At 40.9% G+C, this 264430-nt stretch overlaps 14 protein-coding genes and 1 long non-coding RNA gene across 17 annotated transcripts; 9 read left to right on the plus strand and 6 right to left on the minus strand.

Annotated features, from left to right (window-relative positions):
- Window positions 1-5254: 5254 nt before the first annotated feature.
- LOC309711559 (olfactomedin) lies at window positions 5255-10479 on the plus strand. Its single transcript, XM_082541956.1, has 5 exons — window positions 5255-5412; window positions 5524-5682; window positions 8100-8312; window positions 8545-8677; window positions 9449-10479. Exons 1-5 carry the CDS (start codon window positions 5377-5379, stop codon window positions 10294-10296), a joined length of 1389 nt encoding a protein of 462 aa, XP_082398082.1. The 5' UTR covers window positions 5255-5376; the 3' UTR covers window positions 10297-10479.
- A 3842-nt stretch (window positions 10480-14321) lies between these two features.
- On the minus strand, window positions 14322-18080 carry LOC309711561 (olfactomedin-4-like). The gene is made up of 7 exons (XM_082541958.1): window positions 17951-18080; window positions 17709-17831; window positions 17422-17640; window positions 17025-17178; window positions 16192-16419; window positions 14896-15064; window positions 14322-14816 (listed from the first exon to the last, which is right to left on the minus strand). The coding sequence occupies exons 1-7, from the start codon at window positions 18002-18004 to the stop codon at window positions 14381-14383; spliced, it is 1383 nt and encodes a 460-aa protein (XP_082398084.1). The 5' UTR covers window positions 18005-18080; the 3' UTR covers window positions 14322-14380.
- A 3003-nt stretch (window positions 18081-21083) lies between these two features.
- LOC309711552 (olfactomedin-4-like) lies at window positions 21084-39036 on the minus strand. Of its 3 annotated transcripts, XM_082541947.1 has the most exons (9): window positions 24810-24942; window positions 24230-24318; window positions 23812-23937; window positions 23610-23726; window positions 23327-23545; window positions 22930-23083; window positions 22609-22836; window positions 21838-22006; window positions 21084-21705 (listed from the first exon to the last, which is right to left on the minus strand). In XM_082541947.1, exons 3-9 carry the CDS (start codon window positions 23935-23937, stop codon window positions 21270-21272), a joined length of 1449 nt encoding a protein of 482 aa, XP_082398073.1. In that variant the 5' UTR covers window positions 24230-24318; window positions 24810-24942; the 3' UTR covers window positions 21084-21269. The 3 variants fall into 3 exon arrangements, with proteins under 3 accessions (XP_082398073.1, XP_082398074.1, XP_082398075.1); XM_082541948.1 differs by lacking the exons at window positions 24230-24318; window positions 24810-24942 and adding an exon at window positions 39019-39036; XM_082541949.1 differs by lacking the exon at window positions 24230-24318 and having other exon boundaries at window positions 24810-24815.
- Window positions 32493-37474, plus strand: LOC309711558 (olfactomedin-like). Its single transcript, XM_082541955.1, has 5 exons — window positions 32493-32732; window positions 32843-33001; window positions 33645-33857; window positions 33994-34126; window positions 34736-37474. The coding sequence occupies exons 1-5, from the start codon at window positions 32694-32696 to the stop codon at window positions 35581-35583; spliced, it is 1392 nt and encodes a 463-aa protein (XP_082398081.1). The 5' UTR covers window positions 32493-32693; the 3' UTR covers window positions 35584-37474.
- Window positions 39037-42986: 3950 nt separating the features above from the next.
- LOC309711560 (olfactomedin-4-like) lies at window positions 42987-45684 on the minus strand. Its single transcript, XM_082541957.1, has 7 exons — window positions 45544-45684; window positions 45298-45420; window positions 45011-45229; window positions 44761-44914; window positions 44416-44643; window positions 43700-43868; window positions 42987-43620 (listed from the first exon to the last, which is right to left on the minus strand). Exons 1-7 carry the CDS (start codon window positions 45595-45597, stop codon window positions 43185-43187), a joined length of 1383 nt encoding a protein of 460 aa, XP_082398083.1. The 5' UTR covers window positions 45598-45684; the 3' UTR covers window positions 42987-43184.
- A 7408-nt stretch (window positions 45685-53092) lies between these two features.
- LOC309711554 (olfactomedin-like) lies at window positions 53093-58067 on the plus strand. Its single transcript, XM_082541951.1, has 5 exons — window positions 53093-53306; window positions 53421-53579; window positions 54173-54385; window positions 54522-54654; window positions 56029-58067. Exons 1-5 carry the CDS (start codon window positions 53268-53270, stop codon window positions 56889-56891), a joined length of 1407 nt encoding a protein of 468 aa, XP_082398077.1. The 5' UTR covers window positions 53093-53267; the 3' UTR covers window positions 56892-58067.
- Window positions 58068-59872: 1805 nt separating this feature from the next.
- On the minus strand, window positions 59873-72259 carry LOC309710765 (olfactomedin-4-like). Its single transcript, XM_082540518.1, has 7 exons — window positions 72132-72259; window positions 71886-72008; window positions 71599-71817; window positions 67450-67603; window positions 61106-61333; window positions 60517-60685; window positions 59873-60437 (listed from the first exon to the last, which is right to left on the minus strand). Exons 1-7 carry the CDS (start codon window positions 72183-72185, stop codon window positions 60002-60004), a joined length of 1383 nt encoding a protein of 460 aa, XP_082396644.1. The 5' UTR covers window positions 72186-72259; the 3' UTR covers window positions 59873-60001.
- A 6960-nt stretch (window positions 72260-79219) lies between these two features.
- On the plus strand, window positions 79220-83512 carry LOC309711556 (olfactomedin-like). The gene is made up of 6 exons (XM_082541953.1): window positions 79220-79279; window positions 80114-80215; window positions 80312-80470; window positions 80976-81188; window positions 81325-81457; window positions 82632-83512. Exons 2-6 carry the CDS (start codon window positions 80177-80179, stop codon window positions 83492-83494), a joined length of 1407 nt encoding a protein of 468 aa, XP_082398079.1. The 5' UTR covers window positions 79220-79279; window positions 80114-80176; the 3' UTR covers window positions 83495-83512.
- Window positions 83513-91998: 8486 nt separating this feature from the next.
- smpd3 (sphingomyelin phosphodiesterase 3) lies at window positions 91999-207510 on the plus strand. The gene is made up of 12 exons (XM_082541940.1): window positions 91999-92365; window positions 94834-94878; window positions 114533-114812; window positions 153839-154538; window positions 158406-158648; window positions 158735-159692; window positions 184449-184524; window positions 187321-187482; window positions 189128-189217; window positions 196250-196313; window positions 196931-197099; window positions 201519-207510. Exons 4-12 carry the CDS (start codon window positions 154237-154239, stop codon window positions 201618-201620), a joined length of 2166 nt encoding a protein of 721 aa, XP_082398066.1. The 5' UTR covers window positions 91999-92365; window positions 94834-94878; window positions 114533-114812; window positions 153839-154236; the 3' UTR covers window positions 201621-207510.
- Window positions 105130-108360, plus strand: LOC309711742. Its single transcript, XR_014278088.1, has 3 exons — window positions 105130-105242; window positions 106890-106995; window positions 107086-108360. It is a non-coding gene; the product is annotated as an uncharacterized lncRNA (long non-coding RNA).
- A 13850-nt stretch (window positions 207511-221360) lies between the features above and the next one.
- LOC309712048 (monocyte chemotactic protein 1B-like) lies at window positions 221361-222935 on the plus strand. The gene is made up of 3 exons (XM_082542633.1): window positions 221361-221579; window positions 222032-222149; window positions 222239-222935. The coding sequence occupies exons 1-3, from the start codon at window positions 221513-221515 to the stop codon at window positions 222351-222353; spliced, it is 300 nt and encodes a 99-aa protein (XP_082398759.1). The 5' UTR covers window positions 221361-221512; the 3' UTR covers window positions 222354-222935.
- A 10184-nt stretch (window positions 222936-233119) lies between these two features.
- Window positions 233120-234869, minus strand: LOC309710853 (monocyte chemotactic protein 1B-like). Its single transcript, XM_082540673.1, has 3 exons — window positions 234666-234869; window positions 233892-234009; window positions 233120-233802 (listed from the first exon to the last, which is right to left on the minus strand). The coding sequence occupies exons 1-3, from the start codon at window positions 234730-234732 to the stop codon at window positions 233688-233690; spliced, it is 300 nt and encodes a 99-aa protein (XP_082396799.1). The 5' UTR covers window positions 234733-234869; the 3' UTR covers window positions 233120-233687.
- Window positions 234870-244121: 9252 nt separating this feature from the next.
- LOC309711520 (monocyte chemotactic protein 1B-like) lies at window positions 244122-245813 on the minus strand. The gene is made up of 3 exons (XM_082541910.1): window positions 245677-245813; window positions 244894-245011; window positions 244122-244804 (listed from the first exon to the last, which is right to left on the minus strand). Exons 1-3 carry the CDS (start codon window positions 245741-245743, stop codon window positions 244690-244692), a joined length of 300 nt encoding a protein of 99 aa, XP_082398036.1. The 5' UTR covers window positions 245744-245813; the 3' UTR covers window positions 244122-244689.
- Window positions 245814-251179: 5366 nt separating this feature from the next.
- Window positions 251180-252822, plus strand: LOC309709741 (monocyte chemotactic protein 1B-like). The gene is made up of 3 exons (XM_082538561.1): window positions 251180-251402; window positions 251933-252050; window positions 252140-252822. The coding sequence occupies exons 1-3, from the start codon at window positions 251336-251338 to the stop codon at window positions 252252-252254; spliced, it is 300 nt and encodes a 99-aa protein (XP_082394687.1). The 5' UTR covers window positions 251180-251335; the 3' UTR covers window positions 252255-252822.
- Window positions 252823-259039: 6217 nt separating this feature from the next.
- Window positions 259040-260835, plus strand: LOC309709711 (monocyte chemotactic protein 1B-like). Its single transcript, XM_082538495.1, has 3 exons — window positions 259040-259243; window positions 259909-260026; window positions 260116-260835. Exons 1-3 carry the CDS (start codon window positions 259177-259179, stop codon window positions 260228-260230), a joined length of 300 nt encoding a protein of 99 aa, XP_082394621.1. The 5' UTR covers window positions 259040-259176; the 3' UTR covers window positions 260231-260835.
- The last annotated feature ends 3595 nt before the right edge of the window (window positions 260836-264430 follow it).

The raw sequence follows: 264430 nt of genomic DNA on the forward strand, positions 1-264430 counted from the left end.
GAAATGCTTCAACTCTTGGCCATTGACCAACAGACTCCTTGCATTCCATTGAAGAATAAGTACCATGCGTACAGAAAGGAACATCATGTTTCCTGACTTGACTGAAAATTGAGGTTGTCCCTCACTTCTTCCCATGTCAGTCCTACTAACCCCCAATGGTTAATCGCCGCCTTAACAATGAGCTGAATTTTCTCCTGCTTAGATCTCACATCAGCTGTGGTGTTTATCACTCCTGCAATGAATGTAACCAACGCCATCTTACCAATAACCACACCATTCGTGTTGATCCGAGTAACTTCTTGATCCCGAGATGCACCCCGTCCTGGGTTGACGTTGACCTTTTCACTCACTCTCATCACCCTCACTGCTTCAGCATAGGAGATCTTCTTCTCCACCCTCACTTTTTGAATACGAGTTTCTTGTTTCATTCTCTCACATCCAGCATACGCAACACTGTGACTCCCACCAAAACTACAACACTTGGGTTGAACTCCATCTCCACATTTCCCATATTCGTGATCTCCACCACACCGAGCACATCTCCTCTTTTCCTTACAGTTTTTCGCTAGGTGTCCAAACCTTTGACAGTTAAAGCACCTCAGAGTTCTGGGAACATAGGCTCGAACTGGATAACTAATGAAACCCAAAAACACTTTCCTTGGCAGGTTTCCTTCTTCAAAGTGTACCAGGATACTTTCACTATCCTGTTATGTGACGGCTGTGTGCAGGCAGGAGAAGAACCCAAAGTGCAGACTCCGGACACAGAAAGTAACTCAAAACGGCTTTAATGCTGAACTCAAAAAGGTAACAAAAACTAAGACTACAAAATACACCTACGCAGACAAAACACACAGCAAGATAAAGGTGGATCGCGACAATGACAAACTGAAACACAGGGCTTAAATACACAGAGGGAGCAATCAGGGAATGGACAACAGGAGGGAAACACAGCTGGGGCAAATCAGAACTGACGAGACAAGGAAGCGTAAACTGCACACACTGAGATAAGACAGAGACCTTCAAAGTAAAACAGAAAACACATAGCACAGACTGAACAAAGACACAGACTCACATGCAGGCACTACAACAGAGGGAACAGAGACGTGGGACCAGGGCAGACACAGACACTGACTGGACACGGGGATATACCGGACAGGGGAGACAGCAACTAAGGATTACACAGAGACAAACCATAAGACCTGACTCTAACAAAAACCCAAAGACTAGAAATTATAAATAATATAATAAACTCAAAAACCCTGGGTCAACGACCCAGGCATACTAACATATCCACCTTAAGTCCATCTTTTGTTGCTTTCAATCTGACCACAGAAATCACATTCCCTCCTTTGATTTTGCTTTTCAGATCATCCATTTTCACACTAATGGGCACCCCAGAAATTACCCCCTTGCACCCACCTCCCGTCTGTGCACCCACTTGCCCGGCATTTTCTACTTTAAACTTCCCCAATTGTTTTAAGGTCAAAGCCTTGTTGAGCTGCTCTTCATTCACACATTGCACAAGAAGATTTCCATCTGAGAGTACCTTAACAGAAACTATATCTCCCACTTTACTGTTAAGTTCAGCTGTCAACACGAACGGACTCAGTTTTTTAACATGTACTTGTGTTCTTTCATTGAATCTCAGAACAACAAACATTCTTGTTCTCTCTCTAGCTTCTAAAGAATCATCCCTACCACTACCGCTCCCACCTCTTTTACGCTTTTCCCTCCTCTGCTCACCTGGCGCTCACGGAACAGTCGTGCTCAACCGCCGCCACGGGTGGACTGCCAACCAGGTTTGAATTTTCGGCATCGCGCCAACCAGTTTTGCCAGCAGACGCCGCTGCCATCCATCCCGCTCTCCTCCCTGATTCTCAACGAGAGGTCTCGTGAGCTTCCCTGAAGAAGCTCTCAACACTGGATTCACAGAAAACGGGAACCAGGTGGATGTTATTACTTACAAACGAGCTTCTAAACACCTGTGCACTAATAGCTGTATCATCCATTTAGGGGGCGGAGAAGGCTTAGCAAACACACCCTAATTAGGACACCACCACACCTCTCTGCCAACTCACTCAGAAACTACCGAACAATTAACCAATTAATGGAGAACTACATAACTTACTTTAACTGACCAATTTACCTCTTTCTGCACACACGTTAACAAATACAACTTACCCAGTTCCTAAGCACACCAAACTATACCTACCTATCTTCTGGAGCGTGCTGGGCTCGAGGCAACTTGAAAGGCAAAGCTTCAGCGACCGGAGCCCTGAATTGCCTACCCCCAACAGGGAACTTATCCCCACCCAGGATTACTCTGAAAATAAGAAAGGCAAAACAACAAAAGAGTGCCAGAAGGAAGAACTTAATAAGCTCAGCTGGACACTCACCTAACTTAACTTGGTAGTTGGGGAAGTTGAATCTCTAAAGGTGAAAAAAAGCAAGATGATCAAAAACCAATTCAAACTCGAAACTCCCTTTTCAACAATCCCGGATGAGCCCCCACTTGTTACGTTCCCCTAAAGGGGTCCAGGCGATGGGGGGGGGGGGGGGGGGGAGTAACAAAAGGTGTCCGGGTCAGGAAAAGGAGACAGAGGCAAAATGGTTAAATCAAAGAGTTTTATTGAAGTTTCTATTAATACTAACTAAAAGAGACGGACAAGCCGCTATCACCGTTTAAAGAAACAAACAAAACTCAAGTGTTAGTCAATAAAGTACAAAGTAAGTCAAAAAGAGTGTAGCTCTCTAGCTGCAAACACAGACACGCAGCTCACTAGTTGTAAACCACAAAAACACAGCTTACTAGCTGCAAACACCGCAAACACTCAGCTCACTAGCTGTAAGCACACTAATGGCACTCTGGCCCAGAGCTCACCTTTCCCTAGGCTTAAATCTTAATTACTGACGAGAGTCACGAGTCCTGTCACGATTTGTTCCCTCGGTTTAAATCACGGACAAACAGTATCCCACAGTCGTTTATATTTTGAACCCATTTTGCCCAGAGAGGTATTTTTGAAAAATGTATTGATAGCAATGCTGAATATTATTACACAGGAAAAAAACAACTAAATGTAAAATAATCACACCGTGACGATTTGTCTTGTAAAACAAAAGGGGGGCCTAGCAAAAACAGTTTGGGAACCGCTGCTCTAGCTCATCCCAAACCATCTCAGCTGTGTTTAGGTCACTGATTGTAATGGTTGATGATCTGTTGCAGTACTCCACTGCTCTGCTGTTTGGGCAAACACAACATTGCAGAGTCATGGATTTTTCACCATGAAGACCACATTCACAGTCTTCTTCAGACAGCTATGACTGCTGATTGCACAGTCAGAGAAACAGTCATATGGGCTCCAGTGACATGATATGGGTGCTTTAAATTATAATTTCTCAGACAGGTAACTCTTGCAAAGGAAACTTGTCACGGCCACGGTGTTAGACGTGTGGAGAGATGCGAGAAGGCCCAAAGTGCAGGCACTGACTTTACTGAGAGTGAGCTTTATTTACAGTGGCCAAGCGAAATACAAACGGCAGCTGGCAGCGACTAGACTAACACAAAAACCTAAACTGAAAGCACCTACAAAAAGCCTCGAACTAGAAACCTAGAAATGAAACATAAAAACCTTAAAATGGGGAAACGTGCAGACCAACGATGAGAGACACGGGACCGGGGAACATGAAGAACTCAGCAGGTGATACACGGGAGAAATGCATGAGAACACGTAGACGAACCAGCAACAAGCAGAAAAAGACACAGGGCTATCTACAGAGGGATGACGAGGGAATGGGAAACATGAAGGAAAAACAACTGGGGCTATTCAGACATTACAAGACAGGGAAGAGACAAAGCTGAATATACAGCTATAAGACAGGGACTATCAAAGTAAAACAGGAAGCACGAGACAATCACAAAGACGTAGACTAGACATTGAGACAGAGACAGTAACCAAAAGACTAAGACCTCTAAATAACACTGAAACCAAAGACTAGCAATTCTAAATATAACAAAAGCAAAGACTATTAATAATAAACAACACAAAACACTGGGTCACAGACCCAAAACTAGACTTGCCTTTTTATTGTGCTGGCAACATTTGACATTTGATGGCATGATGCCTTGGAAATCTTTGCTCTCACATCTGCATTCATGGATGTATGGACTTTTCCTACTACTTTGTTCATTACCACAACTTCCCCACTCCAATCAGTGTCTGTTCCCCATTTTTTAAAATCTACTGCTCCTCTGTTATTCTGGCTTTCAGGTGGTCATTGTTGCTACCTGGTTTCCATCTTCACGTCATCCTGGATGTTAGAGAATGTACCATTTGCTCCAGGACCGTCACCATCTGCTCTGCTCTGGTCTTTGCTTTGAACTGACCTTAACTGCTTTGTCCAGCCATCCAGTTTCACTCAAAAGTGTTCATTGTTAAATACAAATAGATGCTTAACTTCTCTAACTGTGGTACCCCTACACTTAGTGTTACAGTTAGTTTCCCATGCTTACAGTATTTGGAGTATTTTGCACATCTTTAACTGGAAATTTAATGATGGATAGAGTCAACAGTTGGGTCCCAGATGAGATGAGCCTAATTTATGATGTTCATGTCTTAAAGTAATGCTGGATTTTCTTTTAGTTTGGTCGAAGAGCTCTTGCTGTAATATAGATCACAGTTTGCTACATATCAACACTAATTTAACACGATACACTAAGAAAACAAGAAATTCTACCTCCTAGCTTTGACAAGCTCACCTGCCACGCTGTCACCCCTGACGTCATCATTACTGATGACCAAAATCTATGTAGTCAGAAGACATGAATTTTGTTCTTTATCAAAATTGTTCTCCCAAATCTTGACAATTTTTTTTTTATTTTTTCCTACATGCAACAAAAAATATTTGCATTTTCACTCTGTCGCTGCTGGAAAACATATGCTTAGGGTTAGGGGTCACCACCAATCATCAAGTAGACCTCAGAAGGTTCAAATAACAACCTAATCTAAAGTATAAAACATGTTTGGGTTTGTTTGCCCAGGTGTTGAGTTTTTTCTGGCGTTATTGAGAACTGCGTGAGAAGTTTCATAAATGAGTTTGTAAACAGAGGTATAAGCAGAGGATATTGCAAAATAAAAAAAAAAGATATTGCATAAAAGAAGTGAGGAAGTGTAAAACTCCTGAGTTGACGATAGCTGTTGTGAAATTCTAGAGTTTGGCCTCTTTAGAGTTTCACATCTGTGCAGATGTTTTGAAGGCTCTGAAGTAGTGACGAAAACCAAACTTGGTAGGTGTGTCCATTCAGATCTGGTGTTTTAGCGAAAAGAGAAGCAGAAAGTTGCTGGTATCAGTTCTGGCTTCATTCCTCCAACTGTAAACATGGTGCTGCTGATTCTGCTGCTGTTCACGGTTACAGTGAGTTGTACCTGACATCCTACACTTGAAAACAGAACATAAAGTTGGAATGTATACTATTTTATGAATATCTATTGTATATTACATCAGTGTTACTGTGTGTGACTGCAGAGTGATGGCCAGGCTCAGCGGGTGCTCGGCCTGAAGAAGGACGACTCATGTGTGTGTGAGGTAAACTCCACCGTGTGGTCTTTCCCTGTTGTGAAGTATGAGACTGTGTTACAGCAGGTTCATACCTGTGAAGGATCTATGAACAGCCTGGCGGAACAGGTAGGAATTCGTTTATTTTAGTGTCATCATTTCTACTTCCATTTCAGATTATTGTTGTCGGTACATTTCTTGAATGTCAGACTGAAAATGTCAATCTATTCCACCCTGACTAACAAAAATATAAATAAAATGACCCCATTCTGTTCAATGTCAAGAGTTTCCATATACATCAGTGATGCATTCTTTATAATATATATTTTGTCTTTATTCTTTCCTCTATTATTTATTAAAATAATAAAGTGTAATAAAAAACATATGACACTGGAAGGCAGGACAGAGGAGGAGGTAAATGCATCAAAGTGTGGAAAGAGAGTGTGAAGGAGCAGGGGAGTATTTCTGGATAGCATAGAATGTCTAAGTATATATATACATGTATGTGTGTGTAGAGGTGTCATTTTGCGGTATCTGTGGTGCATGGAGGATTGATTGACAAGGAATTGCGGGGAGTTAAGGGAATAATGTACATAAAAGTTGGAAGTGAGTAGCGTGATGCCTTCGACAGGCTTTGGAAGAAGCCTGAGTGTTAGCGTTTTGGCCACAGGTATGTTAACTTTTTGGAACCACAAGTGACTCTGTTTGGATGACAGTTGTGAATGTTAATAGCTTATGCTAGTAAGCTGTATTAGCAAGAAAATGTATGAGTGTACTGCTGAGACTCATGTCTCAAAAAAAAAAGTACAACCTCTGTCATAATAAAAAAGAAATCTGGTCCTCAACCAATTATTTTAAGACAAAAATCAAATGAACTGCAACATGTCACATTACATCATTTTATTATTTATTTAACAAAAACAAAGTCAAAACGCAAAAACTAAGCACATGCCTTGACTTTATCAGCTTCATTGCGGAGGAATTTTGTCCCACTCTGTCTACAACGTTACTTCAGTTCAGACATTTATTTCTGCACAGATCTCTTGAGGTCCCACCACAACATTTCAATCAGGCTGAAGACAGGACTTTGGTGGATTACAAGACATTGATTCTTTTCTCTTTCAGCAACTCGAAGCAGCAAACCAGGCATAGTTTCCTGCTGTGCTTAGGATCATTGTATGCCCCAGTTTGGGCCAAGCTTTAGCTGCTGGACAAATGTCCTCACATCTGACTTTAGACTACTCTGCTATACAGAGAAGTTCATGGTTGACACCGCAATGCTGTGTTTGTTTTTCTCTAACTGTGGTGCTGTGGACTGTGGTCTGTCAAATGGAAAATGTTCCAGAAATCTTGTAGATTATTTGGATTTAACTTTGTAAATCTAAGCCACACTGCCATGTTATTTTTAGAGAGAAGAGGCTTTCTCCTGGCATCCCTTTCAAACAAGTTGTGCTAGTTCAATCTTTTTCTAATGGTCAGCCTCAAGTGGTCACTAAAGAAACTGCTGGACATTATGAACAATGCTGGGCATCCTCTGCACACGGCCATTAACAACCAGAAGAGTCTGTTCAGTGACAGGTTGCTTCTCCCCAAGACAAGAACTAACAGACTTAAAAACTCCTTTGTCCCACACGCCATCAAACTGTTTAACTCCTCTCTGGAGGGGAGAGGGAGGGGAAACAGGAGGACAAAGGAGGGGGGAACAACTAAGCTGTAGTGCCTCTTCACCTCACTGTACAATACCTTGTGCAATACTTTTTGTAAATAGTCAACAGTGCAATAGACTCAATACTTGAAATGTGCAATTCACTTGTATTTTTATTTTTTATTCCTATTTATTCTATTTATCCCCTTCGTATATTTTATTTATATTTGTCTCTGTATTTATATATGTGTGTGTGTGTGTGTGTGTGTGTGTGTATATATATATATATAACAATTCTGTAACTGTAACTTCGGTCGTTGCTGTGCTTTTTGGAAGTCGAATTTCCCAGAGGAACCCACCCGAGGGATTAATAAAGTTCTATCTTATCTTATCTTATCTTATCTTATCTTATCTTATCTTATCTTATCTTATCTTATCTTATCTTATTAGAGGAACTGTAGTTAGGCACTTAAGCACTGGCCTCAGTTTTAACCCTGAAATTTGCTGCATGAAGTAACTATTAATGTGAAAATGGTTTTATCATTGTTGTGCTTCACAGTTTTGTTTTTTTTTTAGTTGTACAATATGCTATTTTTTTTTTTACCCTAGCTAATTTAGCTAATTAAATATAATTTATTCAGGAAGATATTTTTCACATGTTCAGAACAGATAAAACACAAACAGCACTTCTTAAACACTTTTCAAGGTACACATCTGTAATCTCAATAAACAAGTCAACCAAAGCTTCCAGGCAGGTTGTGAAAACAAATTGTATTTTTATTTCACTAGTTATGAGATCGCACAAAATTGCTTGAGTTAAGCCTCTCACACGGTCTTTCTGGTCATTCAGTTATCAAGATGTGACACAGAAGTTTTTTTTATGCTTCTTTGTTCCTTGCAGCTGAAGATATCCAGCCAGCGTCTCCCTCAGATCCAGGCTCAGGTTACCTCCTTGACAGCCAGGCTGGGGCCTTACAAGTACCTGCACAACCAGGGCCTGTACTCTGCTCTGTCTCTGCGCCTTCTGGGCCAGCAGCTCAGCCAGCTAGAGACAGATGTTGGTGTTGTCCACAGCCAGCTGAACAATGCACAGACAAAGAAGCTCTCCAAAGAGGTATTGTGAAACTGCAAGTGGCAACACAATGCATTAAAAAAACAAAAACAAATCTGTAATACAAGAAATATGCTACAATATATCAGTCACAAGCTAGAACAAGAAAAAATATGAAGAATGAGAAAAAATGTATTACATTCGATTAGTCATGATAAAATGAAAATAAGTAAGTCTGTTTAAAAATGAAATGTAATGGGTGTTCCCATGAATTAACCTTCTGACCGTGTGGCAGGTGGTTAAACTGCGGACACATGTGGACAGGTTAGAAACAGCTGACTTAGTTAACATGAAGGCTGTAAAGGAGAAACTGCGCTACCTAAAGAATAATGTGGAGTCCTGCAAATCAATCCCCAAAGACTTCAGAGGTATGTGTGTGCGTACACCAACTGTAAGCATACTGTGGTTAGCTATCGTCTCTAATAAAGGACAGAAAAAAATCACTTGTTGAATGTGTGTGAATGGCTGAATGAGGTTTGTAATAAGAAAGCACTGTGACTGCTCAAATACAGCAGTATATATAAATATCAGAAAAACCTGGATTCTATCTGAAGGCCACCAGATCGTGAGGCTGTGGCTCCAAAAGGTGTTCTACTTTATTTAACTTATTTAACCTCTGTTAACACTTTACTGTTTATGGGCTCAGTCACCAATTTTGAATCATATTGAATACAAACTTAACTGTTTTGTATATTGTGTTTAAATGTTGAATGAAACCACACACTCATCACCAGCTTGTCAACCACAGAGTTCCTACAAGTCATTTTGCAACCAGAAGACACCCCCTGCTGGTCATTAAAGAGAATGCAGGTTTAAAACTGATGATATTAAAAATATGTTTTTCAGTCTGACAGTTTTTCCAGTGTTTTTTCCAAATATATTGCAATGCTTGTGTAGAGGGAGAAGAAAAAAGTTTCCAAAGCATGTACCCAGCCTTTTGATAACAATCTGACACTGTGTGGAAATAAAAAATCCTAATAGAGTGATTCACCTCTTTATCTGTTTTACACATACTAAAAATGTATTGACATCCAAGCATTTGGTTTTCCAGTAAATAATTCAGTCTATATAGAGGATGTTTCTTTTTTTAAATTTCTGATGTCATCACTTGGCATTCCTTCTGATTTCTCTGTTTCCAGGCCAGGACAGAAACTGCCTTAAGGGCTTGATCACCAGCATCAGTGACCCTGTAACAACCAAGCTCAGTCCTTTTGGTAAGAGCTACATCTCTGGTTCATGGGGCAAACAAGCCCAGATGGAGAACGAGGACCAGAAATACAGCTACTGGGTTCAGCCTCTGGCAACTAACCACATCTGGGGCACCACTCTACGTGTTTACCAAAATTATGAAGATTTCATGGCCTCAACAAACCACAAAGACTTTACATTTGCCTCATCGTACAGCCATCCCAACGCCATTGAGGGTCCCAGTGCTGTGCTGTACGGTAAGGCTCTGTACTATAACTGCTACCGCTCTGCAGACGTTTGCCGGTACGACCTGGAGACCAACGAGGTCAAACGGGTGACTCTTCCAGGCACCGGTGTGGGTTTCAACAACAAGTTCCCCTATTGTTACTACGATTGCCGGCTCAATAGTGATATTGATGTAGAGGCAGATGAAACAGGACTGTGGGCTCTCTATGCCACTCTGGGTAACCATGGAAACCTTGTGATCAGCCGGTTAGTTTGGGATGGTGAGACCAAGACTCTCAACGTGACACAGACGTGGGAAACAAGGCTGTTCAAGAAGGCAGTGAGCAACGCCTTCATGGTGTGCGGTGTTATGTACGCGACTCGTTATGTTAATGAGTACCAGGAGGAGGTGTTCTACGCCTTCGACACAGCCACAGGCAAAGAAGACAACTCACTAGCAAAACGACTGGAGAAGGTAGCTAAAGGAGTGGCTAGTCTGAGCTACAATCCCACCAACAAGCAGATCTACATGTACAACGATGGATACTTGCTGGCCTACCAGGCCCACTTCTGATCTTCTGATCAAACAGTTAATGAAATATGATACAGCAACAAAAAAGCAATGATTTATGATGCAAATGCTAAAGTTATATCATATAGACTATTAAGATTGTTCTTCTAACATAATGTACTTTAGTAACACTGAATGGAAACATCAGCTGAGATCATAATAAAGTCTTTGGTAACAATAAACTTAGATTGATCTTTTGCTGGCCTTATTTCACACAAAAAAATGTTTTTGTTGTTATTTGTGACACAATCACATATATATTGATTTTACTTGACAGCTTGCATCGTTTGAATAGTGAGTTTTGCTTTCTTCTTTGATCATTAACAACAAACTTCAAAAAAAGCTTGGTTCCAGCAACAACTTAAAGGGTGATAAACAGATCAAAGTCTTGTTCGTCTGCATAATGCTTTGTTCACTCTCTGTTATTATTCTCTGTGTCTGTGTTCCTCAAGCTTCGGTCCTCGAACAGATTCCTGGGATTTTGAGGGTTCTGCACATTATCTTAGTTGTTCCTAGGAGTGCACTCTGGACAGAGACCTACAGTGCTGTAGAGCCATTCTTCTAGTTTAAGAGTTACAGCTCATAATGTTCCTACTACCAATGGGACCATTTTGGACTTTACCTTTCACATCTGTTCCTGTTGTTCCTTCAGCCTCTCGTAATTCTCATTTTTCCCATGCTCCTTTTTTTCTCTCATGTTGTTGTCCTGTGGGATTGCTATATACACCTCAACTGTTGTTTTCTGCTTCTTTTCAACTACCACTATGTATGATTGGAGATGGCAAACGGGCAGATGTCTCATGTATGTGCTCTTCAAAACCTTAAGTTGTGTAGACAGTCAGTAGAAAATTGGCATAAATGATCTGAATCAAGGTGCAGTATAAAACAAACAAAAAAAAGCAACCTTATTTAGACCTGAGACTCGTGAAAAGATAGACTTGATAATGATAATGATAATATGGAGCTTTAGGTAAAGATGATAGGGCTCCTTCATTTATAAGATCATAATATTTGAATAAGAAATTTGGTCATTCCTCTGAAATAAGCACAATTTTTAGAACATTTAGAACAGGCTGACATCCTCTGGTAGGCCCTGTGATCACTGCCCTGCACCATGGTCCACCATAGGGGCCCTGCATGTTCACCCTGAGCACATATAACAAATGTGAAAAGGTCTGGAGAAGCCGTGGAGAATGTTATGCTGCCTGTAACATTGTTCAGCATGACCGGTTTGGTGGTGGGTCAACTATGGTCCGGTAGGCATATTTATAGAGAGTTTTCAAGACCACTATAGGCTAGGCACTATTTTCATGCCATACCATTAGGACCAACTCTCAGACCCTTCGCTGGTGCACTGGATGCTGTTTTCCTTTCCCCTTATAGCGTCTTCCTTTCATTTTTAAGAAATGCACATAAGGCCTCTGTGCTCTTACTGCTATACTATTTCTGCTGTGGAAACACGATTGTCAGGTGACATTTGCAGAAGTGTCATTGTTCCTAAGAAGCCACCTGTAGATGGTGACATTATGCTGGGATTCCATGAACACACTCACATAACAAACTCACACCCTCCCATGTGACTCCTTGACCCCCTGGCACCCTTAGCATCATCCTTTTGTTTCTTAACATCGTCTTATTGACCTCGTCATCCCAGTTTTATAATACTTAATCGTTTTTTTGTTTTGTTTTGTGAGGGTGGGTGAGTGCTAGTGTCACTAGTGATGACACAGACCTTAGAGGATAAGAAAATGTACTTACCAAAAAAACTTCATGTGTCCATTTCATAAGTTCAAGCCACACTTCAACAGAACATTCATATAGTAGTCATCTAGTATTCACAGGTCATAGTTGCTACTTTTGTGCCTCACTTATTGTTTCTCCTTTTTATATTAGACATAGGAAAGGGTTATGGTGCTGCAGCAACTCCGAATGTAGTCATGGGAAAGAGAGAGTAAATTGTAACGGTCTTTTGCATATGATGGTTTGTTGAGCTTTATGTCCAGATTTTGCTCTTTTGTACCATCTGGTGGTGAACTATGGAGGGTACAGTTCTTTGCAGTTTGGGTCTCCACCCAGTGACCTTTTTGCTAGTGCACATAGTAGCTGTGTCCCAAAACGTTGGCTGCATCCTTCGGAGGCCGCATTTGAAGGCCGATTACGTCACAGCCAGGCGTCGAAGGCTGTCCCAATTCGTCGACTCCTTCAAATGCGGCCGACAAATGCGTCCTTCATTTCCCCAAATTTGAAGGATGGGTTGGGTGTGTCCTTCGTGGCCCACCATATCCCAGAATTCATAGCGCGGCCCAGCCAAATTTCTGTTGCCAACAATGGCGGCCGCTACTGAGTTTTAAAAGTAGTCTTATTAATCTTTCTGGGTCACAAAATAAACTTTTAGCATATGTTCAGGTGAGAAAGTAGCTGTGTAAATTACAAATATCTGCTTAGTTTATCAAGACATCGCATATTTGCAAAAGTGTGCCGACGTTTTCGGAGACGTCTGTTTCATTTCACAGTCTCGCACTTCCGGCCTTCTCGGTCTTCGAAGGACCTGGCCCACGTAGACTGCGAAGGCCGGGTCCTCTGAAGGATGCAGCCGACCTTTTGGGACACAGCTAGTGTCTGGACGCTGCAGCTCTCGGTTAGCTCCACATATGAATAAAGTAATGTTCAGAGTTAGATAAAGACAAGAAATAAGTGAGAAAAAAGATAGAAATGAATATATTAAGGCCATAAAAGGCTAGTTACCCCCTCCTGGATGCCAACTCACGAGGTTTGTGTATTTGAAATGTTTGTTTCTGTGATTAATGACTTTTGATTGATTGAAACAAAGCACAAGAATGCATTCTGATGTGATGTTTTTTTTAATTGTTTCGAACGTGAGCAGTTCTCACGGGTTGTCAAGACCAGAATAAACCCTGTTTAATAACTCTACATGGTGCTTACGTCAATCCTTGCGGTAGCTACATAAACCCTATTGCAATTCCAGGGTTTTGTATGTCAGAAAATAATAATAACAAAACCATCTGCTCCTTACCGGGAAATAATTTAAATACAACATCAGATGAACAACAACACATGACATATAATTTATTTAAGAAAAACTAAGCCAGATGTAGAAGCAGTGTGTAAAAAGATATAAAGCCCATAATTTTATAATCTGTAGAACCATCTTGCAATAACTTGCAGTAATCTTTCTGTATGACTTTACTGGTCTCTGAAATCATTATGGAGGAATTTTGTCTCCTTTACAACATTGCTTTGGTTCATTAAGCTATGGAGGTTTTTATGATGCACAGCTCTCACGGGATCTCAGCTGGGTTGAGAGCTGGACTGACTGTGCCATTGCAACACCCTGATTTTTTCTTTGCTTTTTTAATAATTCAGTTGTAGATTTGCTGCTGTGTGGCATCATTTTCCCATTGAATGACCCCATTTGGGCACCAGCTGTCAGACAATTGGATTCACTATTAACTCCAGAATACTTTGGTGTACAGAGGAGTTTACGGTTGATGCAAAGACTGCAACTTCTTTGCAAGAGCTCTTCCACTTTCAGTGGTCTGCACTTAAATTGTGAGCTTTAAAATGTGGAAGATTTTCTATGATGCTTGAAGGAGAATTTAAAATGTTGCACAAATTAAATTTAACTGTAAATGCATCGGAGAAAGCTTCGCAGATATCTCCTGTAGAATCAGCCACCTAAATGTGATCATGGCTCAAGAGTTGGCAGTTTGTCTTGTAATTGGAAGGTTGCTGGTTCGAGCCCCAGCTCTGACAGTCTCGGTCATTGTGTCCTAGGGCAAGACATTTCACCTGTTGCCTACTGGTGGTGGTCAGAGGGCCCGGTGGCGTCAGTTTCCTGCAGCCTCGCCTCTGTCAGTGCGTCCCAGGGCAGCTGTGGCTACAAAGTAGCTTGCCATCACCTGTGTGTGAATGTGTGTGTGAATGGGTGGATGACTGTGTGTAGTGTAAAGCGCTATACAAATACAGGCCATTTACCTAAATGGCAAATATCACAAGGAGGAAGTAGGGAGGTTTTAATGTTTATTTCATTTATGTGAAAATTGGCTTTAAGCATCAACATAACAATTTACCCAAACAACACCTTGTAGGAAACCATGTTGGAGTCACAGTAAGCATGCAGCATCTGGTCCACAGGGCTGTAATTTAGGCTTTGAATGTTGGTAGACATCTTGTTCATGAAGATGCCAATGTTGAACTTCTCCTGTCCCGTCACGGTGTTGAATGAGTAAAAGATCTCCTCGACCTCCTTGTTAATGTAACGTGTTGCATAGAGAACGCCACACGCCATGAAGGTGTTGGTCACTGCCCGCTTGTAGATTGAAGTGCGCCAGGTCTTTCCAAGCACCGGTGTTTCACCCTCCTCTAGCTTGGAGAGAACCAAATTGCCAAAGTCCTGAGTGGTGGTGTAGACCACCCAGACACCAGACTCATCTGTTGCCAGGTCCAGGTCAGTGTATGGGTAGCATTCCTCAAGATGGCAAAAGTTACCTTTTGAGTTGTACCTGGTTAACAGAGGATAGCAGTGAAAGTTTCTGTCATAGTTATTCAGCATTTCATCCAGTAATGAGGTCCAAGACAAACCTGGTGCCTTTTGGTAGTTGTAAGGTTGTGACACTTTTAGTGGTGAGATTGAATCGACAAACATAATCTTGGTTGTAACAGTTGTAGTACAAAGCCCCTCCATACAGAACATTATTTGGACCCTGGATGGTGTTGGTAGTTGGGTTTGAGGAGTGGATCTGGACGTTACCTGAAAAAGAAGAAGACAAACGATATGGAAGAATAAATGTGAGAAAATAGTTTAACAATTTCTAGTATGTAAAAAAATGTGTCATTAATAAAAAAGAACTGCAAAAAATTGTTCATAAGGACTTTCTAAATGTAGGTCTCAGAAGGAACCAAGGCAGAGCTGACTATGCACGTGTGCAGGACCAGCACTCATTGGTGAAAAAGAAAGATACTATCCTGCGCCAACAAGTACAGTAGTTGCTAGTCCACCAAATGCTTATCAGTTTCTCTCAGTCTTCATTTTCAAATTAAAGTGCACATTAATCTTTGTAAAGATCTGCACAACTGTTGAGCTGAATGCCTCAAATAGTTAGGTATTGTGGATATGCTGAATAAAATTACTTTATATTTGTCAAGGCTCGGCTGTGTGGCAGGCAGGAGGAGGACCCAAACGCAAAACTCACAGACACGGGGGTGAACTCAAAATCACAGCTTTAATGCTGGAATGGCCGAACATAGGAAATACAAAACTAAACTGGGAAAAGTAAACTAACATACGCGAAGAGACACAGGGAGATCCACACAACATGAGGGACGACGTCACACTGAACAGAGGGAGACGCAGACAGAAATACACAGAGGGTTAACGAGGGAAGTGGGAACACACGGGGAACACAGGTGACACTGATAATCATAACGAGACAGGGCGGGGTGAACTGAACACTGACGGGAGAGGTGAAACAGGAAGTACAGGAGGAGAGAGAGCACGAGTAGAACACCAACGTAACAGGCAGGGGAGACATGGAATAAACACGAAAGGGGACGAGGGCTCATAAATACATAGAGGGCACACAGGGGGAAGAGAGAGCACGGGGAGAACTTAAACATAATGGGCAGGGGAAGCATGGAATAAAATACAAACATACAAGGAAACTAAGAACACTGGGCCAACATGGCCCAGGACCATGACAATATTCTCTATGCTTTCCTTCAAGTTTTACCACAAAATCTGGTAAACCTGCAGGGTGAATGATTTTTTTTACATAAAATCAACAAACCACTTCAAAGTGATTGCAATAAAACCCAAAATGCTTTGTTACATAAATTGTACCTCTGACAATTAACCACAAGAAGAGAGCAGTTCCTTACCTGGGACGCTCACTCCAATGATGAGAGAACTCAGACTGCTGTAAAGACGAACATAGTGGGCATATATATTACTGGAAGTCAACATGACCAGCCAGTACCAGCTTTCTTTGCCTTCCTCTGGTCTGGGATCACGACCCCAGGCTCCGTAAGCGTACGAGCCAGGATATTCTCCTGCTGTGTAGACCCTTGGTCCAGTGACATTAAGAAGCCGGCTGCGTGGACAGGTACCTGAGGGGAGAAGTGTGTAACAGTTGTTCTTTCTGCTGCTACTTTTATGGATGCAGTGCATAGTACAACCAGCTGTCAGACAAATGGCCTCCTACTTGTCTCTAGAATACTTTGTATACCGAGGCAACCTGATATCACAACAAAGCGTGGAGTAGACACGCCGGTTCATTTCATGCTTTGCCTCTCCAAAATGTGAAATGTACACGCACGCAGAAGTTGCAGTAAGCTGCAGTAACAGTAGAGGGAGATATTTATTTTCAAGCCAACATCAAGATAATCACTGGAAAAGGTTTTAACAGACATTATTAACACATTTACATTTATAATAGATTCTGACAAGTAAGGATCCTGGAAAGTACTTAATACGTTTTTGGTAAATAAGGCAAATGTTGACCAAATGCCAATAATACTTCACATTATACAATAATGGCCTTCAAATAGTTTGGTAATGCCTTCATAACTCGTCTTTGTTTGATGGTTTTTAGTTTCATTGTATTGAGCTCAGTTTAGTTCATGTTTGGTCTTCTGTAAAATGGTTTATTAACCCCTTCAGGGCCTCAGTAGCAGCCATCCAACCCCCAACCCCACCTGGTTGTTAGACTCACCCTGTGGGGGCTCGGTTGGTGTGACGGTAGTGTTCATTTTTTTGTTGCACTTGAATAGATCTGCCTTCAGAGCAGAGTTGACTTGCTGTCCCTTTATCACCTGCATGGTGTCAAACCTCTCCAGCTCTTGCATCTCTGCTTTCAGGTTATCCAGCTTGGAGACAGCAGATGTTAAAAGATCAAGCGAAATAGAAAAATGAATACAACACACTTATCAATATCAAATACTTTTCAAAATGCTCTTTTGACCTAATTTCAAGACTTTTTGTTTCCATAACATAACATAACATAACCTAACATAACTGTGATGATGATTTTACAAGACAGTGTAAAAACAATAGTAAATATACTCTTTAGAGTGATGTCAGTGTTTTGCAGCATGTGGTTGTGAATCTACCTGTTCAGTGGCGTTAGCAGTGAGGATCTGGTGTTGCTGGGTGGTGCTGTTGAGCTTGTCAATCAGCTGCTTGATCTCAGTCATTTCATTCTCTATAACATACAAGCTGAGAACTCCATACAGCTCTCCGTCATCCTCCTTCTCCAGGATCTGCACGTCTTTGTTCAGCTGGGAAAGACGACGCTCCAACCCCAGCAGCAGACTCTCCAGCTCCACAGTCTGCAGAGGCAGCAGTGATTAAGCAGGAATGGAGACACACAGCATGAGAGCTTTAAAAGACTAGTTACCTTCCGTGGGGTGATGTTGCTGTTGCAGTCTGATACGTTGGTTTCAACTATCCTGAGTTTTTCATGAGGGAATGCCTTCTCTGAGTTATTCAGCTCGCATGCACACTTTTCTCGTGGAGGAGCCTGAAATTTAAATGTATTTTTAAGTGAAATAAGCAGCAGCATTTAGTGGTATTTGGTATTTGTCACTTCATTCAAAATGGATATTTTATCATTTAAAGGAAGTCTTCAGTATTTCTTACCTGATGTGTGAATGTGAGCAGAGCCCACAGTGAAATGATCACGTACAGCTTCATGGTGAATCACAGAGAGCAGAGCTGAACAAAACCATCTGTAAACTGCTGCAGCAGCTTGTGAACATTCCCGCTAACCTCCGTATGTGAGGAAGTGGATGTGGGTGTGTTTGTATTTCATGCATCATGCATCTCAGTGACATTTGTCACTGTTTTTCATGACATTTTTTGTTAATTACAAAAACTTTTTGAAGTTGTTTTCCCCTTTTCACTGCTGTTCAGCACAGGACATTTAATCATCTACGAATTTAATCAATATGGATTCTCAGAGCCAATGGCAGTAATGACTTACGAAACACAACACTGCATTCTTCAAGATATGATTTTTCTGTGTTTACTGACATGCACATATTTTAGCAAACCCACTGCATCAGCAAGTTTCTTTGCAGATTTAAAACTGTCAGTGCAATCTGAGTCTTTGCAACAGTTTGCTCAAATGCACTCTTAAACACTATTAGAACACACAACAAAAAACATAATACAAAATAAACTTTATACAATATATTTACTTACTATAATTTTACTGTATTTGCTACATACAGTAAAGTTTATGCTGGGAACATTTTTTGTTTTATAATGTATATGAGTCACAGCTAAACCTGCGGTGACTTGAAAATGAGACAAGTCGTAAAATAGCCAGAGACTAAAAATCACAATGTGTCCAATTCCACCATTTAAATTTTACATTTCGTTCTGATCTTTATTATTCGTGCAGTGTGTTAGCCACTACCTCGTTTTGGTGCACGCTAAGCTCTTTTAACCGTATCACGTGAGCAGTCTGTGCTAAAATAATGCATAATTTATTTATGCCTCAGACTATACCAGACTGGGATCAGCAATACATATTTGTCCAAGAAATTCAAGAAATGTAAATTATTTTATTATTTTTATCTATTTAATTTTCCCAACACATAACATTTGTCACTCCCCTAAGCGTCTCATAGTAACGTAAAAGGTACCCCTCTGTCCTTATGAAACGCTCTGAACAGAAAGCCACTTAAGACACAGTGGTAAGACACACTTGAAGCACAGGCCCCAGCCATCCATTCCAGCCCTAACCCTAACCTTAACCATACACATAGTGCTTTCCAAAGTGATTCAGGATCTGAAAGTGAACAGATTTGAGCTTCATGTCACACATAAAACACATTTATAGATTCAACCTGCTCTCATGCTGACGACTATGACAAATTGTGGTATGTTACGTGTTGAGATGAGAACGTGTTGAATAATATTACGAACTGCAGGCAGGTCAGTTTAACACCAGGACTTTTTCACAATATGCTGTAGACAATTTATGATGTAACATATGTGATTTGGACCTTCCCTAAAAAATGTATCAAAGGAAGCTGTCATGAATTTACTAAAGAAATTAAAAATGTGTTCATACCACAGTTTTGTTCTGTGGAGTATGATAAAGACAGCTCTCAGGTGCTAGACACAGCTCCCGACTTCTCTGACAAAAACTAGAGACCACAAAGACAACAGGTGGAAAACCACAATGAAATGAATCAAACAAGAGTGGACAAAGAACATGAATCCAGATTCCAAGATGGGTATTTCACGGCCATTTGAAATTGTCACTTATACAAGACTGAGGTCTCCAACTGGAAGCAGTCCATCTATTTTTTGCCACCATATTAAAGACATCAGATAAACACAAGGTTAAGCAAACATAGCAACAGTAATGTTAGGCAGTGGATGTCAAGAACCAAGTACAGTCTATCTGACAACACAAAGATAATTGTCTGTTTTGATACAGACATCTCTTAAACCTTTATTTATTGAATAATCACCAGAGATAAAGTTTTGTGTACAGGCAGCAGTCTAAACCTGTTGTAATAACACTCTGTTAACACTATTACAGTCTGCTAGTCAATAAGCATTCATAACTCAGTGCTGTGGCTGGATGATGCAATAAGACCCTGCATAAACGCAGACGGTGACTAATATGTACCCTTCTGCATGTAAATTCTGCATTTACATGCAGAATTTTTGTTGTAGATCCTGTAACAGTGAAGTTTTAGGAACAGAAAGTGCCCACTTTGCACTCAGACTGCAATAATAATTTTTTATTTTTATATTGTGGTTTGTGTTATGCATGCAATGTCTTAGCAATGGTTGAATTTATTGTGTTCTAAGCTCTTTAACTGCTTTACATACACCAAGTTTCCGGTAATACCTTTAGCACAGAGTTTGATTATGTTTTAAAGTATTGCAAACACATTTTTAGAAATTAAAAGGTTTCTTTTAGATTTTCAAATGAAGTCTGAGTTGGTCACTGATATACTTTAGTGGAATATAAGCACTAAAAGAAAAGAATGGGCTTAAACTTAGTCATGCTTAGACTTGATAATCAATATGCTTTGTTCATATTTTCATTTTGAATTGGAAATGTTAAACTTGATTAATTTGCTGTAGAGATGTGCATTAGAAGATTTAATTTGTGTTCTGGTTCAAAAGTAGTTCACTTAGGTCTTGGCAATTAGAGGACAACACAAATGGTCATTTAAACTAACATCTACTGCACAGCTCATAACATGTTTTCCAAAGAAGTGCTCTTTTCTTAGGCCTTGGGGCCATTGTTGTGGTCAGCGCCAAACATGATTTAGACTTTAGAGGGTAAAGGATCAGTTATTCATTTTGTAACAGCTGTAACAAAATAAGTAGTTTAAAGCAGGGGTCTCGGACTTCACAACTCAGATTTTAGATGTGTCCTTGATCCAACAAAGCTGATTTAAATGGCTAAATTACCTCCTCAGCATGTCTTGAAGTTCTCCAGAGGCCTGGTAATGAACTATTTCAGGTGTGTTGACCCACGGTGAGATCTACAACCTGCAGGACACCGGCCCTCAAAGCCTGGGGTTATGAGACCCCTGGTTTAAATCAAATACAGCTTAGATAAATTTGGCAATATTGCATTTCAGCAAATGGTTTAATGTAATTCATTAGAATGTTAGGGGGCAAAAACACAAAAGTATTTGTCACCTCAAACACAAAAATATTGACTCTATTAGAATTTTTTTTTTTACTTTTATATAAAGTCAGTTAAAGATGTCATTAAAAAATCTCTTAAGCCAGTAAAAGACAAAAACAAAAAAATTAGCAAACTAACTAATAAAATTAGCAAATTATTAAACACTGACCATTACTATGAAAATTAACCTTAAAAGTTACCCCATATATGAAGGTTTTTCAGCCCTTTTTTCTGACCTTCATAAATATTTATTTTACTGGAGCAGTTATTTGAATCGAATCTTTTATGAATTTACTCAAAAATCACTTTATAGTAAACCATGTTGGAGTCAGAGTAGACATGTAGTGTCTGGTCCACAGGGCTGTAGTTCAGGGCTTGAATGTTGGGAGAAATCTTGCTGATGAAGATGCCTAGGTTGAACCGCTCCTTCCCCGTCACGGTATTGAATGAGTAAAAGATCTCCTCGAGCTCTTGGTTGACGTAACGTGTGGCGTAGAGAACACCGCAGGCCATGAAGGTGTTGGTCACCGCCTGCTTGTACACTGACGTTTGCCAGGTCTTTCCAAGTGCAGGTGGTTCACCCTCCTCCACCTTGGACAGGATCATGTTGCCAAAGTCCAGGGAGGTGGTGAAGACCACCCAGACACCAGATTCATCTGTTGCAAGATCCAGATCAGTGTATGGGTAACACTCCTCAAGGTGGCAGAAGTTAGCCTTTGAGTTATATCTGGTTAACAGAGGACAACAGTGAATGTTTTACACTTAAAAAGCAACTCTTATTCATAAATGAATGTTTCCATCATAGTTATGTTTCATATTCTTGCAGTAATGAGCTCAAAAAAAAGTTGTGGAAAAAAACCTAGTGCCTTGGTGTAGTTCTAAGGTAGTAACGTGTTTGGTGGTGAGGTTGAAACGACAAACAGCATCTCGGTTGTAACAGTTGTAATACAAAGCCCCTCCATACAGAACATTATTTGGACCCTGGATGGTGTTGGTAGTTGGGTTAGAGGTGTGGATATAGACATTTCCTGGCAGAAAAAGAAGTGAAAGGAGAAGAAGCAGTGTGATGGGGAAACTCAAATTTAAGTATCATTGGTTGTGTTTTTAGAGAACGAATAAGCAGTTTAGATCTACACAGTATGACACATTAAAATATGCACAGTTAGTAAAGCATCAATACATAACATTCTTTAATAGAACTTTATCAGGTAATGACTTATATTATTCTCTTATGAGAACTATTTACTAGAATATCTCCTAGGAAGTCTTCCAGTGCAGGTGAAGTTATTTCTTTCTTGCAAACATTTTACAATTTATTTCAAAGAATATTCACAGTTTATTTAAACGTAATATTTGCTAGAATCTGCACCCGATGCTACTTTAGTCAGTTTTTTTTTGTTGTTGTTGTTGTAAAATTTCAGTGCATGTTAACTTTCTAATGATCTGTATCACCGGACTTCAACATTTGTGAAGCTCTGCAGTCACTGTCATTCTCATTTATTTTCAGTAACACAAGTTAAAGGAAAATAGGTCTTCATTGTCTTTAAAAATTTTCAAAGGAATTCGATCCTGTCATCGGCCACTTCAAAGGGACGACTGGCACGTTTGACACTACACAGTAGTTCCTTACCTGGGGCACTCACCCCCCTAATGAGAGAGTTCAGGCTGGAGTAAAAACGAATGTAGTTGGAGTATCTGTTGTTGGAAGTCATCATCACCAACCAATACCAGTTCTCTTTCCCTTTCTCTGGTTTGGGATCACAGCCCCAGGCTCCATAAGAATACAAGCCAGGATACTCTCCTTCTGTGTAGAACACTGGCCCGGTAACACTAACAAGCCGGCTGCGAGGACAAGTACCTGAAGGAAAATTAAAGTGTGTATTAACTGTGAGCCATACTAGTCCTATAGAGGTTTCAACCTCTTAACAATCGCAAGTGAGGCATAACTCACCCTGTGGAAGCTGTGGAAGCTGGGTGAGTGCCTTCACTTCCTTTTTGCAACTGTCCAGGTCTGTCCTCAGAACCTCGATGGTTTGTCGTCCCTTTATCACCTGCATGGTGTCGAACTTCTCCAGCGCTTTCATTTCTGTTTTCATGATCTCCAGCTGAGAGAAAGAAGACATTCAAATGTGGAGCCAAACAGAGAAAAATGTATTTCTTAACATGGCTTGATACTCCACAAATCAACAAAAGGGCACTCAAAACAATGAATATACAGAATATGTTTAACAGAATTAAATGTCACTGTTCTGTTAACACCATCTATAATATCGAATAGTGAAAACACAATAGTAGATGTACACTTCAGGGTGATGTCAGCGTTTTGCAGCATGTGGTTGTGAATGTACCTGGCGAGTGGCGCTAGCAGTGAGGATCTGGTGTTCCTGGGTGGTGCTGTTGAGCTTGTCAATCAGCTGCTTGATCTCATTCATTTCATTCTCTATAAGATACAGGCTGAGAACTCCATACAGCCCTCTGTCATCCTCCTTTTCCAGGATCAGCACATCTTTGCTCAGCTGGGTAAGACGTTGCTCCAACCCCTGCAGTAGACTCTTCAGCTCCACAGACTGCAGAGACAGCAGTGGTTAAACAAACAAACAGTATGACACTATGAGTCGCAGGGTAACTTACCTTCTGTGGGATGATGTTGCTTTTGCAGTCTGATGTACTGCTTTCAACTTTTCTGAGTTTTTCATGGGGGAATATTCTCTCTGAGTTATTCAGCTCGCATGTACACTCTGTATGCTCCTGAAAATGTAAGGGTGGTGTATTATGAATTGTACTAAAGTTTTAAAAAGATTTCTATATAACCTGAGGCTTCAGTGTTTCTTACCTGCTTGGTGACGGTGAGCAGAGCACACAGTGGAATGATCACATCCAGCCTCATGTTGGACCAGAGAGAAAATTTTGTGTCTGACTGAAGCAGCAACATCAAACTTGTGAGGAATCGTGCGAACATCTAGAGAAGAAATAAAAAATGTTGACAATCACAGACACAGAACGAAAGCGAGAGAAAGCACGACACAAAGAGAGAAAGAGAACAACTTAAACAAGAAACAATAGCCACAAAGAGGAAAAAAGAAAAACACACTGTTACTACAGATACTGCAACACAGTGGAATAAAAGCAACAATAAAAAAATGCAGAAAACTATTACACCTTAACTGAATAAGCACATTCCTGTGCATCTGATAATAAAACTTGGAATACGTGGAATATACAAAGATAATCCAAACAACTGATTCATGCACCTTTTTTTGAGGATTTTAAGGACATTTCATATGCAGCTTCTCTCAATGGAAGATGTAGTAACAGGTTTCAGGAACAGGAAGTGAAAATTCTACATGAGTGCAAAAAATACCACAGAAAGAAAAATCATGTCATGTCCAATTATACCATTCACAATTAATTTTTAACTCTAGAGGTTGCTATCCATGCTATGTTTTTGTGCCTGTTAAGTGTTCAAATTGTGCAGTTGTTATCGTTACTCGTGCTACACAACTGGAATTGGTGATATCCTGTACGCTTGCTCAGTTCAGTTTAATTTAACTGATTTGAATTGTAATGTATTTTTATGGGTTGATTAACTCACCACCCAATAACATTTAGGATGTGAGGAAAACAATTTGTATAGTTTTGAAAAAATGTATCATGTTTTTCCTTTTTTATATATGAAATATCGATAAACATATCTGGTAAACGTTTGAGGTCTCCATTCTCATATGTTGTCTTTTATAATTATTGACAAAAACCAGCAAACAGAAATGAGTCAACTGGAGAAAAACTGAAAGATTTTAAAGCAACACATTCTCTTCCCAAAACGTAACATACCGACGCTATCGCCGTGTCTCAATTCCTAGGCTGCATCCTGCTGCATTTGTAGACCAATTAAGGCACAGCCAGGGGACAAAGGCTGTCCCAATTCGAAGGATACTACAAATGCGGCCGACAGATGTGTCCTTCATTTCGGGTGTATCCTTCGTGGCCCAACCTATCCCAGAACTCATAGTGCGGCCCCGCCAATTCCAGTTTCCAACAATCGTGGCAGCTCCTTAGTTTTAATATTACTCTTATTACTACTTTCTGCGTGACAAAATAAACCTTTAAGATCTTTTCAGACAAGAATGTAGCAGTGTACTGAAAATATAGTAAAACACAATTTACTTGTTTTTTAAATATATTTTTTGTACATATGCATATTTCAATTGTAAAAATACATTCAGAAATGTATCATAATTTCCCAAATATTTGTCTGTTATGTGAGAGAATGATCTGTTAAATTCAAATGTAATACTATGGAAAAATATATAAAATGATTGAAAATTAATGAGAATAATCAATAATTAAAAGAGTAATTTCAATAATTCAGAGGTAACAAGTGAAAATATAATTAATAGGAATAAAAACTAAAAAAAACATATAAAACATTGCACGGCCACGCTGTGCTAATTATATATTTTAAAAAATAAATGTAGAGTAGTGATGGTAAATTTGATTCTTTTTACTGAATCTGTCAGGATGCCTGGGTCGTTGACCCAGGGTTTTTGAGTTTATTATATTATTTATACTTTCTAGTCTTTGGTTTCTTTGAGTTCTGTCTTATGGTTTATGTCTCTGTCTTCTTTAGTTGCTCTGTCTCCCCTATCACCTGTATCCCCTTGTCTAGTTTGCGTCTCTGTGTATCCTTAGTTCCTATATCCCCCCCCGTGTTCAGTCAGTGTTTGTGTCTGCCCTGGTCCCACGTCTCTGTTCCCTCTGTAGTGCCTGCATGTGAGTCTGTGTTATGTGTTTCCTGTTTTACTTTGAAGGTCTCTGTCTTATCTCAGTGTGTTCAGTTTACGCTTCCTTTTGTCTCGTCAGTTCTGATTTGCCCCAGCTGTGTTTCCCTCCTGTTATTCATTCCCTGATTGCTCCCTCTTTGTATTTAAGCCCTGTGTTTCTCTGTGTCCGTGTCGCGATCTACCGTTTATTTTGCTGTGTGTTTTGCCCATCCACCGGTGTTAGTTTATTTTGAGTTTTTTTCTAGTTATGTGATGTTTGTGTTCAGCATTAAAGCTGTTTTGGTTTAAGTTCTGTCTCCGGAGTCTGCACCTTGGGTCCTATCCCTGTCCGCACACAGCCGTAACCTAACAGAAGATCGTGACCAGAACATGGACCCAGCAGACTCCGTGTGGTATCGGCGACCCGCAGTTTCTGCCTTCCTCAAGGAGAGCGTGAGGCAGGAGGCTAGGCATGCCCAGGAGCTCCAGTCACCCTTCTATGGGTCACGTTTGGGTTTGGGAGGGCCCCGCAGCCTCCAAACTGCCATGGCTACGGCCGAGCCAGCGCCTATGCCTCGGGCGATCAGGTTGAGCACGTGCTCCTTCTCTCCAGTCGCTATACCTCTGCCTTCACCCCTGGATTACCAGTCCGACAAGAGGGTTAAGCGGCGGAGGAAGAAAGATTATGTGACGCCGGACGTTAGACTCACTCCACTGCAGTCCTTTGCTCTGTTTTTGGGACTGCAGCGTTCTGAGCTTCATAAACTCTCTGATTCCTCATCGCAGCCCGGTCCTTTGGAGGATTTACAGCCCAGTTTGCCACTCCCCACTTCCCGGAGGAGGCGACGCTCACACCGTCACCACTCTTTTTCTGCAGAGCAACTCCCGGTGGTGAGTTATGATTGCTTTCGTTCCTCTGAGCTGGAAAAAAACAATCATATGAACACTGCTAAGACTGAGACTATTAAGACTGTTAGACGTGGTGGTGGTAGGAAGCTAAAAAACATTTTAGAGGAGTCTGTGTTTGCTGAGCCTGCTCCTTCGCACCATTGTGTTCCTGCTCCCAGGGCAGCTCGGGCCCAGCATCCCCCTGCACCTGTTTCAGTGTTTCAGGTGAGGGAGGCTGAGGTCCAGCTGGTCCCTGCTCTGGTGTCTAGGCTGGCTGAGCCTCTGCCTGTCGCTGCACCCGTACCAGCTCCTCGGGTGGGGACAGCAGCTGCCCAGCCGTTGACGGTGCCTGTCCCGGCTCCCAGGGTGAGGATGACCGGGAACCAGTTAGCTCCGGCACCCGTACCTTCTCCTCGGGTGGGAGTGGCTGGTGTTCAGCAGGTACCCGCACCTGTTTCTGACCTCGCTGGAGGCTCAGGTGAGCCCGTCCAGCAGTTTTCTTCAGGTTCTGGAGGCTCAGGGGAACTAGCTCAGCTTACTGCTAATCCACCGCCTTACCCACCATTACTACCATCTTTACAACAGTCGATACATATTAAACTTCTCTCCATAGCTCAGACATTAGCTCACCTATCGGCTCAGTCACCTGCTCAGTTACCGCCTCAGTTGTTTGCTCAGCCACCTGTCTCTGCTGGAGGGTCCGAGGAACCGCTTCAGCCGTCTCTTCCTGCTGGAGGATCCGAGGGGCCCGTTCAGCCTCCTGACTCCGCTGGAGGGTCCGAGGGGCCCGTTCAGCTTCCTGTCTCCGCTGGAGGGTCCGAGGGGCCCGTTCAGCCACCTGTCTCCGCTGGAGGGTCCGAGGAACTGCTTCAGCCGTCTCTTCCTGCTGGAAGATCCAAGGGGCCAGTTCAGCCTCCTGTCTCTGCTGGAGGATCCGAGGGGCCCGTTCAGCCACCCGTCTCCGCTGGAGGGTCCGAGGAACCGCTTCAACTGTCTCTTCCTGCTGGAGGGTCCGAGGAACCGCTTCAGCTGTTTCTTCCTGCTGGAGGGTCCGAGGGGCCCGTTCAGCCACCCGTCTCCGCTGGAGGGTCCAAGAGGCCCGTTCAGCCACCCGTCTCCGCTGGAGGGTCCGAGGGGCCCGTTCAGCCACCCGTCTCCGCTGGAGGGTCCGAGAGGCCCGTTCAGCCACTTGCCTCGTCAGCTGGGGGTTTGGGAGGACCCAGTCAGCACGTCCCAGTGTCTGCTGATGGTTCTGGCGAGGCCGTTCAGCCACCACCGGCCTCCGAGTCTGCAGCTCCGTCTGGTCCGGCCCCAGCCTCTGCAGCTCCGCCTGGTCCGGCCTCCGAGTGTTCAGCTTCGTCTGCGCCTGGGGTCCCCATGCCGTCTGGTCCTGCTCGTCCTGCACGTCCTGTCCGGCCTGCTCGTCCTGCACGTCGTTGCCATCATGGCCGGCTCCTTGACCTACGCCGCCGTCATGGACGGCCCCCTGAACTACGCCGCCGTCATGGACGGCCCCCTGAACTACGTCGCCACCAGTGCCACCCGCCCGGCCGGCCTCCTGATCTGCTCCGTCGCCGCCGGTGCCTCCCGCCCGGCCGGCCTCCTGATCTGCTCCGTCGCCGCCGGTGCCTCCCGTCTGGCCGGCCTCCTGACCTGTTTTCTGGGCTCTTGGACCATCAGCCTCCGGGCCGCCCCCCTGACCTGCCCGGGTTTGGACTGTTGTGCCGTCAGCCTCCAGGCCGGCCCCCTGAACTTTTTCGAGACTGTTGCCTGGGCCTTGTTGTTTTGGACATTGTTCCTGTGTTTTGTTCTGTTGCTTTCCGAGCTCCATTGTTTGTTCTTTTTTTGTTTCTGGCTCCTTGTTTGGTTTTGTTTCGAGCCCTCCATCCTGTTTCCACTGCCGCCCACCCTGGTTGGGTTGTTTATGTTTTTTTTGTTTTGGTGTTTTGGTTTGGGCTGTCTGGAAGCCAGCCCTTAAGGGTGGGGTACTGTCAGGATGCCTGGGTCGTTGACCCAGGGTTTTTGAGTTTATTATATTATTTATACTTTCTAGTCTTTGGTTTCTTTGAGTTCTGTCTTATGGCTTATGTCTCTGTCTTCTTTAGTTGCTCTGTCTCCCCTATCACCTGTATCCCCTTGTCTAGTTTGCGTCTCTGTGTATCCTTAGTTCCTATATCCCCGTGTTCAGTCAGTGTTTGTGTCTGCCCTGGTCCCACGTCTCTGTTCCCTCTGTAGTGCCTGCATGTGAGTCTGTGTTATGTGTTTCCTGTTTTACTTTGACGGTCTCTGTCTTATCTCAGTGTGTTCACTTTACGCTTCCTTTGGTCTCGTCAGTTCTGATTTGCCCCAGCTGTGTTTCCCTCCTGTTATTCATTCCCTGATTGCTCCCTCTTTGTATTTAAGCCCTGTGTTTCTCTGTGTCCGTGTCGCGATCTACCGTTTATTTTGCTGTGTGTTTTGCCCATCCACCGGTGTTAGTTTATTTTGAGTTTTTTTTCTAGTTATGTGATGTTTGTGTTCAGCATTAAAGCTGTTTTGGTTTAAGTTCTGTCTCCGGAGTCTGCACCTTGGGTCCTATCCCTGTCCGCACACAGCCGTAACCTAACAGAAGATCGTGACCAGAACATGGACCCAGCAGACTCCGTGTGGTATCGGCGACCCGCAGTTTCTGCCTTCCTCAAGGAGAGCGTGAGGCAGGAGGCTAGGCATGCCCAGGAGCTCCAGTCACCCTTCTATGGGTCACGTTTGGGTTTGGGAGGGCCCCGCAGCCTCCAAACTGCCATGGCTACGGCCGAGCCAGCGCCTATGCCTCGGGCGATCAGGTTGAGCACGTGCTCAATCTCTCCAGTCGCTATACCTCCGCCTTCACCCCTGGATTACCAGTCCGACAAGAGGGTTAAGCGGCGGAGGAAGAAAGATTATGTGACGCCGGACGTTAGACTCACTCCACTGCAGTCCTTTGCTCTGTTTTTGGGACTGCAGCGTTCTTTATGTGATGTTTGCGTTCAGCATTAAAGCTGTTTTGGTTTAAGTTCTGTCTCCGGAGTCTGCACCTTGGGTCCTATCCCTGTCCGCACACAGCCGTCACCTAACAGAATCGAGTTTTAATGAGTCACTCACCAAAGTGAATCGGATTTTTTGGAGTCATTTGATTCACTGAGTCAGTCGACCAGAGAGTGCAAAAAATGTGAAGATGAATGATTCTAAAAGAAAACAACTATTTTATAGAGCAAAAAAGAGCAAAAACATTTCTAAAATTAAGCAATTTCCTATCAAAATTGCTTAATAAACATTTATTTATTTTTATTTTATTTTAATATATTTTTATTTTTTATTTTATTAGTATTTTCCTTAAATGTGTTAAATATATATTTTCTCATCTAAATGTTCACTGAGCTGTGAGCCAGGGGGAGGTAATGTGCCTTAACATTGGTTGCCAACCAAGAGGAAGAAGAAGCTGTGAGCCAGGAGGGAGGAGGTGAGTGAGTCCTGAGTGATTCGCTTACGATTCAGCACAGGAGGGAGGGGGTTAATGAGTGAATGAATCGTTCGCTCTATGATTCAGCACAGGAGGGAGGGGGTGAGCGAGTCCTGAGTGATTCGCTTACGCTTACAATTCAGCACAAGCTCTTGATGTGAGCTTCTACTCAGGGTTTTTTCTTCCAGTTCAGAGCAGAAATTTTTTTGTTATGATACTGGATGTTGTGTTTTTCTCCACAACTTTAATTATAACCTAGATACATTGCTGCTAACAGCAACAGGGATGAGTCAGTGAGTCAGTTGGGCTTGTGAATCATGATTCATTAGTCAGTAAAGTGATTGTCGAGTATTGAACGATTCGTTCATGATTCGCGCATCACTAATGTAGAGGTAGGAATTGCAATTAATATGAATCTCAAAGTATTCACAACATTCCTGAACAGAAATAGGCCACTGCACCTGGGGTGAGGGTGTGGCCATGAAAACAATGTGACATGCCATTGGATGTTGGGACACATAATAACATGACACTAAGCATCGGCCAATGAATGTGAACTAGCAACCACAAGGTCGCGGGTATCGGTGTACTGTAGGAATATCCTAATATAAAAGTATTTTACTGTGCATTTTACAGTTTTGTTCTGTTCTTGTAGAATATCATTAAAGTTACGTAAATAGACTGTGATTTCGCATTTCAAATGTAAATTAACGTTAAATCACTGTAATGTAATAAAACATGATTTTCATGATTATTAAATGTATCTGTCTGTACATATGTATATTTAGATTGTTAAAATACATTCACAAATGTATCATGATTTCACAAATATCTGTCCGTTATTTGAAAGATTGAATCGTTGAATTCAAATGTAATGCTATGGAAAAGTATATAACATGATTCCTATAAGCTTGTGTTACGTCACATAAGTATTATTATCATTGCTATTTAGGGCAATTGTGGCTCAAGAGTTGGCAGTTTGCCTTGTGGTCAGAAGGTTGCCGGTTTGAGCCCCAGCTCGGACACTCTCGGTATTGTGTCAAGACTCTTCACCTACCGCCTACTGGTGATGGCCAGAGGGGCCGATGGTGCAATATGGCAGCCTCGCCCCTGTCAGTCTGTCCCAGGGCATCATATCCATTATTATTTAAACCAACTGTTAACTGTATATTTCTGTACATTTACGTATTATGATTCATATTGCCACATTCATTGACCTTGTTTATAGGTAATTTCTTCAGAAAGTTATTTTCTGTTATTTTCTGGTAGTATTTTGGTGCACCAGCTGTCGGAATATTGCTGTTTTTTTAAGATTTGTTTTTTTTTTTCTAGTTATAGATAATTTCATTGTTTAATCACGTCAAAATGTTCCTAATTTAATGTCTAAAAGCACTTGGAAAGGCAAGATCCCTATGTAAAATTAGCGCAACAAACTGTATTGTCATTACTGGAAATAAGCATATTTTTATGAGGAAGTTATTTTCTGTTATTTTACGGTAGTATTTTGTCGCCCCAGCTGCCGGAATATTACCGATTTTTTTAAGATGTTTTTTTTAACAGTGCACATAAAGGCAGACAGTGACTAATACGTGCATCTATTTTGAAGATTTAGAGAGTCATACATGCTGAATCTTAGTTGTAGATCCTGTAATGGTAAAGTTTCAGGAACTGAAAGTGTCCACTTTGAGTCAGACCGCAATAATAATTAGATTTTTTTTAAAATTCTGTGGTTTGTGTTATGCATGCAACATCTTACAGTAAATCATTTATTGTGCTCTTTTAACAGTCTCCAAGTTTCCAATGATGATTTATGATAACGTATAAGGTTTCGTTGCTAAGCAAGTACATGTTTAGAAGTTGCTACTTTTCATTACATATTAATATGTCAATGTAAATACCTACCTTTTAGGGTACGTAACAGAGATTAGAAGGGCTTAATTTTTTACTTTTTTATTCAGAACTGATAAAAATAGTTTAACATAAAAAAGGTGATAGAATTTAAAAAGTGTCTCTTGTTATTTAGTTTCTAAGAGTGTATCACTTTTATCTAAGTTCACCCTTGCAAAAATCAGATTAATTTGTTACAATATGCTAAAAGCGTCGTTTCCATTGGCTACAGGTTTTAACATTTTAACGTTAAAGTAAATGTATAACATCTGCCAGCAGTATTTAGTACTTATATTACATAGATACGCAGTTCTGTAGTTGTATTACGATATTAAGATTTTGTTGATTAATTGTTTTGGTCATGTTTTAGTAAAAAAAAAAATACAAAAATCTATAATAATTAAAAAAATTAATAAAGTAGGAAATAATCCTGTTAGGAAGGAATGAAAACATTTGGAAATGAGAGCTGATAAATTAACAATACATGAAGGAAGTGGGAGGGGTCCTACAGAAGTCCAGCTAGATGCTTTTAGTTGTGTCATCCAATTGCTTTTAAGTCTGTGACGCAACCCATCAGTGACAGGAAACAGGCCAGCAGGCTGTGTGTTTGTTGTCAGTGAGTTTATTAGAGAAAACAGAAGAGCACTGTGTGTGTGTGTGTGTGCATCTTTGTTGGTCCAGTCTCAGTTTTTCCAGCTAAACATGCTGCAGATACTTCTATTGCTACTGCTGTCATCCACGGTAAGTTACACTTCAAAGCTAATGATTTAATATAGTATTTTAGGAGAAAAAGTTATTTGAGTAGCCCGTGAACAGTTCCTCAGGATTTAACCTGCTGTACCCACAATCAGGCTGACAGCCGGAGTCAGCGAGTGTCGGGCTACAAGAAGGCAAATGCATGTGTGTGCCAGCTAAACTCCACCATGTGGCTGTTCCCTGCTCAGAAGTTTAAGTACGTGTTGGAGGAAGTTCACACCTGTGAAGGATCTCTGAATAACCTACAAGAAGAGGTAAGAACTCATGTAGCATTATTTTACTCACCTCTGCTACTTAAGCATAAGTACCAATTGCAATATTATTGCTTCATTATTTATAATTTTTTTATTATCACATATACTATATATTGGTATGTAATTTTTAAATGTATGTGTTACTGAAGTTTATATTTTCATATCATTCCTCTGCCACCTTCAACAGATTTATTTTTGAACAACAAAAAGATTTGTAGGATTCATATTGAAAACTAGAAAACCTATGGCTTGTTTGTCTTGTTAAACTTACATTATCAGTTGGGATTTAAATACACAGCCGGGGTCCACGGTGTTTTATTTTTCAGTTATATTCCACATTGGCCTTTTGGAATCTCTTTTCTATAAGTACCTCCTCGTTTATTATACTCTTATACTGAAATTTGATATGATATGAGAAAGTATGCACAGTAAAATAATATAATGTAAAATAATCACTTTTCATAACCATTTCAATATTTGATATTAAATACTTTAAAAAAGTTTAAAAAGCAAAAACACTGAAATACCCACAGAATTGATTTCCTGTTACCATTAATTTTATGTTATTGTCTGCCAGATAATATTTCAACTTCAGTCTGGGATCAGAATATCACAGGATTTTTTTTGTCTGCATTTCTTGCAGCTGACGTTCTCCAGCCAACGTCTTCCACTGATCCAGGATCAGTTTTCCAACTTTACTGCTCGGCTGGAGCCCTACAACTACCTGCATTTCAGGGGCCTGTATACAGAACTGTCCCTGCGCCAGCTGGGCCAGGAGCTCAGCCAGTTACAGGTGGACATCGATGTGGTCCACAGCCAGCTTAACAACTCCGAGACACAGAAACTCTCCAAAGAGGTAGAGCTAAAATAGCAAATGGCAGCAAAAAACAACAGAAAGAAAAGATTTAATGTTATACTATGTCAGGTCACATGTGACCTGTTGTGATGTAACAGAATTATCAATAGAATAATATTATATCCATTTCTGATAGGCTGATAGACTACATAAACATGTAAACAAGATGCAAACAATAGACACGCTTAACATGAAGACTGTGAAGGAGAAACTGCGCTACCTAAAGAATAATGTGGAGACCTGCAAGTCAATCCCCAAAGACTTCAGAGGTATGTGTGTGTGTGTGTGTGTGTGTGTATGTGTGTGTGTGTGTGTGTGGTGTACATGTTTAGATATCTTTGTGAGGACAGAAAATTAACATGCTGCTATACTTATGCGGACGAAATGCCCGTTCACACGAGTTTGAGGCTCAAAATGTGATTTTAGTGTCAGGGTTACAACAGGGTTAGGGTTAGGCATTATTTTTGATGGTTAGGTTTAGACTAGGTGGCTGGGGAAAGCATTATGTCAATTAGATGTCCTCACTATGATATGAAAAAATTGTGGGTGTGTGGGATTGTCAGTGAGAGACAATTATCAATTAATTTGTAATAATCAATTATTCCTGAACACAGTATTTCTCAGTGATTGGGGTATTGGACTTTCTTTGTATTTTGATTCTACCTATGCACAAGGAATGGTGAAGAAGACCCAGTACAAAGTCGTGTCACTCAAGAACTACAAGAACTAGCTTATTTTCCCTGATCCTGTCTGAAAATAATATTTGAGCCAAACAGACACTCTCACGGGATCATAAATAAATGATCCCGATAGGTGACAATGATTGACTGTATCTTATTATCTCCTTCAGAAACCTCCTGATCTTTCTGCCTTTCCAGGTCATGACAGGCACTGCCTCAGAGGTCTGATCACCAACATCAGTGACCCTATCACAGCTAAAGTCAGTCCTCATGGTAAGAGCTATATCTCTGGTTCGTGGGGAAAACAAGCCCAGAAAGAGAGCGAGGGGCAGAAGAACAGTTACTGGGTTCAACCTCTGCTCAGCAGCCACATCTGGGGCAACACTGTGCGCCTTTACCAAACCTATGAAGACCTCATGGCCTCAACAAACCACAGAGAATTTACCTTTGCTTCATCTTACAGTCATCCCAGCACAAATGAAGGTCCGAACGCCGTCCTGTATGGCGAGGCTCTGTATTATCACTGCTACCGCTCTGCAGACATTTGCCGGTATGACCTGGAGACCAACGAGGTCAAACGGGTGACTCTTCCAGGCACCGGTGTGGGTTTCAACAACAAGTTCCCCTATTGTTACTACGATTGCCGGCTCAATAGTGATGTTGATGTAGAGGCAGATGAAACAGGACTGTGGGCTCTCTATGCCACTATAGGTAACCATGGTAACCTCGTGATCAGCCGCTTAGTTTGGGACAGCGAGGTGAAGAGTCTCAACGTGACACAGACGTGGGAAACGAGGTTGTTCAAGAAGGCAGTAAGTAACGCCTTCATGGTGTGCGGTGTGATGTATGCGACTCGTTACGTTAATGAGTACCGGGAGGAGGTGTTCTACGCCTTCGACACAGCCACAGGCAAAGAAGACAACTCACTAGCAATACCACTGGAGAAGGTAGCTAAAGCAGTGGCTAGTCTAAGCTACAATCCCACCAACAAGCAGATCTACATGTACAACGATGGATACTTGCTGGCCTACCAGGTTTACTTCTGATCTAAAGCTTGTTAAACAGTTAGAAAAAAGCAATGATTTAAAGTTCAGTTTGAGGACTATTTTATGCAAGCAATACAAATATCACAAATATGTCATGTATGCTGTAAAAAATTAAAAAAATCTATCTATCTATCTATCTATCTATCTATCTATCTATCTATCTATCTATCTATCCATCTATCCATCTATCTATCTATCTAGGCCTAGCTTGAGGGTACACGTTAATATTTTAGCTGTTATGGGGCTACAACTCTTGATGCTTCCTCTACCATGGGGGCTGCTTTGGACTTTATCTTCCATATCTGCTTCCATTGCTGCACATGGACGTCCCTCTCCTGTCCTGGTTCTGCTGGAGGTTCCTTCCTGTTAAAAAGGAGTTTTTCCTTACCACTGTCGTCAAATCACTTGCTCATTGGAGTGATATGATTGTTGGGTTTTCTCTGTTTTTTTATATTATTATAGGGTTTTTACAATATAAAATGCCTTGAGGGAAGTGTTGTTGTGACTTAGTGCTATATAAATAAAACTGAACTGAATTCAAATTTAGGGTTTTGGTGTTGCAGAAACTATGTAATGTAAATGAGAAAGTAAACACTATTTCAAATTTAGGGTTTTGCATATTAGCAAATATTAACAAAAATCATTGGAACCTTAAAAGAAAATTATTTAAATACAAACTCAGATGAAAACATGACATATTTCATCATGTCACTTATTTAACAAAATATATAATCAATGTGAAAAATTAAGTGCAGTGTACTCTATGATTCAGTAAATTGTAGAGACACGTGTATAATCTTTTTGAGAAACTTTATCAGTCAGTCAGATTATTATTGACACATTTTGACTCTCTTTTCTTTACAAAAATTGTTCATTCGATTAAGGTTCTCAGGCATTGATTTGTGCACTTGTATTATGAACCATAAATGTGTAACATTTTATCTGATACTTGAAGGAGAAACGAAAATGTTATCCATTGTAAATTTCAGTCATTGTAAATGCACTGCAAAAAATTAAATTAAATTAAAAAAACTTTTTCTACTCACATTTTATGTTTTTTGTTAATACAGTATATCAAAATGAAAACATAACTATAAATTCAGACACGTGAGGTCGTGCTGAAAACAATGATACCAAACAAAAATAGTTTTTAAAGGTGAAATGTAGAGGAAACATCAAAAGTAGTTAAAAATGTCCAATTATACCCTGGACCCCAGAGGGTTAAAAAAATGTTTAACCCTCTGGGGTCCAGGCCCAGTAAGGCAATAGTTACTTTTCAAGTAATTAATTACTTTTAGAATCTTGTAACTCAGTTACTAACTCAGTTACTTTTTGAAGAAGTAACTATAATTAATTACTTAAAGTAACTTGCCCAACACTGCATATTAAAAAAAAGCTAGTAAATGTTGTGATATTTTGATACCATGGTAGCATTAACAGGATATTGTTTTATAGTGATATTATACAGGAAAACTGTTACTCAATAAGGCCCATTTACTAGTTGTTTTTCTCTTTCTCTGTAACCTAAGAATTAATGTGTAAGAATCACAGGATGGTACCTCAAGGTTGAAAACACCACAGAGATCACTTCCTTACTCCCATCCTCCCTTCCTTATCTCTTAGAAAGGAGCTTGTTAAAGGCCAGGTGGTTCGTTTCAGAATTCACTAATGAAAGAACTCTGTATTCTATGTCTAGGAGTGTATTTTGCTGGGATAATCATAAATTGTAGCTGAACTGATAAACTACACAAAGGATACTTCTTTGCTCACAAGGCAGGAAGACGTTCCCTTATTTGGTCTGTACCGGTTTGAACTGAGAATCTGTTGACACACGAACCTTTTTCCTCTATATATACTGTTGTAAGATGAATAAACCTTTGTACGAATAAACCGTACAGTTTCTGTGTCGTTTTGTTCTCCCAGTTGCTCCCGACGTCGTAACTAACACGCTGAATGGCATATTTGACTGTTACTTGAGAATATTTCTTTGAGTTCTATAGGTTATGGACAATCTCTGCTGATAGGTGCTCACGCCTCGGAGGAAACCCGATCCACGGAGAAACCCGGGACGGAGATTTCTTTCAATTTGGTGTCAGAAGTGGGATTTGCTGACGAAGGTAAATACGTGTCTTTTTTTTTTATTTATAAGACTGTATTATACCTTTCTCAGTGATTCATAGAGAAACGGGATATACTGACGAAGTTTTCCTTAGTGGCCCAGATAAATGGGGTACACTGACGACTTCCTTAGCCCCGATTAAAGTAAATTAAAAGCAGAGAGATACAGGAGGTTGCCTGTTGTTTTGAAAACGAAAATTGCTAGCAATAAAATCGAAAGTAACCTCAACTTTGCCTCAGCAAAAATACTAACATAAATCCTTCAAGCGTGTAAACCCCTCTGGAAATCACTGAACATGGGTCAGAATAATTCAAAGACCTCAGACAGGTCCGAAAAAAAAATCGAAATTAACTGCAAAACAAAATAAAATAAAATATAAAGTCACAAATAACGGCTCAGTACGACTCCCACTTCCGGTCACGTGTAATCCACGTCCGTGAATCGGTGAAGACTTTCATGATTACGTATCCAGAACATGTGGAAGTGCTTACGTGACTGACTTTGTCTACAACTTAAGAACTGTAAGTTCAATGCATTCTAATTTATTTCCGGAGCCCTATCCCGAACGATTATCGCCAGAAAACAGGTCAGTAGAAATGTTGAATATCATTTGCGATAAGAAAAGTAGTCTGCTTAAAAAATCCTGTAGAAAATATATGATAGAATGTCGTGACGTGATACATCGAATATTACCACTATGGAAAAAGGGACCGGAACCAGGTATAGATGCTTTAACATCAAATAAAACTAGTGCAGGCTCTAGCATAGAAAATAAATCTACCACAGGAAAAGCTAGTCTTGCATGTCCAGCCGTTCTGCCTACGGCCCCACCCCCTTACGAAGATGAGACCAAATTAATAGTCGCTGTAGCAGCTGCACGCACACAACGTCAACATTCTGATCTAACCAGCTTAAAAGAAAGTGACAAAAAACCTGAATCAGATGCAACGAATCTTAGCCATCTCCTTGAACAGGACCAGGAAAATCAATATATACGCCGCGAGGAAGAATTAGCAGAACATAGGAAAAGAGAAAAACTTTTGAAAGAAGAATGTGAGGAACTTATGAAAAGCAATTTAGACGACTGTGAAGAAAAACTTTTGCATCAGGCAGTGTCCATAATTGACACCCACATGAAACGCCACGATATCGTGGCTAGAGGTTTAGAGGTAGCTAAAGAAATACCTATTACCAGAACTTTAATAAAGACTTATCTAAAAGGAAAAAAGGAAAAACAAAGCCAGAATGACAAAGGTCCTTACACCAACACTCGCAAACAATCAGAATTAAAATCTAGTGACGTCAATGACACTTACCCCTTTATGATAATAGGAGATCAGTGTTGTATTCAGCCCCCTAAAATCTCAGAATTAGTGGTAACTATTAAAGAGCTTCCTGATCCTCTTAAAAATCCTACAGCCTTTGTCTTTGCATTACAGAGAAGTACCAGGTATCACCACTTGGGTGGTCCGGATTACAGGTACATATTGTGTCAATGCATTCCTGGAGTAACCGAGTCACAACTCATAGGAGAGATAGGTGAATTAGATCCAAAGCATGATAAAGCATCCACAACTGCAGAGTTCTTGTGGGTAGATGATGACAAAATCACCGGTTTCTTCAGGAATCTAAAGAGATTCCTGTTAACAATGTCCAGAGACAAAATTGACTTAAATGCAGTAACAATGTGTAAACAGAAGCCTGATGAATCTATCCTAGTATTCATAAAACGCTTTATGCACTGTTGGGCTAATGAGGCATGCATGCCAGAGGATGGAAATGATCAGATTTTCATTACTACCTTTTTGAACAATATCCACCCTGAATGCTCTCAGTTGCTAAAAGTGACAGCTACTGATAATCTCTACGAACTGAGTAAAGATGCTTTCTTAAAGCTTGTAAAACTGAAGGCCAGTGAATTTTAATCCACAAGGTAGACAAGCTAGAGGTGCAAATTTGGCTCCGTTTTCCAGCAGCCGCAGACACCCAGAGCAAAAATGAATTTGTGTATTTCATTTAACACAAAGGGTGAAATGTTTGCTGACACTGATAACAGCTTATGTTTTTTCAGCCCTATGCACCGACATCATGGAGAAGGAACAGCCTCTGTGTCAGCTGGACGCCTCAGCAGAGAATGAAATCAACATCTTTTTGTCCGGTACTCCACGTCACACACTGTGTCAAACACGTGTACAGATGCCACTACCAGGATGGCTCAGACAGGCTTGACGTTCATGACTGCATGACACGCATACAGGAATCCACAGCACCACGTCCAGATCTAGAGCAAACACCTATCCCAGACTCAGCCACGGTTTATGTGGACGGGTCCTGTTCAAGGCCGAATGACAACTCATTTCTTTGTGGCTATTCAGTGGTGACATTGCCTGACATCATACTAGAGGCTCACTCATTACCATTTCACTCAGCACAAAAAGTAGAGCTCATGGCTTTAATACGCGCCTGTGAGCTACATGTGGATAAGCGTGTGACAATTTACACAGACAGCCGCTATGCGTTTGGCATCGTACACGACTTTGGCACATTGTGGAGACAAAGAGGATTTAGATCGGCTGACGGAAAACCGATCGCTAATTCTGATCTTGTGCAAAGACTTTTGCAGGCTATACAACTACCATCGGCCGTTGCAGTTGTGAAAACGAGAGGACACAGTACAGCTGACACAGATGAAGCAACAGATAATGCCCTAGCAGACGTGACAGCCAAGGCTGCAGCTGCATTACAGCTCCCACCTCCGCAGGAAGTATTATCTGTGCCCCTACAGCTGCCACTTGTTACACTCCCAGACTATTTAGACACAAATGTTGATTTAAAATTCATACAAGAGCAGGCCTCTGCATCTGATTACACCTATTGGGAGAATAATGACTGTACCTTAGATGACAGAGATGGCTTATACAAAAATCTTGAGGGTTTGATTGCCCTCCCATCTTCCCTGCTGCCAGTCCTTATCCGACATTTTCACGGTGTGAGTCATGTCGGACAAAGTGGGGTAATAGATGCAATAAAATCAAGATTTGTAATTGAAAAAAACATTGCATGCAGTAAAAAGCATATTAGCAACCTGCCTAACATGTGCACGAACTAATGTAGGGAGACCAAAAGCAAAACATCAGCATTTACCACAACCAGATTTTCCATTTCATACATTACAAATTGATTTTACACACATGCCAGCACAAGGAAGCATCAAGTACTTACTGGTAATAGTGGATCAATTTAGTAAATGGGTAGAAGCTTATCCAACATCAAAAGAAACTGCAGAAGTAGTCTGTCAAAAGTTGAGCAATGAAATAATACCCAGATTCGGGATACCTCACCAAATTAACAGTGATAGAGGACCTTCATTCACATCAGAAGTAATTCAAAAGTGTGCTAAAACTCTAGGAATAGACTGGAAATATCATGTGCCATACCACCCTCAGAGTTCAGGAGTTGTAGAAAGAATGAATAGGACCATAAAAAATCGCCTGACTAAAGCAATGATAGAAACAGGAATGACCTGGGTCAAATTACTTCCTCAAGTCCTCTGTAAAATTAGAATGACTCCATCCGCAGCAACCAAATTATCTCCATTTGAAATAATCATGGGAAGACCGTTTCCAACACCATGGTCAGCTTCCAGAGGGGCACCGCTATTGGAAGGGGACATAGACACTGCATTGTCCGACTATGTTCACAATCTGGTAGAAACACTGAATAATAACTATCAGAAAGTTTGTCTCTCTCAGCCTCTCCCCTCCACAGCTCCAACTCATCAGTGGAGGCCAGGAGACGCGGTGTTGGTGAAGTTGCTAAAACCAAGGACACTCGGGGAGGCCGCGTTTTCCAGCCCCCAGACTGTACTGGCAGTGACGAGAACCAGCATCCTCACAGACGGACAACCTCAGTGGATTCATGCCAGCAGGGTTAAGACCAGCCCAACCAGACCATCTCAGGCGTCGGATCAAGCAGACGACGTCTCCGGCGAGCCAGCGCCCGGATCTAATACACCTACACACACGCAATCACTGATTAACACACAGCGCCTGAAAGAGCCACAACAAGGTACTCGAACATCCAGCAGGAACAGAAAGCCGAGAGTACCACATGATGTCTAATCTGATAAAGCTAGACTCATTCCATCCTGATAATGGAGAAAATGAAATGCCCATTGTCATCATACAGCGCTTATTCTATGTCTCTCGAACCTGGGACCAGGCCAGGAGACGACTGAAGAACTGTGTTTTTTCTTATATATTTAGGTTATTTCACATTTATGATTTGTCTTTAGATTATGTTATTACATTCTGTCTTTATACTATGTTATCATTTCATGATAAAAGGAGGGAACTGTTGTGATATTTTGATACCATGGTAGCATTTACAGGATATTGTTTTATAGTGATATTATACAGGAAAACTGTTACTCAATAAGGCCCATTTACTAGTTGTTTTTCTCTTTCTCTGTAACCTAAGAATTAATGTGTAAGAATCACAGGATGGTACCTCAAGGTTGAAAACACCACAGAGATCACTTCCTTACTCCCATCCTCCCTTCCTTATCTCTTAGAAAGGAGCTTGTTAAAGGCCAGGTGGTTCGTTTCAGAATTCACTAATGAAAGAACTCTGTATTCTATGTCTAGGAGTGTATTTTGCTGGGATAATCATAAATTGTAGCTGAACTGATAAACTACACAAAGGATACTTCTTTGCTCACAAGGCAGGAAGACGTTCCCTTATTTGGTCTGTACCGGTTTGAACTGAGAATCTGTTGACACACGAACCTTTTTCCTCTATATATACTGTTGTAAGATGAATAAACCTTTGAGTTGATTTTGGGAAAGCAACCCGTACAGTTTCTGTGTCGTTTTGTTCTCCCAGTTGCTCCCGACGTCGTAACTAACACGCTGAATGGCATATTTGACTGTTACTTGAGAATATTTCTTTGAGTTCTATAGGTTATGGACAATCTCTGCTGATAGGTGCTCACGCCTCGGAGGAAACCCGATCCACAGACGGAGATTTCTTTCAGTAAATACGTTGTACTAACAAGTTGACAATCTGTTTGAATTTAATTTACTTATTTAGATAACTGCTACTCTAATGTCACTGCAAGGATTTCTCCACAAATCTCAAAACAACAATCTTGTGACTTTTATGAGAATATGACATTTGTATGTTTACATAAAAAAAGATATAATAACATAGTTAGACTGACTCTGAACATTAAAACCACTACACTGGAAATTATTGATTTTATTAAATAAAGAGAGTACAAGGCAAAGATGAACCTTTTATTTGCACTGGTTGAATTAGCTTAATGGAGAAATACATTGTTTATGAAATGTGATGCATTAAACATGAAACATCTTGAGGAAAAACGGTGTTGGCTATACCATGTTTTACTCGAGCACCTATTTGAATTTCAGACTTTTATAGAAATCAATCAATTTTGCAGAAATGAAACAACAACATCAATTTACCCAAACAACACCTTGTAGGAAACCATGTTGGAGTCACAGTAAGCATGCAGCATCTGGTCCACAGGGCTGTAATTTAGGCTTTGAATGTTGGGAGACATTTTGTTCATGAAGATGCCAATGTTGAACTTCTCCTGTCCCGTCACGGTGTTGAATGAGTAAAAGATCTCCTCGACCTCCCTGTTAATGTAACGTGTCGCATAGAGAACGCCACACGCTATGAAGGTGTTGGTCACTGACTGTTTGTAGACTGAAGTGCGCCAGGTCTTTCCAAGCACTGGTGTTTCACCCTCCTCTAGCTTGGAGAGAACCAAGTTGCCAAAGTCCTGAGTGGTGGTGTAGACCACCCAGACACCAGACTCATCTGTTGCCAGGTCCAGGTCAGTGTATGGGTAGCATTCCTCAAGATGGCAGAAGTTACCTTTTGAGTTGTACCTGGTTAACAGAGGATAGCAGTGAAAGTTTCTGTCATAGTTATTCAGCATTTCATCCAGTAATGAGGTCCAAGACAAACCTGGTGCCTTTTGGTAGTTGTAAGGTTGTGACACTTTTAGTGGTGAGATTAAATCGACAAACATAATCTTGGTTGTAACAGTTGTAGTACAAAGCCCCTCCATACAGAACATTATTTGGACCCTGGATAGTGTTGGTAGTTGGGTTTGAGGAGTGGATCTGGACGTTACCTGAAGATGAAAAAGAAGGAATAAACATATGTTAATAGTTTAAAACTATAATTTGCTTCACAAAAATGTATCAGTAATTAAGACAAACTGCAAAACATTGTTCTTAAGAACTATGGCAGGTGAGTATTATTTAGTAAAAACACTCCAGGATAACATGGGCTGGGAACCAATGCAGAACTGTCTATGCACCTGTACAGGACCAGCACTGGAACAAGGGCTGCTTGTTGAAAACACGTAATACTGATACTTGGTATCAGTATAACTTGCTACCAAATGTTAAAGCCACTTTTATAAAGGGTTGCATAACTCGATTTTAGGTACAGTTAGGTAGTTACCTAACAAACTCACTGTACATGGTCCTTTCCAAACACCTTCAGTAACCCAAAGTACAGCAAACCTCTAGGGTTAATTATTTCATCTTTGAAAATTCAAACAATGTAATAAGCTACTTTATTACCAACTTCAGAGTGATCCCAGTAAAAACAGTAAGGGTTTTTTTGCATTATGTGGGAGGGAAAAAAACAACAAGAAGAGAGGAGTTCCTTACCTGGGACGCTCACTCCAATGATGAGAGAACTCAGACTGCTGTAAAAACGAACATAGTTGGAGTATCTGTTACTCGAAGTCATCATCACCAGCCAGTACCAGCTCTCTTTGCCTTCCTCTGGTCTGGGATCACGACCCCAGGCTCCGTAAGCGTACGAGCCAGGATATTCTCCTGCTGTGTAGACCCTTGGTCCAGTGACATTCAGAAGCCGGCTGCGTTGACAGGTACCTGATGGGATAAAAATAAAAAGGATTATTAACTGCTCCAATCCCCTAAGAACAGACTCCCACTGCCACCAGAAGAGAAATAAACAAACAAACACAAAAAAAAAAAGAACAAACTCACCCTGTGGGGGCTCGGTGGGTGTGACGGTAGTGTTCATTTTTTTGTTGCACTTGAATAGATCTGCCTTCAGAGCAGAGTTGACTTGTTGTCCCTTTATCACCTGCATGGTGTCGAACTTCTCCAGCTCTTGCATCTCTGCTTTAAAGTTCCCCAGCTGAGACAAATTTTGATTGTTTACAAGATCGTAAACAGAGTGAGGGACAAAGATACAGTGATGTCAGTGTTTTGCAGCATGTGGTTGTGAATCTACCTGTTCAGTGGCGTTAGCAGTGAGGATCTGGTGTTGCTGGGTGGTGCTGTTGAGCTTGTCAATCAGCTGCTTGATCTCAGTCATTTCATTCTCTATAACATACAAGCTGAGAACTCCATACAGCTCTCCGTCATCCTCCTTCTCAAGGATCAGCACGTCTTTGTTCAGCTGGGAAAGACGACGCTCCAACCCCAGCAGCAGACTCTCCAGCTCCACAGTCTGCAGAGGCAGCAGTGATTAAGCAGGAATGGAGACACACAGCATGAGAGCTTTAAAAGACTAGTTACCTTCTGCGGGGTGATGTTGCTGTTGCAGTCTGATACGTTGGTTTCAACTATCCTGAGTTTTTCATGAGGGAATGCCTTCTCTGAGTTATTCAGCTCGCATGCACACTTTTCTCGTGGAGGAGCCTGAAATTTAAATGTATTTTCAAGTGAAATAAGCAGAACATCACATTTAGTGGTATTTGGTATTTGTCGCTTTATTCAAAATGGATATTTACCCATTGAAATGAAGTCTTCAGTATTTCTTACCTGCTGGGTGAATGTGAGCAGAGCACACAGTGGAATAATCACGTACAGCTTCATGGTGAATCAGAGAGCAGAGCTGAAGAAAACTCTCTCTAAAGTGTTTGATTGTGGCACTGGGACTGCAGCAGCACCCTCTAATTTGCGAACACTCCCATTATCCTGTGGATGTGAGGAATTGGATGTGGGTGTGTTTGTAGATTATGTATCACTTTGTTTTCTCTATTTTCTGATTTGGATTACAGCAACACAGAGAATTTGCACCCAATCATGGGAAATGACAGTAAAAGCATCTTCGGCTGTACAAAATAAATATCTCACATTTAATAAAGTACCAAATAAGAATTAAAGTACTGAAACCTAAAACTCTGTTAAAAAAAAATCTGGAACACAGACTTCTGTCACTGTTTTTACAATTTTTTAAACTACAAACTCTTTTTAAAAGAAATGTTTTCTCTCTTTTTTTTTTTATTATTTCAACTCATCAGCACTAGCAGTTGGAGGGCATGCACATTTTATCATATATCAATTTAATCAATAATGTGGATTATCAAAGGCTGTGAAAGTAAAAATTTGGAAACTACCACACAACAATACACTGTGTATGTGATATTATATCCTACATGTGGTAAAGTTTATGCTAAATAATACAATGTCATAATGTTGCCTCTGAATCACTGTTAAACCCATGGTCTATGTTGTGAAGCTGAGAACAGTGACTAATACATCTATTTTAATTTTTTTTTCATGAAATTGATTCAGGAACAGAAAGTGACCCTTTTGCATGAAATGCAAAAAATAGCCACAAAGCAGCCACGATGTGTCCAATTGCACTATTTGAAATTTAATATTTAATTTTGGGCTCTGTTATTCATGCAGTGTGTTAGCCACTACCGCATTTTGGTGCACAGTAAGCTCTTTTAACCGTATCACATGTAAATGTACAGTCTAGTGCAGACTTTCTTCTCGTCCCAGACAGGCCCACATACTGGGACAATCCCAGTCCTATTTAGGACACATAAGATCTCTCTTTTAGTGCTTGTGTTTGAACATAAAGCCATTAACACGAAGAAGAGATGGAAACCAGTCCAAAGACATTTCAAACCACCTGCCACAGCAATTCTTAGAGTTTTATTAGAAACAGGTCCAGGTAGAAATTGGGCTACAAGACTACAATACTGATATGTCTACCATGTTACATGATGAAGATCAGGCTCTGGCAGCTTTGCTGGGGTCAGCCAACACAAACAGCTTTGTATTAGCATTTTGTCTGTGCAGATGCTTGACAAGAGCCATGCAATAAAGTTGTTTCTTTTCACACAGTTTGCACTTTACTATCATGCTCTTGTTCACTTGTGCAATAGAAAGAAAAAGTAATGTCCGCATCTTTACTCCTTTGTGGACATCACATTTTGGGTTGTCTAGACCAAAATACTAAATTTTGCTCTACAATGGCCTGATATCCACCTATGAGGACTTGTACTGCCACTGTTCTATCAAAATTTAAAACGAATGTCCGCATGTGGATCAAATTTTTCGTAGAAAGAAAAATCAGGTAAAAATAAATAATTGGTAATTCTTTGCTTTTTCATTGATCAGGTCCAAATCAGCCCAAATAGCAAAGAGAAATTAAAAATGCATGCCATGAAAGATTTCGGGAGGTTAAAGCTGCAGATTTCGCCGCTATGTTATTCCTCTCTGCATACAAACTGAAATCAGCTGATAGCAGGGCAGGTGTGCAAGAAGAAAAAAGCATGTTTTTTAAATTGTTTTTTATCACTATAGGAGTAATGGAAGATGCAGGTTTTGGGAACAGAAAGTAAAAATTCTGCACTGTGCGCGTAAAATAAGCCACAGGGGAAAAAAACATATTATGTCTAATTGAACCACTTGGAACAGATTTTTAATTCTGAGGTTTTGTACTTGTGCAATGTGTTAGCTGCTACCACATTTTTGTGCACAGTAAGCTTTTTTTAACTTCACTATGTTAAAATAATACAGTCTTCAGAGCTACTTGTCCTATAGTTGGAAAAAATAACTGATATGTTTTCCCAAAAAGTTCAAGCTATTTAATTAGAATAGAATAGCATAGAATAGAATAGAATAGAATAGAATAGGGGATCAGGACCGTCCGACCTTCGGTTAGCCATTCCGGGTGTCTCTCGTTAACTAGCAGCTGGTTCATTTGTGCTGCCAGACGCTCGTGGAGTGCAGTCGGCTTCTTTAGCCAGTAGGCGTGGACCATGTCGGGCCCTGGTGCTGTCCAACTCTTCATACTGGAGACCCTTTCTTGGATATCTGCCACTGTGATGGTTACTGGACCCTGTTCAGGGAGGTCGCTGTGGTCTGCCCTCAGATCCACTAGCCACTGAGCATTGCCGTTATGGGTTGCGTCCTTCTCCCATATGCTCTTCCAGTATTGCTCCATCTCCAGCCTTGGTGGTGCTGTTCTCTTATTATTATTGTTCCCTTGCCACTGAGAGTACACCTTTGCTGGTTCTGTGGAGAACAGCTGGTTTATTTTCCTGCGTTCTATCTCTCTGTGTACCTCCTCAAGCGGCTGGCCAAGGCTATGAGTCTTTGCTTGGCAGTTTCCAAGGCCTCAGGTATGGACAGCTTGCTGTATTTCTTATGCACCTTCTTTGTCGCACCTTTCTGCAACTCCGTTAGTTGGCTAACCTCACTCCGTGCTACTTTGATCTTGCCCCCTAGCCTCCTTCTCCATGGAGGGTACTGGAGAGTTTTCTCCAAGCATGACATCCCAGTGTATTTCAGACCCAGCAACACACTCAGACAGAAACTGGTTCACCCGAAAGACAAAACGCCAAAACACATACTTAACAATGTGGTGTATGCTGTACAGTGCAGCGAGGAATGCTCAGACCTCTACATTGGAGAGACCAAACAGCCACTTCACAAGCGCATGGCACAACACAGAAGAGCCACCTCCACAGGACAAGACTCAGCAGTCCATCTGCATCTTAAGGATAAAGGACACTCTTTCGAGGATGCCAATGTTCACATTTTGGACAGAGAGGACAGATGGTTTGAAAGAGGAGTGAAAGAAGCCATCTATGTCCACTGTGAGTGACCATCTTTGAACAGAGGCGGTGGTTTACGACACCAACTCTCTGCCATCTATAATCCAGTTTTGAGATCCCTTCCCAGACGCCTTAATGCCCACTCACATCCTGGGCCATCTGACCTCAGGAATTCGCATGATAAGGTGGGGCCAGGTTTCACAATGAACACACCCGAAACTCTGGCTGATTGGGACCCACGCCCAGTTTCACACCTTGGCTCAGGCGATTAGAGGATCATCAGGGGGTCCTTTTGTCCCTCTGTGGGGGGTCACTCCCACTAGGTTTATATCTGGGACTCTCCACCATTTGACCTTAGAACTGAAGAAGCTTCTCGGATGAGAGGTGAAGTCCAGACGCTTTTCTTTGCAAGCTCCTTTGAGTCCAGGTTAAATACACCTTTCTAGCCGGGAGGAATGATTACCAACGGCTGGTCAGGTAATCAGTTGCAGGTGGGCCAGCAACAGCGAAGAGGGACTCTTGTCCTCTCCTCTCTTCCTTTCCTCCCTTTATTTCTCGTTGGTACATGGGGTTCTGCCTGGCCCGAAAGCCGTCGCCAGTCCCCTTCAAGGCCTTCCCCAAACTGCAGCACTATTCATACTTCCTCATCCCTCATCACCCATCGTTACCAAGGAAGTGGTCCCTGATAGTGAATAATAATTGTAAAAAATAAAGTTGGCTACTTTGTGGATTTCACCTATCGCGGGTTATTTTTAGAACGTAACTCCCACAGTAAACAAGGAATCACTGTAATTATTTCTTTGTCACCTGATTGCTAAACGACAATTGAAAAAAACAAGAATAAGCAAAAACACAAACTAAAAATTTGCAATTTTTTTTTTACTTAAACAAGACTTTTTGTTCTTGGTTCCAGACCGAGTTTCCTAAACAAAACCACTCCAATAATGTGTGATTTTAACCAAGGCTACATTCAGTTCAATTCAGTTTATACAGCATCAAATCACAATAACTGCCTCAAGACACTAAATATTGTAAGAATAAGAAGAATGGAAAGAAAAGCGTCTGTACTTCTTTAAGTTGCTTGAAGACGTTTCACCTCTCGTCCAAGAAGCTTCTTCAATTCTAAGGGTCAAATGGTGGAGAGTCCCAGATTTAAACCTAGTGGGAGTAACCCACCGAGAGGGACAAAGGACCCCCTAATGATCCTCTACGTAATCACATGACCCAAGGTGTGAAAATGGGTGTAGGTCACAATCAGCCAAGGTTTCAGGTGAGCTCATTGTGAAACCTGGCCCCACCCTATCATGTGATTTCCTGAGGTCAGATGGCCCAGGATGTGAGTGGGTGTTAAGGCATCTGGGAGGGGATCTCAAAACTGGATTATAGATGGCAGAGAGTTGGTGTCGTAAACCACCGCCTCTGCTCAAAGATGGTCGCTCACAGTGGACATAAATGGCTTCTTTTACTCCTCTTTAAAACCATCTGTCCTCTCTGTCCAAAATGTGAACATTGGCATACTCGAAAGAGTGACCTTTGTCCTTTAGATGCAGATTGACTGCCGAGTCATGTACCATGGAGGTGGCTCTTCTATGTTGTGCAATACGTTTATGAAGTGGCTGTTTGGTCTCTCCAATGTAGAGGTCTGGGCATTCCTCACTACACTGTACAGAATACACATTGTTAATTTTGTGTTTAGGAGTCTTTTCTTTGGGATGGACCAGTTTTTGTCTGTGTGTGTTGCTGTGTCTGAAGTACACTGGGATGTCATGCTTGGAGAAGACTCTCCTGAGTTTTTTTGATACATCGGCTACCATCCTAGCACCTCTTATGGGGAACACCCCACATCCCATCAATCAGCCAAAATGTGTGCGCGATCCAACGTGAGGCACACATGAAGCGGTTCAAAGATAAAATAGCAGAATTGTTACGAGAATTTGAGCTATGATTTCAGATTTTTGGTGAACTGGAGTAAGACTTCAAAGTGTTTTGCTCGCCGTCCACCTTGAATCCCTCTGATCTGCCTGTCAGCATCCACCTTGAAATAATAGACTTGCAGTGTGACCCGGATTTGAAGGGCAGAGGCGACATTAAGTTGCCGTTAGTAGGATAAGGAGTTGGTAAGCCAGAGCAAGGAGAACATATTGTGCAAAGAAGTGGGCTGCAAGGTCACGAGATTGGGAGGCAGGAGATAGAGAGGGGGTTAGCAGGCATCTAGTTTTGAGAGACAAAGGTTGTTGATGTCTATGTTGTAAAATCATTAAGCTGTTTTATGTCACATTATACCTCTGATTAAAGATTGCGGAATCATTATAGTGTTTTATGATGCATTATACTGCTGATTTATAAGAAATGCTGTCTGTGTAGAATCGTGGCCTTATTTCTGTCATTAGGGAGAACAAAACTATACTGCACAGGAAACCAAGGTCGTAACTGAAGCTCACTGAGAGGGAGAGAAAGAATATGAATGTTTAGGTTTTATGACTTTGGGGGTGGATGGGAAGCTATAAGAATGTGTGAAATGGTCAGACACTTCGAGATCTGTCGGACCCCCTCCCGTGTATATCTCCTGGACATTTGTATTGCTCAAAGTGTTTGTATGGAACAAAGAGAATTGTATTGATTACAGTGATTATTGACTGAGCATTAAACACCGTTGTTCTTCCTTCAGCCTGAAGATCAAAGAATTGTTTTTTTTTTTTACAGGCCCCTGAACTAAAATGAGTTTGATACCCCTGGTCTATACCAAAATTATTATTATTTTTAATTATGTTGATAAATACATGTCTTACATGTGTCTTTATTAATTTTTGTCCAGCACTAACAGTCTTAACCTATTGTGATAACAAGCTATAGTCTGCTACAATCTGCTGGTCATGTTTCAGAGATGGATATTCCAATAGTAACCCATATAAATGACTAATACGTGCACTATTTTGAAGCTTTACAAGGATGTTGTGGTTGCAGAGCCTGGAATGGGGAAATTTCAGGAACAGAAAGTGTCCACTTTGAGTCAGACTGATATTTTATTTTTTTAATTCTTTTTTTATTCTGTGGTTTTGTTATGCACACCATGTCTCACCACCGATGATTCATTTTGCATTCTAAGCTCTTTTAACTTCCCTAAATCTGCCAAGTTTCCAAATATACATTTTTGGCAAATATATAGTTTTACCAACATGAAGCACATTTTTAGAAAGTAGAAGTTCCTATTTTTTATGTGATGTGTCATATACGCAGCGACCATGACATAAGTGTTCCCATTTGGGCATTCGAAATCAGCAAAATTCCAAAACTATACCTGTAAAAATAAGTGGGCCAATGGCAGTGGATGTTAAAAAGTTAACTGTAGTGTGAGAACTGAAAAAGCTTACCTTAGAAATATCAGGTGCTCTTAATTGATTGCATGTCTTAACACTGCAGTCTTTCATCAAATTAATTAAATGATAGTATATTTTGTAATATTCTGAAAAGATTGTTATTAACCCTATGAGGTCTTCCATCATTGTTGATGAGCCCAAAAACCAATATGATTACTAAGTCATATACTATATTTTCAGAGAATAGTGACCTTTTTTTTCTTTTTGAAGAAACTGAAAGTGTTATAATATTGCATTGTATACCCTCTCCCTGGTTGTGAATATATAATGAGATTAAAGAATAAAACATATTAATAATAATAATAATAATAATAATAATAATAATAATAAATAAATAAAAATATACTGATCGGATTGTCACTGACCTTGATAGGTTAAACTGCAGTAGTAAGCAAGGTGAAAGCAGATGTAGCAGAAATCATAGTTTGTCAGGGGTTTTTTTTTAATGTAAAATAAATAAAAAGTAAGCAAAAATAATTGAGAATTAAGATTAGCAGCTCATGGTTATTTGCAATTTTGGCAATTCCAGGCTTCAGTTCCAGTTTAATTTATTAATGGGATTCTTTAATCCCATTAGTATCCTCTTCAGCACAGAGATGTTGACTCAATACAGGTTGTAGCCTCATTACACAGAGAAGCCTGTGCTTCCCTGAGCTTTACTCTATACTGTAGACTACATCAGCTGTTAATGCAATGGAATTAACAGCTGGATTTCTGAACAAGCATGGCATTATATCATAGTAATACATCACTGTAAATGCCCACTTTTTAAAGTTTAACTTTTTTCATTAGTCATAAAAATGTTCACTATAAAAAAAAAGCTAACGACTACAACCTGCAAAGGTATATATTATTTTTGAGTGTCTTTTTTAAGCAGCGTTTCAAAATTAGATTTTCATACTAACATATGATGAAAACTTAATTTCTACTGGATTTGTTGTTTTAAACATGAATTTAGCTTTAAAATCAGTGGGCAGTTCATTCCACTTTTATTATATAGTTAAAAATAAATAAATGAATGAGAAATCAACAGTTGAATGAAAAAAACGAAATAATCGTCTAAGGAAGACTGAAAAGGGGAAATGAGAGCCAGTAAACTAACAATGCATATAGAAAGCGGGAGGGGTCGTACAAAACGCCAGTTTGATGTTCTTAGTTGTGTCATTTGTCCAAGTGGTTTTAAGGCTGTGGAGCAACTTATCAGTGACAGGAAGCAAACTGGCAAATTCTGAGTTTGTTGTGAGTGAGTTTTTCTAAAGAAAACAGAAGAAGACCGTGTGTCAGTGTTGGTCCAGTCTCAGTTTCTCTAAAAATGCTGCAGCTGCTTCTATTGCTGCTGCTGTCAGCCACAGTAAGTCACACTTCTAGTCGATAAATTAAAAAAAGTATTATACGTAGTATTTTTTGTTGTTTGTTTACCATGTAAATAGACTTTAAGAATTTGTGCTCCTATTTGCAAAATCAGGCTGACAGCCAGAGTCAGCGAGTGTCGGGCTACAAGAAGGCAAATGCATGTGTGTGCCAGCTAAACTCCACCATGTGGGTGTTTCCTGCTCAGAAGTTTAAGTACGTGTTGGAGGAAGTTCACACCTGTGAAGAATCTCTGAATAACCTACAAGAAGAGGTAAGAACTCATCTATATGCTTTATTGTACTGAAGTAAGCTCTCAGGAACTAACGTTGTACTATTAAACAACTAAAATACAAGTAAAAATGAATCAATAATCAAGAAAACATTATTTAATAATTCATTAATTATTATTATCATAATGAATACTAAGTATGGGTATAATCAATCAATTGATATTTCATTATTTAAAGATAAACACTGTATCAAAGTTTTTTCATAACATTCATATATTATTTTAGATGCTGCTTGCAAAAGACTTGTCTTTGAAAATAAAATAAAAAGCTTGGCTTCACTGGCCTTTCTTACATATATCTTATCAGTTGGGGATTCAAATGTTTAAAATTATTGTTGTTATTCTTAATAATATGAGACTACACAGCTGAGGTCCATGATCTCTTATCTTTCAACAGATGGATATCTATCTATAATAGAAAATATGTACAGCATTTTATAATATAGGGTAACCACTTTTTCTTTCCCCTCAAAATATTAACTTTTTAAAATTTGGATGTATTTTTTACATAGCTCGTATAGGAAAAAAAGCCATGTCTTTGAACAAAGGATTTTTTTTGTCTGCATTTCTTGCAGCTGACGTTCTCTAGCCAACGTCTCCCTCTGATCCAGGATCAGTTTACCAACTTTACGGCTCGGCTGGAGCCCTACAACTACCTGCACTCCCAGGGCCTGTATACAGAACTGTCCCTGCGCCAGCTGGGCCAGGAGCTCAGCCAGTTACAGGTGGACATCGATGTGGTCCACAGCCAGCTTAACAACTCCGAGACACAGAAACTCTCCAAAGAGGTAGAGCTAAAATAGCAAATGGCAGCAAAAAACAACAGAAAGAAAAGATTTAATGTTATACTATGTCAGGTCACATGTGACCTGTTGTGATGTAACAGAATTATCAATAGAATAATATTATATCCATTTCTGATAGGCTGATAGACTACATAAACATGTAAACAAGATGCAAACAATAGACACGCTTAACATGAAGACTGTGAAGGAGAAACTGCGCTACCTAAAGAATAATGTGGAGACCTGCAAGTCAATCCCCAAAGACTTCAGAGGTATGTGAGGTGTGTGTGTGTGTGTGTGTGTGTGTGTGTGTGTGTGTGTGTGTGTGTGTGTGTGTGCGTGCACATGTTTAGATATCTTTGTGATGACAGGAAATTGGCATGCTACTATATTTGTGAGGACCAACAGTCACTTATGGGAACAGAATGCCTGTTTGGCATTTTTGAGGTGCAAAATGTGATTTTAGTATCAGGGTTACAGTTCACACTCTGGGTCCACACACCTGAATCAAATGATTAGTTAATTACCAGGCCTCTGGTTGAGGAGGTAATTTAGCCATTTGACTCAGCTGTGTTGGATCAAGGACACATCTAAAACCTGCAGGACACCGGCACTTGAGGCCTGGAGTTCCATACCCCCAGTTTAGGCTATGGCTTAGGGTGAACGTGAGTGAGGGCCCTTTGGTGGCTTGGTTGATTTCCATGGACGGGCTGGCTTGGCAGGCACCTGATGCGCTGGTTGGGGCTTGGAAGGTGGTTGTGGACTGGCAGGCCGCGCAGGGCATTGACAGGCGAGACCAGGCTACTTTGAGATGAGACTAGATGAGACGTCAACCTCTGGCTGAATCGTGGCTGGACCATATATGCTCGGCTGAGCATACAGCTGGCACAAGAGGCTGCTGGCTAGGGTCTCCTGAACCCCCAGCTGGAGCATAAAGTTGGAGGCTGGGCTCTCATGTACCCCCAGCTCAAACATGAAGTTGCTGACTAGCCCTGTCTGACCCTCCAGCTGGCACAGCGGACCTGGGCAACCTCTGCTGAGCCCCCAAGTGGGAGTAGAAACAAGTACTTCTGGGGACCCAGAGCACACTGAGTCCTTCGACTCTGCCTCTGGATCCGACCCGGCCCATATTTTAGACCCACAGGAGTCTAGTTTGGTCTCACAGCAACCTGTCTCACAACAAACAGTTCTAGCTGGCATTAGAGCTGAAAATCCAGTCTCTACATTGTCTATAATAACAGAATTCCCAGAAAGTGAGAGAGGACAAAGACACAAGGGGAACCTACACAGACAAGGAGATTACACATTTTAAACAGAAAAAGGCTTATAAGCAAGGAGACATGGACGATAACGAGTCTAATATACTAGACTCAACTTCAACTAATACCAACTAATAATAACCCGAGAACTTTATATTATTTCATAAATAAGAAAAAATACAAAATAACTCAAAATGCTGGGTCACCGACCCAGCCCTCTGTCAGACCCAGTGCAGAGCCATCCCAGTCTAGAAATAAAAAGCTTCCCCTTTTCAAAGCAAGGATACACCTTAAGGGGATGATAAGTAATGATGATAAATGACAACAATTGACTGTATCTATATCATCATCTGCTTCAAAAACCTTCTGATCTTTCTATCTTTCCAGTTCAGGACAAGCACTGCGTCAGAGGTCTGATCACCAACATCAGTGACCCTATCACGACCAAAGTCAGTCCTCATGGTAAGAGCTATATCTCTGGTTCGTGGGGAAAACAAGCCCAGAACGAGAGCGAGGGGCAGAAGAACAGTTACTGGGTTCAACCTCTGCTCAGCAGCCACATCTGGGGTAACACTGTGCGCCTTTACCAAACCTACGAAGACTTCATGGCCTCAACAAACCACAGAGAATTTACCTTTGCTTCATCTTACAGTCATCCCAGCACAAATGAAGGTCCGAACGCCGTCCTGTATGGCGAGGCTCTGTATTATCACTGCTACCGCTCTGCAGACATTTGCCGGTACGACCTTGAGGCCAACGAGGTCAAACGGGTGACTCTTCCAGGCACCGGTGTGGGTTTCAACAACAAGTTCCCCTATTGTTATTACGATTGCCGGCTCAATAGTGATGTTGATGTAGAGGCAGATGAAACAGGACTGTGGGCTCTCTATGCCACTATAGGTAACCATGGTAACCTTGTGATCAGCCGGTTAGTTTGGGACAGCGAGGTGAAGAGTCTCAACGTGACACAGACGTGGGAAACGAGGCTGTTCAAGAAGGCAACGAGCAACGCCTTCATGGTGTGCGGTGTGATGTACGCAACTCGTTACGTTAATGAGTACCGGGAGGAGGTGTTCTACGCCTTCGACACAGCCACAGGCAAAGAAGACAACTCACTAGCAATACCACTGGAGAAGGTAGCTAAAGCAGTGGCTAGTCTGAGCTACAATCCCACCAACAAGCAGATCTACATGTACAACGATGGATACTTGCTGGCCTACCAGGCCCACTTCAGATCTGAAGCTTTGTAGCTAGTTATTGTCACATGACCAAGCCCCCCCCCCTCCAAAAAAAAACGCAATGGCTTTTTCTGTGCAACAGCAATCTTAGCAGATGTTGCAAATGCTGAAGATATATCATGTATGCTACATGCATGCTGCAAGAAAAAAAGCAATGATTTAAAAAGTGCAGTTTAAGGACTATTTTATGCAACAGTGATGTTAGCTACAAATACCACAGATATGTCATGTATGCTGTAAAAACTGTTCTTATACTAATAATGTCATTTGGTTAAACTGAATGCAAACACCGGTTAGAACCATAATAAAGTCTTCAGTACCAAAAACATCAAGATTTTAACTTTTTTGGGTTTACAGCTTCTAACATTACTGCTAACACTGTAGGGGTAGGTTTAAAAAATTGATTTTATCATAGAAATTGATTTTAGTTTGAATAATGTGATATTGATACCCAAAATCGATTTTTAAATGTAAATGTATTTTGCTAGAAACGGCAGAGTCTGAGGTTAAAGCTCACAAAACTGTTTCAATCATCAAACAGATAATGATGTAAACGGATTTTGCAAAAAGATGTAAATGCAAAGCATGCCCCCCCCCCCCCCCCCCCCCCCCCATTCACCCAACGGGGACATGCCACTGGGTGCTGAAAGGCAACATCTCACAGATTCTGAAGCTGCAGGTTTCATCACTCTCCGACCAAAATTCACTGAACCAGCAGCAAAAGAAGATCAAGACTACGCTTCACGTTTGAAAAGGATTGTCACGAATTCTATCTTCCTCTTGCTGTTTTGCTTCCACCATGAGAAAATCACACTTCATGCACAGCTTTCTCTCTCTGAATGTACTAAAATTTCTGTTTTTTGCATTATTCACTTGCTTATTACGCACCAGTCTACCGTTGTGTAAAGTGCTGCTGCCCGCTACTTTTTTCTCCAAAACAGACTTCCGAAAAGAAGGGCCAATTTCTGCTGTTCAATACCAAAAAAAATTAAACTTTAATAATTATGCCAAATTATAAAACGCTTAGCTGTAGTCGCTAATAAAACCTCCTTAACTTTGCTCTGCTTCACTTCAGCATTAGGTAATGTTTATATGCTGATTCATGGTTTTCTTCAGTTTTTGATGTACTGCAAAATATTTTTAAGGTGTTTATCTGCTATAAAAAGCCAGCCAGAAAAATCTCCTTCATATTTGTTTGTGTTTTATTCTTAGGTACAATAATGGATTGCATTTATTTAGCACTTTTCTAGACACTCAGGCCCCTCTGGCCAACACCAGTAGGCGGTAGGTGAAGCGTCTTGCCCAAGGACACAACGACCAGGACAGATAGAGCTGGGGATCGGACCGGCAACCTTCCAGTTACAAGATGTGACCTCTAAGGTCTCACAAGTGTTAGATTTATTTTTATATATATATAGATATACATAGATATAAAATAATGGATTTGTACTGATAAGATAAGATAAGATAAGATAAGATAAGATAAGATAAGATAAGATAAGATAAGATAAGATAAACCTTTATTAGTCCCACAAATGGGAAATATTTGGGTCACGGCAGAAAGTACAAATTTAAGAGCAGGTAATACTGCACATCAGGGAGACAGTTACAGTTGTGTATGGGATGTGTGTGTGTCTGTCTGCACGTGTGTGGCCATCTTCAGAGACCATGTTGTAGAGTCTGACATTAAGTTGGGAGGAAAGTCCTGCAAAATCTCTCCATCCCAGCCTGGGTGCCGCAGCCTGCCACTGAAGGAGCTGCTCAATGCTGTCAGAGTCTCTTGAATGGGGTGGGAAATGTTGTCTGACAGGGACGACAGCTTAACCACCATTCTCCTGTCACTCACCACCGCCACTGGGTCCAGAGGGCATCCTAGAACAGAGCTGGCTCTCCGGATCACCCTGTTCAGTCTCTTCTCTTCCAGCAGAGATGCTGCCGCCTCGGCAGACCTCACAGTAAAAGATGGCTGAGGCCACCACAGAGTCATAGGTCTTCAGGAGTGGGCCCTTCACTCCAAAAGACCTGAGTCTCCCCAGTAGGTACAGCCTGCTCTGCCCTTTCCTGTAGATAAATGATCAGAATTATAATATTTCCGTGAATATTGACTGTGTCAAAATTGAATCGAATCACTGGTGGAAATCAAAATACATTGCCCTATACCATTGGGACCACTTTGGATTTTACCTTCCATATCTGCTTCCATTGCTGCACATGGACATCCTTCTCCTGTCCTGGTTCTGCTGGAAGTTCCTTCCTGTTAAAAAGGAGTTTTTCCTTTCCACTGTCGCCAAATCACCTGCTCATGGGAGCGATATGATTGTTGGGGTTTCTCTGGGTTTTTTTTATATTATTATAGGGTTTTTACTTTACAATATAAACACAACAGCGTATCAGTTGAGTGTAGGCCATTGCACCTTGGTGGTCTGCGCTTGAATTATGAACTATAAAATGTGTAATATCAGATACTTGAAGAATAATTTTTAAATGTTACACAATGTTAAGGTTAGTCAGTGTAAATGCTGGAGAATATTTCACAAATATCTCCATAAACAATGTAAATGGTAGATACCATTAGAAAGTAGGAATGTTTTTATTCATGTGGCCATTTAAAAAAAAATTGTCTGTAAAATTAATCATAGATTAGTTTTCTGCATTCAGAAAAAAGAGGATTTTTATGTCACGCATGGAAAGAGCCAGTACTTAGAGTAATACACTGGTACAACAACTAACGAGTTGATAATCAGTTTGAATTTAATTTAGTTATTTAGATAACTGCTACGCTAATGTCACTGCAAGGATTTCTCCACAAATGTCAGAACAACAATCGTGTAACTTTTATGAGAATATGACATTTGTATGTTTACATAAAAAAAAATATAATAACATAGTTAGACTGACTCTGAACATTAAAACCACTACACTGGAAATATTGATTTTATTGAATAAAGAGAGTACAAGGCAACAATGAACTATTTATTTACACTGGTAGAATTAGATTAATGGAGAAATACATTGTTTATGAAATGTGATGCATTAAACATGAAACATCTTGAGAAAAAACTGTTTTGAATTCAGACTTTTATAGAGATCAATCAATTTTGCAGAAATGAAACAACATCAATTTACCCAAACAACACCTTGTAGGAAACCATGTTGGAGTCACAGTAAGCATGCAGCATCTGGTCCACAGGGCTGTAATTTAGGCTTTGAATGTTGGTAGACATCTTGTTCATGAAGATGCCAATGTTGAACTTCTCCTGTCCCGTCACGGTGTTGAATGAGTAAAAGATCTCCTCGACCTCCTTGTTAATGTAACGTGTCGCATAGAGAACGCCACACGCCATGAAGGTGTTGGTCACTGCCCGCTTGTAGACTGAAGTGCGCCAGGTACGCCTAAGTGTTGGTGTTTCACCCTCCTCTAGCTTGGAGAGAACCAAGTTGCCAAAGTCCTGAGTGGTGGTGTAGACCACCCAGACACCAGACTCATCTGTTGCCAGGTCCAGGTCAGTGTATGGGTAGCATTCCTCAAGATGGCAGAAGTTACCTTTTGAGTTGTACCTGGTTAACAGAGGATAGCAGTGAAAGTTTCTGTCATAGTTATTCTTTAAACTAACATTTTCAAAGTTGAGTAACAAACCTGGTGCCTTTTGGTAGTTGTAAGGTTGTGACACTTTTAGTGGTGAGATTAAATCGACAAACATAATCTTGGTTGTAACAGTTGTAGTACAAAGCCCCTCCATACAGAACATTATTTGGACCCTGGATAGTGTTGGTAGTTGGGTTTGAGGAGTGGATCTGGACGTTACCTGAAGAAGAAAAAGGAGGAATAAACGTATGTTAATAGTTTAAAACTATAATTTGCTTCACAGAAATGTGCCAGTAATTAAAACAATCGTGCACTTTACTTTATTCCACTTTAAGTAAGGAAAATGTCAGTGTTCTCTTATAATATTAAAGAGTAAAGTCACTTTTATTGTGGTCTGCATAATTCAATTTTAGGTACAGTTGGGTATTGTAGTTACCTAGCAAACTTTAAACGGTCCTTTCCATACACATTCAGTAACCCAACGTACAACAAACCTCCAGGTTAATTTCTTTCTTTCTTGGAAATTCAAATGATTCAATAAACTACTAATTTACCAACTTCAGTGTGATCCCAGTATAAACAGTAAGGGTTTTTTACATTTCGTAGGGGAATAAACAAAGAGAAGCGAGCAGTTCCTTACCTGGGACGCTCACTCCAATGATGAGAGAACTCAGACTGCTGTAAAGACGAACATAGTGGGCATATATATTACTGGAAGTCAACATGACCAGCCAATACCAGCTCTCTTTGCCTTTCTCTGGTCTGGGATCACGACCCCAGGCTCCGTAAGCATACGAGCCAGGATATTCTCCTTTTGTGTAGACCTTTGGCTCAGTAACATTAACAAGCCGGCTGCGTGCACAGGTACCTGAGGGGAAATGTATAGTGTGTGTTAGCTGTTCTCCGTGAGGCTACTTTTATGGAGGAAATGCATATTATAACAGGCCTTTTAAATTTATTTATATGACAAACTAGAAATTCTTTTATCAATGCATGCTGGGGTTTATTCATCATATAACGATTGAGCTTTCTTTTACTGCAACTACTTTAAAGTAATAATTGTTATTATTATATTATTTATTAAATGAATTCGGTTCAATTCATGATAGCTTGTGTAACTACCTTTTGAACAAATAACTTGAATTAATGATTTTCTGTATGACATTATGTGTTTCTTTCATCTTGTCGACTTCTTCTTTGCAATGTTGCAAAGCTCTCTGAAGGACCCAGCCAAGCATCTAAGTTCGGTTGAGGTTGGGACCTAGCCTTTTACTTCACATATTTTTATTTGAGGTTGTATTTACCTAATTTTAAAGCTTATTGATAGCCATGTTTATCAGTGCAAGTGATTCCTTGTTGCTATTTGAATCCAATTTCAATGCACTGATTGGATTCTTTCATCAGCTGACACAGGCGATCGAGATGATTGATTACTCTAGTGAAAGGCAATGGATAATTAATGGATCCTCACCACATGCAGCTGAGCACTTTTTCTCACATTTGTTTCAGCTTTTCTGACTCAATGACAGATCAAGATTTGGTCTTATTAAGAACTTCACCTATTTTGTATTTTCTATTCAACTGAGTCCTTAATTTTTGTCATCTTTAGAAGTTTAAGGAGCTTGGAAAGAAAAGCGTCTGGACTTCTTTGAGTTGCTTGAAGACGTTTCACCTCTCATCCGAGAAGCTTCTTCAGTTCTAAGGGTTAAATGGTGGAGAGTCCCAGATTTAAACCCAGTGGGAGTTTCCCCCCACAGAGGGGCAAAGGACCCCCTGATGATCCTCTACCTAATCACATGAGCCAAGGTGTGAAAGCAGGTGTGGGTCACAATCAGCCAGGGTTTTGGGTGAGCTCATTGTGAAACCTGGCCCCACCTTATCATGTGATTTCCTGAGGTCAGATGGCCCAGGATGTGAGTGGGCGTTAAGGCGTCTGGGAAGGGATCTCAAAACTGGATTATAGATGGCAGAGAGTTGGTGTCGTAAACCACTGCCTCTGTTCAAAGATGGTCACTCACAGTGGACGTAAATGGCTTCTTTCACTCCTCTTTCAGACCATCTGTCCTCTCTGTCCAAAATGTGAACGTTTGCATCCTCGAAAGAGTGACCTTTGTACTTAAGATGCAGATGAACTGCTGCGTCTTGTCCCGTGGAGGTGGCTCTTCTATGTTGTGCCATGAGCTTGTGAAGTGGCTGTTTGGTCTCTCCGATGTAGAGCTCTGGGTATTCCTCGCTGCACTGTACAGCAAACACCACATTGTTAAGTTTTTGTTTAGGAGTTTTGTCTTTCGGGTGAACCAGTTTCTCTCTGTGTGTGTTGCTGGGTCTGAAGTACACCGGGATGTCATGCTTGGAGAAAACTCTCCTGAGTTTCTCTGATACACCGGCTACATAGGGGATGACAATGTTGTTGCGTCTGTCTTTCTTATCCTCCCTCCCTGGTGTCTGATCTTCTTTCCTGTGCCTCTTTGCTGACTTTATAAACGCCCAATTAGGATAACCGCATGTTTTAAGTGCTTCCTTTACATGTGTGTGTTCCTTCTTTTTCCCTTCAGGCTTAGAGGGAACATGTTCTGCCCGATGGTGTAGGGTCCTGATTACCCCAAGTTTGTGTTGCAGAGGGTGATGGGAGTCAAAGAGGAGGTACTGGTCCGTGTGTGTGAGCTTCCGGTAAACTTCAATGTTGAGGTTGCCATTCTCTTCAATGTGCACAGCGCAGTCCAGGAAAGGCAAACAGTTATCCTTTGTGTCTTCCCTGGTGAACTTGATGTTTTTATCCACGGCGTTAATGTGCGCAGTGAAGGATTCCACTTCTTGTCTTTTGATTTTGACGCAGGTGTTGTCTACATATCTGTACCAGAGGCTGGGTACTCTCCAGAGGTGGGTAGTAACGAGTTACATTTACTCCGTTACATTTACTTGAGTACGTTTTTGAAAAAAATGTACTTTTAAAGTACCTTTTTTGCACGATACTTTTTACTTTTACTTGAGTACATTTGTGAAGAAGAAACGGTACTTTTACTCCGCTACATTTGCACAATTCGACTCGTTACTTTAAAACAAAAATAAAAATTAGTTTAACACATTAGATAACATGCTGCCAGTGGAGTTTCCGGTAACGTTTTTACCAATGAGATGTGGCCATGTAGTCACATGACCAGTTTGAAACTGTGGCGGGCAGAGCGGCCCAAGCATTTCAAAGTAGCGGACACACGGAAAGAAGAAACATGAAAACTGTCTTCAGTGAGAGCCAAAACAAACCAACTTTTCAGCGTGAAACAACTCAACTCGTGTAACCTGAGGAAACGGTAAGTTTTCTCTAAATATCTTTTTAGCTCTGGTTAGCTGGATGTCAGTCTTATGTTACAGCAGCTGTCATATTTTCGGCGCTACGTTGTAGTGAGATAAGTTTGTGGGTGTTTTGTGCAGCTTCGGCTGTCCTGTTAACTGCTCGCTGGTTAGCTAACATGAACTATAAGCTAACAGCTAGCCTGGTTAATGATGCTAGAGTTCAACGCGCATGCAAACAGCTCGTCTCTACTGCTTTAACTGTTAAAACAGAAGGCAATACTGCGGCTGACAGGGTTTAATATGTGAAACAGCAGCTTGTTTAGTTTAAACGGTCTACATTAAGCTGGGCAAACACTGTGCGATTTTTTTCAGTCACATTATTCAGCTCCTGCTCAAACTGTACAATTGAATCTCAGGGGTTAGAAGTTCATAGGTCACGATGCAGGGCCTGACACTCTGATGCGACCTGAGTGCTCAAACTGTGCGTCCATAACATGAAGCTTATCATACAAAACCTGTCACTCGCTCTCCCTCTCTCTGTCTTTTACTCACACAGACACACACACCATCAACTTTGCTAAATTACTAATGAAAAACATTGACAAGGCAGCTGTGATTGAGCAGCAATGTTCATCCAACTCTTTTCATGGTTGTTGTAGTCGTGATAATTTTGTGAGGCCACATTGAAAAGCCTCGGATACGTAAGCGTAGAGCTGCCACCCAGGCAAAAGAAAAATAGAGCTATATCACGTTATAACGTGAAAAGTATATTGTTCTAACAATATACTTTTAATGTTTGTACAATATACTATCACGTTATTACAATATACATAATTATCATGTTCGTACGAATGTGATATTATATTGTTCAATAGAGCTATATCATGCTATAACGTGAAAAGTTTATTGTTCTAACAATATACTTTTCACGTTATAACGTGATATAGCTATAGTTTTCTTTTGCCTGGGTGGCAGCTCTACGCTTACGTACTCGGATGAGCTTGCCTCATCCTATAAGTTGTGCCTCCATCTCTTGTGTCCAGATCACACACATGCTGCTCCACCTTTTCTCTTTCATTTCTGTGTTTGTGCGTGCGCAGTGTGGGAGGCTGCGTTGAGGGGCGACAGGATTTCAAACAGGTTTGATTATCATGCGACCATACGATTGATGATTGGGAGCTGGTTGTGAGGTGTTAAGTGCTTTTTGTTACTCCATGTATACTACACGATGCACGCACGATTAAGGCAAAACACGGCCGATCCCCAAAACGGTTGCGCGACTGAAAAATCGGTTCAAAATGGGCCAAAAATTGCACAGTGTATGGCCAGCTTTTGGAGGCTAGCTCCAAACAAACATCTGCAGCTTGGCAGCACAATAAGCCCCGACCTAATTCTTTTGCAAACGTTACATCTTTCCACAGGTCTCCACTTCATCAGACATCACCTAGACTCAGAGCTGGATGAGGCCAGCACAAACAGCGGCCTATTCGACGAAGATGATGGATCCATGGGGTCAGGAAAACCAGAAGCAGGGGAGCTGGAGAGGTACCTTTCATGTCCATTCACTGGAGGTGTGGATCTATTGCATGGCTTTCCTCACATCAAGAAGCTGTCGATCAAAGTCAATACAGCTCTTCCTGCATCTGGAGCTTGTGAAGGATTCTTAGTCATGCAGGACTCCTGTTCACTGCTAAACAGTTACAGCTTCACAGAAAGAACCTTGAGAGCAAACTGCTGCTGAAGCTTAACCATCACCTCACTGAGTGAAGAAATGGCACATGTTTGCTAAATATGCAGAAATAAATGCACACCCATACAATTTATGGTAAACTGAGCTGCCTTGTATGAACATATGTTGAAGATGCCTCGTACTAATGTTTTCTCTGAGGCTGCTGTGCCATTTGGAGCAAAAATGAATATAAAGTTTACAGCATATCTTGTCACTGGAAATTGTTTCCGCTGTTTATATATTTATATTATTTACTGTAGGTATTGGTGAAAAAAGCTTTATGTTGTGAAAAACTGAAATCTGGAAATTAGAATTGTTGTGCCTTATTTTGTCGATCTTTTTACATATATTTCTTTTGAAAATACTAAAATTTGTATATTTATTTATTTTTGTTTGTCTGATAACATTTATTTAAAAAATAAATCGGACATTTCAAACAGTTACTCGCTACTTGAGTAGTCTTTTCGCCAAGTACTTTTTTACTCTTACTTCAGTAACTTTTTTGACGATTACTTTTCACTTTTACTTGAATAATAATATTTTAAAGTAATGCTACTCTTACTTGAGTACAATTTTTGGATACTCGACCCACCTCAAGGCTCTTGGCTCTTTTAAAGGGAGACTACTACTCTCCCTTTAAAAGAGCCAAGAGCCTTCCTTTCCACTTCCTCCATGTAAAGGTTGGCTACAATAGGTGACACGGGGGAGCCCATGGTGCAGCCATGTTTTTGTCTGTAGAAACCCTTGTTGTATTTGAAATATGTAGTGGTGAGGCAGAGGTCTAACAGTGTGAAAATCTGATCGGGTGTGAAGTTGATCCTGTCTTCCAAGGAGCTGTCTTCTTGTAGTCATTTTCTGACAGTCTCCACAGCCTCCGTGGTGGGTATGCAAGTGAAGAGAGAGACTACATCAAAGGACACCATGGTTTCATCTGGATCCAGGGTAAATTTCTGGACCTTGTCGGTGTAATCGGTGGAGTTCTTGATGTGATGTGGGGCGTTCCCCACAAGAGGAGCAAGGATGGTAGGCAAGGTGTTTTGCAATGTTATAAGTGGCTGAGTTTATGCTACTGACTATGGGTCTGAGTGGGACACCTTCCTTGTGGATCTTAGGAAGTCCGTAAATGCAGGGTATGCCATCCCCTGGGTAAAGGCGGTGATATGTAACGCGGTCAATGATTTTGTCCCTTTAAAGGTCTTGAAGGCAAGCTATAACTTTCTTTTTGTAGCTGCTTGTGGGGTCTCGCTTTAAGGCTTCGTAGGTATTGTTGTCACTGATATAGTGATGTTGTGGTCTTTGCTCAGGAAAGCAACGGCCTTCTTTTCTTGTAACGTGAGTTTAGACGGAGGGACTTTGGCACTGGAGAGGGTGGCGGAGACTTTCATCCTGATTTGCTCTGCTTCTGTCTGTGATGATTTGTTAATCTGTATGGCAGTTTCTGTGGCTGTGATGAGGTCCACTATGGGCAACTGTTGCGGAACAATGGCAAAATTGAGTCCTTTGGCTAATACTTTGTTTTCAGGTTCAGTGAGATTCCGGTCTGAAAAGTTCTTCTCCCATTTTTCCTGACTGTCCTCAGGTGTGTGTTCTTCTCTGAGTTGTGTAGATTCAGACTGAGGAGTGGGTGTTCAAGCAACTCAAAGAAGTCCAGACGCTTTTCTTTCCAAGCTCCTTAGACTACGATGACCTGGATGACTGAGAACCTTCACAGACATCTTTAGAAGTTATTTTCTTCAGTGATCTTCTCCATATTTATCTTATCTTACATTAGCTTAGTTAAGCTTACCTTGGCTTAATGTAAAGATCAGTCAAGTTGGTATGGACACAAATGATTTCATGCTACTAGGCAATATGAATTAAGATTATTAATTGCTCCAACCCCCAATAATTGGTTCCCACCCCCACCAGGAAAAGAGAAACAAATAAACAATCTTTTTTAAAAAAAAACTGCTTGATTGACTCACCCTGTGGAGGCTCAGTGGGTGCGACAGTAGTGTTCAGTTTTTCGCTGCACTTGCGTAGATCAACCTTCAGAGCAGCAATGGCTTGTTGTCCCTTTATCACCTGCATGGTGTCGAACTTCTCCAGCTCTTGCATCTCTGTTTTCAAATTCTCCAGCTGAGACAATTTTGGATTGTTTACAAAATCATGAAAAGAGCAACAGGCATCAGTTAAAAATCTATTTCTATATCTATTTTACAATTTTTTTGTACAATTTATTTAAACAATTACTAAATGCAACAACAAATGAATGTCTGTTTAGCTTGCATTTAATCCCAAAATTTTTAAATGTATCAGATATAGATTTGTGGGGTGTAGAATTAATGTTTTATCTTTAAGGCTCATGTACACCCATTATCTTATATTACACAATTACCTCATAATTTGTATCATGCATTTATGTTGTATCCTTCATCGCAAACCGATATGCATTGCAGAGTAATTTGGGATTTAGACTGCTACACTCAGATACTAAGACATAAACAGAGTGAAGCCTTCTTTTCTGAGGAATGTGTGAGGGCGATGGTCTACCTGGACTGGTGGCCCTAATTGAAAGGTAGTCACAATTGCGGTTACTGAGGCTACAGTCTCCACTGCCTCCGTGGTGGGTATGCATGTGAAGCGAGAGACTACATCAAAGAACACCATGGTTTCATCTGGATCCAGGGTAAATTTCTGGACCTTGTCGGTGTAATCGGTGGAGTTCTTGATGTGATACAGGGTGTTCTCCCCACACAACACAATGCACTACCAGATGAGCTGAATGAGTTCTACGCTTGTTTCAATACCCTAAACACCAACCAACACAGAGGGATTCTACCAGTAGAGGCAGCTCTTCACTCACTGTGACTTTGACTGAAGTATGCAAGGTTCTGAGGAGGACTAACCCCCGAAAAGCAGCCGGTCGTGACAACATCCTAAGCCATGCTTTGAGGGTCTGCTCTTCGGTGAGGTGTTTACAGACATTTTTAATTTATCCCTCATCCAGTCAGCTGTGCCCACATGCTTCAAGTCAACCACCTCCCCAAGAAAAACAACATAACCTGTCTGAACCTGTAATGAAGTGTTTTGAGAGGATAGTCCCATATCAAAGATACCATCCCGGACACACTAGATCCTCTGCAATCCTCTGCATATGGTAAGAACCTTTCTACCGAAGACGCCGTTAATGCAACCATCCAAACAGCCCTTTCAGACCTCCAAAATAAGGACACCTACATTCAAATGCTGTTTACAGACTAGAGTTTTGCATTCAACACCATCATTCCAAACAGACCGTTGGGAAAGCTCTCCACTCTTGGACTGACACCCTCCCTCTGTTGCTGGGTCCTGGACTTCCTCACTAAGATACTCAATGGTGTAAAGATAGTGAGCACAGGGATCCCCCAAGGCTATGTGGTCAATCCACTCCTGGACACCCTTTTCACCCAGAACTGTGTCTCTTCCCAGTACAACACCTCCATCATTAATTTTGTTGATGGGAGATGATCATCATGATGACTAAGGAGATGATTGTTGACCCGAGGATGAGGAGAGACCAGCACGCCTCACTATACATCAACGGGACTCAGGTGGAGACTGTTGTGTGATACCCTGTGTACGCTCAATGATAACCCGTATAGCTAGTAGTACAGCTACTTCAATGTATTTGCAATTGGCACAAATTGACCCAGATTATGTGCCAGATGTCATCAATGATGATCCTGATGTATGTATTGAGCATTAGGTTGTGAATTACTCGATTGTCCAAGAAGAGAATGAAGTTTTCTTCTTTCTCTTTTCTTCTTTTAAAAAAAATTTTGATATTAAGCTTACTCGAAGGACTAGTTACATTTATGATTTGTTTCACATTTATGATTTGTCTTTATATTATGTTATTACATTCTGTCTTTATACTATGTTATCATTTCATGATAAAAGGAGGGAACTGTTGTGATATTTTGATACCATGGTAGCATTTACAGGATATTGTTTTATAGTGATATTATACAGGAAAACTGTTACTCAATAAGGCCCATTTACTAGTTGTTTTTCTCTTTCTCTGTGACCCAAGAATTAATGTGTAAGACTCACAGGCTGGTACCCCAAGGTCGAAAATACCACAGAGACGAGACCACTTCCTTACTCCCATCCTCCCTTCCTTATCCTTTAGAAAAGAGCTTGTTAAAGGCCAGGTGGTTTGTTTCAGAATTCACTAATGAAAGAACTCTGTATTCTATGTCTAGGAGTGTATTTTGCTGGAATGATCATAAATTGTAGCTGAACTGATAAACTACACAAAGGATACTTCTTTGCTCAGAAGGCAGGAAGACATTTCCTTATTTGGTCTGTACCGGTTTGAACTGAGAACCTGCTGACACACGAACCTTTTTTTCCTCTATATAAACTGTTGTATACTGAATAAACCTTTGAGTTGATTGTGGGAGAGCAACCTGAACAGTCTCTGTATCATTTTGTTCTCCTAACTGCTCCCGACGTCGTAACTAACCTGCTGAACGGCATACCTGAGTGTTACTTTGAATAATTAGGAATCTTATAAGGAAAGGACAAAACTCTGCTTATCGGTGCTCACGCCTTGGAGGAAACCCGATCCACGGAGAAACCCGGGACGGAGATTTCTTTCAGAGACGGTGAAGACATTCAAATCTCTTTGTACCCACATCAGTGAGGATCTCACCTGGACCCATAACACACAGCAGATCATCAAGAAGGTTCAACAACAACTCTTTTATCTAAGAAAGCTGAAAAAATTTGGATTACCCTCCAAACTGCTCAGCAACTTTTACAGACGCACAGTGGAGAGTATTCTGACAAACTCCGGGAATGGAAATAACACCATTCAGGAAAGGAAGGCTCTCCAGCGTGTCTCTAAAATGGCGCAATTCATCTGCGGAGTACCCTTGCCATGCTTAGAGTCAGTTGGGGTTTATTCTAACTTATTTCAGTTATTTTTTTATTTAGTTGTTTGTAGGGAACTTGCAAAATAACAATTTCATTGCTCAGCGTAAGCATTTGTGTTTTGCAGTGTATATGACAATAAACTTCTTAAATCTTGAATAATTCTTTGATAGCCCATGTGTTTAAAGCTGTTTGAGATATTGTACTACCCATAAAAACAATAACCTGGGTTAAATGTATGTCTTTGTTCATTGTTGTTCTTGCACTTTCTTTCTGATTTTCCTCCTTAAGTCTTTGTCTGAGAATTGCACACCTCCGGTAAACTGGAAGTGAACAGCGCAGAGGAAAAGTGAAGACAAAGTAGTAAGAAATGGTCTATTCATTAGAGTGCGACACCGTTTGTGCAAAGAGGATATTACAGGTAAAAAAAATTAGTGCCAACTAGTGGCAGGACTGAGCTCAAGTGCTATCTGGCTCCATCTGGTGGAAGGAGGGGGGGTCTGCAGAATCTTGGAATCTTCTGGTGACAATAACAACAATGTGTCAAACGATGATTAAAGGGAAGCTAAGCTCCTTAGACTACGATGACCTGGATGACTGAGAACCTTCACAGACATTGTGTTGTGTAAAATCTTAAATAAAATTGCAACCACCAGCTGAGCTCGTCTTTTGAAGTGAGATTTATCAAAAGAAAAAGAAAAACACTGCAGAAAATGTTTTTTAGGAAGGACACCGCCCTGAACTATTTTATACCTCCCCAAACACTCTCAAACAAAGAACATTCCTCATTCTCAAGGTAACTGAGGCCAGAAAAGCAGCTCTAGATGGCTCCACTCTGGTCCACCTTTGCCGACAAGCTCACCTCCACCATATCAAGGCACAATTCTTGAGCAACCACCCATGCAAGCCTCACTCATGGTGGACAGATGTGGAGTTTTAGAAGAGAAGGCAGCTGCACTACCACATTGTTTTTACTGCATTTTTTTTTACCAGATTCAATAAAAGTGTTTACTGCTTTTCTCTTTGAGCCACAGGTCCATGGTGCCATGTAAGCCAAATTTGAAATTGCAACCGTCTAATAATAAATTGTGAAAACGTATAATATGAGTGTTTTTCACTTTTCTCATGAAAACACTCAGCTGGGACAAAGATACAGTGATGTAGTAATCTTTAGAATGATGTCAGCATTTTGCAGCATGTGGTTGTGAATCTACCTGTTCAGTGGCGTTAGCAGTGAGGATCTGGTGTTGCTGGGTGGTGCTGTTGAGCTTGTCAATCAGCTGCTTGATCTCAGTCATTTCATTCTCTATAACATACAAGCTGAGAACTCCATACAGCTCTCTGTCATCCTCCTTCTCCAGGATCAGCACATCTTTGTTCAGCTGGGAGAGGCGATGCTCCAACCCCAGCAGCAGACTCTCCAGCTCCACAGTCTGCAGAGGCAGCAGTGATTAACCAGGAATGGAGACAAACAGTATGAGAGCTTTAAAAGACTAGTTACCTTCTCTGGGGTGATGTTGCTGTTGCAGTCTGATACATTGGTTTCAACTATCCTGAGTTTTTCATGAGGGAATGCCTTCTCTGAGTTATTCAGCTCACATGCACATGTTTCTAGTGGAGACACCTGAAAGATAGATTAACTGGCAAGTGAAATAAGCAGAACATCACATTTAGTGGTATTTTACATTTTTTACTTAATAGAAAATAGATATTTTTTCATTGAAATGAAGTCTTCAGTATTTCTTACCTGTTGGGTGAATGTGAGCAGAGCACACAGTGGAATGATCATGTACAGCTTCATGGTGAATCAGAGAGCAGAGCTGAACAAAACCCTCTCTAAAGTGTTTGATTGTGGCACTGGGACTGCAGCAGCACCTTCTAACTTGCAAACACTCCCACTATCCTGTGGATATGAGGAAGTGGATGTGGGTGTGTTTGCATTTTTATCCATCGCTTTGTTTTCTCTATTTTCTGATTTGGATTACAGCAACACAGAGAATTTGCACTTAAGCATGGGAAATGACAGTAAAAGCATCTTCAGCTATACAAAATAAATATCTCACATTTAATAAAGTACCAAATAACAGCTAAAGGATTCAAACTCTGAGTCACTGTTAAACCTATGGTCTATGTGTGATGAGAGGAAGATGCAAACCAATCCAAAAGCTGTGAACAGTGACTAATGGATGTATTTTATTCATTTTTTTTTTTTTTTTTGTTATTTTTTCATGAAATTCTATCAGGAAAAGAAAGTCATGGTCATACACTAAATGAACTATTTGAATTTTATAGTTAATTCTGGGTTTTGTTATTCATACAGTATGTTAGCCACTACCACATTTTGGTGCACACTAAGCTCTTTTAACTGTATCACATATAAATGTACAGTCTTGTGCAGACTTTCTTCTCGTCTCAGACAGTCCCAGACACTGACACGGTCACTGTCCTAATGAGGACACGGATAAGATATATCTTTTAGTGCATGTGTTTGAACATAAAGCCAATAACACAAGAGCTCTAAGAAGAGCTGGAAACAAGCCCAAAGACATTTTTAACCACCTGCCAGCGCCATTCTCCTGTCAAAACTGGTCCATTTAGAAATTAGGCTGGAAGATCAGACTACAAGACTACAATGCTGAATGTCTATGGTTACATGTTGAAGGTAAGGCTCTGGCAGCTTTGCTGGGGTCAGCTAACACAAATAGCTTTGTGCAGATCTGAAAAAGAAACAAAGTTGTGTTAGCGATATAGTAGAGTTTTGTTTCTTTCCTGGACACAGTTTGTACTTTCCTATCATGCTCTTGTTTTCTTGTGCAATAAAGCGGTGCTATTTTATTCCTCTCAGCATACAAACTGAAATCAGCTGATGGTAGGGCAGGTGTGCAAGAAGAAAAAAACATTTTTGTTTGTTTGATTGTTTTGCATCACTCTAGGAGTAATGGAAGGTGCAGATTTTAGGAACAGAAAGTGAACAACTTTATGCAAAGTTTAACTGAATGAAACTTGGCTTAAAGATGACATTGCACAGTTTTTGTCATTACTTCAATATAATGTACATCTATGTAGAGAAAACAAAATGTGGAAGGTGTTTCTATTTCTATTCATAACAACGTTGATTTTGTTGATAATAAGGATGTTACTATTCACCTTACTCTAAAATGTCTTCCTTTAGTATTTCATATTATAAAAAATATAAAAATCAGTTTACTAAAAAATTAAAACTAGCCAAGAAAATTTTTGTTCTGAAAAGTCAGGGGAAATGTTCAAAACACATGGAATGTCATTAATGAAATGCTAAATAAAGAACACTCTGGAAGTATTCCATCTGAACTATCCAATGGCATTAAGAATTTCAGTATTTTGCTTGATACTTTTTTGGTAATGTTGACCCTTCATTAGCTAAAAACATTGTAATATCACGCAATGCCATTTACAAAAAAGTTTAGCACAATTATTGTAAAGGTTTGGAGATGAGAGGTGTGGACCCAAGCGCAGACAATGATGCAGGAGAGAGTGTCTCAAACGGAAAACAAGCCTTTACTTTGCCTGATGAAACACTACAGAAACAAAAGCAGAGGAAAACTGAAGGAAGCAAACTAAACCTAAACTGGGTAAAGCTAAGTATAACAACATGGGGAACATAGAAAACAGAACCTTACAACCGGGAATGTGGCACATGAAACACTGGGGATGACAGACAGGCATGATACACAGACACTCCGACGAAGAACAGAGGAAACAACGCACTAAATAGACACACAAGGTAAGAAGGAAATGGCACACAGGAGGGAGACACAGCTGAACGTGGGACTCTCCAAAGTAAAACAGGAAATACAAGACAGAAAACCACAATTCCCAGAATGAAACTTAAACTAGAAACACAAAACACTGGGTTGCAGACACATGACAATGACACCTATTCTTGTTTAGGTGTGTTTGACCGTCCAACTCCTAAAAAGATTTTGCAAATAATACTAAAATGAAAGACGTTGCTCCAGGCCACATCGAGATAAGAGCTAGTCTTATTAAGAAAGTAGATCCTCTTATTGTTGAACCCTTTACACACGTTCTTTCTTTGTTCTTAAAAATAGGTATTGTACCAAGGGATTTAAAAGTAGTTAAAGTAATTCCTTTATTCAAACTTGGAATATACTAGTTTCTTTAGTAACTATCGGCCTATTTCCGTGTTACCTGTTCTCTTCAAAGTACTTGAAAAATTAGTTCACACAAGAATTTCAAAACATCTGTCTGATAGTAATATATTGTATAATCACCAGTATGGATTCAGAGAAAAAAATGCCTATGGCTCTTCTACAGGTCTACAGTAGTTAAAATTACAACAGATTTAGATGACGAAAAATATTTTCTGGGTATATTCCTAGATGTGCCAAAGGCGTTTGACACAGTTAATTTTTAAATTCTCTTAATAAAATTTAATAACATTGGAATATTGTTCTTGAATGGTTTCATAGTTACCTTTTTAAAAGAGAACAATATGTCTCTATTAATAACCAGAATTCCAATAGACTTAAACTTGTATGTGGGGTTCCCCAAGGTTCCATTTTGGACCCTCTCTTATTTTTAATTTAAATTAATGACTTTAAAAAATGTCTGTAAAAATGTACTCCCTATTATGTTTGCAGAAGACAATTCTCTTCTGTTGTTGGTTGGAGCAGATCATCGCGTGGCTTCCCACAGACCCAAGTGTGGGTCCAGTGCACCTTCCAGCCAGCTTGCCAAGGCTCGGGGGCTGGCCCGTTCCAGCTACGAGAGGGAGACTCCAGGGCATGAGCAGACATTAACCCATTTCCATTTGCATTTCTCCACAGGTCTCGGCGACTGCAGACATTGTGCCTTACTAGCCGAGACCCGCACGAGCGCCAGTGCAGGCATGTTGGAGGTGCGAGTGACTGGGACATGTCCGCTGGGAGACCCAGGGTGACCCAGGAAAAAACACTGGAAGCCCCAAAGATACACCCACCACTCACTTGGATCATGACAGAAACCACTTCTCTGGTGAGCACCATTTTGATATGCGGCCTGGCGTGATGGCGCATTGACGGCCCTAGGGGTTACCTGAGCATAAGAGGCAAATTGTTCAAAATAATTGACTATAAAATAATTGTCACACTTTCGTTTGGCTTGTTCTGAGCCCCTGATACTTTCCAGCGCCTCATGGACCAGGTGCTGTGTCCACACGCTGCATATGGTGCCGCCTATTTGGATGACAACAAAAGAATACACTTTATATAAGATATTACATCCTACATGTTGTAAAGTTTATGCTATGTGATATAATGTCATAATGTTGCTTTTTAGGCTGTGAAACCCACGGTCTGTGTGTGGTGACCGGAAGATGCAAAACCAATCCAAAAGCTGGGAACAGTGACTAATACATCTACTTTTTTCATTTAAAAAAAATCATGAAATTCCTTCAGGAACAAAAAGTGACTCTTGTACACTGAATGCAACGAATTGCCACAAAACAGCCACAGTGTGACCAATTGCACCATTTGAATTTTATATTTAAATCTGGCTTTTGTTATCACATTTTGGTACACACCATGCTCTTTGACCATATCACATGTAGATGTATAGTCCAGTGCAGACTTTATCTTTGTCTCAGACAGTCCCACACACTCACACAGTTCTTGTTCTAATGAGAACATAGATAAGACCTATCTTTTAGTGTTTGTGTTTGTATATGAAGACAATAAGACAAAAAAAGAGCTGTAAACCAGCCGAAAGACATTTTAAACCACTTGCTACGGGAATTCTTTTGTTGAAGAAAAATTCCTGGTCCAGGTAGAAATCCCACTACAAGATCGAACTACAAGACTACAATACTGAATGTCTTTGGTTACATGTCGAAGATCAGGCTCCGACAGCTTGGATCGGGTCAGCCAACACAAACAACTTTGTGCAGATGCTTGAAAAGGAACAAGGAACTTAGTTAATAGAGTTTTGTTTCTTTCCTGGACACCGTTTGCACTTTCCCATCATGCTCTTGTTTTCTTGTGCAATAAAAAGAAAAAGTAATACCCACATCTTCACCAGAAGAAAAAAAACATGTTTATTTGATTGTTTTTCATCACTCTAAGAGTAATCGATGCAGGTTTTGGGAACAGAAAGTGAACATTCTGCACTGAGAGTGTAAAATAGCCACGTGGTACAACTGAACCATTTGAAATAGATTTTAATTTCTGGGGTTTTCTACCTGTGCAGTGTGTTAGCTACTACCACATTTTTGTGCATGGTAAGCTTTGTGACTTTCATAATGTGTAAAGATTTGTTAAAATAATGCAGTCTTCACATCTACTTGTCCACACAAACTGATATGTTCCCCAAAAGGTTCAAGCTATTTAATTTATTTGTACTTTTTTATTGATTGATTAACTGTACTAAATTGGATATCCTTTATCATATTCTCTTTCTTAATTATTGGCAAAAATTAAGAAATACAGAGAAGCCGAGAAAAACAACTAGAAATCAACAACTACGAAACCCAACAGGAGGGAAAACAGAAGAGGAACTGTGTTCCTTCTTTCCGATATTGCTATCGCTCTGTACAGTTACATCTAAAATTTCTTCAACTAGACTGACAGGCATTTTTTTCTGGTTTAAATACACATATATTACATGATTGTATATATGAAATCTGCCACCCAGCTGGGGTCTTTCTCTGTTGGGTTTACATGCTGCAGATGCTGAGTGGGTTTTGTCTGGACACCCAGCATCCTCCCACAGTCCAAAAATATGCATGTGGGTCTATTTCTCTAGTAGTACCTCATCTCTTAGCTTAACTCCAGCCTCCTACTGAACATGAATTAGTAAGCAGTTAACCTTGTGAGGCCTGAGTCGTCATCAACCCAAACCCTGGCTCTGATAAGCAAAAAAAGACCTTATAGGAAAAAATGTAAAAAGTTTTTAGATGTTTCCAAATAATTATTTGTTTGTCACCTGAGTGACAAACAAATAATTAGACAGTTGAAAAATAAATTAAATGAAAAAAATCACAAACTAACCATAGGCCAAATTTCAGTTACTAAAACAAAACTGTTGATTCTTTGTTCTCCAACAAAAGCAGTCCAATCATTTTCTGCTACCACTTCAAAAACAGCTTCATGACTTTAAAAAATGTTAAGTTTACAGTACATACTAATGGTAATATTGGATAATGTGTGATATTAACCAAGACTACATTCACTTCAATTCAATTTTATTTATACAGCACATTCATTTATAAATCACTTTTGCACTAAATATTGTAAGGTAAAGATCCTACAACATTGAAAAGATAATAGAGAAAACCCTACAATCATAGGACCCCCACGAGCAAAGTGCTTTTGTTAGGGTACCTGGGTCTGGTGATCCAGTGGTTTTGATTTTGTTCATCTATATTCTGTTATATTCTGTTTATTTCTTGCTCCCCAAGTTCTTTAGTGTCTCCTTATTTCCAGTCTTAGGTTTTGTTTATATGCCTTCCCTGTGTTCAGTGTTATGCTTTTGTCATGTCTGTCTCAGTGTCATGTCCACGTTACTGCGTTATATTTCCTGTTTTACGTTGACAGTCTGTGTCCCATGTTAATGTTTTCAGGTTTGCTCCCCCTCGGTCTCGTTAAGATAAGATAAGATAAGATAAGATAAGATAAGATAAGATAAGATAAGATAAGATAACCTTTATTAGTCCCACACGTGGGAAATTTGTTTTGTCACAGCAGGAAGTGGACAGTGCAAAAGTTATGATGCAAAAATTAGAATACAATAAGAATAAATACAGTACACAGCTGTACAGAATAGAATAAAATAATATACTATATACAGTAGAATAAAATAGAATAAAAATATACAATAAGATAAAAATAGAATACGAATGCTATATACAACTGAGTAAAAATACAACGATGACAGAAAGGATTATTGCACTTAGTATTATTGCATATGTATGGATGTGTGTGCTTGATCAGTTAAAGTCTTTATTATGGAGTCTGACAGCAGTGGGGAGGAAAGACCTGCGAAATCTCTCCGTCCCACACCGTGGGTGCCGCAGTCTCCCACTGAAGGAGCTGCTCAGTGCTGTCACAGTCTGCTGCATGGGGTGGGAGACGTTGTCCAACAGGGATGACAGCTTAGCCGCCGTTCTCCTGTCACTCACCACCTCCACTGGGTCCAGAGGGCATCCTAGAACAGAGCTGGCCCTTCGGATCACCCTGTTCAGTCTCTTCCTGTCCCCAGCAGAGATGCTGCCGCCCCAGCAGACCACACCATAAAAGATAGCAGAAGCCACCACAGAGTCATAGAAGGTCTTCAGGAGTGGGCCCTCCACCCCAAACGACCTGAGTCTCCGCAGCAGGTACAGCCTGCTCTGCCCTTTCCTGTAGAGGGCGTCTGAGTTATGAGTCCAGTCCAGTCTGTTGTTCAGATGAACACCAAGGTACCTGTAGCTGTCCACAGCTGTCCATGTTATGTCTGATGACTCCCAGCTGTGCTCTCCTCTTGTGTGTCATTCCTTCGTTATCCCTCTGTGTATTGAAGCCTTATGTTTTCCTTGGTCTGTGTCATGATCTCCCTTTCTTTTCAGTTTAGTTACGTTCGTGTTGAGCAATAAAACTGTTTTGAGTGCACTTTTTACCTCCTGGTGTCTGCACATTGGGTCCTCCATTCCTGCCTAGTGCACACAGTCCAGCTTTGGCAACGATGGGAACAAAAACTCCCTTTTAACAGGAAGAAACCTCCAGCAGAACCATTCTCATGGTGGGGAGGGGAGGCCTCTGCCGTGACCGGCTTGGGTTAGGGGAGGAAGACAGGACGAAGAAACGCTGTGGAGAGCCAGATATCAATAATAACTAATAATTAAATACAGAGAGGTGTATAAATACATAGTTAGTGAAAAAGGTGACTCAAAATAATTGGTACCGTCTATTTCAAAAGTTTTTTTTAAAATTATGTTGATAAATACATGTCTTAGATGTTTCTTTATTATATTTTGTTTATCGATAGCAGTCTAAACCTGTTGTAATTACAAGCTACAGCCATCTACAATCTGCTGGTGATGTTTCAGAGCTGGATAATGCAATAATACTACATCCTTACTGTGCATTCTAAGCTCTGTATTGTGAGATGTGTGTGTGTATGTGTATGTATACATATATATATACATATATATATATCACTTTATTTACAAACATAAGCTTTAACATCTACCAATACAAAGTAATACCTCTCTGCAGATGCCCATTTTTTAAAGCTTAACTTTATTTATTAATCATAAAAAATGTTGACCATAAAACAGCTAATGACTACAAACGTCAACACTACAAGGTAAATTGTTTGAATCATTTTCTTCTGCAAGCAGCTTTTTCAGGAATCTGATTTTCATACTAACATATGATAAAAACTCAATTGCTATTGGATATAGTTTTTTTTTTCATGTGAATTTAGCTTTAAAATCAGTGAGCAGTTCATTAGACTTGCTTTACATAGTTAAAAATAGATAAATAAATGAGAAATAAACAACAACATTTTTAAAAAATGCAATACTCCTCTAGAACAAAAAAGTGAAAATGAGAGCCAATAAACTAACAATGCATAAAGAAAGTGGGCGGGGTCTTACAAACCACCAGTTTGATGTTCTTAGTTGTGTCATTTGTCCAAGTGGTTTTAAGGCTGTGGAGCAACTTATCAGTGACAGGAAGCAAACCGGCAAATTCTGTGTTTGTTGTGAGTGAGTTTTTCTAAAGAAAACAGAAGAAGACCGTGTGTCAGTGTTGGTCCATCTCAGTTTCTCTAAAAATGCTGCAGCTGCTTCTATTGCTCCTGCTGTCATCCACAGTAAGTCACACAGTATTATATGTAGTATTGTTCTGTTATTGTTTGTTTACCATGTATATAAGTCTTAAGAATTTATGCTCCTATTTGCAAAATCAGGCTGACAGCCAGAGTCAGCAAGTGTCGGGCTACAAGAAGGCAAATGCATGTGTGTGCCAGCTAAACTCCACCATGTGGCTGTTCCCTGCTCAGAAGTTTAAGTACGTGTTGGAGGAAGTTCACACCTGTGAAGAATCTCTGAATAACCTACAAGAAGAGGTAAGAACTCATCTATATGCTTTATTGTACTGAAGTAAGCTCTCAGGAACTAACATTGTATTATAAAAAAAACTGTAATACAATTAAAAAGCAATCAATCAATAATCAATAAAACATTATTTAATAATTCATTAATTATTATTACCATAATGAATACTGAGTATGGGTATAATCAATTAATCAATTTGTTTTTTTTATTTTTATTTTATTGCTATGTCTAGTTTTATTACTATGTGCATATTAGTATTGTACAGCACTTTGGTCTACCAGGTGTGTTTTTAAATAAATAAATGATGATGATGATGAATCAATCAATCAATGTTTCAATATTTAAAGATGAACAGTTTATCAAAGTTACTTTATTTTTTATATCATTTCTCCAACCACTTTTTCTTTCCCCTCGAAACAATAACTTTTTAAAATTTGGGTTTATTTTTACATTGTTCCTATGGAAAAAAAAGCCATGTCTTTGAACAAAGATTTTTTTTGTCTGCATTTCTTGCAGCTGACGTTCTCCAGCCAACGTCTTCCTCTGATCCAGGATCAGTTTACCAAATTTACAGTCCGGCTGGAGCCCTACAACTACCTGCACTCCCAGGGCCTGTATACAGAACTGTCCCTGCACCAGCTGGGCCAGGTGCTCAGCCAGTTACAGGTGGACATCGATGTGGTCCACAGCCAGCTTAACAACTCCGAGACACAGAAACTCTCCAAAGAGGTAGAGCTAAAATAGCAAATGGCAGCGAAATACAACAGAAAGAAATAAGTTGATGTTATACTATGTCAGGTCACAAGTGAACTGTTGTGATGTAACAGAATTATAAATAGAATAATATTATATCTGTCTTTGAAAGGCTGAGAAACTACATAAACATGTAAACAAGATGCAAACAATAGACACGGTTAACATGAAGACTGTGAAGGAGAAACTGCGCTACCTAAAGAATAAGTTGGAGACCTGCAAGTCAATCCCCAAAGACTTCAGAGGTATGTGTGTGTGTGTGTGTGTGTGTGTGTGTGTGTGTGTGTGTGTGTGTGACATAGAGAGACAAGGGAATAAATCAGTTATCAGTTAATATGTTGCAATCAATGATCCCTTGTGACAGTGATTCTTAAATGAGATGGCAGGAGTGTATTTGTATTTTGGCTCTAACAAACTGAAACTAATGAGAAACACAATTTTTGTTTTTAAGATTTATGTGTGCATTCATCAGTTAGAAAAACGGAGTTTAGAAAATTCTGTGGCAGAAAAGAAAACAATTAAGAGCTGATGGTCAGGTTATATCCACATTCCAAAAGAAGCATAATGTTTTTCAGTCAAATTGAGTTGCATTCCCATGACGGCAGTACCAGCCAACTTAAGTTGATAAGTCAACTGATGTCCTTTTATGCTCCCAGTTGTTAAATAAATGGGGTACTTTTCAAAGTACCTTAACATGAATAGCATCTACAAGACCCTTTGCCACATACGTCCATGGCAACTCCACCTTATCTGATTTAACCTCCTAAGACCCGAACTCTTTATTTGGTGTCTGAACACAGCAGTATTTTTCCTCAGTACAAAAACAAAATGAGAAACAACAATTGTGCCCCTTTTAGCAAAATTTCTGTAACAAAGCAAAAAAAGTAAAAGATTTCTGAGCACTGAATGAAAAACAAAACATTTCTCTCCCAAACTGCTACTTCAAACATGTTTACACCTACTGTATGTGTGTAAAATTTTGTATTGTGGTCTAGACAAGCCAAAATGTGATGTCCACATATGTGGACACCAGGTCCTGGGAGTTTAATCATTGTCATATCTGTCATGAGTTATTCCTGTTCTGTTCTGTGCTGAGCCTTGATGTTGTTCTGCTGAACCTGCCTTGGGTTTTCAACATGTGGAATAAATAATATGTTTTCACCGATCCTCACAGAATTCAGATTTGGATTTTTGGCTCTAACTACGCATGGAGGGGTGGAGAGAACCCAATACAGAGCCATGCCACTCTAGAAATAAAAGCTTATTTTCACTGATCGTGACTGAAATCAGATTTGAGCTCCTTCCCCTTTTCAAAGCAAACACACACCCTCAGGGGATGATTAACAGCTGATGTTGATAAATGACTGACTGTATCTTATAATATGCTTCAGAAATCTTCTGATCTTTCTGTCTTTCCAGGTCAGGACAGGCACTGTCTCAAAGGTCTGATCACCAACATCAGTGACCCTATCACAGCTAAAGTCAGCCCTTTTGGTAAGAGCTGTGTCTCTGGTTCGTGGGGAAAACAAGCCCAGAAAGAGAGCGATGGGCAGAAGAACAGTTACTGGGTTCAACCTCTGCTCAGCAGCTACATCTGGGGCAACACTGCGCGCCTTTACCAAACCTATGAAGACCTCATGGCCTCAACAAACCACAGGGACTTTACATTTGCCTCATCGTACAGCCATCCCAATGCCATTGAGGGTCCCAGTGCTGTGCTGTACGGTAAGGCTCTGTACTATAACTGCTACCGCTCTGCAGACGTTTGCCGGTACGACCTGGAGACCAACGAGGTCAAACGGGTGACTCTTCCAGGCACCGGTGTGGGTTTCAACAACAAGTTCCCCTATTGTTACTACGATTGCCAGCTCAATAGTGATATTGATGTAGAGGCAGATGAAACAGGACTGTGGGCTCTCTATGCCACTCTAGGTAACCATGGTAACCTCGTGATCAGCCGCTTAGTTTGGGACAGCGAGGTGAAGAGTCTCAACGTGACACAGACGTGGGAAACGAGGCTGTTCAAGAAGGCAGTAAGTAACGCCTTCATGGTGTGCGGTGTGATGTACGCAACTCGTTACGTTAATGAGTACCGGGAGGAGGTGTTCTACGCCTTCGACACAGCCACAGGCAAAGAAGACAACTCACTAGCAATACCACTGGAGAAGGTAGCTAAAGCAGTGGCTAGTCTGAGCTACAATCCCACCAACAAGCAGATCTACATGTACAACGATGGATACTTGCTGGCCTACCAGGTTTACTTCAGATCTGAAGCTTTGTAGCTAGTTATTGTCACATGACCAAGCAAAACAAAACAAAAAAGGCAATGGCTGTTTTGTGCAGCAGCAATTTTATTCGGTCTTGCAAATGCTGAAGATAAATCATGTATGATGTACAAAAGAACAACCATAATAAAGAGTTAAGTAACAATGAGATGAAAACTCTTTATGCCCTTTTTTGCTCTCTTTACTAGTATTTTTTTAAAACACACAAAAAAACACACACACATAGACACACACACAGAGACAGACACGCACGTTTTTCTTGTTGACTGTGACCAGCTAGTTAATGTATTAATGTTTAGCAGGTGACAAAAAGACATGTTAACATTTCCAAATCTTAAAAATTCCCTTAGAGTGCTGTTACTATGTAAAATGTAAATAAACCCAGGTTTGATTGCCAATACAACATAGAAAACAAATCAACAGCTTAAACTAAGAAAATGTATCATTTTAAAAAAATTGGCTCATAGTAAGGGAACAAATTGCAGTTGTACCAGGTGTCTACAGTAGGTGGCAGTGTGATCCCACTCTGGAGTGGATGAGGACAGATGTTTCCACTGCTGAGCCACGGTTTCCAGTTTCTGGCTGGCTGCCTCTTAGACACACCCAAAGCTCTGCTCCCATAATGACAGAAGCCAAACAGCAGCCTGCTGGCTCAAGACGAAACTCTGCGGTCTGCTTTTTACCATGTATGCGGTGGGACCGAGCTCATGTTTCTGTGCAGTTAAAATAGGCTGGGCAGAATCTACATGTTCTGTAATGACATGCTGGATCCTGAACATTTTGGTAACCTTTACAGATTAAGTTTGTGTTTCTTTCTGAAATCCACCCTTTCATTGTTGGTCTACTAACACTGTCACACACATATGGGAAATAATAAATGACTAAAAACGATCTAATTGCACACATAATGCTAATATCTATATATCACAGTGGAGGCCTCCAACCCTTTCAACAATTTTCCCTTTTTTGTATATCTGTGGAAAATCGCTGCATCAGATAAAAATTACAATTTTGCGTAGGAGTGCACAGCAATTTCACACTACCTTGTTCTAGTAGTGTGCTTAATAATAATTAATATCAAAATGAAATTGAGGTGGTGAAGCATAATTTTTCAAAATTACAAATGAATGCAGGAGCCAAGCGTCCAGGCACAACTGTTTAATTTGCTATTTGATGCCCTCTGAGTTTCTGTGGGCATTAAAGCTGGTATATTTTTATGCTTTTTAACGCCTGTGTTTTTTGCCGTTGCGGTTGTTTTTGTTGTTGTTTTAAATATAAATGAAATTATTTTGTTTTCCATTTGTTGCCAGAATCAGGTGACCACGTTTTCATTAAAACTAACTTTATTGTTAAGGCAAAGTGTAAGTGTTACTTATGAATCAGTAAAAAACAATCCTCTCTTGTTATATTACTTTAATGATCTTGTTATAAAATGATAACTGAAGTAGAGAGATTCGAAAGCTATAACACAGCATCTTTCAGATATTGTATTAATAAGAATTTACAGGCATATTTTAAGACACCTTTAGCCAAACCAACCTTAAAATAAAGCTAAAAGTTTTACTCTCAGTCTCTTATTTGAAAGACAGCAAACTGTCATGAATCATTGCTCCTTTTTCACAGCTTTTTGATTCAGTTTTGCGAATTACCATGCTAAACATGAGCGTGTTACCATTTACATTGGCGCTTATAATCCTCTGAACACAGAGCAACAGGCATGGCTTTAGAGCTGCAGAATCCAATTGGAGAAACAGTCGCATGAGCATTGCAGATTGCATGAATACACCAATGTCACTACCTTCAGCTTGGCTATTCATACCACAGCTTTTCCTGTAGAAAGGCAAACACTGACTCAATCGATTCCAGCAAATAAGGTGAAGATCTTGTGGAAGCAGGAAGTGAAGCTGAAGTTCTTGAATCCTGGTTTCATTACATTGTCACTAATTGTTTTGGGCTGAGGCTTAATTGATCACTTACAGAGCGTGCTCATCTATATGCCAGGAAGTTCTCATTGTGTCCACAAGGCACGATGATTGCCTGTCAGTTTCACCTTAAGTCATCATCGCATTATTACTCATAAATATGTAATGTTGCATTAAAGAGTCCATCTGATGTGCACAGCCATTATAACTTGCTACCGGTATCAAGTACAGATGATTACCAGCAAACACTGACATTGGCACTGACAACACTCAGTTACTTCTTAAAACAGAATAATTGCTACGATGCCTTCCAGTCAGGTTTTAGACAGAACCACAGCACTGAAACTGCTCTGACCAAAGTGTTTAATGACATATGTCTGAATACAGACAGTGGAAAAATGTCAGTCTTAGTTTTACTGGATCTCAGTGCAGCATTTGATACAGTTGACCACAACATATTACTCAAACGACTGGAGAACTGGACAGGTCTTTCAGGAACTGTACTAAACTGGTTCAAAACATACTTAGAAAACAGGAAATACTTTGTATCAATAGGTAACTTCACATCTGAGCAGACAAGTATCACATGTGGAGTTCCCCAAGGTTCCATCTTGGGACCCCTTCTGTTTAACATCTACATGCTCCCACTGGCACAGATTATAAACAACAACAAAATAAACTATCACAGCTATGCAGATGACACACAAATATATATCACAATGTCACCAGGAGACCGAGGCCCTGTACAGGCTCTTGGTAAATGCATTGAGGAAATCAATGACTGGTTGTGCCACAATTTTCTCCAGCTAAACAAAAACAAAACTGAGGTAATAGTCTTTGGCGCCAAAGAAAAACGATTACAGGTCACCAGAGAACTTCAATCTATACATCTAAAAACCACAAACCAGGCGAGAAATTTGGGTGTAGTGATGGATGCAGACCTAAACTTAGAAAAACACATTAAGACAATAACAAAGTCAGCTTACTATCACCTCAAGAATATATCAAGGATAAAAGATCTGATGTCTCAACAGGACCTGGAAAAACTAGTCCATGCATTCATCTTTAGTAGGCTTGATTACTGTAACAGCATCTTTACAGGTCTACCTAAAAAATCAGTCAGACAACTACAGCTCATTCAGAACTCTGCTGCTCGAGTCCTCACTAAGACCAAAAAAGTGGACCACATCAGTCCAGCTCTGAGGTCCTTACACTGGCTGCCTGTCCGTCAGAGGATAGACTTTAAAGTTCTGATGCTGGCCTATAAAGCTCTGAATGGTTTAGGACCAAAATACATCAATGACCTCCTGACCCAGTATGAACCTTCCAGATCCCTCAGGTCATCTGGATCCGGTCTTTTATCAGTTCCCAGAGTCAGAACCAGACACGGAGAAGCTGCATTCAGCTTTTATGCTCCTTATATCTGGAACAAACTCCCAGAAAGCCTCAGATCAGCTGAAACACTCAGTTTATTTAAATCCAGGTTGAAGACTCACCTGTTCTCAGCTGCATTTGAATAAAGCACCAAATCCACACTTTAAGCTTAAATTTCAAAACTTACATTTAACTACTGATTTTATCTACTGTTCTGATTTTATCTGTTTTGATTTTATATACTGTTTTGTTTGTTTGTTTGTTAATTAGTTAGTTAGTTTATTTGCTTGTTTTAATCAATTTTAAATCATGCTTTTTATTTGTTCTTGTTTCTAATGTCTCTGTAAAGCACTTTGAATCACCTTGTTGTTGAATTGTGCTATACAAATAAACTTGCCTTGCCTTGCCTTGCCTTGGCTGATCCTGAGCTACCGGATGATCTTCCTTACAGCACCACCAGGCAATGTTTTCAGCTTAAATCACAGGCTGGTACAAAATACAGCCCACGCATGGCTGCTTTTTCACCTTTTGGTTTCCTTTGGACTTCCTTTGCAGACAGACTGGGTTAGTGAACATGAGCTGTGTCCTGTTTGCTGGCAGAGTCTGGGAGAACTTTGAGGTACTGGGTTTGAAATATGTTAACCTTTTGTTACTTGAGTCTGCCACAACAAAGCTTTTCAAAAGTGTGTAGACACGACTCAACAGTTTCTGTTTCAAACAAACACTGGCCACAAAGGCACTGTGGTGCCAGTATCACGTTTCACAAGTGATTGTTTTTACTTGCAAATTGCTGATAAATTTGCAAACCCTAGAGAGCCCTTTTGTGATCATGCATAGGTCACATAAGCACATAATGGAGATTAATTAGAAACATCTGTGTTACAAACTGCATTAAAAAGTTGTATTAAAAACTGAGAACGTGTTTACTACTTACATAGGAAATATGAAGGTAAGAGCCACTAAGGTACTGTTAATCCAATGCATCTGATTTAGTGATCGTCAGCAGACATATAAAAGCAGACATTGTGCAGTTTGCTTGTTCCTGAAAATTCATCCCAGGGTCAGACGTGTTGCCAATCCTCGGACTCTCAGACCTCAGTTAACATGTTAAATGCTAAAGTTCATAATTAGAAAATGACTGAACAAGTGTGGCTTGTCTGGAAGGATTGCCAGAATATAAAACAACAATCAAAAAAACTTCTCTCTAAAAGGAACATGGCTTAGTTTTGCAAAGTTGCATCTGGACAAACCACAACACTTCTGGAACAATGCTTTTTTTGACAGACGAGACCAAAGTGGAGATGTTTGACTATAATCAATGGCCCCGCATTTAGAGAAACCCAAACACAGCATATCAGCAAAAAACACAAAAACAGCCTACTAACTTACTAACTGACAGCATGGCAGTGGAGGGCTGATGAATTGAGTTTCTTTTGCAGCCACACGACCCAGCTGTCTTTCAGTTACCGAGTTGACCATGAAATCTTTTGTATACCAGTAAATTCTAGAGTCAAATGTGAAGCCATCTGTCTGACAACCAAAGCCCAAATTGGTCTTTCAACAGGCCAATGAAATAAGTGCCAAAGAGTTATTGCCCTTTCGGTGTGTTTGCTGTGAATTTATGGCTCCTGTTTTCACCCTTGAACTGTTTGACTTTTAATTTTTTTGGGCCAGTTATGTTATTTTTTTGTCTTGTCATTAGTTAATTAATTTATATGACACCAAAACACAAAACCAGTTTCCCAAGGTGCTTTATATTGTAAAGCAAAGACTTGAGCGTAATACGTATTTGAATTTTAACAAACTTATGGCCTCTTATCTACTGCTGCTACTACTACTGATATTACAAAGAATGACAAATATATAAATATTTTCTACATTGTGCGAAGCACTTTATGATTTATGAAACAACATGCATTGTTCACATAAATTAAAAAGTAGTAATATTTTTCACTAATTATTACATTTTTTTTTATCTTACAAGGTTTAGAAATGCAAACACTTGGCATAAAATCTGACCGTTCCTGTCCCTGGAAGTTTCCATGTCTTAGCTTAAGTGTAAGGAAATGCCATCACTTATGGAGTAGCTTTTGAAAGAATGCTGAGCAGAGTTTTCCACAGGCAGGTCTGTATTACAGCACATACATGATGTCTCAGGAGTATTAATCCCCTCCAGCACCCCCCCACCCCCCCCCCCCCATCAGCATTAGTACCAAGGTTCTGCTTCCATCCTGTGATAACGAGAACGCTGTCTCCATTATTGTTGTTAATAGGGACTGTAGTAGGACTAGATGATACTCTAGTCCTAATACTAAACTTTAAAAAGTTGAATAAGTAACAACGGTGAAATGTTATTAATGAAGAGTATGGAGCTTCAGAATAGACAGGTGGAGTACAGTAAGACTATGAGAAGTTAATCAGATTATGGTAGCACTGCACTGGATTATTGTGTGAATGAAGACTGCTGTAGTGTGTATGCCCACAACTGTGAGTGCATTCCAGTTCAATTCACAACAACAACGACAACAACAGGGCCTTTTGTATGATAAAGACTCTGCAATATTAGAGACAGACCCCCAAAGAGCAGAGGATCCTTTATCATACCTTTAACACTTGGCAATGGTAGGAAGGAAGAACTGTTTTTTTTAACAGGGAGAGACGCGCAGGAGAAGGAAGCTCAGGGAGGGGAGGCCATCTGCTACAAGTGGTTGATGGTAAAGGAAAAGGGAAGTTCCAAATGTTCAACTTCAAGTATTTTTTTGAGCCTGGTACAAAAGACGGTTTTCAGAATCACAATATTTTGTGATCTGAGAGGATGTGCACTATATAGCTACTTCCCCCCCTTATAAGCAAATTTGCTCTTAATGGGCAAACAAGCATGAATAGCAAACTTCAGTATCAAGCAGTCCAATCTAGTTGTGAAGGCATCATTTGTTTGATCATTTTAATGGCTACTCACAGCAAAGCAGTTTGTTGCTTCTCCAATACCAGTAAAAAACAGAACAAACCCCAACTTAAATCTGAGCTCTGCTCTGACTTGTTCAGGTTGTACTGATAGCAAACTTTATAGTGCAAAATCTTATCTAGTAGTTCTTCAAATACACATATTTCATCAGTGACAGTTTCTTCCCATCCAGTGGTTTTGTCAGCCAAATGTAAGATGGGGCCCTTCTGCTGTGTGAAACTTTAATTAACCAAAAAGATATTTCTTCTGCCTCAAAAGAGACTCTGCCTTCAAGTATTATTTGTGAAGCAAAAATATCCAGTCTGCCAGAAGCTGGGGAGTGAAAACAGAGCTGCACACACTGTACCAAAAGAGGATCACGAAAATGAGTTTTCCTCTTCACTACCTCAACATCCTGCCTTTGCCATTGTTGCTGTGTTTGCACAGTAAAATATTCTGAAAGAAATGTGTAATCTTAACAAATTTCCCCGCAAGAAACAAACTGACCAAGACTAGATGTTAGCTTTGCAAGCTTTTATATGCTTACATATACTATATAACGTGGAGGCAGTCATCTGTAGTAATAACTGTGGATGTGATTGAAATGTGAGAAACACTAGACACTCCAACGTGAGGAGTGCGTGATGTGTGAAGAAGCAGTGGACAATACATGAGGGAGGAAAGAGAAATGTATTGCTTCCATGTGTTGGACAAATCACAATGAATCACTTCAGATTTGTGCTGTTCTGCACTATTTGTCAAGCTTATTTGCAGACAGAGTAACACTGGTTTGTTCCAACACCAATGATGGAAGCATCTAGAGCTGCATTGCTCCATATTATATATTATATTAATAAGATAATGATGTGATGTGTAAAAGGGGCTGTTGGTGGTGCATGTGACCACTAACAGCCCCTTTTACTTTTTTTTGCTTTAGACTTGGTCCTTTGGACTTGAATCCCAGAAAGAAAAACTTAGTAGTCCATAACTTAGAATGGTAGTGAATAACACGAATAGCTAAAAGATTAAAGGTGACAGAGCAGGTAGATTTATCTAAAGCTGTTAAGAACCAAAGCGGAGCTCAAAACAGTGAACTGGTCTTGATTTAAATTGTTAGCCAAAAAACACAAGAAAATGCTGTTCCACATTTGTTTTTGCTTGTGCATAAGGTCATCCATCCATTTTCTTCTGCTTATCCAATTCAGGGGGCTGGAGGCTATCACAGCTGCCATTGGCAGTGTTGGGAAGGTTACTTTTAAAATGTATTCCATTACAGAATACAGAATACATGCCCCAAAATGTATTCTGTAATGTATTCCGTTACGTTACTCAATGACAGTAACGTATACTGAATACTTTGGATTACTTAATATATTATCATGCTTTTTACAACAACGTGAATGTACTATTGCTGTGTGATTTATTACTATTACTGAAGGTCCGCGACTCCGAGCTGTAGTAAAGGGACCTCTGACTAATACGGCGGGGTCCCTGTCGGCTCATAGCCGAAAACTAGCTTTACTTTGTTGTGTGGGTCAACTTTTCTTGCGGGAGACAGAGAGAGGCGTTGAAAGGCTGCTCCAACGGAACTTATTGTTTTCGGAGGAAAACACGAACACGGTGTACAGTTGAGTCCTAATAGCTTACTTACAACTGGGCTCGTCAGGCACTCTTCTTGGCTGAAGTGGTTATTATTATATTTACATGCTTCCAGCTCCCGTTTTTCCTCGATGACAACTCGTACCTTTCCACTCCCCTTTTTCTCCCTCCTCGCTCACAGACACATAACGTGTATGGCAGTCCATTCTCCCTGCAGCACGGACTACACTACCCATGATGCTACATTCTTTAGAGCTATGCTTGTAGCATTCTGCCTGTTAGCTTAGCACAACAACAACAACAACAACGAAAAGGCGCTCTCTCACCCAGGACCCGCGACAAAATGAAACAGGAAAGTACCGCAGTGTAATCCATTTATTTCAACAAAGTAACTGTATTCTGAATACCACCTTTTTAAACGGTAACTGTAACGGAATACAGTTACTCATATTTTGTATTTTAAATATGTAACGGCGGTACATGTATTCCGTTACTCCCCAACACTGGCCATTGGGCACCCATAGCTGCCAGGTTAGGTGATAAATACATCAAAATAATGTTTATATCTTACTGCATTACCCCAAATTTTGTCGCTCCATTTATAAAATAATAATTACAATCTGCTGCACTAGAACAACCCAGTTCTTGAGGTTTCGCCAAATTCCATTATAACCCCTGAGTTTAGCCCAGTGTTTTGTCATGTAGGAGTTTGTGAACCTGTAAAGAAATTTAAATTTTAAATCTCTGCCCGAAAGTTTACTAATAAAATACATTCATAAAAATCAATTCCACTTTATTCCCTCATCCTGTTGGTATCAGAGACTTTATTTTCTTTGAGATACAGTTGTGAATCACTTGAGTACATAACCCGTTTGTGCATAATGACTGGCAGTTTATGGATTCATTCCCATAGTAATATGATATGCTGAGAGCAAACTCCTTCTGATTCTCCAGATGGGTGGAACTGAGGAATAAAAATGAAAGAAGCGGAGAAGCAGCGCCAGTGCAGACATCAGGCACCAGTAGAAGGTCAGTAGAAATGTCCTCCCCTCTAATTTCAGAGGGTAGGAGAGTAATTACACACCAATTTTACCTCTACCTCCTCCCTCAATGCATTCAACTCCTCCCAGCCTCCCTCTTCTGCCTTCTTCCCTTCACCCCAACCCATCCCTATCCTTCTCATATTGCCTCCTTACCCACACTGTACCTTCCTGTATATCAAAGATAGATACAGTCATGTGAAAATAAAGTTTTCACAGGACCCTGTACAGTCCTGTGAAAACCTAAGTGCATGCTAGCACCTTTAGCAGCAATAACCTGAAGTAAATGTTTTCTGTTTGACTTTTTCAGTTCTTCACATCATAGTGGGGGAATTGTGTCCCACTATTCCTTACAACATTGCTTCAGTTCATTGAGATTTGTGGGCATTGTTTATGAATAGCTTTCAACCACAGCACTTCAGTATGGTGGAAATCTGGACTACGGCTCTGAAATTTCAACACCTTGATTCTTTAGCTGTTGTACAAATGGCCTCACATTTGATTCTTGAATACTTCCGGATATAGAGGAATTCATGGTCGCGTCACTGACTGCAAGCTGCCCAGGTCCTGTGGCTGCAAAACAGGACCAAACCAGTAGGTCTATATTAGCCTGCTGACAGTTAGCATGAAGCGTATGAACTGATATGTTATGTTTAGCTTTCACTACATGTGGTGCTATGCATCGGTCTTGTTGGTCCAATTTGGCATTGTTCCAGAAGTCTTGTGATATGTTCAGATCACCCGGGTGGTCAAACAAAAACAAGACCAGGAACATGAATGAGTGGAGAAAATTTTGTGACTATTTCACTGTGGCTGTAGCTCAGGTGGCAGAGCAGGTCAGCCACTAATCAGAAGGTTGGTGGTTCATGTCCTTGGGCAAGATACTAACCCCATGTTTGCCTACTGGTGGTGGCCAGTGTCCGGCAGCCTCGCCTCTGTCAGTGTGCCCCAGGGCAGCCGTGGCTACAATGTAGCTTGCCATCACCAGTGTGTGAATGTGTGTGTGAATGGGTGAATGACTGAATGTAGTGTAAAGCACTTTGGGGTCCTTAGGGACTGAGTAAAGCGTTATACAAATGCAGACCATTTACCATTCAAATGTTCCTGAGACTGCTTCTTGTAATACTGAGTTCTTTCTAATGATTACCTCAAAGTGGGTAGCCAGCTAGTAACATTCCTAGCACTAGTGAATCAAAATAGCCCACAAAGAGACCAACCATGCTGGGCGATTATTTGTTATTTTGGTACCTAGAAAAGCCTAGATATCTAGGCTTTGAGATAGCAAAATTAAATATAAAGAAATATTAAATATAAAGACTCAAACTCCAAGTTTAGGGTGTTTTTTGTTGTTGTTGTTGTTTTAAATCACGTTATTATATCGCTTATGTCAATTTTGACATTACTTCGAAGCTTAAATTTAGACTATTGTGAAAAAACAACAAACAACCCTAATCTTAAACCGGTTAACCAGTTACATGGTGCATGTTCAGAAGCTAAGACTCCCTGAGGGGAATCAAAAAGGAGAAAGCAGGAACTCAGTGGAAAAGTTGGCCACCTATTATCTTACAGTGGCACAGCCAGATGTTTGCTCCTGCTAAAAATGTTCTGAGACTTTTGTGCTCGTCCTGTTAAACTAAAACCACAAAGGTGCCGGCCTTGATGAGAAATGGAGATATAAAAAAGTGGTGTGGGAGTAGAGCTGCAATGGGTGGAACCATCCTCGCAGCTATATAAAGCGGTCTAATGACAAGGCATCCGAGAGTTTGAAGATATAAATACGTTTCTTAAAGAGCTGTTCAGTCCACCACCCTGTCCTGAAATGACAGGGTGGATGGAAAGGGAGTGTGAGTGGGAGTGTGTGTTTGTGTGTTTCAGAGCCAGTTAATTCACACACTCGGTGGACAGTTTTACTGTTGAACTTGTTCTTTGCTCCACATTGTACTACTGTGTCACAGATGTTTCTCATGTTGAACACCCATTAAACACACACACGATCCCATACTGTATAATTGCACTTGATTTATGTTCAGAATGTGTTGTCTTACATGTCTTGTAAGGAGCTACAGTAGTCTCAAACACTGAGTTTAGCCCATAAGTCAAAGCCAGCATTTCTGCTGACCAAATGTTGGCCCCTGATGTTGGTCTTATGTTGACACAAGACTGGGCAGGGCTCGCAGTAAATTAGTAAAATAACATACACCACATTTAGACAGAGGAGCCGTTTTACTGAGTCACAAGACTTCCCATTTATTTATTTATTTACCTTGGTGTGACAGAACGTCCTTCAGCAAACATCTTTTTTTGTGTTTATATTCTTGAATTTTGCAGATTCATAAATGTGCAGTCTTTTTCACTCTTTACCAGAAACTATTTGCCTGTTGGCACAAATATTTCTGTTCATTTTGTATGGTCACATTCACCCCTGCTTTCGGTCTGCTTCTCTTGATTTTCCTCTAGACTTCAGACTTACGTTATCTTGAAACTGTCTCAGTGATGCTGAAGGTAAGCATCGTACTGCAATGATGACATTTAGCAGATTCACATTAGCATTTCTATTTGTAGTTTTAACATTTGTAGTTTTGACATTTGTTATCCACAATGACACAATTTCTACCAATTACAGTGAGGGGATGATTGGGGCTCAAGAGTTGACAGTTCATCTTGTAATCGGAAGGTTGCCGGTTCGAGCCCCGGTTCCAACAGTCTTGGTCGTTGTGTCCTTGGGAAAGACACTTCACCCGTTGCCTACTGGTGGTGGTCAGAGGGCCCGGTGGCGCCAGTGTCCGGCAGCCTCGCCTCTGTCAGTGCGCCAGGGCAGCTGTGGCTACAATATAGCTTGCCATAACCAGTGTGTGAATGTGTGGATGACTGAATGTAGTGTAAAACGCTTTGGGGTCCATAGGGACTGAGTAAAGCGCTATACAAGTACAGGTCATTTACCATTTGCATCATTGCTAGTGGCCTTCTCCTACTCCAGAGGATTTCTGCAGCACGAATAGCTATTTCAGCTGTTTGAGGTTTAAAAAGTAACAGAAATCTACACGCGTTATTCAGGAATTCAGGATGATCATCATTTATAAAGATGTCTTATACAAAAGGCAACTAAAATACAAATTATTAAACTCTTAAGTAAGGTTTAAATGAATCAAAGCTAGAATACTGTTCACAGACTGTTGATTAAACCAACAGTGGCATCGCTTTGACATCTGTTTGTTTTAACCAGATGTGACCATATTTGGTGAGTTTAAGGTACTTCTGATTTTGCTTCACCGAAGGTTCTCTACACTCTGTAAATGTGGTGCTATGGATCGTTCTTGTCTGTCCAGTTTTACATTCTTCCAGATGTCTTGTGATTTGTTTGGATCACCCAGGTCGTTCAAAAAATAAATAAATAAAAAGGACCAGGAACATGAATGAGCAGAGAAAAGTTGGGAACTATTTCACAGATGTCCCTGAGACTGTTCCTTGTGATGATTAACTCAAAGTGGTTAGCTAGCTAGTAACATTCCTAGCACTAGCGAATCCAAATAGCCCGCGAGGAGACCAGCCATGCTGGGTGATTATTTGGGCAGTTATTTTGATACCTAGAAAAGCCTACACCAGCCTTTTGATATCTAATTTTGAGATATCAAAATTAAGTATTATTATTAACGTTATTAGAGTTCCTGGCACAGACTGCTTGAGGGTAATACATGTAGCACCTGTGCTAGTAATTAAAATCCTCTTAATCGTTGTATTCAGGTATTTTCAGTCCCACTGTGACAGTTATATATAAACTTAAGCTCCTCTCCATTCAGTCTGCTTTTACAAAAAATTGTGAAAGAATAGATCATTATAGAGAGCTCACTGAAGTCGAGTTTGGTAATAGGATGTCACTGGTACAATGTTAGTTTGTGAAATATTCCATGATCATATGTAAGTAGTGATATTTCAAAATGAAAATGTTTAGAAACCACAGCCATTCAAACACTAAGTGGCAGGCCACGCAAAGTTACAGACCGAGGTGCTGAGGCACACAGTGCACAAGAGTTGTGAACGCTCTGCTGACTCATTAACTGCGGCGCTCCAGCAGGAGAAAGAAGGAGGAACTGTCATGGAGGACCAAGCCCCTGCATGGGCTGTATCATGTGTTACTCATCAGCAGGTCAGTGGACTGATCTCCTGTCCCTGTATGCTTGGGAAAGATACCAAACCAGCTGCCCCCAATGTATCCATTGGAGCGTGAGTGTTTATATGAATTAATGTAAGATATCAAATACTGAATCCGACCAGTGGCTAGAAAAGGCCAGCTGGAGGAGCTGATCATGGCAGCATAAGATCACAAGACCAGATCAGTAAATCTGTGTAAAGGTGAAAGAAGTCCAGCACATAGTAACAGGATATAAGAATAAAGTTGGGACCACATACTGTATACTGAAAAGCTCATCCAAGTGCCTGGCACAGTGTACAGGAACATCTCTGCCACACACAGACTAGAAGTCCCCAAGTCCTGATGGGAGACACCAACAAAGGCTACAGGCTAAGTTCCTGCAGCACTCCAAGGTTAAAACAGACAAGCACCTGCTGAAGAAACCACACAAGCTTTTTGGTGGTTGACAAAATGCAGAAGAGGGCAGTTTTATAGATGTAGCAATCCCAGAAAAAAGAAACATCAGAAGCACAAGACAATCGAGACATACCAGAGGCTGAAGGACAACTGGAGCAGAATGTAAAGTCCACAGTGGTAAACAACAGAGGAGCTAAAACCCTGAAGCTGGAAGAGTGGCTCCAGGAAACATATTAATCACCATATTATTGGTATTAGATAATATACAGTAATATACAGTATTATGTCATGGTATGTAATCATTTAGTATCTTATTATAACAAAACCATATTGCAGTAATTTGTGGTTGTCTGGTGGGCTGGAAGTGGGCATTTAAAGGTCACACCATTTCCAAAACTGGGAATGGCTGACAGACAGTTTGATAGCACTGTGTGATGCAAAAAGCAGTGTATAAAGCATAGATAATTAGGCAGATGAGAAACCATTAACAATGTAGTAAATATGCAGTATAATCAGCATTCAAAATACTGTCAGCATCCATTGCCAAAGGCTTTTCAAACCAGCGAGGGTCAGTTATGCATGATAAGCTAAAGCAGGCAGAAGAGTGAAAGCACTTAGGGAGTGGATCAGCTCAAAGCCTCTTTAATCTTATAATCTTTAATAGAGTAGCTCTTGTTAGCTGGTTTTAGCCCTAGAGGAAAACGCCACGCTGCCCCTGCTCCTTTCTGCCTATTACAATCACTCCAACATGCATCGACAGTTAGTTGACAGCAGTGATCACACATGTGCACTTTACACAAAATGATGCGCTAGGCTGACAGAAAAAGCCAAATATCAGCCAACAACCTCCAGCTGGATTCCTCATCAAAAATGAATTGTGTTGGACTTAATTAAACCATTTAGGCGACTAACGCAGAGAACATGTTTCTCTTGTTTCTGTCGTGTCTCATGACCGTCAATCCCCGGCTCTGCTTTCTAATAAGAAAACAGTTAAACACAATCCAATCCTATCCAATCAAATTACAGTCACCATTTGGTCCTATTAGAAGTCTGCAGCACCCCCGAGGTCAGCGGCATATCATTGCTCTCATTGATGAGGACATCTATCAGCCAATAGCTAGTCTGTGGTAATCGGTGAAGATGATTACCACAGACCCATTGTTCATTCACAGATTTAGTCTGAGTGAGACAGACTGTATGTTCATTATTATTATTATTATTATTATTATTATTATTATTATTATTATTATTATTATTATTATTATTCATGGTAATAGCAACAGTATTATTATGGATGAAGAGCACATGCCACTTTCTTTTGTTTTCCTATGTGTAGCACTAAATCTTTAAATCAATTCAATTTTAGTTTTTTATTCCATTCATTCTCAAATTACATAATCTTAGACAAGCTTTTGCAGTCTTTAACTGCACTTTTCTAACTGTTTGAACCCCCAGTTTATACATATGATAAGACAATATGTGAAGTGAAGACCTGATTGAATTAAAGTAAGCAGGAAGCGCAATGGTGTAGGGCTGGGCAATGTGTAAAGATTAGAGCTACTGAGAGAAGTAACTTCAGGTCAGCCTGTGGGTTTTCACAATTACAAAGGTGGTTCGATTCTTAACTAAATACATCACCATGGTAACCTGTACTACAGAAGTAACCTGTTCCAGAGCAGGTGATGTTCTAGATAAGGTATTAACAAAACCACCACTTACTTAGTTTCTGGTTAAAGCATTCCTGTAGTTTTTAGAGAAACCCAACAATTGTACTTCTTCCTTTTTTTTTCTCCATTATGGGTTTGAGCAACTTAAAAACTTTTAAAGTTAAACCAAAGCCTTGTGTTTGTTGACTTTTTATGACATTTGCCAGTATGCCTATTTACTGGTCTGAAACACTATATATCTTATTTTATATATTATTGTCTCTCTTAATCTCAGACCGAAAGAGAACCAACAGGACTGGACCTAAAACAAAGTGGCTGAAACTGTCTTACACACCATGAACACATGTAAGTTAATTGGACTGAGTACTCACGAACTGTCCTCATAGAACTGACAACTCTATTATCTTGCACAGCTTAGTGTAGCACTTTGCACTGTTTAGATTGCAGTGGTGCATGAATGTGCAGTTAAAATATCACAAGTCATTGAAGTCCTTTGACTGATCATTAAGACTAGAAAAGCACTATGTAAATAAATACAATGCATGTCCAGTCAAAGTGCATAAAGTTCACTTTTATGCATCATTTAAAAAACATTACAGTAGCTTCATTCACCCGTCTCCTCCCTGGTGCAAGGAATGAAAAACCTGTATTACTGAACCTTGTTACGTGTAAATCTTTTCATATTTTTCTAATAATATAGTTTAATCTGATATAAATTATACCACTTTTCTGCTAGCAGACGTGCTTGTGGATTGTTTTTATGCCGCAGACTCTGCCGCTTTCATGTGAACTGGCCATTGGGAAAGTCTTTGTTGACTTACTGAGTTGATAACCACCTTTGTGCGATCGCTCAGTCTGATTGCTGATGTTAGGTTCAGAGAAGCCAGATCTGGAAACGATTACCTGAGTATGTTGAACTTGCTTTGTAGTGCAGGCCACAGCCTAAATATAAAATTTCCTAATGAAAGTGTGTGTTTGAGCACCTCAAATTTTAAACGTCTCTGTATGTATGTATGTAAACCTTTGTAGTGTCCTCTGAAGTGAAGGAAAAACAGCTGCTTGTATGTGTAGTCAAGTTTGTGTATAAGAGGATCAACGGGCCTCATTAAGGAGAGCAGCCAGCAGCCGGGCACTGACAGCAGCTTTGTGGACCAAATGACTGCCTGGAGAGATAAGAGCACATCAGGTAGACAGACTTCACAGAGACAAACTCCTGCGTAACTGCAGCTCAGTCTTTTCTGCCGACAAACACACTTCTGTTCTTAACAGCTGAGAGCTGATGTAAGTCTGAACTGCTGAAATGGTGCTGAGGGGATAACTGCCTTTCATTCCTGCTGAGTTGGAGCTTAGTATGCTGAGAGGTGCAAAGGAGCATCACATTTTTATTGACCTGTTGCTCAAAAATTCTGAAATCATCCATCAAATCCTCTTACTCTCGACACAGAGTCAGAATTTCATGCCAGCCCAATTGACTTTTAGCTTAAGCTGAAGCATTGTAACGGTGGGAAAACGTGACATCGGAGTTTATTATCGGTCTTGCCATCAAACTGTATTTCGACTGCAGGTTTCTAAACACTCTAAAACATTTGAATACTTGTAATGAAAGAGATCTTGAGATGATGAAATATTACATTGGCTTACAGAAGGCATTTGAACAGGAGCTAGTGAGGACTCATGGTTTCTGCTTTAGGTCTTAACTGGAGGAGAATATGAAAGCTCCCAAAGGGTTAGGACAAACTTTCTCAATAGAAGAAGGGGAAATGGAAAGAAGTGCAGAACAAATGATGGAGTGAAGCAAAGTAAAGCTGAGTGTTTAGGGGAAGAAGAGAAATAGATACAGACAAAGGAAACCAGAGGCACTGCTATTGCCAGTAATGAGAAGTGACGTGAGATAGACAATACAGTAAGTGTAGTTTTGGCTCCAGTCAGCTCACATAGATCATGAGACAAGACAAGGTGATACTGTTTGTGCAAGCTTGTGTGTATCTGTTCTTCACAAGCATGTCTTCATGTTTGCATCTCTCAGGAAAGTCATAGCAGTAATGAACAATGAAGGACTAATGACAGTCTAAGACCAAGTGAAAGAGCTCATTAGTCATAACCTGATGGTTATTACCATGACAGATGGTTTGTCATAAGAACCATGTGTAAATCGCCCTGGAAACTGTTTGGAAAAAGGCAAGAAATTTCAAAAGAAGTACACCTGGCTGGTGATTGGATGAACCATCCACCGATCACCATGTATCGCAGACTCATGTCATGTTCTTAGGAGAACATCAAAGTTATGAAGAACCACTAACGTCATTCATTGTTTCTCTTTTAGTAAATAAATACTTTATTGAGATTTCTCATGTGATGTCATGCACACTTTTCCGAAATCCCAAACATTCAACTTTTTCAGATTTTCTCACCTGGATGATTGAGCATGCATCAAGACACAAAATGCTGGAGTTGATACAATGAGTATTCCTCAACCAACTGGGGAAAACACGTTAGGCAGATTAATACCTGCACATTTGGAAGGCAAAATTAGGTCATACCCAATACAAGCACTCCTGGAACACTGTTATATAATCAAATTATCTGGCTGGTATAGCTGTTGTATAAGGAGCCTTTTAATTGTAGCTATCCATTTCTTAGCCAAACATTTCACCTGCTATTTTAGTTCATTATATTGAACCTCCTGCTAAGCAGCTGAACCGAACCTTTATGTTTGGTAACCTTTGAAACATTTTTACAGAATTATGTAACAGCTCATATATGTCTTGATGAATATGAACATGGCAGTACAAAACATTTTAATGAGTAAAATTCCTCTTATTTACCTTTATATAACAGATATTTGTATCTTTGCACTGCATCTCAATATGGCTGCAGCTTGACTACCAAGCTGCTAACAGTAGTAAATAACTTAGCACTTTGCTCTCTCATCTGAATATGTTCATATCTGGTTACCATATACACTGCATATTAAATTTATTAAATCTCCTGTCTTTTAAAAAAAAGATAGTAACACAGTTTTGATCCTTTTCTTGTTTTAAAAATCTGTTAAAAACAAAAAAACTTGTTTGAAATAATTCACATTTTCATAAGTAATTCATATGTATTTGATCGGCACACTGCCGTTCCTTGACTAATCACAAATTAATAAAGCATACCATTCAAATGAGAAAATAAGCAGAAAAAGTAAATAATTATAATTTGTCATCTTAAAACATTATAATGTGCTTTATTATATTTATGTACCTTATTTGAAAAACCATACATTTGGAAATTCGTGGATAACAACAATAATTATATTTTTGCATTAAACATATACAGGGAGTGCAGAATTATTAGGCAAATGAGTATTTTGTCCACATCATCCTCTTCATGCATGTTGTCTTACTCCAAGCTGTATAGGCTCAAAAGCCTACTACCAATTAAGCATATTAGGTGATGTGCATCTCTGTAATGAGAAGGGGTGTGGTCTAATGACATCAACACCCTATATCAGGTGTGCATAATTATTAGGCAACGTCCTTTCCTTTGGCAAAATGGGTCAAAAGAAGGACTTGACAGGCTCAGAAAAGTCAAAAATAGTGAGATATCTTGCAGAGGGATGCAGCAGACTCAAAATTGCAAAGCTTCTGAAGCGTGATCATCGAACAATCAAGCGTTTCATTCAAAATAGTCAACAGGGTCGCAAGAAGCGTGTGGAAAAACCAAGGCGCAAAATAACTGCCCATGAACTGAGAAAAGTCAAGCGTGCAGCTGCCAAGATGCCACTTGCCACCAGTTTGGCCATATTTCAGAGCTGCAACATCACTGGAGTGCCCAAAAGCACAAGGTGTGCAATACTCAGAGACATGGCCAAGGTAAGAAAGGCTGAAAGACGACCACCACTGAACAAGACACACAAGCTGAAACGTCAAGACTGGGCCAAGAAATATCTCAAGACTGGTTTTTCTAAGGTTTTATGGACTGATGAAATGAGAGTGAGTCTTGATGGGCCAGATGGATGGGCCCGTGGCTGGATTGGTAAAGGGCAGAGAGCTCCAGTCCCACTCAGACGCCAGCAAGGTGGAGGTGGAGTACTGGTTTGGGCTGGTATCATCAAAGATGAGCTTGTGGGGCCTTTTCGGGTTGAGGATGGAGTCAAGCTCAACTCCCAGTCCTACTGCCAGTTTCTGCAAGACACCTTCTTCAAGCAGTGGTACAGGAAGAAGTCTGCATCCTTCAAGAAAAACATGATTTTCATGCAGGACAATGCTCCATCACACGCGTCCAAGTACTCCACAGCGTGGCTGGCAAGAAAGGGTATAAAAGAAGAAAAACTAATGACATGGCCTCCTTGTTCACCTGATCTGAACCCCATTGAGAACCTGTGGTCCATCATCAAATGTGAGATTTACAAGGAGGGAAAACAGTACACCTCTCTGAACAGTGTCTGGGAGGCTGTGGTTGCTGCTGCACGCAATGTTGATGGTGAACAGATCAAAACACTGACAGAATCCATGGATGGCAGGCTTTTGAGTGTCCTTGCAAAGAAAGGTGGCTATATTGGTCGCTGATTTGTTTTTGTTTTGTTTTTGAATGTCAGAAATGTATATTTGTGAATGTGGAGATGTTATATTGGTTTCACTGGTAAAAAGAAATAATTGAAATGGGTATATATTTGTTTTTTGTTAAGTTGCCTAATAATTATGCACAGTAATAGTCACCTGCACACACAGATATCCCCCTAAAATAGCTAAAACTAAAAACAAACTAAAAACTACTTCCAAAAACATTCAGCTTTGATATTAATGAGTTTTTTGGGTTCACTGAGAACATGGTTGTTGTTCAATAATAAAATTATTCCTCAAAAATACAACTTGCCTAATAATTCTGCACTCCCTGTAATTTCAGTTAATGACCTTGTACATGCTGGTGGATTAACCAGAAACATGAAACTGTTATTTTCATCATTACCAGTAATTTTATTACTTTTAATTTAGGGCAGCTTTGGAATAAAACTTGCCTTGGATCATGGTAAATAAATTTGTGAAGCACTGTAATTGTATATGTGCACTGCACCTGTACAGTTTAACGGCTGCAGTTTGACAACCGAGTTTGCTAACGTTAGAAAGTAACTTAACACTCTGCCCTTTCATCTGAATACATTAACATCTGATTCTATTGCAAAAAATGACAGTGACCAAAAACATCTGTTGCAGCAACGAGTGGTTTGTCTTTTCCAAATGATCCATTTGTTTGTTTCAAATCAGAAACCTTTCAAACCTTGTCAAGCATTGCTTGCTGCAAAAGTAAGCATTGGAGTACATTTACATGCTCTGATGATTTTGTTGGACAAAAAAGTTATTATCTATCAACAATAGATTAAAAAGAGTATCTAAAGTTCTTGTGGTTTGGAGGTGTAGTAAAAAATGTGCTGTACTTGAGGCATTGGCTCAACCCTGTGATTTAGAGTGATTCACAGTACTTCTCTGTACAGCATCTGCTGCAGCCAGTGTTGATGTCCAGTTTTATTTCTGCCTCTGCAGCACCTCACTTCTAATTCTACCATTTTGCCCTTGTTGATAGTCTGACAAGCTGCACTCCTCATTCTTTAAAAGTCAAGCTGGTTCTTACAATGCCAGCTATACAAGACTGTGCACGCGCACACGTACAAAACAAAGCAGAGTCTCCAAGCAGTTAAATTTAAATCCCTCATTTTGATTCTGCGCTGCTCTTCTTCTGATCATCAATCAGAGAGTAACAGGCCTCCTTCTGGTGTCCTGAATATGACCTACTCAGCAAATATGGGCTTGCCAACTTTATCCCCACTCAGACACACCAAGGAGCTGGTCTTGGCAGCAGTAGGAATTACTGTCATGGATAATGGGCTCACGGGACAAGAGGCTGCTTTTGGACTACTTTACGTAATTCATCTGAACGCCTGTAACTGGAGTTCATCATCATTCAGCTCGCACCTGCGCCTCTGTCCGGTCTCTTCAAAGAGTATTTGCATTTAAAAAACAATGATAAAGTCATCTAAAAGCACTCTGTGGTGCTCCCCCAGTTGGAACGCCACATGAACACAGCTGCAAAATACTGTTTTGAGCTAGACGTCATGCTGGGTGGAGGATTTGTAAATTAACTGGAAGTGTCAGTTTGATTCTGAGCCAGATGGATGCTTTAAACAGTAAAGAGCTTCCCATCAGACAATACCTACACTCTCACTGGCCAGAGCTGTGCAGGAGTGGGCAGGTGACTGATGTTGAACTGTAACCTCCCAACACATAAAAGAAAAGAGCTCCCAGTCATCATCATGTTGCACATAGTCTGACATTTACAAATCCTCCCGCCCCCACAAATAATTTTGAACTTTGCACTACGCATGCTGAATGAAGTACCCAGCATGCATCATTGTCAGGTCACTCAGGTGACTCCCCAGCTTTGTTTTGTCGTCACATCTAATAGTGTTTCTTGTTTTAGCAGTGGGTTTATTTTCAGACTTTAATCTCTGGCTGCTGCAAATGTTCCTGTACAGAAAGCTGCGCACAGCAGGTTGTGTCTCATGCCAAAGACAGCAGCAGGCTGACACAGAGCGATGAAGATGCTGTTACACTGTTAGCCTGAAAAAAAGATTCTGATTAGACTCATTGACACGATTGATTCTGCAAAAGTATGTAAGTATCTGATATCGGAGAAAGTAATCTGTTTGGTTGAAACTGTGACAGACTGAAAGAATCTATTTAGTTTTAATGCATTTGTGAAATGCAGCATGTTAGCGACTCGGGTCCAGGACTTTTTAAAACAATAGGCAGGATCAAGAAAAATATCTGGTTCTTCTTCTTTGTACTGTATTATCGTTTGGCTTCTTCTTTTTATTTACTGTTAAATGGAAACAGAGAGTGGTGGGAGACGTTTTAAAACAATACCTGTCAGAACAGCTGTTTGAACTTTGCAGACATGATTTCTCGCAGATGCTAATCTAAATGTTAGGGTGTCTGGGTCGTCGACCCATAGTTTTCAGTTTTACATTATTATTGAACGTTGATTTTGTCTCTGTGTTCCATGGTTGCTCTGTCTCCCCTGTCAGCTGTATCCCCTTGTCAAGTCCGCATGCCTGTGTTATGTTTCTTTTTTTACTTTGAAAGTCTCTGTCTCTTGTTAATGTATCTGGTTTTGCTTCCCTCGTCTTGTTAGCCCTGATTTGTTCCAGCTGTGTTTCCCTCCTGTCTCCCATTCCCTGATCACTCCCTCTGTGCATTTAAGCCCTGGGTTTTCTTCGGTCTGTGTTGTGATCTCCCTCATCTTACGCTGTGTGTTCTGCCTGCCTGCCTGCCTAAATTGATTTTGGATTTTCAGTTTTACTTTTGAGTTCACATTTTGCCTCAGAGTGTCTGCAACTTTGGGTCCTCCATACTGCCTGCCTGCACACAGCCACGTGACACTAAAAAGTGATAACTGCACCTGTTCCACTGCGTGTGTCATTAAACCAAATCTGTCTCCTCTCTATCATGAAGATAGAGACTAAGAAATTTCAGAATCACTCTTAAAAATGTCATATTTTATTATTCCTGTTCAGGAACCTATATATAACCAAAAACTGACTAATAATCCTGACTAATGATCAAGTTATATCCACTTAGAGGCCAAAACATTCTGGTGACCCCTCAACACTATTCTTAAAGAGTTTTGACCAGTACTCAAACAAGAAGTAATGGTAACCTCGTGTTTTGGAGGAAAATAAATGTAATTCTTCGTTGGAACAAATGTTCAATTCAATTCAATTCAATTTTATTTATATAGCGCCAAATCACAACAAAAGTCGCCTCAAGGCGCTTCATAGATACAGAGAAAAACCCAACAATCATATGACCCCCTATGAGCAAGCACTTTGGCGACAGTGGGAAGGAAAAACTCCCTTTTAACAGGAAGAAACCTCCGGCAGAACCAGGCTCAGGGAGGGGCGGCCATCTGCTGCGACCGGTTGGGGTGAGAGAAGGAAGACAGGATAAAGACATGCTGTGGAAGAGAGACAGAGGTTAATAACAGATATGATTCAATGCAGAGAGGTCTATTAATACATAGTGAGTGAGAAAGGTGACTGGAAAGGAAAAACTCAATGCATCATGGGAATCCCCCGGCAGCCTACATCTATTGCAGCATAACAAAGGGAGGTAAATGATTTTCATGTGCTTCCATCTGTCAAGAAATAAAATACTGTGGTGTCCTAAAAACTGAATGTTTGATCATGTGTAACATCTTTTCCTTGCTCAGTAATTTCTATCAAAATGATTTTCACTAGCAAAATGAATTCTGTTGCAAAGGATTATTGTGCCCTCCGCCATTGACTGAAGCCAGGTGCGGCTCGCATACCGCATGGCAAATCACTTTAGATGCTATCTGACTCACAGATCGCCCAACCACCCTGATGTAAGCTCCCACAATCCCCCATGTCCCAAATTCATTGTTACAGCTCTCTTCCTCAGCCTTCTCTAATCTCCCTTGCTTCTGTCTCTGCAGGCCTGCTGAGGACTTGAGAGGTCACGCTCTGAGCTCACAGCTCAAATATCACGTAGCAACAAAGTCTTAAGGCTTCTGTCTTCTCCTCTCTGTATGTAACCAATAAATCCTCACTTCATTCAGACGTCAGAGCCGGGCCCGTCTAACCTCTCAAGCGAACACGCTTCCTCCCAAGTTAAGACAGATCGTTTGGGTTTGAAATAAATGTGAGATGTACAGCAAAGCCAACCAGTCAGAACATTTTGATTAACATGTGTTCATTTTCATTGCCAGATCGCATGTGGAAGTAATTATGTCCCATTCATGCCACATTAGATTCACTGAAAAGAGTTTTAAATATATCATTGACTACACATTAACGGTGAACTCACATTAATGAGCCTTACTTGAAAAAGCTGAGCAATAACATCTGTGCTTCATCTGATAGAAATGCAGATTCAGCAAGTGAGCCATTATAAGAAGTAAGAAGTGGCACATTTAAAGTTGTTAAACCTTCACTGAGATTTCTGTTGTTTCTTTATTGAGGTGAACGCTTTATTAGAAGCCATCTATTCATTTATCAACAGTTAATTATGCTTCACTAAAGTTAATAAATCTATTAATACTTTCACTTTTAACTACTATTAGGATTCAACTGTAGGCAAGTTAACAGTTTGTTATACTTTTGCAGATGCAGATACACTAAAACAAGCGCAATTTCTTATTGAGTTTAAGAAATCCATGTTATCAAACACTTATTCATGATTAACTATCCTTTTTTCATCTATTGGATCTGAAGCATAAAGAAAACCACATCAGGATTATTGAATGTATTATTATAAACAATGACTAACTGTGCATTTTAAATATGCATGTTATCAAAGTTGATAAATTGTGAATCATACAAAAAGAGTATTTTATGTGAAGCACAAAAAAAGTAAGCTCTTTTTTTCTTTTTTCCTTTCTAGCATTAATAATAATAATATTGGATTGCATTTATGTGGCGCTTTTCAAGGAACCCAAAGGGCTTTTTACAATGCCACTATTCATTCACTCTCACATTCACACACTGGTGGAGGCAGCTACAGTTGTAGCCACAGCTGCCCTGGGGCAGACTGACAGAAGCGAGGCTGCCATATCGCGCCATCGGCCCCTCTGGCCAACACCAGTAGGCGGTAGGTGAAGCGTCTTGCCCAAGGACACAACAACCAGGACAACAGATAGAGCTGGGGATCGAACCGGCAACCTTCCAGTTACAAGATGTGACCTCTGACCTCCCAACCATGAACCGATGCACAGATTTGGTGCATTAAATAAAAAATTTAAGTCAAGAATTTCAGTTTAATTACTTTGTTACCACATAACTTGTAACCACAGGCAATTGTGATACATTAATAAGAGAATGTAGCCTTTAAAATAATTATAATAAAGCTTTTAACACTGACAGTGACAGAATGATTATATATAATGTATGAAAGATTATTATTATTAAACTTACTTCGATATTTTCAGTAACATTATTGGCAGAGAGGAGACTCCCCACAAACAGCCCTGCAAAGTCTGTGTTCAGTACAAAGGACCAAAAAGAAAGGATGGCATGGCGCCAGTAGTTATGTTGAGCATTACTAAAGTACTAATTGAAAAAAAGGTGTCATCCTCTCATCACAATGAGCACGTTGAGTAACCTAAATTAAGCACACCACTCATGACCCACAAGTGCATGCTAATCTAGTTAGCATGCTTGTGGTGGATCCTGGTTATATATGAATGTGCAAATAAGATGAGCCTGGTGGTGGACTGAGGACACTCAAAGAGCCGAGTACCACAACACACTCAGGCCCAATTCCAATATGGCCTATACGCCGCTTTACTCCCTGTGCAGGTACGCTTGCTGTTGTGGAGGGTCTCTTAAGCCCCTTTGATACTCAACAAAAAAAGGCCACCAGCACATGCTAACATCGCTAGGCTTTTGCCTCAGTAGTGGGAAAGGGTACAGTCATTGTTCATTCCCAGGTTAAATGACTCAGTGACTTCACCTGTCACTGGCTCCAGTGCCAATTTGCAATGATGTAAGCATGAAAACAAAGTAGATATGGTCATTTTTATCATGTTTCCAGTACAGTAAGTGGTAAGCTACAGTATATAAAATCAAAGTGAATGAAAGGAGTCAGTGGCCTTCTTTCAAAACTGATCTGTCCTGATCATGGTGTCAACAAATGTGTCAAAAGAATTTGGGTCAGCTCTTTGTTCAAATCTTTATTCATAATGCACTTTTCCACAAAGAGGGGTCAAACTGTTTTTTTAAGATTCATATAAAACATATCAGCACAATAAAATTCCATTTATCCATCCACCCCGGCTCCTCATCTGAGCAAAGGCTGTGAGGTATCAGTCCAACCGTTACTATACCTCCTTCTCCCCAGCTCTTCTGTGGGAATGCTGAAGGCAGCCAAGAGCCTCAATCTCTCCAAGGATGTCTGCTCTGAGGTGGACGTACCAGAAACACATTACCTCAGTAGCTTGCAGGACGCTTCCTTAATAAATGCCGAACCACCTCAGCTGGCTCTTTTCATTGGAGTAGCAGCGACTCTACACTCAGCCTTTCCCTGGCACACAATAAAACTGCTGAATTTTTTTTTGTTGTATTTTTATGTCTTAAACCTGGAAGCTAACATTTGTTATCTATAGCAGTTAGTCTGTCCTTGAGAAAAGGAAGTCCAGAAATCTAGAGGGTTTTAAACAACTAATGTCTTTGTTTTGTTTTGTTTTCCCCTGATGCTGTCTTTCTGTCCTTAAAAAATGTCATTCATGACATTTTAAACATGTGACAACTTTCAGTAAGGGGAAATGAAGGCACCTGTGGGAGTATCTAACGCTGTCTGATGGCCAGTGATTTTACTGGCGGCAACTGCATCTCATTTGGGGATAAACCATTCCTACAGCCACTGGAGTGGAAAACAACACAACACAAAGATCTGTTTTTGGGCTTTTCCCTCCTTCCCTGTTATCCTCACCTGCATCTCACAGCTTGTTTCGTAGGTTTCTTTTTTTGGCATAAAATGAACGAGATGAGAAAAACAGAATTCAGTTCAGTGAATCAAAGAAGAACAACAACAAAATGAAAGACAACACATAATTGATGTTGTAGTACAAAAACCCCACCATCAGGCACTTTCTATGAAAGTTTTGAGTGTTTTTTTTTTTTTGATTAGTCAGTTCTCATTGCTGCTGTTTTTCTAACAGATAAACGTGAACTATCTCCACAAAGATATTTTTACAGAAGTGCACGATTCTGTCTGAGAAATGCTTCTCCATTTTTGATATCTGTGTTTTTATTTAATGTATAAGCTCATGGTGAGGATTTTGTTTCTGTACATGTATCTGACTAAAATAGGAAAATACCATTTAATATAAAAAAAAAAAACCCAGAATATTTGATAAAGTTTTGCATTTTGATGTGAAATATCTCATGTAATATGCTTCTGTAAGTAGCTCTTGGATGATGATGATGAACAGTTCCTAAATAACTTGCTTGTTCTTGGTGAAATAGTGTATTTATAAACAGTGAATTTGTCATTAATGAAGTATAAATGTGGTAACACTACTCACATACAGGGAGTGCAGAATTATTAGGCAAATGAGTATTTTGTCCACATCATCCTCTTCATGCATGTTGTCTTACTCCAAACTGTATAGGCTCGAAAGCCTACTACCAATTAAGCATATTAGGTGATGTGCATCTCTGTAATGAGAAGGGGTGTGGTCTAATGACATCAACACCCTATATCAGGTGTGCATAATTATTAGGCAACGTCCTTTCCTTTGGCAAAATGGGTCAAAAGAAGGACTTGACAGGCTCAGAAAAGTCGAAAATAGTGAGATATCTTGCAGAGGGATGCAGCAGTCTCAAAATTGCAAAGCTTCTGAAGCGTGATCATCGAACAATCAAGCGTTTCATTCAAAATAGTCAACAGGGTCGCAAGAAGCGTGTGGAAAAACCAAGGCGCAAAATAACTGCCCATGAACTGAGAAAAGTCAAGCGTGCAGCTGCCAAGATGCCACTTGCCACCAGTTTGGCCATATTTCAGAGCTGCAACATCACTGGAGTGCCCAAAAGCACAAGGTGTGCAATACTCAGAGACATGGCCAAGGTAAGAAAGGCTGAAAGACGACCACCACTGAACAAGACACACAAGCTGAAACGTCAAGACTGGGCCAAGAAATATCTCAAGACTGGTTTTTCTAAGGTTTTATGGACTGATGAAATGAGAGTGAGTCTTGATGGGCCAGATGGATGGGCCCGTGGCTGGATTGGTAAAGGGCAGAGAGCTCCAGTCCCACTCAGACGCCAGCAAGGTGGAGGTGCAGTACTGGTTTGGGCTGGTATCATCAAAGATGAGCTTGTGGGGCCTTTTCGGGTTGAGGATGGAGTCAAGCTCAACTCCCAGTCCTACTGCCAGTTTCTGGAAGACACCTTCTTCAAGCAGTGGTACAGGAAGAAGTCTGCATCCTTCAAGAAAAACATGATTTTCATGCAGGACAATGCTCCATCACACGCGTCCAAGTACTCCACAGCGTGGCTGGCAAGAAAGGGTATAAAAGAAGAAAAACTAATGACATGGCCTCCTTGTTCACCTGATCTGAACCCCATTGAGAACCTGTGGTCCATCATCAAATGTGAGATTTACAAGGAGGGAAAACAGTACACCTCTCTGAACAGTGTCTGGGAGGCTGTGGTTGCTGCTGCACGCAATGTTGATGGTGAACAGATCAAAACACTGACAGAATCCATGGATGGCAGGCTTTTGAGTGTCCTTGCAAAGAAAGGTGGCTATATTGGTCGCTGATTTGTTTTTGTTTTGTTTTTGAATGTCAGAAATGTATATTTGTGAATGTGGAGATGTTATATTGGTTTCACTGGTAAAAAGAAATAATTGAAATGGGTATATATTTGTTTTTTGTTAAGTTGCCTAATAATTATGCACAGTAATAGTCACCTGCACACACAGATATCCCCCTAAAATAGCTAAAACTAAAAACAAACTAAAAACTACTTCCAAAAACATTCAGCTTTGATATTAATGAGTTTTTTGGGTTCACTGAGAACATGGTTGATGTTCAATAATAAAATTATTCCTCAAAAATACAACTTGCCTAATAATTCTGCACTCCCTGTATATATGACCCTGTTAATCAAGAATAAAAAATTTATGTCTGTGTTTAAAAGTAATTGCTTGGTTTTTAGTAAAACCAAAGAAAGGAAGAATACAGAGGTCAGTGAACAAAGACTGTCTTGAGACTGGGATGAAGGTTTCCTGTGACCAAATGCAAACAGTTGTGTTGCTCACTGGTGTTCACTCGGTCGGCTACATTTGAACCTCATCTGGAACATCTGGAGAAACTTTAATGTGCCAACTGTCAGTGCTGATAGACTTAGAGTGATAATAAATTACTGCAGGTGTATGAAGCCTGTGGTGTGCTGCGTTAGAAGACCAAAAATTTGGGAATGTTCAGCTCTGCATTTCTTGCACAAATGCCAGTGTTTTCCAAAAACTGTGGAAAAGTGTGTTTTCAGCTTGCTCGAGCATGTATTTGCATCAGATTTTGGATCAATTTTTGTCTTTTCCACAAACTTTCTTGATGTTTTAAAGTGCCAGTGAAGTTGAAACCCTGTGGCGATGCAAAGTGTCTATGCGGTGTACTTACAGAGGGCCAAATGCATAAATGTGAGAGATGTCAAGCAGTCTTTTTGACTTGTGTTATAAATATATAATTTTAAGGCTGCATGTCCAAATCATGTCTCTGAAGCACAGGTTTGTGCTTTGGATACAACCAATCCAGAGCTGTAGACGTGCATGTACTGCCTCCAGCCATGATTTCATGCTAAGAAAGGCATCTTTACTCAGAGTAACAGTCTTTTAATATTACACAAAGATACAATAATGCATTTCAAATTGATATTTCATTTATTAGGGGAAAAAAATTATCCACACCTACCTGTGCGCTCCCTGATCCTAATAACTGGTCGAGCTATACTCTACTTGCAAGAACGACAATCGGTTTAGACTCAGAGATGGACTTACTGGTGTGTCTCTGGTCATTTTCTTGATGCATAACCCAAGTGTGTTTAAGCACCAGGGCTTGAGCTGATGTCCATACATTCTCCTAAACAAAATTAATGGTTCCACCAATTGAGGCCAATCATCCCAGTCCTGAAGCAGCAACGCAGCCCCAGACCATCACACTACCACCATCATATTTGACTGCTGGTCTGATGTTCTTGTAATGAAATGTTGTGTTAGTTTTACGGTGGAAGGAATCAGACCTTCCAAAAAGTGCAACCTTTGTCTTGACATCCAAAAAAAATATCTTCTCAAAAGAGTTGTGGATTACGAAGATGTTTTGTGAAAACGTGAGACGAGACACGGAGTTATTTTTGTCAGCAATGGTTTTCTCCCTGAACTCTCCCATTAATGCTATTTTAGCCCCGTCTCTGACTAATTGTTGAATCATGAACTCAAAGTTTCCAGGGTTTATTTTTATCTTGGGGTTATTATTTTTAGTAATCCTGTATTTGAGTTTATTAGTTTTGCCACCTAGTTTCTGTTTAGTGATGCATTCTTTCTTTTAGTTGTCCTTCTCACTCACTCATTATTGTGTGTATAAGTGGCCTTAGTTTACCTTTGTGCTCCTTGTTGTGTCATACAGTTTTTAAGCCCGTCTGCTCTCCAGTGTTGTTCTGCATTTGGGTTCTCATTTTTGTTACATTCCTAAATATGACACTGGCTTCTTTTGAGACCTCCTGGATTAGTCGTCTGTGTGCTTTTTGAGGAATGTTGGTAGACGGCTCCTATAACGGCTCCTATTTAAGGCTTTTGAACTCCTAAAGCCTTAGAAATAGTGTTGTACCCCTTTCCAGATAGATGTCATTGACTTTTCAGGTATTTCCTTAGATCGTGGCATGAGCTGTTGCTTTTTGAGATTTTTTTTGCTTCACTTAGTCGACAGGTTGTATTTAAGTGATTTCTTGTACTCAGCATGTCTGGCAGTAATCAGGTTTGAGGCACAAAGTCCTTTTACCAGTGCAGACTACATATGCAAAAATACACATGCATAAATTCAACAAATGAAATCTTTCAAAAATTGCTGACTTTATGCCAAAATATGATATAAACATATCTGAATATTGCGGTTGTACCCCATCTTTGCTATTGCAGAATTCTCACATAGATTTTACTTCAGAAACTGTCCAACGTCACCTTGACTGTGATTTGCTCCTGTAATAAAACAAACAATAAAACAACTTTACCTTACTTTATAAGGTAAAGTCTCTATTTTAAAAATACATTTTTTGGAGTAACCCAAAACCCAACTTCACTGTACTTTAATAGATGTTAATTGATCAATAAATCAAACACCTATACCCACTCTCTCTCTCTCTCTCTCTCTCTCTCTCTCTGTCTTTCAGTCGCTAGGGAAGTGGGCGTGGCGTCGTAACCAGGCAGTGACGTCAGCGGGAGCTGTTCAAAGTGGTGTGGTGCTGAAAAGACAACTCTCCCGGCCGCTCAGTCAGGCAGCCAGACGCCCGCCCGCTCGCTCGTTCGCTCGCTCGGCTCTAGGTCGGTTGTTCCGCGGCCAGCAGCTGGTCCGGGGACGCTGGATTTCACCGCCTTGAAGAGCGTTCATTAGCGCTCAGTGCAGGAAGACAGAGAAGGAGGAGAAGCCCATGTGGGAGCGATTTCCAACAAGTAAGTCGGCTCTTTCCTCAGCAGCAGCAGCAGTAGTAGCAGGGACTAATACTTTTATACCGGGGTAGAGATGTTGGTAAATCGCGAGTGATCCTTTTGTAACAGCAGCACGTGTGTGTGTGTGTGTGTGTGTGTGTGTGTGTGTGTGTGTGTGTGTGTGTGTGTGTGTGTGTGTGTGTGTGTGTGTGTTCCAGCCGCGCCTAAATCTTAGTCTGTGTGCCTGCCCGGGGTAAAACATTTGACTCACATTTGCATGAACCAATGGTCAGACATGCTCTCGTTCTCTGTCTCACTCTCTCCGTGTGCGTTTGTGCGTGTGTGTGTGCATGTGTGGCTCTCTCACACATGCACATTGTTTTCCTTGCCTGGATGTCTGGGATGAGATGCGGTGCAAGTGAATGGAAAGTCTCCCCCTCGTACTCGCTGTTTCAGTGAGCTACACGACAGGAACAGTAACTCTGATGTTTTCAGCTGGACTTAAACGTGGTGTTCACTTCACTGGCTGACTGTGCTTTTTCATAAAGCTGCCGCCTGATGCAGTGGCTTTGTGGTTTGAGTGGTTTACACCAGCAGGCATCTTACTGGGAGGACTGGTATTTTAGTGGGCAGGCCTGCTGCTGTGTCTTCTGATAGCTGATACAGCATCACAGTGTGGCAGAAAGTGCACCAGACTCTCTGTTAGTGAGGTGTGTGTGTGTGTGTGTGTGTGTGTGTGTGTGTGTGTGTGTGTGTGTGTGTGTGTGTGTGTGTGTGTCTTTTCATTCCAGAGTATATGTTTAGGTGTGGCCTGACCGGTCTCCTCTCCTCTCCTCATTTCCTTTTATGGGTTCTTCTTTTTCACCTCCTTCCCTCAGTTTCCTGCCCCTGCTTCTTCCTTCTCCTTCTTTCTTTTTTTCCTCTTTATGCCCTCATCAGTCTGATAGCTTGTTTTATCTTCAGTCTTTTGTTTCGTCCTCCTTTCCTCTTCTTTTCTCCAACACTCTTCTCATCATGGATTTTTTCCCTCCCTCTTTTAATATTTCTTCGTCTTGTCTTTTCCATCTGTGATGTCTTAAGTTGTCAGACATTTAATTTCCTCTTCCTCATCAGGTCTCTCTTATCTTCTTTTTATTTCTTTTTTACCTCTCCTTTCCTCCTTCCTCATCCATCTTATCCTTTTCTTGTACGTCCTCTGTCCTCCCCTTTTTGCGCCTCCCCTTCTCCCTCTTTCTTGTAATCTGGTCTTTCTTTTTTCTTCCCACTCTTTTCCACTACATCCTTTCCTATTCATTTCTTCCTTTCATCTCTCACTGTTTTATCATCTCTTAGTGTCTTTTGTTTCCTCCTTCATTTACTTCTTTTGCCTTACTTGTCCTTGCCTACACCCTTTTTGTTCTCTCCTTTCCTTCCTTCACTTTCTCCTCTCCTTTTTTTGTCTCACATGTGTTTCTTTCATTTATCTCATGTTGTTTCCGTTCCTCTTCTCTTTCCCACCTTCCTTCTTTTTTCTTAATCTTTCACTTCCTCTGCAGTATTGCTTTATCGCCTACTTTTATCTTTTGTTTCCTTCTTTTTGTTAAATCAATATCATGCCCTCTTGTACCCCCATTTGGCTCTAATCTCCCCCTTTTGGTTCTCTCCTGTTATTTTACTTTCCTCCCTGCCCTTCTTTCCTTCTCCTCTTTTCTTAGCTTACCCCCACATTGTTTCTTTTTCTCTCCATTTCTTCTCTTCCTTTGCTGTCCTGCAACTTTTCTTGCCACCTCTTCTCTTTTTCTCCCGCTCGACATTTATTCTAGTCTTGCCTTATCTCATCATATTTCCTTTCATCCTCGTCTCTCGCATCTTTTTTCTATAGCTTGGTCTTTCCACTCTTCTCCTCTCCTCTCAGTTTTTTATTGGCATTGCTGATGTGGTGAAAGGGAGTGGAGCCTCCACACATATGCACATCCAAAGTAAAGCAACCGGCAGTCAGCTCTACTGTCTTTTTGATTTTGCTCTCCTTGCAGCATAAACACCATCCAATGTGACAGCAGCCCTGTAGAAGACATCAAAGTCTGAAACCTTTTTTTCCCCATTAGGACTCATTTTCCATCTAATTTGCCCGTTTTCTGTATCTCCTCATTAAAGCTTTAAGATCATTTTTAAAAAGGGCCCAATTTGAAAGTTCAGAAGCTGAGGGGTGCTTATTTTTACTTCCTAAATCAAGATAATGACCCTGATCACGCCACTGTGACATCATCTTTTTATCCAAATTTGGAAAGATCCCTTTAAGGACTTGCCACACTGCATCACTCCCTTTCAATAAACACATGTGGTGTCACAGGAATCACCAAGACCTCATGTTTACAGAAATATAGCCCATTAAAATGTATTTTAAACACTGCTTGCATCACAGATGTGAGGATGTGCTGTGTCCCAAATCTTTATGACTGCTGGGTATCAGGACTTGTGCTTTGCAGCTGCTGGAAAAATGAAATGTAAAGAAACAGATGCTGTGTGAGAAAATCATTTGGTTACAGTAGCTGTTTATTCATCCATCTGTTTTTCTGTCACTCTACTGTACTGCCTGTGCTATGAGGCAGGTTTAACCCTGGGTTTTCATGCTTACAAATGTTGTTCACTTCTTACCAGGGCACATCACCATGGTAACTTATGCTGCAGACCTAACCTGCTTCAGAAAAAAAGAAGCAATCAATTTCCTGGGAAAAAAAGCATCAATGATCTTCAACGATCCCTCTCAGACATCTACAGCCTTGTCTTTCCTTTAGGAATACCCACAAGAAGTATAGATTCTTGGGAACAATTTTATTTCTTGTTCTTTTCTAACATTTGTTGGCCTCAGGCAATTTTAAAGCCACTTCATTGTTCTTAAAGGCTTAAAATAGGAATATATAGTCGTAAAACAGGGCGCCTAAATGTTGTATTTGTTAACTTTATATCAATGCAACAAGTAAAGCTTCTTAACAGCTAGCTGTGCTGACAGGGAGCAGATCCCAGGTATGAATGTCCTGGCTGGCTGTGGCATGTTCAGGTAAACTGCTGATTTTAAGTGGAGACCTGTCGAGGTCTACGTTAAGGATGGATGTGGTTAGATCCTCCTGTATCGTGATGATGGCGTGGTGATACTTATAGGTCTGTTAACTGAAACAGATGCCTTTTCTCTTTGCGTCCAGACTTTAGGATTCGTTTTTTTAGTCTTATTCAAAGTACTTTGCCGGAAGTCACATTCAAACATTGACACAGCATGATGTTGTGCTATAGCTAGATGCACACACACATACACATTTCTACACTGACTCCAGCAGTGATGCTTTATATTGCGCACTCTGTGTTTAATCTGTACAGTTTCTTCTAACTGTACAGATTGTTGTTTTTGCTCTTCTTCCTGTAGACCTGCACATGTTTGAGGTTCTACATGCAGTGCTGTGAAAAAGCATTTTTTCCGCCTTCCTGCTTTTTTTTGCCCTTTTTTTGTCATTTTTTTAAGTATATGTTTTACATTTGGAGTGGCCAAGTCAAAGTCTGGACTCAAATCAGATTGAGATGCTTTGGCATGACCTTAAAGGCACCATCCATGGTAGAAAACTCTCCAATGTGGCTTTTCGTGCAAAGAAGACTAGGACAAAAATCCTCCACAGCACATGAAAGATTCATTTCCAATTATTGCAAACACTTGATTACAGTTCTTGCTGCCAAGCGGAGCACAAGCAGTTATTAGGGTTAGGGGGGAAATGACCTACATAGCCAGGTAAGTCTGGAAAATGTTCTTTGAATTTTCTGACAATATGAGAGTGCTGTATAATGTATGCTTCTGCATTCATGTGGATGTAAATATAGGTACACAGAAAGCAGTTTAAGCCCTCTCTTTGCATCTCTTTGCATTTAGATCTGTTCTCATAGCCCGCCTCTTTTTGTAGTTCCCCGGTTATCTCAGAATTAGAGTAATCCTGTGCCTTTAGTCAAAACACCATGTCTGCTTTCAGTTCTGTCACACATTTAATGGGGCCCGTGGTTGCCAGCGCAGCAGAAGTCTTCACAATATGCCTGCATCTTTAAACACAATCTCGAGACTAACATCTTCAGTCTGGCTTGCACAACATCTCCGCGTTTGCCAGTTTGATTGCTTAAATCATCACCTTCTGTTTGATATTTAGAAATGAAAACTGTGAGTCATAACCCTCTTTGGTGAGTGCCTGTTATTGTTATTCTTTTCTAATTGTGGTTTTAGATGTGTAATCTTTCAAACAAATGTCCTGATGTCTTTATTAAATTCAGTGGATGCTGAGAGCTTTGATGATTAACATCTCAGAACGAGGCCGGAGGCGTGATCTGCGCTCAGTTTGATGGCCCAATTTGCTGCGTGTTCAAAAATCCCCCGAAAAAGCTAACTAGGACTCCCCCCTCTTCCAGTGGCCTTTCTGTTACTGGCAGAAAATGTGAAGGGAAGTAGTTCAGCTAGTCATGGCCCTGGGTGTCCATCAGTCTGGGCTATCTGTTCCTGACAGGCAAAGCAGGTGATTGAGCGGACCCGGCTGGTCAATAGCAGAGGGAGGTGCGGGGGTCTGTCACGGGAGTTCAGAGATACCTGATAGTGCAGGATCCAGTTTCTCTCCCTGCAGGCAGGTACAGAGAGATCATAAATACTCGTTAATAGATGGTGGCATAATATTTGGTTCTCACAGTGAATGGAACAATCCACCTGCTCTAAATTGCCTCAAGGAGGTCAGAGGTCATCTCGGTGAAAAACATGACTAAGATGGATGTTTGTCATTACAGAAGCTAAGACTTGAGCTGATCATCTGCTGCAGCTGGTTGTCAGGCTCTGTTCACTCTTTACTCTGTGAAGTAACCCATGAAGCTCTTTTCTAAACTGGATGGCTTCAGGTCTGCTTATAGAGCAAAATCACTGGCTTTGCATCAGAAGTTAGAGAGGGGGTCTCTGCCGATCCAGAAACTGCTCTAGTGCTCGCCAAACCACGTTTTTATTAATATATAAACTCATCATTAAGGGTATCAAATGTCATCTTTATGGGGGAATCAAGAAGAGATGCCTTGTGAACCAGCAGCAGCTTGTTACACGTTCGAAAGCTTCACTTGAGCCCAAACGTGCAAAAAGTTTTGAAGCAGCAACCTTTCAGAATTTAAACACTACACAAGTACACATTGTACATACTGTAATAACCTGACTTGTTACCTCCTTATTCTACTTTATCTACCTTTAACTATTTTTAATGTAAAAATAATTACATTGTAATTTCAAATAGAACACATTGAAATTCTATTTATTTAAAACGTGCAACATTTTATAAAGTGCTGCCAAGTGTTTCTCTCTTGCTCAGAGTAAAAATGTACTAAAATTAAACCTTGCAGTGGCACAAGAGGTAAAAGTCGAACATCTCCATCCTCCTTCCATTGCTCATTAATCTGTTCCCATACTAGATTTATCCCGACTAGCTTTTGCTTTAGAGTTTTTCATTCAGGTCATTTTGGGCTGCCAGATTTGCTGCTTTATTTTTAGCGATGATGCAATTGCTTTTTTTCCACGCAAGTCCAATTTTTTCATCTTGCCAGGTCAAAAGATGCTGCACATTACGTCTCCATGAGCTGAATGCGCCCTGCACAATTATAATCAAAATTGAGATGTAAACGTGATTTTTAGACGTCCTTCCTTTTTGTTTTTAATGTGTTGGGCTGAGACTTCACAGTTCTCATACGTCTGTCGGTTCCCCTGCCTCTACCTGCTACTCTCATATGAGCCTGAATACAGCGTATCCCCACAGCCACTGGTGGCAGATCCAGCAAGCAGCCAAAGTAAACACACAAAGGAAGCCTCGACTGTAGCTTGTACACTTTCCTTCGCTTTCCAAATCTCATTTTAAAACTGGAATCTTTATCTGTCCGTGTGCAGCAGTGAGTGGTCTGCAGCAGAGATTAGAGGCTTGTTGTTGACAGTCAAGTGGAGGCCTGCTGTCTTTTGAATTAGCCACTGAGATCCTTGTAGGACGTGTGATACCTGTGGGCTTATGCTCTTAATTTCAAACCATGAGGATGGAATCGTGGTGTGAAACGTGGCTGCCATGGCTCACTCTTTATTACAGCAGACCTTACTGGCACTGGTAGCACAGTATATTGTATTTTAAAATACAATATATGTTGATGATTTGATCATAAGGTGCAAAAATAAGGTGAGAGGATCAACGTCTTTACATTAGCAGCTCCATTGGAGACTGCTGTTTTTGCAGTATAGCAGGTTTCTTCATTTAGCTTTTGTGTGTTTATTAAACACAGCAATGAATCATAATTTGTCTAAATAAGAGAGAGCGTTTTGGATGCAGTGGTTAGCGTTGCTGCACAGTAGGAAGTGGCTGGGTTCAGATCCACTGGGCCTTTATGTGTGGTGCTTGCATGCTCTCCCTGTGCCTGAGTGGGCTGCAGCACATAATTAAGAAAGACATCCTTAATTAGGATTCAGGGTATTTTTGTTTTTTGGAATAAGTTTAGAATCAACATATTTTTGCCACTTTCGTTGTAGCTTTTCCACTGCTCTGTTCAGCTAACCTATGGTATTCTAGGTTGCGCTAAAAGCATTATCTATTGTTGCGCCTTTAGCACAGCAATCGAACACACACACAGATGCACAAAGACACACATGACTCTGACAAAAGGACTGCGAGCGCTTTTATTTCTGAACGGGACAGAGGAGAATGGAGATATGTTTTACTGGCAGTCTTTTAGCTTGAACATCCAAGCTGAGAGCCTCTTATTTATATATAGGCGCAGAAGTTTCGAGTGTGTGAGTGTCTGAAGGCAGGTGTGACTGGGTACCACATATTTTTCAGCAGACTTGCACCTTATGGTGAGCACGATTAAAAAACCCCTGCCAGGTTTTCAGGTTGCAGACTCTCAGAGGACCATTTTTCACCGCCTGCCAATATACCGCACACATGGATTGGTGATGTGGTGCCTGTGCGCTGCAGCAGATCAGACGGGAAGCCCCTCATTGAAAGCCTGTGGGATTAGCTATTTCACAGGATTGTCACCCTGATCCTCTAATGTTTTGTTAGCTTGGCCTACTTAAAGACCACATCTGGTCAGTGTGATGCTATGCAGGAGTGCTAAAAAAGCTGTTTAACCTATATAACATGAGGTCTATGTGGTCAGGACAAGTTCCAAACAAAGCTACTCTACAGCCACTGTTTACTTCCGTTAGTCCTATGGCCTGTTTTTTTTCTCACAACAACAAAGCAGCTGAATTTTACTTGAATCTTTTTGAACCTGCACAACATCCAGCTAATGCAGTTAAAATAATTCATTATTCATAGCAGGACATAAATAGTAAGTCTGCTGGGTAAATGTGATTGCGAAACTGTGTCAAGCTTGAGGAACGTTTTCCCCTTTTTGTTTTCTGTCTGAAAGTTAGATGAAGAGATTGGCACCGACCTTTGTTACTGTGCAACTGAGTGAACAATTCAGAATACTGAGTTCAAGTCTTGGCATATTAAACTTCTCTGAAGGGTTTTCACAATGATATTCCCCCAACAATGATGTCTTATTTCAGGATTTTCAGGGTTTTTATCGTTAACTTGGTTTCCCTGGGTCTTTTCCTGTGTTGTAGTTTTGTGTCTTATTTTGAAAGAAATATTTCTCCGTTACCATAGCGACAAGAGGGCATTAAGGGGCAGGGAGGCGGATGTTACTCTCAATATTGTTGGCGCATTTCATTTGGACGCTGCTAATAAAGTTACACAATTACACAGTGAATTCATGTTTTTGTCTTTGTCGAATCATCTTATTTGTATTTATCTGCGGCACCTTCTTCTTCTTCATGTGTTAGAACGACACCCTCTGACATTTATTTATTAGTGACAATCTTCTCGCTCTTCTTGTGAAAGTTCAGTTGCTTATGTCCCTCTCCTATTTTCCCTACCAGCTGGCTTGCAGGCCGGGTTGCTGTTGTAGTGGTCCTCCATATCAATTAGCTGCTTCCTCAGCCTCGTCCACAGTTGGACACATCCATACCTGATGGTCCAGGACTGCAGCTAGCGATGGTACTCTGTCTCCTGCTCTGCAGATTCGCTGTTTTAGTGACTCCAAGCAGAATCTGCAGCAGCCAGTGATCTAAATCTAAATGGATGGGAAACACTGGAAAATGCATTAGTGATACTGGATTATGTCTTATCTTTGTATTGTAATGGATCAAAAAACATGTGCCCCTGACCCATGGTACTATAATTAAAATTGATGTGGGAATTTGTTGTGCTTCATATTTCTTGTATCCAATTTTGTAAAGCTATATTTGGTGATGTTAGTCAGTGTTATTTAAACTGTTCCAAAGCTTTATGAGGCAAATATTTACTCTTTAATCCTTATACAGAAGAAAAACACAACTTTTGCTGGAGTTTGTCAAAACTCACTCTGACCTGTTGAATGCAACGAGGAGGTTTGCGGTATTTCAAAGTTCTACCAAATATTTGTTACAGTTTGTGGGGTTTTTTTTTTCAGGTGAAAGCTTCAAAATTCAGCCTAAACCTTAAGGCTTTACTTAGATAGATTTGAGGGTCAGGGAGCCTGAACCAGAAGATGTAGGCTGTGTTTAACAGGCACTATTTTATAGTATAGGTAAACTGTATGATTACTGCAGTAATTAGACCCTGCAAAGCTGATTAGAGGCCAGACCATGTATGAACGTTCACTCACCAATCTTTCCTCCACCCTCTCAACTCTCTTCTCTTTCATTTCTGCCCAGACTGATCGGGCTCCATGTTTTCATCCTGCCTTCATGTGGCCTCTTGTATGTCTGCCATCCTCCCGTCTTCTCTGTATCCTCCATCTGTCTATCTCCTTCCCTACATCCATGCTGGCAGGTTTGTATGCCAGCATGCCAGCACGGGTGGGATGTCTGCTAAACTCTACTGCTTTTGGTTATGCACTGTCCAAAAAGGAAAAGGATAATGCTAAAAGGAACCCGGCTTGAAGCCCTGTTCTCGTGATAGTTTAAATTTGGTGTCTCAGAAAATTCATGGTCGCATGCAAGCTTTGAAGCAAAGCCTTCAGTCCATTGTAGCAGGAATCTGAAACAGGAAAGCATCTCTATTACAAAGACACGACATTCTCTTCGTAGAAAATCCCCACTCAGCAAGTTACTTTATTTCAGGATCTACTGTTTATGCAATAATATATGATAATAAGCTTTGGCTTTACAATATCCATCTGGATAGTGGGCGGTTAAGAAATTAAAATGTCACTGTTAGAGAGCTTGGAGATTCAAGAAAAACGAATTGAGTCTGTCAGGTGGCACTTGTTCAGCACACTCCTTTGCTACTTTCATCTTCTGTAATTGCTCAGTGTTGTTTTTTAAAAACACTGTGATCTATACAGATGTTGAGTGGCACAGAGCGTGGCGAACAGCAGTGTTGCCTGACTGCAGGAAGGTCCTGGGTGTCAGTGCATCAGCCGGCTGTGCCTTTTTGTGCAGAATTTGCAGGTTCTGTGTGCCTGCGTGGGTTCACTCCAGGCACTCTAGCATCCTCCAACAGTCCAAATACATGCATGTTAGGTTAACTGGTGATTCTAAATTGACCTTATGTGTGAATGTGAATATGAATGATTGCCTATCAAGACTGGCATCCTGACCAGGTTGCACCCTGCCTCTTACCTAGTGACATCTCTGTATTGGACAAGCAGAAGAAGATGGATGGATGGACGGATGGATGGATGGATGCATGGATGCATGGATGCATGGATGGATGGAATTCAGGATGGTGGCAGATCGTGGAGAATCAGGAGACTCCCCTCACTTCTTGCAATTGCAGGGATTTAGCCTCTTAAAGAAACACCACACCATTGGTGATCATGTAACGTGTGTGGTTAACATGTTTAGAAAACCCTTACTGACAAAATGATGGGACTGCATATAAAATGTAACATCGTTAGCTTTTTAAAGCTTGGCTATTTAGCATGAGGCCAAATCAAAATTGAACCCTAACCTTGCTCCTTCATGGTTTGCCTCAGGCCTGACTGAGTCATCACAGGCAACAACCCCAAACTTACCTTTTTTTCCCCAAAAGAGTTAAATTTTGATGACCTTTACTTAGACCTCAGAAGGTTAAGACATTAAAATGACTGGAAAGAGACTCCAAGCTTTAACACCAACCAGATTTTTTAGAAACATTCATTTTGTGGTGTTTTCTGGGATTTAGCCACTCTAAAGTACATCAGGCAGGCCAAGACAAATCAAATATTTTTAAGCATCCCAAAATCAAAGACATACTAGATTTTTTAAATATCCACTGAAAAGCTCTGATTACTCTAGAATGCATATCACCGGTGGGTGCTTCGCATGCTGCAGTATAAAAATCATACTTTCAGTGACTCAAGCTGCTGGCACAGAACCATCATACCCGAATCATCTCGCTCAGGTCCTCGCTGGTTTGTGGCTCTCTTATCTTTCCGTCTTGTTTGAGAAAATAAACATGACAGAGGTCAACAGACGTCCAGCTTGACGGTGGGCGGTAGCTGCAACACAGCTCATCACACTAAACAGGTCATGTGAATATTCGCATTACTTGCATTACACTACCAAGCATTTTAAAAGGCCATCATCACAGCAGATTTGGAGGTCAGGTGGAAATACTGTCAGTGAGAATTTGGGGTAACATGAAGGGTCGCAGAAGAGCGAAAGAGAAAGAACAGACCCAAGATGGGCTGCAGGGACGATGACTTAGCACACACTCGGAGCTCAGATACACATTAACCTCACTTGTGCTCTGTGACACACAAAGGAGATTATATAAATCATCTTGTGCGTCATAAATAGTAGCACACACACACACGGCTCTCGCTTCTCCTCAGCCTGTATTATAAATCATTCTGTTGTCCTAAGCTGAAATGTAATTGAGGAGCAGAGAGGAAAGGAGGGATGTTACTACAACTACTGGTTGTAGTAACATCCCTCCTTCCTTGTTACCTTGTTACCTTTTAATTTTCTTCCTGTTGCTCCTGTGTATCTTCAGCATTATTTTACACCACACTTCTCTGAATGTTTTGATTGAAACATGACGACTCTTTGATGGATTGCTGAGAATGGAAAGCTCTTTGGAAGATATCCAAAAGGTTTGATCATATTGTCACAGAAAATGTTTGAGCCGTAAATCAACCGTCATTCTCGTTCACTGGTTATGAAAGATTTCCAACATTTGCTGATAAAAAAACAGAGGCAGGATTAAAATACAAGACAGTGTGTCTCACAGGTTGTTGCACATTTTAGGGACTGTAAAAACATTATTACTCGTCGTGTTACCATTTATATTTCATATTTTATTCACGTATTACTTAAAGAAGGGGATTTGATTTGTCTTTATTGACAAATTAAAAGATGTAATGTATTAGTGTAGTGGTTCACACATTTGTTTAGCATGCAAATACATAAAACATCTGCACCTGGTTTGGGAACAGCACCAAGCAGGACAGACGAGATCTGCAAAGAGTGGTGCGCTCAGGAGAACGCATCATTCAATCAGAGCTCCCTGACCTGCTGTCCATCTACACCAAGCGGTGCAAGTCCAAAGCTAGGAAGATTATGATGGACCTCTCCCATCCCAACAATCGACTCTTCTCACTGTTGAGGTCTGGGAAGCGCTTCCGCTCCCTTAAGGCCAAAACAGAGAGAATGAGGAGGAGCTTCTTCCCCCAGGCTATTCGGGGCCTGAACCAGGTGTAGGACTGGACTCTCCCACACACATCACATCACCACACGCACTCTGGTTTTTCTTCATGCACACTTCCTATAATTTATAATCTCTTTCTGCTATTTGCACATTTTTTTACTGTAAATTTCTAAGTTAAATCTGTAAATTTTGTAATAACCTGTAAATTGTAAATACTGTAAAACCACTGACATTTAATGGTCGGGCATTGCACAGCTACAAGCATTTCACCTCGTGTCATACTGTGTATGGTTGTGTGTGTGACAAATAAAATTTGAATTTGAAATAGACATTGGTTCAATTTCACCCACAGACATAACTCTTCTTTGGTGTCACATCAGGATGGGAATCTGGAATCTGGGCATCTCCCATGGTTTTCAGCTCTGCACCTTCCTCACAACATGAGGAGGATGTGCATGGATTACTTTTTGTTGAACATCGGTCCCTATAAATTACTATAGTTTCCTATTTACATGAATGGAAACATTCATCTATTGTCTGCTACTTAGTCCAGATGTCCTCCGGGGACACATCAGTTTCAAACGAGATAGATTTGAAATTATCTTGTTGTTGTGAACAGGCTTACAAGACAATGCTATTTAAAAAAATTAAGCTGAATACAACATATATTACAAATAAAAAATGACCAATCAGGGACCAGTCCTGATATTTGTCCATACTTTAACCCTAGAGTGGTTGAGCTATTTTATTAAGCCCCAGGTCACAAGTTCATATAGGGTGTTGAGTGACCCCAGAGTAACCATCGTTCACCAAGGGGAAAAGGGTATTTCACCAATAGCTGATAAGTAAATGAGCTGGTTCTTATATTGCACTTTTCTATTCCAACTTAGCACACAAAGCTTTATGCAACATGCCTCGATCACCGATGCTATGCTTTTTCTACCTAAGTGCTTTCTATCTAACATTTACATGTTGATGGATGCATCAGAGAGCAAGTTGGGGCTCAGTAACTTGCCTGCAGACTTGAGCAGCCAGGGAGCAAACCCCCAGCTGTCCAATTAGTAGATGGCTTGCTCTACTTCCTGAGCTACAGGGACCCTTACCTGGTGGTTGCTGGCAGTTGATTCTGAACTATTATTCAGTGCTGCAGCATTGAGGGTTTGTGTCATGGTCCTGGGCCATGTTGGCCCAGCGTTCTTAGTTTCCTTGTATGTTTGTATTTTATTCCATGCTTCCCCTGCCCATTATGTCTAAGTTCTCCCCGTGCTCTCTCTTCCCCCTGTGTGCCCTCTATGTATTTGTGAGCCCTCGTCCCCTTTCGTGTTTATTCCATGTCTCCCCTGCCTGTTACGTTGGTGTTCTACTCGTGCTCTCTCTCCTCCTGTACTTCCTGTTTCACCTCTCCCGTCGGTGTTCAGTTCACCCCGCCCTGTCTCGTTATGATTATCAGTGTCACCTGTGTTCCCCGTGTGTTCCCACTTCCCTCGTTAACCCTCTGTGTATTTCTGTCTGCGTCTCCCTCTGTTCAGTGTGACGTCGTCCCTCATGTTGTGTGGATCTTCCTGTGCCTTCCTGTGAATGTTAGTTTACTTTTTCCCAGTTAGTTCTGTATTTCCTGTGTTCTGCCATTCCAGCATTAAAGCTGTGATTTTGAGTTCATCCCCGTGTCTGTGAGTTTTGCGTTTGGGTCCTCCTCCTGCCTGCCACACAGCCGAGCCTTGACAGTTTGTTGCAGTATCCTATTTGCACCTGAATTCTCTGAGCAGCAGCCAACAACTCTAGTAGCATACTTTTCCCTATAGTGACCAGAGGTTGCCACCGGGTTGCCAACTCATACTGTTTCCTTTATCTGTTTTAAAATGTTTAAATATGCATGCTGCCTGCCTCTGACAGCTACCACCTGTTCTTCCACACAGAGATCTGTACCAATGAGCCAGTATTTAGGGAACTGGGCTACAAATACAAATGCATAAACCTTTTACGCTGACACCAGAGACCATGTGAGGGTACTTTTGGGTCAGGAGGAGGTCGTGGTTTGCAGGTCCAGGTCCAGAAACATGTGATGTGGATGTTTTCTGTATGAATGCAGATCACAATCTGAAAGCGCTGAGCATCATAACAACAAAAACTCAAAGCTAATGCAGAAAAGCCTGCGTGTCTGTTGACTCAGCAGGGAAACAAAAAAACAGAACTATTATTTGAAAGTCACACAGATGGTTATAAAGAGCTTCTTGCATTATATTATTTTTTATGTTTAATTATAGTCAGCCTTTACCCAGGCTTTGGTAAGTGACATTTGGCACTCTGAACTGAACTTCCCAAAAGGTTATAAATAGCATCAGCGTGGTCAAGCGGAGTTTTTTAGGTGAAAGGTTGAGGAAAGGGAATGGGTCCTCTTTGTAATCCATCTGAATGAGATTGGCTGGACAGCATTTACTCTGGATTACACTCATTTGGTTGGAATATTTGCATCTCTCTAAAGCAACATTTAGAGTGGACAGCTGTGCAGTGACTAGTGAGTGTGTGTTTTGCGCTGAGGGGGGGGTTGGTTGCCTGCCTGCTGCTGTTGGCAGGTCACTGTGAACAGACTGGGTGAACAGATTATGTTTCCACCGCTGGTTACCTCTGCTGAGAGGTAGCACAGAGCCGGATTTGGGTTTGGTTCAGTTAATCTTTTAGTCTGAGGTTTATATTTGGAAACCACGTGAGTGTGTGCTGTCAGTCATCCAAGCGGTTAACTGATAAAATCACACCCACATCATTCAGACGTTTAGCTGTGTTGATAGTGCTTTATGTATTCTTAAACACAAGCAATCATGTTAGCTGCAGCTGTGGCTGTGCTGCCGCTCTGTCTGCCCAAGAGGTGCCCCACTGTGCCTAAAGGCCTTAATCTACTTCTTGTGTGAGGTTGGAAAGAGGTGCTTTGGGTGGAGTCAAAGCATGTGGCTTTAGCGATTCATGAAAAAGCGACCACATGCTGATAACAGAGGGAACCAGCTCAAACAAACAAGTGCATGTGAGGCAGCTACGCACAACAGCCTCTCATTACCTGCAGGGACTACAGGCCACATTCTGACCTCGATGAGTGTGTGTGTGAGTGTGATGTCAGAAGGGGTGGGGTGGGGAGAGGAAGAGAGGCAGCCATGTACGGTAATTAGCAAGGACCTGAGGTTAAAGATGACACTGAGGTTGGGTGGGCTGTGGCTCTGTGCTGCATGGTAACCTGATTTTCAACTTCCTCCTAATTCTCCTTCTATTTTCAGCCTTCCATGTGGTAAATTCTAAGAGTTAGTTTGGCTGAGTAGATTCTAAATGCAGCATTAAAGACCATCCAGTGCATCTGGCAGCACCAATTTAGTTGCTGCAAGCAGATTCTGTAGCGGAAGGAGCAGAGACGGACGGGAGCTAGACCTGCTGTCCTCAACCTGCAAGTGGCTGATGCTGGAGAGGTCGCTGTGAACTTAAACTTTACACTTTCCTCAGGCATTAAGAACTTAAAGGAACCAGGGTTCAATAGAAAGTTCATGCCAGATGGTTGTAAAACTTGGATGGGAGTTTTAGCATTTCATAATAATAATTATAAGAAAGTTATAAGAAAAATAAGCGCTGTAAGGGTAAATAAGTCTTTTAAAGCTACTTTTAAATATTTATTTATGTTAGATGGGGGTGAAGACGTTGACAAAGAAGCTGCAGGTTGTTGGGGCTGTCCCAGCACACCGTCCAGCTCCAGCCTTAAAAAAACGTTATTATACTAGTCCCATAAAAAGCCTTTCTGTTGGATTTTTAATCATCCAAAGTATATTAGTTGACTAACTGATACCTGTTTAAAAGACTTTTCAATAATATAACCAAGAGGAAATTAAACCATGACCGATTGTCTGAATGTTGCTGAAACTCAACATTGATGATGTCCTTTCAAATATCCTTGCATGGTTGTAGCGGGAGTGTGCAGCATTGTTTGTATATTTCTCAAAAGAAAGGTTAGTGTTGAATAGCATGACAAAGGACCAAAGGAGGACTGGGTGCAAATTAGCAGACGGTCACTTTTTTAAACGGTTTGTAAGAAAGGAGAGGTTTATGTTGTCTGCTGAAAGATAGAGGTTATTGTCATCAACAAACAGTGGAATCAAATTAAATTCCCAATTATTTTGTCTGGAGTTGGCAGATAATAAGGGCTGAATGTAACCAGAAGTTCTTTGTGTAAGTACAGGGTTATGAGTCATAAGCTCAAGCTTCAAACGGTTGGTTTGTTTACGACGGGCTTCCAATGGAGAAACAGCTTTCTTAAAGGGAGAGGGAAGGGAGCTTGTTTCAAACTGTTTATGAACTAAGGGGCTGCAACAAGCTTCAGCAAGAGAAATATATCATTTTGTTTAACTATATATCATGCAAAGCTACTCTAGCAGGGTATAAAATAAAAATAATGAACTAGAAATGAACTGAATGTGTCCCTTAAATAGCTTTTTCCACTGATTAATTGCTTCCAAATTAAACTATATTTGTCCAACACTGTGGTGCTATAAAACATCAGGCCAATACTGAACCTCACTAGGATTTAAAATAAAAATATAGCTGCTGGATTGGTTTTACTGGTTAAATAGTCAAGGGCAAATTTGGGGCAGAAGACCATGAAAACTCAAAATATTTATGTTACAAACCAGCAGAAGCTGCTAGAGCTACTGAGCTCCATCTCCCAGCCTTGCTCTAAGACAGTACCTAATATCACACATATGTAAACAATCATGCGGGACCAGGAAAAATACAGGGCACCTACCAGTAAATCACCAGCAGAACCAAGAGGATTATATGTTACATAAACTCTGACAATTTCAGCCTTCTATCCAAACCATTGAACTCAAGTCAGCAAAACCAAAACACATGTTAGGCCACAGTAACACATCCATCTTCTCTAAAGCACAAGCCTGAAAGAGCCACAGTTCAAAAACTAAATGCTGTTAAGTGCTAGGATCTCAAAAATGGTCATTTCATACACTCACACATAAACACACGATATTTAAATGATTTTATTTTCTCTAGTTGACATTTTACATTTTCTACCTTCGCCTCCGAACATAAAGAGGATCATATTGCAAAGCCTCCAGTGATTAATAGTGAGAGCTCCATCCTGACCTGAAGCCAAATAGTAATCTGTCACTCATAATTAAATCAAGCTTTCAATCATTAAACAATGACCCAGGCAGAACAAGTAATAGTACTACGTGTGTGCTTTAGGATACGATGAATATTAAATGTACTGATGATTTAATGAATCACAGCTTTCTGTTAAAAACTGACTCACAGATTATTCCCATGGTGCAGTGCTCTCATAGCCTACATCTGATATCACCTCTACAAATAAAAAAAAGCAATAAAGCTTTGAATTACTAAGAAACTCTCACCCAGAGTTCCAGCTGTGAAACACAGAATACTGACCGGTGCTCACAGTGCTGCCACACATACATGACAGAAAATATCCGCAATAGGTCCCCTTTAACATTTCCTTTGAAAGCAAGCACCACAAAGCACCACAAGATTCATAACTTAAGATCACTTTATGAGAGCAACAGGGAAATTTGTATTGGAAATAAAGTAAGCACAAAAAATTAAACAGCTTCAGTGCCTGAGCAGCACTGGTACAATGTGGAGTCACACACTCGAAATCAAAACTGCATTTTTTACTGTGTCTGTGTTAGAAGAGTAACTTATTTTAACATTTGTAAAATAACTGTGCTTTCTTTGTGTAGTATGTACTTATCCAGGTCACAGGTCCATCACAGCGTTAACACGTAGAGACAGGGAACCGTTTACACTCACATTCACACCTACAGCTAATTTAGAAGCACCTCTTAACCTCACATGCTTGCCTTTGGACTGTGGGAGGAAGCCAGAGCATCCATACAAGCACAGGGAACCCGATTATTGGATTGCTAAGTTTCTGTCTATCATATAGTCCCTTAAAGTGCATTAGAAAGTACATTGAGATTACAATTGTTATGAATGTGTGCTGTGTAAATAAAGCTGACAGAATACTGAACATGTGGATGGTAAAAACAATGCCAGTGGAACACAAAGTGCAATGAATGTCATCTTTCTATTATGCTTATCATGTATTCAAAGTACTTTATGTTTAGTGCTGTGAACAAATATTCATCACCTTCCAGATTTCCTAGTTTTTGTTTTTTTTTGTTTGGTTTTTTTTTGCATATTTGTCACGTTTGAGATCTTGAAACAAATTTTAATACTTGACAAAAAAACCCAAGTGAATAAAAAATCATGTTTTCATTCATTAAAGTAAAAACTTAATTTGGGTTGCCTTCTTCATAAGCGTGCCACCACAGGATCCACCCTTCATGTTATTAGCATAGTGCATCTACTCGGCTTTCAAAGAAAAAGTATTGGAGTCTCAGTTTTTGTTCATTAAGAAAAAAGCTTCTTCAAATGTTCAGCACAAGATGAAAATTCAAAAGGTCATCTCATTTGGAGTCACTTACTCTTTCTCCCTCACACAGACGCTCACCTGTGTTTGCCCGGGCCTGAACTTTGGGCTGTTTCCATAGCAACATTCATCGCACTTAATGATGGTGACAGCCAGCTGCGGTCATTTCCTTGTGTCATTTTTCAGCATTCGCCGCCTCTTCTTCCTTTCCAACGTCCTCCCCCTGAGCATCTATACAGTTAGACTGGATGAGAGCGTCTACCCACCTCAGGTTTATTTGTAACGGGTTAGTGGTTCTCACCAAGCTCACCCTGAAAGTTGAGGAGAAGAAGAAAAAATCACCAGGGAGATTATTCAGACCCAGAGTTGCAGCCGATGCCTTTGCACTGCTCTCCACGAGGATGCAAACACAAAAACAGAATATGATGTGACATGACTTAGGCAGAAGTTATGCACAAGCCCAGTACAGGCAGTATCAGCATGCAGGGAGGCTACAACATGGTTCCCGTCCTCAAGTTCTAGCTCAAAGGCAAAGGCAGGAATATTTCTTAATACATGCATGTTTTTTGGGATATGAATAAAACCCACAAAGACATGCAGAGAACCTCACACCGCACATCCCCCATACGCCTGGAGGGAATTCAAACCCATTTTCTGAGGCAGCTGTGCTAACTGTGCTTTTGTTGAAAAGTGAATCGAGTCAAGTAACTGCAGAAGATCACAGACTGTCAGGAAAAGGCCACACATGGAGATTCAGAAAAACCACAAAGGCGTGGGATGGCTTGAAAAGAGAAACATAATTAACACAAATGAGAAGTAACGAAGAGCAGCCTTTGTATCCAGATAGAAAAGTTGGCATATCAATAAAAGTAAAAAAAGCAACAAAGTAAAATGGAAAAAAGGTCATTATATGCTGCTGTTACTTAAATGTCTGCTGAGGCTTTTTAACAGAGTTTTTATTATTCTGATTCCTTTCTTATCTTCTCTCTAATGGTTTCATTTCAATCAGAATTCATGCTACTTGCTTTTTATCTCAGCAAACCAATAATTTTCATGTTACTTTTCTTCAGATTTGTCTAAATCTTGCTCTGCGCTCTTTTGTTTCTTAGTGGCGAAGAGGGTTTAATAGACTGTTTACTCGCTGGGCCCACGTCCTCATTTTATGTTTGACAGCATTTTAGTAGATAGGTGAATAGCTGGGACATGAATTGAGCTGCGGTTTGGGGAAGGCCTCGAAGGGGACTGGTGGCGGTTCCTGGCCTGGCGGATCCCCATGTACTAAATAGAAGTGAAGAAGTTAAAGAATTAGAAAGGGGAGGGAGGGGCACGTAAACGAGAACAGCTTGCAGAGCTGGGAGAACATATATAGATGAGAATCGGAAGACGACCAATGTCGTTGCCTTTACTGTGTATGCACATGTGGCCCTGCGGTTACAAAAAGACAGCTTAACTTTTGTTTTATTTCTCTTTTGCAAAAATAGATCATCTATTATTCTGTAAGCAGATGTTCACATGTATAAAAACCCCACACCAACCAGGGTTTTGGTGGTATATCACTGCAGGCACACCATTGCATGTTAGCCTCATGTATAGCCGGCACCTTCAAAAGAGGTTGTGGGTTTGTAGACCAAAGCATCGCTGTTATTTTTTTAGTCATTTTCAGTAGCAGCGCCACAATTTTACCACGAATGCCAACAGTGTGGCTGCTGTTTACCCAGCCATCCAATTACAGTGTAAGAGGATACCAAATGGAAGACCAACCAAGTGCTGAAAAACAACAGAGCTGAGTTTAATTCGGCTGCTATCCAAGCATTTGTGTCTTTACCAAATGAAATCGCCCAAACAACCAAAACCGATATGAAATTTATTGCTTGAAAAAGCATTTTGTTTACTGTTGATGTACCAGTTAAGTTAAGAATAACAACTAATGATAAAAATCACAATCATTCCCACTGATTTCACGTCACACTTTTCCACTGGTTGTCTGTGTCCCACCAGTAGAGCGCACCCCACAGTTTGAAAACCACTGAGCTTGCAATACATTTTTTCCATGAATATTCTGTATCATAGCAACCAAAGCATCACAGCTGAAGAAAAAAAAATGCTGTGCTTTCGAAGCGCTCTCAAACACTCCCAGCTGGGCATTTACAAAAGAGCGTCCAGTGTTTTCAGCTGGGGGAAAAAACGTGTCTGTGTACACACACCCTTTGTCTTCTGGCAGGTTTTGTCTCGCTAAAAATGTTGTGCGTTCAATGTGTGCGAGAGCACACAGTTTCATTTTCACTCGTTATAAGTGACTGGCTTGCTTGCATGTCCTTCACACATGTCCATTAGGAGGAGAGTCCGCCAAATTACAATGGATGTAGTGTGACTGACCGACTGACTAAAGCACAGACACTAAACTGTTTTCGGAGCCAGTAATCTGATCTGCTTGTGGAAACTGACTGTGAATTCCTGCTAATACACATCAGCTCCTTTGGGCTGCTAGCACATTTCCCCTTCTTCTCTTTTTGTTCCATTCGAAGCTGTCTGCCGTTCTAATTTGAGTTCAAAGACAGTCATTTTTCTAGCTGCTCGGCTTAAGCAAACATACATTTCCCCTCAAAGCGCAGCCAAGGCCAGGCTGAAACTTATTTTCAGCTTTGAGTGTCCGTGTGAATGTTTTCAGCAACCTGTCGTAGAAGTTAGGACCGTGCTTTTCTGTGTGAGTTTCCCACAGTGTTTCTAAAGCGTGGCAAAGCTGATCTTCTCTACTGGGTTTTTGAGAGGAATCAGAAAATATGACCTTGCTACTGGGAGCGAGGTGGGGAGATGACCACAGGCTGCTTTGGGCAGGAACCCAAACATAATTAAAGTCTTAGATCATCAGAAACACCACAACGTGTTCGGGAGAGAGTGCAGCAGTCCTAACATTAGATGTACTTTGGTGGTTTAAAGGGAGTGAAACTCTTTTTACATGATTGTGTGTTGATGGTGGATCAGCACACAGCTGAGTAAGCTGTGCTGCTTTATCTGCAGCAGGGCCAAAGGGGAAAGCACAGTGTGTGTTTGTATTGGATGCACATGTGAGTGTTTAATATGCTTCTCAGTGTCCCGGTTATGTATTGATGACTTAATGTACCGAACATGAAAGCTCTTGTGTGTCTGCCTCCATGTCTGCGATAGCATTATGTGAAAGAGTCTATGCTGTTTGCTGTGATGTGGGTGGAAGGAAACAGAGAAGGGAGGAGATGAGTGAATGCAGAGAAAGGGTGAGTAAGATTTAAAAAATATGAGTGTGGCTGGAGCTGTTCGTCTGCTGGTATCATTCATTTCTATACATATTTTTTCTTTTTCCTGAAAGATGGTGACATCACCCATTGGTTTCTGGGCTCAGTGGACTTCAGTGTGAGTATTTTGGTTAGTTTTTTTGAGGTAAAAATTACTTTGTTAGGATGAGATTGTGGGATGAGAGTAATTAGCTAATAATAGAAAGCCTGGCTAAGAATCTGCATCAAAAACAGACCTGCTTATAAAATATAAGCAAGTCACTGGTTCAGAAGTAAAGCATGAACCGCTCGGACAGCCTGTTTGTCACATAATTCCATTAAAATGCTCTAAAAAGCAACAATAAAGCAAACATAGTCGAGAGGTCCATTTCAGTGACTTCATTTAGCAGAGGTGATGGCTCTGGCTCTATCACTGTATGATAGTTCTGAATTTAAAAATTACCTGTAAAGATTTTTTTTTGCAGCAGGCATCAAACATGCTTTTTAATGCTACAAAACTTATTTTACCATGGAGTCTATGGGGAATGACACGCTTGTGGAACCAGCCTCAATTGGCCATTAGAGGAACTGCAGTTTTTGGCCCTGGTTCAGCTGTGATTATGGATGGTTTTTTATTTACTAGCATAGCATTGTTTTGTTTGTTTTTTTATTTGAAGGTAACACATATACATATTATTAACATAGTATTTTCGGATGTTTTTAGTAAGGGAGTTTTTGCAGTGTGGATTGCTGCCTTATCTCCTGTTATACTGAGTAGACTGCTACACTGACCTCCATCAGACTGAGGTATTGATCCACTACAAACCCTACCCTGAACCCACATGGATGAGTGCCCAGAGGGCTGCTGGGTAATTGCGAGTCATGACTGTAATCCACTGAATCTGAATGTAGCTAATAGACCCTCGCAGTGTATTGGTCTGAATGAACTGCCTTACAATGGCTGTCAGATAAAAGTGCAGCTGTGACTGAGGTGAGAGATGATTTGCAGAAAGGACGACATTAGTAAGTCATTAGAGCAGCTGAGTGACTTAACTGTGCATCTTACTGTACTTAGGCTACTTTTTAAACCTTCTTGTCCAACTGCATCACCAATTAGTGTTAAACAGTCAGTAAAGAACAGAACAGAGTGCAAAGAAAATCATTGTCTGAGCTTTTCTCCTCGTCCTCACAAGCACGTATATCTTTATGAAAAACTTTGTTTCTAAAAGATACAGTTGGGGGAAATAAAAACAAAAAAGCGCATGAAAATTATCTGTGTGAGAACTGGAGCCTCTTTTACATGGATCGTATCTAAGATCTCACATGAACTGAAGTCTGAAGTGCAAAATTCTGTTTTATAATGAGTGAGCAGCGTGTGTGTGAGGACCATAAAGCTTTTGATTTATTCATTCATGTGTTAAGGTTATATTTGGGGATGTACATAACTACTAAACACATTAACATTGCTGCCCTCTGTAGTCAGCACCAATGTTCCCTCTAAGCTGCTTGCGTGCTCAATCGCGCACTGCTGGCATGCTCTCTGCGCACAGAAAATCTGCGTTGCGCACAAAAATAAAATCTAACGTGAATTGAAATTAAAATAAATACGTTAACAATTGATTCTGTTTTACAGTGTGAGTCAGTAAGTGACCGGTGACTGGCTGCTCCAGCCAAGGATGCGATTCACTTTCGTATATACCGAGCTAATCAACGTCGTTGACAGGCTATGACAGTGTCCTTATGTGCCGACACCGGTGTTTTAGCTAGCAAAGCGGCGTGGCTCATGTGGAGTGAAGCCACGTTAATGACAACGCGTACAACCATTGGAGATGTGAGCAGGACAGATGGAACAATTGACGGAAAAAGTGTGGACTTTATACCAGTTTTTAAATTGCGTTGATAGACCACGTAAAACCAGAGTTATGATAAAAATATATGTTTGTTCGTTTTCTTCCTGAATACTATCGTTGTTTATATTTACTGCGGGAAGAAACGGTAAACATGGCATTTTATAAGGAAAGCACTCTCCGCCTGTGAGAAAAGACAAAACCAAAAAACCCTTTCCTATTGGTGGAAAAATGTACCATGTCGACCAATGATATGGCAACATGCCATTTTGTTGTTTAGAATAGGGGGGAGGTTTTAGTAGTGACGCCGGTGTTTTGAGATGCGACGTTTAGCGTGTTTGGAGTCTAAAGTTAGTGTGTTGTCTTGTGTAGTTTGTAATTATTTTTTTGGAGCGGCACAAATAATTTGTGTGGCATCAAATTTGATGCAGAACAGCTGATTGTTCTGTAAATAGTTTGAAATGTTTATTTTAAAAAACGCCTTGGCTGTATTTTTAGCTAAACAGCTGCAAAAAACTTTGTTGTTTGCATAACTCAGTTACTTTTTTGAAAAAGTAACTATATAATTAATTACCCAACATTGGTCACAGCTTTCTTTATATATACACACATATATATATATATATATATATATATATATATATATATATACACACACATATATATATATATGTGTGTATATATATATATGTGTGTATATGTGTGTGTATATATATATATATATATATATATACACACACATATATATATATATATGTGTGTATATATATAAAGAAAGCTGTGTTTTCAAAATTGGAGTTCAGTTACTTCCAATAGTGTTAACGTACTACACAGGTCATGAACAAGACTTTTTAAAATTTTCATTGTAAGTGGGCTAAAGCACTTAATTAAAAGTAGTCTAACACAAATGTAAATGCTGTAATTTGCTTATTTTAATTAACCATGTAACTTGGATGGATTCGATGCTGGCGTGACCACAGTGCACACGTCTGATGTTGCTCACAGTGGTCCAAGTGTCCGTTCAGGGAGTTTGTGTGTTCGCTCAGACACATGAAAAATTAGAGGGAACATTGGTCAGCACCAGAAATACCAGCTAGTTATGCAGACGGTGGCGCTCCACCGCACCTTCTCTCTCTGACGGAAGACATAAAAAGCTAGGTAGAAATAGATGATGCAGTGCTTCTTAAAACTGATTTAGAAAGTGAATGACTGTATATTGACTGTGTCTGGCATTTAAACAATACATTGTGCACAGGCAAGTGGATGTTAACCTGCAAGGAAAGAAGGCTGATAGTACTAGCTTATTTCTTCCTTTCGCCGAAGGAAACATTAGCTTACTTCACTTGCTGCAAACTGGTCAAACACCGTGTGTTTATATTTACATGCATGCATGATTATTACATTTCAGGAGCATCTAAAATATGCTTTAAAATGAACTGTTCAAAATAGCTCCCAAGAACATTGTCTACAGTATTTGACCTCGTATATATATATATATATATATATATAACATATATAACAAATATATATTAGTTTCTTTTTAACTTATATTATTAATATTTATTAAAGGTAACGTGTCAAGTATCAGTGTAAATAATTGTTTTAATCAATTTAAATTAATCCTTGTATTGTCCTCGGGTCATTTTTGACCCCTGAGGACAACAGGTGTATGGAAATCGGGAGGACATTATGAGGGTTAAGGATTTTAACTTAAATAAGGATGAACACATATATTTCCAGAAGATTTGCTGCTAAGCTTAGCTAGCGATCTTTTAGCACTATTTTTTATCTCTCATGCAAATTAATTCTCCTTTTATTTGTTTACAAAACGTCAACAAAGTTTTTTCTAGTTTTTCAGTCATGAAAACTTTAAAGATAATAAATCTGGAAATATGCAGAGAAACTAGCTTAAGCTAAGGCCTGAGATAGCGGCAGTTAGCCAGACACCAATGACTACTTGGTTATATTTTTTCAGCACATTACATCATTGGCAAATTGATTATGGTTCAGAAGAGTAAATTGTAGTCAGTATTTTATTTATTGTATGTATTTAATTGCGATTTTATAACTATATGATTCTCCTGTTCTTGGTAATGTCAGTTAAAACTGTTTCAGGTGCACTTTACCTGCTTTTTGGTGGATAGCAGCCCTGTTTTACATTTAGCTGGTGAAACAAAGACAAACCCCAGTCAGATTTGTGATCTACATAACAAAGCCCACATACAAAAGGTGTGAATGGAAATGCATGACATGTGAGCACACCTTTATATAATAAACCTGCTAGTTTATGATGCTGCAGTTCAGGAACCCTGCAGCCTGATCAGGTCAAGCGTATGACGTAGTAGAACTAATTTAAAAGAGGCTGAAATGAAAATAAACTTTTCGCCATGCACAGAGATGGACACTGGCAGCTGGGACATTAAAAAGTGGGCCAATAATTCTCTGAATGCCTCAATAAAGGGCAGACCAACAACTCTGTCAGTACACGAGCTGTGAGGAATGGAAATTCCTGCAAAACCACAGAAACTGATCAGTGAAGTTATAGCAAAACGTTTGTGTTAATCATTGTTGTGGCTGACTGGATTTGACCTTACCTACACTGTATGTGTTAGATGTCAGTCAGAATAATGATCGCTCTACAAACTTTCATCCTTCTGTACATTTTTGTTGTTTGCTGATTCGTTTTGGCAGCGCTTAAAACATTAAAAGAGTTTCGATGAGTGTGACAGTCATAAAATGTTAACATGGGATTAACATTAAACATTTTTGCCATTTCTATAATCCTCATAAAAATGCATTTTTAAACTTTAGCATTGAAAACAAATTTTACAATGTGGATGCAGTTTGTAGCAAGTAAAAATATCACTGCACTTCACTGCATAGTACTATGCTGTGCTTACAAATCACAGTTGCCATCATACACAGTTGATGACACACTGACGTGGGCCCTAAATCAAAAGCAGGTTAATGGCAGAGAGGCTCTAATAGCAGCCTTTGTGTTATGTAAAAGTCCAGAGGTGAGTGTGCGCTGCTCTGCACAGCGATTTATGAGATCATCTACTGCAAAGAGAGACGGTAAATGTGGGAGAGCCAGACATGAAGGAGAGGGCGACATGAAACAAAAGGTCACGGGTTAAAATAAAAGCTATAGTGTCACTCTGCTGAACGACCATCGTGGTGATGTTCCAACCCATTTACTCCAAATGATATATGTTTATGTTACTGCTGAGTGTTTCCAAAAGCAGACTTTTTTATGCAATTGTCATCCATCACAATGAATATTCTGTTTGCTTTCATTTTTGGTCCAAGCTGTTGTTGAAAGCGTGGACCGTTGGCAGCCTGCAGTGGTGCTTTCAGAAGCTTTTGTATGAATCTGAACAGTTTCTGTCCTCCTCATATCTCATGTTTGCAGCGTTTCCAATGCCAGAAGCTGAATGTTCAGAATTACAAATCAAAAAACAAACCTCCTGATCTGAGCCAGCCTTGCCCAGTTCATTTGCTATCATGAGAGCTGAAATGTTGCTCAAGAGCAGGTGGCAGCGGGCCCTGATCAAATTACCCTGCTGATTCTAGTGTACCTCACAGTGATGGTATTATATGTCTCCAACTAACCATGTTACAGCAGCACAATCGCACTGAAAAAAGAGACGCAACAACGGAATGAGAAGAGGAGGGAGTGATCTCTTGATAGCTTAAGATAATCATAGATTTCTGAAGTGCAGGATTTGTTTTCAATTTGACAAGACAGAAAGTGGGAAAATGAAACCTTTAACACTCATCACTAATATCTGTGTAACAGGCAGTCAAGGGACAAAGTGCAATACCGGACCAGACGTACATGTGATCCTTACGCAGCATCAGTGGGTGGACGCGAGCTTTAGTGTCACTGTGAATTTTCTGATGTGAAATGGATGGCATGGAACTGACACAGATGGACCAGAATGCCTCTGTTTTATTTATTCATTAAGTTATTGATAGTGATAGTGATAGTACCTGGCAGTTAGGCTACAAGATCATCATCATCATCATCATCATCATCGTTTATTTGTATAGCACTTTAAGAACACACCAGGCAGACCAAAGTGCTGAACAACACAGATCAAAACAACAACCAAATTAAAAATACCATAAAATCATTACAAACAATAAAATAAATAAGAAGGTGTCAGTTTCCTACAGAGTTAAAAGCCAGGGAATAAAAATAGGTTTTCAATCTGGACTTAAAGACCTGCACTGATGACGCTTGTCTAATTTGGAGGGGAAGGTTATTCCAGAGCATCGGAGCCGCAATTGAAAAGGCACGGTCTCCTCTGCATTTCAGCCGCGACTTAGGGACCGACAGCAGCAGCTGCTCAGCTGAACGGAGCGAGCGAGGAGGAACATGTGACTTCAGCAAGTCAGTTAAGTACACAGGAGCCAGACCATTTAAAGATTTAAAAACCAATAAAAGGACCTTAAAACGAACCCTAAAATCAATGGGAAGCCAATGCAAGGAAGCCAGAACCGGAGTGATGTGATCGAATTTCCTACTACCGGTTAAAAATCGCGCTGCCGCGTTTTGCACTAACTGCAGGCGTGACAAGGTGCCCGACCCGACCCCTATTAAAAGGGAATTACAATAGTCCAGACGTGAGGTGATAAAAGCATGAATAAGAGTTTCCAAAGATAAACTGAGGAATCTTGGCATTTTGTCTTCACAGATTTTTGGTTCCTTTTCTTGTTCTTTTTCTTTCTCTCTTTGATCTTTTCTTTTCACCTTTTCTGTGTCTCAAAGCATTGTTGAAAACATTTTTAGAAAAAGAGTGAAACTATGAAAAACAGTGATGGGACGCTGTTTAAAAATGAAACTGCTTAATCATGCAGTACCAACGAGACGTCTGACTTCATTCTGGGGTAGGGAAAAATCCAGTGGTCCAAACCACAGTCATCAAAAACTGTCATCAGCCACTAGCGAACAAGGGTGGTCTGGTTCCCACAGTGACCTGATCAGAAGATCATGAAATCAGGCTGAGATTTACATTAAACAACAAGGAAGTCAAAAGCCATGAAAATACTGTGGCAAGTCTGCAAGTTCAGGTTCAATACAGGTCTCAGATCAATCCACTGATCTAATATCAGTTTTAATTTTATCTAAAGTCTAAAAGTGCAAAATGTTCTCCAAAATCAAGTGCAGTAATTCTTAAACAAGTCAAACTTTCTGAAATGCCCACATTTTATGTCCAAAGCCAGTCTAATAGTGATGGGACAATCAATTAAATCCGTTCTGAAACCACCTCCAAATCCAGCCTAAAAGTGGTGCAAATCAAGTCCGAAACCCAATCAAAACAGTTGAAATCCAGTCTGAAATCAAGTCCCAAACCACATTAACACCCGTTCAAAATCAGCCTGAAAGCATTCTGAAATTTTGCCAATTGATTCTACACTCTGGAAACCACTTAAGTCCATTCTGAAAGCCTGTCTGAAAGCAAAATCCCAAACTGTGCAAATTTAAAAAACCAAACTTGGCAAAAACAGTGTAAATCACCCCAAACTACTTTAAAATGGTTCTAAATTTGCCAGAAAGAAGGTAAAAGTTAGCTTTAAAGTACTGTAAAATCCTTCCCCAACTATGTCCAAACATACGTCCAACACCAGTCCCACATTCATAGTATTGCAATCTTATATTCAGACGCTTATTTTGAAAACACTTAACTTCAAGAAGTAAAAGCTTTTCTCACTGTTCTGTACATATATGTGTCACACAAAGGCACACATGTGAAGTTCCTGAGATCAGCTATACTCTGAATTATTGAGGTTATCAGCTGCAGGCTCTCCTCCCACTGATTATAAATAATTTGACGGTTTATCGAGTCCAGAAGAAAAGTCAGGGCGCTCGTGGGAGTTGTTGTTCTGCCCAACTCTTCCCAAAGGCCCGATTTCAACCTAGATTGCTTTGCTGTTGATGGAAACATGAAGCCGCAGTTCTTAATTGATTGGAAAACAATCATCCAGGGCAAAACGTGTGACTTGGGTATTACTTGCATCTATTATAGCGCCTGATGGGCCATGAAACTTGAGCAAATAAACTGACACACCAACCCCCTTGCATTATATAAGAGGCTTCAGCATGTATGTGAGAGTGGAAGCTGTGTCATATCTGTGCTCCCTGTACAGTGACAGGCAGCCACAGTAGTACAGTTACTAAGTGCATGTGACTAGGTCACCATGACAACAGCACTCCCTGGAGCATGCTGTGAGCAGAGCGACGTCACTGGCCTTTGCATGCTCCTGTGTGTCTGCGTTCGTGTGGCACTCGCTGGATCGAGAGCTGGTCCTGCACAAGCTGCTGTGTGTGAGAACCAGAAGCAGGAAATGAGCACAGAAGACAAAGATGAGACAAACGAGTGACAGCGAGGAAAATTTAAAGATGCGTAGATGCACGAAGGGTGTAATCGCTCTGATGTGCACTCCAACACTATTTTAGTTTCTGCCAGATGGCTTTATTGCTCCTATCACTATTTCTTCACCACAGGCCCCTGAGCTGTGTGTGTGTGTGTGTGTGTGTGTGTGTGTGTGTGTGTGTGTGTGTGTGTGTGTGTGTGTGTGTGTGTGTGTTGTCCTTGTGTGTCACTCAGAGCTCTGTTCTTTCTCCTAAATATCAAAAGGGCATTTATCACTGATAGGCTCCATTCAGCTGCTGCACCACACCGTGCTGCCCAACAATCACGGGTGGATTAGAAAATAACCGTCTCAAATGAGCACAGACGTGTAAAACAACAGTCCTGATTGTAAGACCAGCACAGCACACAGACCAATGATGTCTGTTTGTACCTGTGTGTGTCATAAACGGTTTGTTTTTCAGAGGTTTTGCTTCAGTTCGTTCAGATTTTGGTTTGATTTAATATTTTAGGTCATTGCAGTGGGTTTGAGGACAAAACTTTGGACTGTTTTACATCTTTTCATCACATTTTTTTCTCATTTTATTCGTTTGTTATCATTTGTCTTCTTTCTTTTTGCTGCTCACGTTCCATATTGTTCAGATTGTGTGTTTTACATCTGTTTTTGATGCTTCATGTGTCAATTTAGGTCACTTTGGGTAAAATATAGGTCATATTGTACCCATTTGTCAATATTTTGTGTCTCCTTTTTGTGTCTTTGCAGTAATCATAGATAGAATAAAAGTTGCACGTAGTTTCTGGGTCTGAAAAGTCTGTTAAACCTAATTAATCCAATTTAATGGCCACCAAGGGCAACAGCTATGGTTCCAAAATGATTTCCTATAGAAGTTTGAGAAAGTGGCTCTCTGACTTTAAATATGTAAACACTTTGCTGCTGAGCTAGTGGTCTCAGTCACTCATTTTGGTTCATACCAAGTTTCATTTAAATCTTGGTCATACTATGTTTCACAAGGGAGAATTATAGCTACAGGGTAGACTGGTCTTACAACCTGGGATCAAAGTCTTTAGTCTAAACAGCAGCCCCATTCATCTATACTGTCCATAGCAGTAAGTGGCATCTTCTTCACCCTGGATGTCAAATGCTGACAAGGTTCTATCAAGGTTGGTCATGTCTCCGGCATGCACAGGATAAAGCGAGGTGCATTTTACTCTCAACTCATCACTGAGGGTCACCTGGAAATGCAAGCATCACTTTTCATCACCCAGGGTTAATGTTGTGAAGGCGGGTAATGTGGTTGCTTTGTGGGTCATCTTATTGCTGAAGATTTTCTCTCATCACCTTGTAATATAAAGATAAATGACAAGACTTTTGTAATGAATTGGTGCTACAGTATATAAAAGTGGATTGGGAAGTGAATCTTGAATTGTTCCTAAATTTCAAAGGATATAATCTCCAAACTAAGGTGGGACTATATTTGGTATTCCAGTCCGAACACTGCAGAAATGACTACAAATAATTGTTATTGTCACTTTCTTGTGATCATGTAGATTTTTAAGTCATTTAATTGGGGTTTTACATGTTTTCATCTGTTATTTACCTCCTTTACAAATATTTACTTGCTTTATTTATTTATTTATTCTGTGTTGGAACTGCTGGCTTATTTTGGCGATTTGAATCCCTGTTGCCAATGTTCCTGTTGATTTTCAACAGTTGTGTCTCTTATGGGTCTCATTTTGGTTGTTTGGTTGCTCATATTTCCTTGAATCCCCGAACCTGTGATTCAGTACTCCAGTTCGTAATCATCCGACACATCAGTATTCACTCAAACAATGCATGTGTTCTGTGCCTCACCGACACGTCACGCGCACATACTGCTGATGAGTTCGAACAATCACGAGTGAACACGACATTATTGACCTTCCATATTGTCCACGCAGACTGCTGGCGCTCGCACACAGTTTTTCTCCTGTTTATCCAGACAGACGATATTGATCGGGGCTGAGGGGGGAATTCTCTGAAATGAAGCTCTCTGAGTGAACTTTAGCAAACTGCAGGTCCCAAGCTGACATATTCATTTATCACTGACATCCTGGCTGTCAATCAGAGCGTCCTAATGAGCTCACAGTACAGCGAGGTGCGCATCCTATTAGGTGATTGTTTGAGCGTGTTACTGGAGAAATTGTTAGCTTGAGCTGTACTCCAAAGCTACATTATTATACAGTGTCGCTTTTCCTGCATCATATTGGCTTCGTGAAGCCAGGGAGATGAAAACAACAAAGAAAATATCAAAATTTAGTCCTGATATTGTTCCAAGTATCCCCCACATTGCGTCATAAATGGTATTTTGCCTTATTTTAATGGCACTGATGATTAAGTATGTAAACGAGTGAAGGTAATTTTGAAGTGTCATTGTTTTTGTCTCATTAAGGGATAAACTCCCACACTGCTCTCTGATTAAAGCACCACTCAGCGCGTTTGTGTTGAAATTGCACTCTTGCTGCAAGTTTTCATCTCTCTAATGTAAAACAGGGCATTGCCGATGATTCATTAATGGCAGGAGGCGCTAAATAGTTTAAAAAGCCACTTTACTAAAAAAAAATAATGGAGGTCACATAGTTTATCCTTTGGCACAGAAATTAATAAAGTCATTTTAAATGGTTATGGTTATGAAAATAACCATAACTGTTGTGTGTTTGCTACGACAGTTTTCAGCTGGATATTGCGGTCAGGGTCAAGATGTACCTTCCCTTTTTTTTTACAGGCAGATTTTAAAGGTGCATTAAGGCACATTTTTATATTAAAACGCAGGTTAATTTAACACAAAAGACGTCAACAGTAATGAACATCTGTTTGTTAGACTTTTTTAGTGCTTGTTTTGGTTCTCTGACCCACAAATTCAGCTGCCATCATAACAGCGTATGTGTACCTCATATAAACCCCACAGTGAATGACACAAAGCAAATCGCTGCCACAGTGACATGTTTAATAGCGGAGCAACTCCACAGCGCAAAACTGATGATTGATTGATTTTTACAAACAACATCATCAAACTAAAATATTTTGGTAACCTAGCCAAATGGGGAATTAGCTTTTTAAAGTGCAGCATGTTTATTGATGTTAACATGTCTATTATAACGTCTAAAAAAAAAAAAACAACTGTGCAGAAGCTGTTTGTTTGCTGGTTACACCTGGCTGTGGATCAAATTCCTGAGTTTGACTCACGCTGCAAACAGAATAAGCACAAAAAATAGCAGCACGAACAAAGTGGTGTTTATTAACATGCAGATTGCTCGACTTTCAACAGTATTTATTGGTTTTTGTACTTTTTATAAATAGATTTTATTTGATAACGAAGCAGCTCTTCTATAGAAAACTCCTGCACTCCCTGTCATGTTAGATTTTCCACATCTCCCAGTCTCCATCAGTTTATAATGCTAGACTTTCGCCTCACTGATTGAAACTGCCAAATACTTAAAGAGATACAAGAAATCTTAATTTAAACGCATTTTAGTGAATGCAGGCTGACGCTAATAATCTCCACTTAGTTAACGTTGCAAAAATAATAATCTGTGGAGATAATGGTACCAGACAGTTACTGAAACCAACCAAATAGTGGTTGAAAATGCAATTTTACCAGTTCACCTACTAATGTGGCTTTATTCAAATACATATAGAAAAAAACCTGACCATCGAGCGACTCAGAAGAAAAAAGCCACAAGCTCATAATTTCAGAGCCTGTATCATGAAACTCATGTACAGGTCTGTGAAAGGCAGCCGTATGGTGAAAATATAAACACAAGTTATGATTTGAGTGCTGTTTCTGTTCCTTCAAGCACAGTTTAAAATTCAGAGTCTGAAGAGGAACAGGAAATGATCTGCCATCACCGGCTTGTATCTCTTTCTGCTCTCCCTGGTTTGCACCTCACAGACAGCTTCTTACTTGAAGCACCTCTAAAACAAAGCTGAACTGAAGGCTTTATTACTGATCCCTGGTTTATTTCATATTGTTCTGGCCCACAGCACTAAACCATCCATGCAACACTGATCAGTTAAAATGATTCAGCTGCTTGGCCACCTGACCTGTGCCACCTGCCTCTGCAGCCTGTTATGGAGCAAAAAACGATTTTCTAGATTTTATTTAAGTGATAGTTGAGCAGTGTCATTAAACACAAGGGGGGTTGTGTAAATTCAAGCTTTCCTGTGCGAGAGATAAAAATACAGATATAATATTTGTCCTCATTAGTCGACATTGATCCTCTGGTGAAATCTCGGCGGCAGTAGGATTTTAGAAACAAACAGAAGTGCTAATTAGCAGACATCAGCTCCCCTAACAAAGGAATTATCTGCAGTACAAGCTGACTTGTATACCTTTTTTAAAAATATTGTGTGCCTGTACCTTAACGTGTGTGTGTTTCCAACATGTGTGTGTCTGCTGACGTTGTCACTGTTCTTTTTCCGTCGCTGTATTTCTGTCTCTTCCTGCAAGGCGACGTATTTGGCTATAAATTATGCACCGCTGAGCTTCCCCTGATAAGGCCAAATGTGACGGTTTGTGCTCGTTGATCTATCAGCTCTGACTGAGGTTTGTTTTTCTGGGTGTGGTCGTTGATGCAGCTTTCAAAAGGTGAACTCCCCACAGAAGCTGAGGAAAGTGGAAGCTTTTAAAGGCCGTGGGATCGAGGATTTTAACGCTTAAAGCGGCAAAAAAGATGAATACAATGGGTAAAGACTTCAGCAGAGTTAAAGGTTGATGATAGGATGATGTAATCGGGCCAGTGTGGATACTTTAGTTATGGACAAAAACTAATTCTTATGGTGTTCAGTTAAGTCTTTACTTATCAATCCCAAGCCCACCTTATGGGAGCTTTTGCCAGACTTCCAGCGCTTTTTCAAGTCATTATATAATTCATTGAATAAAGTTGTGTTGCCGGTTCAAATTTTGGGTGCTCATTAAGTGACGTAGGAAAAAAATTGCAACCAGAGAATTTAAAATTGCATTTACAGGGAATGAAATAAGTATAATATGAAGGGAAATCAAAATGACTGAGATTTATAATAAATGTTTTTGAGAAAAAAAAAGTAAATGTTGATAATCGCTGTATGTGTGACAGTGTTTGAGGAGAGAGGGTACATGCAGACGTATAGACACGCATACACTAAGAAGATGTGCCTATAATATATCATTTTCTACTCTGTGAGCTTTAATCACCATCAAGCAACCATCAAGGTCAATTTGCAGCAGGAAAAGAAAATGTGAAAATTAGAAACAAACAAATGAAAACATGTGGTACAAAAACGTCCTTCGTTGAAATGAATGAGCGTTTTTAGCTGGCATTTGCTAATTTTCTCTTCCTTTTTTTTTAAGATCCTGTGCTCTGTTGGATCCAATCGAAAGAGCATTAATCTCCCCACAGGTGATAATAACACCATTTTTACATAAAATCACATTGTCTTTATCTGTGTGAGGTATAATTATGATACAAACTTAAAGCCAGAAAATACCTGTTCTAATCATCATTACACAGCACTATCATCATAATTTACTGATGGAGTTTTTGAATGTTATGATTTCTGTGTTCGTTGTATTGGCACACCAGCATCTCTCCATATAAACTGCTGTAGACTGTAACTTTCTCTGTGTGATTGTCGTACTTGCACCTCTCGTCCTAGCTGTGCTGCTTGAGTTTTATTATGCAACTGTTAATATTGAATTGTTTGGAGTTGAGTTATGATACTTAAACCTGCTAATATTGACTTGCTTATGCCAGTGAGAGGCTGATGAATCTGAATTTGAACATGAGCAAGTCTAGCAGAAAGTAGTGAGAGGATTTTCTTGCATGAGTGAGTTTTGAATTATCCATGTATTTTTTTTCTTCCTGAAACCTAAAACGAGCAGCCAGAAATAGCACATTTTAATGAGCAGTGGCTGCAAATTGCGGCTTAAATGCCAGGCGGCATGGAGTCAGTGCAATGAGTGAATTTGTCTGGATTAGAGTTTTTGTGCAGGGGGTAAGCTCTCTGTTTGCTTCCTTTTTGTTTATTCACTCTCTGCTTGCTCTTCCTTTTGCTTATTCTAAATGCATATCAGAGTTTCATCGATATTTGAGAACAATGAAATAATTACCTTCTGTCGTATATCTTAAAAATACAATAAACAGTGTTGTAATGTGTGCCGTAACACTGCAAGGTTTAAAAAGTTTGGTTGACTAAAATCATACCTCTTCAATGAGTCGATGAGGTCATGGATGGATGGATGGATGGATGGATGGATGGATGGATGAATGGGTGTATGGATAAATGGACAGAGACATGGATGGATGATGAATGGATCAATGGCTAGAGAATGATAAATGAAGGATGGATGGATCAATGGATGGATGATGATGGATGGATGGAGATGGATACATGATGGATGGATCAATGGATGACTGATAGATGAATGATGATGGATGGATGGTGATGGATCAATGATGGATGGATGGATGGATGGATGGATGGATGGATGGATGGATGGATGGATGGATGAAAGGATGGATGGAGATGGATACATGATGGATGGATCAATGGATGAATGATGGATGAGATTAGGTGGCTGTAGCTCAGGTAGAGGAGCTCAGCTGCTGATCAGAAGGTTGGTGGTTCAATCCCTGGCTCTCCAGTCTGCATGCCAAATATCCTTGGGCAAGATACTAACCCCCACTTGCTCTCTGATGCATCCATCGGAGTATAAATGTGTATGAATGTTAGTTAGAAAGCACTGCAAAGTATAGACAACAGTGCTTGTGTGTATGGGTGAATGCGGCGTGTTGTATAGAGGGCTTTGAGTACTCCACGAGAGTAGAAAAGCTCTATATAAGAATCATTTCTCATTATAAGAAACATTTACCATTTACCAGTCCATGGATGGTTGGATCAATGGCTAGAAAATGGATAAATGAAGGATGGGTCAGTGGATGATAGATGGATAAATAATAAATGGGTAGATGGATGGATGAAAAGGGGTGAGGGTGCTATCTTCTGTCTGCTTGCTTTTTTGAGAAAGTGAACTAAAAATAGATATGGAAATATAGTATTTGGAGCATAATAAATGTTTTTTATTATGCTTGTTATTTCAAAATATAATCATATAAACTCCCTTTAAACCATACTTAACCAGACATACAAGATGCCACAGGGATGTCACCCACTGGTTTTTGAGTGCACAATACTAAAATACTAAAAATATGCTCTATAGCACTGAAGGTCACATTATTTATCACATAATTTCATCAAAAACAAAACCAAAGAAGATGGGTCCTGTTCAGTGACTTGGTGAGGCCTAGCAAATAATGGCTAAAGTCGCCTTTCTCAGTACACCTGTCTGCCTCACCGGTGCCATTCAGCCTATGGACAGGTTAGCTCACAGTTTTAAGGCCGACCAAAGTTTTTTTTTTTTAAAGTGCTGCAAAGTTTAATCCCAAAAAGTGCTACCTCTTTTCTCCATATGTCCAGTGAGAATTGAAGTGTGGACTTCCACATGTTAGACTTAAAGACAGTCAGTAAAACACTGCCGTCATATGCCCCTTATGCCCACTGGTGAGTCAGCAGGTCATCTCTTTATATCTTTTCAGGTCAACCATCGCAGCAGGAAGTCAGCAAGTAGTAGCACAGGCAGCTCCTCTGTCATAATACGAATCATTACAGTATACAAAGGTTTCGACCCTACACAAGAAGATTACAAGGATGGAAGAGGTGGTAATTCTGGGAGAGATGTCCTATTCAGAGAATGAGCCTGTCTGACAAAAGAGCTTCATTTGGGGAGAAAATAGTAGACAGTGGTGACAAACAGCTCCCACAGACATGTTTTGCTGGAAAGTCTTCTATCCTAAATAGATTTAAAAAAGCAGACCCTTGACAAAAAGAAAGATGAATACGTGACAGCCTGTGCTGTCTTTGGACCTGTGGAGGTGTGATTATACAGTCCAAATACAGAATGAAAAGTTTCATTCATTTGGTGAGCTTTGTCAGAATTGCTTTACCTACTTTCTGCTTTAATATGGATTGTGAGTATAATATGCACGCAGCATTTCTCCACGGTTACAGCAAGTTTATAGTTGTCTTGTTGCACAGCAAATGAGACAAGGTTCATTCAAAAGCATGGGTTGTTCCACTGCCCTTCTCTGCTGGGCATATGATGTTACACCAAGGTCAGCACTCTCTTTGTCTTCCTAAACTCGCCTGTTGACATGAATGAATTAATCTAGTCATTACTTATTCATGTCGGTGGGATCAATTCTCTTCCCTCTGTTGCCTATGCTGATATTAAAGTTGGTTAAAAAGCATTTAGGGTTGGAATTTCTGGTTAAGTCATCTGCGGGCTGGAAGAACGACGTGGTTAATGTCCTTTCCTTTGTGATACCCTTTTGTAACAACAATTACTGATTCCACGATGAGCTGTTTCCACAGCCCTTCTCCTATTTAAACATAGACTTTAAATTATTTAAACACTGCGGGCCAAAAATTTCTGTGGTAGTGGATTTGTGTGTGCTCGTGCACTAAGAAATCTCTTTGTTTCAGCTTCAGGAGCTTTGTAGTCGTTAATATCATCGTATCTTTCAACTCTTTAGTTTATATAATATTTATGTTCTGAGAAATATTCAAATGCAAGTCACCTTTTCTCCTTTTTTTGTATATACTTACTTTTCCATGAGGAATATAAATGTGTTATCTTTTCAGAATCAAACACAACACTTTTAAGTGGACCTGTTACTGCAGCACTGCTGACAATGAAAGTGGGCCAGACTTTATTAAACTTGCAGGCGAGTGACTGAAACAGCTACCAGTGAGAATGACAAATGCCATTGATTGGCTCATGGCGTGGTAGTAAATACATAAAGTTGTTTTCTAGGTTACTGGAATGTCTGTAAGCGACCTGCCGGTAGCTTCAAAGTGATGTCCGATAAACAAATCACTTCCAGTGTAGATGCAACATAAGTGTAAGCAGGCTACAAAGTCAAGTTTAGCTGCCATCCATGCAAATCAGCTGATTTTAGTGCCAACCCACATCAGCCGATTGCTCCTTCTGCACATCCAACTGACTATCTCGTGCAGCTGCCGCCATTTAACCTGTTTTAGCCTGCCCACTATTCATCTCCAACCCACCCACACCCCAGTAGTATGACCACAGTCTGATCAACTGCTTGTCTTCTGAAATAGCTTGAAAAAAATACATCCCATAATGTGTTGTTGTCAGGAGTATGTCGTACTCGCTGTCATACATTATTCTTTCTTCTTGTAAGACGAGACAAACTACAGTAAATAATTTTGCCTGTAGCTTACAAGCCTCTGTGGGGATGTGCTGTTATTATGCAATTACAGTCATTCTGACATGTATGAGTTTCACTCCCAGTGGAATAAAGTCAATTACTGATCCCCTGCTTCTTTTTCCTTCTCTCCCGCCTTTCCTCTGTCGATGTGCTTCTTTCTTCAGGTTTGGAGGAAATGCTGATGTTGAGTGGATACCCCCTGCAGAGGTGGTTTGAGTCCTCGCAATCATAGATCCGTCATCAAGGGAATAGCTTTCATCATGACAACTGCCTACCTCGAGACTGCGCTCCTTGACCCCTCCTGTGGAGGGTGTAATTACTGAGGGAGGGGCAGCAAGACTGAGATAAGCTTTCCTGTGAAGATAGAAATCATCCAAACCATGTAGTGTTCCTTTCTCCAAGGAATGGGGGAGGGTCTACATTTGAGTCTGATCTTTTTTCATTTATTTCTGCTTATGTAATTAGTGGAAGAGATTTTGTGATTGATTATAGTGTATGTGGGCGTGGACGTGCAAGGTGAGGAGAAAGTGACGGACAGAAAGAGAGAGAAAGAAGGAAAGAGATGGTCCTCCACATCACCCCGTATTCCAGTGCCTGTCTGCACTTCTTGGATGGCTTGTCGTGGAGCCTGGTGTTTCCCTGCTACTGGTTCCTGGACCGGCTCCTGGCGTCCTGTGTGGCCACCTCGCTGGAGAAGCGACAGCGCTCCCAGGACCCCTGCTCCTTCCTCACGTTATGTGTGCTGATCTCCGCACCCCTTTACCTGCTCCTCCTCCTCGCCTCCTTGCCCTTTGCTCTGCTGGGCTTCATCATCTGGGCTCCCCTGCAGGCAATCCGCCAGCCCTACCTGTACACCTACTGCAGGTTAGTGCCAACATGGCTATATTATTTATCACTGCTGCTGTTTCTGTGAATTTACAGGGCTCTGAAAAAGTATTTTTACCAAACTTGATTTAAACATTTAAAGGTTTCAGATCATTAATCACATCCTAATAGACAAAGTTACCCAAACAAGTACATAGTACAGTTTTTAGATGATTTCATTTATTAAAAAAACGCTATCCAACCTTACCTAGCCCTATGTAAAAAAAATAATTGGAATAGTGGTGACGGAGTGGCCGGCCTAGCAAAACTACTCCAAGAGTGAAGGTTTCATAGTGGCCTGGCCAAATTGAGATGCTTTGGCATGACCTTAAACAGGTCCACAGAGATATGAAAGACTTGTTTGAACTTATTACAAATGCTTAATACTAGTTCTCGCTGCCAAGGTCCAGGTAGGCTGGGTAGTTTCTTTCCATTAATAAATCATAGCATCATTTAAAAAACGCCTTTTTTATTTACTTCTGTTTTATATTTTATTTGTTTAATCTGAAACATGTAAGTGTGACAAAACTGCAAAAATGCTTTTTCACAGCACTGTACATAATATCTGATTTTGTAAGGATGTAGTGTCTTTTACTTTAGACAGTATTATGTAGAGTGACCTAACTGTTTTAAGGTAACACAATCTTTTCCTGCTTAAGGTTTCTACAGGTGAGGAGGGCAGACCTACAGCCAACCATGTAGGCCTTTCTTTGTCCTTGCAGTGGTTCAGTTTAAAGATGACCGGATGAACGCACTTTATACCGGTTTACACATTTTAGACTGGCTTTCAACTAAACTGTGAATGAAAATGAGGCCCTGGATCAATGTAACGTGAAAAATGGGCCGAGCAGTTGTAGAGTCATGCTTCATTTTTCATCTATGGAGCCAGTTGTTCACAGGGGTTGGCTATTTCAAGAAGGAGAAAATGAAGTCATTATCTTGTGTAAATAGTTTGCTCGTGGGTCTGCTTTCCAGCTGCAAGACTCCATCAGCTCTCAGTGGGTGTTTCGTTATCCAAACACCCACCCAAGTGGCAACCCGCCATAACCACAAAATGGGAAATACAGTATTTAGCTCTGTTTGCTGTGGGACAGCAGCACGATCTTCCTATAATTAGCAGTTTAGAGATGGCAAATGTAAAATGTGAGTTTCTAGTATTTTAAGTATTGTTTCAACAGTCACCTAGTAACAGTTTATTGTATATTCATGGATAACGTCTTTAAAAAGGTAAAAAGCACCGATGGCAGTAGAGTTCAGGGCCAGAAGCATAAAGAGGGGGTAGAGTAGAAATGGTAGAGTGAAAATAGAAAATGTAATACATAGTATGTGTACATCACATAATAATCATTTGAGAGTAAAACAGATAAAAACAAAAACAAAAAACAGACAGGCTGCTATGATGTGTGCATGTCTGTTTTTATTCCTAAACCCTCTATAATTAAAATCGCACTATTATTATGAGAAGGGCTAAAAGTTGTAAGGCCCGGTTGCACCTTGTGGGGTACACTGACATAACTGTTTGATCCAGTTTATTTTTCTCCACAGAGTCTCAAGGACAGCCTAGCTGCTTGGTGATAGTACAGAATTAACTGTGTTCTTATCTGAAAGATGGTAAAAAGAAAATTGGATAACACGACATCCTAAGAACTTACTGAATTTACGTATAGCTTTGTTATTCTTGATATGCTGCAAAAACATCTCACATAATAAATGTATTTGTATTTCATGCTACTGACAACTCCTGAAAGATTTCTGCATGAAAACAAGTTTGTCTCAACAGTATTTTCATAACACTCATCAAAGACAAGGCTCTACAATTCAACATTTCATTGCATCAAAGTATACAGCACCAAGTTTGGGTGGCCAGATGTGTCCAAACTTTGGACTGGTAGTGTAGTAGTATTATTATAACCCCATCTCACCAGCAAAGGGTTTCAAAATACAACAACAAAAAAGAATCTACTTAAATCCAACTTAGATGCACTATTTTTCTACCTTAACAGAGTTAGATATGATCAAGAATACTAAAAGTTTATTCTACCAATTAACAAATAAACAGTTTGGCACAATGTGAGGAAATATGTACAGTAACTAAACTTTTTGTCTTAATTTCCTATTATTTGATGAGTTTTCCCCCCAGGAAGGGCAGATGTTAATTTTAAGTTAACATCTTTCACACTCTGATGTTGGTGAGACCTTTGGAGAATTGGGGAAAAATAAATTCCAAATAGAAAAGATTTTTAAAAGCTGAAAAGCACATGAGTATAATTCTACTCATCACACCCCCACAAACACCTGCTGAAAAACTGACAACAAAGGACCGTTTAAGAAGAAGATGTGAATCCAATTTTTTTTTATCTGTTTCTGGTCTGTTTGGTTGTTTTAGGTTTTCTTAGTTTTACTCGTAGCCAACATTGTTGATTATGAGCCTTCAGTTCTTGTTATTTTGAGTTACTGATTGTGTTTATGGAGCTTACAGTATGTGCACTGTGGCACTTTTGTCTTACATGAACATTCAAGATTAGAGTTAAGGTTCATTTGTGTCCTTGTTTCAGTTTCATTGCTTTAATTTGGCAGTTAATTGTCTCTGTGTGGTACACTGTCTCGCTTTGTTCCATTGTCTAGACTTCCTTCAGCTGTGTCTCATTACCCTTTGGTTTCCACCCTCCCAGTTACCCTTACTGTTTCCACTCAGTCTTTCTCTTAGTGTCTCTGTTGCTTCTCTGTTCTTGTCTGCTCCTTTCCTGCTGTTTCTTTCCTTGTGGATCTTTACATGTCTGGACATCACATCAACCTAATAAAAGTTGTCTTTGCAGCTCAGTTAGTTTGCTTTTAGCATCTGTGTTCAGGTCTTCACAAACTAATGACTCCAGCTGTGCTTTAGGCACCAAAACTACCTGGTCTGGGTTGAATAGATCACTTTTAAAATGTTGATCATGTTAGAATAAAACTTAGTATCATGGAGTCAACTACTACAGCTCAGTTCAGATGGTGTATGATTTCAAAACTTCAGGCGGTGTTTAAGTGGCATACACCATAGGTTTTTAGACAGTAGACGATTTTTGTAGCTTTGCCTCTGCCTACAAGTGGAACAGAATCACTACTGTTTATTTTAGCAAAGTCTGAAGTGTAGACAGCTCTATACTTTGCGCAGGTTCAGCTATCTGCTGCAAAACTCATCAGATGTTGCCTCACAGCAAAACAAACCCAAGAGTTTCTCAAGGCAAATAAATTGGATATTCTTGAATGACAAGTCAGCCAACTGATCAGAACTCAACAGAGAAGCTTTACAGTAACTGAAGAAAAAACTAAAGTAAATGGTTCAGGTTCTGAAATTATTTATTTTATTATTTATTTATTAAATTCACTGTGCTTGTGCACAGATACAAAATTTAAAAAACTGTTTTAATACCCAAATACAAATGGTCCTAACTGCATATGTCTATGTAGACACATCTCTTTAAGTGACAGAAATGTAATCCATTTCTTTAGACTACATTACTGATATAATAAGGTTAATAAGCAGAAACCTCAAAACTGCTCAGCAGCTAATTGCTTTGAGAGATTCTGCTTTAAAAAGTATTTGCATTTGATTAGCTTCCTTATGGCTATAAGACCCTGTGTTTGAAGTATCTGGATTTCTTTAATATTGCTCAGAGTTAGATGACCAGTATGATATTTCTCTCAATGAGTGTAGGCTCAAGATGAAGGTAGAATAAAATGGTTCTCTAAGTATATCTTTTGAAAAAAGAAATCTGGGAAAAATTTCCTTGCTTCTTTTAAAAAAATGCTTTTGCTCCTATTGCCCTATTTTTCTTCTGGTATTATATTTGCATTTAAAGGTTGTTTTTTTTCTGTCTTGTCTAGGCCAGACAAACACCAGGCTGAACAAGGTCAAGCAGGTGCTGGAATTGGGGAATGGAGGCCACAGGGCAGAAGCTTCTGTTTCTGCAGTGCCAATGTTTGCCTTCTGCCTGACTCCCTAGCAAGGTTTAACAACCTGTCAGACACCCACCGGAGAGCACGGGAGGTAGGGAAGAGGATCCGCAATGGTGCCAGCCGACCTCAGATTAAAATCTACATTGACTCACCTACCAACACTTCTATCAGGTATGGAGAGATCAATCCAAACTTCCCTCTGCACTTATCTGCAGTAAATGCCTCTATGTTCATATTATTTCTGTTATGTTTATCAGTGCGGCGTCCTTCAGCAGCCTTGCCACAGGTTTCCGCCGTACCTCATCGTTGGACCAACGTCCAGACCAAACACACACAACCAATGGCCCAGCCGACACCGAAACTGAACCTGCCACCGAGTGCCCGATTCACCCCTCAGGTGCCACTGACTGCCCCGTTCACCCTTCTGTGAATGACCAGGGCTCTGCTGAATGCCCTGTGCACCCTGATGGGGCAGACACTACAGCAGAATGCCCTCTCCACCAAGGGGAGACTAAAAGCAGCTCAGACTGTCCCATTCACACCTCAGGGGAGGCTCCAGACTGCCCCGTGCATTCCACAGTAGCTCAGAGTGCTCCTGGTCATCATGACTGTCCCATGCATGGGGATGGGACCCAGCCAAAACCCGCAACAGACTGTCCGCTTCACACCTCAGGGGTTCAAATTAGCATCAGTGCTCCAGAGCCGGACCCCCAGGAAGAGGAGGCGGAGACAGGGAACCACCGGCCTGGAGAGCACGGAGGGGCAGACACGGGCAGCATGACTGCTTCTCGTGAGTCCCTTGCTCGTTACCATGGAAGTGATGGCGGGATAGGGATATCCTCCAACAACACTCTCTCTCATGTCCCACGCACATCAATATTCAAGCGCCCAGGTCGAAAACGCCGCCACGGAGATGAAACATTCGACCATGACATCTCTGCCTTTTTCCCTGCCAACTTGGATTTCCTGGCTCTACAGGAGGTATTTGACCATGGATCGACTACTAGACTACGGCGCCAGCTGCATCGCTATTTTCCCTACATCCTGAGCGATGTTGGGCGGTATGGCTGGAAAGGCTGCTGCTCCAGGTTCAAATTCCTGAACAGTGGGCTCATGCTGGCAAGCCGCTACCCAATCCTGGATGCACGATACGAGTGCTACCCCAATGGCAGAGGGGAAGATGCACTGGCGGCCAAGGGGGCGCTGTTTGCCAAGGTTTGACTTCATTATCTCTCTCTTTTTCTGCTTTGTTGTTACTGTTATGAGGCACAGGTTTCTCTTTAGTCGGTCTGCTGAGCTGTGTGAAGTAGCAGACTTTCAGCTTCAGAGTCGTGACCACTGGTTTGGTTTCTGAGAGGATGGTCTACTCTTCAAGAGATCCTCTAATATTTCATGTATTTGACCTTTCTTGAAATGCTTTTCACTTCCCTTTGAGGACATTTAGACTCCTTCCAGGAGGCAGAGCATTTGGTTTTAGGTGTTATTATCAGCAGCATTTTAGAGTTCTTTTAGTTGGCTAAATGCATCAGGATAAAAGCAGAACCTACCAGCTGACCATTTTGTTGTCACTATCTTACAAATTAGTCTTTGATTCTAATAAGGTATTATTGGGAGTTCATCAGAACTGGCTTATCCACCATCAGTATAGCAAACACAAGCTCAATATTTAAAAAAAAAGAGGATTGCTGAGGATAAAATCATGTAACATGTTTATTCTTGGAGCAATTCGGCAAGCAAAATAGGCCAAAGTGAATCAACTCCAAGTCTCCATCAGGGTCTATTTTGCTTGCTGAACTCCTCCAAGAATAAACTTCATACATATTTTTATCCTGAACGGTGCCGCAGCAATCCTCTTTTTCTCTGATTGGGAGTCTTAGAATCTCTCCACCTCTTTTCCTGGAATCATTTTCCCACCCACATAGCATTTCTTTTGCATCTGAACTGAAATTCACTTGCGGACCTAATATTTCTCGCAGCAAAGACGTGTCTCCGCTCTGACAACTGCTTGGCGCTACTTCAGCTGTAATCCTGTCATCACTGATGCTGCTCTGGGACTTTGGCATGGCAGTAATTGAATCTGCCCATTAAGTCCATTTAAACTAAATTAACTTATTATACATTTGTGAAAGAGAGTGTGAAAGAAGGCCAGAGAATCAGATCTAAAATGACCTGTCAGCTGCGTACATTAATTATAGATCTCAGTATTGTGGAATCGTAGCGATTGTATGGGGAACATTTTTTAAATGCTTCTGTTATTCTTCCAGGTGTAACAAACTTTGCATAACCCATGTGTGATGCAACTCACACACGTTTTCTACAAATTTGCAACAATGCTGCACTGAGGTAGAAAACACAAATTAAAGCACTTGCTAAATGCATTTGCTTACACCCACACTCATTCACACATCACACATCTGTCACGGTGATGAGTGAATGCACCGCAGTAATTAGTGATCACTCACAGCCTTTCCTCAACGATCACTGTAGTGTCGACAAAAAAATGCTTTCGAGATTTTGTTTTCTTTTTTATTAATGTTTGTTGAAGAATTATCATAATGTTTGTTTTTCAGTGAAGATATGATAACGATAAGCATAATGATATGGCTTTGGTAATTAACGAGAGAAAGCATTGTTTACAAATGTAACTCGATTTTTTTAAACACCGCCAAATCACACTTTTCACGTGTTGGTAATTTAATACAATTACCAATCACTGTGGGCTGCACTTGTATAATTGTATGAATTATTTTGCAATTACTGAGTCTTTCCAGATTCTGATTTTGCATAGTTTTACATAGTTTTGCATAGTTTTACATAGTTTTACATAGGTTTTTAAGGGGCGTTTAATATGAAATCAAAAACAGTTGACTCAGTAGGAAATCAAGAACATAAAGAGCAAAAATGTATTGATTGCAAACAATTATAAAATGTAATAAACAGATATGGATAATATAAAAAATTCTAAATAGAAAATTGGCCAAATGCTAAAACCCGCATCCTAGCAAGCAAAGAAAACATACAACCTTTGTTCTTCTATTTTTTTTTTTTTTTTTTTATTGGCTGATATCATTAGTTTTGACCTGATAATGGATTTGCTATCAGCAAAGCCTGTAAGTCTCATCTGCTGAGATTACTTATTGCCAAAATGTGAGAAAGAACAACAATACACTCTACAATTATATATTCCGTTCGGACTGCAATTATTATGCTCATTTTCAGTTAACATGCATAATGTGTTTCCAATTAACCTGCATTTGAATGTATAACATATAGAAAATGGCTGTTTTAATTTTCCACTGTGAAAAATCTATATGTCAAAACACAAGGACAAGTTTTTGAGGATGACTTGTGATAAAAAAAAAATAATAATAATAATCTCACATCAAAAAGAAATTTATTCCATTACTTTATTTTACCAGAAAGTTCCACTGAGATCAACTCCTGTGATGGCACACCTGTCAATCAAACTGCCACATCTCCAACTCAGTTTAAAAAAAAATCACCCCACTCAGAGTTTTTATGAGGGGCAAAACTATGCAAGAGAGGCCAAACTTGTATCTTTCCCAGGCTGCAAACAAGCTTCCTGATGCTGTAAATCTGGACATGTTTGGTACTCACTTGAAGGTCTTTTGGAGCCACCCTCAGATGGGATTTTTGCCACTTCTGCAAAGATTCATTTTTCAGCTCTGTAGCTTGCCCTGTGGTTTAAACTCAGCGGAGCATTTAGGATTCAAAGTTCTTTCCCTCCATTACTATAGAGGATGTATGTGTTAGAATGACTTCATCATCAGCATAAAGGCATAGTTTTGCTTTAATATCTTTACTCAAGTCATTTATAAAAAAGCTGGAAAAAAAACACACTGCTGCAAATGGAAGCCTGCAAAATGCCTTCATATCTGGCACAGCTGTTTATGATCAGAACGAGTGCAGTTGATTGGTTTGCTCAGCTGCCTGTTGGGGTGTCTGCTCGGTGGCTCGGGATACAGGTCAGCACTGCGCTGAATGGGCTGTATTGCAGTGGGACATTGCCTTTGCTAATATTTGTTTCTCTAGTGCACTTTATTGCATTGCACATTATTTATGGGGAGTTGTTTCACCTCCCAACAGAGCGCCCATGATTCTGTCGACTCCTTTCATCTACTCCATAAGTGCAAAGTTGGAGAGTCCATTAGGCAGCAGGTAATAAGACATTACATGACTATGTGTTCTCTTAATGTAGACATGCAAGAGCAGGAAGTTGTATGGGTTTATGACATGGTTACTAATGCACTAATGCGAGCACATGATGAGCGATCGGGTTGCTATAGTAGCTGCTGATGTCCTTCTTCCTTTGTTTTGGCGTTATGAATTTTTCTTGGACTGTAGTCTTTTTTTATTCTGTATCATAACCAAACACACAGAATGTTGGGAGAGATAATGCAGTACAACAGTCAGGTGCATATGTGCCATTTTTTGTGTGCATGTTTGTGATGATGTGTGTTGTGAGTATGTGAATTCATTAATCAGCCTCATACTGTAACTATCAGGAATCTGGATCTGATCCAGTTCCCGGGTCTGCTTTATGTGGCCCGATGCTACCTGGATGTATTTGTTTATGTCCACCTATGCACTTACATCCACAAGATCTAATAAAGACACATGCTGTCACAGCTTGCATACTGACAGTCGCATCCTGTTAGTCCTGCTGCCTGCTGACTGTCGCTGCAGCTTACAAGCTGCCTTCACATTCCTGTCTCACCACCTCAGTGCACAGGAGGTCACTCCAGGTCTCATGACAAGCTGGCTGTTAGCCAGCTGGCAGGCGTTGTACTGGCAGCAAGCTGCTAACGCTCCCAGCTGACAAAAAACAAACAGTAATAAACAACAATGTTCCCTTTAAGTAAATCCCATGGATTCACTTAAGGAACTGTGCCGTGTCTGAAGTACCAAAAAATAGACAATCTAAAAATATCTGCTGCACTAAAAGCAGCCCATCGATGGAGGGAAATTACCTTGGATTTTGTTTTTTTAATTATTATTGATTAGTTTTATGGATATTGTTGTGATACACCCCCTGCTTCACCCTCCAATAGCAAAATGCGACTTTTAAACAGCAATCACAGTTTGTAGTAACCTCTTTCTATATTGAATAAAAAAGAATAAAAGTAAAGACATTTGCTGAGTACCTGGTGAATTCATAATTGGCCCAAGACACCAGGAAACATCCCTTACCTGAGAACCCTTTTTATTGTTTTATTTACCCAGTGAATTCAGGCTTTAACTTTGGACAGTTGAATCTATGAGAAATATTCTTGCTCATTTTTTGCTCGGGGTTTGGGAACATCCAAGTTTGTAAATGTGAGAACTTGAGAACGAAGCAACGTAGGAGTTTCAAATTGGTGCATCTACTAAAAGTCTCAGATGAGTTTGAATCTTAGTTATCTTGATCTCAAGGTCAAAGGTCAAGTGTCTGAAAATGTTGTGAATGCTCTAACTTTCACGAGGTCACGTGGGACTTTTAAAATTCATGACCATAGATGCATGCAGTATTTTTGCATCTAGAAAGCATATGTCCCCAGATGTATGAGTAATGGATGGAAACCATTTTCACTGAATTATAAAATAAACCAAAACATAGGCTATTTAAACTACTGCAACCAAAGAATGAAATGAAAAGCATGAAAAAATTATTAAAATATAACAAAAAACGTATTCTTCCATACTTTTTTAATCAGTAAAAAACAGGACAAAAACAAACTGACCGTCACCATTTCAGAGCCTCTGTTGGGAAACTCGATCATATTTGTGCAGTGGATCAACATTTTTCTCTAACACTGGGTTGAATAACCTCAAATCAAAGTCCACCTATTTCTTTTTCTGGATTTCATGGTCATAATTAGTGGGTGTGTCACAGGTGAACGCCCGCCTTGATCTTTCTTTGGCCGTCCACTCACTTCCTTGTGGACTGCTGATGCTTTCCATTTTTAAAGGCTCGTTCATTTCTGTTTCACAGATGTTTTTTACACCTGGTAATTGTTGTTAGCGCCATCAGTCAGATGCTTCTTGTTTCCTCTCCAACTGTAAAATGTAGATATTAAGATAAAGAATATGTTGCCAGTTAAAACCTCTCCTATCATCAGCTATATCAGAATACATACTAATTAGGACTTGTTATTACGATCAGTTTGGGTAACCAAATCACATTTTGCTGTTTCCCATCCTCGCAGCCTGTCTGTCTCTCAGGCTGCTGCAGGCTTTGATATGCCTGCTGTTTAATCCTCGCGCTTCTCCTTCCTCCAGACATCTTGGCAGCTTTCCAAGGCAGAATCTTGTTGGCAACCTTCGCTTCCCCTCCACGAACCTTTGGCCATTCTCATTCATTACTACTCAACACTGCAGCTCATTTCGCCGCCAGCTGGGACGCATCTCATTAGGCGCACATCATTTGATCTACCTGATGTTCACACTGCGTTTCTCCAAACACATTATCGTGTTTCTTTCATATCCAACAAAAAGCAGGATGCTAAGTCTGAAGTCTTTCTTAAACAGGTGATTCTTAGCATCTCTGCTTTTTGCATTTTGTGAGGCTTGATACTAAACTCTTGTTATTCTTGGGCTTCTACACTTTATTTTCCTCACATTTTCTGTCAGTCAAAACATTGTGGGCAGTGCAGTAACACCATCTACCATAAATATCCAGTAGTGATGTGTCGGTTGCGAACGAAACGGCTCTTAGAGCCGGATCTTTGACGTGAACGACGCGAGCCGAATCCTTATTGGGAGCCATGGGTTTTTTTTTCCTTCTCTCACCCTCTCTCTCGCACTTTTTTCCGCTTCACTCCGCACGTGAGCCTTGTCCTTTGCGCTGGGAAGAGGGGGGAGGGGCGGTAGTTGCAGTCGCAGTAGCACAGGAACAAAGCGGGAGAGAGAGAGAAAGAGAGCCAGGGACAACAACGCCACATTAGAAAGGTATAGTAATCATCCACAACTATTTTCAGTTGCAGATGATAAAGGATTCAGAAAGTTTATTCATGCAGGTCCATATGACAGAGAATGTGCATCTTCTTTTTGTTTTCATATTTTAATTTATATTTAATTGTGTTGTGGTTTGCAGTGTTTTGTGTTGTTTCACTTTAAATTTGTAAAAGGAAAAAGCTGAAAATTTAAATAGTTAAAAGTTGAAATGTTAATAGTTGGTGTTTGTATTATATGATTTATTTATTACATTTTATGTGGAGTGAATAAATAAAAGTATAATTACGGTGACCCCTAGAGACAAAGCACGTAAAAACTCCAAAACACGTAAAAACTCCAAAACACGTACAAAACACAACAGAAGTGCTCCAGGATGCAGGCGCAGTGTTGAGCTTTTGTTACCTAGTGGCTACACAAGCCAGGAAGCACCAACGACCGGATTTGGTGTGTGGTAGTAACAGGTAAATGAACTTTTTTTTTAAATTATTTGAATATATATGAGTGATTGTGTATAAATACACAAACAATACACATATGCTGTCAATTGTGTAATTTAAGTGATCTAGGTAGCTCTGTTTTGGAAGTTCAGTTCATGCTAGATGTGTTTTGGAGTTTGGACGTGCTTTGTCTCTAGGGGCCACCGCATATATTTATATATAAACATATATAAATAAAACCACTTTTTTTACATTAGTAATTCCTTTTGTGCTTAATTTTATATTATTGTTAATAATAAATTAATTAAAGCAACAAAACAACCTGAAGAGCCGGTTCTCTAAAAGTAGCCGGAAATCCCATCACTAATATCCAGAGCTCGGGTTTCCCTATTTTTCATTTATAGGTGTTGCATTTCCTAGAGCTACTTTGCTTGCAGCCGGGCGGTCTTTATTTTTCATCATGTCACTGGCTGCCAGATAAGCACATCAGTTTTTCTGTCTTCTATATGGCTGAACATGTGAAACCTTCCAGTCAGCTCATCCTTGCCAAGTCAAATGGTTTTATTGTTATTCTACCATGTGCAGTCGTACAGTACACAGTGAAATGAGACAATCTTCCTCCAAGACCATGGTGCTACACATAACAGACTATCAACGAAAGTGTAATGTGCAAAAACTGCAACAAAACAAAACAAAGACAACGCAACACCAGACAGAACAGAACGATACAGACACAAGACAGTGCAATAGAAAGACTATATAAATAACCCTCAATATAAGACATTCAGCTGCTAAATACTGTGTTTACTTTAACCTCCTAGCACCTATGTGGACATCACATTTTGGGTTGCCTAGACCAAAATACTAAATTTTGCTCTACAAATGCTTGATATCCACTTAAGGGGATGTTATTCTGCCACTGTCCTACCAAATTTAAAACAAATGTCCTCATATGTGGATCTAATTTTTCTCAGAAACAAAAGTACAGTATCAAATCAAATCAATTAAAAATTAAAAAAAATCTTAATCTTAATCTTAATTGTAATTCTTTGTTTTTACATTCATCAGGTCCCAATCAGCTCAAATAGCAAAGAGAAATTAAAAATGCATGAAAGAGTTTGGGTCTTAGGAGGTTAAAGTCCTTTTGATTGTTTCAAACATTGACTTTTAAGCAACCTGATATCGTTTTTGTTCTGCATGCAAGTTGTTACAGGTTAAATAATATGTTTTAAATATTTTTAATGGTTTTATTTTTAGTAAAGCTGATAAATAAGAAAGTATTGCGAATAATTGGTTTGCAGGAGCTTTCTCATACTATGCTTGTGAAAATACTGTAAAAACACCAACTCTTTGCATAAAAATTTTAAAAGCAGTAGCTGATTAAACAGTTTATTCAAATTATTTTAGAATCAAAAGTGGAATTAATGTAATTTCTCAGCGTCAGTAAGCTTAATTCAATAATATATTTACAAAGCATGCCATCACACTTCAGACTAATTACTAAATCTAAATTCTCTTAACTTAGATTTCAAGGTTCAAGGTTCTTTATTATTTGTCACATGCATAGTTATACAAGTATAACACACAGTGAAATGTAGTCTGACACGCTCCTCGACATGTGCAAAAATTGGGGGGGGGGTGTAGAGGAAGAACCTTATATATATACATATATATATATATATATATATATATATATATATATATATATATATATATATATATATAGTATATACACTGGGTGAATGTGCAGTAGTAGCAGCAAGCAGGTGAATTCTGTACATTAATATGAATAGACATCTGACTATTTTACAGGATAGACAATATAAACATATTTAAAATTAAAGGAATTGAAATGTACATTGTGCCTTGGTTTAGTGTCTGGAAGAGAGTCCTGTCTCAGTCAATTATAGATGATGTGAGAGGGCGGGTGTGTGTGTTTAGGGCACGGATGGCTTGGGGATAGAAGCTCCTCTTGAGTCTCTCTGTCCTTGCCCGGAAGATGCGGAACCTTCTACCAGATTGCAGAAGTTGGAACAGTTTGTTGCCAGGATGGGACGGGTCCTTCAGTATCTGCGCTGCTCTAGTCCGGCATCTCCTGGTGTAGGTGTCCTGAAGCGGGGGGAGAGCAATCCTGCAGCAGCGTTCTGCTGTACGGATCACTCTCTGGAGAGCTTTTTGGTCCTTCACACAGCTGTTCCCAAACCACGATGTCATGTTCTGTGTGAGGATGCTCTCCACAGCGCCTGTATAGAAAATCCTGAGGATCTTCGGAGAGACCCTGAACTTCCTCAGTTGTCGTAGGTGATACAGGCGCTGCCTAGCCTTTTTGGTCTGGACCTGAATGTGGGCAGCCCATGTCAGGTCTGAGGAGATGTGGACACCAAGATACTTGAAGGACTGCACCCTCTCCACTGGAGCTCCATTGATGATAATGGGCTTGTAGTCTCTGTGCTGACCCCTTCTGAAGTCCACCACCAGCTCCTTGGTCTTGCTGATGTTCAGCTGGAGGTGGTTGTCCTGGCACCACGATGCCAGATTCTTCACTTCATCCATGTAGGCCCCCTCATCGTTGTTGGAGATGGCACCCAACACCACTGTGTCGTCAGCAAACTTCACAATGGTGTTGGAGCCATGGGTGACCACACAGTCTGAAGTGTAGAGGGAGTAGAGCAGTGGCGAGAGGACACATCCCTGAGGTGCTCCTGTGTTGATGGTGATGCTGTTGGAGAAGCACCTGCCCACCCTCACCACCTGAGTTCTGCCAGTGAGGAAGTCCAACACCCATGCACACAGACGGCTGTTAAGTCCCAGATCCCTCAGCTTTGTGAACAGTCTGCAGGGCACTATTGTGTTAAACGCTGAACTGTAATCAACAAGCAGCATTCGCACATAGTTACTCTGTTTCTTGTCCACGTGGCTGAGAGTGGTGTGTAGGACGTGGGCGATGGCATCCTCTGTGGATCTGTTGGATCTGTAGGCGAACTGCAGCGGATCTGTGGTGTCTGGGATGGAGGAGGAGATGATGTTCTTCAGCAGCCTCTCAAACACCTTCATTACTACCGAGGTCAGTGCAACTGGCCGGTAATCGTTCAGGGATGAGGGTTTGCTGTTCTTGGGCACAGGGATGATGGTGGATCTTTTGATGTGGGGACCACAGACTTCGCCAGGGACTCGTTGAAGATGTAAGTGAACACACCTGCTAGCTGGTCAGCACAGCAGCGCAGCAGACGGCCGGTGATGCCGTCTGGCCCCGCCGCTTTCCTTGTGTTCACTCTCCTCAGTGCCGCTCGGACGTCATGCTCCACGATGCTGGTCACCGGTCTCTCGCTGATGACGTCACTGTCCTCGGTAGTCAGGCGGTAGATAGCATTAGCTGCCTGGCTAACCTCGAAACGGGCGTAGAACCGATTCAGCTCGTTGGTGAATGCAGAGTCGGCGTTGATCGGCGCAGTGTCCCTGGCTTTGTAGTCCGTAATGGTGCGTAGTCCGTGCCACATACTCCGTGTGTCGCCCTGGTGGAAGCGGGACTCCACACGTTCCCGGTACCGGCGTTTGGCATCTCTCACCGCGCGCCGCACGCCGCATGAGGCCGCTTTGTAGGCGCTCATATCGCCAGTGGCGAGACTCGCGTTGTAGGTAACAGGTAACAGGCATACCTACATTTAAACGTGTAGAGATGTTAAAGGTAGGCGACATTACCACTAATGCCTACCATAGCCTAGCATTTTCATAACATTCATAGATGTGGAGGAGGTGGAAATTTTTAATTCGGAGTTAACATTATTCATGATTTTGCATAATTAGTTTTGGCATTTTGGTCTGGCAATCAGGTTGGTCTCATTTTTCTGCCAACATATTACAGTGACTGGGTCATATTATCATTTCAATTCCATTGACTTTGGGTGAAACTGTCAAGCCCGTGATTTATGAGGGGTTTTTTGCACCGTACAAAATGAGGCCATTATATCAGTAATCTATCCCCAGCCATCATCTGCTATTGTTTCCAGACGCGTTTATTTCAATTACATCGATTATTAATTATCAATTATTTCTTGTATAAATTTAGACTCAGACAAATGTACCTCGAAGAACACACTTATTCTCGTTATTTCCCAATGGATACTTACCTGGAAAACCGCGGCAGGTCAGCAACATAAATCTGAATTATCCCTTGTGGAGAAGTGACGCACTCGGAAGAGAAAGGCAGGGAGAGAGGAAGAGAGGAAGAGATAGAATATTAATTAAAAATGTTTCCCTAAAGAGAGAGCCAGGGCTGGCTCCATAATTAAAGCTTTTCAGTCTCAACATTTATCCCCTCTTACAATTATTTCAAGCTGCTAAGTGCATGGTTGAAAAGTCATGTGTCTGCGTGTGTGTTTGTGAGTGTGTGTGTGTTTGTGAGTGTGCAGATACGCAGTCTGAATGCATTACTACGGATTAGGCTTTAAAATAGGAACCTGCTCAAATCTGGATTGAATAGAATGAAGATCAATGGGAGAATTCCTCAAATCCATCCCTGATCTGTAATGACCAAAAGGAAACCTCGTCACTATGAAGGTCAACCAATTCACTGACATAAACTGATTTCCTATCCAGGTCAAAGGGATTTCATCCCATCTCTACATGCCAAACAGAAGGTGACAGAGGTCTCAGCTCATCTCATTTTTGCCAGACATTTGTATTATTCGTATTTCAATCAATGCCCCTGTGTTAATTGACCGAGATTCACAAAATATAGCTTGTATTTATTTTATTCACACATTTCTTTAACGGTGGGCTTGTAATTGATAGACTTGTCCAATAGTTAGCAGATTAGTTAGATTGCACAGCCTTAGACTTGAGCCAATTTGACAAACTTGCTGATGATTTTTGAGATTAACATAATTGATGGGAGATCATTTAAATGCAGTGCTCAGCTGCAAGTGTTCCACTTTTAAGACCCGTGATTTCAGTTTCCAAGAATCTGAATGTAGATTTCTCCATGAGAGCAAGAATGGATCTGTTTTGATGAACTCAGAGCCCAAAATGGACTCGCTCAGCGTTTTTAAACTTGACCTGAATGTTCTAGTTTGTAAGAACTGAAGTCGGTATATCTTGATTTATGCAGGTGCTAATGTCTTAGCACCTCGAAGCTTGGTTGTAATCTTAGCTCAGCTGGGGCCTTTCTACATGCAGTCTCCATGTTCTTCCTGTGACTGCGAGAGGTTGTTTGGGTACTCCAGCTTACTTCCACAATCTAAAATTTGATGTTTGATTAATCAGTGATAAATAAATATGAATAGGTATGAATATGAGACACACAAAGTGCATGTAATAAAGGGTTTTGTGTTTTGTATAAATGGCAGTCCAGTCTACAGGAACTATGACAATTAACTGGAAGCAGGACTGAAACCTGCCCAGATTCAATAAAACCTTGTACTTAGCAGCACAGTGAAGTCACCTGACTTCAGACAAGATGTTATGTGATAGAAATTTGTTTGTAACTTGACCTAAACTCTCTTAACGTCTGGGCCCTATTTCAGGAAGCCGGTTTAGAAAACTCAGAGTGAAAAACGATACTCAGGGTTGAGTAACCCCGAACTGTCCAACTCGGAATATTCGGTTTCAGAAAGGCTGATAACAAGTAGTTCAATCAACGCGGAGTTGCTTTAACCCCAAGTTAAGCGCGCGCACAAGGATACATAAAGCCCTGATTAGTGGAGCACAGATTAAGCGAATTACCATGGAGAAGGAGGGAAAGAAGGCGCGGTCAATGTATTTTACAGCGCTTGAGGCCGAAATTCTGATGGCAGCATATGCTGATAACATGCAAATTTTGCAGAAAAAAAGTAACACAGCCTCAGCTGCAAAAGAAAGGGAGCATGCATGGCAAAACATAGCCGACAGAGTCAATGCGTGAGTGTTAATTTAAACATTGATCTAGGGATTTCCACCCATTTAACACGTTATTTTATTATATTTTATTTTGTATTTTATACCTTTTATTTTGTGATGTGATTTGAGCGCAGGTGCAACCCAACAGGCCCCCAACGTTCCTGGCAGCAAGTAAAAATGAAATATAAAAATATAGTCCAAACAGGTAAGGTGTAATTGTATTATGAGCCATAGTGCTTGGTCTGTTTGTCCGATGTAAATCAATTGCAGTTAGAGGCTACATTAATTTCCCCTCTGTAAGCACTTATTGAAATTATCTGAGCACATTATAAGTACATATTTGCTTACTCTGTATGCTCAAATGTGACCCATTATGGCCACTAGAAAAAAAGCGGAGGCCCGAAAACAGGTGGGGGTCCTCCACCACCACCACTCACAGAGGCTGAGCAGTTGGCTTCCACATTTGTGATAATGTTGGCAGCATCACATATGATCTTCACAGTGCAGAGAACACAAATTAGCATCCATTACTATAATGAAATAATTTGTTAGTTTGAAATGCTACAGGGAACTATGTACCTGTACATTAATGCTGTGGAAAGACTTCCTGTTCACATAGTCTCCTTCATTTACTGAAGGAGCAATGATTGGAATGTGAGTGCCATCTATACAGCCAATCACGCCTGGGAACCGTGAAAATAAATGTAAAATTTAAGTAGTAGTTCAAGTATCACCACATCATGAATTAAGTTTTGTTCATCCTGCTACCTGCAATTTTGTGGCATCCCTCTTTGATAAATCTTGTGGGTCTATGACCGGGGAACACCACAAACCAGTACAGGAGACATTTCAGTGCAACTGTAACATTCCTGACTGCCCGACAGACGGTAGCCTTGGAAACGTGCTCAGCGTCACCAATATTATACAGAAAGCTCCCGTTTGCAAAAAACCGAAGTGCAATACAAATAATATGTACAGAACTGAGAGGATGTCCGCGATGTGTCACATGCGCAATATATGGCCTGAGGATGTTATCCAAATAACTTATTGATTGTGCTGAGAAACGGTAACGTTCGCACAGGAAATCATCAGGTAATGATAAAATGTCCATACGCGCTCTGATCACTCTCTCCTGGCGGAGAGCTCTGCGGAGTATTTGGGCTTCAAGATCTACTGGCTCTTCAAGGAAGGGACACGCCATGTCTGACACTTCCTACTGTCAGGTTTCCGACAAAGAGGCGGGGACAGTCAGGGTTAGTTGTAGTAAACCTGCTAGGGGGCAGGTTAGCTTCACGGAGTGTGCCGTCATAGTAACTCACTCAGGCTTCAGCTGAACTCGCTTTGTGAAACCGAAAACCCAGAGTTTTCGTTAACTCAGGGTATACTTACTCAGAGTTTGCACTAAACCGGCTTCCTGAAATAGGGCCCTGGTTTGACTCTTATTTGTCATAGCTGAATTGAAAGTTGGCTTGAACTTGACTTAAATGTTTGAGACTTGACTTTAACTGTCTCAAGACATCACTTTACCTGTGGGTGTTTTATTTATTAGCCATTTAAGAAATAACACACCCAAGTCTCTTGATTAGCAGTTTCAATCAAGAATTGGTTTGATCTTAACTCCAGATAGCTATCATTACCTGACTTCTCTCTGTCTGAACTCCTCAACATCACATCTCAATTCAAGACGTGATGTAGACTTGTAAAGACTAATCTGACTGCTGAATTAGCTTAAGCTGATATTGATAAACTCACAGCTTGACTCTCAATTGATTTGTGACTCTTCTCCTTTGAGATATGAGTAAGACATTCAGGATGACTTTAGTCTTCACCTGGTCTTATCTCAGCTGCCTAAAACCTTGTCTTTTTTGCTTGATTCAGAAATGGGTACATGTGAAAACACACAAGAGACAGTGGGGGAGTTTAACTGGAACTTCAAGCATTAAGCATGATGTTCTTAATCATATGCACATTTAACTACAAAGGAATATACTGACTATAAATTCACAGATACCAGCTAAAGGGAAAAAAAAGTATTGTGTTATAAAAGTTGTTATATGTTATTAGACTTTCTTTTTTATAATTCTTCTATAGCTATAAAATACCTCAGATCAAAGGGTCTGTTGTGTCTAACGGTCAACTTGTCACTTGATACTATCATGCATGAGTAAAGGCAACACTGCACTGTAGGCATTATTGCATTGTGGAAAGGTTGTACACCCAGGTAGTGCATGACATAGCAAAGTCCAAATGGATCACATATTTTTTTATATTGTTTGATTTCAAGGTTTATGTATGACTGATTGGTTTTAATATGTTGCACAAATCGAAACAGTAACAAAACACACAATATTTCCTAAAAAGAGCATCAAGCATCCAGACTTGTAATTAAAAGACCCTGATATGAAACAATGTGCATGTTTTGGTTCATCTGGTAAGGCAAATGGAAGAAGACCACAGCTTTCTGCTTTCTTTGTTGTTGTCTTTGAGTGAAGCGATCAAACTCATGCGAGTAATGCAAGATGAAATGTGGGCTCCTCATCTGATTTTAAAGTTAGGACAATTAGATACAGCAGCCTCAGAGCCTTCATAATGAGACGAGCCTGGTTCGGTTGGCTCCCAGTGTGAAATCGTCTCTCGCAGCTCGTTTCAATTTCCGCTCTGTTTCGTCTCAATGCTCTGTAATGAGGGGAAGTCCTGGGAAGTTTTAGCATCTCATATCCTGCATGTTCTGACTCATTTGTTTTTTAATTTTAAAAGAAACGCAGTTAATTTCATTACATGTTATTTTTATTCACACAGCGCACCGGGGGGGGAGGGGGGGCAAAAAAAATTGCTTCTACTCAAGGTTTTCCTGCATCTCTGCAGAGACTCCAGTTTGTGCTGGCATCATCTGAGGTCTGTGGAAACATGTTAAAAGTCCACTCTTTCTTATATGCACGAGTGTGCACACATACACTAGACTCCCCTAAGGTCTCCTGTCAGTTTCAGGGTGTGCACACACCTATTCAAGCATACATAAGCCCCTGAAATATTAATACACAGTGTGGCACTGAGATAGAGCAGAGTGGAAGACAGAAGGAGACACAAATAAAAGAAAGGAGGACAGAGTGAGGCAGGTGACACAAAAGAAAGAAAGAGCTGTCTGGATTAAAAGTTTATTGATCCCGGTGGTAAAATTCATTCGAGCAACAAAAATGTAATAGTAGCAAAAATAATTAGTCTTACTTTTACAAATGTTAATACGGTGGATTAAGCTGATTAGATTGCAGTTATTAACATTTATTTGTTTATTATAGCAGGTACCTTTGGGTCTGTGGTAAGACGTGGATGTATGCTACAGCAGAACAAGATCATTTCTTTTTTTTTATTTGCATGGAAAATCACAGGTCCTTTTTTCACTAAATTGCTTTTATTTTCATTTGTTAATGAAGGCAATAATGTCATAATAGGAAACTCAAGTGATTCAAAATGTGAAATAACTGCTAAAAATATATTGTTGTTCAGTTGCTAATGAAGTTCTCATTTGTGAACAACCCTGCTATGGCAAAAAAAAAAGTGCAAATATAGTAAGTTCTGCTTTTATGTGCTTCTTAAGAAGTTATGGGCTCCATTAAAAGAACTTGAAGTATGTGTGCAGATTAGAAACATGATTAATGAACCTTAGAAGTAGCTTGCCATCACCAGTGTGTGAATGTGTGTGTGAATGTGTGGATGACTGGATGTGTAAAGCGCTTTGGGGTCCTTTGGGACTAGTAAAGCGCTATACAAATACAGGCCATTTACCATTTAGAAGTGCTCATTTGCGGATTTTTGCCTTTCGTTTATAGAACCACTATATACATGCAGTTGCTGCACTGGTTGTTATAATATAATATTAAAATAAATATCACAATTCATTGACTGCTTTTTGGAGATATTCTGCATTAAAAACTGAGTTTAAAATGTCAAAGCTGGCAGGATTATAGCATATTAACATATTTAAGCTACTGTCTGAGTTGAACATTACAGATGTGCTGTGGTCATTACGTCTGCTCCAATTTCATCTTTTGGAGAATTTACATACAGAACAAGTTGATGCTCTGTAGCTCTGTTGTGTGATTTTTGGAGCTATAATTCAGGTTCATAGCAGACTTATATGGGGGTGTGCTTTGGGTTCAGTTTATTTACACCTCCTGTTTATAGACTGTTCTCCTGCTTAGAAGCATCTAAAAAAGCTTTCAGCAGAAGAATACTCTGAGGTCGCTGGTGGCTTGGTGATTGCTAAAACGTTTTTCTGAGTATCTAGAATCCTTTTCTCATTTTCTAAATTTAAAGGTAATTTATTTTGGAAGATTGAGAAATGTTCCATTAATGAAACTGCCCAGTTTTTACAAATTAACAAGATCCCAAATGAGCTTCTACTGACATGAAAGCTTGATTTCATGGGCAATAATAAGACCTCCCCTCACATACACACACTTACTTTTAAGGCAGTTTTGAGAGCAATAATGTGGTATTAAGATATCAGCAATCAGATATTAAATCTTTTTTCTATTTTAAAAAAAAGAAGGTTTTTTTGAATTTCTGACAGATGTGAGGATAGGTAAAACCTGCAAAGCAAGTAATTGTGTTAATTAATAAAAAGGAGGTTTTTTTTAATCATGTAATTGCATTAGTAACACATTAGTAACAACAGAACTGTTATTTTTATAGCAACCTGTTAGGGCACACTGAGTAAAATGTCAGTGGCAGATGTGTATTACAAGCCCGGATGTGGTATATCCCGTCCATCCCATTAATCAGTAGCTTGTAGAAGCACTTTTAACAATAATAACTTGAAGTAATGGCTTCCTGTATGACTCTATCAGTCTCTCACATTGTTGTGGAGGAATTTGGACCCATTCTCCTTTGCAGCATTTCTTCACTCCATTGAGGTTTGTGTGCAAGGGTTTATGCACAGCTCTCTTAAGGTCCTACCACAGTATTTAATACTCAGTCATCAGACTGCGATCTTGGCTTTGAGCGGGCCTTTGCAACACTTTGATTCTTTTCTTTTTCACACATTCTGTAGTAGATATGCTGATGTGACCCAGTTGGTTTCATCGGTCCGAAAAACTTTATTCCAGAAGTTCTGTGATTTGTTCAGACGCAACTTTGAAAACCTAAACCGCACTGCCATGTCCTTTGTAGAGAGAACAGGCTTTCTCCTGGCAACCTTTCCTTTCTAGCAGTGTCTTCATTAAGATTGTGGCTGTCTTTCCTTCTTGGCATTAACAAACACCTGAACGCACTCAATCAGCAAACTGCCAAAACATCTGCTCTCATACAGAGTGTGGGGAGTGAGTTGGAGGGTGGGGTGGGCTGTTTTTAACTATGTAAAGCACTTTGTGCTACATTGTTTTTTGTATGAAAAGTGCTTTATAAATAAAGATTGATTGATTGAGGTGCTCATACTTGCACACTTGCACGAGTAATTAGCAGCATCTGGCTGCTAATTACTGATTTAATTGTTATGAAAGTAGTAGGAGCTTGCTTAATTTGTCACATGACTGTACGTTAAGTTTACATTAACCTCAGCTGGACTAAAGCGAGTTATGTTAGCAGACTAATATGAGGGATATCAATCATCCAAATTAAATGTCAAGAAAAACCTAAAGCTGTTGAACTATCGCCTTTAACTGAAGATCACTAAATTAGCAAAAAGAGGAAAAATTTGCAAATTGGATTTCAGGTGCATTCCTGGATCAGCTGGTAGTCCTTAGAAAACCAATACAACCTCCCAAATGTTCACTGATGCACAGCTTATGCAACATTATTAGAAAAGTTAATGTACCATCAGATAGTGCATTTTGTAAACTTGGACCAGTCTTTTCTGTTTCTCTAACTCTCCCTCAAAACACTCATTCCATTAAGAGTAATTCAATTAGTCCCTCGAATATTCACAGGGAAATCTATGGCCCTTGCTGTGAAGTGTATTTACTGTATTTCAGCCTACAACGTGAGCTTTGAGTTTGGTATTAAAGTCGGGCTAATCAGCCTAATGCTTTATTGTGGCTTTTAGAATGTCTTATCATTGGCTCTGCACAGATACCGAGCCAAAACAGCCATCACTTTATTGGCTGTTCATATCCATTCTAGTCTGTCGCTCCTTGGTTGGGTGCTCTAACGCTGTTTATTTGGCACAGGGGAAAATCTTTTTTTCTTTCCGGATTACAGGATGATTTCATATAAACAACACACATCTTAGTTGAAGGAAAGGTCATGTAGCAGTTTTGTTTTTGAGTCCAGGAGTAAAAATATCAGAAGCATCTAACGGGGTGTTTAAGTCATACTAGAGAGAGACATTTATCTTACTTTGTTCCTTTATAGTTCCTGTTTTTATCTGTACAACCTTTTATGATGAGTTCTGATGTATAAACACTGTATTTATGTTTTAATGATTATACTGTGGACAGGCATTCATTGTATAAAAACTGAAAGTTGCTAAAATTGTTGCAGTCACACAGTGAAACTTTACTAACAGCAGAAATGACATTTTCTGATAGCCTATTGATAACTGTGGCCCAGCCGATTACAGTTAGTGCTGGGGTCGTCACCGACGACGACATCGAACTCAAAAGGTGAAGGGTCAACATTAGAATAGCTCAAAATACACGAACACAACATGTGATCAAAAAGGCAGAAAAGGTTCATTAGCAACAAGCTGGAAGCTTGACAGTCATCACTTCTTTGTAGTTTTGATAACCTGCATTTACCAGATCATACAACCTTATTTAAGGTCACATGGACTGGGTCACCTGAAGGAACCCAGCACACTCCCAAACCCTGCTGGACTGCTTGGAAGCAAAACAGACGTCCAATGCAGGCGCAGTGACAGGATACCAAGTTCAAAAGGAAATAAGTACATAAATAACTGAGTGGTGAAAGTATCATTTCTCTGGATTATTCCAATGAAAACTGAGCCAGACAGTGAGCTTTTAGAAGGGCCAAAGTAGAAGCTGTTATTAACAGCATGCTGATTCACTGTTATGTGACAACTGTCATGTTAGTTTATATCTATAAATAGTAATAAAAATAACTACATTGTGTATGGCTGTTTAATCTAAGTTGTATACTAACAAGCAGTGCTATAAATATAATTCTGAGGCTGGAGAACGATTTATGTTCCACTCCAGCCTTGGACTACCTCTTATCTGGTCTCTAGCAGGGGTGTTTGCCTTGTTATAGATCTACTCCACCCATATTCATTCCCACTTCAAACTAACCACCTCACAATCACCATCCTCCTTCTCTGCAACCCTTTATTCATCCTCCTCCTCATCAGTCTGCATCCACCCACCAACTCTTCAGAGCTGCCAGCGTCCACCTCGCTCCGTGCCTCGTTTCTGTGCTGCTGGAGGACTCCTTCAACACTGATGTTAAAGGTGTCTTATTAAATCTCAAGTGGGCTTTTGTTATTGCTGCTCTGCTCCCTGTCTCATGCTTCAGGAATGGAGAAATTGATGTAAGAAGTAGTAAAATATGTATGAAGCACATGCTGAAAAAATAATATCCTCAGCACTGTTTTAGGCTTCACATTGATCGAATAAGCCTACCTCTTGAACAGAACATCGCTCACTCGTAGTTGTGCTTGATTATTTTGATGAAAATGCTCTAACGTAACCCCAACCCAAGTGGAAAATGTTAGACTCTGTGCCTGTAACACCGTACGGAAACTTGTAATAGTGACAAAAAATATTATTTTCTGTAAAAGTGAAGACGTCTGGTGTCTCCATCTTCTCATTTGTTTACAGTGATCAATAGCTGATGTGTTTTTCCTTCTGATAATAAATCTTTTACCCTCCTGGGACATGACAGACCATTCATAATACTGCACAATGTCAGGACTGCTGTTGCTGCGGTGGGGGAGGGCAAAAACCTTTTCAAATATAGAATAGCACCAAGTTTGTTGCTTATTTCCTAATTTCCTAATATTTAGATAATGCATCAAGATAAAGTTTGTGATACAGTGTTGCCGAGGTTACTATCGCCTGACAGCAAGAAGGTCCTGGGTTAGGGGTTAGCCTAGCCTGAGGACATTCCAGGTGGAGTTTGCAGATTCTCCTGTTGGGGCCCTGGGTTTTGAATTTTGCATTTATTTTTAGTTCAATTGTATTCATGGTGTTTTGAGTTGTTGTTGAATTATTGTGGGTCGGTTACTTTCCGGTTGTCTCAGTTCTTAAGTTTCATTTGACCCTGCAGTGTTCCCTATATCCTTCCAGCTATCAGTGCCTTCCATTTAGTTTTGCTTCCTTTATCTTGTTATCTTTTAAATGCTTGCATCTGTTTGTTTACCCACCTGTTCCACATTCCCTCAATTAGCCGTTGTGTATTTATAGCCTCGGTTCTCTCCTTCCTCTTTTGATCAACAGGTGTTCCTCAAAGGTAGACGTTGCATTTTCTAATTGCCTAAGGTTACCATTAGGATCATAATTAGAGTTGGGGTCTGAACTGCTGTAGTTGTTGAGTTTTATAGAGCATTCAGAATTTAAAATGCCTCTCAGAATTGTTTTAAGACTTACTGGATAAAATGGTGGAGCCAATAACGTATGTTTGCTAATTTGAGCCACTTTTTGTCATGATTCGGCTGTGTGCAGGCTGGATGAGGACCCAATCGCAAACTCACAGAGGCAGGAATGAACTCAAAATTCACAGCTTTATTGCTGGAGAGCAGAACCATGCAAATTAAACCAGGAAACTATAACGTAACACACAGAGAAACGCACGGCCATGGATGAGGGAGAACGCGACACCGAACTGAGGGAGACGCAGACATAAATACACAGAGGGTTAACGAGGGAAGTGGGAACACACGGGGAACACAGGTGACACTGATAATCATAACAAGACACGGCAGGAGTAAATGCAACACTGACGGGAGACTGTCAAAGTAAAACAGGAAGTACACAGAGGTTCAGACAGGAGGAGAGAGAGCACGGGGAGAACACAGACATAACGGGCTGGGGAAAACATGGAATAAAACACAAGGAGAGACGAGGGCTCACAGATACACAGAGGGGCACACAGGGGGTAAGAGTCACAAGGGGAAAACACATAAGGAACAACGTAACAGAGAAACCCAGGAAGCATGGCCTAAATAAGGAACAATACACAAATACATGAAAACTAAGAATACTGGGCCACCATGGCCCAGGACCATGACACTTTTTCCTGTCAGTAAAACATTTTAAAATGAATAATCTGCCAGCTTTGTGGTACAGAGTGGCAAATAAGTATATACTTCAGTGATTAGCAGTGTGTGCACCCATGCACTTTATGGATCCAGCTTTTCTTTCAATGTAGCTGCCATCACCAGTGTGTGAATGTGTGTGTGAATGGGTGGGTGACTGGATGTGTAAAGCGCTTTGGGGTCCTTAGGGACTAGTAAAGCGCTATACAAATACAGGCCATTTCTAACATTAGCTGACTCCATTTGTTCTGACATGTTCACTTCTGCCTCCAAAAATAAGGATGCCAATGGTTATCATGCTAAATCTGTAACATGTATGCCATGCCATATCTTATACCACACCACACTTCAAGACATATTCATATTAGTCTTAGAAGCTTACATGAAAAGCTTACAGTGGAACATTGCCAACCCTCCAAATGATGAGCTTGTATTTCATCCGCACGCACAAGAAGAATTGGGTATTAGTGGTTGATCATAACAGTGCGTCTAGACAGGAGTGTTTAAGCAAAACCTCTTAAAATATCTGTGGAAGATAGAAAAACCACAGGAGTGTGCACTTACTGCAGAAAATGGAAGTGCAATTATAAACCAAAGGTCACCAATAAGTGAAAAGACATTAAGATGTAATAGAAAACAGGCCTTTTTCAGGGAATATGCAAGAGTTGAACTTACAGTCTTCCTGCAGCAATGGAAGTTAAAGACAGTAACTACACTAACTGCAACTATGGTCCACTACTAGGAAACACTGTACTGTGGGATGTAGCAGTCTATAGGGATATCAAAACGTTAACAAAAAGGGAGCAAATGACTGGAGAAGGTTATGGTAGATAGCCACACAGTCTTCAGGCTTAAATTGTATTCCAAGATGAACTGAACAGAAGGGTGAAAACAAAGCATCCAACAAGTGCAACACATTTGTGGCAGCATCTGCAATAGTGTTGTAAGGAACTTTCCAAACAATGATTCATTTCCATTGTAGACCGAATGCCACATGTTGTTTGGCTGCTAAATGAATCAAAACTTTAGATTCAATTTAGGACGTAAGGCTCCACGGTTCCTTAAAAGCATATTTCTTTTCGTAGGTTTTTCTGACGTATACTGAGACAAAACGCTGCGTCAGTTGAACCTACAGTATATTTATTATCCAACCCACTCATGTTTGCACCACTCTAAGTCTGAAACTGAACACAAGAGATAAATAGTGGATCCGGATGTAGTCGAGCCAACAAGACTCACAGTAGACAGCGGGTTTCAAGCAATGCTCATCGAGTCTCAGCTTTTTTTTAGCTACATCAGTCAACTGCAGAGAAATACATGGTAAAGCTCCAACTGCAGAAGCCTGCAATTAGATCAGCTATCAGAGCATAACCTCTGCACGGAAAGAGGAGCGCTTTAAAACAGGCTCACTTTGCAGTCCAGTTAGTTTTTAGTCACGTACACAATTATAATATGAGTTTTTATATGCTACATATACGTATAATTTTCTTCGCACTCATAAGCAACAAGTCCTGGCTCTAAACTGTTATATCCTCCATCCTCTGCTCATCCATCATGAAGTCCACAGGTGTGGGACCACTTTTAAATTTAATTTTCATTCACTCTTTGTGTAAGTTTAGGCAATAAAATTACTCGCTAAGCTTTATGAAAGGAATGATGATTTTTTTTCAAATGAAATCCTTTTACAAACATCGGGATGGTTGTCAAGTAAAGCAAAGTTAGCTTATTAGTTAAACTGCTGGTTACATATTACTACAGATGTTCGTTATTGAATAAGGAGAGGTAATTTGGAAAATGATTTATTGGGATGCAGAATTCAGCTGATAAGCTGTTAGGAGGTAAAACTTTAAAGAACCATCATAGCACAATGGAGTCTAATTCCTATCCCAGCAGTGAGAGGAATAAGGACAGGACCCCCCGAGTCTAGGTGCTGATGTTGGTGATGATGATGAAGGTGGAGGCTTGAATGGGACTCCAGTGACCAGGATGAGGCAGAGATGGGGAGAGAATTAGAGTCTGAAAGGCAGAATGAGAAGAGAGCGCTCACATTAAAGCATACTGAGCAGAGGCTGATTGGCTCACAGAACACAGGCAAGAAAATGATTGGACTTGAGTAATGATGTCAGTATTGAGTTTGACAGCGTGGAAAAGAGGAAGTGATGTAAAGAACAGACTAGAAGACTAAACACACAGCAAAGCAGGCAGATGAGTGATTGCAGAGCTTCTTATTGAACATACAAATTTGTTTCTTTTATGTAACAATTTGTACAGCTTCATTAATGACTCAGTGTGGCGTGCCAACCTCAATGCGGCTTCTGGCTCATCTGAAAAACAACTATGAAAAAGCCATTTTGGGTTATGTAATGTAATGGATCGCCTACATAACTGGAAATAAAATGAATAACATCTACTTGCTTCAAACACCACACAGGGGAAACTGTGTCAGATATCAGAGCAACAGCATCTTTGGCTCTTTGAGTCCAGATGGAACAGCAACAATCTTTTCCATTACAGAACTGGTCCATAGACCTCTGCTGAGGTTTATGTGAGCGTCATGTCTTTCTCTTATAAACTGTCTGATATGACCATGAATAACCAGAAGGGTGTGCTCAAGCACTAATCATTAGCACCATTGATTATCAGCTAACCTTTTAACATCCACTAGGGAACCAGACATGTGTTTAGGGTTAGTAAGGTTAGGGCTGGGTTTGCTAAATATGCATTTTCAGAAACTACAAACTGTGTTTCAAAAGTATCAAAAGTAGATCCATATATATAGGAGTATATATATATATATATATATACTCTTGAGGTTATTATGTATCACCCAACTCTAACCCTAACTCTGTGGGTCACTGGCTACCAGATGTTTATTTTTATTCTTGTTTTTAATCATCCAAGTGGAGAAGCTGTATTAAAAACATTATAATGCCAACATTTTTTGAGAAATGTCACATCATATAGTTTCTGAAAAATTGCCTTGACGTTAGATTAGGTGACTGCCTCGCTGGCAAGAGGCAGTCGTTCTTCTTCTTTTCTGAATGATTGAAACGGCAGTGGTGCACTACATGCCAAATAAGAGAGATATGATCATAACTGCGGTTCTTTCATCATTATTCCATTATGCAACTGTTACATACTGTTTTATTAGGCTTGCAGATCTTATAATCATGAATTATTATCTCACATTTCTGTTATATCCATGAAATGCACCAATATTTCATGATGACATTACACAATGATGCCTTCTTTAGGTTTTCATGGGCTCTCTGCCCCACTGCCGTCATGTTGCACACCCTAAGTGCAGTGATTGAATTACAGCGTAATGACTCCGTTTTCCCACAGGGATCAATAAAGTTGCACCTTGCCTTGTATGATCAAATTGCTGCGGTTGTTACCTGGCTTGTTTCTCATATACAAACACACTCGTTAAATGGGCTTTGATGCTGCCTGTTTGAACACGGTGGAGTGACATGTTTGTCTCCCCCTCCCCAACAGGTTCACGTGGGCACCTCACACCAAGAGCAGAGGGTGGTGGGATACGTCACATGTACGCATCTCCACGCCATAGAAGGTAGGGTTATATGTTCTACAACTCTCTCCTTCTGTCTTTTGTCATTTCTGTCTCTGCACATGCACACATGAGTGTATTAGTAAGGATCCCAAGATGCCTTTTTTGAAGGGTTGTTTCTTAAGCAGGATGGAAAACATGTCAGGTCCCAATGTGATTGTCTTTCTCTAGAAGACCTGCAAAGACAGTTTTGTGTGTGTGCGTGTGTGCGTGTGTGTGTGTGTGCGTGTGTGCGTGTGCGTGTGTGCATGTGTGTGTGTGTGTGCACGCTTCTCTGTCCAGATACTTAGATAAATGAGCACATCACAACCCGAGCATGCCTCCTCCTGCTGTTCCCATGGTGACTGCCTCAAGCTGTTTAAGGCGTCACAGCCCTATTTAAAGCCCCTGGTCGATGTCACCCTCATTTTTTACCAAAGACATACCCTCCCCACCTCTTTTCGCCTGCTATTCTGGGCTTCTCCTACGCTTCTCTCAGACCTAAATATAGCAGTGGCAGGGCTGTTTCTAAAGATACATCAAACACAAAGCCTTTGGAGGTTAAGGGGGCTGGGCTGGTGGGGTAAGTCAGGGAGAACAGAGAGGAAGAAACAGGGGAGGAGTGCAGAGACCTGATTCTCTGAGAACTATATGAGAAATCTTTCCAGGCTGAGTGCTCAATTCATGATGCAGCGGGACTATCAGCATATAGATATACAGTATATACTGAACTCAGTAATGCAGTGGCTACCTCATCTCTTGGCTTTCTTCCATTTCGGTGCAGTTCAGTTCAATGTGCTCTTATTTTTGTTCCTCTTTGACTTGTTGCCAGCGTGGTGAGGATGGAGGTCCTAGGCCAAAAGCCAATGGACACGTTACCAATCTGTTACAGAGCGAACAAACACGGTTACCTCAACATGCATGTGCTTGGACTATGAGATGAAACCAGAATACCCAAAGTACTAAGTAACCCAAACCTTCTTGCTGTGAGGGACATATATATAATCACTTTATGAACTTTATGAACTAAAGTGACTACCACAAAAGGCACCAGTTTTCTATTGCTGTTGCTACTTCACTCACACCCAGAAAAAATAAGATTTAATGTTGTATAGAGCCTCATTTAGGCTGTTGTTGAAAGAAGAATTGCAGCCAGCAGCCAAACTGTTGAGACCTCAATTCACTGATTTGTTGTCTGCTCTAATATTGCTGCATCACAGCCGGTGTCACAAGCGGTCGAGATGCATATACATGTACTCAATTTTTACTTGGACATCTCTGTCCTGTTTTAGTCCTGTGTTTCCATTTCAAGGATAAAGGTAATTTGATCTCAGCATTAATATTTTTGGTAAAACACTGATTGTACTGGACAAAGAATATATCTTTGCACAGTGCACAGCACCATAGAGCATATGGATTGTGTAAAACTGATAATAATGATATCTTTTTCATTTACCCCTAACATTTATATTTTTTACCTTTAAACAAAAATATCTATTTCAACCATATTTCTGTAAAGAATCAATAAAAATGTATGAAATGAGTAGCTGGAACTGAGGTGGCTACAGAGACCTGGACCACCTGCCTAAGATAAAACCCCTTTGAGAGGCTCAAATATAGTTGTGTTGTTAGTTTCCTAACTCAGAACAAAACTAATCTCTTTGCAAATTAACAGAGATTCAATTACTCTGAACTATCCTGAGGTACAGCTCAGTTGAAGTTCCAAATTCCCCGCTGGTATTTAACATCATTACTTCCTGCTTGTAAACTTCACAAAGACCACAGTTTAAAGCTCTGACGGTGCCTGGAAACTAAGGAGGGTGGTGCATCCCGCATAAATGGCTGCATTACTCACCTGGGTGAAACATCTCTATATGCACCAGGTCTGCACTGACCCATCTTGTTATGAGAGGGATAAGTTTGGTTTGGTTTTATATTATTATATATATTTTATATTATATTATTTTGATCTGAAGAAACATTTCGTTTTCATGCACATACACAGGCAAACGCTCCCCCACGTCCCCCCTCCCAGATCCATCCATCTCTAAGAGATGCAGTCACACAAAAAGAAAAGAAATAGCATTTCACATGTACTTGAGCTGAGAGTAATCAAAGCCAAAGCCACCTACTCACCCACCAATATCTTGACACCTCTTTGTTTCTCGCACTCTCCACTATTCAGCTGATATTTCTATCGCATGCTTTCACCCACCGCCTCCTTCTATTCACCTCCTCCCTCCGATCCATAACTAACGCCAATTTATCAGATGTACTGGCAGCAGCGGACAGACACAAATGCTGCCAAAGCAAAACAGCACCAGAAGTTACTTAAAGGGTTAGGCTGCCTTTTTTTTAAGCAGGATTGTAATAATCGCTCCGTAGTTACAGTATTAGACAGTGGGTGACAGATGGCAAAAGCAAGACCTTCTCACAGAGCACAGATCAAGTCAGAAACAACATGAAATGAAAGAGCTGGGGTGGCGGTGGGTTACAGAGCGGCTTGCAGAGGCAGAAGAAACTGCAGGCAGGCTGAAGCAATGTAAATAGTGGAAGGCAATCACCAGAGGGGCCAGCCCCCAAATTAACTTATAGGTTTAAGATAACCTTTTACAACTTCATTAGCTTACCAATTTGTAGCTCATTCTTTGGTGTCATATTACGTTGTAATCTACACGATGCAAATGTTCACATTCAGGTTCTAACCCACAGTACTAATGCTGAATTAATCTGTGAGATTATGCTGTGATTACACCCATTTCTGTATATTTTAGTGATTTTCAGTAATACTCTGCTACTCATTTCACTGCATTATCTCAGGTGATGCATCAGTACGGTGTGAGCAGCTGGACCGGTTGCTTCAGTGGGGGGCTGAGTTTCGCCAGTCATCATCCATACCACTGGAAGGAGAGAAGGTGCTGGAAGACCTGGTGGCCTTCGACGTCATCCTGGGAGACCTCAACTTTGACAACTGCTCTTCAGGTATGTCTAAATTGATAGTGCCAGGATCAACACAGGGGTAGTTGGGATGTTCTCCACCCACCTCAAAATTTGATTGCATGCTGAACTGGAGAAAAGCTGTACAGTGGGGTTGAATTTTGGATATGCACTGATGTAGATCTGGAAATAGGTCATTTCTCAAAAATGTCAACGTGTTCTCTAACTTGCTGTTAACATCGAGTCTCCCATTTAGCACTTGGAAAATTCTGAAAATCATTCACTTTGTGTTTTAAAATGCATTTGACCTTATGATTCAGTTATAAACAATCTGAGGTTCGACTAATTACCCAAAACTGCAGCTTTGGTTCTTTGCTTTGTAATAATAGTGTGTAAAGAACAAAGCTGCAATTTTTAATTCCAAAAGAAAACCATTGTTTAACTGACTAATGTACTAACACGATAGGCTCCTGCTGTCAAATAGACAATGAACATTTTAATAAGTTGATTGTTCTTATTAGTCATATTGTTAAATTCTTCTTTGAAAGCTTTCCATAATGAGGCATTGAATGTGACCACGATGCTTGTTATAATTAATCAAAACAGCCTTGAAACAGTGAACCTCTATGACAGTGTGTCAGTAAAGCTCATGGCTCAGCTCACAGATCTTTGTACTTCACACTGCAATTGTACATGCAAAACTAAAATGTGAATTAAGCTCTGAATGCTTCTAAGTAAGACTGAATAGCAGCTCAGTACTGTACCTGAAGGCCTCCTGTATACCCACAGCTTTAACCAGAGCTCTGCACTGGTGTTATTTATATAACCACCATCAACAGCACCAACATAAAAGACAGAAAGAAGCATTGCTGTCTCTTTATCCCTTAAATCCCAGTGCGAAAAAGTGTTTGTGTTGTAAAGCAGACTTAGCAATAAAAAGCAACGCAGTGGATTAAAAAGACGGATAGAGTGGGAGAAAAGGTATGAAAAATAAAAGATTTTTAGTAGCTAATTAATAACTATATAAGACTAACTATTCACCACATTTAATTTTTGCATTAAATGAGATAAATGCAAGACGACAATAATAAAAAGCATTCATACAAAAGAGCTATCTCACAAACACAAGCATGATGTAACTTGCCATTGCCAGTGTGTGAATGTGTGTGTGAATGACTGAATTAGTGAATGTAGTGTAAAGCGCTTTGGGGTCTTTAGGGACTGAGTAAAAGCGCTATACAAATGCAGGCCATTTACCATTTACCATGATAATTAAACCAGCTGCAGTTGGTATCAGAAATAGAAAGCACTAAAGGTCAAGTCCTTGGCAACGGTGGGGAGGAAGAACTCCCTTTTTAACTGAAAGAGTCCACACAAGCAGGCTCAGGGAGGGGAAAAGGTCTGTAAAGAGAATGAAGAGGGAAAAAGAAAAGTGTAGAGCTGTGGAGGTTAAAAGGGGACTTAAGTGAAATGAAATGAATGAATGAATAAATAATAATGAAACTGATTTATTTTATTATACTTAACTCGTGTTTTGCCCTGCACAGCATGCTAGCAGCTTAGCAACTATGACCTCCTAAAGAAGAATCAGTAATGTGTGACTTTTCTGCCGTGTTTGGAGTAAAACTGACTTTCCTGACTGTGTGTATAACCTTCCACTGTGTATGTGTGCACACTTGTATTTTTCCAGAGGACAAGCTGGAGCAGCAGCACGCACTTTTTACTCAATACAAGGACCCATGTCGCCTGGGGCCAGGGGAGGACAAACCATGGGCTCTGGGTAACAACACACAACCCAACACCTGCCCACGCACATCTTCCTCTACGGTCGCTCCATACGCACTGTAGTAATATGTACACCACCGGCTTCGGTTACAGTCTGACTGTAAAATGCAGGTGTTGCTGCGTGCACCGAGGATCCATGCGGTGCCTGCAGAGTGCAGCAGGCATTAATCTGGCTCAGGCTGGCTAAGTCAGAATGCACCCAGTACAGCAGGCTGATACATGGGCATTAGTGACGCAGAAGACTGGAGGGTTTTGGTCTGGATATGGAGCGTTTTTTTAGGCCAGCGGTATTTCAGGGACAGTGTGGGCAGGACCGAGTGAAAGGGCTTGTTTAGAGAAGGGCTTATTTATTTGGACAGGCATATTTTCCATTGCAAGCCGGGGAAACAGATTGGCACTGCCTGTTTCGCTGTTATCAGACATAGGGAGGTTGGAGGGGAAAGAAAAAACTGATCAATGAATCAGTGAAAGAAAGGGAAGGAAGATTATCCCATTTCATAAAGCTTATCCAAAGAAGATTAGACCTGAATGGATACAATAGTGAGCCAAAAATCACAGCTAGAGAGCTGAAGCTGCCAGATATTGTCAGATGTTGTACTGACAGAGTGTGCAGTAATTTCCTGACTCTTCTGGTGGCAAACGGCGGGATTTCATACTTCTTTTAAATCTTGTGGAAAAGAAGGAAAAGCATGAGACCAACTTGGCATAAAAAGCCATGGCAATATGTTCACATGACTGAAGTTTCAGCAAAAAAAGAAAAATCTCCCCCACTCATAAATGTCACGTCTCTTTTCATGATGCGTTTTAGTTCATGTTAGAGGGCAGATTAAACAACCGCCAAAGCCAGCAAGTACACTCACTGTGGTCTTCGATGTATTTTTGGAGCTGTGGCCAGAGCTGGTGTGAAAGAATATTTATTTTGTTCCCTTCACAGCTTGTTGGTGTTTTCAGGATTTATGAGACCAGAAAACTGAGGTCATGTTAACCACTCAAAACAGGGAAGCTGGTGCATATCTGTACTTTCCCAAGCAAGCTGAAGCAACACGTTCTCACTCCCAACCCAACACGTGCTCCTGCTCAGGAACTCCTTCCTTTTATATTTTAACACATTAGTGTGTTTTTCCCTTTCAGGGGTGCCATTTACTGTTGATTTCCAAGAGGAGGAGTAACAAAATCCTACATTTGACAGGTGTCTGGAAACTAATTTAAGGTTAGGGTTAAGGTTTGTTGGTGTTTTAGCCACATGCATGGAATTTGGCCCTGTAGTATTTAGAAGCATTTCCATTTGGATGTGCCAAATGGTCAAAAATACCATGAAATCTAAGTCTATCTGGGTCACCAGGTGGGGGTGAGCCTAACGCAAAAGACAAAAGCAGATTCATTTAACTCTTGTTTTTGACCTTACCATTGGTGTTGCCATACGGTTAGCTTAAATGCAGACTTTCATTATGTCAGACACCCAGTAGAAAGGCAGGAAAGGTCTCCTTTCCTTGTTTCCTTAACCTTAATCTTACTACGCAGTGAAAGTCTTAAGATTTAGAGTTGTTCAGTTATCAGTTCTGCTTGCCTCTAATGTCACAACTCACTAATACACTGATTTGTTTTGAACTTTCAGCGACTTTTTAATGCCTCAGGCAAACAATCTCATGCTGTTTTGTTAAAATCTGCTATGAGCTATATTAAAGTAACCAAAGTGAAGCGAAGGCTGTAATCTAACTCTGTTTGCATTGGCTATGTGCTCAGTTTGATGTTGACTGTATTGCCAAACCACTGTATAGTATAGTCTCATGAATTTATTTGACTTGAATGATGATAATAAAAGCAAGAGTTAAAGCGGATCATCTCTGTAGCAGGAAAAGAAAATGTGAGTTGACAGAAGGGTTAGCAAGATTATGTTTCATTTTACTGTTGAGACTGCCTGCACCCTCCCGTTTTTAACTCCAGCCTTGGCAGTGAAATTATTTTTTAGTCAATGTTTATACAGCCCGGAGTAGCCTTAGTACATACGATGTGTTTTCTTGTCTATCTCAAGGATCCACATCAACAGCCTCGTTGTGTAAGTGTTGTCAGATATACATATATAGTACCACAGTCCTCTCTTTCTGACTTCTCCTTCATGTCTTTCCTTCAGCTGTCTGAGTTAAGTTGATTAGCAAAAGATGTGGAAGTTTTGTTTGACTTGGCCAGGTTTGGTTGCATTAGCTTTGGCATTTCTTATGGGGAGTTGGAGCTCCTGGACAAATTCTGCACCAGTACAGGGCGAACAACCCGACTCCACACAGTGGCCGTGCTCAGCATCCTTGGTTACCATGGTGTCCCATGGTACTGATGACATCAGCAGCACTTTTTTTCTTGAAGTCTCTCTGTGGTTATTTCTAGAGATGGACCAATCCGATATTACGTATCGGTATCGGTCCGATACTGACCTAAATTACTGGATCGGATATCGGAGAAAAATAAAAAATGTAATCCGATCCATTAAATATCACGAAAGCACCTCACAAAACTTGCAACACGCCGTAACTCGCCTCAGAACGTTAGCACGTCGGAGCAGTATGCATCACGTGATAGAGCGGCTGTGGCATGCGGACCTGTCGGTGGTCTGGATAGCATGTGGAGCTTCGCTAGCAACCCGGCATTTCATCTCCGACAAAGTTATCCCGAGAGAAGTAAAGCAAGTGTGTAAGTCCATCTCTGAATGTTTGTAAAGCATTCCTGCGTTAAGCGACTGCCTCCTCTTGCTGCTACTTCAATCATGAAACAGCTTAATGATCGGCTGATCGGCTTTTCTGTCGCGAGTCCGTCTCTCTTGTTTGTTTTTGGCCCACTTTGCACCAGAAAGAGGAAACCAGCGGCTGAACAACAGCAGCACGTTTAAGCTTGATAAGCTGTTGTTAGAATTTATTTAATATTACTTTCTACTCGAGGATCTTTTTCTACAGCTGACGCTGGTAACTGTGCAGGGGCGGATCTAGCAAAGTTTAGCCAGGGGGGCCGATAGGGCATGAACATTGAAAAGGGGGCACAAAGACATAGTTTTAAAATGTCTAGCTTTTAATAAATAATTATCCAAATCTTACACCCAAAGTTTTAATTTGATGTAAAATGAATAGAAGTCCATTACTGTATATAGTAACTATTAAGTCTAATATATATACCCTAGTAAGCTATAGTACTTTTTCCTTTGGGAAGGTACCATCTGTGCAGTCTGCAATTTTGTTGAAGAAAGATGTTGAATCTATTTAATATTTCTTGAAAAATAATTGATTTCTGTGCATTTTTTTTCACACTGCATCAAATTAAGGTTGATTACATCGATTAAGCATCATGAGGTGGAGCGTGAGGGGTGGTTCCCTATTTTTTATTTTTTTATTTTTGTTGTTGCTGGGAGTTGGAACCCTATTAGTTAGGTTGCTTAATATTTACGCTAAGTACTCTTTAAAATACCAGAATAGGAAGGATGGTGTAGGTTTAAGTTTATTAGATTGATCAGTATTGCTGAACTATGAAATATTTTTTTTTTGCATACAGGTATAACAGAATAGCTTTAGTGTAGTTGTTGTTTTAAACTTGAGTATGCACTTATACAAAATGCAGCAAGATATTTAAAAAAACAGTTTTGTTGATTAAAACACACTATATCGGATTCATATCGGTATCGGCAGATATCCAAATTTATGATATCGGTATCGGTATCGGACATAAAAAAGTGGTATCGTACCATCTCTAGTTATTTCTGACCTTGAGGGACTCGCACCGACTCTGTCGAGCTGCTAACAGCGTACCCAGTGGGCGACACCTACTGGTTCTGACCGAGTGAGAATGGGTTGGCTAAAAACGGCAGCAGTGTAGCGGAGTATGCCCACCGGACACCCCGCCATCTTTATTTTCACTGATCTAAAACCTGCTCTTAGAATTGTGAAAAACACTGTCCGCGCATCAGACGCCTACTCTTCATAAGAGCTCCCAACACTCATGAATTGACTGGAGTAACTTCAGAGTGCTGCGCTCGTCATGCGGAGCATTTTAAACGCATTATCCAGCCCACGGCCTTGAGTCCTCATTCTCAAAAGCATCTCTGAGTGCTTCTCTCTCTCTTGCTGTTTTATTCCACTGGTTTATGACAGTAGATTGTAGTCTGAGGATTATAAAGGCGGAGAGGGTTTCTGACCCTTTAGAATAGCTATACTGGAAGCTAGATGTTATTTGACATAGTGAGGGGGAGGACTGTGCAGTGTAAACTACATCAATAAAGCGTGAGCAGAAATGGTTTCTGCAGTATGTCACTGCAAATGAAATACACAGAGTGGAGATGAATCATTGGTGCAGTTGTATATGAATATTTTTCACGAGCCAGATTTTAATCAGATACTGGTGTTTTGCTGTTTTCATCTTTATTTAAGCTAATTGAAATAATTCGATTCATGCTCACAAGTTTCAGTCTACAAAGGCAAAACAATGAAAAACAGAGATTTACCAAACAGCAAGAAGTCTGGTTGTTTATTTTCAGCTGCGCCAATGTCCTCCCAGTGCCCAGAGACACGCCTGTCAGGTGGATGAACGTCAATTCATTGGTCACAGGTAGATAAACCTTTAAGAGGTCAGTAAGACTAGAAAAGCACAAGAGAAGCACAAGCAGAAGTACATTAATCCACTAACAAATCATGAGCGATGAGCCTCACCTGAATTTTATGCCATTAAAGTGTTTTGAAAATTGTTCAGTCATTGTAATCGGTACACATCCCTAACTATATATAATATATATACTAATATATATACTATACTAGTATATATACTATATATACTATAATATATTTTGTTCTTGGGTTAGGGTCATCACCAATGGTTTTAATGACTTGGTGAACAAAAATAAATTTATATAAAATCTATTAATGGACACTCCTGTAACTCGTACATTTTTGGTCCTGTGTATTAAAGTACAAAATTGTCATTAAAAGTTTAAGACTGGGACAAACCACAGTGCCCTCCACCAAAGATATGATTATAAAGGGAGACTATTCTTCTTCTAAAGCTACAATAGGATATTATTTTATGAACATGAAATTGGCGCCAGCTGATGATGTATACAGAAGTGATAACTTTTGTTCAGTGAATGGTAAATGGACTGGTTCTTAGATAGCACATTTCCTCTTTACTTAAACACTCAAAGCACTTTCTTCAGCTTTATTCACACCCAGTCATACCAGTACTTTTTTCTAAACCTGGATCTTTTCTATCTAGAAGAGCAACTTGGGGTTCAGTATCTTGTCCAAGGATATTTAGGCACGCAGACTGTAGCAGTCAGGGGTCAAACCACCAAATTGCCTATCAGGTACCTTCTGAGCTGGTTCCCATTATCTGATAACATTTGAAATTGGTAAATTAGATGAACAAAGGCTGCAGCTCAGGAGCAAGAGCAGACTGTCTAGTCGTTTTAAGATTGGTGCTTTAACTCATCCATCAGAGTATGAGTGTGTGGTTGTTAGGTTAAACCTGCTTAGTCATAGAAAAATGTAGTAAGAAAGCACTTTGAGTTCTCAGAGTAGAAAAAAGTATTTAAGTACCACTCCAAACGCTGAGAGATAGACAACTTTTTCTAGTCTAATGATTTGAGACAAACATCTAAATTCATTGTGTCATTTTAACCTTCCATTAAGAGCTTTTGTTGCCCTCCAACTTGGACTCTGCAAACCCTGCAGAGTCATATGAGCATTGTGCACTTTATAAAAGCATCATGCACACTGATAATCTCCTGCTGACACATTTCATGAAAGAGACGCTTCATGAATTCAGAGAAGGAAAAAAAAGCTCAGCCAGCAAGTAAAAGGTAATCCTATTTTTCCTCTTTTTTTCTTCTAAACCTGACCTCCATCAGTGTATGTACCTGTGGGTCATGCTAACTTGTATCACTCCATACCTGCATACCTTCAGTATCAGGGTAGAAAGTGCAAGTTCTGCGCTGCCTTCCAAAAAAATATTTTTGCATAAATCATTTTTCATTCTCGCCTAAAGTAAACATGGAAATGAACCACCTGAACCTTTTCTCACTCCCTGCTTACATAATGATGCTTAATCAGGACATGTAGGTGTTCTATTACAATGCACTGGGCACTCTTTTACTGACAGTTTTCACCAGGTTAGTCTGATAGGATTTAACACCTGACCTGGACCATAAGCACAAGCAGAAGCACTCTGCTGGTGTGTTAACTGTAGTCAAGGACTTTATCATGGAAACCAAGAATAGTGGAGATATTAGATGTTTGCCTTTTAAAATGTTTTAATCTTGTGGAAGTTTGTATTTTATTTTTCCCTAAATCTAAGTATCTAAGTAGCCTCCGTGTCTAAGCCACATTATTTAATGCCTCAAACGAACCAAAAAGACAGAAAGGCCTCGCAGTCAAAAATAAGCAGCATTCAATCTCTTGGCGGTCATATGAGGACTTTTGTTCTAAGTGGTGTGTGTGTGTGTGTGTGTGTGTGTGTGTGTGTGTGTGTGTGTGTGTGTGTGTGTGTGTGTGTGTGTGTGTGTGTGTGTGTGTAAAAATCAAACATGAAAATGTTTGTAATTCTGGCTGTGAGAATTACCTTTTTTCTCTATTAGGCACCTCCATCAAGGGACGCTTACACAGCATTTTCATCCACACGAGCTATATTCTTTAATATTATATTATATATTATATATTATATTATATAATATTTATATTCTTTATTCTATATTCTTTAAAAACTCTGCAGCTAAACTGGACGACTGGACAGACTGCTCAGCTGTCCCATAGTCAAATTGTAAACAGTTACAAGAGAAGTCATTTTCTGCATCCTATTTGCTAATGTAAACACATCAGTGTGAATGAATGGATGTGCTAAGTAGTCCATTATAAAAATATGTGATGATGCTAGCTAAAAGACTGAGCCATGGACTGATACTACAAGGCTGAGGGAGAACGAGGGGGAGGGAAGGAGAGAAATGCAGGCTGAATTTACTTGTGCACGTCTCCACTTTAATGCATTGTAATGTGTCTTTAAACAGGTACTCTGCTGGATCCCAGTGGCCTTTATGATGAAGATGTCAGTTCACCGGAAAGTTTACAAAAGTGAGTCTCATCCCCTGAAAAATCAAATTACCTCTCCTTTTATTCGCATGACGATCATAAATCACAGCGGTCTAACTTCTGCTCCAAAATCTTACGAGTGTACCCATAATATATGTGTACCAAAACATATCTGAGATTTAAAGCTCTGAAATTACCATTGACCCAGTGCTCATGTTTGCAATTTTCTGTAATTACTATAATTTCTTCGGAAATTTTCAATGAAGCATCGTCATGACATCACCAGGCAGGCCACGAAGTCAAGATAAGCCCTAATCTCAGCAAATTTAGATGATGGGAGTGCAAACCCACACTTGACCGTTGCTCAGCTGATACACTGCAAACCATCTCCACCCCAACTGCTCGTTATCATTCAGTGTCTGACATATTTATCTTCAGTGCCTGCTCTGGAGTCTTGTTAATACTCTCTTCACTTTCCACGTATGCACACAGAAGTCTATAGAGGTTGGAGAACAGAGCCAATATCCCAAAATATAAATGACTGTAGACTGAAATAATAATCTTTTTGGTTATAGTGGTCCTGACAGAATTCCAATTAACTATATGCATTTGGATACAACACAGCATCTAAACTTCAGTATGTTGTGTGTTGTTTTCAGACTTATGGAGAACGAAGAGGGAAGGAAGGAGTACCTGGTGTTTCCTCCCAGTAAGAGCCAGTGTCCCGCCAGCAGTCAGAAGGGAAGGAAAATCCCGCTGAAGGGCAACGGACGCCGTATTGACTACATCCTTTACAGCGACGAGGGCCTCCAACAGGACTGGAAACTGGTACGGTTTTGTTGTCTTGCTGGATGACGCTCTCAAGACTCAGTCTCATATTTTTATTGTCAATTTGAGACTTTTTTAGACCTTAGAAAACTGGCAACACCTCTTAATCACCTGTCCTTTTATTTGTGTTTGAACTAATTAGCTTGCAATATGCTTAGTAATTTACAAAGCCTCAAAGTATTTCTTTATTTTTAATCTTAAAGATATATGCTGTTTACTCAGTCAGCCTCAGAAAAACAACAGTTCATAGAATTAAGTCCAATATTATACTAAGAAGTGTATTCCCATGATGAGTGTAAACTTTTGACCGGACATCTAAGTGCTTTTAAGAGGTCCTCTAATTCGCTCCATTGACCATAATCAGTTTAAATTTTAATTACGTTGTTTGAATGCAGTCATAGAGTAAGTGGCTATATTGAAAGCATTATTTAAATGAGGTCGTGCTAGCGGTCAAGTCATAATTGAAACGTTATTAAAAACATGCCATTTTTATTGTATTCTGAAGGGATTACTTCAACCACAAATTCACAGTAATAACAACATATTACAAGCAGATAAATATATGATTTTAATTTTCTGCCTTTCATTTGTTTTATGAGTCTTTATGGAAGTCCAGACTTCCATAACTGCAGACTAGAGACGGCAAATCATTGTTCAGCGATGGTGTCAACGCAAAGTGTTGTCAATTAGTGAGTTTCTGAAATGTGAACTTTTGCGCTCACAACTGCCCATTTATTTATGTCATATGGATAAGACTACAAGAAATTCCTTTGAATCACGTGTGTACAAGCGCTTTCAGACAGTTCGGGCTCACAGACGTAAACCCCGCAGCTAACACTGACATGAAGTGACGTCATCCTTTCCTATATTCAAAATCCAACAGCTCATTTGGGTGCTCTACCATTCAGCACTGCTTTGAGCTAACTGATGTTAGCTATCTAAGCAGTGCTAACCTACTGTAGCCAATACTTTGTTTTAAGCTAATCAGCTACATGCTAATGTTAACCAGCTACCCAAAACCTTTCACGCTGCTGTCTAGGGCAGCGGTCCCCAACCCCAGGCCATGGACTGGTACCGCTCCGTGAGTTGTTTGGTACCGGGCTGCCAGAGTTGAGGCTTGAGTTTGACATTTATGGTTTTCAGGGTTTTTATAATTAACTCGGTTTCCCTGGGCCTTTTCCCGTGTTGTAGTTGTGTCTTATTTTGAAAGAAATATTTACGCATTACCATAGCGACCAGAGAGCATTAAGGGACAGAGAGGACGATGTTACTCTCAGTGTTGTTGGCGCATTTCAGGAGGACGCTGCTAATAAAGTTACACAGTTATACAGTGAATTCGCGTTTATTATCATATTTACAAAACACCACAGTTTCTGTCTTGGTCGTATCATTTTAGTTTGTTGTATTGATCAGCAACACCTTAAATGCTGGTCCGTGAAAATATTGTCTGACATTAAATTGGTCTGTGGCGCAGAAAAGGTTTGGGAACGCTGCGCTAGGGAAACCAATTCCATTCATTCTACGATTTTCTTAAGCGCTTATCCAAGGTGGAGTCACAGGAGGTGGGGGTGTATCGCAGCAGTCATGAGACAAGAGGTGGGGTCTCCTGGAGAGATCGCCAGTGGAAGTCCTTTCTGATTGTGTTCTTTAGCTTGCAAACATGTTAGCTTTCTGCACACACACACACACACACACACACACAGGCCAGTCTTTCACTTTTACTCAATTTACCAATACAGAACTACAAAGGTGTTCCCAGATTTCAGTGTCATCACATTGAGCGTTACATGGAAAAGAAATAAAGGGAAAAGAAATGGTACCCTTCACAGATCACCATTTGAACATGCAGATATCGTAGGGACTGTGTACCCCTGGTGCTTTTTGTATCCTCAAAGTATTGTATTTCTAATATAATTTTACAACTTCCATAATCTTGAGCAACACTTTTTCCCTGCAGGAATCAATAAAGTTTTGATTATACAAGGAGCTGAGAATAACAATGTGACGTCTTACACGGTACACAGACTCAGTACACAGTGCACGTTTTTCACAGCAGACATTCAGATTTATCACAGCACGAGAAGGACGTGTGATTAATAACACTAAGAGCAACCCTTCCATTAAGTGGACAAAAGCGAAACCTTCCTTAGGTAATGCAGCGTTCATTCAGTTTCACTGGCATGTCAAAAGGGTTTATTATGAAAAAAGGCAGCACGTGTTTTAAATCGGTGTTCCTACTGTGTTGGATGTGTGAACGCATCTCCAAATATTACATGCTTAAAACACCAACACAAAAGAGTTTGCTAACAGGGGGCACAGAATTGTGGCATTTTCTTGTCAGCGGGGAGGTGATATGTTTAATTCTCCTCTGATTAATTTCCTAGCAACAAAGCTAAAAACCTAATTTTCCAGAGCCGTGTGAAGCAGGCTGAAATTATGTCACACCACGGGAGAATGTTTGACTAAAATCTGGAGAGGTGAACAATGAAACACAGCAAAAACAACAACAAAAAAGTAGGGAAGAAAAGGAATGAGGGCAGGACTGTCTGTGTGAGGGACTGGAGAGGATTGGAAAACCAAATCATACTATTTACACCTCTCTCCTTTCTTCCCATCTCTCTGTCTGACTCTTTCTATTGGCTCTCTGAAGGCAGCCGCCTGACGCCACCTTCTGTCAAAGTACAGTTACTGTAGCATCATTTCCCTTAAGTGGAGCTGATCAAGCATGTCGCTAACCTCCCGTCACTTGAAGGGTCTCATTTATTTACATGTTTACCTTAATCTTGTGTTGTTTCTCTTTATCTCTTCATGTTACTTTAAGTTATTTTTTGAAGAACATACTTGGATAAAAATGTTTCCGCTCTTAGGTTTAAATTGTCCTGCAATAATTATTTAGTGGAGACACAACTAGCAGAAGGAGATTAGTGGATTACCTTAATGAAGACAATTAAGTTTTAAATGAGTCGATATATCAAAGTATGACCCAATTTACATATTAAATATTGCTTATAACTAGTTTCAGTGAATGGATTTTGTATAGAGGGAGGGTTTATTTGTGGAGATGTTGATATATATTTTGAACCACTTCTTAAATCAGGAAACATAGTCAGCAGCCAAGAAAAATACTTTTTTCCCCTTTCATGTGTTGTTATTAATAAAATCTTCCAGAAATCAGCTTCTCCATTGTATATGAGTAATGTGCCTTTAGAGCATGATCAAAAGGTCATTTTGAAGAAGTAGCCTTCAGAGGAATGTGTTGCAAAAGTCCAAGCATTTTTATTTAATTGGGGAAAATACTAGAAGTAATATTAGGAATATGGACCACCTCAAAATTCTCTCTGTTTATCTCTTACACCAAAAAAAGAAAAAAGAATTTGATATATTTTGTAAAATGTTTTGGGTTTTTTGCCATAAAAATGTAAACTAACATACAAATCCATACTAAAAGAATGTTTCATTTTGAAATGTAAGTTTCCTGTCAATTAGATTGTTCGAAGTACTATTAAAAAAAAATTCATAAATTGTCACATCTCTCTTAAAACGGCACTATTGATAAAACATATCAACATTATTAAATGAACTCTCATTGATTGTCATGACAAAGGTTTTAGTAGTACTTGCAGCTACGTTAGCAGTCGTTGTCTGTGGAAAGTACCTTCTATTGACATTACAGTCCACATACTTTTGGTCAGGGTTGTTTATCATGGTTTTGGACAAGTCCCCAGAGTTCCAGTGACATTTAGTGACAGCATGAGGCAGGAAGGCCCTTCCTGCTCCAACATGACAATGTCACCATTCATAAAGCTGATTTTTTTTTTTCAGGAGAGGGAGCACCTCATATTCAAAAAGCACCAAGCAGCTATGATGAATCTAGATGGCCTCTTTCTGTAAAATGTATACATAAAAATGTGGGCTATTTTGGACTCTCAGTTATTGAGATTATGGTTAATGAATAAACCGCTTCAGAGGGGAGCAAATGTTCCGATAGCAAATTGAAAAGCAGCAGCAGAGAGCTGCCTCATTAGCTTGTGTTAAAGTAATTTCTCTTTTAACATCTAACTAAAGATTTAAGCATTTCAGTGATTACACTAATGCTTGCTTTATACTGGAGGATGTTGGTTTTGGTAATATTGTAGGCTGCCCGAAGATGTCATGTGCAGTGGTGCTTCCTCTTATCTAAAACAAGGCTGTAAGACACTGATTCCCAACACTCCTAACTATCACTCCTAAACTGAAAAGTTTTTAACAGAAAACCAGCAATGCCAAAATTAATGCACGTGACTTTATTTGAAACGTCTTTTACTTTCTGAAAACAAAAACCAAACCCGCCCTAACGTTGAAAGTTGCTGCAGAATTAACTGCGAGCTTTGTGACGCCTTCGTGATCTGACGATGCTCTCTTCTACTCTTCATCCTGCAGGAAATCGAGGAGTTCAGCTTCGTCACCCAGCTGGCCGGCCTCACCGACCACCTGTCTGTGGCCATGCGCTTGGCTGTTTCCACTGGGGAAGAGGAGCCTTAGACTCATCACCTGAGCTTTTTATTTAAATACTGCCATGGAGAAGAGCAGACAGCCAGGATGAGAAGAAGATGTTATAGATAAGGAGGTGCTCAAGGAAAGATTGATGGGGCAGCAAATAGATGGATGAATGAACGAAGGAGGATTAATGAAGGTAGAGAAGAGGACCACCTGAGGGGAGAGAGACTCTGAGAGACTCTGAGCAGGAGAGATAAGCAGGGGAATTCAGTTTAGGAAACCAGAAAGATTTTCATCTTCCTGGGTAAATCACCCACTCAGTCACACACATTAAATACAGCACCACCCACAAGAGATCGACTTCTCGACTGTTGAGTATCGCCTGGCCTCTCCTCCAACGCTCCCTCTGGAACTGAGTCCAAAGGGTTTTATTTTCAGTGAATGGTTTCATGTAGCCAATACACACACTCCTTTTATCAGATCTGTTTTAGTCGTAGTGTTAGTATGATTTCTTTTTTTAATTATAATTATTGTTATTATTATTCTACCTTCAGGGACAGAAGGGACAAACACATTATTGGAGAGAAGCGTACAGCTACAGACTGGCCTTTACACTGACCGTCTGTGTCTTTGTGTCGTGTTCCTTGCTGAAAGGCTCTTGGTCAGTTATTCACCTTACTGCTCTCACAGTCAGTCCCAGGAACCTCAACAAGTGTCTTTTCTTTTCTAAAAAAAAAAACAAGTCTTTCTAAAAGGATGAAATCAATGTACAATTTCTATTGTGGCCGCACCAATTTTTATAAGGAGTTGAAATGCCTGTTTAATATTATATGGTATGTTTCTATAAAGAGGTATTGTTTAAAGGGACATGAAACTGGAGACAAAACGTTGTCGGTTGAATGCGATGCGACGCTACAGCATGTTTCCTCAGCCATATTTGGTGAAACCATTGGTGAAGCTTTGCTGATGCATGATGGGAAATGGTGTTAGTTTACAACATTCATATAAAGGCTTGACACATACTTATACGTGTCTGAATGCCTCAAGGGGCATTTTGGCTCTCAAACACATACCTGCGTGTCTGTGTGGCATTTGTGCATGCTAATGCTAATAACACACATACAGAGGATTTAGCTAATGCAGGCACACAGCTACACACATGACATAAGGAGGGCTTTCAGTGGATGTAACAAAAAACCCCTGGCAGCCAAATTGGACCTCTTCACGAGTCCGACACGAAACATGGCGATCTTTTTGAGAGACTAGATATTGTCAACTTGTTAGCAAACAAACCGTAGTAGCTGGTTGGCAAACCATCACTTTATTGTGAGCACATCTGTTTGGTTCACTTGGTAAATTCCAGCATGAAGCCCAGTTATTAGCACAGCAAGTTGTCCAGTGGATTATTACGTTGACAGCCATATTGCGACGCAACTGCAAAACCTCATTGTTCTGTAACATTTTAAACACCTACAGGCTGTGCAATATGCCACGTAAACTCAATATAAAGTTCAAAACAGTCCCAAAGATTAGCACAGACTGACCAAGAAGACACAGAATTCAGATTTTATTGCATCAAACGCTTCTTTTTTCACTTTTTTCACAAATACCTTTAAATAACAGAAACTATCCTGTTTTTTTTTTTTTACAATGTATCCAATATTTTCAAAAAGCAGGACATGTTCTGGTTTGTTGTTGTTGTTTGTTTGTTTTTATTGCGGCACAAATTCCTGGGAATGATTTGCCAGTAAATGTTCTATAATTACCTGGATTTCATTTTTCTTTTTAAATGGAGAAGTGTCGAAGTGAAAAAACAAAACGTAACTGAAGGTGTGTTCAGACTGAAAGCACATGTGAGACTCTTTCTCTTTAATGAAAAAACAAAAAATCCCAAGTATTTTAGCTGTTTGTGCAAATTCAGTCAAATTCCCACCAACTGCTTTGCCTTCAGCCTAAATGCACCTTCAGATTTCTGCTGTACTGTGTTACAATGTGGAGAAACTGGCTGGACAATTTTGAAATACTAAATCATTATAAAGCCATTACACCGACTCTCTGTGTGTAACAGAGCCAAACAGACCATGGTATCAAACAGGAGCTGGAACTTTGAGAAGTGTTTAGAGACATGTGCTTACTCAAACTGTCCTTAAATACCCCCAGACATGCAGCTGTGGTGCTGTGAACTCCGAGTGCTGTGGGCGAGTGACCTTGTTACCTTGAACTTTAAGAAACGAGGAAGCAGTTTTTAAACTATCAGTATTCTTAAGTGAGATGCTGCCAAATTAAACAGTTCTGCTTGGAAAAACTACAACTGTCATTCATACAGCAAATACCTTGAATATAAAACAGGCAAACATTAGCCATCACAAGCTAATGGTCATATCAAGCCAAGTCAAGTTTGCATCCAAATGCTAGATTCGTATTTTCTCCACAGTACCTGTTGTTTAGCACCACACATGCTAACCTGTAAACAGTAAATGCAGTCAACTCCAGATTACTCTTCTACCATTCTGTTTAATCCAGGAACTACACCCATACTGCCATCGGTCAATATGGGCCGTAACACCTCTCGCTCTCTGAATAAAACATGCTTTACGGTGATAGTTAAGTTTGCAGATACTGTCTATATACCATGATCTGCAGGGTAAACAATGTTTACAACAGTTTTGTGACCTTTCTACCTGTCTCGTAATCACTTCAGGGGAAACGTTTCACTTCAAGCATCACTTTCAGCATCAGTGCAAATATGAATATGTTGGGGCAACTTCATGTGGTATTTTCCCCCCAGTTAAAGTGCTAGCTGGCATTTCTCTGAATAAAAACTGTGCTGAATGATAACCCAGGGTGGCCAGTGCACTATAGTATGTTTACAGGCATGGTATCAGCAGTCTACATCCTGCTGTTGTGAGTGTGTGTGCATGTGTGCGTGTGTGTGCACAGGACTTGTCAGTCATCCTGTTATGTATGTTCAGCTTACAGTTTTGCATACAGTATGAGTCCATCTGTCATGTGACTCTCTATATTACTCATGGTATTATTATGACTGACACGTTCTTGTTTTTACCAAGTCTGTGCTTCACCATGTTCCTTTTTTATTTGATTTTTCTGAGACAAAGTCAGGTGAATTTGAGAATAATCACTGCTTTGCTTAGGGTAACATCACACACCCAAGAGCACTTGGTAAATAGTCATGTAAATACACTATATGAGTAAAGGAAAGGTGCCACGGTGAGCATCTGCTATGAGGTATAATAAATCAAAGGTTTGGAGAAGTACTGTGTTAGCCAATGTAAACATTTATTTATAAACCTTTATTTTTCAACTGTTGTATTTATTGCATCAAATCTGAATACTGCCGAACAGTTCATTTGTAAGAATGGACAGACAAACAGTGTGACACGTCTTATTTTAAAGCTGGACTGTGAAGGTTTTTGATTTTATATTTGGATTTCATTTTGTTTTGCTAATTCTTCTGTGTTATTTTTAATATTTCCGATTTAAAGTTCAAAGGAGAGTGTTGGCTTGTGTGGGTGTTGAGGGTTTATACCAAGCCTTAGGTTTGCAGTTGGGTGACTTTTCAGTCAGTCATGCGTAAACTTAGCAGTTGGAGGCAAATATGAACTCATCCTGTTGTGTATTCCTGTGAACTCTTTCTAAGCAGTGTGTTAGGCTGGTGAAGAGAAAAATGCTCAAGTGTAGTTCCATTTAAGTGGCATTAAATTCAATTTCTGGGCCACTTTAATGCTCTTAAACTGGTCTGCTGTTTGGTGCTGGGCAGGCACACTGACTACAGATGCAACCGCTGACTGTATATAAAGATGGACAAATAGCACATGTCCACTTTATCTTCCAAAACTGATGGAAGATATATGCTGGTGACAATATCTCTGTTGTAGTGATTAGAAGTAGATCCTAGTATGAGTGGTTCTTCTAACATCACACAAAATTATTATTACAAGTCAATAAATTCCTCTCCCCCAACTCCACGTCCTACTTCCAGATCAAATTTCCTGAACATTAAAAACACATTTTCAAATTTAACTGGAAGATAAAACCCATGATCTCGAAACTCCAAAAATGTGGAAATTAGCAGACATCAAATAAATAAATGAGTAGTAATAATTACAATAGGGAATTGAAACAACCAAAGATCAAGTCCTTTATAAACCAAATTGAACAAGTATAGTACTTTCTAAAGTCACTTCATGCGCCTATTTTCATTTGATATTAGAACAGCCTGTAAAAACAATGTTAATGTCTCCCAGAGTTAAGTGTTAATATGAAACAGTGATGTGCAGAAAATAAACCGACAGATATTCTAAACTAAGGATGAATATGGTTTGACTTTAATAGGAGATTAAAACTGAGACCATTTACTTTTCATTAGCTCTGGATGAAAAGGATAAATGGTACGGTGTTCTGAGACGGACATATAGGTAAAAAATAAAATTCAGAATCAATTCAAAGTCTTAAAATTTTAATGCATCAACTTGTCTCAAGTAAAGGTTTTGGTTTATTCACCAAAAGACTATTTACATGTTTGTAGAGGAGAAAAATTATTATTGCAAATTTGGAATTTTAGTCCTGATAAATATTGTATTTGTGCAATATTCAGTGCTCGGAGGTCTTAAAACCTCGATGCCTTCGCTGTGCTATCAGACTATATTAATTATCTAGTTTATAAAAACCAAACACTTTGAATTTTTAAAAAGTATTTGCTTTAGCCCTCTGAAGTCTAAGTCATTATCAGCTCTAAACCCTAAACCTAAGGAGGAAAGCAAAAAGGACACCACTGTTGTTGACGTACACATTGGTGAGTTGAGTCCTTTTGATGATTGTAACCATTTTAACAAATAATCGGGCTGTAGCTTTTTAATTCCTGATTAATTCTGATTAATATGTACTGACCATGTCAGCACTATATTAAGGAAAACACTCTGCCATTAATGATGCCACCACCTCCCAGCTGACTGCGAATGTTGCTACTCACAACCTAAAAACAGTGCAATCTAGACTATGAACATTTATAGAGCTGAAATTATTTCTCTTGAATAATTATAATTATGCAGTCTAGCACCTTTTGTTGTAAATAGGAGAACAACATATTGTTTCAAATCTGCCTCACTGCACTGCTGCTCCTGACAATCAAACAACTGGAATTGTTTGGTCAAAGGCTCGTTAGGAGCTTCAACCACAGTCACACAAACCTTAACTGTAATGACACCCAGGGCCACTTCCATCACTTCAGCCCTTTAAAAACAAACATTAGGACAAAATTAGATTCTCACAACGGTCAGCTGATTGGCTTGTAAGTGACAGGAATGTAGACACCTAGATAACGTAGTGCTCCCGACACTTTAGCCTCCATTATCCTGCTGCAGGGAGATGACCAAAGTTATCATTATAAAGACTAAAGATGAAGATGTGCACCGTACTTTGGTGAACACATGAAAAATAATTTACTCCTTCCTGCATCTTTTGGTGTCTGTATTCTTAGGGGAGCTAACCAGCAGGCCAGTTGATGTCTGTATGTCTGATATAATTTTGCTACATTTCTGATCACAAATCACTGCCTGCCTTGTGTCCATGTCGAGTTCAGGACAGAGTTATTCAGCAGTTAGTTGGGGATTTGAGCTCTAACCTTTTGTAGCTGCATGTAGTGTAATATTGCTTTAGGCGTGTAGACTTCATAGGAGTGATGCTTCACTTTTGCAATCCTTTTCTCATTTGTTTTTTTTTTCTATCATGTGTCTCCATGTTTTTTATTGATTCTTGTCTTTTGGGGGGGAGGGGCTTATCGATGGGTTTGTCTGGCTGGGTCTCTGTAACTTGGCTCGGGGGATCAACTGCTTTTCTCTTTCTAAGCTTCTTCAACAAAACTGCTTATTTTCCTCTGCTTTTCTAAAGAAAAAAATCAAAGGAACTTTCCCCTCTACACGTGTCTTTGTGTCATTATTCACTTGAGGTCATTCAATGAACTGCAATTGTAATGTTCGTGAAAATAACTAGTGGATATAACAACCAAAAGTGCCATGACAAGCTTGTGGCAAGCGGTAACGCTAACTACCCTCAAAGTTTTTGTAAGTGAAAAGCTGCTATTGGTTGTTTGTGCTTCAGCTCATTTCCTCTTTTTCCAGTGTATCACAGTACGACTGCTTAGCACTGAGGTTAAGTCTGATAGAGACTGCCCTCTGGCTCTTATTAAAGGACAAAGTTTAAAGAAGTGAAAGAAGCCTTTAAAGAGTCCTTCTGCTTTTGATGAACAGGGGAAGAAGTCTAACACTTAAAATTTACATACAATGCTCTGTCAAGTGTCGAAAAAAAACCCGCTAAAAAGTCAGATTAGTCATACAACAGAAAAGCACTGGACTGTAAACATGTCAAAGAGCAGCTCATCTTCCTATTAATTCTGATTCATGCTTTCTGAGATTTTCTAGCCTCCATGTGAATCCTTCTATCAATCTTTTAAGCATCGCACTGGTCACTGTTTTTATACTGATGATTAGATGAAAAATGTGAACGAACAAAGAAGTTTTTCATAGTAGCAAACAGATTATCATCCACCTCTGCAGGGCCTTTTATTGCTGAGTTCTACAGAGCTATTTTTAAAAAACATTATTTCGCCTCTTTTTTTGATATACTTTACACTTGCTGCTCTGCAAAAAAAAAAAAAAAAAAAAAAAGCAACTTAGCGGTGGTTTACTAGGTGGTTTTTGTGCCAGAATTTCACAGTAGCTGGTTGGAAGCATGACTCCAGTGAGTGCTAATGTGGCATTTTAACATAACCCCATACAGTGTGTTAATTTGTCACTGGTGTTTACTGCCTCCATATGACCTTTCATCATTCCCATTGTTTTGCAGTAGCAGTTAGCCACTTCTTTTAAGAATTCTCTGGGTTCACCAAAAAGCAGAAGTTAAAAAAATATTCACTAACCGCTGAACTTTTTGTAGTCAGAAGCACTGAGATAAGTGTGCTTTCTAAATGCTTTGACATTTTTCTTTTTTTGATATGTTAACATGTCATGTTGCCAGAAAAAAACTTAAGCCATCTTAAAGTGACACTTTTGTCATTAGAACAACAAGTCAAGCATCTTTATTTATAGAGACAAACATCACATATCTAAAGCAGCCTCTTTAAAAGGGCTTTATATAGATATTACAATACTGTGTGTCAAAGCAAAAAAAATGCAGAATTAGTTCAGTTATTAACTTTATTCTTATCAAATTACAAAGACGCGGCAACCCTGCTATGTCAATAAACAAAAAAAAAGCCTACAACACAAATTCACCTATCTAAAGGGATGGAAACCACAAGCAACAACCTACATGCTCACACTACTCACTGACAAAACAAAATCCACACCGCTCCCACGTCCTCACCCTGCACTAGCCTTTACAGTGTCAGAGTTACCTGTTGAGGGAGCCTAGGTGCCGACCGGGGATAACGAGCGGCAATCTCAAGGGGGAAAGAGAGAGCAGAAGGGAGAGCCACACATGTAGACCTACCCAGCTCCCTCTCTTATACATAATTTATGTTTTGGAAGGAAGACATACATGACCCAGGAGGTACAGGTAATGAGGGAGCACTATCAGGTAGTCATCGGCACTTTGTTAGATGCATGAAAGCTCATCTGCTACAACATTGTCAGCACCTGTATTATGTTTGTTCACAGGGTTGTAATCCTGTGCCAACAATGCCCAGCGCATCAGTTGCTGGTTCAGATTGAACATCCAGTAATAAAAACAAGAGTGTTGTGGTCTGTGAACGCTGTTCCTGAGGGAGAGCTAGAGGCAACAGAGACTACAAAATACTGTCACTCAAGAAGCGAGGCCAGTGTCTCCTTTTCTACAGTGGTGAAGTTTCATTGATGGGGTTTAAACTTCACTGAGAAATAGCAGACAGGGTGGCACACCTCCATCCTGGAGTAACATGGCGCCAGCTCTTGTGGTGCTGACATCAACATCTAGTTTGAAAGGGTGAGAGAAGTCAGGAGCAGCCAGAACAGGGGCCCTACAGAGGAGGGACTTTGCCGACTCAAATGCACATTGGCACTCTTCAGATAAGAGGCATGGATGGACTACACAACTTGGTCAAAGGAGCTACAGAAAAGCTTCTACAGAAACACCTGTTATATCCAGTCATCCCTAGAAACCGTTTTAGTTCCCGCCAAGTTGTTGGAACCGGATAGTTTAGCATTACAGCGACTTTGGCCTTCACTAGATGAACCTGTCCAAAACCAACCTGCTTGCCTAAGTGTGTAACTGTCGCTTTACGTCTGTGTAGGTTCTCAGTCATTCAGGTCATGGTAATCTAAGGACCTTGAAAAGAAAAGCAACTGGACTTCTTGAGTTTCTTTAACACGTTTCACCTCTCATCCAAGAAGCTTCTGACACTTGCCGGACTTTATCAAAGGTGTAAGCATCACAGCAGATTCCTTTGTGTCAAAGTAACTGAGGATAAAACACAGAAAAACCACCATCCTAGCTCTCCTTGTGGGGAACACACCCAGTCATGTCAAAAACTCCACTGACATATTCAAGTTTATTGGAAGCCCACAAACACAGACCAGTACCTACTCTTTGACACCCACGACCCTCTGGAACACAAACTTGGAGTGATCAGGATCCTGCAACACCGGGCAGAAAACATTCCCTCTAAGCCAGAAGGGAAAAAGAAGGAACACATGTGGTTATTCCAACTGGGCTTTCATCACAGTAAAGAAGATCAGACACCAACTAGGGAGAATCAGAAGGACAAATGGAACAACATTGTCATCCTTTATGTAGCAGGTCTGTCAGAAAAACTCAGGAAAGTCTTCTCGAGGCACAACATCCCAGTGTACTTCAGACCCAGCCACACATTCGGACAGAAACTGGTTCATCCCAAAGACAAAACTCCTAAACACAAACTTAGCAACTTAGTGTATGTTGTGCAGTGCAGTGAGGAGTGCTCAGACATCTTCATTGGAGAAAGCAAACAGCCACTTCATAAAGGCATGGCACAACATAAAAGAGCCACCTCGACAGAACAAGACTCAGCTGTGCATCTGCACCTAAAGGTCAAAGGTCACTCTTTCGAGAATGCCAATGTTCACATTTTGGACAGAGAAGACAGATGGTTTGAAGGAGGAATGAAGAGGCGATCTATGTGCACTATGAATGTGTGCATATTACCACGTCATCCAGATACACATTATATTGGGGCACATCCCCCCACACCACATGCATCAAATGCTGAAATGTAGCACAGGTGTTTTTCAGTCCAAATGCCACGAAAGTGTACTGCATAAAATGATCAGGAGTGACGAATGCAGAAATGTCAGAGGCTCTTGGAGTCAAGGAAACCTGCCAGTAACCTTTAAGAATATCCAACTATGACCACCTGACCTATCCAATCTATGCTGCCGATGCAGTCCTCCACACATACGAATGTAACAATAACACCCACTCACATCCTGGGCCATCTGACCTCAGGAAATCACATGATAGGGTGGGGCCAGGTTTCACAATGAGCTCACCCGAAACCCTGGCTGATTGTGACGCACCCCCGTTTCCACACCATGGCTCATGTGATTAGGTGGAGGATCATCAGGAGGTTCTTTATCCCTCTTTGGGGGGAAACTCCCACTGGGTTTAAATCTGGGACTCTCCACCATTTGACCTTAGAACTGAAGAAGCTTCTCGGATAAGACGTGAAACATCTTCAAGCAACTTAAAGAAGTCCAGACGCTTTTCTTTCCAAGCTCCTTAGACTCCACCAAGGAGTTTTTGGTAGGGTTTGCATGTGTGTCATTCATTATTTAAACATGATAACTGGAAAAGTTTTGAATTAATAATAATAATAATAATAATAATAACAATAATAATAATAATGGATTGGATTTATATAGCGCTTTTCAAGGCACCCAAAGCGCTTTACAATGCCACTATTCATTCACTCTCACATACTGGTGGAGGCAGCTACAGTTGTAGCCACAGCTGCTCTGGGGCAGACTGACAGAAGCGAGGCTGCCATATCGCGCCATCGGCCCCTCTGGCCAACACCAGTAGGCGGTAGGGTAAAGTGTCTTGCCCAAGGACACAACGACCACAGCTTCCCCTCGTCAGTGCGTTATGCTCTCCACGGCGGTTTCCACAGTTTGTTCTCACCTGCACATCTGCTTCGTATCCATGCCTGCCTGCCTGCCTGCCCTCCAGCCTCCCATTACTCCTCGGACACTGGTAACGCCCACCTCCCTCCTCAGAGCTTACAAAGCCCAAAACCTGCAAAGTAAGAAAAATTAACTCACCAGCTAACTGCTCGTAGCTCCTGCTCCTTACCCATCAATAACTCCTTCTCTCGTTTCTCCGTCTCCTGCCGTGACCTCCTTCAATCCTTCCCAGCTTCTGTCGCCATTTCCCCGTTGCCATTATTAACTTGAATCACACTCTTCTATACATTTTCTGTTTTCAAATAAACATTTCAGTAAATAGCTATACTACGCATCTTGGTGTCTGCATTTGAATCCATTCCTTCAGTTCATGACATGTTAACAGTCCATTAAAATTTGCCTTACATCCACCTTCAAAGTCAACTTAATGATTTATTGGTCAGAAATTGACAAAAAGCCATAGAACCTATGATTAGAAACTACGATTCGGGCAGGTTTGGTTTGTATTGTCAACATACAGAAAGATACCAAACTATTTAAAAGATCGTGTCACATTTGACATCTGACCTCTCCTTCAAGGCCAGTAGATTTGTTTGAAGGTCAAAGTAATAATAATGCTACATAATGCTACTTAAAACTATGTTTCTTACTGCCATTGTTTGTACTGACAAGATGTTGGAATATAGAAATGATGGGGATTCTAAAAGTCAAAGAACTTTAGACCTCTGACTTCTTCTTCAAGGTCAAGTATGGTTGAATGTACATAAAATGTCTTATATTTAAATCTATGTTTAAAATTCTGCTGCCTTTGTGTGTTGGCAAAATGTTTTAAAAATGGATGGATTTTGGGGTGGATTTTAAACATCACAGATCACATTATAGTTTGTATTTAAATGTCATGTCACATTGACCTTTGACCTCACATGGCAATGTGCAAACGTCTCCACAGGGAAAATAACAAAAGCCTGAACTTATTTTTTACTGCACTGCAAAGTTCTTAAATTAAATTCAAAATGAACAAAGAAAACAAAAAAATTGGCTTCCTAAAGATTAAACAAAAGGTCAAAGATTTAAAGAAGAATCAGCTCAGATTTGCCTTCAGGTGACTCCTGTTGTCATTTTAACGTTTTATAACTAAACTTCTTTTTTTTTTAACTAGAATCAAATAGATTTTGTGCTGTGGCTATGACAGGGTGTAACATTACAGACACATCAGACATGCTTGAACGTGAACACGATGGGACATTCCCATTTTAAACTTTTTGTGAATAATAAAAGCTCCTCAAAGAAGTCTTTGCAATGTTTTTATCAATCATATACTTGAAACATTAATATTTTGTGATTAACCAACAAAGTATTAAAACTCCACAGGTTATCTCTTATCAACTTTAATCACTGAAGCTTGTTTTTGTTTTTTAACATTAGTTTCAGTCTCTGATTCACACAGTGAAAAAAAACCTCTGACAAATTCCCCGAATGTTTTGCACAATCAGAAGCATTCAGAAGGGACTGCATGAGACAAAAACACCTGGAGAATGATGAGGAAGAGTTCTGTACTTCATCAAATGGACAGAAATGAGACTTTCTGCCGCACCTCACGATGCGGGTTGATGTGTCAGCGTTGTGTCGGTGTTGTTTCTGGATCAACAAAACTAATGTTGGTCCATGTTCAACATACTTTTATAACATGGAAACATGGAAACACACCACACACCAAACTGTAAGCCTAACCATGAACACATCCTAACCCCCGCCCCTAACACTTACCGTAAATGACCCTTTTTTAGATTTTTTCCTGGGTGGACATCAGCAAGTCACAAAGCTATCGCATCATAGCAATTTGATTGGCTAAATGCTATGCTGATCCAGTACAAACTTTATTATTTTGATCCAGGAACACCAACACGCTGATATCAGAGAGACCTCATGGTGTTTGGATGCTAGCATCTACAAACATTACTGAGACAAGATCATACAACTCACAAAATCATCACTGTGAAGGTAGATGTTTGCTAGTGCGTCTGTTGTGCTTCAGTAATAAAGTTCATTCCAAAAACCATTTGGTTTTTTATTTAACTATGTGCATCATTTGTGCATCACACATTTACCAAAAGGTTGTAAACTAGAGGTCATCAATTTCATCCCTATAACAAAGAACAGATTACATTATTTAGACTTTAAAGTACAGACAATGGGTAACTTTATTGTTACATTTAGTCAAATATAGAACATGTGTGGCTCAATCTATTACACCATATCACCCTATGTTATTTAGCATGCCGAATATTATATTAAAAATAAGTTTTAATCATTGTTTTTTATTTCTGAATTGTCCTGCGTGTTAATTCATTTTGATTATTCCAGAAATTCATTGAGTGAATGAATCCTTGCAGTTCCGCTGCTTGTATCCACAGCCTCATTCCTTCAGTGGCAAGAACTGGACCACAACTGAGGTTAGGACCATAACCAACTGCTTTGCTTCCGCACAGCTCTTTTTCCACCACAACACGTCGGTATAGCATCAGCATCACTGCAGACTTCATATCAATCTGTCAGTCAGCACCATTTTTCCCTTACTCATGAATAAAACCCAGTGATACTTAAATGCCTTCATGTGAGGCAACAAGTTCCTGACCCAGAATGAGCAGCGCTTTAAGGAACTCAGGACAAAACCTAACCATATAATTGATGGTTTGCTAAACTCGCCTCTTTGAACTCCCACACCTGAGTTTTTGCCACTGCCAGAGCCATGCTCTGCTTGGTCTGCTCGTAACTACTGGCTGTCTCGTGAATTTGGGCCTTTTTCAGAGACCCCCATTGTACTCTCATTCAATATCTGGGTGTGCCACACCTGTCCTGTATAAGGCCAGGGGACAACATAATGTTGCTCTTTGTCTGCTGGATAAAGTAATATAAATATCTTGATCAATTACAGATTTGCATGTGCTGTTACATTTGAAAAAACATATTTTATAATAATATTTTAACTGAATACAGCAAATATAAACACCTAAAATATTGAAGTGAAAGGAAGTGATCCTTATGGTGTCTTATCATCTTATATATCCAGAATGATTTTATGACATTATGCAAGGTCACTTCACATACCTGACTCATACCTGGGCCTGCTATGATTACATGACTACTACAGAAAATAAACCATGATATGAAACATGCAGTAAGCCTGCAAACAGATGTGCAGGAAATGTCACTGGTTACAGAATATTGAAAAGGTGTTACATATTGTCCGTGCTAGGTTTCTACATGCTATAAATTCAATCTAGACAGTAATCTTGACTTCAAATGAATCTGCATGCCAAATTATTGTCTAACGTTTGAGCATTTTATCCATAGATTTTATACAAAAAAATAGCAACCCAAACATCAGTACAAAGGATGAAGCTGAACATTTTTGTCAGTCGTCACATGGTAATCACAATGTAGGCCCACCCTAAAACACACGCAGCTTTATGATCCTTGTTACACTAGTGGGAAACAAAAGTTACAATATGAATATTGTGTGGTGTTCAGGTGGATGTGAAACTGTAACAGCTGAGACCATAAAACCAGCAGGAAAGTTTTCATTGAGGTCACAGAACAAAGAAGCTACAGTGCTGTTTTCCCATAGACTTCTACACAGCCAGACTTGGTTCTGAAACCACAGGAGTCAACCCCCCCATTGGTCATTAGAAGAAAGGCAGGTTTAAGGCACTTTTCAGCCCTGAAAGCTACATCCATCTTCAACCCATTTAACCTTCACATGTTCACAAGACTGTGTTTGAGCCACATCACAAGAAAAAAGCTAGAATTTGAGGAAAATGTGTTTTGTTGTGGCCCTACTAAAGTACGCCAATACTCTAAAAACACCACCTTCTGTTGGTGTAGGAGTTTACTCAGACTCAGACACAGGCTGTGACTCATAATAAAAGTACAGGGTGGGCCATTTATATGGATACACCGTAATAACATGGGAGTGGTTGGTGATATTAAAGTCCTGTTTGTGGCACATTAGTATATGTGAGGGAGCAAACTCCTCAAGATGGGTGGTGATGGTCACCACCATGGTGGCCATTTAGAAGTCGGCCATCTTGGATACAACTTTTGATTTTTCAATAAGAAGAGGGTCATGTGACACATCAAACTTATTGGTAATGTCACAAGAAAAACAGTGGTGTGCTTGGTTTCAACGTAACTTTATTCTTTCATGAGTTATTTACAAGTTTCTCTTTGTTGACAGCTATTGACTAGGGGTGCAACAATACACAAAATTCACGGTTCGGTTCGGTTCGGTACTTTGGTGTCACGGTTCGATATTTTTTCGATACAAAAAAAATGTTCATGCCTTTTTAATTTGTCATTTATTAAATTTTCACGGCACATTCCGCACCACATCTCTGTGCGTTCATCATTTGTTTGAAGCCAGCTCACCTCCTGCAACTACTTTTCCGAGAATACGTGCTTCTTTTGTGGTTCGGACTCCTTCTGACATTTCTTTGGAGGTGGAGGAACATCACAGTAATTGCTTAAAGGAGCTTCTTCGACATCTTTAAGAGTTCTAAACAAATGTCTGTCCTCCTCCTGAAAATCTTATGTATGCAAACACGCGTTGCAACTTCTTATCTTGTGCCCGTTTTTTATTTTGACAGCGAATGCGCACCTGCGGACCACTTATGTGCAGCCCTGGTTATTTCGCTTGTCATATTGCAGCCACAGAAATTCTTTTGTCCATGAAACCATAAAGCTGCACTTTCTTTTTGCCTTATAGTCTGATTTGTCATAACTTTTCCGTTTTGTGGTAAGCTTTTCTTTGGCTGTCACTTCTTCACCCTGACCTGTCTTATTTGGCTCAGCAGAACTAAAATATTGTGGCGAGCTCAGACAAGGAGGAGACGGAGGTATCGTTTGGTCTTGCTTCCCGTGAGCTAGCCAGGAAGCACAGCCGTTTATTGACATCTGCAGAAGAACACTGCCGCTAGCTAACTGCTCAGCGCGGCAACAGCACAGCAACAACAACAACAACAACAACACCACCACACAGGGCGCCCTCTGACCCCGGAAGGACACACCGTCGCAGCGAGAGGGCGTCACCCGTCACTATGGCAACATAAACAAAACATAACTGTACAAACAGAACCCCGAACAGCCCTGACCCGCTACATAGCCCCCACCTAAGGGGTCAGTCGTCCCCGACGACCCCATTACCCCACACAAAGTCCTGCAAATGTCCAGGTGCCTTCTTTTGGCGCACCGGCCGGTCACGACCGGCGGGGTAAAAGTCACTCGGGTCAGAACATGGGGTGCCACCATCATCCCGCTTCTGACACCAATGTGGCGAGCTCAGACAAGGAGGAGACGGAGGTATCGTTTGGTCTTGCTTCCCGTGAGCTAGCCAGGGAGCACAGCCGTTTATTGACATCTGCAGAAGAACACTGCCGCTAGCTAACTGCTCAGCGCGGCAACAGCACAGCAACAACAACAACACCACACAGGGCGCCCTCTGACCCCGGAAGGACACACCGTCGCAGCGAGAGGGCGTCACCCGTCACTATGGCAACATAAACAAAACATAACTGTACAAACAGAACCCCGAACAGCCCTGATCCGCTACAATATATATCCTGCTGCTTTTACACACGCACTCACATAATGCTCAGCGATTCTCTGCACGATCAACATGTTTAAGCTTGCTGCGGGAGATTTTACTTGTCATGTTTGCATAGTAAGCTAACGATTGATAAGACAACGTCAGAGGAATTGGTGCGCAAATTATCATCACTCACCAATCAGTGCTGTCGCTCTCTATACACAGTTCGCGCGATTGCAAAGTGAAAGCAAAAAAACAAGCGCAAATTCAAACGCGATTTCAATATGTCACATATTGGCAGTGGCTCACCGATGCCAATGACATAATTACCCAGCTACATTTCCGAAAGAATGCAAAAGCATTGACATATATTTTTCCTTCCTACAATAGCCCGACGGGCAGGGTAGCCCATCTGAAAAAAATCGCTAGCCCCAGGACGTCGGGCTAGCGATTTTGCGAGCCCTGTATCTGATTGAGGAATCACTCATCTTTGGAAAAGAGAGTTTATTACAGAGAAATGCCTCTTTCCAAAATAAAAGCTATACTATCCGCTTCTTCTGGGCTATATTCTCAGCAGCATAAGGAGAATCATGTGCTAACAGCTGTCTAAATGACTCGGCTAAAGTTAGTAGCATGCTTGTTGTTTTTGTCTTTGCACTAGGATGATGTCGGTGTAAATGTGCAGTCATATTCGTTGTGTTCCCACTAGTGCTTTCAGGTTAATCTCGTTGAAATGACCTTAACGCCACAACACGGCAAATCTCCGTTAACGAGCTACCGCCGATCGCCCTGTGCATGGGGCTAGACGGCCAACACGTTAACGAGCTAACGGCGCTAACACACTAGTTCCCACCTATGTAATTGAGCATTGCATGGCACATCCAACATACTGTTTTACTTTAGTCCATGACTCGCTTACCTTCAGGGTCATACGTCACATGAAAACCAAAATAATTCCAGACGCCAGATCTGAATGAGGGGGGGGGGGGGGGGGGGGGGGGGGGGGGGGTCCATGTTGCAAGGAGAGCTTAACTTCTGTCTCGCTAGCTTGCCCTGCGCTCTTCCTTCTGACTATGCTGTCTGTGTTGAGCGCTCAGTGGATCTGCGCTCGACAGTGCAGCCTAGGCGGAGTAGTCGAACGCAGATTCACTGAGCGCTCAACACAGACAGCATAGTCAGAAGGAAAGTTGATAAAATAAATTACAAATGTTGTATTGTTCGATACATATGCGTACCGAACCGAAAGCACTGTATCGAACGGTTCAATATCGATACGAATATCGTTGCACCCCTACTATTGACATGTTGAAGAGGTTAACACGTGAGGAGCGGATCGAAACTGTGTTGATATCTGGTGAACGCAGTAACCGGGTCATTGCAGCAGATTTCAATGCAAGACAGCCTACTAGACCACCCATCTCCCATGCTACAGTTAGCAAACTGCTTGCTGAGTTTCGTGAAACTGGTTCAGTGTTGGATTTGCCAAAATATGGATGCAAGAAAACTGTCACTAATGAAGAAACATCAGTGCCTGTCCTAGCTTCATTCAGCAAGAGCCTACAGCGTAGCACTCGCCGCATGTCACTGGAGAGTGGCATTAGTCGAACATCCCTTCGGCGGATATTAGCTACTCACAAATGGCACCCTTACAAACTCCAGCTACTGCAGCATCTCAACGAGGATGACCCAGATCAGCACACAGAATTTGCAGAATGGGCAAAACAAAAACTGGAACAGGACCCTCAGTTCATGCAGAAGATTTTGTTCAGTGATGAGGCAAACTTTTATGTGAATGGTGAAGTTAACCAACCAAACCACCGCTATTGGTCTGACACTAACCCACATTGGATGGATCCTCCAAGACTGTTGGAACAACAAAAGTGATGGTTTGGTGTGGTATATGGGGTACAACGATAGTGGGTCCATTCTTCATCTACATGATGATGTGTTTCCCTCTTTATGCACTGAAGCTGGCACGTTCCCTGAGTTTTTCCAGCAAGATGGTGCACCACCACATTATGGGTGCCAGGTCCGAGCATTCCTAGATGAACAGTTTCCTGGAAAGTGGATTGGTCGTCGTGGGCCAGTTGAATGGGCCCCAAGGTCTCCCGATCTGACCCCCTTAGACTTTTATCTTTGGGGTCATCTGCAGGCAATAGTCTATCGTGGGACGATGCGAGATGTGCAGCACTTGAAACTACGGATACTGGATGCCTGTGCTGGCATTTCTCCTGCGGTGTTGCTATCAGTGTGTGAAGAGTGGGAAAAGAGGGTTGCATTGACAATCCAACACAATGGGCAGCACATTGAACACATTTTATAAGTGGTCAGAAACTTGTAAATAACTCATGAAAGAATAATGTTACATTAAAACCAAGCACACCATTGTTTTTCTTGTGACATTACCAATAAGTTTGATGTGTCACATGGCCCTCTTCCTATTGAAAAAACAAAAGTTGTATCCAAGATGGCCGACTTCTAAATGGCCACCATGGTCACCACCCATCTTGAGGAGTTTGCCCCCTCACATACTAATGTGCCACAAACAGGACTTTAATATCACCAACCATTCCCATGTTATTACGGTGTATCCATATAAATGGCCCACCCTGTATATTACATTAGATTAAGCTAGCTTACTGGTTTAAATTCTCTTTTTAAGTCTGAGTGCAACTTATTTAAAAATACCACCATGTCTGCAGCTGGAAGAATATTGCAGCTGTATGCATCAAACCACATTCAAACTGCCTGACGTGTTGATTCTAAACATAACCAACATGTAAACCCGTATTAACAGGGTTGGCTCGGATTCCATCTCACTGTATGTTGAATGAATTACATCCTAAAAACTGTATAATACTTAGCGCCGTATATCTGACAGTTCCATTCAGTTCATATCAGTTAGATTTATATAGCACCAACAGTCGGCTCAAGTCACTTTACATTGTACAGTAAAGAACTTAAAATAATGAAGAAAACCCCAGCAGTCAAAACTATGAGCAAGCACTTGGTGACAGTGGGAAGGAAAAACTCCCTTTTAATAGGAAGAAACCTGAGGCAGAACCAGGCTCAGGGAGGGCCCCCCATCTGCTGCAACTGGTTCGGAGTGAGGGGAGAAAAACGTTACTTACTGTAATAATAATGACTTTAATTATTTTAAAAACCATAGGGCTATTTCGAAATGAACAGAAATGATTCCTGATGCTTCCCATGAATTTGTTGTCCTCATCTGATTTACATTTTATTGTTTAAGAAACACACAAGTGAGTGAGACATGAGTGCCAAATTTAGCTCAAACTTTCCAAGTTCATGTGAATGTTGCTGGCTGAATGCTGAATCAGTGTGACACCACATGCATGCATAACATCCATGTGGTGTCTCTTGTACTTTCAACGGTTATTACTGAGAAAAGTCTCCTGTGTGATTCCACAGCTTGTCTGTCAGACAGCCAGCACTAAGACACTCACCACAGGTCATGACTCTCATGGGAACCTTTGATAGATTCCAAGCCCACAATAAAACTTTCATCCCAGCAGTCATAGGAGTCAAAAAATCCAAACGTGTTTTACTACATTCCATTCATTCAAGTCATTCTCCTGCTGCCTTTTGTTGTGTCCTTGTTTATTTACATAATTACTGGCTGGAAGTTTGTTGCTCAGTTGGAGATTCCTGTTGTATCTGTGCTCAGTCTGTTTATTGAGCTGCCCATTGGACTCCTTATATTGTCTGGATACTCATATGACCTGTATCATCATTAAACTGTGGTTGCTCTCCTGTGTTTCACACCGCACCAATGATAAAAAGTGTAATAATAAAGAGCAGATTATGCAGATGAGAGAGAGATCAGATTTTTGTAGTTTTAGTCACACCCTCGCTCAAGTGAGACGTAATTAATAGGGAAACTCGATGTGTAAAAACCGGTTCCTCATTTTAGTTTAACAGTGAAACAGTTTATATAGAGAACCGAAAGCACAGAGAAAAAAAAGCCCAAAAAAAAATACCCTCTATAGTAAAATGGCAAAAGTCACAGCCACGTCATGGATATTCCCAAGATGCAAAGTGGGGTCTCCCCGCTTCTTCTTCCAACTGTATAAATGTGAAGCAGGTGGACAGCAGTGACACAGCACAGAGAACAAGCCGACAGAGCTCAGCTGAGACTTTAATCCACTGTTGCAACACGAAGCCAACAAACAAACTTCAGGATGGCCGCTCCTCGTCTCGCTCTGTCTGTGGTTGTGCTCATGCTGGCTGTCATCGCTCTGACTGAGGGTAAGGCTCGTTTTAATTAAGAGACTTTTACATTTTTGGGTATGGAAGCCAAAACAAATAGTAAATATTGAGATCTAGTCCTGAATATACATGTATTAAAAATGCAAAGACATATAGTAAATCATTAGTGTGATTTCCTGTATTACTGGTGATGAGTAGTCGCTATTTTTCCAAAAATATTAAAACACACACACAGAATTAATGCAGCAAATAATATTAACATATCACTTCATAGAGATAGTTAAGAGAGGACAGGTCACATGACAAATCTGACCACTTCATAACTCAGGGGAACAAATGAGCAGTTGCACAGTGTCGTCAACTAAACATACAGTATCAGATGTGACCTCACACCAGCCAGCAGGAAACTGAATCGGAACAAAAACCAAGAAGCAGATGATGTGGTGCTGTGTCAGTGGCTCAGTTGTTAACTTGTTCCTGTTTGTTTGCAGGTATGCGCGGTACTGGCCCAAAAAAGTGCTGCTTCCGCTTCAATGACCAGGAAGTGCCTAAAGGAAAAGTGGTCAGCTACGTCAAGACCAGCCAGCGCTGCTCCAAGCCCGCCATCCTGTAAGTACACAACCTCACAAACACACATCACCACCATCACCAAACCTGCCCCTCCATCCTCTGACTCTCCTCTTTCTGTGAACCTTCAGGCTGAACACAGTGGCAGGCCGACAGCTGTGTGTCAGACCTTCGGCCCCCTGGGTGAAGCAGCTCATCAGCTACCTGGATGCCAAAGCCGTCCCAGGAGAGACATCCAACCTGTAACCATGGAAACTACTTTGGAAGAGCCTTCATGGACAAAAGCTGGACAGTTTATATGTTTAAATGCTGGAAGTTTGTATAACCAAACAGCAGCTCTTCTGTCTACATGCTGAATCTGTACCTCATAATGTTATAGCTACATCCTGAGTACAGGTTTCCACTGGGTCAAAAAATTTACGAATGATCTTTCTGCAGTCCAACGATTTTGTGTGTGTGTGCTTGTTTACACTGCCATTCTTTTAATACTGATATTTAACATTTCTGACTATGAATGTTTTATGATATTTTACAAAACAAGTGTGTTTTTGCTTAATACAACACTGAAAGTCTGACCGTAAGCACTGTGATACTTTGAAGTGTAATCTGAAATGACTTGAGAAGCTGTTCTTTGTGAAAGAGCAGTGCCTCCCACCTCCACATGGTGTCATCAGTAAACAGCAGAGTATAAGCTATAGGCTGCAGCACTGTTCCTGCACTGTGGACAGTTTGTTTGGTTTATATGTAAAGTCTGAGTAAACATTTTTTGTTTTGCATGCTTATGCTACTAAGTGTACTCCTTAAATTAAAGTTACAGGATCAGCTAAAGTTTGTCTTTGTCATCCTGTGTTTTGTTGCATACTGCAACAACTCATGTCACTTAAATAGACACCAGAGCAACTTATGATAGTACTGATAATATGATATCCTCTCGCTGAAGATCACGTTGAGGGATTTGTGTTAAGTGTTCTTGCAGCCCTCCAGTGGGTCCTATAAGGCACTGTTTCCCACACACTTTGCCGTGGCACATAGGTGTGCTGTGAGAAATGATCCGGTGCGCTGTGGCAGATTATCTAGTTCCACCTGATTCGTACTATAAGGGCCTGTCTCAATATGCGTACTTGTGCGTATTTGCGGTCTCGTGGCCTCGTGATACGTCATCAGACCAAGTAGTGTTCCAATTCAAAGGGGGTGTCCAAATTTATAGGCTGCATCCTCCTGCATCCTTCCGGCCTACCCGGCCTTCGGAGGACCCGGCCCAAATAGACCGCGGTGGCCGTGTCCTCCGAAGGCCGGGCCGGAAGTGAGAGGCTGTGAAACTGGACGGTCTAGCCTTCAGATTTGCGTCACCAGCTGGAGTTTAATAAACTCAGCCGTCTCCTCCTCGATGTCTAAAATATAACAGGACACTGGCGTAAATCCTCGATCATCTCACACTTCTCTTTAATCACTTTTCTGTTTATTCAGCTGTAATCTCAGCCAAACCGATTTACTCACAAAGAAATTAAACACTGAAAACAGCCAATCAAGAACATTTTTAAGTTACCTAAGTGACTTTTACATATACATATATATATATATATATATATATATATATATATATATATCCAGCTGCTATTCTGGATATATATATATATTCTCCACAGAACCAGCAAAGGTGTACTCTCAGTGGCAAGGGAACAATAAGAGAACAGTACCACCAAGGCTGGAGACGGAGCAATACTGGAAGAGCATATGGGAGAAGGATGCAACCCATAACGGCAATGCTCAGTGGCTAGAGGATCTGAGGGCAGACCACAGCGACCTCCCTGAACAGGGTCCAGTAACCATCACAGTGGCAGATATCCAAGAAAGGGTCTCCAGTATGAAGAGTTGGACAGCACCAGGGCCCGACATGGTTCACACCTACTGGCTGAAGAAGCTGACTGCACTCCACGAGCGTCTGGCAGCACAAATGAACCAGCTGCTAGTTAACGAAAGACACCCGGAATGGCTAACTGAAGGCCGGACGGTCCTGATCCCCAAGGACCCCAAGAAGGGACCGGTCCCCTCCAACTACCGACCAATAACCTGCCTCAGTACTACATGGAAGCTCCTGTCAGGTATCATATCGGCTAAGATGAACAGGCACATGGGTCAATACATGAGCGGGACACAGAAAGGAATTGGCAAGAATACCAGAGGTGCAAAACACCAGCTACTGGTAGACAGAACAATCAGCCGAGACTGCAAGACCAGACTGACCAACCTGTGCACTGCCTGGATTGATTACAAGAAGGCCTATGACTCAATGCCCCACAGCTGGATACTGGAATGCCTAGAATTGTACAAGATCAATGGGACCCTAAGAGCCTTCATCAGGAACTCAATGGGGATGTGGCGTACAACACTAGAGGCCAACTCCAAGCCCATAGCACAAGTTACCATCAAGTGCGGGATCTACCAAGGAGATGCTCTGTCCCCACTGCTGTTCTGCATAGGCCTGAACCCCCTCAGTGAGATCATTAACAAGACTGGCTACGGATACCGACTACGGAACGGAGCAGTTGTCAGCCACCTCCTGTACATGGATGACATCAAGCTGTATGCCAAGAGTGAACGAGACATCGATTCACTGATCCACACTACCAGGCTATACAGCAATGACATTGGAATGTCGTTCGGACTGGAGAAGTGTAGTCGGATGGTAACAAAGAGAGGGAAGGTAGTCAGAACTGAGGGGATTGAACTACCAGAAGGCAACATTGCAGACATAGAGGACAGTTAGAAGTACCTGGGGATCCCGCAGGCAAATGGGAACCATGAAGAGGCCGCTAGAAAGGCTGCAACCACCAAGTACCTGCAGAGGGTCAGGCAAGTCCTGAGGAGTCAGCTGAATGGTAAGAACAAGATCCGGGCCATCAACACATACGCCCTGCCCGTGATCAGGTACCCTGCTGGGGTAATAAGCTGGCCAAAGGAGGAGATAGAAGCCACTGACATAAAGACAAGAAAGCTCCTTACCATGCATGGAGGGTTTCACCCCAAGTCCAGCACCCTGAGGCTGTACGCTAAGCGGAAGGAAGGGGGCCGGGGACTGGTGAGTGTCAGCACCACAGTCCAGGATGAGACAACGAACATCCAAGAATACATTGGGAAGATGGCCCCAACTGACCGAGTGCTCAGTGAATACCTCAGGCAGCAGAAACCCAAGAAAGAGGATGGAGACGAGGAACCATCATGGAAGGACAGGCCCCTGCACGGTATGTACCACCGGCAGATAGAGGAGGTGGCTGATATCCAGAAATCCTACCAGTGGCTGGACAAAGCTGGACTGAAAGACAGCACAGAGGCACTAATCATGGCAGCACAAGAACAAGCTCTGAGCACAAGATCCATAGAGGCTGGGGTCTATCACACCAGGCAAGACCCCAGGTGCAGGCTGTGTAAAGATGCCCCAGAGACAATCCAGCACATAACAGCAGGGTGCAAGATGCTAGCAGGCAAGGCATACATGGAACGCCATAACCAAGTAGCCGGCATAGTGTACAGGAACATCTGTGCTGAGTACAACCTGGAAGTCCCGAGGTCAAAATGGGAGATGCCCCCAAGGGTGGTGGAGAATGACCGAGCTAAGATCCTGTGGGACTTCCAGATACAGACGGACAAAATGGTGGTGGCTAACCAACCGGACATAGTGGTGGTAGACAAACAGAAGAAGACGGCCACAGTGATCGATGTAGCGGTTCCGAATGACAGCAATATCAGGAAGAAGGAACACGAGAAGCTGGAGAAATACCAAGGGCTCAGAGAAGAGCTCGAGAGGATGTGGAGGGTGAAGGTAACGGTGGTCCCCGTGGTAATCGGAGCACTAGGTGCGGTGACTCCCAAGCTAGGCGAGTGGCTCCAGCAGATCCCGGGAACAACATCGGAAATCTCTGTCCAGAAGAGCGCAGTCCTGGGAACAGCTAAGATACTGCGCAGGACCCTCAAGCTCCCAGGCCTCTGGTAGAGGACCCGAGCTTGAAGGATAAACCGCCCGCAGGGGCGTGCTGGGTGTTTATATACAGTGTTGGGGAGTAACGGAATACATGTACCGCCGTTACGTATTTAAAATACAAAATATGAGTAACTGTATTCCGTTACAGTTACCGTTTAAAAAGGTGGTATTCAGAATACAGTTACTTTGTTGAAATAAATGGATTACACTGCGGTACTTTCCTGGTTCATATTGTGGTGGGTCAGGACTGTTTGGGTTTTGTTTGACAGCTACGTGCTGTTGTTCCAGGCGGCAGCGTTACGGTTGCCATGGTTACAGGGCGACGCTCTCTCTCTCTCTCTCTCTGCGACTGTGTGATTCCTGGGTGAGAGAGCGCCTTTTGTTGTTGTTGTTGTTGTTGTGCTAAGCTAACAGGCAGAATGCTACAAGCATAGCTCTAAAGAATGTAGCATCATGGGCAGTGTAGTCCGTGCTGCAGGGAGAATGGACTGCCATACACGTTAATGTGTCTGTGAGCGAGGGAGGGAGAAAAAGGCAAAGTACGAGTTGTCATCGAGCAAAAACGGGAGCTGGAAGCATGTAAATATAATAATAACCACTTCAGCCAAGAAGAGTGCCTGACGAGCCCAGTTGTAAGTAAGCTATTAAGACTCGACTGTACACCGTGTTCGTGTTTTCCTCCGAAACAATAAGTTCCGTTGGAGCAGCCTTTCAACGCCTCTCTCTGTCTCTCGCAAGAAAAGTTGACCCACACAACAAAGTAAAGCTATTTTTCGGCTACGAGCCGACAGGGACCCCGCCGTATTAGTCAGAGGTCCCTTTACTACAGTTCGGAGTCGCGGACCTTCAGTAATAGTAATAAATCACACAGCAATAGTACATTCACGTTGTTGTAAAAAGCATGATAATATATTAAGTAATCCAAAGTATTCAGAATACGTTACTGTCATTGAGTAACGTAACGGAATACGTTACAGAATACATTTTGGGGCATGTAATCTGTATTCTGTAATGGAATACATTTTAAAAGTAACCTTCCCAACACTGTACATATATATATATATATACATATATATATATATATATATATATATATACAGTGAACAAAAATATAAACGCAACACTTTTGTTTTTGCTCCCATTCCCCATGGGATGGACGTAGAGACCTAAAATTCATTCCAGATACACAATATAACCATCCCTCCCAAACAGTGGTCACAAATCAGTCCAAATGTGTGGTAGTGGGCACATCTGCCATATTGAGATAATCCATCCCACCTCACAGGTGTGCCACATCAGGATGCTGATCTGACATCATGAGTAGTGCACAGGTGTACCTCAGACTGCCCACAACAAAAGGCCACCCTGGAATGTGCAGTTTTGTCTCACAGCAAAATGCCACAGATGCCACAAGCAATGAGGGAGCGTGCAATTGGCATGCTGACAGCAGGAATGTCAACCAGATCTGTCGCCCGTGCATTGAATGTTCATTTCTCAACCATAAGCCGTCTCCACAGGCGTTTCAGAGAATATGGCAGCACATCCAACCGGCCTCACAACCGCAGACCTCGTGTAACCACACCAGCCCAGGACCTCCACATCCAGCAGGTTCACCTCCAAGATCGTCTGAGACCAGCCACCCAGACAGCTGCTGGAACAATTGGTTTGCACAACCAAACAATTTCTGCACAAACTGTCAGAAACCGTCTCAGGGACGCTCAACTGCATGCCCGTCGTCCTCATCGGGGTCTTGACCTGACTCCAGCTCGTCGCCGTAACAGACTTGTGTGGGCAAATGCTCACATTCGATGGCGTCTGGCACGTTGGAGAGGTGTGCGCTTCACGGATGAATCATGGTTCACATTGTTCAGGGCAGATGGCAGCTGAGAATGTCCCAGTTCTTGCATGGCCAGCATACTCACCGGACATGTCACCCATTGAGCATGTTCGGGATGTGCTTGACCGGCGTATACGACAGCGTGTACCAGTTCCCACGAATATCCAACAACCTCGCACAGCCATTGAAGTGGAGTGGACCAACATTCCACAGGCCACAATTGACAATCTGATAGACTCCATGCGACGATGTGTTGCACTGCATGAGGCAAATGGTGGTCACACCAGATACTGACCGGTTCTGGGTCCCCAGACCCCCAATAGCGCAAAAAACTGCACATTCCAGGGTGGCCTTTTGTTGTGGGCAGTCTGAGGTACACCTGTGCACTACTCATGATGTCAGATCAGCATCCTGATGTGGCACACCTGTGAGGTGGGATGGATTATCTCAATATAGCAGATGTGCCCACTACCACACATTTGGACTGATTTGTGACCACTGTTTGGGAGGGATGGTTATATTGTGTATCTGGAATGAATTTTAGGTCTCTACGTCCATCCCATGGGGAATGGGAGCAGTAACAAAGGTGTTGCGTTTATATTTTTGTTGAGTGTATATATATATATGTATACTTCTATATCAGTCTCCGAAAATGTCGCAAATATGATGCCTTGATAAACTGAGCAGATATTTGAAGTTTACATAGCTACATTCTTGCCTGAAAATATCTTAAAAGTTTATTTTGTGACCCAGAAAGAATAATAACAGTAATATTAAAACTTAGTGGCGGCCACCATTGTTGGAAACTGGAATTGGCTGGGCCGCACTATGAATTCTGGGACATGGTGGGCCACGAAGGATACACCTGACCCATCCTTCAAATCTGGGGAAAAGGAGGATGTATTTGTCACTTGCATTTGGAGGAGTCTACGAAATTGGACAGCCTTTGTTGCATTGCTGTTACATAATTGGCCTACACATGCGGCCTCAGGAGGACGAAGCCCATGAATTTGGAAACCCGCAAAGTACGCATCAAGCCGAGAAAGCAAAAAATTCCCTGATGTCTTCTTGCTCCACCCGTTTTATTGGGCATGCATCAGTGGTGACTTGTGTTGCAGCCCGTTCACACTGCCTAGGCATAATATAGTGTCGATTTGTCAAGTCCCGAGACGTTCCTGAGGCACCCGAAAGGTGACCTTCCGCATTCTTATGCCACGTGCCGGCTTATGGATGAAATCCAGCAGAATGACGCTCCTGTGGTAATCCACGTCCCAGCCGTGTATTGCAGCCCTAACCCTAACCTTATCCCTAACCCATAACCATAATCTTATCTAACCGATCTAACCTTAACCAGGACTTTAATGATAAGTAAAACGAACGTACATGTGAAGATTCATTCCAAATGGTTCTCATGTTTCCTCATTTTTCCAATCTGGGAAAATATGGACATGTTGGGTGCGCAGGAGCGTAAAATACTGACGATTTGTCACCTAGTGTAAAATGTTAGGCTTTGGAGTGGGGAGTGTTGTGTGTGGACTTGGTGAGTTAAATACCACAGAATTTCGATCAAAACTCAAATGCAGCATTGGTGGAGAAGCACAGACAGTGTTGGGGAGTAACGGAATACATGTACCGCCGTTACGTATTTAAAATACAAAATATGAGTAACTGTATTCCGTTACAGTTACCGTTTAAAAAGGTGGTATTCAGAATACAGTTACTTTGTTGAAATAAATGGATTACACTGCGGTACTTTCCTGTTTCAATTTGTCGCGGGTCAGGACTGTTTGGGTTTTGTTTGACAGCTACGTTCTGTTGTTCCAGGCGGCAGCGTTACGGTTGCCATGGTTACAGGGCGACGCTCTCTCTCTCTCTCTCTCTGCGACTGTGTGTTTCCTGGGTGAGAGAGCGCCTTTTCGTTGTTGTTGTTGTGCTAAGCTAACAGGCAGAATGCTACAAGCATAGCTCTAAAGAATGAAGCATCATGGGCAGTGTAGTCCGTGTTGCAGGGAGAATGGACTGCCATACACGTTATGGGTCTGTGAGCGCGAGGAGGTCGAAAAAGGGGAGTGGAACGGTAGGAGTTGTCATCGAGGAAAAACGGGAGCTGGAAGCATGTAAATATAATAATAACCACTGCAGCCAAGAAGAGTGCCTGACGAGCCCAGTTGTAAGTAAGCTATTAAGACTCGACTGTACACCGTGTTCGTGTTTTCCTCCGAAAACAATAAGTTCCGTTGAAGCAGTCTTTCAACGCCTCTCTCTGTCCCTCGCAAGAAAAGTTGACCCACACAACAAAGTAAAGCTATTTTTCGGCTACGAGCCGACAGGGACCCCGCCGTATTAGTCAGAGGTCCCTTTACTACAGCTCGGAGTCGCGGACCTTCAGTAATAGTAATAAATCACACAGCAATAGTACATTCACGTAGTTGTAAAAAGCATGATAATATATTAAGTAATCCAAAGTATTCAGAATACGTTACTGTCATTGAGTAACGTAACGAGATACGTTACAGAATACATTTTGGGGCATGTATTCTGTATTCTGTAATGGAATACATTTTAAAAGTAACCTTCCCAACACTGAGCACAGATAAGCACAGCTCAGTTTATCAAGACATCACATATTTGCAAAAGTGCTCTGACGTTTCGGAGAAATCTGTTACCCGCCAGCTCGATAACAGACCGGGAGGTCAAGGCTCATTAGAGCCCAGCGAAAACAGCGGACTCCACCCCCCGCTGTCTTTCGCTACTCCGGTTAAACATAATATATAAGTGTCTTATATAACTTAAAATGTTAATGTTTGGTTTATTTCAGTATTTTATTTGTTCCTGAGGAAATCGGTTTAGCTGAGATTAAAGTTAAGCTTCATAACATATTAATCACAGTTAAATTAATTCAATTCAATTCAATTCAATTTTATTTATATAGCGCCAAATCACAACAAAAGTCGCCTCAAGGCGCTTCATAGATACAGAGAAAAACCCAACAATCATATGACCCCCTATGAGCAAGCACTTTGGCGACAGTGGGAAGGAAAAACTTCCTTTTAACAGGAAGAAACCTCCGGCAGAACCAGGCTCAGGGAGGGGCGGCCATCTGCTGCGACCGGTTGGGGTGAGAGAAGGAAGACAGGATAAAGACATGCTGTGGAAGAGAGACAGAGGTTAATAACAGATATGATTCAATGCAGAGAGGTCTATTAATACATAGTGAGTGAGAAAGGTGACTGGAAAGGAAAAACTCAATGCATCATGGGAATCCCCCGGCAGCCTACATCTATTGCAGCATAACAAAGGGAGGATTCAGGGTCACCTGGTCCAGCCCTAACTATATGCTTTAGAAAAAAGGAAAGTTTTAAGCCTAATCTTAAAAGTAGAGATAGTGTCTGTTTCCCGAATCCAAACTGGAAGCTGGTTCCACAGAAGAGGGGCCTGAAAACTGAAGGCTCTCCCTCCCATTCTACTTTTAAATACTCTAGGAACAACAAGTAGGCCTGCAGAGCGAGAGCGGAGCGCTCTAATAGGGTGATATGGTACTACAAGGTCATTAAGATAAGATGGGGCCTGATTATTTAAGACCTTGTATGTGAGGAGCAGGATTTTGAATTCAATTCTGGATTTAACAGGAAGCCAATGAAGGGAAGCCAAAACAGGAGAAATATGCTCTCTCTTTCTAGTCCCTGTCAGGACTCTTGCTGCAGCATTTTGGATTAGCTGAAGGCTTTTCAGTGAGTTTTTTGGACATCCTGATAATAATGAATTACAGTAGTCCAGCCTGGAAGTAATAAATGCATGAACTAGTTTTTCAGCGTCACTCTGAGACAGGATATTTCTAATTTTAGAGATGTTGCGCAAATGGAAGAAAGCAGTCTTACATATTTGTTTAATATGTGCGTTGAAGGACATATCCTGGTCAAAAATGACTCCAAGGTTCCTCACCGCGTTACTGGAGGCCAAGGTAATGCCATCCAGAGTAAGAATCTGATTAGATACCATATTTCTAAGATTTTCAGGGCCGAGTACAATAACCTCAGTTTTATCTGAATTAAGAAGCAGAAAGTTAGCGGCCATCCAGGTCTTTATGTCTTTAAGACATTCCTGCAGTTTAACTAATTGGTGTGTGTTATCTGGCTTCATGGACAGATAGAGCTGGGTGTCATCTGCATAGCAGTGAAAATGTATGCTATGTCTTCTAATGATACTGCCTAAGGGAAGCATGTATAATGTAAACAGAATTGGTCCTAGCACTGAACCCTGTGGAACTCCATAATTAACCTCAGTGTGTGAAGAGGACTCTCCATTTACATGCACGAATTGGAGTCTATTAGATAGATATGATACAAACCACTGCAGCGCAGTACTTGTAATACCTACAGCATGTTCTAATCGCTCTAATAGGATATTATGGTCGACAGTATCGAACGCTGCACTGAGGTCTAGCAGGACAAGCACAGAGATGAGTCCACTGTCAGAGGCCATAAGAAGATCATTTGTAACCTTCACTAAAGCTGTTTCTGTGCTGTGCTGAGCTCTGAAACCTGACTGAAACTCTTCAAATAAACCATTCCTCTGCAGATGATCTGTTAGCTGTTTGACAACTACTCTTTCAAGGATTTTTGATATGAAAGGAAGGTTGGAGATTGGCCTATAATTAGCTAAGACTGCTGGGTCTAGAGATGGCTTTTTGAGTAAAGGTTTAACTACAGCCAGCTTGAAGGCCTGTGGTACATAGCCGATTATTAGAGATAGGTTGATCATATTTAAGATCGAAGAATTAATTAATGGCAGGACTTCTTTGAGCAGTTTTGTAGGAATGGGGTCTAAAAGACACGTTGATGGTTTGGAGGAAGTAATTATTGAAGTTAACTCAGAAAGAGGGGAAGGCAGTAAAAATTCCGGAAATGTGACATCATCAAGTACGCTGGTGTTCCAATGGTACAAATCTCCAGTCCGTACTCACGTTATCATAAAGTCCGGACTTAGCAAGAACGCGAGAACGGACTTGTGTAATTGAGAATTGAAAAAGGGCATCGGAATCACAAGCAAACAAGGATTTGGTTAAATGTTATTTCTCTTTATTTTGAACAAGTGAAGGTTGAACTCTACACCTGCAAAGGACATCAGTAGTTGTTTCATTGTCTGTTTATGTGACACGAGCTGTTACACTCTGTAAGAAGACTCACAATGACAAAGTTTCACTGATCCTTTATCCTTTATTTTAAAGTGAAGTTTTCAGCACAATCATAAAAACACAAATACTTAAGTTTTACATCAAAACCAAGCGAACTGTCCACAGTGCAGGAACAGTGCTGCAGCCCATAGCTTATACTCTGCTGTTTACTGATGACACCATGTGGAGGTGGGAGGCACTGCTCTTTCACAAAGAACAGCTTCTCAAGTCATTTCAGATTACACTCCAAAGTATCACAGTGCTTACGGTCAGACTTTCAGTGTTGTATTAAGCAAAAACACTCGTTATTCAGTATAATAAGATAAATATTCAAAGTCAGAAATGTAAAAATATTAAATATCAGTATTAAAAGAACGACAGAGTAAACAAACAAAGAAATGTTTGGATTGCAGGAAATTATTCCTATTTGCAAATGAATCTCATAATTATGTCTTTAAGTATAAGAATATCTGTTACAGATTCAGCATGTAGACAGAAGAGCTGCTGTTTGGTTATACAAACTTCCAGCATTTAAACATATAAACTGTCCAGCTTTTGTCCATGAAGGCTCTTCCAAAGTAGTTTCCATGGTTACAGGTTGGATGTCTCTCCTGGGACGGCTTTGGCATCCAGGTAGCTGATGAGCTGCTTCACCCAGGGGGCTGAAGGTCTGACACACAGCTGTCGGCCTGCCACTGTGTTCAGCCTGAAGGTTCACAGAAAGAGGAGAGTCAGAGGATGGAGGGGCAGGTTTGGTGATGGTGGTGATGTGTGTTTGTGAGGTTGTGTACTTACAGGATGGCGGGCTTGGAGCAGCGCTGGCTGGTCTTGGCGTAGCTGACCACTCTTCCTTTAGGCACTTCCTGGTCATTGAAGCGGAAGCAGCACTTTTTTGGGCCAGCACCGCGCATACCTGCAAACAAACAGGAACAAGTTAACAACTGAGCCACTGACACAGCACCACATCATCTGCTTCCTGGTTTTTGTTCCGATTCAGTTTCCTGCTGGCTGGTGTGAGGTCACATCTGATACTGTATGTTTAGTTGATGACACTGTGCAACTGCTCATTTGTTCCCCTGAGTTATGAAGTGGTCAGATTTGTCATGTGACCTGTCCTCTGTTTACTGTATCTATGAAGTAATATGTTAATATTAAGTTTAATGCTGCATTAACATTAATTATTTTCATATTGCACATTAGAATGGACTCTTTATCTTAGACAAACTACTGAATGCTACAGCTTTAATGGTTCATGACTTTAGCTTCAGAAATAGAATTTCTTTCTAGTAACTCCTATGAATGAAAAAGATTGAAGAAAAGTTTCATACATTGTTTATCAAAAATAAAATCAATAGCTTGCTATTAATGGTCTATTAGTTTGTAAATAAAACAGCCAAGAATTATTGTTGCTTTGTAATAAAATTAATGATTTGTTTTTGGTTTTCTCAATTAAAAATTAAAAAAACATTTTTTATTGTTACGTATAAACGCTGAATATCATATTAATATTAATTTCAAATTGTTATTCATCACACAGTGTAAAGGTCAGATCATTAAAAGGAGCCTTACCCTCAGTCAGAGCGATGACAGCCAGCATGAGCACAACCACAGACAGAGCGAGACGAGGAGCGGCCATCCTGAAGTTTGTTTGTTGGCTTCGTGTTGCAACAGTGGATTAAAGTCTCAGCTGAGCTCTGTCGGCTTGTTCTCTGTGCTGTGTCACTGCTGTCCACCTGCTTCACATTTATACAGTTGGAAGAAGAAGCGGGGCAGACCCTGTTGGGCACCTTGGAAAGTTTGTGACGAGTCGAGTTTCACTAAAATGAGGAACTGTTTAATTTCTCTTTTTAGTATGCCTCTCTATCACACTGACACTGCAGACCTTTCATTGTTGATGCAGTGTGAAACAGTTCAATGTTTATAAAAAGGACACATATCAGTATTCAGACATGTATTTGTTCAACCCCGTGGAGTTTCCCCTATATATGGATTAATATGGACTTAGCTGCCTGCTGCGTCCTCTTTATGCTAAGAGCAGTCCCACCTTTCAGCCACTCTGCACATTTCGAGCTTTCTTAGGGTAAACTTTTATTCTGAGTCGATTCCCGTGTCTGAGTCCAGCTGTTGTGAAACTGTAACAGCAACATAAGTGATACTTGTTTTACAGTATTGGAGCGCTCTCATAGGGCAACTTTATATGAAGAAGAGCAGAAACAAATGTTCCTCAGATTTCAACCTTTTTCTCTCGATGTGGCTGAAACACAGTCTGGTGAACATCCAGACAATCAGTTAATAGAAGAAGATGAAATGGGTTGAAGATGGACTTCAGGAGATTTCAGGAGTGAAAAGTCCTGAAATCACCAAAGCATTTGCTTATAGCAGGTCATGTGACTGTGGGGGTTTCTATGTTTACCTTGTATTATTGTAGGGTCTTTATCTTATAAAATAAAGCGCTTCAAAGCAACTGTTGTTGTGATTTGGCGCTATTTAAATAAAGTTGTATTTAACTGCTTTAAACCTGCATTTCTTCTAATGACCAACAGGTGGAGCCACTCCTGTGGTTTCAGAAAGAAGTCTGCTATAAACGTCACTGTAGCTGCTTTCTTGTGTGACCTCAGTAAAAAGTTTCCTGGTGGTTTGATGGTCTCAGCTGATATTTTCAAGTCCTCCGAAATATCACATAATGTTCATTTTGTACGTTGTGGTTCCCACTAGTGTAACAAGGATCATAAAGCCAGGTGTGTTTTAGGGTGGGCTTAGCTTGTGTGGTTGATAAATGCTGAAAACTGACAAAAGTCTCAGCTTCATGCTTCACACATGCAGAACTATCACTGGGTGATGTCTGGGTGGCTGTGCCCACCTGGTGTATTTGTTTAATATACAGTCTGTGGATAAACTAGTACTAAAAACTGTCTGTGCTGAATTTTTAACATGTACAGAAAAGCAGCAGGGACAATGTGCATCACCCTCACAATGTTGTGTAACAGGTGACATTTGTCATGCACATCTGCACGCAGGCTAACTCCATCCATCACCTCTCTCTCTCTCTCTTCTTTTCACCGTCACCACTGAAAACAAGAAGAGACTGAGAGTTGATCCATGATGTAATCCCGCCTCCACCCTCAACCGGTCCGTCCCTCCTACCACACACCTCACCGCTGTCTCGCTTTCGTCATACGTGTCCTGCACCACCCTCACATACTTCTCTGCCACTGCAGACTTCCTCACACAGCACCACAGTTCATCTCTTGGCATTCAGTCATATGGTTTGTCTAGATTCACAAAGACACAGTGCAACTCCTTCTCTGTCCTTCCCATCTCCTGTACTACTGACTACTTTCTTCATGTCTCTACCTCATCACTTACTGGTGAGTCTATTATTAGAAACCTTAAGTTAGAGACGTTGTGAGCTCAATCGATTGTATTCCACATGAGTATCCAGCGTGTGGACAGGAAGCAGAGATGCAGTTGTAGATGGCTCTGCAACTTCTCTCATTCTGTCATCCTCCAACAACCCTCCCGCTCCACCACAACCACCCACACATGCAGGGCCTTGGAGTAGGGGTATGTCACCAGGGTGCAGAGGAGGCTACCCCCCCCCCCCCCCCCCTCTGTCCCCTTCTGGCTGCCTCTGCCTCAATTTTATCCCACAACTTAGACATTCACATTACTCACACTCTCATTACACATACATATAGGATCTTGGGGGTGGGCACGATACACGGAGTCCAAAGTACCATCAGGGTGTACACCTCACCCCTGGCGTCGTTGCCCACCTCTCAATTTTGAATACACTTAGACATTGAGGGCTATCAGGAGGGACTATGCGCTTACCTGCTGCTCTCTGGCAGGTAGCTCCATGCCCTCCTGGGTTTTAAATGCACCTTAGAACACACATGCATCAACACTACAATGAGCGGGTGAAGGGAGGTTTGGAGTCTTCTCTCACCCCCATTCTCTGCGGCCTGCTGGAGCGGGGGGGCTAGGAGGAGTTGGCCGTCCGACTGCGGTCTGGAGTGTGGGGCCTCCCTGCTGCTGCAGAGTCGGGGTGGTCTGCCTCTCCCCACCGCAGGGAAAAGGGTAACACCACCTGGGTCTGGGTGCAGTTCCCCCCTCCAGGGGCAAGGGTACCTAGACCCGGTTTGTAGAGTACGCTTGGGGAGTGTGATCGTGTGTACAGCGTCTCTTTATGTCTGTCTCCACGTTGGTCGAGTGTGGAGTGAGTGCATATGAGAGCATGAGGGTGGGAATGGATGTTTGTGTCTGTGTGTGCCTGTATGTCTGTGTCTATATGTCAGGTTGGGTATCAGACGCCACCTCTCTGGGGACATCTCAGGCCCTCCAAGGTTTGGAGGCCTATCTCCCCCTACCACCACTTCCCCTGCCAGTGGCGGACTCCCTCAGACATCGGTGCGTTGGTGGTTCTTTGTGTCCGGGGATGGGCGTCCAGGTACACACCGGCTCACTCCTTGGCGGCCGCTTATCAGGGCCTGGAGCCTGGGGCTCGCTCGGGCCACTTCGGAGGTGGGGTGCCCCCGGCCTCTCGGCCTGGGGCTCGGTCACTCAGGCACGGCTGGCTGCCGGTGTTCCAGATCTACTGGCGTTTAGATCAACTGGCGTTGGTCGAACAGATGTGTGGCAGTCTTGCGTTTCAGGAGCTGCTACCGACAAACCAGCAAAAAAACGCCAAATGTGTCATCTGTGACACTTGTGAGGTTGTCTCAAACACACTCCGTCAGTCTTGATGCTGTTGAACAACAAAATGTTTAAAAATGTGGCGAGTTTACCTGGTGATATCCTCATGCGCGACGCGATCGCGAAAACAGCAAACAAGTAACACCACGCCGTTGTTGTTCACAGGACAGCAAGAGTAAACGATCGGGAGACTCTTGTCGTCGTTATCGTTCCCCTCGCACGGTTTATTTCTCCGAATTCAGCGTTTTTGCTTCACAACTACAGCGTGCTGTTTACTTTGTGCACTAACATGGAGTCGAGTCAACCAGCGCCACCTCTGGCCAAGTGCCACAGCCTACAGCCAGATCAACTGGTGACACACATCTGCACCACGTTTGAATTCGTGTCATGCACATTTGTACCTTTCAATTGTGTCTGTTTGTGCGTCATGCAAATAAACATTTGAAATGAATGAAATGATATCATATATTTATTATCAGCCTACATTTGTACAAAATGCCAAATGACATACACATAAGAATCACCATCCTGATATCAATACTTTTGCCCATACGAAAAATGTCGTGAACACACTAATATTTCACCAGTGTTGTAACATCACATGTCGTTAGCATAGTCTGTCTGTGTCTTCCCTCTGCAAACAAACATGTTAGAGTTGGTTGTGATATACAGTCTGCATAAGTGTGGTCAATCTAATAAACATTTATAAGGAGATGGCAGTTACTGTGAATGTACAGCAGTTACACAGTGATTAGTAATAAACAGTCAGACAATGACCCTGACAACCTCATTCAATCTTGCAGATTGCACCTTCTGTGGAAAGTGGTACCACACGGTGTGTGTGGACTTCCCCTGTGCAGAAGGCGACTACAAATGTTGTGGGTGCTAAATAAACAGAAACAAATGATCCCTGTTGTCTTTGCTTACCGATTGTTTTTAGTGTTGACAATCCACATTGCTGGCATTGCATCTTTCAACATGTTTGTGGGCAGATTTGGATGTACCAGGGGTAAGTGCAGCCACTCAGCCTCTACTCACTGTGATCATAGCAGCAGGTGCAGATGTGTCACAAGTTAATCTAGTAGTAGGCTATGGTCATGTGTTAGTGGTGGGAACAGTCATATCCACTCACTCTCACTGGCTGTTTATTACTAATCACTGTGTAACTGCTGTGAATTCACAGTAACTGCCGTCTCCTTACAAATCTTCATTAGATTAACCACACTTATACAGACTGTATATAACTCCAGCCATGTTGATGAATTGCCTATATTGGCTGGAAATATTCATTTTCAGGGAAAAGACACAGACAGACGATGCTTACAGGATGTGATGTGACAACACTAATGAAATATTGATGTGTCATATTTGTCCAAGGTGTATTTCATTGTTATGGAAAAAGAGAATATTAAAATCATGATGACCAATTGGAGTGGTGATTTCTATGACTTTGTGTATATAATTTGGAATTTTGTACAAATGTAGGCTGATAATAAATACATGACATCATTTCATTCTTTCCAAAGGTTTATTTGCATGACGCACAAACAGACACAATTGAAAGGTACAAATGTGCATGACACGAATTCAAACGTGGTGCAGATGTGTCACAGGTTGATCTGGCTGTAGGCTGTGGCACTTGGCCAGAGGTGGCACTGGTTGACTCGACTCCATGTTAGTGCACAAAGTAAACTGCACGCTGTAGTTGTGAACAGTGTTGGTCAAGTTACTTGAAAAAAGTAATCAGTAATTAATTACTGATTACTCCCCCCAAAAAGTAATCCCGTTACTTTACTGATTACTTATTTTCAAAAGTAATTAATTACTTAGTTACTTAGTTACTTAGTTACTTTTTAAAAACACGATTTACAACCTGAAGAGGTGATAAAGTGATAGATCTTTCAGCCCAATTCTACTTTTTCTACATAATCCATCATACAAAATGTAATCAAATGGAAAAGTCTCTTTTTTTAACTTGTTTTATCAGTTTTAATCTTTTAACTTTATGCATCAAGCAAAACATTTAATTATATGCAACATTCTCTGACTTGAATAAATTAGTTTAACATTTAAACCTATTTTCTACACATTCCAGCACATAAAATAAAATATTTTTTGTGTTTTCACTCACTCTTTCAAACAGATGCAAGTAAAACACAGCAGAAAATAAATAAAGTCAAAGACTCAGCGGTCCTTTTGCTCTATTTTCACCTGTAAAGCAGGAGCAGGGTAGGCGGAGGGTTACCCTGGTGCAGGTGTGCTGCGGTCAGTTGAAGAATCCGCGCGAGTGTCTCTGTGAGTTTCCCATTACGTCGTAGCTACTCGGTGCTTGCTCGGAAGTTTAGGGGTTTTTTTCGCTGTAAAAAGTTTTCTTCCCACGCACAGCGGACACTAATGTTTTTGTCACTTTTTATGGAATCAAACTCAAAGTAAGGTCAGTACTTCCACACTTTAAACGCTGCACGCTCATACTCTCTCCTGCACTCGATATATTATCCATTGTTGATCTGCACACAGCTGCTGTCACCAACGTCGCACTTGCTTACGTCACTGTCATGAGACATTCTCGCAAAAAAAAAATCACGGTTTTAGTAACGCAGTAACGCAGCGTTCCTACGGGAAAGTAACGGTAATCTAATTACCGATTTTGCAATAGTAATCCCTTACTTTACTCGTTACTTGAAAAAAGTAATCAGATTACAGTAACGCGTTACAAGTAACGCGTTACTGCCCATCTCTGGTTGTGAAGCAAAAACGCTGAATTCGGAGAAATAAACCGTGCGAGGGGAACGATAACGACGACAAGAGTCTCCCGATCGTTTACTCTTGCTGTCCTGTGAACAACATCGGCGTGGTGTTACTTGTTTGCTGTTTTCGCGATCGCGTCGCGCATGAGGATATCACCAGGTAAACTCGCCACATTTTTAAACATTTTGTTGTTCAACAGCATCAAGACTGACGGAGTGTGTTTGAGACAACCTCACAAGTGTCACAGATGACACATTTGGCGTTTTTTTGCTGGTTTGTCGGTAGCAGCTCCTGAAACGCAAGACTGCCACACATCTGTTCGACCAACGGCAGTTGATCTAAACGCCAGTAGATCTGGAACACCGGCGGAGCTCACGGGCGCGTCACTGCAACTCCCCCTGTCTTCTGCTCCGCAGCTGCTGAGTGAGCCCTCATCTGGGACTCTCCTCAGCTCTTACTGGGACAGTGGCGCGGCTGCCCCTTTGTTGGTCTTCCATGGTCTCTTGTGTTCTGGGGGCCTCTGGATGTCTGGAGTTTTGATCTCCTCCATACCTGCTTCATACCCTGGAGGACGGGGCTGTGGCTCCCCACACTCCCTAGCAGATCGTTACATGGAGAAACCTTTGGAATGCAAGCATGCTGATCCACACAGGTATGCACACAGGTGTACACATGGGTATTCACAGACGCGGACTACAGCTTTCTTGGCTGCTGCCTCAAAGCACACTGTGCGCTGTCTATCTTGCGTGCTGCACAATATCGTTTATTACTTAGTATCTACTGATATTTACTGCTAGCTAGTTTATTGTGATGGTGCCGTTTTTTTTATTATGTTGCTCTTTGTTGTTTGCTTTCTCTTCTGTTTTTTTTCTCCATACAGGTGACCCAGGTGTTTTGGTTTTTTTTGTTGTTTGGTTTTTTTTTTTTCTTTCTTCCCCCCCTTCTCACCGTCTCTTCTCCCCTTTGGTTTTCTTTCTCTCCCTCTCTTTCTTTCATTCTTTCTCCCTGTCCTATCCCCCAGTCATGTCTGTCCCGTTTGTAGGAACTGAAAATAAAATAAATTCATAATTATAATAAAGGTCAATCAAATGGACCAATATGGCAAGGCCATGATGATCCACTTGGTAAAATAAATCCGCTTGGCATCTTTCTTGGCCTTAAGACAACAATTCTGATGGCTAAAGATCCAAACGGGACACAAAAAAAAAAAAAAAAAAAAAAAAAACCAACCCATCCCCATAAAGTCTGTTTCTGCTCCCAGTCCAGCTAATTATAGACCCAGTTTTAACCTTCCTCTTATTTCACAAAATCTGAAGAAATCCATCAAAATGAGATCTAATCAGATGATGTCTTAGAGCACAGCAAAATCATGTTAATAATTTGGTTCATTTCCTCCACATTACAAAGGTAAGTTAAAGGATAAATGTCCTACAGGCCTTTCTGGATGGCATAGGGACAGTGAATGAGTCCAGGCTAGGCTGGACCTCTGATGGTGTTCTTGGCTTTTAAGGCTCCACCTGAGATTGATTGCACACAGTTTGGCCACCAGCTGTTTTTATGATGTGCTGGAGAGCTCTCCTGTTCAGAGACATGCAACTAATGTACCATGCTGTGATGCAGTATGATGACAGATGCTGTGGTGGACCTCTGAAAACTGACCAGCACACAGACCTGTGGTGATTAGTAGAAACGTAGCTTTTCAATTTCAATTTCATTTATTTATACAGCGCCAATTAACAACAACAGTCCCCTCAAGGTGCTTTATATTGTAAGGTAGACTCTACAATAATAGATACAGAGAAAAATGTAACAATCATGTGATCCCCTATGAGCAAGCACTTTGGCGACAGTGGGAAGGAAAAACTCCCTTTTAACAGGAAGAAACCTCCGGCAGAACCAGGCTCAGGGAGGGGCGGGGCCATCTGCTGCGACCGGTTGGGGTGAGAGAAGGAAGACAGGATAAAGACATGCTGTGGAAGAGAGACAGAGGTTAATAACAAGTACGATTCAATGCAGAGAGGTCTGTTAACACATAATGACTGAGCAAGGTGACTGAAGAAGAAATACTCAGTGCATCATGGGAATCTCCCAGCAACCTACACCTGTTGCAGCATAACTAAGGGAGGATTCTGTCATGCTCCTGGTTTGGTGACCCAGCGTTTTGTGTTTCCTTTTGGTATCATCTTATGTTTTGTGGTAATTCTTATTTTGTATTTGGGCTTAGGGTTTGGTTCTTGTGTTTAGTGCTTTAGTGTTCTCCCTTCTGTGCTTTGTTCGTGTCCCTGAGTTTGTCTTTGTGAATTTCTGTTTTACTTTGAAGGTCTGGGTCTCTTATCACTGTGTCAGTTTGTGTCTTCCTGTCATCCTGTGAATTAGGATCAGCTGTGCTCCACTCCTGTGTGTCATTACCTGATTACCTTGTTTGTATTTATAGTGTATGCCTGCTTGTGTTCCTCGTCGGTTCGTCTGTGTTATTCTGCGTCTCTCTGCTCCACATTCTTCTCTCCATTTCCAGCTCTCCATCCCCTGCCTACTGCCTTGTGTCTTTCCCTGCGTGTGACTTTGTCAGTTATGGTTTTGTGTTTTGTTATTATGAGTTTTCCCCAGTTTAGGTTTATGTTCAGTTCTGCCCTCACCTTTCTTATTGTGCACTGTAAATAAACCCACTCGCACCTCCGCCACTGTCTGCAACATGGGTCCTCATTCACTCCATCACACAACTGCTGCCCCAGCCGTGACAGATTCAGGGTCACCTGGTCCAGACCTGACTATATGCTTTAGAAAAAAGGAAAGTTTGAAGCCTGATCTTAAAAGTAGAGATAGTGTCTGTCTCCTGAATCCAAACTGGAAGCTGGTTCCACAGAAGAGGGGCCTGAAAACTGAAGGCTCTGCCTCCCATTCTACTTTTAAATACTCTAGGAACAACAAGTAAGCCTGCAGTGCGAGAGCGAAGTGCTCTAATAGGGTGATATGGTACTACAAGGTCATTAAGATAAGATGGAGCCTGATTATTTAAGACCTTGTATGTGAGGAGCAGGATTTTGAATTCTGGTTGTAACAGGGAGCCAATGAAGGAGAAATCTGCTCTCTCTTTCTAGTCCCTGTCAGGACTCTTGCTGCAGCATTTTGGATTAACTGAAGGTTTTTCAGGGAGTTTTTAGGACTTCCTGATGATAATGAATTGCAGTCGTCCAGCCTGGAAGTAATAAATGCATGAAGTAGTTTTTCAGCGTCACTCTGAGACAGGATATTTCTAATTTTAGAGATGTTTCAAAAATGGAAGAAAGCAGTCTTACATATTTGTTTAATTTGTGCATTGAAGGACATGTCCTGGTCAAAAATGACTCCAAGGTTCTTGGCTTTGCTTTGTGTAATCTAACAAACAGCAACATGTTTAAAACTGAGTTTAAAAATTTTCTGAATCACAGGCAAGCAAGGATTTGCTTAAGTGTCATTTCCTGTTTGTTTTTTTTTAAAGTGAAGGTTGAACTCTACACCTGCAAAGGACATCAGTAGTTGTTCCATTGTCTGTTTATGTGACACGAGCTGTTACACTCTGTAAGAAGACTCACAATGACAAAGTTTCACTGATCCTTTATCCTTTATTTTAAAGTGAAGTTTTCAGCACAATCATAAAAACACAAATACTTAAGTTTTACATCAAAACCAAGCGAACTGTCCACAGTGCAGGAACAGTGCTGCAGCCCATAGCTTATACTCTGCTGTTTACTGATGACACCATGTGGAGGTGGGAGGCACTGCTCTTTCACAAAGAACAGCTTCTCAAGTCATTTCAGATTACACTCCAAAGTATCACAGTGCTTACAGTCAGACTTTCAGTGTTGTATTAAGCAAAAACACTCGTTATTCAGTATAATAAGATAAATATTCAAAGTCAGAAATGTAAAAATATTAAATATCAGTATTAAAAGAACGACAGAGTAAACAAACAAAGAAATGTTTGGATTGCAGGAAATTATTCCTATTTGCAAATGAATCTCATAATTATGTCTTTAAGTATAAGAATATCTGATACAGATTCAGCATGTAGACAGAAGAGCTGCTGTTTGGTTATACAAACTTCCAGCATTTAAACATATAAACTGTCCAGCTTTTGTCCATGAAGGCTCTTCCAAAGTAGTTTCCATGGTTACAGGTTGGATGTCTGTCCTGAGACGGCTTTGGCATCCAGGTAGCTGATGAGCTGCTTCACCCAGGGGGCTGAAGGTCTGACACACAGCTGTCGGCCTGCCACTGTGTTCAGCCTGAAGGTTCACAGAAAGAGGAGAGTCAGAGGATGGAGGGGCAGGTTTGGTGATGGTGGTGATGTGTGTTTGTGAGGTTGTGTACTTACAGGATGGCGGGCTTGGAGCAGCGCTGGCTGGTCTTGGCGTAGCTGACCACTCTTCCTTTAGGCACTTCCTGGTCATTGAAGCGGAAGCAGCACTTTTTTGGGCCAGCACCGCGCATACCTGCAAACAAACAGGAACAAGTTAACAACTGAGCCACTGACACAGCACCACATCATCTGCTTCCTGGTTTTTGTTCCGATTCAGTTTCCTGCTGGCTGGTGTGAGGTCACATCTGATACTGTATGTTTAGTTGACGACACTGTGCAACTGCTCATTTGTTCCCCTGAGTTATGAAGTGGTCAGATTTGTCATGTGACCTGTCCTCTGTTTACTGTATCTATGAAGTAATATGTTAATATTAAGTTTAATGCTGCATTAACATTAATTATTTTCATATTGCACATTAGAATGGACTCTTTATCTTAGACAAACTACTGAATGCTACAGCTTTAATGGTTCATGACTTTAGCTTCAGAAATAGAATTTCTTTCTAGTAACTCCTATGAATGAAAAAGATTGAAGAAAAGTTTCATACATTGTTTATCAAAAATAAAATCAATAGCTTGCTATTAATGGTCTATTAGTTTGTAAATAAAACAGCCAAGAATTATTGTTGCTTTGTAATAAAATTAATGATTTGAGTGATTTGTTTTTGGTTTTCTCAATTAAAAATTAAAAAAACATTTTTTATTGTTACGTATAAACGCTGAATATCATATTAATATTAATTTCAAATTGTTATTCATCACACAGTGTAAAGGTCAGATCATTAAAACGAGCCTTACCCTCAGTCAGAGCGATGACAGCCAGCATGAGCACAACCACAGACAGAGCGAGACGAGGAGCGGCCATCCTGAAGTTTGTTTGTTGGCTTCGTGTTGCAACAGTGGATTAAAGTCTCAGCTGAGCTCTGTTGGCTTGTTCTCTGTGCTGTGTCACTGCTGTCCACCTGCTTCACATTTATACAGTTGGAAGAAGAAGCGGGGCAGACCCTGTTGTGCATCTTGGAAAGTTTGTGACGAGTCGAGTTTCACTAAAACAGGGAACTGTTCAGTTTCCCTTTTCACTACGCCTCTCTCAAATGGGACCTCTGGTCTGTCCAACTTCCTATGTGCTTTCTATTCTGACACCACAGACCTTTCATTGTTGATACAGTGTGAAACAGTTAAGTGTCTTTATATCAGACATATGAGTTTTCAGACAAAACAAAGGTGCCAAAGGTCAGTTTAATAAGTTGTACTTACTGCAGCTTCTCATGAATCCTCTCAATCTCCAAGATTGTGTTAAACAATCTGGTTAAAAAGTCCACTGCCCTCTCTTTAATCAGTCTCCATATCTCCACAGTAATGTCATCTGCACCAACCTCCTTTCCACTCTTCATTCTCTTCACAGCTGCCGGCATTTCCTTCTTACTGATCCTCTTTACCTTCTGAATAACTAACGGTTATTCATCTTTCTACTTCGCTCTACCTCATTTTCTTCTTTTTTCACCCTCAAAGTACTCCTTCCTTCTTCTCAGCACCCCTCTTCACCTATCAGTACATTTCCATCTCTTTCCTTCATCACCCTAATCTGCTGCACATCCTTTCCAGATTGGCCTCTCTGCCTAGCCAGTCGATAGTCCTTCTTTCCTTCTCTAGTTATAAAAAGGGAAATAAAAATCAGTTTTTATTAATGAGTCAGTTTGTATCTTTCATAAAACAGTACTGGAGCTTGTAATTTTTTTCCGGCCCCCCGCACAGTCAGACAAGGAGTGCGTATTCTCCATAAATTGCTGGCTGTCTGTCCAGAAAGCGACTTTGGCTTCACAGAAAATTGTGAAACTTTCTAGGGAACCTCTGCTATTATTAGGAGAGACGTCATCCATCTCACTGTAGATGGAGCAGCTCTTATTTTGAGAAAAATGAGTGCTTTTATTAAGCACCCCAAAACGTGACTATCCAGAGATGCAACCAGGAAGCAGAGCTGGAATCTTACACGCCTCTCTGCAGTGTCCCACCTCCTGTTATTCCCCCAACACCCCATCCACATATAGACTGTCTGCTCAGAATCCACCAAAAAATCCCAGCTAACTGTCAGTCCTCAACGCACAGGCAGAGGAGGAGGAGAGGCAGTAATCTTTCATTTTAGCCTATTAATCAACCAAAGACAGACAGACAGTTTTAATTCATTTGAAAGCCTGACTCTGACCTTTGTCCACCCTTCCTGAAAAACTCAAAAAAACATTTTTTGTTGTAATAATCTACCATCCCTCTAGCTCTTACTCAGAGTTACTCTCTGATTTCTCCGCATTTTACCCGTGTTACCACTCAGTTATGATCAAATAAATAGTGCAGGTTATTTTAATATCTGTGTAGACGTTGAAAACGACAATTTCAAAACCTCATTTAACTTTTTATTAGACTCAATTGGCTTTTCTTAAACTGGAAATGATCCCACACTCTGGATCATGTCCTCACATATGGCATAGAAACTGCACATTTAACAGTGTTTCCTGAAATCATTTTTGATAACACATAATTTAAAAACAATGGACTACACAGCAGTGTACAATCAATTGCATTACACTAGATGTCTGTATATTAGAAACATCTTGTCTCAGAATGATGCTGAAAAACGAATATGTATATATTTGTGATATGCTGACCCCGGCTAGACATAAAGACAGATTTGGTAATAGTTTATAATACGTCCCATGCCTAAGGACGTAATTCTCCAAAAGTAATTCAAGGAAATCATTACACTGTAAGTCATTTTAAATAGTGTGCATTTTCATTGTAATTTTGCAGAAAACAAACAATATTTCCCCATCATTCAGTGTAAAACAGAAGCACAGCAATAATCATTTTGATGTGATACAACACCTTATAGCAGTGTTTCCGAACCTTTTGGAGCCACAGCAGATATTTCACATTAGAAAAATCACACAGCACACCACCAAACAAAAATGTCACAAAAAGCATTTTGATCATCAGTATAACTTTTTTGCTTTCTTCTCGTGCTAGGGTCTTCATCTGGGCCGGAATTTCTCCAGAACCCAGGTCAGACTGACTACTTTTTTTCTTTTCAAATATTTATCTATTGCTATGAGGCATTGCGCTGTCTCTCTCGCAGCCTGACTATTATGTAATTTCTTTTTCGTCTTCTTCAGTTTTACTGGAAAAAGTTTTACTTTGCTACCAATTTAATTAGAGCACGTGGCTGTACTGCCCTCTAGTGGACGAGAATGTATTTTTTCTGCCCATTACACACGCTTAGAATTTTAAACTCAGTTTTAAACATGTTGCTGAGTTTGTTAAATGACACAAAGCAAAGCCAAGAACCTTGAAGTCATTTTTGATCAGGACATGTCCTTCAACGCACATATTAAACAAATATGTAAGACTGCTTTCTTCCATTTTTGAAACATCTCTAAAATTAGAAATATCCTGTCTCAGAGTGATGCTGAAAAACTACTTCATGCATTTATTACTTCCAGGCTGGACGACTGTAATTCATTATTATCAGGATGTCCAAAAAACTCCCTTAAAAACCTTCAGTTAATCCAAAATGCTGCAGCAAGAGTCCTGACAGGGACTAGAAAGAGAGAGCAGATTTCCCCTTCATTGGCTTCCTGTTACAACCAGAATTCAAAATCCTGCTCCTCACATACAAGGTCTTAAATAATCAGGCCCCATCTTATCTTAATGACCTTGTAGTACCATATCACCCTATTAGAGCACTTCGCTCTCGCACTGCAGGCCTACTTGTTGTTCCTAGAGTATTTAAAAGTAGAATGGGAGGCAGAGCCTTCAGTTTTCAGGCCCCTCTTCTGTGGAACCAGCTTCCAGTTTGGATTCAGGAGACAGACACTATCTCTACTTTTAAGATTAGGTTTGAAAGGGAGTTTTTCCTTCCCACTGTCGCCAAAGTGCTTGCTCATAGGGGATCACATGATTGTTACATTTTTCTCTGTATCTATTATTGTAGAGTCTGCCTTACAATATAAAGCACCTTGAGGGGACTGTTGTTGTTAATTGGCGCTGTATAAATAAAAGAAATTGAAATTGAAAAGCTACGTTTCTACTAATCACCACAGGTCTGTGTGCTGGTCAGTTTTCAGAGGTCCACCACAGCATCTGTCATCATACTGCATCACAGCATGGTACATTAGTTGCATGTCTCTGAACAGGAGAGCTCTCCAGCACATCGTAAAAACAGCTGGTGGCCAAACTGTGTGCAATCAATCTCAGGTGGAGCCTTAAAAGCCAAGAACACCATCAGAGGTCCAGCCTAGCCTGGACTCATTCACTGTCCCTATGCCATCCAGAAAGGCCTGTAGGACATTTATCCTTTAACTTACCTTTGTAATGTGGAGGAAATGAACCAAATTATTAACATGATTTTGCTGTGCTCTAAGACATCATCTGATTAGATCTCATTTTGATGGATTTCTTCAGATTTTGTGAAATAAGAGGAAAGTTAAAACTGGGTCTATAATTAGGTGGACTGAGAGCAGACACAGACTTTATGGGGATGGGTTGTTGGAGGATGACAGAATGAGAGAAGTTGCAGAGCCATCTACAACTGCATCTCTGCTTCCTGTCCAAACGCTGGATACTCATGTGGAATACAATCGATTGAGCTCACAACGTCTCTAACTTAAGGTTTCTAATAATAGAATCACCAGTAAGTGATGAGGTAGAGACATGAAGAAAGTAGTCAGTAGTACAGGAGATGAGAAGGACAGAGAAGGAGTTGCACTGTGTCTTTGTGAATCTAGACAAACCATATGACTGAATGCCAAGAGATGAACTGTGGTGCTGTGTGAGGAAGTCTGCAGTGGCAGAGAAGTATGTGAGGGTGGAGCAGGACATGTATGACGAAAGCAAGAGAGTGGTGAGGTGTGTGGTAGGAGGGACGGACCGGTTGAGGGTGGGGGCGGGATTACATCATGGATCAACTCTGAGCCTCTTCTTGTTTTCAGTGGTGACGGTGAAAAGAAGAGAGAGAGAGAGGTGATGGATGGAGTTAGCCTGCGTGCAGATGTGCATGACAAATGTCACCTGTTACACAACATTGTGAGGGTGATGCACATTGTCCCTGCTGCTTTTCTGTACATGTTAAAAATTCAGCACAGACAGTTTTTAGTACTAGTTTATCCACAGACTGTATATTAAACAAATACACCAGGTGGGCACAGCCACCCAGACATCACCCAGTGATAGTTCTGCATGTGTGAAGCATGAAGCTGAGACTTTTGTCAGTTTTCAGCATTTATCAACCACACAAGCTAAGCCCACCCTAAAACACACCTGGCTTTATGATCCTTGTTACACTAGTGGGAACCACAACGTACAAAATGAACATTATGTGATATTTCGGAGGACTTGAAAATATCAGCTGAGACCATCAAACCACCAGGAAACTTTTTACTGAGGTCACACAACAAAGCAGCTACAGTGACGTTTATAGCAGACTTCTTTCTGAAACCACAGGAGTGGCTCCACCTGTTGGTCATTAGAAGAAATGCAGGTTTAAAGCAGTTAAATACAACTTTATTTATATAGCGCCAAATCACAACAACAGTTGTTTCGAAGCGCTTTATTTTATAAGATAAAGACCCTACAATAATACAAGGTAAACACAGAAACCCCCACAGTCACATGACCTGCTATGAGCAAATGCTTTGGTGATTTCAGGACTTTTCACTCCTGAAATCTCCTGAAGTCCATCTTCAACCCATTTCATCTTCTTCTATTAACTGATTGTCTGGATGTTCACCAGACTGTGTTTCAGCCACATCGAGAGAAAAAGGTTGAAATCTGAGGAACATTTGTTTCTGCTCTTCTTCATATAAAGTTGCCCTATGAGAGCGCTCCAATACTGTAAAACAAGTATCACTTATGTTGCTGTTACAGTTTCACAACAGCTGGACTCAGACACGGGAATCGACTCAGAATAAAAGTTTACCCTAAGAAAGCTCGAAATGTGCAGAGTGGCTGAAAGGTGGGACTGCTCTTAGCATAAAGAGGACGCAGCAGGCAGCTAAGTCCATATTAATCCATATATAGGGGAAACTCCACGGGGTTGAACAAATACATGTCTGAATACTGATATGTCCTATATAGACACTTAACTGTTTCACACTGCATCAGCAATGAAAGGTCTGTGGTGTCAGAATAGAAAGCACATAGGAAGTTGGACAGACCAGAGAGATCTACTTTGGTCCCATTTGAGAGAGGCGTAGTGAAAAGGGAAACTGAACAGTTCCCTGTTTTAGTGAAACTCGACACGTCACAAATTTTTCCAAGGTGCCCAACAGGGTCTGCCCCGCTTCTTCTTCCAACTGTATAAATGTGAAGCAGGTGGACAGCAGTGACACAGCACAGAGAACAAGCCGACAGAGCTCAGCTGAGACTTTAATCCACTGTTGCAACACGAAGCCAACAAACAAACTTCAGGATGGCCGCTCCTCGTCTCGCTCTGTCTGTGGTTGTGCTCATGCTGGCTGTCATCGCTCTGACTGAGGGTAAGGCTCCTTTTAATGATCTGACCTTTACACTGTGTGATGAATAACAATTTCTTTCTCCTTTAAATGTAATATTAATTCATATTCAACGTATATATAAAACAAACAAAAAACAAAATAAAGCACACACAAGTCTCAGGACATTCAAATGTGCAATGTGAAAATAATAACTCAAAGTGATGATTATATATCTAAATGTTGGCAATGACTAGACAATAATTTCTAATGAAAACAGCAGAGCTGAACAAATCTGAAAGTAAAATAATTAATGTTAATGCAGCATTAAACTTAATATTAACATATTACTTCATAGATACAGTAAACAGAGGACAGGTCACATGACAAATCTGACCACTTCATAACTCAGGGGAACAAATGAGCAGTTGCACAGTGTCATCAACTAAACATACAGTATCAGATGTGACCTCACACCAGCCAGCAGGAAACTGAATCGGAACAAAAACCAGGAAGCAGATGATGTGGTGCTGTGTCAGTGGCTCAGTTGTTAACTTGTTCCTGTTTGTTTGCAGGTATGCGCGGTGCTGGCCCAAAAAAGTGCTGCTTCCGCTTCAATGACCAGGAAGTGCCTAAAGGAAGAGTGGTCAGCTACGTCAAGACCAGCCAGCGCTGCTCCAAGTCCGCCATCCTGTAAGTACACAACCTCACAAACACACATCACCACCATCACCAAACCTGCCCCTCCATCCTCTGACTCTCCTCTTTCTGTGAACCTTCAGGCTGAACACAGTGGCAGGCCGACAGCTGTGTGTCAGACCTTCAGCCCCCTGGGTGAAGCAGCTCATCAGCTACCTGGATGCCAAAGCCGTCCCAGGACAGACATCCAACCTGTAACCATGGAAACTACTGTGGAAGAGCCTTCATGGACAAAAGCTGGACAGTTTATATGTTTAAATGCTGGAAGTTTGTATAACCAAACAGCAGCTCTTCTGTCTACATGCTGAATCTGTATCAGATATTCTTATACTTAAAGACATAATTATGAGATTCATTTGCAAATAGGAATAATTTCCTGCAATCCAAACATTTCTTTGTTTGTTTACTCTGTCGTTCTTTTAATACTGATATTTAATATTTTTACATTTCTGACTTTGAATATTTATCTTATTATACTGAATAACGAGTGTTTTTGCTTAATACAACACTGAAAGTCTGACCGTAAGCACTGTGATACTTTGGAGTGTAATCGGAAATGACTTGAGAAGCTGTTCTTTGTGAAAGAGCAGTGCCTCCCACCTCCACATGGTGTCATCAGTAAACAGCAGAGTATAAGCTATGGGCTGCAGCACTGTTCCTGCACTGTGGACAGTTCGCTTGGTTTTGATGTAAAACTTAAGTATTTGTGTTTTTATGATTGTGCTGAAAACTTCACTTTAAAATAAAGGATAAAGGATCAGTGAAACTTTGTCATTGTGTGTCTTCTTACAGAGTGTAACAGCTCGTGTCACATAAACAGACAATGGAACAACTACTGATGTCCTTTGCAGGTGTAGAGTTCAACCTTCACTTTAAAAAAAAACAAACAGGAAATGACACTTAAGCAAATCCTTGCTTGCCTGTGATTCAGAAAATTTTTAAACTCAGTTTTAAACATGTTGCTGTTTGTTAGATTACACAAAGCAAAGCCAAGAACCTTGGAGTCATTTTTGACCAGGACACGTCCTTCAATGCTCAAATTAAACAAATATGTAAGACTGCTTTCTTCCATTTTTGAAACATCTCTAAAATTAGAAATATCCTGTCTCAGAGTGACGCTGAAAAACTACTTCATGCATTTATTACTTCCAGGCTGGACGACTGCAATTCATTATCATCAGGAAGTCCTAAAAACTCCCTGAAAAACCTTCAGTTAATCCAAAATGCTGCAGCAAGAGTCCTGACAGGGACTAGAAAGAGAGAGCAGATTTCTCCTGTTTTGGCTTCCCTTCATTGGCTTCCTGTTACAACCAGAATTCAAAATCCTGCTCCTCACATACAAGGTCTTAAATAATCAGGCCCCATCTTATCTTAATGACCTTGTAGTACCATATCACCCTATTAGAGCACTTCGCTCTCGCTCTGCAGGCCTACTTGTTGTTCCTAGAGCATTTAAAAGTAGAATGGGAGGCAGAGCCTTCAGTTTTCAGGCCCCTCTTCTGTGGAACCAGCTTCCAGTTTGGATTCAGGAGACAGACACTATCTCTACTTTTAAGATTAGGCTTAAAACTTTCCTTTTTTCTAAATCATATAGTCAGGTCTGGACCAGGTGACCCTGAATCTGTCACGGCTGGGGCAGCAGTTGTGTGATGGAGTGAATGAGGACCCATGTTGCAGACAGTGGCGGAGGTGCGAGTGGGTTTATTTACAGTGCACAATAAGAAAGGTGAGGGCAGAACTGAACATAAACCTAAACTGGGGAAAACTCATAATAACAAAACACAAAACCATAACTGACAAAGTCACACGCAGGGAAAGACACAAGGCAGTAGGCAGGGGATGGAGAGCTGGAAATGGAGAGAAGAATGTGGAGCAGAGAGACGCAGAATAACACAGACGAACCGACGAGGAACACAAGCAGGCATACACTATAAATACAAACAAGGTAATCAGGTAATGACACACAGGAGTGGAGCACAGCTGATCCTAATTCACAGGATGACAGGAAGACACAAACTGACACAGTGATAAGAGACCCAGACCTTCAAAGTAAAACAGAAATTCACAAAGACAAACTCAGGGACACGAACAAAGCACAGAAGGGAGAACACTAAAGCACTAAACACAAGAACCAAACCCTAAGCCCAAATACAAAATAAGAATTACCACAAAACATAAGATGATACCAAAAGGAAACACAAAACGCTGGGTCACCAAACCAGGAGCATGACAGAATCCTCCCTTAGTTATGCTGCAACAGGTGTAGGTTGCTGGGAGATTCCCATGATGCACTGAGTATTTCTTCTTCAGTCACCTTGCTCAGTCATTATGTGTTAACAGACCTCTCTGCATTGAATCGTACTTGTTATTAACCTCTGTCTCTCTTCCACAGCATGTCTTTATCCTGTCTTCCTTCTCTCACCCCAACCGGTCGCAGCAGATGGCCCCGCCCCTCCCTGAGCCTGGTTCTGCCGGAGGTTTCTTCCTGTTAAAAGGGAGTTTTTCCTTCCCACTGTCGCCAAAGTGCTTGCTCATAGGGGGTCATACGTTTGTTAATTTTTTCTCTGTATCTATTATTGTAGAGTCTACCTTACAATATAAAGCACCTTGAGGGGACTGTTGTTGTTAATTGGCGCTGTATAAATAAATGAAATTGAAATTGAAAAGCTACGTTTCTACTAATCACCACAGGTCTGTGTGCTGGTCAGTTTTCAGAGGTCCACCACAGCATCTGTCATCATACTGCATCACAGCATGGTACATTAGTTGCATGTCTCTGAACAGGAGAGCTCTCCAGCACATCATAAAAACAGCTGGTGGCCAAACTGTGTGCAATCAATCTCAGGTGGAGCCTTAAAAGCCAAGAACACCATCAGAGGTCCAGCCTAGCCTGGACTCATTCACTGTCCCTATGCCATCCAGAAAGGCCTGTAGGACATTTATCCTTTAACTTACCTTTGTAATGTGGAGGAAATGAACCAAATTATTAACATGATTTTGCTGTGCTCTAAGACATCATCTGATTAGATCTCATTTTGATGGATTGGTGATAAGTGTTCCAAGCAGGTCCTTGGACGACTCAAGCAGGTGGTTTTAGCTACAAAAAGCTTTTACGCTGCCGATAATAGCAAAATGGTTAATGCTGCATGTCTTCATCATGAATAATCCTGTTAAAAATCTCTTTTCCAGCATCCTTTTAAAACTTTTGGGACATTTCTTCAGATTTTGTGAAATAAGAGGAAGGTTAAAACTGGGTCTATAATTAGGTGGACTGGGAGCAGAAACAGACTTTATGGGGATGGGTTGGTTTTTTTTTTTTTAGTTTTTTTTTTTTTTTGTGTCCCGTTTGGATCTTTAGCCATCAGAATTGTTGTCTTAAGGCCAAGAAAGATGCCAAGCGGATTTATTTTACCAAGTGGATCATCATGGCCTTGCCATATTGGTCCATTTGATTGACCTTTATTATAATTATGAATTTATTTTATTTTCAGTTCCTACAAACGGGACAGACATGACTGGGGGATAGGACAGGGAGAAAGAATGAAAGAAAGAGAGGGAGAGAAAGAAAACCAAAGGGGAGAAGACACGGTGAGAAGGGGGGAAGAAAGAAAAAAAAAAAACCAAACAACAAAAAAAAAAAAAACACCTGGGTCACCTGTATGGAGAAAAAAAACAGAAGAGAAAGCAAACAACAAAGAGCAACATAATAAAAAAAACGGCACCATCACAATAAACTAGCTAGCAGTAAATATCAGTAGATACTAAGTAATAAACGATATTGTGCAGCACGCAAGATAGACAGCGCACAATGTGCTTTGAGGCAGCAGCCAAGAAAGCTGTAGTCCGCGTCTGTGAATACCCGTGTGTACACCTGTGTGCATACCTGTGTGGATCAGCATGCTTGCATTCCAAAGGTTTCTCCATGTAACGATCTGCTAGGGAGTGTGGGGAGCCACAGCCCCGTCCTCCAGGGCGTGAAGCAGGTATGGAGGAGATCAAAACTCCAGACATCCAGAGGCCCCCAGAACACAAGAGACCAAGGAAGACCAACAAAGGGGCAGCCGCGCCACTGTCCCAGTAAGAGCTGAGGAGAGTCCCAGATGAGGGCTCACTCAGCAGCCGCGGAGCAGAAGCCAGGGGGAGTTGCAGTGACGCGCCCGTGAGCTCCGCCGGCAGCCAGCCGTGCCTGAGTGACCGAGCCCCAGGCCGAGAGGCCGGGGGCACCCCACCTCTGAAGTGGCCCGAGCGAGCCCCAGGCTCCAGGCCCCGATAAGCGGCCGCCAAGGAGTGAGCCGGTGTGTACCTGGACGCCCATCCCCGGACACAAAGAACCACCAACGCACCGATGTCTGAGGGAGTCCGCCACTGGCAGGGGAAGTGGTGGTGGGTGGAGATAGGCCTCCAAACCTTGGAGGGCCTGAGATGTCCCCAGAGAGGTGGCGTCTGATACCCAACCTGACATATAGACACAGACATACAGGCACACACAGACACAAACATCCATTCCCACCCTCATGCTCTCATATGCACTTACTCCACACTCAACCAACGTGGAGACAGACATAAAGAGACGCTGTACACACAATCACACTCCCCAAGCGTACTCTACAAACCGGGTCTAGGTACCCTTGCCCCTGGAGGGGGGAACTGCACCCAGACCCAGGTGGTGTTACCCTTTTCCCTGCGGTGGGGAGAAGCAGACCGCCCCGACTCCGCAGCAGCAGGGAGGCCCCACACTCCAGACCGCAGTCAGACGGCCAACTCCTCCTAGCCCCCCCGCTCCAGCAGGCCGCAGAGAACGGGGGTGAGAGAAGACTCCAAACCTCCCTCCACCCGCTCATTGTAGTGTTGATGCATGTGTGTTCTAAGGTGCAATTAAAACCCAGGAGGGCATGGAGCTACCTGCCAGAGAGCAGCAGGTAAGCGCATAGTCCCTCCTGATAGCCCTCAATGTCTAAGTGTATTTAAAATTGAGAGGTGGGCAACGACGCCAGGGGTGGGGTGTACACCCTGATGGTACTTTGGACTCCGTGTATCGTGCCCACCCCCAAGATCCTATATGTATGTGTAATGAGAGTGTGAGTAATGTGAATGTCTAAGTTGTGGGATAAAATTGAGGCAGAGGCAGCCAGAAGGGGACAGAGGGGGGGGGGGGGGGGGGGGGGGGGTAGCCTCCTCTGCACCCTGGTGACATACCCCTACTCCAAGGCCCTGCATGTGTGGGTGGTTGTGGTGGAGCGGGAGGGTTGTTGGAGGATGACAGAAGGAGAGAAGTTGCAGAGCCATCTACAACTGCATCTCTGCTTCCTGTCCACACGCTGGATACTCATGTGGAATACAATCGATTGAGCTCACACCGTCTCTAACTTAAGGTTTCTAATAATAGACTCACCAGTAAGTGATGAGGTAGAGACATGAAGAAAGTAGTCAGTAGTACAGGAGATGAGAAGGACAGAGAAGGAGTTGCACTGTGTCTTTGTGAATCTAGACAAACCATATGACTGAATGCCAAGAGATGAACTGTGGTGCTGTGTGAGGAAGTCTGCAGTGGCAGAGAAGTATGTGAGGGTGGAGCAGGACATGTATGACGAAAGCAAGAGAGTGGTGAGGTGTGTGGTAGGAGGGACGGACCGGTTGAGGGTGGAGGCGGGATTACATCATGGATCAACTCTGAGCCTCTTCTTGTTTTCAGTGGTGACGGTGAAAAGAAGAGAGAGAGAGAGAGGTGATGGATGGAGTTAGCCTGCGTGCAGATGTGCATGACAAATGTCACCTGTTACACAACATTGTGAGGGTGATGCACATTGTCCCTGCTGCTTTTCTACACATCTTAAAAATTCAGCACAGACAGTTTTTAGTACTAGTTTATCCACAGACTGTATATTAAACAAATACACCAGGTGGGCACAGCCACCCAGACATCACCCAGTGATAGTTCTGCATGTGTGAAGCATGAAGCTGAGACTTTTGTCAGTTTTCAGCATTTATCAACCACACAAGCTAAGCCCACCCTAAAACACACCTGGCTTTATGATCCTTGTTACACTAGTGGGAACCACAACGTACAAAATGAACATTATGTGATATTTCGGAGGACTTGAAAATATCAGCTGAGACCATCAAACCACCAGGAAACTTTTTACTGAGGTCACACAACAAAGCAGCTACAGTGACGTTTAAAGCAGACTTCTTTCTGAAACCACAGGAGTGGCTCCACCTGTTGGTCATTAGAAGAAATGCAGGTTTAAAGCAGTTAAATACAACTTTATTTATATAGCGCCAAATCACAACAACAGTTGCTTTGAAGCGCTTTATTTTATAAGATAAAGACCCTACAATAATACAAGGTAAACACAGAAACCCCCACAGTCACATGACCTGCTATGAGCAAATGCTTTGGTGATTTCAGGACTTTTCACTCCAGAAATCTCCTGAAGTCCATCTTCAACCCATTTCATCTTCTTCTATTAACTGATTGTCTGGATGTTCACCAGACTGTGTTTCAGCCACATCGAGAGAAAAAGGTTGAAATCTGAGGAACATTTGTTTCTGCTCTTCTTCATATAAAGTTGCCCTATGAGAGCGCTCCAATACTGTAAAACAAGTATCACTTATGTTGCTGTTACAGTTTCACAACAGCTGGACTCAGACACGGGAATCGACTCAGAATAAAAGTTTACCCTAAGAAAGCTCGAAATGTGCAGAGTGGCTGAAAGGTGGGACTGCTCTTAGCATAAAGAGGACGCAGCAGGCAGCTAAGTCCATATTAATCCATATATAGGGGAAACTCCACGGGGTTGAACAAATACATGTCTGAATACTGATATGTCCTATATAGACACTTAACTGTTTCACACTGCATCAGCAATGAAAGGTCTGCAGTGTCAGTGTGATAGAGAGGCATACTAAAAAGAGAAATTAAACAGTTCCTCATTTTAGTGAAACTCGACTCGTCACAAACTTTCCAAGATGCACAACAGGGTCTGCCCCGCTTCTTCTTCCAACTGTATAAATGTGAAGCAGGTGGACAGCAGTGACACAGCACAGAGAACAAGCCGACAGAGCTCAGCTGAGACTTTAATCCACTGTTGCAACACGAAGCCAACAAACAAACTTCAGGATGGCCGCTCCTCGTCTCGCTCTGTCTGTGGTTGTGCTCATGCTGGCTGTCATCGCTCTGACTGAGGGTAAGGCTCGTTTTAATGATCTGACCTTTACACTGTGTGATGAATAACAATTTGAAATTAATATTAATATGATATTCAGCGTTTATACGTAACAATAAAAAATGTTTTTTTAATTTTTAATTGAGAAAACCAAAAACAAATCACTCAAATCATTAATTTTATTACAAAGCAACAATAATTCTTGGCTGTTTTATTTACAAACTAATAGACCATTAATAGCAAGCTATTGATTTTATTTTTGATAAACAATGTATGAAACTTTTCTTCAATCTTTTTCATTCATAGGAGTTACTAGAAAGAAATTCTATTTCTGAAGCTAAAGTCATGAACCATTAAAGCTGTAGCATTCAGTAGTTTGTCTAAGATAAAGAGTCCATTCTAATGTGCAATATGAAAATAATTAATGTTAATGCAGCATTAAACTTAATATTAACATATTACTTCATAGATACAGTAAACAGAGGACAGGTCACATGACAAATCTGACCACTTCATAACTCAGGGGAACAAATGAGCAGTTGCACAGTGTCGTCAACTAAACATACAGTATCAGATGTGACCTCACACCAGCCAGCAGGAAACTGAATCGGAACAAAAACCAGGAAGCAGATGATGTGGTGCTGTGTCAGTGGCTCAGTTGTTAACTTGTTCCTGTTTGTTTGCAGGTATGCGCGGTGCTGGCCCAAAAAAGTGCTGCTTCCGCTTCAATGACCAGGAAGTGCCTAAAGGAAGAGTGGTCAGCTACGTCAAGACCAGCCAGCGCTGCTCCAAGCCCGCCATCCTGTAAGTACACAACCTCACAAACACACATCACCACCATCACCAAACCTGCCCCTCCATCCTCTGACTCTCCTCTTTCTGTGAACCTTCAGGCTGAACACAGTGGCAGGCCGACAGCTGTGTGTCAGACCTTCGGCCCCCTGGGTGAAGCAGCTCATCAGCTACCTGGATGCCAAAGCCGTCCCAGGACAGACATCCAACCTGTAACCGTGGAAACTACTGTGGAAGAGCCTTCATGGACAAAAGCTGGACAGTTTATATGTTTAAATGCTGGAAGTTTGTATAACCAAACAGCAGCTCTTCTGTCTACATGCTGAATCTGTATCAGATATTCTTATACTTAAAGACATAATTATGAGATTCATTTGCAAATAGGAATAATTTCCTGCAATCCAAACATTTCTTTGTTTGTTTATTCTGTCGTTCTTTTAATACTGATATTTAATATTTTTACATTTCTGACTTTGAATATTTATCTTATTATACTGAATAACGAGTGTTTTTGCTTAATACAACACTGAAAGTCTGACCGTAAGCACTGTGATACTTTGGAGTGTAATCTGAAATGACTTGAGAAGCTGTTCTTTGTGAAAGAGCAGTGCCTCCCACCTCCACATGGTGTCATCAGTAAACAGCAGAGTATAAGCTATGGGCTGCAGCACTGTTCCTGCACTGTGGACAGTTTGCTTGGTTTTGATGTAAAACTTAAGTATTTGTGTTTTTATGATTGTGCTGATAACTTCACTTCAAAATAAAGGATAAAGGATCAGTGAAACTTTGTCATTGTGTGTCTTCTTCCAGACTGGAACTGTATACATCTCCAGTATCCCTATGGGCAGTTTGGTTAGTGTTTGTAAACACTTTGTTTTTTGCATGCTACTACTAAGTTGAGTCCTAAATTAAAATTAAAGAATAAATGAAAGTTTGTCTTTGCAGTTTTTTTTAGTGTTTTTTTTCATAAAGTAACAATTTGTGCCACTTAAATAAACGGTAAAGAAACTGCTGGTTTTCCAAAGGAACACCAGAGAGCCCAGCTAAACAGATCACATCCTGTGATGTGCAGATTGGTTGCTATATTAAGTTAGCATCAGTTCAAAGCTCTTGGTCATGCTCGTGCTTTGCTGCTTAGTTAGAGCTGGGTCATGATGCCAGCACTCCTGTAAATTTACAGTGTACAGAACTTCAATACCGATCACTTCCTGAATAACAATATTCTTTGCAAGGAGCAAGTGTTCCTTGAAAGAGTAGTTGTCAAACAGCTAACAGATCATCTGCAGAGGAATGGCTTATTTGAAGAGTTTCAGTCAGGTTTCAGAGCTCATCACAGCACAGAAACAGTTTTAGTGAAGGTTACAAATGATCTTCTTATGGCCTCTGACAGTGGACTCATCTCTGTGCTTGTCCTGTTAGACCTTAGTGCAGCATTCAATACTGTTGAACATAATATTCTATTAGCACGATTAGAGCACGTTGTGGGTATCTCAGGTACTGTGCTGCAGTGGTTTGTATCATATCTAATTAATAGACTCCAATTTGTGCATGTAAATGGAGAGTCCTCTTCACACACTACGGTCAGTTATGGAGTTCCACAGGGTTCAGTGCTAGGAACCCTGTGGAAGCATGTTTACATTATACATGCTTCCCTTAGGCAGCATCATTAGAAGACATAGCATACATTTTCACTACTATGCAGATGACATAGATCTGTCTATGAAGCCAGATAACACACACCAATGAGTTAAACTGCAGGAATGTCTTAAAGACATAAAGACCTGGATGGCCGCTAACTTTCTGCTTCTTAATTCAGATAAAACTGAAATTATTGTACTCGGCCCTGAAAATCTTAGAAATATGGTATCTAACCAGATTCTTACTCTGGATGGCATTACCTTGGCCTCCAGTAACACTGTAGGAACCTTGGAGTCATTTTTGACCAGGACATGTCCTTCAATGCACATATTAAACAAATATGTAAGACTGCGTTCTTCCATTTTCGCAACATCTCTAAAATTAGACATATCCTGTAACAGAGTGATGCTGAAAAACTAGTTCATGCATTTTTTTTACTTCCAGGCTGGACGACTGCAATTCATTATTATCAGGATGTCCTAAAACCTCCCTTAAAAGCCTCCAGTTAATCCAAAATGCTGCAGCAAGAGTGCTAACAGGGACTAGAAAGAGAGAGCAGATTTCTCCTGTTTTGGCTTCCCTTCATTGGCTTCCTGTTAAATCCAGAATGAATTCAAAATCCTGCTCCTCACATACAAGGTCTTAAATAATCAGGCCCCATCTTATCTCAACGACCTTGTAGTACCAGATCACCCTATTAGAGCACTTCGCTCTCACTCTGCAGGCCTACTTGTTGTTCCTAGAGTATTTAAAAGTAGAATGGGAGGCAGAGCCTTCAGTTTTCAGGCCCCTCTTCTGTGGAACCAGCTTCCAGTTTGGATTCAGAAGACAGACACTATCTCTACTTTTAAGATTAGGCTTAAAACTTTCCTTTTTGCTAAAGCATATAGTTAGGGCTGGACCAGGTGACCCTGAATCCTCCCTTAGTTATGCTGCAATAGACGTAGGCTGCCGGGGGATTCCCATGATGCATTGAGTTTTTCCTTTCCAGTCACCTTTCTCACTCACTATGTGTTAACAGACCTCTCTGCATTGAATCGTACTTGTTATTAATCTCTGTCTCTCTTCCACAGCATGTCTTTATCCTGTTTTCCTTCTCTCACCCTAACTGGTCAAAGCAGATGGCCCCGCCCCTCCCTGAACCTGGTTCTGCTGAGTTTTTCCTTCCCAATGTCGCCAAAGTGCTTGCTCATAAGGGGTCATATGATTGATGGGTTTTTCTCTGTATGTATTATTGTACGATCTACTGAGCAATATAAAGCGGTTTGAGGCGACTGTTGTTGTGATTTGGCGCTATATAAATAACTGCAATTGAACTGAATTGAATTGAAAAGTGGGCCAAGCAGATATAAACTTAAATGTGTTAAAAAGAGCCATGGCCTCCTTTACTTTCTAAAGAATTAATGGCAGTTTCTTTGTTTCCCACTAGAGTGTGCAACTATCCAAGCCACCACAATACGAACGCCTGAACTCAAGCTCTTTTGATTTTCATTGACTAAACTGTCAGAAAGGTTCTGATAAGAAGCTTCAAAGACACACTGCACTTACTTACAGCTTATTGCTTGTGTCTGAGACAAAGAGAGGTCAGCCCTGCTGTTTTTCATTCCACACATCTAATCACTTTGATTTACTGGATGCATTCAGAGACAATTGGTCTCTTGAGTGCAGCTATGTAAAAGCCCACCCCCCCAGCCCCACCCGTCTGTGTGGAAGCAGACACCCATACTGGGAGCAGCAGCAGTGAAAATTTATGAAGTAAATGAGAATACAATAGTTGAGTATAAAAGTAGAAAGGCTCTCTGTCTTCTAAAGCCAAATTGGGAGCTGGTTCCACAAGAGAGGGACCTGATAGCTGAGGGGTCTGCCTCCCATTCTACTCTTGGGTATCTGTTTTTTTTTTCTATAGTATAGTATAGTAATAATGTTGGCAAAGAGAAGCATGCATGATGTAAAGAGGTTCGATCAGTCCTACCATAGAGCCCTGCAGATCCCCATAAACAACCAGGAATCTGTCAGGTAGTATGAGTGCTTTATGATACTTTAAAATCACTGCAATTGTTTTGTGTACTTTGTGTACTTTTAGTTGGTATGGCACCTGGTATGGCAACAGCACCGCCTACAACTGCAAAGCTCTCCAGCGAGTAGTGCGGTGCTCTGAACGGATAATTGGAGGTGAGCTTCCCTCCCTCCAAGACATCTACAGGAAGCGGTGCCTGAGGAAAGCGGGGAGGATCATCAAGGACTCCAGTCACCCCAGCCATAAACTGTTTAGACTGCTTCCATCAGGAAGGAGGTTCTGCAGCATCCGGTCCCGTACCAGCAGACTGAGAGACAGCTTCTTCCATCAGGCCATCAGACTGCTGAACACTTCATAGACACCTCAGCTTCACTACTGGAACTTCAACATTATGCACTCCACACTGTATATAAATGCCACTTGTTCTGCACATATTCAACTCTGTATATTTTATATATTTTATTATTATTATTATTATTATTATTTTATTTTATTTTTTTACTATTTAATTTGTAAAAATGTGTATACACACACACACACACACACACACACACACGTAGGAAAATATTTAGTATACACATCCAGAAATGCATACACTATTATATATTGTACATATATTTATTAGTTTCAGGTTGGCCATTCTTGTATTTTGCTCGTTTGTGTTGTTGTGTTTGCACATCTCTGTTGCTTGTGGGGCTCGCACACAAGAATTTCACTCGCATGTGCTGTGCCAGTGTGCCTGCACATGTGATGTGACAATA

The sequence above is a fragment of the Aulonocara stuartgranti genome (genome assembly GCF_965226115.1).
Source record: "Aulonocara stuartgranti genome assembly, chromosome: 7".
Classification (NCBI taxonomy): Eukaryota; Metazoa; Chordata; class Actinopteri; order Cichliformes; family Cichlidae; genus Aulonocara; species Aulonocara stuartgranti.

Bases quoted from the DNA above. Each gene is read 5' to 3' on its own strand.
- LOC309711559 (XM_082541956.1), top strand. From the start codon at position 5,377: ATGGTGCTGCTGATTCTGCTGCTGTTCACGGTTACA. The intron at 5,413-5,523 runs GTGAGTTGTACC...GTGTGACTGCAG, and splicing joins TGCTGCTGTTCACGGTTACA to AGTGATGGCCAGGCTCAGCG. The intron at 8,678-9,448 runs GTATGTGTGTGC...CTCTGTTTCCAG, and splicing joins AATCCCCAAAGACTTCAGAG to GCCAGGACAGAAACTGCCTT.
- LOC309712048 (XM_082542633.1), top strand. From the start codon at position 221,513: ATGGCCGCTCCTCGTCTCGCTCTGTCTGTGGTTGTGCTCATGCTGGCT. The intron at 221,580-222,031 runs GTAAGGCTCGTT...GTTTGTTTGCAG, and splicing joins TGTCATCGCTCTGACTGAGG to GTATGCGCGGTACTGGCCCA. The intron at 222,150-222,238 runs GTAAGTACACAA...GTGAACCTTCAG, and splicing joins TGCTCCAAGCCCGCCATCCT to GCTGAACACAGTGGCAGGCC.
- LOC309711560 (XM_082541957.1), bottom strand. From the start codon at position 45,597: ATGAAGCTGTACGTGATTATTCCACTGTGTGCTCTGCTCACATTCACC. The intron at 45,421-45,543 runs GTAAGAAATACT...TTTAAATTTCAG, and splicing joins TGCTCACATTCACCCAGCAG to GCTCCTCCACGAGAAAAGTG. The intron at 44,915-45,010 runs GTAGATTCACAA...AATTTGTCTCAG, and splicing joins CTGCTAACGCCACTGAACAG to CTGGGGAACTTTAAAGCAGA.
- LOC309711556 (XM_082541953.1), top strand. From the start codon at position 80,177: ATGCTGCAGCTGCTTCTATTGCTCCTGCTGTCATCCACA. The intron at 80,216-80,311 runs GTAAGTCACACA...TTGCAAAATCAG, and splicing joins TGCTCCTGCTGTCATCCACA to GCTGACAGCCAGAGTCAGCA. The intron at 80,471-80,975 runs GTAAGAACTCAT...CATTTCTTGCAG, and splicing joins TGAATAACCTACAAGAAGAG to CTGACGTTCTCCAGCCAACG.
- LOC309711558 (XM_082541955.1), top strand. From the start codon at position 32,694: ATGCTGCAGATACTTCTATTGCTACTGCTGTCATCCACG. The intron at 33,002-33,644 runs GTAAGAACTCAT...CATTTCTTGCAG, and splicing joins TGAATAACCTACAAGAAGAG to CTGACGTTCTCCAGCCAACG. The intron at 34,127-34,735 runs GTATGTGTGTGT...CTGCCTTTCCAG, and splicing joins AATCCCCAAAGACTTCAGAG to GTCATGACAGGCACTGCCTC.
- LOC309709711 (XM_082538495.1), top strand. From the start codon at position 259,177: ATGGCCGCTCCTCGTCTCGCTCTGTCTGTGGTTGTGCTCATGCTGGCT. The intron at 259,244-259,908 runs GTAAGGCTCGTT...GTTTGTTTGCAG, and splicing joins TGTCATCGCTCTGACTGAGG to GTATGCGCGGTGCTGGCCCA. The intron at 260,027-260,115 runs GTAAGTACACAA...GTGAACCTTCAG, and splicing joins TGCTCCAAGCCCGCCATCCT to GCTGAACACAGTGGCAGGCC.
- LOC309710853 (XM_082540673.1), bottom strand. From the start codon at position 234,732: ATGGCCGCTCCTCGTCTCGCTCTGTCTGTGGTTGTGCTCATGCTGGCT. The intron at 234,010-234,665 runs GTAAGGCTCCTT...GTTTGTTTGCAG, and splicing joins TGTCATCGCTCTGACTGAGG to GTATGCGCGGTGCTGGCCCA. The intron at 233,803-233,891 runs GTAAGTACACAA...GTGAACCTTCAG, and splicing joins TGCTCCAAGCCCGCCATCCT to GCTGAACACAGTGGCAGGCC.
- LOC309711552 (XM_082541948.1), bottom strand. From the start codon at position 23,937: ATGTTCGCACGATTCCTCACAAGTTTGATGTTGCTGCTTCAGTCAGAC. The intron at 23,546-23,609 runs GTAAGTTACCCT...CTGTCTCTGCAG, and splicing joins GCAACATCATCCCACAGAAG to TCTGTGGAGCTGAAGAGTCT. The intron at 22,837-22,929 runs GTGAGTTATGCC...ATTTTCCTTCAG, and splicing joins GCTTCCACAGCTTCCACAGG to GTACTTGTCCTCGCAGCCGG.
- LOC309711520 (XM_082541910.1), bottom strand. From the start codon at position 245,743: ATGGCCGCTCCTCGTCTCGCTCTGTCTGTGGTTGTGCTCATGCTGGCT. The intron at 245,012-245,676 runs GTAAGGCTCGTT...GTTTGTTTGCAG, and splicing joins TGTCATCGCTCTGACTGAGG to GTATGCGCGGTGCTGGCCCA. The intron at 244,805-244,893 runs GTAAGTACACAA...GTGAACCTTCAG, and splicing joins TGCTCCAAGCCCGCCATCCT to GCTGAACACAGTGGCAGGCC.
- LOC309711561 (XM_082541958.1), bottom strand. From the start codon at position 18,004: ATGAAGCTGTACGTGATCATTTCACTGTGGGCTCTGCTCACATTCACA. The intron at 17,832-17,950 runs GTAAGAAATACT...TTTAAATTTCAG, and splicing joins TGCTCACATTCACACATCAG to GCTCCTCCACGAGAAAAGTG. The intron at 17,641-17,708 runs GTAACTAGTCTT...CTGCCTCTGCAG, and splicing joins GCAACATCACCCCACGGAAG to ACTGTGGAGCTGGAGAGTCT.
- smpd3 (XM_082541940.1), top strand. From the start codon at position 154,237: ATGGTCCTCCACATCACCCCGTATTCCAGTGCCTGTCTGCACTTCTTG. The intron at 159,693-184,448 runs GTTTGACTTCAT...CCTCCCCAACAG, and splicing joins AGGGGGCGCTGTTTGCCAAG to GTTCACGTGGGCACCTCACA. The intron at 187,483-189,127 runs GTATGTCTAAAT...GTATTTTTCCAG, and splicing joins CTTTGACAACTGCTCTTCAG to AGGACAAGCTGGAGCAGCAG.
- LOC309710765 (XM_082540518.1), bottom strand. From the start codon at position 72,185: ATGAAGCTGTACATGATCATTCCACTGTGTGCTCTGCTCACATTCACC. The intron at 72,009-72,131 runs GTAAGAAATACT...TCTATCTTTCAG, and splicing joins TGCTCACATTCACCCAACAG to GTGTCTCCACTAGAAACATG. The intron at 67,604-71,598 runs GTAGATTCACAA...AAATTGTCTCAG, and splicing joins CTGCTAACGCCACTGAACAG to CTGGAGAATTTGAAAACAGA.
- LOC309711554 (XM_082541951.1), top strand. From the start codon at position 53,268: ATGCTGCAGCTGCTTCTATTGCTGCTGCTGTCAGCCACA. The intron at 53,580-54,172 runs GTAAGAACTCAT...CATTTCTTGCAG, and splicing joins TGAATAACCTACAAGAAGAG to CTGACGTTCTCTAGCCAACG. The intron at 54,655-56,028 runs GTATGTGAGGTG...CTATCTTTCCAG, and splicing joins AATCCCCAAAGACTTCAGAG to TTCAGGACAAGCACTGCGTC.
- LOC309709741 (XM_082538561.1), top strand. From the start codon at position 251,336: ATGGCCGCTCCTCGTCTCGCTCTGTCTGTGGTTGTGCTCATGCTGGCT. The intron at 251,403-251,932 runs GTAAGGCTCCTT...GTTTGTTTGCAG, and splicing joins TGTCATCGCTCTGACTGAGG to GTATGCGCGGTGCTGGCCCA. The intron at 252,051-252,139 runs GTAAGTACACAA...GTGAACCTTCAG, and splicing joins TGCTCCAAGTCCGCCATCCT to GCTGAACACAGTGGCAGGCC.